General features: G+C 37.0%; 1 protein-coding gene across 14 annotated transcripts; it reads left to right on the top strand.

Annotated features, from left to right (window-relative positions):
* The first annotated feature begins 82354 nt into the window (after positions 1-82354).
* Sorbs2 (sorbin and SH3 domain containing 2) lies at positions 82355-284917 on the top strand. Of its 14 annotated transcripts, XM_058571170.1 has the most exons (33): positions 82991-85941; positions 115203-115342; positions 120110-120174; positions 151230-151285; positions 192057-192106; positions 196816-196908; positions 202217-202243; positions 202481-202605; positions 203547-204185; positions 214646-214681; positions 218426-218564; positions 221811-221983; positions 226253-226319; positions 226996-227040; positions 229113-229302; positions 231520-231634; positions 239287-239445; positions 240121-240204; positions 242299-242355; positions 246836-246882; positions 249882-250069; positions 252347-253930; positions 256741-256829; positions 258233-258279; positions 258648-258762; positions 258849-258977; positions 261022-261222; positions 265333-266112; positions 267734-267925; positions 271467-271565; positions 277391-277440; positions 281521-281627; positions 282776-284917. In XM_058571170.1, exons 5-33 carry the CDS (start codon positions 192097-192099, stop codon positions 282835-282837), a joined length of 5649 nt encoding a protein of 1882 aa, XP_058427153.1. In that variant the 5' UTR covers positions 82991-85941; positions 115203-115342; positions 120110-120174; positions 151230-151285; positions 192057-192096; the 3' UTR covers positions 282838-284917. The 14 variants fall into 14 exon arrangements, with proteins under 14 accessions (XP_058427154.1, XP_058427155.1, XP_058427156.1 ...); XM_058571171.1 differs by lacking the exons at positions 82991-85941; positions 252347-253930 and adding an exon at positions 82355-82918; XM_058571172.1 differs by lacking the exons at positions 82991-85941; positions 240121-240204; positions 252347-253930 and adding an exon at positions 82355-82918.
* The last annotated feature ends 3441 nt before the right edge of the window (positions 284918-288358 follow it).

Here is a 288358-nt window from a genome sequence, read left to right as displayed (position 1 = left end):
CTGATAACCCTTAACCATCTGACCGAGGAATAGTTTCTGCCTGATCCATTTTGAATCATCTTCAGTATGTCCCACATGATCCTAACTAGACTGGATGGGCGACTTCTTACTCTGGTCGTTGCTTGTGCATTCCTGCACCATCTCTTTCTAAATGTAAGCTCTGTGTGTCAGTCTTCTCTGGTTCCTGTCTCCTTTGTTCCAGAGCAGATTCCTCTGGACACTGGCATCATCTTTGTACCCTGTGTCCATGAAAGGGATTTTCATTCTTTTTACCTGTAAGAGCATATTCCTGCTTGAAATGTGAGCTAAAAAGAATCTCTTCTTGAACCAAAGTATGATACTACTTTTTGTATCACTCCATTAAACATCTAGGCAGGAGTGGATTCGGGCACTACCATTAAACCCATCGTGCACAATATGGTGCAATTACACTGTTGTAATAAGTTTTTAAATTTATGTTCAAGGTACTTTTATTGAATTTACAGTTACCTGGCCTGTCTTGTGAAGCCTAAAGCATCCAAATAACATTCTTTTTGTTTCTCCTGAATAGTTGTATTTTATCCCATGCTGAACTGATGCCCTTAGCACATCCCCCTCTGTTTTATTCCCACTGCATCTGTGATCTTTTCTTATCGATAAAGTCAAGGTCATAAGACTAGTCTACAAAACAATATATTCACAAGTCAAATTAATTTTTGGTTTTGGTCATTGTTTTGTTGTTATTTGGCCACTAATATAGTCTGATGAAACCGAAACAGTATATTGTCTCTGAAACATCCAGGAATTATTCTTGATGTTTTTATTTTTCTCACCCCAGTCCTCCATCATCCAACAAATCATTGAGTATAATTAATTTAACTTTTATTTTTTTACTTCCCTTCCCTATAGACACAGTACTAGTTCATGACTTTCTAATCTTTAACATAGACCACTGAAATATTTTCCTATTTTCCTGCTCATAGTCCCCCACTCCATTTACCCTATGTTTAGTTGCTAGAATGATCTATCTAGTCAGAATACAAATCTTAAAACCTTCAATAGCTTAGGATACAAAGGAGAACTCTGATACCACCAAGGTAGAAGTATTATCAGAATTTTACCCTATCAGTTGTGTTCTATTTTCAGGCAGGAATGGAATGTCAATAAGAAAATAGTAAGTGAAAACCCCAAGTTTATGTATATGTCCACCTTCCTTGCATAGTTAACCCTGCTATGGAATGTCATGTTCTCTGGTTTCTTGGACTTATATCTTGGCTTGAAACAAACTCATTGTGTTCTGTTGCTTTATTTTTTTCCCCCGTGACTACATGTAGTAGGTTGCTGAGCTATCTTTTTCAACCTTCCATATTTATGGTTGTTGCAGATGACTACAGTTTCCCCAATGGTTCAATAATATAGTCATTGCTGACATGTGATAAATGTTTTTCTTAAAGATAAGCAGCATTTGTAATGAAAGACGGGTATCATTGCAGCACCTAGGAAATGCTGGGTGCCGTGCACCAACATGGTGCTCCTAATTCCCAATGATCCCATTCTTAAAATAAGAACCTTGTCACTGTAGCATTTTCAGAAAATTTGGCTTATCATTAATGGGCACCACACTATAGACACACATGTGTAAGAGAGGGGTACAAAGACCACCAGGCAGGCTCACAGAACACCCTTGTCGATCATTCTGTTACATCCCACTGTGGATGAGTGTTTAGAAAAGAGCTGTCAACTGAAACAGGACATAAGGAATTTCCCTATGACCAAAAAAAAAAAAAAAACAGTTATTAGCTGTTTAAAAGAAAATCATTACATTATTATGTGCAGTCTGGGTATAGCTAACATAAAATCTTGTCCTGCAAGTTGAATTGCACTTGTATGTCCAAAAGATATTATTAGTTCAGGAAAATTCCACTCTTTGGTGTCTTGCCTTATTGGCATGTTAAGGTTCTAGTTAAGCTCAGTATAAATAATCACTCATGTATTTCTATTTCTTCCCTTTTCCGTGTTCTCCTTTTCCTCCTCCTTGCAGTTGTTTGAGGTATTAAAGTGTGATCTTCCAGCACTGCCACAACATCCCCTTTGCATTCAAAATTAGCTTTTGATGTTAGTGTCCATGACTGAATGAAACTGCAGCACCACCGGCATTTCCTTTTCTCAGATCTGTGTTTCCAGCTCACCGAGGTCAGCACCCGTGATAGCCAGCTCTTGCTCTAAACTTCAAGATGTAGTCCTTGCTCTCTGAGAGGCTTTTCATATAATTAGCATGAACTGATACTTTAACTACTACTACTATTACACTAAACTACTCTTTTAATTCAACAGCATATTTATTTTTGATACATGCCCAATATACTAATGGCAACAGGTTTCTAATTCTTTTCTTGGAGAGTTTATATCAAATGCAGAACACATCAGTGCATAAAATTAACCATTTTCTTAAAGTGCAGGAATCCATTGCAATCTAGCTTTTCCACCTCTTTTCAATGACAAATTACATAATAAAACCATCTCAGGATTCATTAGAACATTTGGTTTACCCATCTTTACATGAAATCATTTTGCCAAATCCAAAGATACTTTTGGCTGATGATCTTTCTTTACAAAGGAATAGTTCTGCTCCTGTCTATTCATTGAAATTTCAAACTCTATCACTCTAATAGAGTTGGTCCTTACTGACTCTTCTCTCTGGTTAATTATAATCCAAATGAAATGTGCTGTGAATACGTGATCCAGCTTTCCAATGATATTTTTAAGAGAAAATAAGGTAAGGATTGGTCAAAATTATTTGAAAGTTTATATTTTAAAAGAAAATCTGTTATTTGCCTAAATTTTACTTCTTTGGAAACTAATTGTTAATAGTACAGTGTGCTGAAGTCACTATTAATTCAAGTTTCTCCTAGTTTAGGCAAAGTTCTCAGAGTAGAACTCTAGTTCTTCTGAACCAAACTACAGGCATTGTCTGGGGCCATGAACATTAAGACCTGGTCACTGAGCAGGAAAACACCCAGGTACTAGGACCAGATTACTAGGGTTCCTCCTGGTGTGACTCTATTCCCACAGAACTTGGATGCCACCTGTTCCTTGGCCACTATAGCCTGGAAAATGTATGTGCATGCCACAGCCACCATTTGGGGTTATTCACATTGAAAATCTAAGATTGAAACCTTGACAGAGCTTTGGTTATGGGGTCAATTTTGTCTGGCCCTCTTAGATTCTGTATAGAGACAGTTCAGTACAGCAGGAGTTTATACAGTAAGGAGTTACTCAGACATAAGCATTGAGTTCAGAAGATGCTATATTGCCAAAAGAACTTCCACTGTGCCTGGACCTGGATAGAATTGATTGTCTTTTCTTTAGAGACATCATAACTTGCTTTGTTAATCCCAAGAACTTGGTTTAGGATCTAGGAACTTTGGTCTCCACAGGGAGCCTATTGCCTGAATTCAATCTTCTTTCTTTTTCTGTATCTTGGATTCTTGGAAACACACAATGAGTAAATCACATCTAATCTAACATTAAGATAACTGTGCAAAGCAATGTGATCAGAAGAAGGGATTGTTTAGGAACAGATGCTATGGCAGTCCATGACAGTGTGGAAACAGAGCCAGCCCAGGGATCAGAAGGCAAGAATGAGTGTAGACACTGTCACTAGCTCACCATGTGATCGCTCCCCTTCTTCCTCTTCTTCAGGCAAATGCTGGGCTGGGATGAGACTGTCTCCAGGCCCCCTTCAATCTCTGACAGTCTGTGATTTTCAAGTCACAGTGATGTTTGTCGTAGCTATGGGGGGCCGTGTCTGGGATGACTGTGTGTTTTGTTCCTTTAATGGGGACTGAGGCAGCTTCTCTATTTGGCATCAGCTGAGCTGTGTCAGCACAATGCGGCTAACTGGCTGAGCCTCAAAAACAGACCCCAGAGACAGATTGATTCTGACAGGGAAACAATTAAAGGGGGAAATTGGTGCCTTGCGAGGTAAGACATCTGCAGGGCTGTGATGTCTTTGGTCAGGCCTTTACTAGAACATGTGGTTTAATTGGGATGGAGAGAAGTGCCCTGGCTGAGGGCCATTCTTAAAAAGAATCGGAGACTCCATGGACCTGAACATACACACAGAAATTTTCAAATGCATTTTCATTTCTCAAGACTTCCAATGAAGCAAAAAATGACAATCTCTTGATATTTCTTACTTCTGATGCCAAGTAAAAATTAGTCAAAATCTAATTATAATGTTATGCAAATACACTGGGGGCCTCGACGCGTGTGGCATGTTTTACTCCCACTTTTCTCCAACGCCTCCTGGCAACATTTCCTTCTGTGTTTGATCCTTTTGCTCTGTTCTTTTACATATTTTCTGCTCAAATATACCTCCCCCACCACCGTTTTTACTTTTTTAAAAAAGATGCATGTTTTTATGACTCTACCCAGGGCAGACTTTTGTCACATCCATGAATACGGTGCTACCGAGGGGGTCGGGTCTCTCATTATCCTAGAGGATGATGAAGTTTTATGGATGTAAGCCCTTTCCATGGATGAGTTCCAACACCAAAATCTCACCCTCCACACGGCTGCAAGTGCTGTCTCTGGTGTATTTCAACCTGTTCACCCTGCTTCTACCATATTGAAGTGTGCAGATGTCAGGATCCCATGCCAAATCATCTTACCACATTCCTAAGTGGAACAGGGCTTTTCTCTTCATTCTTTCTCTTACACAGCGTAGAAATCATCCTGTCTTCCCCTGCTCCACCCACCACTGCCTTTCATTCTTGCTTCTCCTCCTCTAGTATCCTTGCAAATTCACAAGTTATTATATTACCACTAAATACTAATTAGTCTGAATATTTGAACCAGAGAGAAATGTATTCTATATTTCCCTCATTCTTGTTTTGATACGACAGTGTCTTTTTTATCTATGCAAAGACCTTTTTTTTTAACTTGTGGCAAAACATAAAATTTATCATAACTATTTTAAGTGTACAGTTCAGTAGCATTAAATTCATGTATATTGCACTTAATCACCCTCATCCATCTCCAGAAAAATTTCAATTTTCCAAACTAAAAATCTATACCAGTTAAGCATTAGCTACCATTATCACTTCCTCCCACCCCATGAAAACCATCATTCTACTTTCTGCCTCTATAAATTTGATGACTATGGGCACCTCATTTAACTGGAATCATAAATATTTGATGTTCTGTGACTGATTTATCAATTTGCATGTTTGGGGGGGGGCGTTCATTCATGTTGTAGCATATGCCAGAACTTACTCCCTTTTTAAAGGCTGTATAATTTTCTATTATATGTATGTGTACCATATTATATTAGCCCATTCAGCCCATTCATCTGTCAGTAGACTCTTGAGTTGCTTCCATCTTTTATCTATTATAAACAATGGCTCTATGAACATTAGTGTACAAAGTCCTTCTTTAAAAAAAACACTTTGGAATGTTGACATTGCCCTGAGAAATATCTAACATTGATTTTTTGGTGTTTGTAAAACAGAAATGCTGCAGAGATGTTTGGATATTTCAGATTATGTCTGACCTTTGTTCCTTAAGGATACATGACACAATTCTAAACCACTTACTTCTTTAAAGTTCATTCACAGCTCTGTAATTTCTTTAAAATCTTTATTTTTTTCTGTATACTCAGGTTAGTTTCTTAAAGCAATTTAAGAATTGTACTTTGTGTAGCTGCTTTAGGATTTCTATCATAAAAACAAGAGTAAGGAAAGTAACTTGTCTAACAAAATAAAATAGGAAAGTAGTTAAAGTAGTTTCTCTGATTTTATTTTGGCAAATATAGAAGTTCGCTTACTTTTGTTTATTGTTCCTAAGAGGGAAATATGAGAATATACAGAATCATAAGCCCATGATATTTGAGATCAGGAAGGACCCTTAGAGCTAGTCTATTCTACTCCTTTATTTTACAGTTGAAGAGTGCAGCTTATGTGATCTATTCCTTCTATTCATTCTGTATTTATTAAGTGTTAACTATGCATAGTATGCTGTATTTAATACTGTAACATACAAACTCCCTTATAGTTTTTTTTTCCATCCTTATTGTCTATTTTATAGTCAGGCAGAAAATTTGGGCATTGAAATTCAATAGGCCAATGAAGACACAGAGGGAATAACCAAACCAAACCTCCTGGTCATCAAGCCAACAGTGTAGCATGAGACACACACACTGTGCTATTTGGAGGCCTAAGTGAGGCATTGGGGTACAGTGGAGACTTGGAAAAGGTCAGGGAATGGATCCTCCATTGGAGGTGAGGGGATAGATCTTCCTGAGAAAGCTAGTATTTGTGGCAGGGCTCAAGGGATGTACATGCACTCAGGAGACCAACATGAGAAAATTTCAGGGGACATGATCAACGTGTGAAGGCTATAAGGGGGAGGCTTGCTTGGGATCTTAAGAAGGGCTACAAGTGGAGGAGGGCTTAGGAGACTGTCTTACTCATGGATTCTCTTGCCAGGCTGCAGAGATGGAAGGTACGGGTTCTAGTCCTGACCACACTTCAGAAACCGCAATCATAATGGGTCCAGCCCACCCAAACCCAGGTCTGTTGTGAGGAAGAATAAAGGAAATAATATCTGGGAAGTACTTCACAGCACCAGGAACACAGCAAAGCTCTGTGAATGCTAGCCATGTATTTATGTATTACAAAGAACGTTTCAGTATCAGTTTTTTTAAGACAAGTGAATTGAATAGGCTTAATTCAATAGAAAGTGGATAGCCATTAGAGGATTTTGTACAGGAAAAAGGTATTTTATAAACACATTTAAAAAATTAATCTGGGAATTGTATAGGAGATCTTGGAACGAAGGAAGGTGGGAGGTATACATTAGGAGGTAATTGTCACTTGCCCAAGGGACACACAAGTAATCACCTCATTAATTCCAAGTTGTGGCAGTATAAACCAATACATTATATAGATGTTCAGGAAGTAAAATTGACAAGTGAGAAGAGGAGGAGAGAAAAACAGATTGGGTATGGTGGGAGAAAGGGGAAAAATATCAAAGATGAATGTTTAACCTCTTGATTAGAGACTGAGGAACTATTATGGTTGGATATTATGTGTAATCCACAAGCTCTTATGTTAATGCAGGAATATTCAGAGGTAAACGATTGGATTATGATTTAAATGAATTAACTGGATGGTTAGTGTGGCTACAGGAGGTGGAGTGTTGGGGGTGTGCCCTGAGATGGTTCATCTTCCCTGTAGCCCCTTGTCTCTCTGTCTGTTTCTGGCCACCATGAGCAGTGCTCCTCCCACACCCTCCCACCATAATGATCTGTCTCTCCTCAGGCCTAGAGCAATGGAGTCGACCCACCATGGACTAAATCTCTGAAACGATGAGCTCAAAATAAACTTTTCCTTCTCTAAGTTATTCTTGTCAGGTATTTTGGTCACAGTGACAAAAAAAGATGACTAACACAGAGACATTGAAATATAAACTAGGGACACAGTTGGTGATATTTAAGCATTTTGAACTTAAGAGAAGCCACTGGAGATGTCCAGTAGGCAGATAGTTTAGTCATGATGATGTCCAAGAAGTAGTCACTGCGCTTTGTAACTATGACGTCACTAATGAATTTGAAAGAATAGCAGATGGTAAGCATGTGCATCGGATTTGAAATGATTTACAGTTTGTAAATGATGAGGCACTGGAAGGAGTGTTTAGAAAATGACAGTGAAAGATGATTAAGTAGAGTGGTCAATAATAGGGAGCAGTTAGGTTTTTATTTTTTTGGGGGGGAGGGTTGGTACTAGAGATTGAATTCAGGGGCACTCGACCACTGGGCCACATCCTCAGCCCTATTTTATATTTTATTTAGAGACAGGGTCTCCCTGAGTTGCTTAGCTCCTCACTTTTGCTGAGGCTGGCTTTGAACTCGCAATCCTCCTGCCTCAGCCTCCTGAGAGCTGAAATTATAAGCATGTGCCACTGCACCTGGCTGGATTTTCTTTCTTTATTTAAACATCATGGACCTCCTTATGTTTTTGAGCATGGTGGAAGGTGCAGAGAAAGAGAGAGAGAAAGAGTACAGTTGTTTTCCCAAAAGAGAAAATGGTTAGAACAAGATGAAAATCCAAGAAGCTCACTCAGTCTCATTCTCATGGCACCATGACAATGGGTGGAATGCCAGAGTATGTGCCAGCCATGCCCTAGTAATGCAGAAAACGGATAGGTCAGTTGGCACCTGTCTTCCTGGGGTACTGTGCTAAATGCTTTTAATTTATTTCCTGTGATCTACAGTCATGAGAGAGTTTTCAATAGGGAAACTAAGACTCATGGTTGTCAGTAGGGAGTTATGGCTTTCTCTGTGTTCAGAGTGCTGTCATGCAGCTGGGTGATTCTCCCATTATGCTGGTTGGGTGGAGACAGGTCGCTGCTGAGGCCACCATGGGTGAAGCTAAGTCAGGATTTTAATACAAAAGGATGGGGAAAAGAATTTTGGAACATTATGGGAGCAATTTTTAGGAGCCAGGAAAAGGCAGCAAAGCATATTTTAGAAGTAGAGAGCACTGTATTAGTTTCTAATGGATGCTGTAACAAGTTACCATAAACTCCATGACATAAAGTAATAGAAATTTATCCTTGCACAGCTTTGGAGGCCAAAATCAAAGTTTTTATCAGGGTCACACTCCCTCTGCAGGCCCCAGAGAAGAATCTATTCTTTCTTCATCTGGCTTCTGGTGGCTGCTAGAATTCTTTGCCTTGTGGCCACATCGTTCTAATCTCTGCCTCCATCTTCATGTCACCTTCTCTTCTGTGTGTCTATTTCAAAATCCCTCTGCCTCTGTTTTGTAAGGATACATGCGATTGAATTTAGGACCCACCCAGATAGCTCAGGATAATCACATTCTGAAAAGATCCCCTTTTCCAAATAAGGTAAAATTCAAAGGTTCTGGGGATTAGTACATGCTCTTATCTTTAGGAGCCATTACCAGCACAAATGCTGCACACATTACAATTGCAGTGCGAACTCAGAATGAATTAATTAAGATGGGAAATATATTGGATCCTGGAGGACAAATAAAATAAGAAGTGCCAGGTTTCATATAATTTATGCTTATTTGAATTATAAGAAAATGTACAGCAATTCAATGTATGCATGTAAATGTACTGTGTAATTAAGGCATAATAATTTAGTAAATAAACAAAAGAGTAACTATTTCTCACCAACAACATCTTAAGGATGAAATTTTCGAGGAATAAAATTACAAGTGCATAATAAGATAACTTGTTATTCAGAAGGTCAGCAACCACATCGTATTAACCCTTCAGGAAATGATGCTAATAACGATAATTACAAATAATTGAAGAACTGTTTCCTATAGTAGCAGAGTGCTAACAATCCTTAGGCTTTCCAAAATCTTGCTAAGTTCTCATCTGCTATGTGAGAACTCTGGGCATCTTGTTTAACTTGGGCTATAGTAGCTCATTTTGCTAAAATATAAAAAAATGCATATTTCAAGCCACTTGCAAACAAATCTTTTTAACAGACCACATAGTCTTTAATCCATTCCATCTGCACACTTCAGAGTACAAATTTACAGTGTCAAACTATTAAATATCAGAGACCATGGCCTGGGATTGTCAAGAAGTGACAGTTTTTCTTTCCTGACACTGAACGGCAGTTATTATAAGCAGTAGTTTTTCAACCCATCAAACAACCAAATCTTTATAACGCTTCAGAATCATCTAAAAGTGGGAAGTATATTTCTTCCAATGCTATAATTTGGCTTGCTCAAAGACTTCCTCAGTATAGAGCCCCTTCTCTTCAATTTGGTCCACTAACTGAAGAAATATAGTGTTCCCCTTCCTTGTTGGCACAGTGGGAATACGTGTGGGTGGGTTTATCTACACCCTAGCTCAACAGCCAAGTTTTGGTACATGGACTCAGAGACCCTTTTTCCCCCTTCTCTCCTTGATCTTTGAATGTCTCTCTTGCCTCTCTCCTGACCAGATGTCCAGCTTTCCTTACAAAACACCCAGTGCTCTCAAGGCAGCCCATTCTATCTTCAGACCATGTACTGAGCTAAAACATGTTTCTCTGTAGTTTCTAAGCATTTGATCTAGACTGGGGATATAGCTCAGTTAGTAGAGTGCTTGCCTCGTATACCCAAGGCCCTGGGTTCAATCCCCAGCATCACACACCCACACACAAAAAAAAGAGAGAGAGAGAGAGAGAAAGAAATGATTTTCTAAGTATTTGATCTAATTTAAGCCATTATGAGGGCAAACATAAAAATATGCAGTTCATCAGATATTTGAAGGTGGTGATGTCCCTTCTTGCCACACTGAGTTTGCTCCCAGCTAAATGACCCAGATCTCTTCAGATCTCTTCAGTCATCCTGAAAGTTGCACAAGTCCCAGCCCTCATGCTGCAGTCCTTTTTTTTTTTTTTTTTTTTTTTTTTTTGTTACAGGTGTGCCTGTTCCCTTCCTGCAGGGGCTTCTCAGGCTGAATACCATGTCCCTGGGCTGAGCAGTGGATGGCAGAGGTGAACCAGAACACACCACATTAATAGCATGCTCTTCAGATGGCAGCCCACAGGACCCTGGGCTGTCCCAAGTTCACCTCACATCTCCTTTCAAAATAGTTTCTAGCAGGGGATTTTAAACTCTCTAGACATAGGGAGCAAATCCTAAGCATATGTGCTTTCTCAGTCAGTTCATAATTTTTCATCTTTGCTTGTGAACTTGCTGTTTGCTTGTAAATATTTGTATCTAAGAACTTGAACTGAGCTTTCCTAATGAGCAGAATAACTTAGAAGAGAAAGAATATTTAATACCGTGGATTTTTTTAGAACCTTTAAATAGGAATGACAAGGTGATAAAATTATCTGTTGGTACCTATACATCAAATGGAAGGTTTTTTAAAAGTCATGTATTATTTACTTTATGGATGCTTATTCGAATAGGACCAATTTTTTTTTTCTAAAAAGATGTCTCTGAAGAGTGCAATGGAAAATGGAGTGGGTGGGTGCAAAGCACGATTTGGCATTCAGCATGCTACCTTTTTTTCTCTACAGAGATGTCAAGGATGTTCTAGAAAAATCCTAAACAAAGAGCCAAGTGTTCAAGTGCATTTATATATTATTACGTATTTTCTTCTTTCCTAAAAATCTTGAAGAACCTGACGAGAGGTTATAAAAATAACTGGTTAGTTCTTTTTCATTTGAGTTTATATGTGATTATATGGGATGCCTTAAGAGACCTTGAGGAATAAACTAGGAATTGCTAATCTTTTGAAAGGTCATTGGCAATGGAGGTGACATTATAAGATGAATGAAGTCGGTGTATATGGAGGTGATCTTGGTTAATATTAAACTCTGAGCAGAGTGGGTGGCCCAAGACACTTCTGTACTCTGAGTTAGGCCTTCATTATGTTCTTGGCTCTCTCTAAAATACTGAGTTTTTCAGCAGGTGCCCAGGGTTGCTATGTCTCATTTTAAAGGCAGGAATGTGAAAGAGTTACAGTGAACTTTTACCTTACCCCCTGGCTATCTAGGTAACTTAACAGGTTTTGTTGATTTACTCATCTCCAATAGCCCATCAAAAGACACAAACAAAAACTACTCACAACCAGTTTTAAAGAAGAAGCCAGTAAACCAGTTCTGAACATCGATGATAAGTTCTCTTTGGTTGAATAGCCCCTTCTTTGCCAGCAATAGGGCTTGAGCATGTTGATTTCTTTTTTTTTAGTTAGTATCCAAGCTGAGCCCAGGAAAGGTATGGAAGAGCTGATGACACATTGAGAACAGATGGTAGATTTGATGTATAAACCTACTGAATGCTACCATGATGATTGCCTGACTTTTCCTTTAGGGAAATCAAGAGTATGACTATAACTTTACTGATAAAATCATTAAAGAAACTAGGCCAAAATTTCTCCCAAGAATAGAAACAGTGTCCTTGGTAGCATTCCGTCACTATAGCAAACACCTGAGATAATCAATTTACAAAGAGAAAAGTTTGATTTGAGCTCACAGTTTTGGAGGTATCAGTCCGGGATCAGTTGGCCCATTGTTTTGGGCCTGTAGTAGCCCATCATGGGGGGGTAGTTTGTGGAACAGCAAAATCCCCCACTTCTTGGCCAGGAAGCAAAAGACAAAGGAAGAGGGAGAAACAAAGAGTCCCACAAACCCTTCTGAGAGCCAGCCCCAATGACCCAAAGACCTCCCACTAAGCCTCACCTCTTAGAGATACTACAGCCTCCCAGTAGCACCAGGCTGGTAATCAAGCCTTCAACACATGAGCTTTTGGGGAGAAGAAACAGTCTGATATCAATTTTTCAGCACTCATTTTCCTTGGAACGCAGTTGCTATTCCTCATTACAGAGAATTTTCCTGGGTACAAAATTCTTGTACAAAGAATGTCGGGTACTATGTTAATTTATATTATTTTTTCAGATCCTTGTTGTCGCATCTCCAAAACTATTATCTTCTCTCCATTGCTGCTTCAGTACTTTCACTTTCATCTACTCATGGCTGTCTCTAAACCGTAGTTCTGCCAAGGGCTGCTACAGTCTCTCTTTGAATATCAGGGGTTTGTTATTTGACTTTGTTTTACTGAAGTTATGCTATTAAATCCTTCTATTGGGCTAAGAAGTTGAAAGTATTGTTATGCGGTTCCATTTAAATTTTACTATTTTTAAAAATATAGATGTCTGGTTTCTGAATTTTTTTTCTTTTTTTTCCTTCCTTCCTTCTTTTTTCCTTTCTTCTCTTTCCTGTCACTTTTTTCCTCTTCCTCCTCATTCCTGCTCTTCCTTGTCTTCTCCCTCTTCCTTCTTCTCAGTGTAGTCTGTTCAGCTACCACAGTCCTCGTGTCCATCCTCACCACAGACAGTACTTCCCAGAGCTTTGATAGGTGGTGCACAGAATAAGGGTCTAAATCTTAATCAGATCTCCTAGCAATCTTCATAGGAGTTGTGCTGCAACATTATAGCTTTTCAAATTATGTTGATGATTTTTCCCATTCCCCTTTCTACTTGTTGCTGCAATATAGAAAACTAATGTTTTTAAAACATTTATCTGAAATACATGTAGATTCTTCTGTTAATTCCTTTAGATATAATTTTATCTAGAATCACTTCATTTGCTTTGGTATAAAATAGTGTCACTAGCCATAGGAGGTAGTTTGATATTTTCAATTATACATTGATATGAATTGACCCCAAAGGGAATAAAAATGCCTGCCTCCAGGAGAAGTTGTTATGTTGCTGCTATTTTCAATTTATTTTTATCTGGCATATAAAAACTGTAGGCATTTATGGTGTATGACCTGTTTTGATATGTAGACACATACACTACAGCATGGCTAACCATGCTAATCAACATATATGAGATATAATATATGCTTCACATACTGAGTATATTTAAATCTCTTCTGTTAGAAATTTTCAAGTGATACAAGACATTGTTTTTGACTGTAGTCATGATGTTGTATAACAGATATTTTGAACTTATTTTGTGATGATGTTTTTATTTTATTTTTAACTAGGAGAATTTGAACCTCAGAATTGGTTATACCACAAAACAAGTAGTTCAGCACATGCTTTCTGATCTTAGAGCTTCTGGGTGATTTCCAAATGGCTGAACCACCCCTCACTTTCATAAGAAATCTGATTCCACTCAAGCACATATTCAGTTATAAAAACAAAAGACTCAGGATTTTTAAAAATATAAATATTCACACATGTGAAACATTGTGGAGTACTAAACACAATATCCGGCAGCATACAAAACAAAACAATACAACAAGAAAACAGGGTGAATTGGGATATCAGATTTTTAAGTTTGGAATCAAGGAAATGTCCTTGTCTCTGTATTAGGTGCAAGGTCATTTGCATGGGGACCAAGGGCAACTCATAAAAGGTTAAGGTCAACTGAAAACAATTGCTGAAATTCTTAAAGACATAGCAGAGTTTATTAAGAATCAGCTTCTTTATGAAAACTCTAAAAATAACAGTAGAGTGTGTGGTGGAGAGGGTAGAGAGAATGTTTGGCCCTAAAGCTGCTGAATTCATCAGGTCCCTAAAAAATGCATTTTAAAAACTTCACAACAAGCAAAGATAGTCAGAAATCATAAATACATAAAAATAGAGAAATAAAGTCACGTCCTTGAACATATTCATTGAGTCCTTACCTGGCACCAGATCATGTTCCACTACTAAACAAAACAGTGAACAAAACTGACTCAAGGACCTGCCCTCAGGAAACTTATATTCTCATGAACAAATTCTCCATAATTCTCTCACATACCCAAAATTAGAGTTTATACTTGTGGGTTATATTTTTTATTTGTCTCTTGCAATGTGGTGCATACATTTTTTTCATAAAACTGAAATCGTGATTTCAGTGTTCTATACTTAATACAGCCACATTGTTAACTATTAACTATTTTTCATTATTTTTGTGGTATTGGTTTCAGTGTATAAATGAACTGCAGTTTAATCAATTCCCTGTTGTTGTTTCAGATAGTTTCTTTTTTTTTCTTTTTCTGCTTTTGGTCATTATAAATAACACAATGAATGACAAACAACCCTGTGGATAAACTTCTGCACATGTCTAAGACTACTTCTTTGGAATAAAGTATAAGAGGTGAAATTGCAGGCTAAAAAGTTTATAGGATGTTCTTCCATTACTGATGAATGTTAGTATACTATGTTAATATTAAAAATAATGTTTTGTATAAAGTAGAAAATCGTCATTTAAAAGGTAGACATTTCTGTTTGATTTAACTAAAGTATGGAGAAAACCACATTACTAAATTTATATTAGTCTAATTAGTAGTTTAATACAGATTGCATTTTTATGTTTACTTATGAATAGTTCCCTTTAAGAGAATAGTTAACATGATTTGATTTTTAAAAGTCTATTTCTTATACCTTATTTCAGGGAGCAAACAGTTTTAAAATCAGAGTTTTGAATAATATGTGTGGTCATTTATATGAGCATAGATGCATACTTTTGTATAGCATATTTTATACAAAAGCAGAGATCATAATCATTATTACATAATTGACCCATCCTTGTGATCAGCACCTATCAACAGAGGATATTAGGCATTTATTTTCTCTAGATATCTAAATCTGACCTCAAACTCCCTTTCCAACTTCAAAGTCTAGTTGGAAACAAAACTAAAACTGTCAAACATACAAGTAGTATATATTATAGTATTGGAAAATTTCTTATGATGCAGGATATATATTGGAATCACAAGGAAGGATTTATTGGCTGCTACCACTCAGGGAAAGGAAAACTAGAAGCAGTTATCATTAAAAACATATTCTCCTATCGCTTTGAGTTCATATAAGGTAAAAGACCTATATAGGCTCTGGAATTCAAACAGTCTATCAGGGAAGATTCAAAAACAGTTTAAAAATAAAGTCATTGCAACATAGTAAATGATGAGTTCTATAATGCAAGAAGAGTATTTGGCCACTCTGCAAGTCCTTTTCTGAGTTGAAATATATAGATATATTTTTTTTCATATACAGATACATATACAGATTCATATCTGTATATGAAACACATATTTTATTTTGTAATAACACTAATGTAATTGACAGTCTTTTAATCAACATTCAGTAAGAGTCCTCTCTATGGCAGACACATTGCCAACTGCTGGGAATACACTGGTAAATAAAACAGATGTGTCAAATTTTCCTACCATTCATTTACCATCAAGCCTACCACACAGGTACTGCCGCTGCTAGAGGTAATAAATGAATATGAAGATGTGATTGGTCATATCAGACACCTCTGCCTGAGTAAAAACAATTACGAGGCAGAGAGAGCTCCCTCCCTTCCCAGTACTTCCCAACATGGGAGAGAAGCCGGAGGCTCCCACTTCTGTGGGACAAGCAGGAAGCTCTGGCTGGGCAAGGTGGTGCATACTTGTAATCCTAAAGGCTCGGAAGGATGAGGCAGGAGGATTGCAAGTTCAAAGCCAGCCTCATCAACTTAGCAAAGTCCTAAGCATCTTAGGGAGACCCTGTCTCAAAATAAAATATAAAAAGGGCTGAGGGTGTGTCTCAGTGGTTAAGTAGCCCTTAGTTCAATCCCTGGTTCCCCCACACACCCCACAAAAAAAGAAAGCTCTAGAGAATGGAGGAAAAATTCATCTCTCTTTCTCTCTCCTTTTCTGCCCTCACTAGTTTTTTTTCTTCCTGAAACTAGTTCAGAAAGAATTAGATTCTAGGTTCTGTTGACAAAATTAAGTAAAAGATGAGTGGTTTCTTGCAGCACTTTCCTGGCATGAAGAATCTTAATTATTTTAAACACAATGGAAGTGAGTTTTTCTTAATAATGTCCTCATTCTTCATTGTCATCCTCATCGGTCGTTTATTGACATTTAGTGTGCTCTCAAGCACACCAGCAGCTATAAAATTCATACAGTTCTGTGAAGGAAATATTATTATCCTCTTTATGCAGATGAAGGAAAAATAAAGGCCCAGTCCATCCTGTGATCCACCTAGAGTCCTCCCTCTACCAACAGGCAGAGCCCAGTGCTACAAATCATGCACCAGTTGCTCAATTAACTGCATTTACTGAACCTTACACTTTCTTGATAAATTGTCTGTTTCAAGATTCCTTGGATTTTTCTTCTTTTCCATGTATTTATCCCCCAAATATAAATAAAATCAGAGGTTCTATTATAGCATACTTTCAGGAATATGAAAATGAAGCTAAAACAAGATATCCACTAAATATATTTTTTAAATCTATTGTAATTTTGTGATAAAATATTCAAACCTATGCCAATTTCAGTGTTTCCAACAGGAAAATCCATATGGCTTTTTTTTTAATGAGCAGTATCATATTAGAGATTAATGACAACCCTGAGAGAGAGGTCACATCTGCACACAAAGCAGCTACTGTCACCAGCCATAGAAAGTTGACATTTGTCAAGGTATTCTGCACACGGAAATATAAAATCAGAGCCAGAATGTCGGGCTCAACACTAGAGGTTGGGAGTCAACTGCGCATCAGAGGACAGGTACTTTCCAAGCTAGAGTAACTCAGGTATTTTACCCACTGCAACCCACCCAACCTGGAGTCCTGACTGTAGCATGAACAGGAAGGCTGCAGGTGGGGAAAATGGAGCAGCATTTGCCCCAGGAGCACCTGCCCACCAGCACCACTGCCATAAACCCATGGCTCAATAGTAAGGGCAAGGAAGAAAAGAAGATTTAGATCTACCCCAGAAGGAAACCCTTCCTGCAGGTCTTCAGAGTTTTCACATTTCAGGTGCCCACAGTGATCTTTCTTCTGAGTATGTTGGCTTTCTTCTCCACCAATGATAACACGATCAGCATTTATTTCTTTAGTAGGTGTTATAAATAATAAAGAGGAAGTGGTGTTGGGTTTTCTCTAGAATCCAGACATTCCTCTTCGCACTTGAGAAGTTCCTTAAGCTCTTATTGTTTCCTTTTGTAAAATCTAGGTTATTCTGATTTGTACCTCAGCTCTAAAAATGGTTTCATGGGCTCAACGCTCTTGGGAGCCACACCTCAGAGTTTTCAGAAATCGATGAATACTGTTGAACAAATTGTTAAGAATGAAAGAGCTTATGTGGCTCACCTTTGGTGAAGGTACAGGAAAGTGAATTTCACATTTTAGGGATGATTGTCAAGTGCCTGTGACTATACCTCATTTGAGGAAATGAGGTATGGAAATATTAGTTTAGTTACAAGATATCTTAGTCCATTTGTGCTGCTATAATGGAATACCACAGAATGAATAATTTATGGAGGAGAGAAATGTATTTATTTCTGTTTGGAGGCTGGGAAGTTCAAGATTGAGGTGCAGGCTGATTGTGTGTCTGGTGAAGGCCTTCTTGCTGCACCACCATGTGGCAGAAAATCAGGAGGGGAAACCCACTGTCTTAGACCCTTTTATAAAGGCCCTAATACCATCTATGAAGCATCTGCCCTCATGACTTAGTTACTTCTTCTTTTTTAAAAAAAAAAATCTTTATTTTATTTTTATGTGGTGCTGAGAATCGAACCCAGTGCCTCATGCATGCTAGGTAAGCGTGCTACCACTTAAGCCACATCTCCAGCCCCACTTAGTTACTTCTTAAAGTATCACTTTTAGTATTATCACACTGATGTTAAGTTTCAACATATGAATGTTTTAGGATATATTCAGACTAACACAAAGGCAGGTACTATGAGTAGTTTTATTGATTCAAAAAGTAACATTAATTGCTTTTAAATAACTGCAATAATTTTGTATTGGGGAAATTATTTCCTTTGATTTCCTAAAATACACCCAGCACCTAGTATTCACCATAGGCATGTGGAAAGAAACCAAAGAAAGAGAATGAGAAACAATGCTTACTTAGCTTTATTTCCTCCAGTTCTCACACAGTGATGGGGGTATAACAAGTGCTCAGAAACTTTAAATGAATGAATGAGGCTTCTCTCCTTTGTTATTTAGAATAACAAATCATTGATTGACACTGGGTTTTACAAAAAACACAATGGAGAACTTCTTCCTGATCAATAGCATTGCCTCACCCAAGTGGAATCTTAGAGCTTCCAGAACAGGTTTGGTGCCCGGATGCACCTGGCAACTCTCACCATCCCCAAACCTTTTGAAAGGTGGCAATAATTCAAGGCACCTGAGAGAGCTGAGCGGGAGCCCATAGGGTCCTTCCCTGAGTTATCAGTGCAGCATCTGTCTCTGCTGACCCCAGGAACTTGCCAGGCAGGGCTTACTGATGCTGCCAGCAGTTTGATCTCGTTAGAGACACAGTTATTGTGATCAGAGACAAACAGTTTGAAACCTAACACTAAAGAGCAGTCATAGTTTCCAATGATTTTGAATGAGTCTTTGCTGGCATAAAAAAAAATTAGGAAGCCCATACTGGGTCATAAACAGAAGAGAAGCAAGATCCAGAAGCAAAGAGTCTTCTGGGAGACCCCTTGGGGCAGGTAGCATCTTGGTAGATTTTGGTGTCTTTCATGTCCTGAAGAGTTCACATACCTTGCCATTTCCCTGTGCAGAGAACCTAGCTTTCCATTGAGGTCTATTCACAATAGATTGCAAACAATATATAAGGACATTTATATTTTTCTCACTTAAAAGAAAAATAAAATCCAAAATTCAGAGCATACAGTGGCCTACCAGGTTTGAAAATGTGCTGTTTTGTTACGGTGGTGGTTATGATTATTTTATATCTAATGTGAATACAGTTGATTAAATGTCTTACCCGTCAGTAGACAATTAAGAAAGATTTTTCAACTTTTTCTCTCCCTGGAAGCTTAGAAATATAAAGGTGCAGATGTATTTTTATGGTTATCTTTTATTTAAAGAAAACGTTAAGAACATAATTAGCACATTTGAATAATTCCTCAAAGAAATCCATTCTTCTGGAACTAGAAAAACAAATCTTCATTTTGCAGCTAGGAAATGAGCTAAGTCTGCAGTTTCACACACAGCAACAAGGCTCAGTGCTCTATCCATAAAACTTTCTTTCCTGCCTGGTAATTTATGGTAGACACTGCAAATTGCCCACTCAATATTCAGTCTCCTTTCCTACACAGACAGCCCTACTGCCATTAGAAGTAACCAAGTAAAACCTACATTTGTCAACATCTACCGAAGTCAGTTTGGGTCAATGAAATGATGGCAGAATCAAGAAATGTTGGTGTGCGCCTTATCATTCTTCTTATTTTCTCTTTCTTCTTGCCTGGAATGTGGATGTGATTACTGAGGCTGTTGTAACCATCCTACAGGAGCCAGATATAAGGGCATATGCTAAGGGCAGCAAAGCATTAGGAGAGAAGGAGCCTGGGTCAGCGATAACACAGCAGCAGATCCATCACAAAAGTCTTGATCTGCTCACTATTTTCAATAAGAAAAAAATAAACCCTCGATTTGTTTTAGCTGCAGTTATTCAGTTTTCTCCCAATTGAATGAATTTCCTATGCAGAAAAGTGTCCCAGTGCCATTCTTCAGTAAGTCAAAATGATTAGGAAAACAATATTTCCTATCAATTATTTATATCATCTCTCTTCTGAGAGTTTGTTACTTGGAATAGAAAACTGCCAGTTAGTCCTGACCTTTTGCTCTTCACCTGTCCTCCTCCAGGTATTTTTTTGCTTTTGCTTTTCCTTTGTTTTTTTATCTCCTTACAACAACACAAAAAAATATTTTCTCAACAGCCTGAGCCTTCAGATCTTTGTTGTGATTACGTATTTCTCTGATCCTCCATAAAATCAGTCTCATTTCTCCTCTACATTTAACTCCAGAGGATTTTTATTTGTTTTTATTGTTTTGTACTAAAAGCAGAACATTCTGGGCTGCCTTACATAAAGCTCAGATTTATATCTGACAAATTGTCCAAGCACTGTCCAAGATAAGGGATCGTTCTGCACTGATTCAGAAGCAACACTCCTCCAGAGGGTGTCTGGCATGGTGTTCCCTGCTCCTGGTTATAAAGATGAGTTCCCTACCACTGAATTTTGCTAAACACATTTAGCATCTCTATTCCACTAAACAGTCTTTATGGAGGGAGTTTAACATAAAAAAACATTGTGATTGGTGATGGTACAAAGAAGATGGCACTTACCAATAATCAAGATGTTTAATAGTGATAAGGTAATATATTGAAATGTTCATTTGTCTGTACTGTCTCTTTCTTTTCTATCCATGCCCCTCAACCGAATACCAAAGGTCTTCTAAAATTTTAGTGGGAGGAGGGTTTCCCTGTAGTAAATAGAAGCATTCTATTTCTATTCTGCTACTCTACTGCTCACTTCCTGCTAGAAGTTAGAAGTACTTTCTGTATTTTATAGGGGCATGTTAGTCAGATTTCTGTTACTGTAAAAAAAAACCTAAGGCAATCAAGTTAAAAAAAATAAAGGTTCACTTTGACTCACAGTTTTGGTCAATGGTTGTTTGGTTCTATTGTTTTGGGTCCATGGTGAGGCTATACATTATTGCCAATTAAATGGTAAGGAAGCTGTTTGCTTCATGGTAGCCAGGTGGCAAAGCAAAACAGGTAGAGACAAGGCTCCAATATCCCCTTCAAGGACACATGCCCAATGACCCAAGCATCTCCCATTAGGTCCCTTCTCTTAACAGTTCTGCCACTCCCAGTAGTGCCACTCTGGAGAACAAGAATTAACACCTGGGCCTTTTGGAGAACAATCCAGATCCAAACTACAACAAGGGGCTTAGGTGACTCAAGATTAGACATGTGTCATGAAGGAAGGGGAGAAAGGAATTAGCCTTTGAAGGCTTCAGAATGCTGGGGTTGGTGGGCAGGGGGGAGTGTTCCTAACTGATGAGGTGGAGATGGCTTGTGGACTTTGAAATAAATTTTCAATATTTCAGTATGCACTGCGTTGCACCTGACCAAAGTCATTCCTTATTAAAGTACCATGCTGGGTGTTATTGTCTCAGAACTCAGAGTCCTGTCTTTGTGAACTTGTTTCTATAATGGTAATTCTTGGAGTAGAACACTACTGAAATAAACGATGCAGATGAACAGGTGTACATTTACAGAAGCTGGCAATTTAACATATAGTACCCATGGTGATAAACTACATTCTGAGGTAGCAGAAATCTGTGTCTCATTCTGAGGTTTCTAGCCCACTGACAAGATGGCAAATAGATGCATTTGTCATAAAATGTAATTTGTATGCTGATGAGAAATGAGAGTTTTGAGATGGGGGGGGGGTTGGCAGGGAGAGAGATGGAGAGAGAGATAAGAGAAACCAACCAGTCTTACCTAGAAATGTTTTTAAATGGTTAAATTAAATGAATTAAAATAGAGGAGACTCAATTTGTGTAAGAAGGCTAATTGAATCTGTCATTACCTGTCCTCTGAATGAGAGAACAAGAAAAAGAATGAAGAAAAATAATGCCCTGGAATCCACACACAATGCTTATTCAATTGAACATACATTAAGTACAATATATGTGTATAAATGTGTGATTGTGTTTTATTTAATGAGGACAGTTCTACTTAAGTTAAACTCATTTCCAGTGTAATGTATTTTACTTTAGGTTTTGTTACTAACAATTCATAATTCACAATTAGAATTGGAAATGAAATTAAATCTGATTTGGGACAAGTCCTTCTTGTTGGGTTCCAAGTCAGCATGCACTGGGTTTGTTTGCTGAGTCTGGGAACATTGGCTCCTTGAGTCTCAGAGCTGGCTGGTGTTCACCCAACATCAACTTCTCCCAGCCACTCCTTGGTAACAGTGACCAATATCTTACAATATCAACTGGATGGTGGCAGGGTTCTTTTGAGTACAGAAACCAGCAAAGGGATTAGAAAACATTTTTAAAAAAAAAAAAAACCTCAAATATGACAGCATTTTTTGAGGCTTTCTAGGCCTTCTGGAATTTCCCTTGGAATTTTATACAAATCATGACCAGCATTTCCTGGGTGAGAGTTCAACAAGACACGTGGCAAAAAGCCTAGTTAAATCAGGCAATTTGAAACCATTCCGTAGACAGCTTGTACTTCAGAGCCAAATGGGTTTCCATCACTAAAATAAAGCAATAATAATAATAACAAAATAAAAATCTCAGCACCTTGCATGAAAGAAATTAAAGTTACGTTTATCAAGAAAGATCTAGAATTTTTGCGTACAGTATCAGATAAAAAGAAACATGGGAGCAGAATTTAAAACTTGATTAGTGCCACAGCATGTTCTTAGAGAGTAAAAACAGAGGCCACATTGCAGAGAACAAAGAAAAAAAAATGTGAACGCCTTAAACTGGAAGGAAACTCCTAGAAGTTAAGAGTTCATTAAAATTTCCTGAGTGGTCCACTCATTCTTTTAGAAAGGCCACACTTGAAATGGTGCTCTGAAAACTTCAATGTTCCATTCTAGCATCAAATAATACATAAGTTATGTATAATTTTAAAGGGTATAAAATGCCTCAGAGTGTTTTACTAGCTCTCAAGGGAAAGACCAAAAATAATTAATCCAGTGATTTTAGATCCAAGGTTGTACTGGCATTTCCAAGTTTCAACAAAGAGGCTTATTTTTAATATAGTTGAATCAATCATTGGATATTGGTGAGGGTGGGGGTGGGGTGGCAGGGGTGAAGGGTGGGAGGGCAACAGGAAGAAGCAGCAGAAATCCTGCAATGCTATGGGACTATCACCCTTTGTTGTCCCTGTGCAGGGAACAGCCCGTGTTCAACTGTCCCTACATTTCTTACATTTCAGTCACTTGAGTTGGAGGTTGATGATTAAACTTATGTGAATTATTCTCTTTGAAAAATAAAGGGATCTCTAAATTATTCCATCTTGGCAGTCACATCAAAGACAGAAAGTATCAAACAGAAAGATGCCCAAGGTAATGTGTAAACTAAGCTTTCATTTTGGGATTTGGGAATGTCATGCTATGGGCGGGGAAGGACAAGGTAAAGGTCTGATCTTAAGCCACCTCTCTGGTTCCCCCTTTGAGCACAGTATCTATGGAACTTGTCTTCCCTTTCTTATTACATATGACTTGCTTTCTTTGAGATATTTTATTTGCTCCCACCCAAATCCTTTCTTTTAGTAAATTAAATAATTTACCTGCCTGCCCCTTCTCCCCAAATCCTTAGAATTTAATCCAATTAAGTAAATCTAGTGATGGGGATGATTTTAAATCTTCATGTGTGGTGATGATACATATTTTAACTGGATATTTCTGCTCTAATTTTTCTGCTTTGTAGAAGGATTCACAATTCAATATGTGGGAGTCCTACTCGATAAGTAACGAAGACAGCAACGTGAAATAAAAAGTTAGCAGACAACAATCCTCTAGTTTCTAAGTGCCCATTTCCATTTGGGCTTTTAATCTCTTTAGATCTAGTGCTTGGTTGTGGAGAAAATTCAATATCCGTTGTGATATGCTTTGCCTCAGAAGATATTTCCTTATTTGCATGGAATTTTCCCCCCTCAGGTATATTTTTGTCCTCCTGGTATACTCTAGTTTTTTTACACTATTATGAGAACAATGACCTCATTCTCTCCGGTTGATAATAATGGCACACTTTTTATAACTTGAAAAGGCATCTGTTTATTGATATGAAAGTTAAAATTAACTATAACACAGGACTTAGCCATTGCATACCTCGTCTTATCTTGTGGAGCAAAATAAATAGGATGGAAAACATGTGAAGCTTGTGATTATTTAAATCTTTATAAATGATAATCTGTGTTCCAAGAGAGACCTTTGTCTTCTCTTTACGCTTTATTTCACAGCTGAGTAATTAAACAAAGAAAGCTGTATTGTTGAATGGTACAGATATACACTAAAATGGTGATACTACAAAAGCCCCATAATGAAGAGGTGACATTTAATTCACAGTCATAACATATGATGGGTTAATAAAAACGTGAAAATTAGCATGCTGATCTTTCTCTTTGGAAGTAGCACACATCTTCCACATAGGTGCATACTCTGATTGCATTTTCTATGGGCTCTGATTCTGCTTAGAAGTCACAGAAATACCACTAAAACTGACTGAAGATTCAATTCTGAACAAGAAGAATGATAAATGAATTTTAGGAGCCTGGCAAGATAAGAAACCTAAAACTGAAGAATTATAATAATCTTATACAGTGACACTAGTATTTCTAAACCAATGTATGCAATAATTTCTTTTTTATTTGTTCTTTTTAAATATACATGACATTAAAATGTATTTTGACATATTATACATAAATGAAATCATAACTTTTACTAATTAGGTTCCCATTCTTGCAGTCGGATATGATGTAGAGTTTTGCTGGTGGTCATGTGGAGTTTCACTGGTGTAGTATCTTGTTATACAAACAGATAAGGAGGAAGTATATTTAACATGTGGTCCTTTGGTTTATGAATTAAAGCTGCTAGTGTGGTGGATTAAATTTAGCACTTGCACTTGCCGATTCACCTGTTTCCCCAATAGAATTAAAATATCCTTATAGGACTATATATTATTTTTATATCTTTTTCCCAACCTCAATACCTGACATATTGCTTGACATATTGCTTGGCATACAGAGGCACTCAGTATAAAGGTTTTTTGTTATTCAGATTCTACACATTGTTGAAAGAAGGTAAGCCATAATTTCTAATCTGGCCCACTTCTTTTACAAATGTTTAATTGGACTGGGGCACAGCTCAGTGGCCAAGTATTTGTATAGCATAGACAAAGCCCTGGGTTCAATCTTCAGCACAAAAAAAAAAAAGGAAAGAAACAAAAATAAAGTATTTAATACTATGCTTCTCCAAATGTAAAAATAGACCAAGCATTTAGTTTGATCATCAGGGAACACATTAAGGTAACAGCTAATTATTGCTATTCCAAACCTTTTCACTATTCACTATTCTCTATCCCACCTCCCGTTGGTTTGGTTGCAGGGCCTTGGCACTCGCAGGGATGAGCGGCTAGGTAGATGTGCGCACTGGACCCCAATCAGAGTGGGCTGCAAGAGTCTTAGGGGTTCAGAGAATGTGCTAAATGTGAATTTTACCAGCTGACAGTTGTAAAATGTCCAGGCTTATTCACCTGTCCAGAAGGTTTCAGGTGTAACTAAGCAGGGAAGACAACCTCTTACCGCCTTCAGTGTAGAGTAAACAGGAGTGAGACCTGAGGGTGAGAAAGAGGAGGAAGCAGCAGTAGATTCTCTAAGCTCCCCACCAGGGAAAAAAACCACTCATTCAAGAAATATTATTCCTTGCATATTACATGTGAGACACTGTTAAAGCCCCTTTTAGATATTTGTTTTTCTTTTGGGGGTGGGGGCGGTACTGGGGATTGAACTCAGGTGTACTCAACCACTGAGCCACATCCCCACCCCTAATTTGTATTTTGTTTAGAGACAGGGTCTCACTGAGTATCTTAGCGCCTCTCTTTTGCTGAAGCTGGCTTTGAACTCGAGATCCTCCTGCCTCAGCCTCCTGAGCTGCAGGGATTACAGGCGTGCACCACTTCACCCAGCCTTGTTAAATGTTTTAAAACTAAGCCACGCACAGTCTCCACCTTCAATGAGCTAAGAATTTAGTATGGGAGGCATAGTTCACTCATAAGGAATCACCTGCAAGAGGAGCAGTGATCTCAGTGCACATGAGGGATCTTGGTGCACTTTGTGTTCAGGAGAGAAAACCCCTGGGGAAGCTGTCACCAAGAAGGGGAGCCCGACTTCCCTCTGGCTAGGGCAGTACCGTCCTCCAAAAAATACAAGGTTTGCTCAGAGTCAGGTTGATCATGTTATTCTCATGCCTACAACCTATCAGGGACCACTCTTCACTGTTTTTCAGATACATCAGCCTGTGTCATGGCCTATGTGGCCAAGTTGCTATCTTATCTGCCTTCTTCACACCTAATCCAGAGTCACTGTCCAATTCCTACTGTACCTCCATGTTGCAATGGCGCTTAATGTTTCTACCTCTCTCTTACACACACACACACACACACACACAGACCTCACAAAGAGTTTCAATTCATACGGTGTTTACGGAAATTGTGTTTCTCTCCATGCTCTCTTCCCAGATAATCCCTTGATTTCCATTTTCTCATCCCTGCTCATGCCACCATCTCTCACTCAAACCATTGCTACCATGGCCCTACTGCTAACTGTCCCCTATTAGCAGCAGGCAAAGTGTTGTTTATAAAATACCAATCGGATATGTTTTCACTCCTTTAAAATGCTCCAAAAATAAAACCCAAATTCCTCTCCTTGACCTCGAAAGCACTGCATTAACTGCCTCCCCCTCTCTCTCCAGCCTGCCTCTGTGAATCACTGTCTTCCTCTCTTCCATGCCCTGCCCTCACTATCCTCCTTTTGGTCTCTCAAACACTCTGAACTCCCTCTGATCTCAGGGACTCTGACACATCCTGCCTGCCTGGAACATTCTTCTCGCAGATGTTCTCAGGGCTCTTCTATTCAACGAGGTCTCAGCATAAATGCCAACTCCTTATAAGGCCTTATCTAACCAGCCAAACCAAGGAGAGAAGGAAGGAAGGGACTCTTATCATATGGCATGCTTACTCTTTGTGACACTCCTCGTTATGTGAAGTTACTAATGGCCAATTTGTTTATTTGTTTGTTTCTTTGTTTACTGTCTTCCCCTGCATTGCTATACTTCTTAGGAGAAAAAACTCTATCAGTCTTGTTTATCCAGTGCCCAGCATGGTGTTTGGAGCTGGCAGAGATTCAATCACTGCTTTTGACTTAATGACCCAATCTTCTTTCTCTTGCTCTTCTTGGTCTTCCTTCACTCATTGTGTTTCTATGTGATCCTGTTTCATATTCAATGGAAAGTGTCCCAGAACCTACAGCTGATTATACAACTGACACTGAGCTTTTATTTATGAACCACCTTCAAGAAACCTCCAAAGTTAAAAAGGAAAAAAGTTAATAAATTATGGAAGAATCTTTGGCATAGGGTGGAAATTTTACAGACTCCGTCATTTTTACCTACCTTCATCTCTCTGAATGACTAGCAATATTTGTTACTTTACTGGTTCATTATCTCCAAGCACCTATTCTTCAATATAATTGGCACTAACTCCTTAGGTTTTGTTGATATCCATATTCCTTCTTGCTTTAAGTCCTTATCCCCTCCATCTATTCCTCCTCTTTTATAGGTCCTCCATAATGTCCCTGCACTGGGTATGAGAAGTGACTTCAAAATGGTTTCTAACCTCAGGAAGCTATTCGACTAGATGAGATTGGTATGCAAAGCAGCGAGAGCAATGGGTGCCACAGGGTCTGGAACACAAGTATCAGTGGAGAATAATGGGGCCTGACAGGAGGGAGCTCTCAGTTTCCATAAGAATGAGGAGATCCAGAAATGTATGGGGAAGAAGGTGAACCTAGAGTGATCTTGCAGAGGAGGAAGCATTTCTAGCAAGGAAGCAAGATCAGGAAAGGTGGAAATAGTCCAGCTTTGGGGGGACAGCCCAGCTCGGGAAGTAGAGCATGTGAGGGAAGTAGGTTAAGAGATGAGAGGAAGCCATGAGGTACATTGAGGTATGCTCTGGTGGATCTGTGAGTTTTATCTCTTGGGGAAAAGGACCACTGAAGGTGTTGACCTTGACATTCCAGCAAAGGTATCTTAAGAAAGCCACAGTCCAGCGGCCAAAAGAATGAATGAACTCTCTTTCTTTAAGTCTTTCTGATCGTAATAACTTGCACGAAAGCCAATACTTAGGTTTTTAAAGACCTGAAAGAAATCTCCTTACAAACAATAAAAACAAGCCAGTTTGTTGTTCTTTAGTTTGCAATTTTTGAGGTGTTTTTTTCTTAGGCTTGTTTCCGCTAGTCCTTGGGGGTTTCACTGAAGCTTAGAATGTGTTCATTACAATGTATAAACAGACAAACCCCAACACTGACAGCATTTCAAACATGTTGCCAGAACTAATACCTAAGCATCCCAAGGCCTCCTTGGAGATGTTATAAATGTACAGATTCCTCTTGATGTCCTCAGCCTTGTATTGCTGTTAATGTAAAAAGAAATGGGTAAAGTTGTCACCTTTTTAACCATACCCTTGTATTTTTTCTCCAATTATCACATAGAATCATGAAATCAATTAACTGTTTAGCTGAAAGCATGTTCAGCTGCCTGTTTAAAAGCATATTTTCATCTTATTCATCATAATGGATATTGTGGTCTCCTGTCTGTGGCTGTCCCTTGGGGACAAGCTCTGGACTGCAGGTTTGCCTAGGAGAAACAAGTGCTCCTGGTAACCCCAGCCATAAACAACTGACGGACCTGGAGGAGAGGAAACGTGTCCCATGGAAGTCTCTTGACACCCAACAAATGAAAGCACCTCATGCTACATAGTATTTTGATTTCTGCCTTATATGAGAGGAAGAAAGTAAGAAGAGGAAATGTGAAAAGAAATAGTTTTAAAGAACAGAGTATAGCCAGGCATGGCAGTGCACGCCTGTAATTCCAGCAGCTCTGGAGGCTGAGGCAGGAGGAATGTGAGTTCAAAGCCAGCCTCAGCAAAGACGAGGTTTTAAGCAACTCAGTGAGATGCTGTCTATAAATAAAATACAAAATAGGGCTGGGGATATGGCTCAGTGGCCAAGTGCCCCTGAATTCAATCCTTGGTAAGTCCCCTTCACGCGCGCGCGCACACACACACACACACACGATTATTTTAGCCAGAGCAATGGCTACAGGGTTCTTGACACGGGGAAAACCCAGAGATCTACAAAACTCACAAAGGTTTTATCTGTAGATAAGATAGTGAAGTGACAAGGGTGGGGTTAAGAGGAAGGAGGAAGTCACTTCTCCCTGTGTTTTCTGAATGAGAAGCGAGGACCTGGGCATAATTAGTTCTTAACCTTATTATTTTGCCACAGGTTTGGATGGTAGCTAGAACTCAATGGGTTAAGTAACTTGGCCTAGTCACGTAGCTGTATGGGAGGAAATGAAATGACAATCTGGCCTGATCACAAAGCCCATGATCTTTCTAGTACCTGATACTTCTAGAAACATCCTAGTTAATAAGCATGATTTGAATCAGACATTGGACTGAATGAGTAACAGAAAGGAATGTGAGAGATTCACTGAATTGTATCCTGGTGTTTATTTGTTTGAGTTTTATGCTTTTAAGAAACAGAGACTCGGGAGGCAGAGGCAGGAGGATCTCAAGTTCAAGGCCAGTCTCAGCAAGTTAGTGAGACCCTCAGCAACTTAGAGAGAGAACTTGTCTCAAAAAAGTAAAAAGGGATGAGGATATAGTTCAGTAATAAAGCACCCCTGGGGTTCAATCCCCAGTACCAATAAATAAATAAATAAATAAATAAATAAATAAACAGATTTATTTGAGTGAGAATTGTAGTGTTATAATCTAAAATGTAAGCTCAGACTTGACTTCAATTTATCAAGTGCTGAGTGAGTCCCTATAATCACAAAGGCACCTCTTATTTCATCAAAACACAGTGATTTATTCACAAAGCAAACAACCAAACCTTTCTCTTATCATCTTTTGATGATCTACCATAGTTTACCTCAAGTGACTAAAATAAAATGGCATCTTAAATGCCAAACTAGTATCCCAGACACAAACCCCAACAGCAAACCTCACAGAGAAGGCTCAAGTGGTGAAGGAAGACTGTCAATCAGCAAGACCTGTGAAGGAGCTGGAGTGAGTACCACATCACACCAGAGTCCAGACACTTGGTGCCGGTCCTGCTTCAATGCCTCACAGTTGCACAATGTTTATGTTTACCAAAGAAAAACGGACTTAACTGTGTGTGCCTCAGGAAAGTGCTTTCCTAAACAGTTTGTTCTTCAAAGAAGACAACTTGTTACCTGATCAATGTGCTTAAGGAAATGAAAAGCCCTTGATTAGCAGCCAAGGAGCCTCTAATGACGTGGCATTTTCCTCTAGGGACTTCAAGTGGTTAATAAAATCTAGTGCTCTCTGGGTAAAGTGCTTATGTTTGCTTTGTGCTGCTCTGAGGTGAACTTGGTAAACATCCATACAACATCAAGTGGCCCCAAAAGGATGAATTTGCATTTCCATACAGACTAAGGCAAAAAAAAAAAAAAACAACTTTATCTATATCACATGCCTGAGCTTTGTAGTTGAAGATACATTCACCATAGGCACACCCATAAAATCATCTTCATAAGTCTTCTGAGAGGGAAGGATGTGTGCTTAATAACCTGAGAACAGTGATCACTCCTCATATCCTAGAGAGAGTGCAGAGTGTTGCAATGAAAAACTGCACCTCAGATCATGCAAAGCAAATTCTTTGAAAAACTGATCTTATCGAATGATTTAGGTGCAAACAAACTGATTACTTATGGAATTTGTGTCATGATTTAAATGCATCTATAAATATATAAAGAGATTATTACTTTACAATATCTTCATGTAAATGGGTATATATAAAATGTTTTAAGTCTCAGAAGTCTGTTAACGCCAGTGGAAAATATCTTAATGTTTTGTGATATTTGAAGGCAAAGATGCATTCATAATCAAGGACTAGCAAATACTCTCTCGATAAAATCTCTCTCTCTCTCTCTCTCTCTCTCTCTCATTTTTTCTTCTAAGCAGCCTCCCTGTTCCTCTCTTGCTATCAGAGATTTCCCTAGTAATTCTATAGCAATTTTAAGTTGAACATCTCTCTCATCAAAAACAAAAAGAAAGAAAGAAAAGAAAATCACTTTGACAGTAGAATCTCTTACTTCTAAATTCAGATTCACAATCAACAGTGTTTCTATTTCGTTAAAACACAGTGATTCACTCCACAAGCTGAATAAATAAGGAAATGCCTTGACATCTTTTGACAACCAGACTTAGTTCATCTCAAGTGACTAAAATAAAATGATCTCTGTTAGTCAGCTTTCCATTGCTGTCACACAATACCAGAGAGAAATCAACTTAACAGAGGAAAGATTTATTTTGGCATGGAGTTTCAGAAGTTTTAGCTCATGATTGGATGGTTGGCCCTCATTGCTTTGGGCTCATGGCAAAACAGAACATCATGGCAGGAACTCATGGTAGAAAAGATTGTTCACTACTTGGAGGTTAGGAAGCGGGGAGAGAGAGAAGAGGAAGGGGTTCAATATGTTCCTTAAGGGCACACCTCCCCTACCCTGTGGCCTTCCTTCCTTTCTTCCACTAGGTCCCACTCCTAAAGTTCCACCACCTCTCACAGGCTGATGACCTGTGGGTTTTTGGGGGGACATTTAATATCCAAACCAAGACAATAAATATCTTCATGCCCAAAGTATCCCAGATGTAAATGACAATAGCAAACTGTTCCTGGCCCAGCCAGGACACTTGCCATTCCTGAAGCAATCAACTGTGGCTGGGCTTTCAGAAGCACCTTGCTGCTTTTCCATTATAATGACAGTCCCTTGAGAACAGAAAGGCTCACCTCTTCTAAAAAAAAAAAAAAAAAAAAGATGACCTTACATAGTTAGGTTTCAAATCCAATAGGACTCTTGCTTCTGGTGGCTAAGCTTAGAAATGAAAGAATATCAACATTCATCTTTTCCCATATTCTCCATGAATTTGTACCTGCCTCCAATGCCTTCCATCTCCCGTATATCTGGTGTCCAGCTACTGCTCACCTTCAAAACTCAGCACAGTCATATTTCCTCTAGGTTGACTTCTTCAACCACTCCCCTTTCTCTTCCAGAATATCTGATTGTTCATTTTTAAAGAAACATTTGTCGCAATTTTTAGTATAGTAACCTGTTTAAAAACTATAATGGGTGATTCATGTAGTGAGTATCTGTTTCAGAGACTATTCTTAAACGCTTATGTATACCAGATGGTTGATTTCTGTAAGGAACCTAAAAGTAACATTCAAATAACATATTTGCATTTTCTTTATTCGTCATCTGATGCTTATTGAAAGGCTTACCAAAAGTAAGCACCAAAGACTCCATAGTTTTACCTTCACTGCAGAGAATCCCAAAATAAATTTTCAGTGTTCCTAAATGCCAGCTCCATCAAAAAGAAATGTTCTAGCACGTGCTCCATGATTCAACTTGTAGTATGAGACATGGTTTATGAGTTACTTCTTATATAATACCATTTGCAAATATCTAAGAACTTTTACCAATATAATATAGAGGAAGGTATCTTGATACTTTTATCTCACATTACAAAATAAGTTTGCCTATTTTCCCCAGAAGTAGAGAGGGGATATACTTCATTCATATGTCCCTCTGATATCCTCCTTTATATATGCCCAAGAAAGAAAGAATTAACCAGCTGCCTTAATATATCACCATTTAAATAGCTATCCCAAGTAAACCCCGTTACACACATTCAGGGTATGGTAGTAATACAATATTATGGACTAAAATAAGCCAAGTGCCTCAATGAACACCAGGAAAATATTTTCTGGTTTTACACTATGCATTTGGAACAGGATATGTACCTTGTCCTGTAAAATTTCAGAGACATTATTTTATTTCATTTATCTTTGATTTCTTCATTTATGAAAAGTCTTATAATGCCTGAATCCCTGAATTATTGTGATGATCAATATTAATTTATCTGAAATTCCAAGCACATATTTTGTATCATTTTCTCCCCATGTTCTTCAAGTTGAGGATGGTACTCAAAAGCCAGACTCTGGGTCACCATGTGGACACCTACAGGGAGTGCCGCACTACCACAATTAACATGGGGTGCGCTGGCAAGGAAATAAAAATTGCATCACTGGTGACACCATCAGCAAAGATATGCCAGCATTACCACAATTCGCTGCACCAAACGATAGTTACATAGTCCAGGCAAGTTCTGCAAGCAGTTCAAAGCAGAGGAATCTATCAATATGTCCATTTCCTCCCAAAATCCGTTTCCTCCCAAAGTAAGTTGACTCCTTGATTGAGCATTACTTGTTGAGTTAAATTCATTGATGCATCAGTTTATACAGTTTACTGTGATAGCTATCATAGAAGCTGTAGTCTGGTTTTATCTTTGTCTTCACCGGCACTGGGATGAAGATAGGAATTCTGGCAATGATGCTAAAAAGACATTATCCTGAAAAGAATTATTGAATATAATGAAAAGGAAAGGTGAAAGTAAACAAACAGATCTGTTAACCTACTTTAAAAACAATCCTTAACAGCTGTTTACTTAATTTAAATTAAACCATTTAAATCACGTGAATAAAAAAAAATAATAATTCAGATCCATTTTCTCATGAGCGCTCCTCATATAAGAAATATGGACATACGCACATACAGACATACAACACAAAACACAAGAGTGTACACAAACGTACAACACATAAGAAAATAGTAAAGGCCTTGTAGCTTTACCTGGGTGAAATCTCCATTGCAATGTTTAAAAACTCCACAGTCAAAAAATAAAACTGATCAGAAAAACATTAACCTAGGTTTGTATGAGCTCAAAAAATAAAAATAGAACCTTATGATGTGGAAAAATGCAATAATAAAATAGCTATTGAAAAAAGCACCCTGGTTAATCACTGTCGCAGATGTAAGAATGGCCAAGCTGGAGTTCTGGATATCAGCTGTTATGGATTTGAGTCAAATCATCTTCTTTTCGATCTGTAGAAATTGTTTTAGTTAATCTCTCTGGAATCCAAATCGGCTGCTGTTCTCCCTGTGGAAACACACAAACAGACCCCCGACTCCAGACAATCACTGGGTCAGGACCTTTCCATTGTCCTGTTAGAATATCTTTCCAAAGTACCGTAGACTTATGTACATTTTTTGGATACATATGCCTTTCCGCAGCACTAAGTCCTGATGAATCCAAATTTAAAAGTTTAGAGTAAAAAACGTTATTTTAAGTTTATCTTTGGGGGATATATACCCCCTTCCAATTCCCTCTTTTTGCTTTAATAAGTATGTTTTAATAGTTTGATGAGCTCTTTCAACTATGCCTTGTCCCTGTGGATTGTATGGGATTCCTGTTATATGAGTAATACCAAATGATGAGCAAAATTGTTTAAAAGAGGTAGAGGTATAGCCAGGACCATTATCGGTTTTTAACTGTTTAGGAACGCCCACAGTGGCAAAATTTTGTAAGCAATGAGCTATAACATCTTTAGTTTTTTCTCCGGCATGAAGGGAGCCCATCAAAAATCCGGAAGAAGTATCGACTGTAACATGTAAATATTTTAATTTTCCAAATTCTGGCAAGTGTGTGACGTCCATCTGCCAAATATGGTTAGGTATCAGTCCTCTAGGATTGACTCCAAAATTAACTTGTGGTAAAGATGTCACACAATTTTGACATTGTTTTATTATATGTCTGGCTTGTTCCTTAGTTATTTTAAAACGCTTTTGTAAAGTATTAGCATTAACATGAAACCTTTTATGAAAATTTGTAGCTTCTTCAAATGTAGAGAAAATATGTATGTAATGTGTAGTTTTATCTGCTAAATCATTGCCTAAACTAAGGGCTCCAGGCAATCCTGTATGTGCCCTAATATGTCCTATAAAGAATGGATCTTTTCTGTCCCAGATTAGACTTTGTATAGTGGAAAACAAAGAGAAAACAGTAGAAGAAGGGGAAATCCTACCAGCATCTTCAAGAGATACTATAGCATTAATTACATACTAATTATCAGAAAATAAATTAAATACAGAATCTTTAAACATTAAAAAAGCTTGTAAAACTGCATTAAGCTCTACCTTTTGAGCTGATTGTTTGGGTACTAAAAATGTAAAAGTTCGATCTGGGGTAACTACTGCTGCTCTACCATTATTAGACCCATCAGTGAATATATTTGGAGCATTCATGATAGGTGTTTTTCTTGTCATTTTAGGAAAAACTACAGGATGCTTAGACCAAAAAGACAACAAAGGATTAGATGGTAAATGATTATCAAATGAAACATTAGATTTACACATGATTATTGCCCAAGTATTTAACTCATTAGCTAACTCATCAATTTGATCCATAGTATATAGAGTAATAATTTTATTGGGAGAAATTCCAAACACTCCCTTCGCTGCTTTTATTCCTTTGAGTATTAATTGTCCTACAGCCTCAGGATACCTAGTAAGAATAGTGTTAGGAGAATAAGATAAATGTATCCACAATAATGGACCTTCTTGCCAAAATACTCCTGTAGGAATATTTTTTGTTGGTAGTACAATAAATAATAAAGGCAAACTTATATCAATTCTATCCAAATGCATATTTTCCATATATGTTTCAATAATTTTTAATGCCTTTCTTGCTTTAGGAGTTAACATGCGGGGTGAATTTGGATCTGATGGACCTTTTAGAATATCAAATAAAGGTCCCAACTCTCCTGTTGGTATACCTAGATAAGGCCTTATCCAATTTATGTCTCCCAATAACTTTTGGAAGTCATTAAGTGATTTGAGTTGATCTACTCGTATTTGAATTTTTGGTGGATGGACCATGGTTGAGGATAATAGAACTCCTAAATAATTAATTGGAAAATTTAATTGTACTTTATCTATTGCTATCTCTAGATTATAATTTTTTAATAAGTTTGTAAGTGTGGCATAACATTCCAGCAATATATTTTTATCTTTATGTGCCAATAATACATCATCCATATAGTGAAATATTTGTAGTTCAGGATTTTGATTTCTAAGTGGCTGGATTGCTTTGTTAACATATATTTGACACATAGTTGGACTGTTAGCCATCCCTTGAGGGAGTACTTTCCATTCATATCTCTGATCAGGACCTTCATGATTTAATGCAGGGATAGTAAATGCAAAACGTGGACTATCCTCGGGATGAATTGGAATTGAAAAAAAACAATCTTTAATATCTATAGCTAAAACATGCCAGGTTTTTGGCAAAGCAGACAATTGAGGAATCCCTGATTGAGCAGGTCCCATAATAACCATCTCATTATTAATGGCTCTTAAATCTTGCAATAATCTCCATTTACCAGATTTCTTTTTGATGACAAAAATGGGAGTATTATGGGGAGATATGGAAGGTTGTATATGTCCTTCCGCTAATTGTTGTTTGACCAGATCATGGGCTACTTGTATCTTTTCTTTAGTCAGGGGCCACTGAGGAGCCCACACTGGTCTTTCTGATTTCCAAGTAATTTTGATTGTCTCAGTGGCCCTTTCTGAAAATCCAACCCATGTCTGTCTGTTCCTTGATCTATTTGAATTGGCGCTGTTATACCTTGCCCTTGTTTTCCTAATCTTTTTTCTTTCCTAAAGCCTTGTCTAGCCCTAGTAGTGGGCGCATTAGGATTGATGTTATTTGTTAACGTCAAACCTAATTGATCTAGGACATCTCGTCCCCATAAATTTATAGGAAGATGATCCAATACATATGGCTGTATAGTTCCTTCACATCCTTCAGGATCCTTCCAATCTAATATCATAGAACTTCTATGGGGATTAGTCGCCACTCCTAGGCCTCGAAGTGTTTGAATGGCTTGTTGTAATGGCCAATGTTTTGGCCATTCTTGACGAGATATGATGCTAAGGTCAGCTCCTGTGTCCAGTAGCCCATTAAACTCATGACCTTGAATATTTAGTTTTAGCATTGGGCGAGAATCTAAATTTAAAGACAACATAGCCCAATCTACACCTGTGGAGCCTAATCCCCTGGAACCTCTTTCTACACTACGACTACGAAATTTATTATGTAGGCTGGGTATTATTAACAACTGTGCTATTCTATCTCCAGGTGAAATTACTGATATACCTCTTGGAGAACTAGCTATAATTTTTATTTCACCTACATAATCGGGATCAATTACCCTGGGACTTATCATAAGTCCTTTTAATGTAGATGAACTACGTCCCAATAATAAGCCTACTGTTCCTTGGGGAAGAGGTCCTTTTACTCCTGTGGGAATGATTTGAACTCCCATCTCTGGAGTTAATACTGCTATGGCAGAGGTGCAGATGTCCAACCCTGCGCTCCCTCGGGTTTGTCTGATGAGGGATTTAATGGACAATGTGTCCTGGGAACTACCCTGATGGTGTTGCTGGGTTCCTCCACTGCCCCATAGATTTGTGGTTGTGGGCCCCGGGGCATTGGGCCCCCCTGTCCGTTTTTTGGCAATGGAGCCTTTTGCCTTTCTCCACGATATCGTGGATAAATACCTGGTCTTTGTCCGTTTTTTGATAAGGGAGTACCCTCTATGGTGGTTTGAGAACGGCATTCATTAGCCCAATGTCTCCCTCTACGGCATTGTGGGCAAATACCCGGTATTCTATTCCTTTGATACCTACTTTTGTTAAACCCTCCTCCTATGGGGCAATTCCTTTTAAAATGTCCTGTTTGTTCACAATCATAGCATGTTTTTGGCCTGGCATCTAAAGCCTGTTGTACTGCAGCTGCCAAGACTTGCCCTTGTTCATTAATATCTCTACATAATTTAATATATGTGTTTAAATCTTCATGTCTCCATGGTCTAATAACCTCTCTGCAGCAACGATTTGCTTGGTCATAAGCCAGTTGTTTTATTAATGACATTGCTTGTTCTGTATCCCCAAAAATTTTGGCAGCCGTTTGAATTAGCCTATCTACAAAGTCAGCGTAAGGTTCATTAGCTCTCTGTATTACCTTAGATAGCTGACCTTGTAAATCTCCACGTCCTTGTAAAGTCTTCCATGCCCTAATTGCGTCTGCAGCAATTTGTGCATATATAGCAGGATCATATTCAATTTGTTGCCGTTGACCCTCATAAGGTCCTTTTCCTAACAACATATCTAGATTTCTTTGAGGGTAACCAGCTGCTGCATTTCGCCTAGCTGTCTCCGTGCAAAATTCCTCATTGGCAACCTTCCATAACAAATATTGTCCTCCATTTAGTACAGATTTACACATGCTAGCCCAATCTGCTGGCGTCATGTCCAAGTTAGTAATGGACTCGACTATGCTTACCGTGAAGGGAGCTTGGGGACCATAGGTTGTTACAGCCTCCTTTAACTGCTTCACTGTTTTAAAATCTAAAGCATGGTGAATTCGCTGTCCTCCTACCTGTTCAAGTATAGGGCATGTTAATCTTTGAGGTCCTGTCTCAGGATCCCATTTATCAACTACGGGGTTTGAGGGCCACTCAGCTGTCTCCATCGGTGGGGCTGTTGGTTGAATTACGCCCTCTTGTGATAAAACAGAGTTAGTAACAGCCTCCTGTTGTGGCCTTTTTCCGAACAACCCCTTTTCCTTTAAATTTTCTTCCTCCGTCTGACTAGCTCGAGAGACCTTCTCTTTTGCTTGATCTAAAATGTCTTTCTCCATGGTCTGAACCTCTAACAATTTACTTAACATCTTTTCGGTTTGTTTTTTACTAATTTCTAATCTACTATAAAGATAACGCAACCCAATAAGATAACACAAAACAAAACCGAAACTGAATGAAACAAAAACGGAATAAAAAATCGTTGTATCAATTTCCTCTTCCTCAGGGCCGACAAACTTCAAACCTTTAGTCAACCATTTTTTCCAGTTTGCCTGAGAAATTTCTAGGGATAGGCAGCTTGAAACAAAAACAAGATAAATCAAAACAATAACACATTGTTTTTTGAATTGGTCACCCATTCTTTCGCTCTTCCTCAGGGGCGAGCAATTTCACTTACCTCCAAGCTTCAGAAGTTCCCCGTACGAGCCGCCAAATGCCGCAGTCTGGCTGGGCACACAATCATGAGCCACCACACAGCTTGTAGATTCAAACAGCAACTCTTTATTCCCGAACTCACACCAGCCGTCTACAATCACGTTCTGGGGAAATCCACGTTCTCTGCCCAAATCCACGTTCTCTGCCCAAATCCACCACCACTGGGCTTCTGTCTCCCAAAATATACTGTCTGAATCCCGTGAGAACTCAAGGGGAACTCAGGCAGCAGGTTACGCCCTATTCCCAGCAGGAATAATCTTAAACCTTAAACCTGGAACCTAAACCGGGAACGCCCTAAACCCGATTATCTTAAATTGGGAACACCCTAATCCACCTTGGTCCTTGAGCAAGGTCACCTACATTCAATGTCATTGCAACATGGGGTACGCTGGCAAGGAAATTGTCATACCTACTTGGCTAATGGCTCCCAGCAAGGGAGGAGGTAATTTACATGCAGTATATACACACCTGTCAGTCAGTATGCATATTTGACAGTTCATTTCCACCAGCCTACCCCCCATCATTGTATTTAATGTGTAGTGATCCTCACTATCCCTGAAGAACTCATGGCCCTGTGGCAGGGGCAAATGGAGGGTGGTCACCAGAACCAGGAGATCAGATAGGACATAGCTTCTTAAAGTGTTTATTTGCTTGGTGGTAAATTAAAGAACTGCTTTATATTAACCTGAATGAACAAGAAGGGAAACCATAGAGACATTATATGCTAGTGGGAGATGCTTCTAATTCTGCCCAGCCATCCGGGGCTTGAGTCCCATAGTCTCTGCAGACCATCAGAGAGAGCAGCAAGCTGATGGTACACAGAGGTGGAACACTGATGGCACATATGTCCAATCTGAAATATAACTCAAACATAGAAATCTGTTTCTCTTTATAAGGTGACTCCTATTTTTAAGGAAATTTCTAAAAAGCTACATCTATATTAAAACCAGGGACCATGACACTACAAAACAACCAGATGACCTGAGTTTTCTAGAACAGACCCAGATTAAAAGGTCCATGCCTATTTTTTCCGTGAATGTGGTTGTATTTCTTAGATCATGTGCTTCATTTTTTTGGTCTTGGAAACTACAGTCGCCTTAACTATACTGTAAAAGACAGATCTAATCTTCAACTATAGAGAATTATTATCTAACTCCTCAGATACCACTCTGGAACCAATAGTTGATCATGAGATTGTTGAAACTATGGGACAATGTTGCAAAAACATCAGTTCTTAACCTATTTTCTGTCCCAACTTGCCTAACTGATAGCATGTAGTGGTTACTTACTCACTTAGAGACATTAGAAGAAGGTACATCAGAATGCAAAAAAATAGAAGCAGAATTCATAGTTTTTTTTAAAAAAAGTACCCTGGGCATCTTAATTAGGGATTTGTAGCACTGAGTCTATGGTTTTGGCTATTATGCTAAATTTACTAAAAGCTTTGGAATTATAATATGCTGAAAGTATTTGTTCATTCAGCAATTATCTCCTGATATTGGGCCAGGTTCTCTGTTATGAGAGGGTCTTTGTTATAGCTATGAAGTTTTTCTCTACAGGATGTCACGTTTAAAAAGAAGATAAAAGTAAGCATGGATCATGAAGATCCCATAAGGATAATTTGTAAGTTATGTATTTGTATTCCCCTGCTTATTTATTGCTCATGGGAATGAACAGGCTCTTTCATGAAAAATGATCACAAACAAATCCACATTCTATTTGTAATCATATTATTTTATGAAAGGAATGGGGAAAAAGAAGACTTTTTAAAACATCTGTTGTTGACTTGTAGGAGCTTACACCGAGCACAGAGCGGCCGAGTTCCGGCTCCCGGAACCGTCCCGGAACCGCCCTGGCTCAGGGCTGCGGAGCCCGCGGAGGCTGCTTCTTGGACCCTGCTACTATCAGAGCATACACCAAACACTAGGCGGCCGAATTCCGGCTCCCGGAACTGAGCCCGCGGGGGCTGCTTCTTGGAGCCTACACTTATAGGAGCTTACACCGAGCACGGAGCGGCCGAGTTCCGGCTCCCGGAACTTCCCTGGACCGGGGCTGGGAGCCCGCGGAAACTGTGTCTCGGTCCGGGTCCTGCTGAGGGCAGGTCAGGACTCACCCATTGCTTGGGTTGCCTGGCAAGGGGAACGAAATGCTGCCATTCGCATAGGATACCAATATGGCAGAGATCTGATGTCAGCAGAAAGCGGTGGAGGAGAGATCTTCATCAATACCAGCGGTGACATAAGCAGTTGGTCTCCTGGTAAGGGGGGTGAGGCTCAGTCACCCGAGTCTCCTCAATTTGTCCTCGAGCCAAAGGGAAGGAGCCGGGCCGCCGCCAGCCCCCGGAGCAGGCCCAGCGGCTCGCCAGCGTGGTGACCACGTGACCCCAATTGGAGAGGGGGCGGAGCGGAGCCGCCACCCAAACCCGCCAGGTGGGCAGACCCACGACCCAGTAGTACATGGGCGTGGTAGGAGGGGCAGGGCAGAGCCGCCCTTCGCGCTTGCAAGGTAAACAGACCTGTGACAGCCTGGCGGGTCAGGCCCAGTGGCCTGCCAGTGTGGTACACACGTCACCCCAACTCGAGTAGGGGCAGAGCAGATCCTTATCCCACGCCCGGATCAGGCCCTGCCGGTGTGGTGGTCACGTGACCCCAATTGGAGTGGGGGTGGAGCGGAACCGCCACCCGTGCCCGCAGGGTGAGCAGACCAGTGATCAACCTGCAGATCAGGCCCAGGGGTCCGCAGGCGTGGTAGGAGGGGCAGGGCAGATCCGCCGCCCGCGCCTTCAAGGTAGGCAGACCTACAACAGACCTGCGGATCAGGCCCAGGAGCCTGCCGGCGGGGTACAAATACCACCCTGATTGGAGTAGTGACAGAGCAGAGTCGCCTCCCTTGCCAGGAACAGACCCAGCATCCTGCAGGCGGGGTAGTCACGACACCCCAATTGGAGTAGGGGCAAAGCAGAGCCTCCACTCGTGCCCGAAAGGTGGGCAGATCTGCGACCGACCAGCAGGACAGGCCCAGTGGCCTGCTGGTACGACAGACACGTCACCCCAATTGGAGTAGGGGCAGAACAGAGCCGCCACCAGCTCCCAGAACAGGCCCAGTGACCTGCCGGCGTGGTAGCCACGACACCCCAATTGGAATAAGGAGAGAGCAGAGCCGCCGCCCACACCTGCAGGAAAGATACACAAGCAGTATGAAAAGACAAGGAAAGAAAGGACCACAAGCAATGCAGGTCAACGCAACTTTAGAAGAGGTAACAGCTGCAGCAGATGGAATGTCAGATAAAGAATTCAGGATATACATGCTTCAGATGATCTGGAGTATCAAGGAAGACATTAAACAGCAAAATCAGACAATGAAAGATCACTTCGACAACGAATTACGCAAACAAATCCAGGAAGCAAAGGATCAACTATACAGGGAGATAGAGGTTATAAAAAACAAGCAATCAGAAATCCTAGAAATGCAGGAAGCAATAAACCAACTTAAAAACTCAATGGAGAATACTACCAACAGAGTAGAACACTTAGAAGATAGAACATCAGACAATGAAGACAAAGTATTTCAACTGGAAAAGAACATAGACAGCTCAGCAAGACTGTTAAGAAACCATGAGCAGAACATCCAAGAAATATGGGATAACATTAAGAGACCAAACTTAAGAGTCATTGGGATACAGGAAGGTACAGAGCTCCAAACCAAAGGAATGAGCAGTCTATTCAATGAAATAATACAAGAAAACTTCCCAGACTTGAAGAATGAGACAGAATCCCAAATCCTAGAAGCCTACAGGACGCCGAATGTGCAAAATCATAAGAGATCCACACCTAGACACATTATAATGAAGATGCCCAACATACAGAATAAGGAGAGAATTTTAAAAGCTACAAGAGAAAGGAAGCAGATTACATTTAGGGGCAAGCCAATCAGGATAACAGCTGATCTTTCAACACAGACTCTGAAAGCTAGAAGATCCTGGAATAACATATTTCAAACACTGAAAGATAATGGGTTCCAACCAAGAATTGTGTATCCAGCGAAATTAAGCTTCAGGATGGAGAATGAAATTAAAACCTTCCACGATAAACAAAAGTTTAAAGAATTCGCAGCTAGAAAACCATCTCTTCAAAACATCCTAGCCAAAGTATTACAGGAAGAGGAAATGGAAAATAACAATGAAAACCAACAGTGGGAGGTAGGACAGTAAAGGGGGGGGGGAAACAATCAAAGAGGAAAACAAACAATGTTTAGTAACAGAAATAAACAAATATGGCTGGAAGAACAACCCATATCTCAATAATAACCCTAAATGTTAATGGCTTAAACTCACCAATTAAGAGACACAGGCTAGTAGAATGGATCACAAAACAAGACCCAACAATATGCTGCCTACAGGAGACGCATTTGATAGGAAAAGACATACATAGGCTGAAGGTGAAAGGTTGGGAAAAATCATATCACTCATATGGACTTCGGAAACAAGCAGGCGTGTCCATACTCATATCAAATAAAATAGATTTCAAGCCAAAGTTAATCAAAAGAGATAAAGAGGGACACTACATACTGCTTAAGGGAACCATACACCAACAAGACATAACAATCATAAATATTTATGCCCCAAACAATGGTGCAGCTATGTTCGTCAAACAAACTCTTCTCAAGTTCAAGAGTCTAATAGACCACCACACCATAATCATGGGAGACTTCAACACACCTCTCTCGCCACTGGACAGATCTTCCAAACAAAAGTTGAATAAGGAAACTATAGAACTCAATAACACTATTAATAACCTAGACCTAATTGACATATATAGAGTATACCACCCAACATCAAGCAGTTACACTTTTTTCTCAGCAGCACATGGATCCTTCTCAAAAATAGATCATATATTATGTCACAGGGCAACTCTTAGACAATATAAAGGAGTAGAGATATTACCATGCATCTTATCTGATCATAATGGAATGAAACTGAAAATCAACGATAAAAGAAGGAAGGAAAAAGCATACATCAATTGGAGAATGAACAATAGGTTACTGAATGATCAATGGGTTATAGAAGACATCAAGGAGGAAATTAAAAAATTCTTAGAGATAAATGAAAACACAGACACAACATATCGGAATCTATGGGACACATTGAAAGCAGTTCTAAGAGGAAAATTCATTGCTTGGAGTTCATTCCTTAAAAAAAGAAAAAACCAACAAATAAATGATCTCATACTTCATCTCAAAATCCTTGAAAAAGAAGAGCAAAACAACAGCAAAAGAAGTAGAAGGCAAGAAATAATTAAAATCAGAGCTGAAATTAATGAAATCGAAACAAAAGAAACAATTGAAAAAATTGACAAAACTAAAAGTTGGTTCTTTGAAAAAATAAACAAAATCGACAGACCCTTAGCGATGCTAGTGAAGAGAAGAAGAGAGAGAACTCAAATTACTAGCATACGGGATGAAAAAGGCAATATCACAACAGACACTTCAGAAATACAGAAGATAATCAAAAACTATTTTGAATCCTTATACTCCAATAAATTAGAAGATAGTGAAGGCATAGATAAATTTCTTAAGTCATATGATCTGCCCAGATTGAGTCAGGAGGATATAGAAAACCTAAACAGACCAATATCAATTGAGGAGATAGAAGAAACCATCAAAAGACTACCAACTAAGAAAAGCCCAGGTCCCGATGGGTATACAGCAGAATTTTACAAAACCTTTAAAGAAGAACTAATACCAATACTTTTCAAGCTACTTCAGGAAATAGAAAAGGAGGGAGAACTTCCAAATTCATTCTATGAGGCCAACATCACCCTGATACCTAAACCAGACAAAGACACTTCAAAGAAAGAAAACTACAGACCAATATCTCTAATGAACCTAGATGCAAAAATCCTCAATAAAATTCTGGCGAATCGGATACAAAAACATATCAAAAAAATTGTACACCATGATCAAGTAGGATTCATCCCTGGGATGCAAGGCTGGTTCAATATACGGAAATCAATAAATGTTATTCACCACATCAATAGACTTAAAAATAAGAACCATATGATCATCTCGATAGATGCGGAAAAAGCATTTGACAAAGTACAGCATCCCTTTATGTTCAAAACTCTAGAAAAACTAGGGATAACAGGAACATACCTCAATATTGTAAAAGCAATCTATGCTAAGCCTCAGGCTAGCATTATTCTGAATGGAGAAAAACTGAAGGCATTCCCTCTAAAATCTGGAACAAGACAGGGATGCCCTCTCTCTCCACTTCTCTTCAACATAGTTCTCGAAACACTGGCCAGAGCAATTAGACAGACGAAAGAAATTAAAGGCATAAAAATAGGAAAAGAAGAAATTAAATTATCACTATTTGCAGATGATATGATTCTATATCTAGCAGACCCAAAAGGCTCTACAAAGAAACTATTAGAGCTAATAAATGAATTCAGCAAAGTGGCAGGATTTAAAATCAACACGCATAAATCAAAGGCATTCCTGTATATCAGCGACAAATCCTCTGAAATGGAAATGAGGACAACCACTCCATTCAAAATATCTTCAAAAAAAATAAAATACTTGGGAATCAACCTAACAAAAGAGGTGAAAGACTTATACAATGAAAACTACAGAACCCTAAAGAGAGAAATAGAAGAAGATCTTAGAAGATGGAAAAATATACCCTGTTCATGGATAGGCAGAACTAACATCATCAAAATGGCGATATTACCAAAAGTTCTCTATAGGTTTAATGCAATGCCAATCAAAATCCCAATGGCATTTCTTGTAGAAATAGAGAAAGCAATCATGAAATTCATATGGAAAAATAAAAGACCCAGAATAGCAAAAACAATGCTAAGCAAGAAGTGTGAATCAGGCGGTATAGCGATACCAGACTTCAAACTATACTACAGAGCAATAGTAACAAAAACAGCATGGTACTGGTACCAAAACAGGCGTGTGGACCAATGGTACAGAATAGAGGACACAGAAACCAATCCACAAAACTACAACTATCTTATATTTGATAAAGGGGCTAAAAGCATGCAATGGAGGAAGGATAGCATCTTCAACAAATGGTGCTGGGAAAACTGGAAATCCATATGCAACAAAATGAAACTGAATCCCTTTCTCTCGCCATGCACAAAAGTGAATTCAAAATGGATCAAGGAACTTGATATCAAATCAGAGACGCGCCGTCTGATAGAAGAAAAAGTTGGCTACGATCTACAGTCGGTGGGGTCGGGCTCCAAATTCCTCAATAGGACACCCATAGCACAAAAGTTAATAACTAGAATCAACAAATGGGACTTACTCAAACTAAGAAGTTTTTTCTCAGCAAAAGAAACAATAAGAGAGGTAAATAGGGAGCCTACATCCTGGGAACAAATCTTTACTCCTCACACTTCAGATAGAGCCCTAATATCCAGAGTATACAAAGAACTCAAAAAATTAGACAATAAGAGAACAAACAACCCAATCAACAAATGGGCCAAGGACCTGAACAGACACTTCACAGAGGAGGACATACAGTCAATCAACAAGTACATGAAAAAATGCTCAACATCTCTAGCTGTCAGAGAAATGCAAATCAAAACCACCCTAAGATACCATCTCACTCCAGTAAGATTGGCAGCCATTAGGAAGTCAAACAACAACAAGTGCTGGCGAGGATGCGGGGAAAAGGGTACACTTGTACATTGCTGGTGGGACTGCAGATTGGTGCAGCCAATTTGGAAAGCAGTATGGAGAGTTCTTGGAAAGCTGGGAATGGAGCCACCATTTGACCCAGCTATTCCCCTTCTTGGTCTATTCCCTAAAGACCTAAAAAGAGCATGCTACAGGGACACTGCTACATCGATGTTCATAGCAGCACAGTTCACAATAGCAAGACTGTGGAACCAACCTAGATGCCCTTCAATAGACGAATGGATAAAAAAAATGTGGCATTTATACACAATGGAGTATTACTCTGCATTAAAAAATGACAAAATCATAGAATTTACAGGGAAATGGATGGCATTAGAGCAGATTATGCTAAGTGAAGCTAGCCAATCCCTAAAAAACAAATGCCAAATGTCTTCTTTGATATAAGGAAAGTAACTAAGAACAGAGTAGGGACGAAGAACAGGAGAAGAAGATTAACATTTAACAGGGATGAGAGGTGGGAGGGAAAGGGAGAGAGAAGGTAAATTGCACGGTAATGGAAAGAGACCCTCAGGGTTATACAGTGGAGGGGGTAGAGAGAGAGGAGGGGAGGGGAGGGGAGAGGTGGGGAGGGGGGAGGGGGGATGATGGGAAAGGCAGCGGAGCACAACAGACACTAGTATGGCAATTTGTAAATCAATGGATGTGTAACTGATGTGAATCTGCAATCTGTGTATGGGGTGAAGGTGGGAGTTCATAACCCACTAGAATCAAAGTGTGGAATATGATATGTCAAGAAATTTGTAATGTTTTGAACAACCCACAATAAAAAATTAAAAAAAAAAAAAAAAAAAAAAAAAAAAATAAAACATCTGTTGTTAAGTTAAAATTGTAAATAGCAAATCATGGTCTTTATGGGAGTTTAAGGTGAATTTCTTCACTTCTGATAAAATACAGGCTCTCTGAGTTGAGCAACAATAATGTTAGATGCAAAAGATAAGCTGCTTATCTTCTTACCTCTCAACAGGTTTTGACTAGTGCTCCATATTAGCTAGGGTTCTTGAGAGACCCAGAACACACACGTAAAGATGTTTATTATAGAAGTCAGCTCGTGTGATCATGGAAGCCATAAATCCCACTATCTGCTATTCGCAAGCAGGAGGTCTAGGAAAGTCAGTGGTGTGTGTGAAGATTCAAGAACTCAGAACACTAATGTTCAAGAGCAGAGGACAGATGTCCCAATTTGAACAGAAAGTGAATTCACCCTTCCTCTGCCTCTTTGTCCTATTGGGACAGATTGGATGATGCCCTCTTTGATTGGCAGTAAATTCAAATGCTAATCTCTCCTGGAAAGGACCTCAAGGACACACCCAGAAATAATATCTTCTAATCATCTGGGGCCCCCTTAGCCCAAACTGACTCCTAAAATTAACCACCATATACTCTAAGTAAATCCTGATCCCACTTGAGAAAACTTGTGCTAGTAAAGCAAATATGTCATAAAGTTAATCTTCTTTATGGCTGAGTAATATTACATTGTGTATCTATACCATATCCATTCATCTGTTGATGGGCATCTAGGTTAGTTCCAAAGCTTAGCTATTGTGAATTGTGCTGCTATAAACATTAATGTGGCTGTGTGACTGTAGTTTGCTGATTTTAAATCCCTTGGATATATTATAAGGAGTGGGATAACTGGGTCAAATGGTGCTTCCATTCCTAGCTTTTTGAGGAATCTTCATACTGGATATGGAGACTATCATGCTAAGTGAAATAACCCAATCCAAAAAAAAACCCAAGGTCAAATGTTTTTGCTGATGTTTGGGAGCTAGACCACAATAAGCAGGGTAGGGAGGAAGAAGAGAAATTCAGTGGATTAGACAAAGGGGAATGAAAAGAAGGAAGGGGGAATAGGAATAAGAAAGACAGTAGAATAAATCTAACATAATCTTCCTATGTACACATATGAAAATACCTAAGTGAATCCCACCATCCTTCCCACCCACAAGAGTGGGATCCTAAATAGAATGAGATATATCTCATGCTTGTATAATTTTATCAAAATGGATTCTATAGTCATGTATAACTAAGATCTGATAAAATAAAATTTAAAAAATATGTAATACAGAGAGCTCTATAATTTTCCATAGACAATTGGTGAAGTTTATTCTGTTGCTCAACTGACAGAAGACAAATTGTTTTTTGTTGCTGTTGCTTTGTTTTTAATATTGCTCCTAAGTCATGAAGGGTTTTTTGGATTGTTTGTTTGTTTGTTTTGTTTTCTTTTTAATTTTCCAGAACAGAGTTATCGTTTGGAGTTAAAATTTCCTAAGGCCAATGATGCCACGGTATCAAGCTACACACTGTCATTTGCTTAAGTTTTCTCTGACAAAAATGAAGAACGATCCTCTCCCCCTAGGGACTCTCTTGTAAAGTTATTAGACACTTGACATGTAGGATCAGCTCTTGAAGCAAAAATCTTAGCTTTCTGTTAAGATCTTGGCATCTCTCAAGAATGCTTTGAGAACTCATGGCATGTGAATGGTTCAGGGAATTATCTTTTTCCCAACTCAGTCATTACCAACTGTACATCCCACATGAAAGCCATGTTTAGCATTTCTTCATATTTTAAGAGGAAATGGTGACTCATGCCTGAGAGGCATAAAGAGAAGAAAGGTCTCACAGGCATCTTCAAATCAGCTTCGCCTTTTCCCTACATTTATGCCATGAAAGAGCTTTATTTCATAACAGGCCAGAGACCAAGTCTAAATTAGTATCTACCCAGTCTTGAAGAATTGAAGGCTTATGCAATTGTAGAAGTCACCAGGGTGGGTGTGGACGAAAAAGCAAGGCAGAAACCCTGGTAGCATTTAAAGCAGATTGTCTTCTGGATCCCAGTTGTTCTTGTAATTTTAACAACCATATGCTTGTCTTCTGTTCTCTGGCAGACTAGATCTGCTCTTTATTTCTTTTTTAGTCTCAATAGAAATTAAGTGGTTTGGCCATCGACATTCCTGCCTCCTTCTTTCTGTCTCCTGTGAAGAGGACCAGATGGAATAAAGCCTTTCATAGTTACACATTCATTGGAATTGAAATAATAAGCTGCTAATTCCCCATTTTTACAGGCAAAGACCCAGGCCTGCCCCCGTGAAAGCCTGGCATGCTGGTTTCAGTCTTTTTCTACAATGAGTGGTAAAGCATCAAAGACTGCATCTAAAAGAGTAATTGCAGAGACAGGAGAGGGTGTCATCAGGAGCAAGAATTGTAGAGCCTATGAATGAAGAAATTGTCTTGTACTGCACTGGAGTGGATTATTTTATGATAGAATCTCAAATAAATATATTTGAAGGAAAGAGACAAGTGACAATCCAACCCAACCCGTTTGAGCAGTTGATTCAGAATGTCACTTCAAATTCATGAATCCTTTCCTTGTCAACTGAACGGAAGTAATGAAGAAAGACTGTTCCATTAAGAGAAATTCTAGTTGGAAATACAATGGGCTAAATCTTAAAAAAAAAAAATCTCAAGCCAGAATCATCAAGTCAGAGGTCTTGATGAAGCTCCAAGAGATCCGCTGTATAGTGTGTGTTCTCTGGAATGGAAACAAAATTAACAAGAGTGTGCCAAAATGCAAGGACCTTTAATGGACCCTGAGTAGGAAGGAGATGCTCTGTTAATCTGAAATATTAATCTAATAATCTTACTGGGCAGTAGTACTTGTTTTATTAAGGGTCAGCCATTCAAGAGGTGGTTCCAATATTACCCTCATGATCAAAGAGCATTGTTTAAAACCAAACAAACCTTTTCCAAACCAGCTAGTAGAGGTCAAGTCACTGTGGCACACATTGGGTCATAATCATGTGCTGCTTCTTTGATGTAAATAAACCACAGTGGCAAAAGTGCCACAGAAGATATGTACTCTGGTTCATCTATAGGCATCTCAAAATCTCAAGCAACTTGAAAATGGTTAGGATACATTTTATCTGTAGAAGCGAAGCTTACTTAGACTGCACCCGGAAAACTAGTAGTCAAATGAAACACTCAAATTCTCTTTGTCAGGAAATGGCATTCTAAAAAGAACATTGAAAACTTGACGTTTAATTCTGAAACATGAGAATCTTCATTCATGTGAACTTTATTCTAACTTTTTAAAAAAATTTCACTTTTCACCAATTTGCTTTTGTTTGAATTGCCCATTGGTTTCCTGGATTCGAGATCATAGTCACTGCAATTATTGACGTGAAAAAAATTTTGCCAAAGCAAAATTTAAGATTGTATGTCACTGTGGGATTTCCTGAGGAACAAATCGCCATGCCTTGTGCCTCACTTTTATTCCTTTTTTTTATTTCATGATACTAAGGGTTCTGTGGCGAAAGGCATTCAGGAGCTTGCAGCTTGACTGTTACCTATATACACCAAAACTTCCCTCAGTCTTTGAAGACCTGAATCACCACGGGGACCACTACATGCTTATCCTAGATCCTAGAGACTTTATGAAAAATTGCCATGGCTACACCCCCTTCTCAGCCTCCATTCCATTATAACCATAGAATCTGGGAGTATGAGCTTGGGGATTACAATATCATTCCTCTGGGGTCTCTGAAATTGATCAAATTCTCCAGACGGCCCAATCCCTAATTATGACTTGGGAATAGATTTTGTAGGATCATTAAATTTGTGAAGAATTCAGATCCCAGAGTGCATGCCAGGCCAACCTTGTGTTTTGGCATGGATATGAGAAGCTTGTGGAATGCCAAAGAGTCAGCTAGCTATCATAGAAAGAGAAACCATTTGCTCCTTGATGAGAGTAGGCATCAAAAATGATAATAGAGAAATCTCAGTCATTGTCCGTGAAGCCAGTTTCTGCCTAATGAACAAATCTCCTTAGATGGGATCCCAATGCTTCTGCAGTTTAGTCATCTTCCAGGGCTCTAGGGTACAACTTATCGCTCTGGAATAACTCATTGCTAAGTCGTCTTTGGGGTTTAAGTTGTCACATTCCTTGTGGAGTCAAGGTTACTATAATTGTCACTGCCATCTACAGCAGCTCTGGGAAGGGCATCAGGGTGGAGGGGAATTTCACACATGCCATATGTCACTTACTCATCCTGTGAGATCTGGCTAGGACTTGCAGCAGTTGGGAGAAGGGGGGAGATGTCTGGATGGTACAAATACAGGATCCCCAGAGCCTTCGAGGGAGGATGGATTCTGAGCTAAAATTGTTCACCATGACGCATTTGTGCAGCTTGATTTTAAGGTACCAACATTTTAGCACTCAGTAGTCACCTCTACACTGAGCAGAGTGAGGTTTCAGTGCATCAATCCGAAAGATACTGAAGGTGTTGTCAAGGGGACACCAATTCAGATCATTCCTACAACCCCCAAAAAAGTGTCTTACCTCACCCTGTACATGAGAAGTAGGAATAACAAAGTTAGATTTTTTTCCCCTTATCTTAGAACAAAATTGTCTTCTGCTTGTTAAGGCTCACATTCAGAGTGGTACAAAGGATTAAGATAACATCAATATTACATCTACTATTTAACGCAAAATAAGTATAAGTTCATGGGACAGAATTTCTCTGATTGTTTCATCCCATGTACCCTTATGTTCTTAAAAAAAAAAATGGCATCTCCATGACCACTCCTGCCATCCTAAAGAATCCCTCCCTGGAAGAATGAATCCACAATGAGTATTTTTTGGTTTGTTTGTTTGTTTATCCTGTATATACTCATCAAACAAGAAAAATTTACCAACCTTTATTTTTCCTACTTTTTATAGGTTTTTTCCCTCCAAATTAAATATTATAAGTAAAATTGTCAAACACAAATGCCTTTGGAGATTCTGAATCTTTAGCCCACATTCCCCTCTTTTGGACTCATCTCCCTCAATCTTTCCTGGGTTTGAATTACAGGCCTGGAGGGAAAGACACACAGCAATTGAACTTATGAATGGAGGACTCAGCAGAGGCCTGCTCTCTGCTCTTTTCCACCTTGCTTCCTGCCTCATTGAATAAATGTAGACTATTATCTCAATCTTGCTCCAGGCTTTACCAGTGAAACGCTCTCCTTGGGATTGCCAATGCTTTTTCATGTGCCTTGGCCAACTAGTATTTCTACTTGCTTTTTAAAGTCAGATTTATAAACGCATATACAGTAACATAGACCCTTTTTATGTGTACAGATCTGTGAATTTTGAAAATTGCATGAACTTCCACCACATTAAGATATAGAAAATTTCCATCATTTCAAGAAAAGTCCTTGTGTTCATTTATAGTCATTGTCGTCCCCTACCCTAGCTCATGGCAAATGCTGATTTGTTTCTGTTTCTATAGTTTTGCTTTCTCAGAATGTCACATTAATGGAACATGAAATCATACACTTTTGTGTCTGGCTTCTTTCAGTAATGTAATGCATTTGAGGTTCAACTTCTTGTTGCATATTTATTTGTTTACTTGTTTTATTTATTTACTTGTTTATTTACCCATTCTCTAACTGATAGCTGTGCTTCTGAGTCTTAGTGATTATGAATAAAGACTCACTTATGCTTTTTATATGGGCATGTGTTCATTTCTCTAAATCAATATGAAAGAGTATTATCTCTCTTGTGGTTTTTACTTGCATTTCCCTAATGATGAGTGGTATTGGAAATTGTATCATGTTCTTACTTGCCATCTGTATCTCTATTTTGGTAAGATGTATGTTCAAAGTTTTTGCTTATTTTGTATTTCGTTGTTTGCTTTATTATTAATTTTCAGTTGTAAAGGTTCTTTACCTATTCTGGATACCAGTCTATTATCAGGTATATATTTTACAAATATCTTCTCCCAGCATGTGGCTTCCCTCTCATTTTCTTAGCAGTAGATATCACAGGTTTTAAATTTTGATTAAGTCCTGAATATTAATTTTTCTGTTGCTGGCTTGTACAATGTGTGTTATGTAAAAAATATTTTTCTAACCCAAGATTACAAAGAGCTCTTTCTTCGTTTCCTTTTCTAAGTTTTATGATTTTTATTGTGTTAACTATGCATGATATAAAACTCATCACTTGAACCATTTTGAAGTGTACGATAATATATTTACATAGTGCAACCATCATCACCGTCTGGTTTGAAAACATTTTCATCATCCCAAAAGGAAATCCAACACCCCTGAAGCAATTCTCTCCATTCTTTTCACCATGATCCAAAGCATTTATCAACATATATTTTTACGCATACAATTCTAAGATCATTTGCCCAAAAGACTATCATCTTGCTATTGAGTTTCCTTGGCACTTTTGTCAAAGATGAGGGATGTTTCTGGACTCTGTTCTGTTATCCCAACCTATATGTTTTTCCCTTCTCTAATAGAGGATGTTTTATCTCCTCTACTCTTGGAGTATCTGTCCTAAATATTGCAGCTTTGTGGTATATTTTGAAGTAAGTGTGATACCTTCAACTTTGTTCTTTTTTTTTTTTCCAAATTGCTTAGGCCTTTCTACTTCCTTTGATTTTCCACATAAATTTAGAATAAGTCTATCAATTTCTAAAAGAGTTTGTGGGTACTTTGATTAAAGTGGAATTTTGATTGGAATTCATTGTATTGAATCTAAAGATCTATTTGTGGAGAATTGACATATTAACACATTTGGGTTTTCTCATTTATGAACATGATACACCTCTCCATTTGTTCAGGTCTTCTTTAGTGTCTTTTATTAATAACTTACTTATAATAAATCATTTACAATTTTAGTCACATAAATTCTGTATATATCTTGTTAGCCTTATTCCTAAATTTGTTTTTGTTTTGGTGTTACAGCAAATGAAATTGCTGTTTTCAGTTTTCAATGGTTTATTGCTAGTGTCTAGAAATAGGATTGATTTTGTTTATTTATGTCTTGAAATCTCATTAAACTTATTTATTAGTTCTAGTGGGTGTCTTGCAGATTTTTTGAGATTTCCTTTTTAACCAATCTTGTCATTTGTGAATAGACAGTTTTAGCTCTTCTTTTATAGCTCTATGCTTGTTATTTCTTTTTCTTGCTTTGTTGCTCAGGCAAGGATGTCTAATTCCGTAATGTATGAAAGTGAGTACCTTTTCTTTGTTCCTAATCTCAGTTATATTTTAACTGTTGTTTTACTTTCCTTACTGAAATTCTCTTGAATGTTGTTACCCTAACTCTCCAGATTCTCCTTGAATCTCCCTCCTCCTGTAGAGCTCTCTTCCTCCAGCTTTCCTTTAGGTGGCAATTCCACAGAATCTGCCCTAACCATGTGCTCTGTTTTTCTATATCTACTGCCTGTGCTACCTTATATGCTCTTGTAGCACCAAATGCTACCTTTGTACCACAGACTCCTAACTCTATATTAAGCCCCAGACCTTTCCCAGTAGACTCATTTATCTAATTGAATATCAACTGTGTGTTCTAGAGGCATGTCAAATTTAATATTTACTAATGAATCCTACATTTCCATTTGTTCTACAAGCTGGTTTCTCTAGTGATATTTTTAAAAACAAATCTGAGTGTATTGCCTTTGCTTAAACCTTTTAATTGGTTATTCCAGATTCTTTACCATAACTGAAAAGGCCCAACATGATGTACCTTCTACAAAACCCTCAGGTTTAGGCTCATCTCCTAACACTCTTCTTCTTGTGTGCTATGCTCTACTCACATGAACTTCCTTTATCTTCCTTGAGCCAACAAAGTATGTTCTCACTTTGTAATGGAACTATATCTTTGCATGACTAGCACTTTTTAGATGTGTGGGTCATGCAGGCTTAAATGTAACCTTCATAATCACACTTTTCTCTCATCAAAGTTAACCACTCCACTGCATACACATATTCTTTCATACAGTATTGATATTCTTTTTCTAAAATTACTATCTGAAGTGACTTTAATTATCTATTTCTGGTACTCTTACCTTCTTATAGAAGTTAAGTTCCTTGAGGGCAGAAATTTGATCAGTGTGATAGTAGTAACTATATCTCTGATTCTTATGCCTGGGCGTATAGTAGATGTTCAATAATTAATGATAAATAAATGAATGAATTCTTTAATTAACTATTCACCTCATCACCTAATTCAGAGACCTGAGTATTATCTGTTTCCATCAGTTTGGTCAGTAAAATGGAAACCACTGTAGACTTATTAGTCAAGGAAGGATTTAATACAGAATATTAGGAAGTTATAGCAGCAATAAAGAAGCAACATCCAGGGAAATCACTGCTAGTCATTAGGGAAACAAGTTGCAGAAATGTCAAGGAACCTCCGCCAAAAATCTAAGATGTCCACAGCACCAAAGATTCTCAGTGGCTTATGCAGCAGCTTCTGACAAAAAACAATCATTCTGTCATCTGTCAAACACTATGTACCTGTGCACCATTGCTGGAATACTAATAAGTATTCTTTTTTTCCCTTTTATTTCTTTCAATCTTTCATGACTCTCTCTCAGGGGAGGGGCCTAACATGAGATCCTGTTAGAGAGTAGGGAGATACAGGTCTGGAGCTCTGGCCCCTCTGAAAGAAGGGGAGAATACAGAAAGAGAGAAAGGTACAATGCAGTCCATGAACTCACCTCCCTCCATTTCATGGCCAAGTGCTGTATAGACTTACTCCTACTTATCCCTTAAATATCTCTGGTGTCTTTCCTCCACTAATCCTTCCCACTTTCACCTCCATTTAGACCCTCATTGTCTTTTGCAGCAACCTAACTGGAGTTCTTTACCTCAGCCTTGGGTTCTTAAAATAATCTACCTAAAATATAATTCTGTTATTCCCCAACAGAAGAGGCTTCAATGCTTTTCATCACCTAAAAAGCCAAGTTCAAGTTCCACAGGCAGGGAAGAAAGGCCTGGTTGGGTGACCTTTGTTCCTCTGCAGCACTGCTCACTCCACACATTTCCTCACCTCCTTGCCTTTCTTCTTCTCACCCACTTTGCCTGCTCTGCTTCCTGCACTCTTCCACCTGATGCCTGCTTATCCTTTAGGACACAGCTCAGCTGTCACAATCCCCAGGAAGCCTGACTTCACCCCCTTTCCCTTCCTCCCTCTTGCCCCTCTCTAACACTCACACCCAATCTGAATTAGGAGCAGCTCCTTGATGCTGCCATTTATATGACAGGACTCCATCTAGGAGTCAGTCTCGCCTCCCAGACAGGGAACATCATCAGCGAACATCTCACAACTCGTTGAATAGATGAATAAAGACATACACACATAGGTACACGTATTCCATCTCTTTAATGCTGTTAAAAAAAAAAAAACTGTGTGTGCAAAGGAAAATTTTCCAGAGAAACAAATGGAGTTTATGTAAAAGGAGGGCAGTACTTTATACTTCTAAGAGGTGATTTCTAATCTTTTTCCCCCAAAGAGTAACACACGTTTTCTCCTGCCTATTCGGATTTGATAAAAAAAAAAAAGAAGAAGAAGAAGAAGAAGATAGGAATGGAACTGAAAAGATTATATCCCACTTGGATACCCTACAGATATGCCTAGAGGAAATTAGTAGCAGTAATCAGAGATCAGATATGCAAGATACTAGTGTTATTATTCTCTTGACTATGAGTTGTTGGCCTCAGAAGAGAGATACCTATGAAAGAACTACACCAAAATCAGCTGGAGTTTTAAAATTCTGAATGAAAGAAATTTGGGGGGTCTGCAAATAATTAGGTGTTTAATACTTTGGCATTTTCTCTGACCCATTTGTGTAATGCTGCCTTTCTTTCTTAAAGCATTTCCATGGTATGGAAATTTAATTTTTATTTGTTTACCCAAACAGTATGTTTAAAGAAAACAGCCTTCCTAACATACTAAACAGCATGGAACTCCCCTATCACTCTCTGCTAGTTACCTGTACTCATTCTCCTGGGTTATAAGCAACCACCTCCACACTTCCTAGACAGCTATGCTGCAAAACCCAGCTTGGAGCTGGGTGCTCACAGCTGCTCTTCTCCACTCTTTCCATTTTTTCCATAGGGAATTAAACAAGCTGAACAGTAGATTATACCCTCCCCAATAAATATATTACATGATGTTTTATTTTTCCAGTGGGTGCCCTCTCAGCTCCCTTCTGGTACTGGTGCCCCTGTGTTTGTGCCTGTCCCTCTGAGAGCCCTTCTTTAATCAGGCCAAATAGCTAATGCTCTCAGGCAGTAACTTCAGATTTTGTGCCACCTCGTTCAGACCCCAAACATGCCACATTTCCATTTATACAATCTCCTTCCTTTTATTTTATGGTGATGTTGCTCTTCATTTGCATTTTAGTTTCATGCACACTTCCTTTGTTGAACAAGGTTCAGATGATAATTGCATTCATCAAAAACCAAATTCTTATAGCACTATAAATAAATGACAAGCACATAAAGCACTGAAGCACATGACAAGTTCCATTATCCTCGTAACCTCTCTCCACACCTCGTCCCTAGGGAACACTCAGCACTTCATAACTTATCCCTCAGAATGGTGACTGACTGCTGGATACATGGGTGTTTTAAATACTGCAAAAACAGATTCCTTGCAGGCCTCCCGCTGGACACTGACCTCTGTGCCAGTGTCACTGTCTCTAGAACTGCATTAAGGGCCCTATTCTTGGGTAAAATAGCCATAGGCATCGAGTGCTATCTTCTTAGATCTGTTTTAGTTCTGGTCTAAAGACTCATTTGGAAATTCTCAGAATCTTATTCATCTTCTCTATGTCCACTTTCTCTGTTTTTAGACAGTGGCAGAGATTAAATCAGAGACTTGTGTCTGAGTTAGTCTGGCTGTTTGCCATTTAAATTTGTCTTCTGACTGAGTTTCCTTCTAGAAGTTTTTAATTCTTTTTTCACAGTGGATCATGAGTCGTACTGTTACTGGATCTTTCTAAAAACAGAATGATATGAAAAAGAGGAATCGTCTCTCCTACCTTGCAAAATAACATCGTGCTGTATTGGGACCTCAGAAATTCAGTGTAACAAAGGCAGGGTGAGAAAGTGAGGGCCACTCGATGCCCCATGGAAGACTATGGCACCTACGAGAAGGTCAGAGAATCATCATAGGAAGAAACACTATCAGATACCATATGGTAGCTGAGCAGATATGGTTGTGGGCACATATGAAATACCTGCTGGTGAGTGTGACCCTTTTGGAGAGCTTTCAGATTTTGGAAATTCTGTGTCAGGTGGGGACAGTGAAATCTACATTGTTACTCTTGCTTGGAATTGACCAGTTTCCCAGAACAGAAAACCTGAGGCAAGGATTGCAGGCTAACAGTTCACGGGGAAGAGGGGAGCGTGCAACCCCAGGATGCAAAACTGAGGGAAAACTGAAAGTATGGCAGAAATAAGGAAAAATAAATACAAGGTGATACGGTTCCAAGCTTCTCAAGAAAGGATACATGGCTGTCAGGTCACTTGGAGGCAAAGCCATATGGAACTATGACACTTCAAATCTTCTCCCTCTTTCTTCTCTCTGTTGGTCAGTGTCAATCACCCCCACCCCTCATACTTGCAGGTTCTCTCCAGATAGCCCCTGAACATTCCTGAATTGAATTGGGCCAGACCTTAGCAGTGAATTGCCATGGTTCCAACCATGATGGGCATGATGACAGTCTTACCCAACCCCAAGGGGAGGAGGAGGCAGCATGTGAGGTGAGAAGATGGGATGGCAGAGGCTCTACTGTGGTTTTTTTAACCACAGGATTGGAATGAGTTATAGCTGGGACCACTCCAGCTGGGAACCCAGGCTTACAGGGTAGGTGGGGACAACCAGATCTAGGTGCATGTTACATGGGCCCTATGCACACACACTCTGAGGAGCCACAGGTTAAGAAAATGTGAGGGACTGCTGGTTCTATCCAGGTGCCATAAATTATAACTAAGATTCTTAGAAAAACACCATCTGTTGGAGTTGATGTCAAATGGGAAACATTACAAAGGGACCTATAGACATTTAGTAGGAATACTAAACCTATAGACGTTTAGTAGGACTTGGGTAAATAGGAGAGCTGTTAGAGAACATCCCCAAATTAAAATCCCACCCAAAACAAAACAAAACCCCACCTTAAATGGAAGAGCATAGGAAAGTTGCTCATACAGTTTCACAAAAAATTCCATGATTTTTCCTTTTCTTAAAGCAATGTATTTTTTTAATTAAAGAAGTTATACATTTTAAAGGTAGTGTATGTTGTCTTAGAGCAATTTAAATTATTTTTCTGTTCAGATCCATTTCATATTTGCAATTTTTTACTTTAATACTTTTATGCTAATTAACTTCTTAGAGATTTATAGGCTTTTCAAAAGAAATATCTCAACATGCCTCAAAGATTTATATTTGTATGGAAAATATCTGACTGCAGGAATGTTAACAACTGTATGTTGTTAACTTATGTTCATAAGTCTGAAGATAAATAATCTACTTCAACCTCTTTAATTAGAATGAAAACCATTTCAGCCAAGTAATAAGCATGTATCTTCTTCCAACCCAGTTGCATTTGATTAAAGATTGTCTAAGAAGTTTTCTCTTACTTGACTTTTCATCTGACGTTTTAAAAAATTATTTTATGTGAGAGTTTTGAAGCCAGTAACTTTCCTGTTTCTAAAATACCAAGAGCACTAGAGCCTTAAACTGAACAGTTTCAGAAACATGTTTCTGGTTCAGAGTCCCTGGCAAAGCTGCAATGCTCTCCCGGAAGTAAATGGCATTGAAACTTCTTAGCAATACTTCGGGAGCCATCTATGTTTGTACGTGTATTTCTCTAGGAACAAACAGTTGATAGACTGTGTTTTATTATATAATTAAAAAATGCATGTAAATGTGATAATTTTCTGGACTATATTGATGTGAGGAAGCTTACTTAGATTTATGTAATTTTATTTCTTGCATGTATATTTTTCAAAAATATGCAAGTTGGCTCCAGTGTCCTTAGATGGTTGCTGAGAGAGGAACTGGCCCATGTGTTTTTCCCATTATTTAGTGTCTGTTAGTTGAATTCTACAGCAAAACAAAATTCTCTTCAAAATTGGTGAAAATTCAAACCATAAAATTTTAAATCTTTCATTTCTTATTATTTTGTGGGGCTGGGGGAAATGTGAAAATGAATTTTCATTTGTGTTTTTACTTAGGTAAGCACATTCTAGCATTCTGTTGTCCAATTAGTTTTTATTGTGGTCTAGATTCATCATGGGGGAAATGTCAAAAATTCACCTGAATGTGAAAACAAAAGGTTTTCTTTCTTTCTTTTTTAAATTAAATATGTCAATAAAATTTTGGACACCATTAAAATCAAAATGGTCTTTGATTTTTCTGTGACTAAATGACATTTTTTTATTTAATAGCATGCTTTATCACAATCTTTCTTTAAAATGATTGAAAATTACTTTTTGGAGACACTTTTATATATTTGAAATCTGCATGTTAGATGTATTTTATTACCTAAAGATATCTAGATCTTATGCATATACCCTGGAAAACAATAGAGTAGGTGCTAAGAAAAAATGATTTTGTATTATGTGCAAACCAAATCAAATATATTGATGCTCTGCAATATTAATTAAAAAGCACTGTATTAAAATTGATAAGGCCCAAGCTTGGGATATATTATTTTAAACAGAAATATTTGCATTCACTATTTGAAGAATAAGAAGAGTAGTTTTCACTTTAGGAACTAGTAGCACATAGCTGGTAATGGAGTTGATATTTAATATTGGTTGCATTCTCCGTGATTTAAGAATAACATACACATATAGCTTTTCCCTACCTAAATCTAAACTTTTCAAGACTAGGGAAGTAGATTTTGTACTTAAGCATATGATAGAAATGAGCATGTGCTAAAAATATACCATGAAATACATGTCTTTTATTTAATTAATGTGTCATGTATGTATATATTTTATATGTTATGTTTGCTCATGGAGCACATATTGCAAAGGCTTTTTAGCCATTATTTTATCTTCAGAATGTCTATTAATTAACATGTCCAGTGTCATAATTCATATTCCTTTTCCACTGATTAACCCTAGAACTATTTGTTGATCATATCCTCTGTGCCAGGAACTGAGCTATTTGCTGTGGAGTCACTCCTGAGCTGCCATTCCAGCAAAGGCAAAAGAAATAATTTGTGTGCTGCAGAAACATCAAGTGCTTTCTGAATCTTTAAGACTAATTATTTCAATGGATATGATTGTGTTGCACTTTATTACATTTAAGTTCTTGATCAACTGAAATAAAGATGAGTTGAGAATTATTATGTAATAGTTCATTGAAAATCAAACATTAAAATCAAATGCTTAATTGAATTAAATGCTCTATATAAATCTTTATAAAAGCCTATGAATTAGATGCTAAAATTCTCATTTTACCTAGGAAGAAACATTAAAATAATATTTCATACTTACATAATTTTATAAGTTGACATTCCATTTTGTATTTCAAATATAGTAGCAACCTATTACCATAATATATATTTTTTTCCAAACCATTCTGGTTTTGGAAAGTGTGTTTAAGGCATTTATTAATTATATGGTTAGAAACACTAATTGCTTGATTTCTTACATTCACAAGGATTTAATTAGGCGAACTTAAAAGCACAGAAGCTGCAGTATTACAAGATGATAATCCCAGAAGCCGTGTATACGATGCCATTTAATTAATTTGAAGTACCAGTTTCTAGAATGTTTAAGCTTTGCTAGACTTTGAGGAACAAAAAGGACAGTGACCTCCCTATGAAAAGAATGCTCTGGATAGGCTGATTGGTTACTTATCAGCCTACTATTGTAGCTGTGCCAAGCAGACACGCTGGCCTTTCTTGGCCATGATGTGCACTGGTAGTTATAGTTAGACAGGGTGATAACGATAAAATTATGACTTCATTTTCCATGTATAACTTACTCTTTGTTCTTTGGAATTAGCAATTTTAAGGCCACATCTGAGGAAAATGTAACACCAAAAAAATGTTCCAACTATGTGCAGTAGTGCTTTTCATACTCTATCACAGTGAGATAGGAAAGATCTTAGAAATATCAAGCCTGCTAACCTTTATTACTTAAAGAAAAGAACTTCATCAAAGAGTAGACGAGATTCAAAAACTATAAATCCTCAGCATGACACTTGAATTCAGACTAATAATTAACGATTTATTCAGAAATGGCTCCCATCTTGAGTTTCAAAAGTAGGTTAATATTTTCTCAAAATCCTTTATGGGGAAGATGTATATTTTTTCCACAAAATTACTTTGAACAAATTGAATTGTTAGTAGAAAGGTTTCAAAGACAGTCACAACCAAAAGTGCTTTTAAGTAAATCTTGAGACAAAAAGTCAGAACTGGACAAACTAAATTAATTTTACATTTGGTATTAGGATAAGACTAAGATATAAGAAATTAAAATTAAGAGAAGGGATAAATTGTCATCAGTTCTCTTTGACTGACACTTTAATAACCTAGAATATCCAAAATGAATTATGGCTGGACACAAACTCTGCCCTTCTCTCGTTTGACACATATCCAGATCTTTGACTTGGAAGTCAAAAAACAGAATTTATCTCATTTTTAAGCAGTCAAGATAATAGAAATGAAGTATATAAATAAGATTTTATGATAATTTTATTAGAGTAGATCAGTGTAAATTACTACCTTAAGACTATTTATATTGAGGCTCTTAAAGAAAGAATCAAAATTTACAAAAATAATAGTCTTTTTTTAAAAACAGATATAAAACAGTATCAGATAGGGTTTTCATGTAAGGCTTGGAGTTCGCTAGCTGATTTTTAAATCTCATTGCCTTCCCAGAAAAGATCATAGACAAGGGAGCCTCTACATATATAAAATTACAAATCTCTCTCTCTCTCTCTCTCTCTCTCTCTCTCTCTCTCTCTCTCTCTCTCTCTCTTTGGTAGCAGGGATTGAACCCAAGGGTGCTTAACCACTGAGCTATATCCTCAGCCCCTTTTTAAAATATTTTATTTAGAAGCAGGGTCTTGCTGAGCTGCATAGAACCTCAATAAGTTGCTGAGCCTGGCTTTGAACTCGTGGTCCTCCTGCTTCAACCTCCTGAGCCACTGGGATTACAGGAGTGTAAAATGACTAATCTTAATTGGGAGAAACTCATATGACATATGTGCAAAGACTGAAAGAAGCTGCTTTACAAAGTATTAACATTCAAAGAACTAACAGTCATCAGTTTCTAATATATTTAAAAGTCTTCTCTTTCATAACAGGATTGATCATGTTTACAACCACAGAAAGTTAATAAGAATTATAATATTTAATATTTGTTCAACCATTAGTATGTGGTCATCAGCACAGTGTGTGCTGATGAGCACAATTTATTTCATTTACTCATTTACCACGTTAGTAAGATACTATTATTGGTTTGAATTTAAAGATGAGAAGCTAGGAGTTTTGCCAACTTCATTTTTGTCTCATGTCAGCCCTAGTTAGAAAAATGGGGAATGTACTTTTTAGAAATACTAATAGCATGGCAGAATGTGGTGGAAAGAGCAGAACTTTGTGATTTGAGAGAATTGTGTTCTGATCTAGACTAGCCCCTTGAGGGTAGGAACTTTGCCTTGGTTATCATTCTATGCCAATACCTATTCTAGTACTTATGACATAATCAATACTTAATAAGCTCCCTTTGTGGAATGATTGATTCCCCAAAGGAGAGAAGGCACTGGTAACTCAACAAATGACATTCGCCAAGTTGATTTGCCCTTTCGGGTCCCATTCATTTTTTATTCCTTTCCTATTGTATTTCCAATATCTTCCCTGTTTCCAAAAAATGATTAGAGGTATCATAATAGAAGGTACAATTGCTTAAGACTTTCAGAATAAAGATCAAAGATCAAGAATGATGTATTTTAAGAAGGGAGTAAACCATGTCCAGAATCAAAGATAAGAATATCTGCTTCCTCTGAGCTCGGAATTTAGACTGAAAGTTGCTGCAGAAACAGGAGCATCTGCTTGATTGAATCCATCCCACCTACTAGCTCTTCTTCTGCCACATTTGGCCAGAGCAATCTGCTCCTGTAGGAGTCTTGGAGAAAAAGAAGAGACAAGCCCAAAATACCAGCTCTGCTGTCTAATTATTTTTAATTACTAAATTATTCCAGTTCTAGACAACAAAGTTATGTCCATTTTAGAACACATGATCAAAAATTCGAGGAGCAGAAAACCTTGCAGGGAGAAAGACTTCCTTCTCTGGGGGAATGTGAAAGACCCTATAAAATGAAGAAATTAGACCAACTCTAAAAATAAGGAAGAGCTCTGAAGGGCAAGTTGGAAATATCAAAAAGAAGCAAGTCATAGCAAACCATAAGCACCTATGCAGGAGCTCAAGTGAGCCCAGAACAGTTGCTGGGAATAAGAAGGACCATGAGAAAAAGAATAGGGAAAAAACCTTCTGCCAAGTTACAGAAACCCAGCTTGAGGTGATCACCAACTGCCCTTAGGGAGGTGTTTGTTTTGGGTTCAGAGGGAACAATTTGATAAGAAAGGAATCTGAGCTCAATGGTGAGAAAGGTAAATAATTAACCATGCAACTTCAACAAAGGGCAGGAGGCTGAGATATTCAAGTTTTTTCTTTGACAAAAGCAGCATCATTACCAGCAGGGCTCCACCTGAGACATTCATCTTTGTACTTTAGGGATCAGCCTTTACTTTTACTTAAGAAGTTGGTCCCTTTCTTAAGTGGGACCAAGTTGCACTCCAGAGATCAAAAAGAAGCCTTTCCCAACACACTTAAGATAATGCTCCCATTTCTTCTGTGTTTATGATGATGTTTGTTCACCTGCTTTCTGTTTGCAAACTCAGGATCAGATACTCAGGTGTTCTGGATTTCCTACCTCCTGATCATTTTCCTGCAGATTCCTTCAATGGGAAACTTCCAGTAGCTTAATGGCTCATTCTCCAACAATGGTTCTAGAACACCTAGACCATTAACCAGAATGTCCCCTTTCTTGCTATTTTTCTAAGCACTTTTCAATATGTTGCATCCAGGTTGATAATAGCATTTAGGGAAACACAAACAGAAAACAGAAAGAAGTGAAAAGATTATAATTAGACTTTGGAAAAATTGCCAGTACATGTGTAATCAAATGTTATACCACTGCCATTGTGTCTCATAAAATTATATCACACCTAGGTACTTGGAACCCATGGGAAAATGATAGTGGAAATTCAAAGTTTGAATTTGAATTAAAAGGTAGCTAGAAAATACAGTAATGTTAGTTACACTTTTCAGTAAAGTCGTTTCACCTGAAGATTTAAATCTAAAAACCAAATTATTTATTTTGATCTATTTTTAGTACTACTCAAGAAGTTGAGTAGAAAAGCTAAGAACTATGGATTGTACAGGGCAGATGACTGAGCTAATAACTTGTGAAAATAATTTAACATACTTTATGAAATAATTTTTTTTCAGGACTGTTTCATTCCAGTGCATAAGTTTAGAGTAGGTGTTCACATTTTATAAATAATGACCATGTGACATAAATTGAGAGAAAAAAACTTAAAACTCAGTCCTCACTTGTGGTAAGTGGGATGCTCAATCTGCTTCATCTAATCCTTCCAAGTCATCTCTTGGTTTCTTTGTCTGGGTGTCTAGTGGGAGTGAGTGGGGGATAAGAAGAGAAATTGCTTTCTCTCTCTTTATCATTCTTTCTCCCCTTTCCTAAATTAAATTTCTTATGTTGCTCTGTCCAATATTTTTATTCAGTGAATGTGTGTTGGGGTGTGTGTGTGTGCACATGTGTGCTTGAGATCACCTTAGTAGTACTGAGAAAAATCCTGAAACAAAATTCGAGTCCATCAAAATCTCAACAGTCAGAATGAGAGACAAAATTGAATTTCATACAAATCTCCATTGAATCCTATGCTAGGATTCAAAAACCCAGCTGCATTAGAACAAGATTAGGAGAGATTTGGCTTAAGAGTAAGGCTTGTCTTGCCAACCATATCACACCCTTCACATATGGAGATTGGAGTCTAGCGTTTTAATACTAAACCATATGAATAGAGAGGCCCAATAGCAAGAATGAGGAAGATTGTCTCATCTTTCTTTACGCGGGTTAGAAAAAAACTTGGAACAATCTTCATAGTGTAAGAGGGAAACGAAGATATGCTATGGATCAAAGCCAAGTATTGGTTTTGAAAATATTGCAATTCAGGGACACATTTTAGGAACTAGGCAAGTTTCAAAGCAAAGCACAATTTAAAAATGTGTGTATGGCACATATGAAGGATAGATTAGCTCATATCTGTATTGTCCCAGAGCACAGCAAGAGACCAATGGCAAAAAACTGTGGAAAAGAGGATGCTAGTCACACGTGGAGAAGCCCCTGACAGCAATATAAGCTGGTTGAGAATGTGGTGCATCTTCATCACTGGAGTTGGTCCATGCAGGAGTGGTTGTGTGATGTTTGACAGAGTTTCTGCAGAAAGCTCAACCACAAGGTAGCATTTGAATCAACAGACCTGCCAAGCCCTTCCTTACGCTGAGAATCTAACAGTAATGAAAAAAATAGAAGCTGAAGGGCAATTCATATGGAGACAAAACATATTGATATGGAATCCATATATGATGTCTGCTTCTTGGGCCACTCAGGATCTTGTTTTTCCATGAATGGTGGGTGAGTGGATCATAATTCCATGCCTTCCTAAGATGCTTTTGAGGTTCATCTCTAATTTGACTAATAACATAACAACTCCATCTTTTCTTTCTTTGTTGTGCTATGGAAGAGAAATGAAGTGACTATGTGCCCACAAGGACTTGTTGAAACCCATTCCAGGGCCCAGATGATATTGATGATTTCAGTGGATGCAATAATCCCACACATCTCCCCTTCAGGATCAAGGTGCTCACTCACCCAGCCTCCAGGAGTATATTTTGCTGAAGGCTCATAGCTAAGTCCCTCTCCAAGAAGAACTTTGCCCAAGCTTATGTCTTCCATACATAAGCTCTAGCATGGACTGAGTAGCTGCAGGAGTAGGTCAAATCTCCTTGACTTCATTTGGAACAATTTGGAAGGGTTATTTTCCCTTCCTAACTGCCTTTGGCCTCTGTAGAAATTTTGTTAGTATTTGTTTTCCCTCTTTGTCCAATTTTTCCTATCCCACTCCGTTACAGAAATGATAACTAAGGTACTCCCCAGTAAATCCCCTTCAATAAATACCTTTCTTATGTGTTTCTAGAAAACCAACCTATGACCACAGAGATGATTATGATAATGATGTTAGCAGAAGATGATGGAGAGAGTGGTAGCATTGGAGAAGGAAAAGAAACTATTTAATTTACATTGTTCTTTATATTGGCAAGTGAAAACATTCATTAGATCCTCATAATAACTTATGAGTGGATAGGGATCTAAGTCATTCCCATTCTACAAATAATGAAAATGGACAACATTAAATCAATAATTTGCTCATGATCACATAGTTAGGGGTAGCTTTTATAGTAAATCCTAACTTCTCACTTTTCACCCGATTTCAGTGTCTAACACATCACAGAACTCAAAACAATATTCATTGAATAAATTAGCATGATTTCAATAGCCCTTTATCCTTCTGTTTTTTCCCCCACTGACCCTGAAAATCATGGAAAATAATCAGTAGCCCTGATTTGCAAGATAATCATCATTTAAAATATTTTAAATTATTTCTTTTAATAAACTTGCCTGCACTTATTAGCTCACATGACCAACTTGTTTTGTTTAGCAAGTGTGATGATTTGTATATGAGTAATGTACAGGGTGCAGAAAAAGCAAATATGTAAAACAGAACTCACGAGAGAGTTCTATGACCTGCCGGCATACTAGGCTGCACTCATGGACTTGTGTTTATCATAGAGCCGTGTAACTTGAATAACAGGTATAAATGGTCAGTGAGTACACATACCTTACTCTACTAGATGAGTGCACTTAATGAGCCACAAAAAAAAATTTCCACTAAGGCATCTATGTAGAGAAAACTCTTAGAGAAAAATTCTCTGGATCTGCAGACCACATGAGCACTAAGAAATATTTGTGGTGGTAGAACGACATCTATGTGGCAAAATAAATTTAGAATTTTGTCTGCGTCCATGTTTGATGAAGTGTCTGATTCAAACGTTGCTTACTAAAGCATTGCTTCCGCACTTGGACTTTGTTTGAATGAAGTTCTTGTTTGACATGTTAGACTGAGGACTTTCAATGCTTCTGGACCAGCTGTTTAACCTCAGAAAGACTCCTTGTGGTGACCTGCAATATTTCCTTCTGTGGGAGTGTTAGGTGAAGATGTTCTATCACACAGAGAGGAAATCTTGAGTGAGATAGGTCCCTGCCATCGAGAGGAAGTTCAAAGACGTTTTTCTTTTCTTCACACCCAAGTGGGGCCCAGCAAAAGGAACAATAGGAAGCAGGAATTATTTCATCCACCTCAGAAGCAACTCTGTAGTTTGATTTTCAAGTGATGATCGTGACGAATGAAAAATCTAGCATCCATATTGTAGTCATGCTCAATTCCCTTCTGCATGTAGGAGTGGAAGATGTGACACCTTTTCTCACCCAGCAAAAGGGTTACAGCTAATGCCTCTATAAAAAGACAAGTTCACAAGGGACAAGCCTAACAAATTAATTTAACCCAAGTTTTTTGTTTGTTTGTTTTTTGATACTGGGGATTAAACCCAGGAGCACTTCACCGCGGAGCCACCTCCCCAGCCCCTTTTTAATTTTTTTTTTTTTTTGAGACAGATCTCACTAAGTTGTTTAGGACCTTCTTAATTTGCTAAGGCTGGCTTTGAACTTGAGATCTTCCTGCTTCAGCTTCCCAAGCCATTAACCCAAGTTTTATGTGACCTGGGAGTCTTCAGAAATGAAAACCTCAAGATTGAGGGGAAACTGTATTTATGCTCAGGTTCAATGAGGAATGGAACATTGTGTGGAGAAATGTGATTGGAGCAAAGGTAATGATCTAATGGTGATAAGTTGAGGTGGGGAAATCCAGCAAGACCTGTCTGTTCAGATTCTTCTTGACTTCTCTGTAGCATTCCTTCCTCCCTGGTAAGGGCAGGACCTCTCTGGAATGAAGGACTTTTAGGGAGAAGGGGGAAGAGAGAGTGAACTTTCTAAGTTTTATGGCTTGCTCTGAATTTCAGTTTCTATGACTTGCCTTGGGGAAGAGGAACTCTGGTTTCAATGATTGGCTTTGAAGGAGACCGAGGGGCAGAATTCAGGAGGATGAGAGAAGGTCAGAAAGACTTTGGTTTTTGAGGGCTTTCCAATTTCCTTCCATTCAAAGTACTCAACTTGCCAAAGTATCATGCATCAGAATATCATGTTCTGAGACCCAATTTATGTGTGGTGTCTCAAAACATTTAAAAGAAAACACCTTTATTCTGAGTTGCAGAAACTATAATGAGAATGATTGCAATGAGTTATCCTTGAAAAATGGGGGAAAGGGGGGCCATTGGGAACATCACCATTCCATTAGGGCTGACTCGGATCCTAACAAAGCCAACAAGAGTCTCTACATTTATAATTAATAGAAATCATATTTAAATAAGATATATCATGTGATTGTCTGACCTTGGAAGTCGTAATTTTTCTAAGCCTACTTTCTCAACTGTCAAATAAAAATACTTTTTATTTGGAAAGTTTTGTATAAAGAACAGATTTAATATTTACAAAACTTTTAACATAGTGCCTGGCACATAATAATCTGCTGAATAAATTACATTGATTGTTATTATACTAGGCTTCAAAATTGTAAATGATGTCCAATAAAGCAAAAAAAAAAAAGAACACTCAAATTTTCAAAAAAGATGTTCTCCATTCTCCAAGTACATAATAATCCTGAGATTTTAGGCTTTTAAAAAATGCTTTAGATAACTAGTGGCTGAAACTTCTGAGAGAACTGGACCTATATCCAGATGATCTGTATAATCTTGGTGGGTCTGAGTGAACAAGCAATATATGTTTTGGGAGATACAATGAAACCACACTTTTTTTTCCCCTCAAAAATTGTTGGCTGAAGAGAGAATCCAGAATCCTCTAACCCATCTCAGAAACCATGTCTGGCCATCAGACTGCCTGCCTCCCAAATACGTGGGGACATTTTGAATATGGGTTGGGAGAATGTTGCTTTGGAAGATTCTTCTGTAAAATGCAATCCATCTGGAGAAGATTTGGTAGGATCTCTTTAACCTACCAGATATATCCTTTTTTTGTTGCTGCTGCTTCGACATCATAAAAGTACATTCACTCTAAATCAAGTAGGGGAAATTTCTTGTTGATTTATTATAGGACCAGAAGCATCCCAATCAACAGATTGTGTGAAATTTTCCTTGAGTGTCCTGGGAAATTCATGCATTTATTAATTCAGTTTGATCAAATTGTCCATGATATAGTTCCTTACAGACCTAACTAGATAGGGAATAATGTTTTTCCCCAAAAGAATGATAGCTGCAGTGTCATAACTATTATGGATTGAATTGTGTCACCCAAAAAAGACATAAGGAAGCCCTATGAATGTGATTTTATTTGGAAATGGGATCTTCACCAATCTAAGGAAGATAAGATGAGAGCATGACAGATTATGGTGGGGTCTAATACAATAACTCCTGTCCTTAATGAAAAAGAGGAGTTTGGACTCAGGCACACATGAAGAAGATGTTTAAGGGAAGATGGAAGCAGAGACTGGGATTATACTGTTGAAAGCCAAGGAACATCGAGGATTGCTCAGGCAACCAGTAACTAAGTAGAGGCAAAGAAGAATCCTTCCCCAGAGGGTCCAGAGAGAGCATGGACTCTTGATTGCAGACTTGTAACCTCCGGAACCCTCAGACAAAATTTCTGTTGCTTAAGCCACCCAGTTTGTGGCACTTTGTTATAGCGACCCCAGGAAATGAATACAATAACTGTGACCATTTCAATGTAAAAATATGAGGACCACAAAAGTTAAGCATATTATCCAAATTACCTAATTAGTAAGAGGTTCCTCTCACCATAGATATGGTATAAACTATATACTACTAAATTTAAGGTCATTTCTCTTCAATAACTGAACATATTTCTGAGATGCATTCTACTGTATTCTCTGCTTGGCCTTTATATCAAATCACAGACAAAATAGCCTGTAACTTTTTGTATATCATTAATAATATGACCTTAACAAAGACCAAATAAAAATTACACATGATGCTTATATTTATTCTGTTCTTCTCTCCTCTTAATATAATTTGTGACTAATTACACTTTTTTTTCAGTCTCGTATAAATTAAAAAGTCTCATAAAACCTTTCCCTATCTTCACATTGAAAATGTCTTTATATATACATCAAAGCTTCCTCCATAGAAGAGTAGTAAAAATCAAATTTTTCCTTGATTTGTCCAGAAAGTCGGTTTACTATTACTATTTTAATAGCCATATTCTTATAGAAAATGTCAATTCATTGAAGAATATATGATTATCCAAAAATGAAAGGAATTTACATGTAACCCAATCACTTGTCACTTGTCATGTGCTTGTCAGAGAAAGCTCACCGCACGGAAGTACTGAACACAGAAGCCATGTACTCACGAAATACTTCTGTGCCAACAACTCTCCCTTGTTTCTCAATGTTGGTGGTCTTGGAATGTTCTAGAATACCAACAAAGAATACAGAGGCCCAGACTTATTGAAATGAAGTGTAGCCTGGGCCTCTATTTTTACCACTTTTCCTGATGATTCTGATATGCATCCAACTCTGCAAAGCACAAGATAGAGGATGATATTGTGTGGGGTTTTTTTTGGGGGGGCGGTGACATGAATATCTAAGACCTGAGTATAAATGTCATTCAGAAGAGTTGAACACTGCTATGTGAAGAATTTGAGGACTATCTTAACCTAACTTCTCCCACAACTATTCTCTTTTTGTATGCACAGAGTGATAGATGATGAAGTTTAATCTAAATACATTTGAAAGAACTCTTCCAACAAATTGTAATGAAAATTGCAAGGCACAAAAGAACATCGTGTTACAAATTTCATTGGCAACAGTTTTTTTTTCTCTATAGTGGAACATAAAATATTGATATGTCTTATAAGTTATGGGCCCTTCATTTTGTTGGAAACTCTTTTGGCACCTGCTATAAGTATCTTACATAGAGAAGGTATTCAGTGAATGTCTGATAACAATAACAAGAAATAGAAGCAGCCAAAACATAAAGCCCTGTAAATTGTTCCATTGAAATATGTTACCTAAGTAGGTGTGTTCCAGAGCTGTCTACCCTACACATATGGTCACATCTTTGTTCTTTTAAAAATCCTGTGTTGGCTTCCCATTTCTGGAGAGAGATAGTCTAAAATCCATCACATGCATGTCGAGGTGTTTCATAAGCACTCACACATCTACAAATCTCATTTCGTCTCCTGCCTCAGCCCAAACTTCAGCCACATTCAGCTTCCTGGGGGCCAGCTGTTTCTGCTGTCACATGGGCCACCCAGTTCAGAAATCCCATCCCTGCCTTCTCCAATTAGCGACATCCTCTTTGTCTGCTGGACCCTGCTAGGTCACAGCCATGAAAATCAGGGACTAGTCATTTTTCCCTGTGCTCCCATTTCTTCCTGGGTATAATGATATTGAAGAAATCACATTAACATCACTATTTGTTGACGTGTATTTTCACCCACCCAGAATGTGAGGGGTAATTTAGTAATCTGATGCCTGGCACAGTTCAGAGCAGGTAGAACAGATGAAAGAAACGTCTGTTGCATTGGATGAAGTGCCAGCCTTGGGGGACGATGCAATTCACCTGGGATTCCCCAGCCCACTCATTGGTTCGTTCACAGTTTCTGTGTCTACAGGCCAGGCTCTATGCTAAGCACCAGAAACTGGGCGAAGAAAAAACAGAAACGATTCCTGCTGTCATGAAGTTGATAGTGTAGCAGGACAGACAGAGCTTAAATAAATAAGCTCACAAGTAGCTATAACTATACAATGTGCGTGATCTGATTGTAACTGGGCCATCTAGGACCTTGTCTCAAAATTCAGTATGGAAATTTAAAAGTGACTCTTTCCTTCAAGGGACACTCAATGTCTGAAAGTCCTCCTTAGGCTCTTTGCCCACTCCCCAAGGTGTGTGTGTCTTCCTCATGTTTCTGAAGTGACCCTCCGCCATCTCCACCAAAGGCTGGCTTCGCCCCCAGCATCTCTTTGGCATTCTGGTCCACAAAGCTCTCCACCATTTTTCACGAAAGGATTATAGGAACCAGAACTGTGAGAGAGAATAAGCAATTAGCACTAATTTACATTGGAGGATGGGGACAGCATTAGCCAGGAGGAGGACAGAAGACAGAAGTTCAAAGCCTCCAGTGACTCTTGGCACATATTTGCCTGGTCCAGATTCAGTGGCAAGAACCCTCTGATTCCTGTGGATAGTACCAGTACTGATTTCTTCTTTGATCTATACTTTCCATTTTTTTTTTCAGTTTTTAAAATAAATTTATTTACTTATTTTAATTAGGTATATATGACAGCAGAATACATTTTGATTCATTGTACACAATTGCAGCACAACTTTTCATTTCTCTGATTGTACACGATGTAGCGTCACACCATATGTGCAGTCACACATGGACCTAGGGTAATAATGTCCATCGCATTCCACCATATTTCCTGCCCCCAAGACCCTTCCTCTCTTCTCCCTCTCCTTTGCCCAATTAAAGTTATACCCTCCTTTTAATGGGTACATGAATTTGCATTTCTTTTTGACTCTGATGTCCATCTGATCTTCACAACTTTATTAGAAGGTCCCAAAGATCTATAGCTGAGCACATTATAGAGGTGCCAGAAACATAAGAAATGGAAACATAAAATCATACCTGATATGATTTTATGCAATTATTTATTGTCGATTTATTATCCATGTGACTGAATCCCTGACAAGTCCATTGGCTCACTGATGATGACCCAAAACAAGGTAAGACCATCTTTGGGTCCATGGCTGACATTATCTGGCAGAGGCAGCTTGTTGCCAGTCCATATCCATTCTCCATTTCTTCCTTAATGACAGATTACTATCTTATCGTGCCCAGGTAAAAGATTGTATTTTTGAGCTTGACTTGTACTTAGGGGTGGGCAATGAGATATCAGAAGTGCTGAATGAAACTTAGAGAAAAACTCTGTAAGAGGCCAACTTGGGACTGTAACTCAAAAGTTAAGTGCTTGCCTAGCATATGTAGGCCCTGCCCTCCATTCAAGCCCCAACACAGAGTCGGGGGACAAAGCCACTCAAGTGGAAAATGTGCCTTTTGTTCTTCCTTCCTTCTTCCCATCTTATTGACTGGAGTATGATTGTGATGGCAAAAACAGAAGTAGCCATTCTGGATCAAGAGGATTCCTTGAGGAGAAAAATGGTGTTCTAAAGATGGCAGAACGAGAGGAGCTGGGTCCTAATAACCATGCAGCAAAATTTCTACTAGCTTATCTTTTATTTTTTTTAAGAGAGAAAAATATATACCTTTTTCTATATAAGCACTCCAGTTTGGGTTTTCTCTCCTAATTATATAAGAAGACTATTTCTCAGGTGTTAACAACTGATGAGTTTAAAATTTCTCATATGTTATCTTACTTCAGGGTTTATGTTTATGTCATCTAATGTGTGAGAGTAAAATGTATCAAGAGATCACATATCTTAGACAGGACTCGTGTTACTTATCTGGTTTGTTAACTCCCTCCTATGTCTTTCTCTCATTAATGACTCCATATTAAGGTATAGCTTAGGTATCAGCTCTTAGAAGAACTTTTTTTTTTAATCCATCTTTATGCCTATAGTAAAGGTAGTTGTGAAATGATTTTTCATGCTGCTTCAAACCCCTAAAGATTCCAAATGAATCTTTTTTCCTTTGCTGTAGTAAATGACCAAAAAAAGAACATCCTTCCCTGTTACCAGTCCAAAGTAACTATCCTGTAGTTAGTGTATCAAAGTGTTCCTGTTGAAAGTGTAGGAAATGAATTCTGATTTGGATACACTTGGCAAAAGCACTACCATTCTGGATTATAGTTCTTTTTTGGGGGGCGAGGGGAAACCAGGGATTGTACCCAGGCGCGCTTGACCACTAAGCCACATCCCCAGCCCTATTTTGTATTTTAAGAGACAGGTCTCACTGAGTTTCTAAGCACCTTGCCATTTCTGAGGCTGGCTTTGAACTTGCGATCCTCCTGCCTCAGTCTCCAGAGCCACTGGGATAACAGGCGTGCACCACTGAGCCCAGCTCTGGATTATAGTTCTAACTCAATAAAATGGAACTCCCATGCAATATTCTGCAAGGGCACATATTTTTTTCTAGGTGTGCACACTCTCATTGGTAAGACATTAACTGGGCATGTACTATTTCCAGTGTGGTTTTTTTCTGGATTTTCATTTTTCAACTATTATTATTATTATTTTTTTTTTTTTGGTATTTGACTCCTGGATTCTAAAATGTGTACCATGTTTTATATTACTCAGGACCTGTTTTAGTCAGCTTTTGTGTCATTGTGACCAAATTATCTGACAAGAACAACTTAGAGGAGGGAAAGCTTATTTGGGGCTCATGGTTTCAAAGTGTTAACCCATTGATGAATGTCTCCATTGCTCTGGGACAAAGTGAGGTCACACCCCACCTGCCTACAGTTACCACCCAGTCAGTTCATTTAAACTAGGATGGAGGGATTAGTTTAAACTCTTAATTAATCGTTTCACCTTTGAATATTCCTGTATTAACGGGAGTTTTGGGGGGACACTTTATATCCAAACCATAATAGGCCCCATTTGACTACTTTGATGAATGAATCTCATTGAGCACCTTCAGAAGGGTTTCTATAGCGCAAAAGGTGACCCCTCTCATTTTCACTGCTCTGTGATTTGTTCATCTGGCTGCTGAGAGCTTTGTCATTTGCCCTCCTCAGTTACAAAACCTGCCAGGTTTCACCCTGTGCCTCCTAATTTGTTTCAGTGGTTCAGGTGAAACCAGAAGCATTTGTTTTAAAATGCTTCTTGCCAGGCTTTGTTTGCTGAGACTGATGTGTTTCGTTACTCATTCAACAATGCTGTGACGGCAGAGCCCAGAGCCTGTGCTGGGCTTGAGTATGGTGGCACACTGCCTGGAAGTACCTGGGAGTCACTGTTTCCACAGGACACAATGCTAAGTGGAAAAGGTCACTGGAGATACAACCTGTTCATTTGCTCTGGGGGCCTCCCGAGAACAAAGCCGGGCTCCTCGCAGGAGAGAGAAAGCAACCAGCCTCCTCTTCCCTTTGCAAGCTTATCGTTATGAACCATAAACAATCATATGCCTTGGGAGCGAGTGCAGTCTTTGCTACATTGCTTGCCAAATCTCTCTCACTGGGGCCTTAAGACAAACTTAACACTGCTTTTCTTTGGCTAGGGAGAGCAAAATGTACTTGCTTTGAGGTTAGCTCTCAGGGGTGGAGGTGAGTGGGTAGGTGGGTTTAATAGGAGGTTAGTTTTTGTGGTTATTGGATAAGCCCAGGTTTTTCTCTACCTGGTTCTGACACAAATAAATGCATATTTTAAGAAAAAGCAATTCTTTAAGCTTCGGCAATCATAGTCATTTGCAAACCCAGAGCTTGATAAACCTGAAGTATTTAGAACAACATTGTTATTATTGGCCTGTCAAGAATAGGTTGTCCAGCTGGGTGTGGTGGTGCATGCCTGTAATCCTAGGTCCTGGGGAGGCTGAGGGAGGAGGATCACTAGTTAACTTAGAGAAACCTTGTCTCAAACTAAAATATGAAAAGGAATAGGGATGTAGATCACTATAAAAGCTCTCCTAAATTCAATCCCCAGTGCGAGAGAGAGAGAGAGAGAGAGAGAGAGAGAGAGACCAGCAGGTTGTCCAGATTTAGGCCTGACTAAAGCTCCTTCCTATAGTTCTTGCCACCTTTTCCCTATTTGCCTTAATCTAGAGGAGATAGACGGCTTCTAGGGGTTCTGGTAAGAATTTTCTTCTGTGGTACACATCTGGTAGTTTTGTATTAATAGGCATTACTTTATATCCAGTTTTTAAAAATAGTTTTATACTGCTAAAATGTACATTCTTATCATTTGCCCTCAGGGAGGGTTTTGTTTTTTGTAATCATTTTCTCATTTTTAATTTGTTCAATAAGTGAACGGCCAGAAAGCCTGCAGTATGCTGGGTTTGTTTTGGTTTGGGGTTTCTCTGATTTATCAAGGTCATTCTGGATGCTAATCAGGATCAGACTTCCTCGGAGGATGTGAAGCTTGTGATTAACAGCCTGTGGGTCAGTCTGCTTCCCAGCATACAGTACTTAGAGGTTGGACTCTTAGAAATAAATCCAATTTGCTTTACTGAGAGACTCCAATCCTCTTCCTAAAGCCATCCAAGGTAGTTATCACACTTCCTGCTGTGGTCCCATTTAACAGCATATTATGTCATTGTGAAAATAGCTGGGTAGACCTCTTGGAAAGGTATGGGATGTTCTATTTTATTTGTTGTTAGAAACTAGAAACTTCAGTCTAAGCTTGATAAAAGGAGTCCAGGCTGCCCCATTAAACACACGGTTCTCAAATTCTATTCTCTAAGTCTTAAGGGGTTTATTTGTTGTATCAGAGATCATATCCTTTGGTGAACCTAGCTATGGAGGTAGGAAAAGGCATGTGTGAAGAACTTGTTGATTCAAGCAACTGTGATCATGAATTTCTACAGCAGTGAAGGAACCAGACTAAGAAAGATGGCACCATAGGAAGCAGAGAATAGATGGCTGACAATCAGGATGTGGGGAAACAGTACATGTAGGGAAATGGCAAACGTCTTTGAACAAACTGCAAAATGATTCCAGTACTCTCTACCAAGTCTCTTCATTACAATAATCACTATAATATTGTCCCCTTAGTCATTTCACAACGTGTCAACTTCTTTACCTTTAACTGTAATAAATAGTTATGTCCCCAACAATGAACTTAGCATGAAATCATTCTCTGTTCTAAACACTATATTTTATTCTCCTTTTATTTCATAAAAAGTTTAAAACTTTTTATCTTGAAAACAAACAAAAAAAAAACTCCAATCTTGTAGAAAAGTGGAACAAATAGCAAAATCAGCTGTAAATGTCCACCACCTAAGATTTTCCAGGTGTTTGTACATTGCATATTTGGGCTTGCCCTTGGTACACGGATGACAGGCAGGGGAGAGGGGAGGTAGATAGATAAATGTACATAGATACAGACAAGCTGGTGTGTGTGGTATAATTTAATGCTTAAAATAGAAGATAGATATTAGATATTCCATTATTATAGCATTTTATTTGAAATCCTTTGTAAACAAATACTGTATTTGTTTTAGAAAAACATATTGTGATGTGATTGTATGTACTTTTATACTGAAAATAATTTATGAATAGAGATTTTCACCCACATTCTACATTTTTATTTCATAACAAAAACCAAACCAATCAGCAATTAAGAATTATAAGGCTCCCTTCATATATTAATGGATATTTAAATTTACTTATGAGACAAATTTAGTTACACTTAACTGTATAAAAATTGTGAGAGTACTTTTGTTTAAAATTACACACTAAAATAGCATTCCAATAGAGAAAACAGGCTAAAGCTATGGATAGGAAAATTACAGAAAAGATAAACCAGAAGACCATCAAAAGTGAAGAGATGATCAATTTTGTCAGTAATTAGAAAAAATGCAAATTAAAATTGCAATAAGCTGTTATCCTCTAGCTATTATATTGGCAGAAATTGGATAAGTAGATGCCAAACATCCCTGCCATAGCTGACTAGACTAAGGCATAGGGTGGCCAGGTGAAATAGCTGCTGGTGGCTTTGAGACATCTCATCTAAATCACAATAGAGCTGGCCAAGTCAGATTTGTCTTGGTATCTGTATTTAGAAAATTTTAAATGAACACTTAGGGAAGAAGGAAGAAAATTTAGGTAGATCCAGCCAGAGGGCCAGGATGACCCCAAGGGGCCAAGTAGATGGAGTTGGGAGGGGAGGGGCTCCCGGCAGGTGAGGAAGCTGAGAGCATTGGAAGGACCAAGCTGTGTCTGCAGCAACCACCCGAATTCTGCATCTGCTGTCTCAGCGTCCGCAAACTCAACCAGCCACAGACTGACTATTCAAAAACAAAAATTATGACTGCCCTGTGTAGAGACGTTTTACCTTTCATTATGTTCTAAACAATACAGTATAACAACTGTTTACATAGCATCTACCTTGTATCACGTACTAAACGTAATTTAGAGATTTAAAATAAACAGGGAGACGTGCCATAGGTTATATGCAAACACTAACCTGTTTCATGTAAGGAATTTCAGCATCTGGGACTTTGGGTGTTCTGTGATGGGGTTCCTGGAACCAACTGCCTGTGGTTACCAAGGGACACAATTGTTTAACAGTCAGCGATGCCGTCGGACCTCAGAGGAAAAGTGCTAGTCTCAGTTTCTACCAGTTCCCTAGTTTCCAGCTCTTTCCTTTGGAGGAAGAGGAGCTGAGGGTATAGTGAACCCAGAGCTACAAGAAAAGGAAGAAGGCTTTCAGAATTCCAAAGGAAATTCACTTCAAGGACTCTCATACCTAGCCAAGTAATCAAGAGTGTCAGTAGAATAAAGATGTTTTCAGATATACAATGAAATGAAAGCCACTCTAAAATACAAAATGACCTCATGGTGTTTTTTTTTTTTTAATGTCTTTTTGTAACATGCCAACATTTGGACAAAATAAGTCCAGTGTTTCTGAAAGGATGATAATTGAGCAAATAAATATGTGATATTGAAAAAAATCAGTTAAAACAGACTTCACACTACCCAGTCACTCAGTACCTATTCATACTGTGTGGTAAATACTCCCTCAAATCGCATTGAGAAAGCTGGGCATGGTCGTGTGTTCCTATGCCTGTAGTCCCAGCTACTGTGGAGGCAGAGGCATGGGGATTATTTGAGTCCAGGAGTTGGAGGTCAGTCTCAATAACGTAGTGAGATCCCCATCTCAAAAGAAAGAAAATAAAAGAAAGAAAAAGAAATGGAAAGGAAAAAGAAAGAGAGTATTTGGGCAATGAGTATATTCCAAGCATGGAAGACAAATAAGAGACAAAAAAGACAAATAAGAGACAAAAAAGACAAAAAAGCCATATTGGCTTTCAGGCCGTTGACAGAACAGTCTGGGAGTCAGATATTTAAAAAAAAAAAAAAACACCTGCTAATCAGTCAACAAGGCATGACAAGTACTGTAATAGGAGAGTCAGATACCCCAGGTACAGTGGAAGCAGCACAGAGGTGGGTGCTGTGAACTCCACCTGGGAGTGTCACTGGCCAGGTGGTCTATTTGAGCAAGGTGTTGAAGGATAAAGAGCGAGCCAGTTTGGAATGGAGGTAAAAGGTGCTGGGGTGGAGTTGGATAGAGAACCTTTCAGGTAGCAAAAACATCTGCAAGGCAAGGAAGCATGAAATAGGAGGTAATTCGAGATTCTGAAACCTGAGAAGTGAAGAGTAGACTATAAGCTGAAGGTGAAGGTAGGGGCACTTTCAGCACCAGCAAACTCAATAACTAAAGGGAAGTTAACATCAGTGAGAAAAGGTAGGCAGGCTTAAGAAAAGAAAAGTGGTGAGGACCCTACCTACCAAGCAAGAATCGTCCACTCTCTTTGCTCTTCCTTGGACCTGCAGAGCCTGAGTTGGCTCAGACCTGCACATTGTGAAACTGGATGGGCAATCAATGGCTACTAGCAAAACATCCATATTTATAAGTCTAAAGTATTAATACACTATTTCAAACAGATTGCTAGGGAAAAATTAAATGGGACAGTACTTTTGGAAATATGTCAAATAGAATATGACTGGTGACAGTATTTAAAGAGAAGACTGGGGATTTTGCAGTTTTAAATTGTTAATGTTATTAATCATGGGAGATTCCTTGAGGAGGTCAAATGTTAAGGAAGGGTAACTTTTTTACTGAGGAGTAAAACTATTTCTGCCTTGGAAGTAATGTTTAAAGTCAGAGGATTTTTTTTTTCATTTGGTTTGGATTTTATGAGTACTTTAAAATTATGAACAATTATAATTAAAGAATATTTTTCTGTAGCAGAAACAATAGGAATTTTTTTAAAGAAAATCTATCATAAATTATGTAATATGTTAAAGCAATTCAATAAATATAATTCATAAATAAATGTATATTTCAAAATCTTATTGAAATATTCTAGTTGATTGGGTTATAATTTTGATCCTATATAACAATTTGTAGGGATTTGTTTCAGTCAAGTGGTTACAAAATTATCATTTAAAATCAGAAAAAGCACAATCATCTCTATTTACCATTCTCCTTCATGTGACTGGAAGGTAGAACCTGTTTTTACAATGGTACCCAATTAGTGTCTCTCCAGTGATTTGCATATTATTAACCTGGATACACACGAATAGGGCTTCACTTCCTGGATCTCACATGGAGCTGCCACTCATGTAACAAAAGTTTCTTGGGAAAGCCAAAAAAATCAGGACGCTTGTATTATTGGTGAAATATTTAGAAAGATAACAGAAGCTACCCTCCTCAAAAATGATGAGTTTGATGAAAAGAAATTAACAAGCTGTGTCGCGCTGCACATGATCAGCCATGCTTGCTGTCTAAGTCTGTCTGTTGGTTGTTGCTATGGCTACGAAAAGCCAGTGGAACCCAATGAGCTGTCTGCAGCAGTGCTGAGAGGACCAGCCATTTTACTTATGGAAAACAGGGTGGCATATTCTGCTGAGCTTTACTCTGGAAGAAGCATTTTTTAAAAATCTACCCAGAGAAAAGAGAAGCAATGTGTATGTTAGTATACAATTATCACAGCCATGCATGCCTACAAGCTGCTCTTTCGACAGGCTGTTGACCGCTATTGCAATTAGCTGATTGGAGAAAGTGGAATGCAGAATGATAATGCTGCATATCTGCTATCAGGCAGCAGGAGAGGGTTTTGTCTTGGGAAGGCAAGCCTTGCCTGCAATATTATCTGAGCAGCTCCCTAGCTGCTTATCCTGGAAACTAGTGATCCAAAAGGAGGGTGTTGCCCTCTGCTAACACGGGTCCTGTGCGTGGCTGTTGCATTGCATATGAGCGGCAGGTCTGAAAAAGCAGGTGTGTGCTCGGATGGGCATTGGACTGTAACGCAGGCGGACGCTCTCGGGTTTACCTGCTTCCTGTTAACAGATTGTTGGCTCACAGAGCATCTGCTTGCACGCTGAGGCCGAGGAGGAGAAGGGGGTTTCAGACATCCCACTTGACTGACAGAGGTAAGCTTTTTCAATTCCCCCCTTTTGAAAGCACAGCATTAAAATAACTTGGAATGAAACTTAATCAGAAAAATTTACATTGATTGTATAATCTGAATTTACCGAGGAAACACAAAAACATATATAGATACACTTAGACACACTTTCACAATATAGTGTCAGAGATATAAAGAATTTAAGTTCTAGAAATTGTGTGATAAAAAATATTACCAATATATCTTCGGGTCAAAAGTAAATATTTACTGTTTTTAAAAAACTATGATGGGGCTTGTCACTGTGGACAGTTTTTACAGCCAACAACCTTTCTCTCCTAGTAACAGTGGATTCTTTTATGACCTACACTTTCACATACTAAGAGAACCACATTAAAAACCAATAGCGTGTAAATTGTGAAGCATTTATTTTTAAGCCTTGTAACTGATTTGTGCAACTCTTAACACACCTGTGTATACCTTTAAATTAAGGAATTTCATTCCCTATGTAGGTCATTATAGTCAGTGGATTTTGTACTTGCTTATTCTGGATCGAGTGTCTCGGTACGCTGTTTGGTTTTGTTCGGGGCAGTTGTAGAGCAAACAGTGTAGGTACTGGAAGCTGCTCACACCTCCTTTCTGAGTATCATGCATGCCAGGCTGGCCTGGAGCACAACACCCCCATTGTGCTCCCCGGCTCAGAATCCAGGGAAAGAAAGGAAGTGGAGTCTCTGTATTGAGCTCAATCCCAGCTATAGTATGTGGCGGTAAAACTTCTTTTATTGCACAGTTTTTCTCACAAGCAGATAGGTTTCAGAGAAGAGTGAAACCAAAAACACCACACACCTCATACAAATGTACACCAATAATTGTATCGGATGTGTCAGTTGCTCTGAGATAATAGCACAGACTTTGAATTGCACTAGGAATTGCCCCTTCATGAGTATTTCTTTGATTTATAATCTCTTAGGAACAAAGCTGTTACTGTGGATTGAAATGGTTAGTCCAATCAAAATCCCTGGTGAGGAAATGACCACGGAATGATTTTAAATTCTGTTTCAGCCACATTTCAGTTTTACCTGAGTTAGTTCTGTTGTTGGTCTACCAGAAGGGCCAGATAGATTATAATGCTATTGAAAATATTTAATGAAAAACATATGTTTGAAAACTCTAAATAAAATCTTTTATCTACTGAAGGTGGAATTTACAGTGAAATTTATACATAGTAAGTGAGATGAATTCAGGTAAATACATTTTTATTTGCTACCTTTTTCTCCCTAAACATAGATGGCATGAGGGGTCTCCTTATACTTTTCAGTATATTTTCATTGATACACATGAGCATGAATCACCTGTTGTACAGATAGAGCGATTTTTAAAATACCTTCAGATAAGAGAATTGAAAAGCATAAGGAGAATTTTTTTTCAAACTTTTGTCCTAAAGGTCACCAGTATTCAAGATACAAAGATACAGACTAAGAATCTCAGTGCAGAGAATAATGGCCAAATTTAATGATGAGAACACATAAAAGTATTTCCATGTGAATGTGACACCATACGGGAAGAGATGGTGAGGTGATGACATTGTGTTTCACTTATGTTTAACTTTAAAAGGAAAAATTAAATGAACAGCCCTAGCTCTGAGTTTAATTCTATGAATAAAAATTTCAACCAAGTAAATGATTTTATCAGAGTAGAATGAATAGCAGAAAAAGTTCTTTCCAACCAAATTCCCTTTGAGTCTCCGAAAGAATTTGGAGAATTAACATAGTGAAATGACTGGAGGCAAGAAAATGATTCCTTATTAGTATATCTTGGGGGAACTTTTAGAATGACAAGGTGTGGAAATTCCCAAGACACACCTGAGGGTGTAACTATTGCCTTTGAAGTGGCTCAGAGTGGGACAAGAGCCGCACAGGAAGACAGACACACAAACTTTATACCTGTGCTGGTTTCTCTCTGTATGACTAATCCTTTAAGGAGACGGCTATGAAAGATGAGCATTCTATGTCATTTCTGCCCAGTTGTTTATTCAACAACATTAGGAGCCAAATTCAAAGACATAATCCTCATCTTTCAAGACTTTGCACCTTGGTTTTTGTGTAATTTTGGACACTTGTTTTTTGCCACTTTCCAACTCCCCTGTTGGCAATATCAAATATTTTGTAATTTCCTGAATATGCTCTATCAAACACTTCCAAATGAGACAACCCGTTTCAGACTTTTCCTTTAAATCTTGCCCCTCAACACCAGCTGTCTTTCATTCTTCCTTCAAAATCCAGCAAGGATGTCTTCCCATGCTGTTTTCACACCTTCAGCTCCATATGAATTTTATGCCTACAGTTCTTTCTACTGCACGATATTGCATTAGTCTCTGATCATAGGCTTCCAGAGTTTGGCTGACCTCTAATTCTGAAGTACTTTGTCCAGTGTCTGGTTACGAGTGGCATTCAGGCATTGTATCAGACTTCACTATTTCTTTACTAGTTACTGTATAGACTTGACCTCAAAACGTAAGTCCTAATTCTGCCTTTCATCAGAGAAACCCAAAACCTTTAGAAAAACAACAATGAGACTTTAACTTCCCTGACGGGAAAGTATGGCTTCAGGATCACACTGTATCATAAAAGCTGAAAGAGTTCTATGATAGATCAGAATTTTTTCTAAGGGAAAATTTTGCAACACATATTTTTTAAACAAAACAACTGGAAAGTTTTAATATAGAGATAAGTCTTTTTTTCCTATCTACAGACATTAAATTAATTTTCAGGGGAAAGTAAGGATAGTAAATATCCCTATTTGAAATTTGTTATAAACTCAGACTATTTACAACTAACGTTGACTTGATAACAAGTAGTTGATTGTTGTATAATATATTTACAGAATTGTTTATCATACTGAAGTCAGAAAAAAAAGTAAAGATTGCAAACAGGAAAGAGACTGGACAGTTGAAATAAAGTCAACAATAGCAGAATTTCTTTTAATTTTTCTAAATTCATCTGAAAGGTGAATCGCTAGTTACCTTATCTTCCCTACAACTTGGGTTCCCAGGTAAGATAAAATTCTTAGCAGAATTGTTATTTTTAATTAGCTTAATTTTAATAGCTATTTTATGGAAAAATTACCACAATGCTATCATCAAAGATATATATATCAGGAATTTTATTAAGCATCTAATCCCTTTCTCTCATATATCTGTGTCAAAAGTAAAAGTTGTAATTATTACTGTATGAATTTTTGTACAAAAAATAAAAAACACTAAGAAATTTAAAATATCCAGATGTTTGGAATTAGAAAGCAAAATATTTAGGAAATAACTTAAATTCATATTCTAGACATTTTCACATTATTATAACACCATTGAGTTTTCTAATAAAATAAGATAAATAGCAGTTCTTAATCAATATGCTATCTTCTAAAGATTTATTTTGGCTAACTTCTAGTTGATTTTAATATATAGCATGTTTTATTAAATAATAGCTAAAGCTAAAATTGAAAATTGAAATTCATCTTAATGACTAACTCCATTTAAACTATTATTTTAAATCACATATATTAATTAGATCTTAGGAAATGATTGCATAATATATCTATCATTTTCACTATTTTATATTTTAAGAGAGTTATAATATTTTGAAGGTCTAAATTACATATGATTGTATTTGATAGTGTAATGAAATGGTTTGCACTTACAGTTTACAATGAAGAGTTGCAAATAAATGATCATATTAGATAATTTTCTAAAGGCCCTCAAATAAATGATTTAATTATATATAGGCCTATTAAATTCTAAACTATTACTCTTCAAAATTATTCTAAGGTTTTCAAAATATCTTTGCATCATTTCTGAAAAAGTTAAGACATGTACATTTATCTTTAAGAAAATGTTTACATAACTATTGAGTTCTAAATATTGGCACATAACTCATGCTAATGTAAGCTCAATTAAAATGGTATTAGTTGGATGAATGACAGGGAACCAGCTATGTCAGGTGTTTATTTGAAGGTTTAATAGCATGACATATATATATAGATTTATATCACACTTTACTGTATCCTAGTCCTCAATACATAAATGTACTGTTTACTAACTAGGCATTTTGGCCAAAACGGCTGTGTTTTTCTCTTCCCTATACAAGTCTTCTATACAGAGTTTCAGCATTAATTTTGTGCTTTGGAAAATCATGATTTGACCAAAATTACAGAAAGCTGTCACTTTTCCTGAGTCTAATTCAAGGAAAATACTCTCATTTCAAAAAACAAAAAATACCTTAGTAATATTCTCATTAAACTTCCAAATATTTTTACACCCTTGTTGCAATTTAGAAAAATTTAATAAAGAATCTTGAAAATTTCAATGATTTTTTTCTTTTTTGTCCATTTATGCTGTTGTTTCCACTTTCAACTTTGGGTGTTTTTATTCAACCTAGACATTTAGTTCTTTTATCTTAAGATGTTTTTTCAATAATTGGCAAGCATCAAAAATACTTTCCTGTAATAAATCATATCCTCTCCTTTGAGTAGGGTATGATTCTATACACCATTAAATAAGTTTAAAAAGTAACACATTGTTGCTAAAAAGTGAGTTGACTTGATTATCAAGATGACTTCAATGCAGATTGATTCCTTTTCCTAATAAATGCTTACTGTAATGGCTGAATTTGAGGACAAAGCCACATAAACCACTCAGGTTTCAAATCTTCTGATGTTCTACTCTCAATTTGGCATTCTTTAGAGACTCATAAAGCTATAAAGATCAGCCCTAAGGAATCCAACACACTTGAGCAAAAATGGACTTCAAACTAAAAATAGTGACATTCCAAGCAGCGAATGTCAGAGTACTATCAGGAAATGACCTGAAGAATGGTTAGATTTGTAAATGAAAAAAAAAATTGCAACATTTTGGCCACATTGGAGGAAATTAGTAAAAATGTCCATTCTGACCTGCAAAAAGAAACCCTTGTACCTACTTCCTCCTGAGGACAGCTAGTTTCTTGGGGACATTAGTCTTCCAAAGAGGTGACCACTGTAGAGGCAGCAACCCAATTGATAGAAATATGCTTAAGCCTTTGAGTGTAAGGACTCACCTTCCACTGTTGACCCCTTACTGGGTCATTTTCATTCAACATCTTAATACTTTATACCAATTGCCTACTCTTTACACTATTAAAAAAAAAAAAAACTAGGAACTTCACACTTGGATGCTTCAAAATGAGCTGACTTTTTGTAAATTATCAAGATGTCTTCACACCTAATCATTTCAGTTCTCTGTGCTAAAGTAAACAAAGGAAAGGAGATTAGATAACAATGATTTCAGCTATTCTTGTGCTAATTGTGTCATCTAGTGAAGTTTCAGCGCTTTCTGAAATCAGTACACTTAATCTGTGGGATATGCTATTGCCTTGAGTAAATACTATGAATTTTATTCTATGGGGATAAATCACTTTTACAAAAACTTGCCTCTCAATATCTAGATCTGAAAACTTATATAGCATAGCATTATGGTTAAGAGGAAAATTTTATTATCACTTAAGTTACTCTAAGTGAATAGTCTTGTGTTATTTGATGTGCCTTGTGAACTGGCTTAAACCAGTTTAGGTAGAGGGAGGTCCAGAGAGTGGCCAGTAGCAAGAAGGAAAAAAGGGTAGGGGTTGCTTGAGCAGAACAAAAGTTGCAAGGAAAACTCAACTTTCTTTAGAATGGCAGCTGAGACATTGAAGGCATTCAGCAAACAGGTCACCCTATTAAATATTCAGTCAGCATTTGCTGAATGAAGGAATGGCTCATGGTAATCAGATCTTCCCTCTGTGCTGTGCAAATGTTAACATGTGATTTTAAAAGTGCTGTTTGCATCTAGAGATAAAAGGGCAATTCAAAAATTTTCCTATTTTTTTGGAAAAATCAGAAAAGGAACAAATATGAAAATTTTAGAAAATGCTATTTTTGAAGCAAAATGTGGTTTTCCTGAGAAGCACTATATTTCAACAATTACATAACACTAGAATATAATCAGAAGCTTGGAGAAAACTCAAAGGTAACTCCTTAACGTCATGAGTAATTGAGACAAGAAAAACTGATTTCTATTCTTAATTTTCTTAAAACTTCTGTTTAGAGTCACGTTCTTCATGAAATATCATCAACAGTCCATACTTAAAATTTTCCTTTTTTAAATAAGAGTTTGAAATAAGATTAAACAGATTAAACAGTCACAAAATTTAACAGAGAAAGGTGTTGTGTGGGAAGACCTTTTCAAGTTTAAAAATGTTAATGAGACTAGGAAAGACAGTACAAGGAATCAGACATAACTTTCCTATGCTCACATATGAATACACAACCAGTGTAACTCCACATCATGTACAATCACAAGAATGGAATCCTAATTGAAATGGGTTTCATTCCATGTATGTATAATATGTAAAACACTAAGCTAAATCTGAGTAATCCTTTTAAGTCTTAAGTCATCAACAGAGGAAATCATGGCACAACCAAAAATAACTTGACTCATTTAAATCTCTATAGACTATTTCCCCAGATTTTAATCTCCTGAACAACTTTACTACATGTTAGTTATATCTGACCATCAAAAAAAAAAAAAAACAATAAAAATGTTGGAGAGCATAATTATCTCCTTGATCAAAAATAATAATTCACTTCTTGAAAATTAACCTGTTTTGGGAAAAGGGTTTTAATAGGTCAATAATCCAAATGACTGATGATATATTTTTAATTCTTTGACATTGCTTTTACTTAGAAACAACTCTTCATATGATATATGGTCTGAAATCTGATTATATCACTGATTTCCTTTCTGTAACAGATTAATTTTATAAGACTAACATAATGACTTTTCCTTACATTCATAATAAAATCTTCCTTTGGAAGTGTGGGAAATATTTTTACTACATTTTAAATTAATTTTTAGACTTATTGTCAGAAGAGAAGAAAAATCATCATCTTCATTTAATAAAAGTAAATGATAATTAAAACCATAAGTTATCTAGTTTAGTTTAAAATCACCTTTCCTGTGACCCAAAGTCCCAGATGTCCGTTCAGTGCTTCATGTGAGAATTATCTGTCAAAATAATTTGATTTTACTTATATATTATTGTATGATGTAATATTACATCATAATCATCTTGAACCCTAAACTTTTGCTTTCTTTGGAATGAATTGAGAAAACATGCCCTCAAATTTTTTCCCCTTTTTTTGGCTCTGATATTTAATTTCACAAACATTGAGAGCTGAAAGATTATGATCATAAACTCATGTCTCCTGGGGAATGTTCCATTCATGAATTGCTTTGTTCCCAAACACCTCAGTCTTTTTTTTTTTTTTTTTTTTTTTGGTACCAGGGATTGAACTCAGGGGCACTCAACCACTGAGCCACATCCCAAGCCGTCTTTGGTATTTTATTTAGAATCAGGGTCTCACTGAGTTGCTTAGTGCCTCACTTTTTGTTGAGTCTGGATTTGAACTTGTGATCCTCCTGCCTCAGAGATTACAGGCCTGTGCCACTGAGCCCAGCTCAGCTTTTATTATGTTCTACTTCTAACCCAGCCTATGAAAAGAAGGATTGTATGACCATGGTACAGATAAGGAAAAGAGAACAGAAGCTTAATATCTAGGACCCCAAAGGACTGCAGTCTTTAAGTTTTTTGTTTTGTTTTGTTTTGTTTTAATTAAAGGACCACTTAACCAAACAAGGTTTTGAGTTCAGTAGGAACTAGAAAGTGTGCTGATTTGAAATTCAGATGTTTCAATTTCCAACCAGAAGTAAATCATTTTCAAGAAATCTGCTCATGCTGTAGCTAAGACATCTCCAAGTGTGAAAGAGTATTTCATCTGGCCAACAAAGCAGAATGGCTCTTTGTTAAGGGACATTGGTCCACTTATTAATTAATAGCAAACTCTCTAAGGAAACAAAATCAGAATTTTATCTGGCAAGTGTAATGCCAGGTGACAAATGATTTTGAGACTACCATCAAGCTTTGTTTGCTCCACAAACATCAGTACCAAGAGTCCATAAGGACCAAGTCCATCAGAATATCTGGGGAGGTCCTTTCTGGCAGATGAGCTTGATCATACAATGACAAGGTCTCTCACTCTCCTGCTTCAGACTCCAGAAGACCGTGTCTCAGTTATTGGTATGTTACTATAAGTTACCCGGTCACATCTTTTAAATTTTTATCTGGTATTGAAAAGAAGGTCTTGATAAGAAAAGTGCTGAGTAAAGAAGATCCTAAGTCTGTGTGCAACTTAAGGAGACACAGACTCAAGTAAAAGTTGTAATTACATGTTTTTAAATGATATCTTTTTCACACCATTCATTTATTGCACCCCCACCAAGGAACTTCTACTTTTAGAGTAGAATATGAGAAAATAAGCCGAGAGATCATTCAAAGAGCATACAGATAAAAAAAAAAAGTAAGACAGGAATGCTAGTTACTATAATTGAAGATGGAAAGTAATAAATTGCTCTAAGGGAGCTACAATCAGTACATTTATTTATTCCTTCAAGAAAGACATGTGCAGAAGTAACTTATGCAATGCAGAAACTTGTCTCAAGAGTTGAAGTTCTGGAAGATGGCAATAAATGGCTCAGAGATGGTAGGTTTCTTAGAAGATCAGGGAAGAAGACTTAGGGGTAGTGGTGAAGAAGATCATATGCCTCACAGGTGGCTGCATCAATGAAACGATTTACAGGGATGCACTGAGGGCATGCTACTTAAACATGAGTTGTGTAAAACCATCTTCCATAAAGTTGTTTTTCAAAGCAAATGCCAGAATCCCAATTCCATCAAGGCATCATTTAAATATAACTTAAATCGACCTGTGATGATGGGAAGGTAAATTGGTGTGGCCATTGTGGAAAACAATATGGAGTTTTCTCAAAAAAAATCAAAAATGAAACTACCATATGATCCAACAATCCCACGCTACTGGGTATATATCCAAAGTAAATTAAAAGGACAGGGAAAAAACTAAAGTGTTCATGTATGGATGATTTTTTTTTTTAATGTGAGATAAACACACAAATATCTATCTAGAATCCTATTCAGCCTTAAAATAGAAAAAAAAAATCCAGTCATTTGCCAAAAGATGGATGAACCTATAGTAAATTATGCTAAGTGAAATAAGTCAAATAGAGAAAGACAAACCCTGTGTGGTCTCTGTCTATGGACTCTAAAAATATTGAGTTCCAACAGAAAGTGGAATAAGGGTTGTTAGAGATCAGGGAACCAGGAAAATGGGGAGATGTAGGTCAAAGCACACAAAATTTGTTATAAGATTAATAAATTCTTAAAAATTAATGTACAGCATGGAGACTATAATTATTATATATTTATAAAACTATATAATTATAATTATATTATATTAATTATTATTAATACAAGTAGTATATACTCACAACTGCTAAAATATACATCTTAGATGTTCTCACAACATACACAATAGATAACTCTATGAGGTGAAATAGGTGTTAACTAACATGATTGTAGCAGTAAACTTCACTATATATATATATATATATATATATATACACATACATACATATCAAAACATCACATTGCATATCTTAAATATATACAATTTAATTTGCCAATTATACCCCAATACAAAAGCTAGGGGGAAAGGAGCACATTTCCAAGGATACAGAAGCAATAGGAAGTAAGGATGGAGAAGGACCCAGCTGAGGGAGTAGAAAGAAAAGAGGGAGACAGATGGAGAAATTTGTCTGTTATGACCAAGAACGAAGCTTGTCTGTGGCCATGGGGAACAGGAAAGAAAAAAGATGCAAGAACCAGTGGGGGCCCCCGAGAGCAAGACCTTAATAAGGGCAGCAGAGATAAGACCTAAGGAAAAGTAACCAAGGATTAAAGTGATAAGTTATCTCAAAGAGTTATGTGAGGATTAAATGGATTATGTGTTCTGGTTGGGTGGAGAAGGGTCTGGCATACATGTGAAACTCCAGAAATATCAGCCAAGCTGAGTACAGGGGCCCATGCCTGTCTTTAGTCCCAGCTACTTGGAGGCTGAGGCGGGAGGAATGCTTGACCTCAGGAATTTGAGACTAGCCTAACAACATAGCAACATATCCCAACTCAATAGAGGAGAGGAAAGGAAGGGAAGGAAAGGTGGGGGTGGGGAGCAGACTTGTTAGCAAGTATTATTGTCATTCTTATCATAGAAGTGAGTTCTTTGGAAGGCAAGCATCATGTGCCTCTGATTTCCCTGGCTATGTGAGTTCAGGGGAGACTTGTCAGAGTTGTTGCTCTTGGGAATTATTCATAGTCTCAAGGACAAGAGAGGGGAGATAGCATCACAAGCCCCCAAGACAGAGGGTTGGCAAGCACTCAGAGGGAAGCCAGGGAGCAGTGTGCGGCTCAAAAAAATAGGTCAAAATATGTCTGGACTACTTGAGCCACGTTCAAGGCAAAGGCAGAGGGTGTTGATGGAGAGAACCCAGTATCCAGGTGAGCAGGGAAGTAAAGAACATTGGCATTTTGCGGGAGGGGAGGTGTCTGGAATGTAGGAACAATAATGAGAACTAGGCCTGGTAGAATACAAAGCATTTTTGCAGTCACTCGAATTGAAATTCATTCCCAGCCCTCTAATTGCTAACTCAGTGTCGAGGACTAGGTTCCTGGGCTTCTCTAGAGTTCTATTAGACCTAGGAAAAGCTTCTGGAAAACAGTTTCAATATCTCAGGCAAGAGAAGAACTTAGGCATGCACAAAATTGTTGGGCAGGGAGAAGAGGGAGGGATTGATTCAGTCCAGATCTGCTCTCAGTGAGTGGCTCTTCTGGGTGTGTGGAATGTATCTCAGACAGTGACTGACAAATAGCCCTAGAAATAGGTGATTCTATTTCAGTATGGTGTATCATTAATAGAAATATATTAATAGAATGCACAGATGTAAGATGAATCTAAGGGCAATTTACTGTTGTTCTTGTGAATGAACTGCTAAGATGGTATCACTGTGATGTGAGCATTGACCTGGAAGGTGCTTCAGTGCCATTTATTTATCTGCAAATGCCCTAATTTCATTTTTCTTTATGGCTGAGTAATATTCCATTATGTATAGTTACTACATTTTTTTTATCCATTCATCTATTGAAGGACACCTAGGTTAGTTCTATAGCTTATCTATTGTGAATTGAGCTCCTATAAACATTGATGTGGCTGCGTCACTATAGTATACTGTTTTTAAGTCCTTTGTGTATGTACTGTGGAATGGAATAACTGGGTCAAATGGTGGTTCCATTTCTGGTTTTCTGAGCAATCTCCATACTGCTTTCCAGAGTGGTTTCACCAATTTGTAGTCCCACCAGCAATGTATGAGTGAACCTTTCCCCCCACATCCTTGCCAGCATTTATTGTTACTTGTATTCTTGAAGAAAGTCATTATTAAACAGCCACTCTGATTAAAGACCAGTGAGGCTGGGCTAGACTGAATTAAATGACTGCTCATTGGAGGATAATTACATCATCCAGGGAGAATCAGGAAAAACCTGAGCAAGCACAGGACGATAAGTCTGGAGAGAAAGTAGGAGGAGGAGAAATCATGAAAAGATAGAATCAATAGTACTTAGTAGACATTTGGGAGCGGGAGCAAAAGAATAGCTTGATTTCCAGGTTTCTGTCTTGGAAAAATAAGATATGGAAAAAACATGTGTGGGAAAGAAGGTAATGAAATAGATCTAAGACTTTTGAGATGGAGAAGTTAGTAGCCAACAGGTGGAATGATGGTTTTAAAACATGGTCTGGACCAGCAGAAGTATAATTTGAGCAGCTGACCAGAAGCCACATATATGATTTTAAATTTTCTAGTAGTCATATTAAAGAAGTAAAAGAAAGATATGACATCAATTTTTACAACCTGTTTACCCAATAGGTCAAAATATTATTTTTTCAATAAGAAATCAGTATGAAAATAGTGATGACTGATTTTACATTATTTTTTTCATATAGAGTGTGCTTTTTACATGTGTGGTGCACCCTAATTCAAGCCTGGCACCTTTCAAATGTTCAGTAGCCATGTGTGACTGGTGGCCACTATGTTCCACAGCATTGTCTAGACTGTCAAAGCCTGGGCAGATATCTATTTGAGAGTGGCCAGAATAAGTTTTTTTTCTGAAAATATAGATCAAATAGGGTACATGTAGAGGGAATAAAGAGAGCATGTGCTTATAGCAAAAGAGAAGGGAAGAACAATGCCAAAACTGCCCCTGGACTTTATCTTCCACCTTTTGAGGATATAGGGTATGAGGCCAGAGTCTCAGAAACATATGGAGACTTTGTTCATGGGTGCTGAAGTTTTACACAACCAGGATCTGCTGTGTACCTTGCATGGCCAAGTATAAGATGAAAATGCCCTTTGTTCAAAAATTATCATTAATCATTTTGGGATGATGACAGCAGAATATTAAACTGAGTACCTGGCCCTTCAAAGCACAGGGTCAGCTGCAAATGCTCAAATTACATGCTGTCAAAGCCAATCCTGCATAGATCCCCTGTGCTTTTATGTTTTGTATATGGACACTCTTGCCTTGGTAAATCAAACTCAATTTATTTAATGAGATGAATAGTGATTGTGAGCTACTGTGGGGTATCTCTGCTGGCAGCCACTCTTTCTGGCTGAAGAAAAAAGCAACTTCTCCCCAAGATGGTGCATTTAGGCTGGGCAAGTCCTGCTATACCATTCCACAGGTTGAACCTCAGTCAGGCCAGAACACCATCATCTAACCTCTGTACTAGATCAGTGTACCTGGTGGGGAGCCCCTAACCTGGTGGGGAACCTGACAATTCCTCATTACCATCCTATTTCCAGAAAACCCTATTTTCCCACACCTTGTCATGATAAGAGAGAATCACAGCTGCACATCTACACAGCCTGGAATTCTCTGAGATAAGTAGAATAGTTAGAGGGGTTGGGATAGCTGTGCCTTTGCAGTTCCCAAGCCAGTACTTGAAGACATGTTATTGAATTTTTGTGTGTTTGGTTTACTCTGAACAGAACACCTTACAAATGAAATGGATTTATCTTAAAAATGCAGACCTAACGTTGAGTTTCAGACCTTCCTTGTCGTATATATGAAAATAGGGAACTGACTCATGGACTAGATCCAAGCATCAATGGCCCCAAATATTCATGAATGTTACTGTGTCCTCTACCCTTCTGTTTCCTTTCTGCCCCTCCTCCATCTGCCCCTCCCCTCTCCTTCCTCTACCCTCTTCTGCCAGCCTAATGTCATTTCTTTATGTGGTTATTTTAAAAATCCAAACCATAGTTGGGAGTTCCACTCATTGCACTTAGTGAAGAAATTTGTGTCATCTATCCTTGATGGCCTAGTTTTTACAAGTCAGAAAACAACAATTCTTTTTTCTGTAAAAAAAGAAAAAATAAATTTAGTGCTTTTTAACATCTTTATATCCCATAACTCATTTTACCTTTGCATGCACCTTGTCAAGGACAAGATTCCCTCAATTCTGTGTGTTCCAAGAAAGGAGAGAATGGGCTGATCTAAAGACTGTGGAATGGTAAACTAAAATCCAGCCATGGAGTTGGCCTGCATAGGCATGTGACTTAGTGACTTCCAAGTGACAGGTTTGTGTAGGGGAGAAAAGATCTCTTTCCTCATGCACTGACTGGGAACTTCCAGGGCTTGGCCCCTAAAACAAGCAGCAGAATAACAAGAAAAAAATGCAGATTTATTTCATATAAGTTTTAAATGACATGGAACTTCAGAAGGAAATGAAGACCCAAACGAACCAGGAAACGAGTATTTTATTCTAAGTTTGATAAAGAAGTTGATTATTGTGGAGGGTCCCACTGACAAAGAGGGTCCGAGCTATAGTAACAAACTGCAGGGACTTAACAAGGCCTGTTGGTTCAGATTCTTCTCTGTATCCCTGGGTCTTCTTTCCTCCAGGTATAGGGTGGGTGCCTCTTACATGAGAGGCTCTGACCTACTTCAGAGAAAGGTTAGAAGATTCTTTTATCTTCAGGGGAGAAGAGTAGGGGATCAGACCTACCTGCTTCTGCTATTTTCTCAAATACCACCACGCCATATGTTGAAATAGTGTCCTAAAACCTATCATTTGGTATCTGGAAAATGAAGAATTATACCTACATCAAAAGACCATTAGTGATATTATATGGAGTAATTCATGCAAAGTACACACTGTAATTCCTGATACAAAATGGTGTGTGTTTGTTGGTTTGTTTTGGTACCAACAATTGAACCCAAGGCATCCACAGTCCTTTTTATGTTTTATTTCAAGACAGGGTCTCCCTAAATTGCTTAGAGTCTCACTAAGTTGCTAAAGCTGGCTTTAAACCTGTAATCCTCCTGCCTCAACCTCCTGAGCCACTGGGATTATAAGTGTGTGCCACCGTGCCCAGCCACAACTGACTCTTCATAGGCAATAACTAATATCATCAATAAATATCTCCTGGGATTAAAGTACAATAGGGATATCTCAGCAGTCTCGATATAATAAAGCTTGACAGGGCCCAGAACAACAACAATAAATACACAAAATAAATAAAAATACATTTTCAGAATAGAAAAATAATTAAATAAAAAGATGATTACTGTTAAAACTCACCAGGCTTTCAATGCTCACCTCATTTTTAAATTGTTATAGTCTAACTTAAAACTCATGGAAATGTCCATAAGACTGTATCAACACAGTTCTCAATCTTTTGGTCCCAAATGGATTATATTGCATTAAGGCCAACCAATCTTTCAGTGCAAAAAATATATCAAATATGTATGGATTAGATTATGTTCAAAATTTGAACATTCTTCAATACTCAAAGATGATAAAAAGCAGATTGCTATTTCTGAGAATTGCCATCAACTATGAGAAGAGAGACTCCATCCCTACAATTCTAAAGAACTTACTTAAGAAACTTAAGAATGCTTTCTATGCCCATTTTTAAGTAGATTTATGTACTTAATTATGTTTTTCTTGGGCTGATCTAAAATTAGGCCTGATGACACAGGGTATCAGAGCTTTGTGATCTACAAGGTTAGTTAGGAATGTAAAATAACAGTAAGTATTCTTACAAACAATAATAATGGCTACTATTCATTCAATGCATACTGTGTCAGGCAGCATGCCAAATTCTTTAAATACCTCTCATTGACTATTCACAAAAACACTCCGATGAGGGTATTATTCTCATTTTACAGAAAAGGAAACAGACTCAGAGAAGTTAAACAACTTGTACAAGGTCACACATGTGGAGAAAGTAGGATTCCAACAGATCTGCCAGATTCTAAACCCTGTGTTCTCAACATTTTTCTAAACCTCCTGTTCATGGGAATTGCAGGTCAGCCTAAAGAAAATGTTATAATTCTCACTTTATCATCCTCTCTACAGTTTTGCTTGTGGGCTCTATGGAAACGTTCATGTATAAAGGAATACCAAATTCCTTTATAAAGACCAGAAATAGCACAATGATAAAAAGATGAAGGAGAAAAATCTAGAAGGTCAATGATTAATTTTTTTAAATGAGATTGTGAGTGGTTTTTACTTTCTTTCTTTTGTTTGCCTATATTTTCTAACTCTCCTCAAAGTGTTGAAATTTTCAAATTCAGGAGGTGCATCTAAATAGTGATCAAAGGAAGTCTATGGGGCTCCAATCATGTTCAGTCTTCTATTTATGATGTTACAAAGCTAGGCAATAGAAAAAGATTTAAGCCCTCTGAATATAATTTTTTTAATCAATTTCCTTTTATTTTTAAAATGGCATGCACTTTAATTTTGGAGATTATTTAGAAAATGTACCCTGGGAATGCTGATCACCAACTGCATGTTCTGGGCTCAATATCAGTGGGCCTGTTTACTGGCAGTGGTAGTTTTACCTCCAGATTAAAAATAATTAGCTCTACTTTGGAACCAAATACGGTTCAACTGGAGTTCAAAAAGAATCAAGAGCCTTGTGGCTATGTACACGTCAAACAATTTCTCTTTGTTGACTACAACACTGTGATCTAAAGAAGAAAATGGTCAAACTGAGAATGTGTGTTTTGGGACAAAAAAAAAATCTTAATTTTTTTCCACATTTCTAAAAGAGTATTTAGTATAATAAACATGAATGAACACTATTTTTTATGATAAATTCCATTTCACAGATACTAGGTTTAAGGCTTCATCCATGACGTTTAAAATAAGAAAAGGGGTCTAGGACAGTGTTTGCTTGGTGCACAAAAGACTCCAGGTTCAATTCTTAGTGCCAAACAAAAGTAATAATAATATTATAAAATGAAATAGGAAAAAGCAAATCAAAAGTTTCTCCACGAGACATTCGCTGTCCATGACACGTTACATGGCCAGCTTTACCTTAGTTGGCTTGGTTCATTATTACCCCTCATGAACTTTTCAAATGTAGAAGGTAAGCTTTTTCTATGAGTTAGTCACCATATTGGATGGATAAATAGAAGTTCTTGCCCTCTTGGAGCTTATACATTGCCAAGGTCTATTTAGACTTCGTATCTGAGACTTAGTGGCCCAATTCATGAGGTATGAGTGTGTCTAAACAAAACACATGATCATACAAAATGTGAACAAGTATTTTCGTAAAAAACTGATTAGATTAGTAAAATGTATTTCCCACACTTTGTTGTTATGCAGGCAATGAATTTATGCATACCAATAGAAGATAAGAAGATATGGCATGTGGTAAAAGCCTGATCATTTTAATTCAAACAGATGTAATTTTTAAGTTGCATTGAAAATTAGAATGTTTCTTAGAATTAGTACTTGGACAAACTTTTAAAGTTCCTTATGAAAAATGTATCATTATATAGTTATGTTCTTCAAAACACATTGATATCTTTTTATTACTTCTCTCTTATTCAGGGTTTTCAACTCAGTGTTCAAATTTTTCAGAGGATAGACACTATGGAATATTTATAACCAAATCAGCCCTATTCCCATTTCCATGATGTGGAAGAAGAAACCAATTTCAATAGCACAGAATCAATGTCAAGGTACAAACATGGCTCATTTCAGGGAAACGTGAGCAGAGAATCTTGAGTCGTGATCTAAATTAATGAAGTCTTTGTTCAGTGATAAACATATTTTAGAGTTGTCCTATGAGAATTGGGAGATGCTTTCCATCATGCCAAGGGTCTGTTGTGTAAATAGGGATGTTAACATTCTTAACATGAAAAAATGCTATGTGAATGGCTAAACAAATAAATGAAAAGATTGGAGTCCACAGATTTCCTGGCTCTTCTCACGTAGAAAAGTTCCAATTTGAGAGTTACCAACTGACTGAGATATCTTGTAATAATCCCAGAAGTTTATAGCCCTTATCCATTTGGGGAAAGCTATTAGAACACATCCAACAGATGATATGGTAAAGATACATCTATTTTACTTGTAGAGCTGCAGTAGTTATCGTGTAAGTGAGAACTAGGAAGGTTTTAGTTATAATGTGTCTTTGTGTGTGAGTGTGGACAGGAATCAGTATGTGTTAATAGGCTGTTTTACTTCCCCCATTATTTTTGTGTTTCATATCTTAACCGAAGAGCTGGTTTCTCTCAGGACAAAGTTAGCATAACCACTGAAGCAGTGAATGGAGATAAGTGTAATCAGAAATGAGACTGCCAATCTCCTGCCACCTTGAAAGTTGTGAAATTAGAGATGTTTTCTCAGCTTGTAAATTAACAAAGACCATCCATAAACCTTTTAAGTACACTATTTTGCAACAATACAGAAATGGTAAATGCAGGCATTTCTCACTTTGACTTGGAAGCAATGCAAGTTTTGTGTATTTAATGTGTAGGAAGAAATTTCAGTGTCAAAACTAATTCCTAAATGCACTAAGAAAGACAGAACACAGTCAAGAAGCAAGAACAGAAGCAAAATTACATAACAGTCTTTCCTCATTTTTTAAAATGAATTTAACTCTTGAGAGAGGAGTTTGATAAAATATTGCAGTAAATATCAAGATGTGTTATGATTTCTCTCTTGAATGAATTTGTTAAAAGAAACAAATATATTCTGAAGGCATGACACCAATTTATCCTTTCAAAAGTAAAAATAGAAGAGAATGTGAGCTCAAATTATGGGAGTGTAAATTTCTATTATTTCTTATAGAAATTATATTTCTATAAGATGGCATTATGTTTCTTATATTTATAAATTATCATTTGTAATATCTTGTACTATTTAATAAATAGCATATAATATATCCTGGGATATGTGATTATATGACATATAAACTACCATTATAAACGTAATTCATAAATTATTTAAAAAATTGTACTTTGATAAATAGTGAAATTATTATGACAGTTTTTAATAACTCTCGAATGGAAGCTGAAGGCTCTGAGTACCTTTATAGTTAATTCAAAATGAGCTGGATAGAAAGAGAATGTTCTCCACAGGGCTGGTTAGAAGTACAAGGAAGTCATCTCATTTCCTCTGGGGGGAAAAAAAGTATCTTTTAGTCATTGGAAGGCAGCACACGAGTAGCTTCAAAAATAGACCTTAAGCTGATTTTTTTTTAGGGTTAAAAAAAGAGCGGTATTATATTAACTGAAATAGTAAAAGCAGTGCAAAAAGATGACCTAACCCAGTCTTGATCAATAAGTCAAACACCCCAAAGAATAATTGGAGCTCCCAGTCTATGCAAGCTCTGCAACCTGGAAATCCCATCTTCATTAGCTCATGTTCTTATGTTTGTAGGTCAAGGTGTTTGTTGCTACTTGAAATTTCCAGTACCTTTGTGGTTACCCAAAATAGAAAGTGGTGCATAAATCCAATCTGGAATCTCAAAGGTGTGTTCAAATGTGTGCAAGTCTTCTAAAAAGAGGCCAAGTGGATGGATTTTAATCAGTAACAAACACAGAGTTCACATTACAAAATTATAGAGCCACTGCAATTTATAGCTCAGGATTGGCACAAGTGATGGGCACCCTTTGCTAGGACCTTTCTAATTCCTTCTTCTCTTACCCAACGTTTTGTGTGGAAGTCCAAGGGCAGCCTGAACTTATTCCTCTTTTTCTGTCTTTGCAAGTAGGATTCATCACAGGGTATAATGACAAAATTTACTTAGTAAGTGTACTTTCTTAGAATGCTTTAAAATGAATTCAGCTACATGTTCTTTATTTCAGAAGAGATTGACTAATAGACTTGCATTAATACAAATAATTTATCTCTGAGAATTATCTCTCATTTCCTGAGTTATTGTTTCTAATTACTGGGCATGGTGTTATTTTACTTTCATAATTGATTGATCCTCAGATCATTTTACTCCACTTGAGTGTCTGGTTAGGTCCCAACTAAATGTGTGCCCAGTTTTGTGCTGTGATGCTCCAAATTTTGCCTTTTTCACTAGGAGACAGTCTATTCATTTCTTTCCCAGCTAAAACCATTCTTGCTAAACTTATTGCAAATCTCATTTTCCCTGCTGTTTGTGTCTATTTCTTTTCTATATAAAAATCTCTTTTATGTTGCCCCATTGAAGCTATCACTTGATACTTAAATGAGCCTACTATTGTATTACTGTGCCAAATTCATCAAGGATTTGAACAGCAGGTCTTTCTCAAGGCTGCTCCCAAGCAAAACAAAGTAGCGCTTGGCTTTGGAGCAACCCTGGTGTTCATGGTACAGATTGACAGGACCCCCAAGGGAATTCTTATCTCATCTCACATGGGGACTCTGCAATCGATGGCATTTATGACCTTTCATCCCCACTGGAAAATTGATTCTCAGGCCTTGGTCCTATTAATGACTTCCTATAAAACTATTCTTCATGCCCCAATTTTCAATATGTGAAAGGGCAACTGGTGTATTTTATGTTCCTTTTAGGCATGATTTAAGATTAAATGAAAAGTAAGAAATCTGAGAAATCAAATTGGTCCTGAAGGTCTCCGGCTGGGCCATATTCAAGAAATTGCTGCAGGCAAGGACCCTGAGGTAGAAAGAATACATGAAGCCTGCCCGTCCAGGATCTGTGTCAGTGGAATCAGACTTAAGATTTATGAGTCCCCAAATTGGAGACCCTGCCTGGTGGTAGGAAAAACACAAGATTGGAGGAGAGGGATGTAGAGAGAAATTTGAAGATGTGGATTTTATCTAAAGACTCTTAGGAACATAAAACAGAATCAGAGCTCATAGAAATCAGGAATCTAAAGTCATTTCCATCTTTCTACAAAGTAAGAAAATTGAGATGATTTATATTCCATTTAAAGATGCTATTTATAATCCCCTCAGGTAGCGAAATGATTAATGGGACAACCTTTCTCTGTCCTTTACAGCTTGTCTCTCCTCTAAATACATTCTGTGAGGAAAATATTGTCTTTTGTTTATTTTATACTTAAATCTATTCTGCAGTGCATCAGTTCAATTTGCCAATAGCTGTCTCTCTTAGCTATTTACACGTAACTCAAGCCTTCTTTCATTATTCAGTATTGTTGCTGCTTTAGTTTTATTTGATTATATTTTCACTCTCTATATTCTCACGACCAGATATTGTATGAGGAACAGATTGAATTTAAGTTTTTAAGGAGAGTCCTGCCATCAAGGAGCTTACAGTCTAGTAGGAAAAAAGAAACTGCTATAACAATATATTAAACCCCTCTCTTCCCTCTCTTTTGCAACAGGCACTGGAGATTTTCACACAAAGTCTCATTAAATTCTCTTAAGTAGATACCTGGTATTGTAAGGAAATCAGGGTTTTAAGAGATAAAGTAACTCTGCCCAAGTGACATGATTTGCTATGGGGAAAGCTAAAGCTGGAGGTCTGCTCTGCCTGATTCCAAGGCCTCAGTTCCTCTTTCTCACAGTGTGGATAATTATTGTTATAGATGGATATGTAAACTTCAGTTGTCATTCATTTAATTTGCAGTCAATCAGCCTAAGTTAAGTGTGTGTCTATCTGTTACAAGATGGAGAGAATTATAAATCACCTCCTTCTACCTACTAAGGAAATAGTCTTTTTCTTTGTTTCTTTGTGTGTGTGTGTGTGTGTGTGTTGTGTTTTTGGTACAGGAGATTGAACCCAGGGGTACGTTAGCACTGAGCCACATCCCCAGCCCTTTTTATTTTTTATTTTGAGACAGGGTCTCACTAAGTTGCTTAGAGTCTCACGAAATTGCTAAGGCTGGCCTCAAATTCACAGTCACTCTGCCTCAGCCTCCCGGAGTTGCTGAGATTACAAAGGCCTGTCACCACTCCCAGCATGACAGATTCTTCAACGGACTCTTTCAGGACCTTAGAAAGTCAATTCTTCTGTTTCTTTCAATTTATTCCTTTTAGTGTCAATACCTTTCTGTTTTCAGTCTTCTACTGACCAAATGAGATGTTGATGATACTGTTGCTCTAGAGAGATTGTTCTGTCAACCATAGGACAGAATTCTTAGGAGAAATAAGCGTTTCTTAATCTAGTTGTTTACGATTCCATGAACTCTTAAATTAAAATGGCAAAAATAAAAACTGAGACTGAAACTCTGAAAATGAGCTATCTGAAATAAATTATATGAAAATTAAATTTATTATATAGATATACCCAATTCATTTCATTTTCCCTATCAGCAAAGTAAAAGTATGTATCACTTTAAAGATTACTTATTATATCATATTTGCAAAAAGCTTGACTTTGAAATTTTTAAAAATTAGCATCTAATGATTACTGTATACCAGGTATACTTTTCCATGCATTGTATTCTTCAATCCTCTTTAAAATGTTCTATAGTAATTCATAATATGCATATTTTAAGATAAGGGAACTGAGGATCACAAATTGTGCCCAAATCCAGTAAAGAACACCCTTAGGTAGTTCCTACTGTGTGTCAGGCATTGGACCTTTGCATATATTACCTCATTTAATCTTCACAGCGATCAGATGAGTTAAGCATTGCTATGGTTCTTATTTTATTGATAAGAGACCAGAAGCACAAGGAGATTAAAGGAGCCAGCCACACAACTTGGAAGCCAAGGTCAGATTTAATGATGGCAGACTATACTTGCTCTAATGCAATTTTTGGCAAAAATGGATAGAAAGACAAGACATATATGCAACAGTATATTATAACATCATATGTTATGATTTATGTTCATTTCCTCAGTATATGGCACTTAATCCCAAACGATGAAACAAGAGTAGTTGTTCCATGTGTATTTTTAACTTTATTGAGTTCTGGGAAATTATTGGCTTCCTAATCCAACACACCTTCTCTTCAATCAGGACAGATAACATTCACTGTTTTAAGAAAAGCCTAAGTAGGAGTCTCAAGGGCTTTTAAACATTCAAAGTAAATGCATTACCAGCCTTGAAAAATCTTTCAAAATTAGTTTTTCTGTGACAAGGACAAATTCCGCCATTTAATTTAGATTTTTAAAAGCTCTGTAAGCTACATCCAGTGACCCTGTTCAAAGTTTTCCAAACAATGATCTGGCAATGTACACTGAGAACAGGATAAACAGTGGGTTCCTGTTTTGTATTTCTTGTAGATGACTGCTACGCTTTTATTTCTCTTGATATTGCTGATCATTAAGTGTTAGTTTCAGAAGAGCCAACGACTTTGCTATATTTAGAGCCCAAAATATTCAAATGGTGCACCTCCTAGGGCCTCAGGCATATTAGATCCTATTTTTCAAAGCAATTTTCACTCCATTAAGAAATTATAATAGGCCTGAAGCCCGAAGCAAACCTGGTTTTAAGGGCTAGTTGTGAAGGTCCAGAAGTTCTTTTGAAATTTCTGAAACTATTTTCTCCATGGCATCTAAATGGCAGGCTTGATAGTTTACGGCTATGTTTCAGCCTGCCTAATGTCATAAAGTGGTTCTTAGATGACTGTGTCGTTTCCAGCTTCAAGTTACACACTACCTCCATTTAGCCATTTGACTAGTTGAGTATTTGGATTTTCTTCAAGCAAGAAGCCCAGGGAAAAGCAGTCCCAGGTGGCTCACCTTATTCTCTGTTCCTTAGTATAGGCCTCCCAGAGTAGCACCTCATTTACATCAAATGAATCAGGAGCAGTACAAAGTTAAAGGGTGAAGGACCAGGGAGGCTTCTTCTGGGGAATATTTGGTGTCTGTGAAGTTTACAGCAGGGTGTCTTGCTACTAACTTATTGGCTGGAACAAACTGCAAGGGAATCTGGAAGTTTTAATGAGGCATATTATTAGAATTCTGCAGTAAGAAGGGCACTGGCCAGAAAGCAAAAATGTGAACATTTACTCTGATTCAGAGTTGAATCCGCCACCTCTCTGCCTGGACAAATAAAAATCCCATCACTATAAGGCAGGTTCCCCCCTGTCATGCCTGCTATTGGAGACCACTCCAGTTCTAGCTCAGCCCCAAGGGTCTAAACAAAGATTCCTCACCACATTTTTCTTCTTCTTTTTTTTGTAAAGTCGATACATCATTACTCACTTCTCAAAACATCTCTCCCATATCTCCTTATTTCTGGTGTTCCCTTCTGCGATGGGACCGCTGTTGCTATTTTTATTTAGGAGGCTGACTTGGCTATTTTTGTTTGGTTGGTTGACTTTGCTAGTTAATACATTCACCCTCTAACTTCTATCATGAAAAACATAAAAGTAATAATATTTTAGACCCACAGAAGTAATCAGATGAGCTTGCCAAATAATCAGAGGTGACTGGTCCAGGGACCCCAGTACCCAGGGCTCACCTGACCACCTGAGAAGAGAGGGCACTAATATTCCTGTGACATGTGCAGCCCATGTCACAGCACACCCATAGGCCAGAAAGTTAGGTCTGGAATAGAAGGCAGGCAACATGGAGAACATTCATACATTCAGTCTCTGAAGGTTCCCATGTCCAACCTGCATTCATTTAGAAAGAGGTTTTTATTAGGTACTTGACAGAAGGAATCTGTAGTCCCTTCTAACTTTTAAAGGTCAGTCAACTCTTCTCGGTTGTTCTTTGTTTATCCTTCATTTTTGAGAATGTCAAGGACACTTTTCTAGCATTTTATGTATATGTGTGTGACTGTTTTTTGGAAGGGAAAACTCAAGTTTCTCCTGTACTCTCAATAACAATCAACATCACAGATGTGTATGAGCTCAAGGGTGGAGGGATTTCTCCCCAGCTGTAGACAATCAAACAATGCTACAGATGACTCCTGCTGGGCATCCTCTTCTGCAAGTCAGTTCTGACACTGACCACCTGGACATAGAATCAGGTCCCATAGTTGAGAGCTCCACCACCCAGCCAACTTCAGATGCCAGTCACAAGTCCCAGGCTGTACTTCAGACCAAATAGCTATACATAGGGGTTCCTACAATTCCCTCTTTGAGTTGGACACATTTGCTAGAGTGGCTCATAGGACTCAGGGAAACATGTTTTACTGGTTTATTGTAAGGATATTACAAAGGATACAGATGAAGAGACACATAGTGAGTGAGGTGTGTGTGTAGAAAGGAATGCTGGGCAAATCTCCGCATGTTCAACTATCCAGAAGCTCTCTGAACCCTTTCCTTTGGGTTGATTAAATTCCAGCCATTAGTGATCAACTTATTCTTTAGTCCCTCTCCCCTTCCTGGAAATTAAGGGATAAAACTGAAAATCCTGTTTGGGTCTTTCCGGTGACCAGCCCCCCTCAGGAACCTACCTGGAGGAGATGTCAGCTCTTAACTCATTAACACACAAAAAGAGACTATCATTTCAGAGATTTCATTGTCATTCAGGTTTTTAGAAGTTGTAAGCCAAGAAACAGGGTAACAATATTGCCTCTTAAAAATTAACTTTGGCAGTCATATCATAGAAATTATGGAAATGTGGCATGGTCTGCCGGGTTCATTCACTCATTTCTTAAATGACTCAGAAAAGATATTTTCCATTCTGTGGGTTGGTTATTTTGGAGTGTTGTATGCATTTACAAAGAGCCTGTGCAAAATAGTATATTTTAATGCATTGTTAGGCTATTATAAGCATTCATCTGCCCTGTGGTGGAAGAGATTACACGGCTCTTTCCAGGTCAGCATGGCTAAGACCAATTGCTTACCTCCCTCAGCCTCTGACTCCCATTCTGTAGCCTTGGTCACACCAAACTCTCCTTTCCCCTTACTAGAAAACAAGATTGCAAGTTTCCCAGCTTCTCAAACAGTGACTAATAATTCATTGTATGTTCATAACTAGTGTACAGTGCAGATATGAGAAAGGATTTCACACAATGGGAATGATGCCGATCTGACCAAGTAACTTAGTGGTGTGACACTTCATGCATGCCTGTCTGTCTGCTCATACCTTATAAACACCATCAGGCATAGTTTGCAGAGAATCAAGTGGTATAACTATCTAGTGATACACAGTCAAATATACAATTTTCTCAACAACCTAATCAAAAGAAATATTTATTGGGGACCTCACCTGAGGGATTAATACATCCCAATAGAGTAACATGTGGTTCTGAAAAAGGTCAGAGATATAATAAGTGTGTGCAAGTGACTAGATTTGTTTCAAATCACTTTTAGAAGGTAAATATAAATTATTAAGACAAAAGAATTTATTATACCCCAAGGGAAAAACAAGTGCCATCTGCCTTTTAAGAAAAATTTTAAACCAAATAAGTTTCTAGAGAGCAAGACATTTCAGGGATTTCTCTTGACTGGAAACAGCTGCTTAATTAGAATACATAGAGTTTTTTTCTTTTTATAAACAAGATACTTTTTATTTCACAAATTCTGATGAATACATAACAAAATGCACCCGTTTGTTACTCGTGCAGAATTTATTTAATCATTTATTTTTCAGCAAATCCATATGCAGCAATTACTTTGTGCCAGCCACAAATTCAATACCTGTGTGGGGGAATCAACTAGAATGGAAAACTGGCCAAGAGGCTACTGGAGGAGAAATGCACATGTAATCCATCACTCAAATAAACGCTAGAGAGAGGAGTGAGGAATGTGATTCTTCACGAGTTAAACATGAGGAAACTTGTCCTAGGTGGGTGGAAAAGGAAAGTCCTTCAACTGAAGGCCGAAGGCATTAACTGCTGAATGAAGAAGGCAGGGGCTCCAATCCCAAGGCACTACACTCGACAAGGCCCTGAATGTGGAACATTCCAGGCATTGAAAGAAGGCCAGAGAAGCTGGAAGAAATAAAGCTAGAAGCTGTTTAGTAAAACTGTGAGTGAATATTCTGGAAGACACAAGATCACGAGGGACTTTCAATAGGGCACCATAAGAAGGCTTATCTTAACAATTTTTATATCATATTTAGCAACCGTTGCATATGCTCAATTTCAAAGGGAATTTAAATGCCAGGAAAAGCTGTATCCTGGTTATATCAACAGCAGGAGTAGTTTTTGTTTTTTTTTTTTTAAATACACAGGAATTCAGACTGTAAGTTTAAAAGCAAAAAAGTTTTAATAAGAGAATGTAGTTTTAGCAAAGTCCGAGAAGTTATCTCTATGTAATGCCTTGCATTTGATAATAGTTCTTTAACTTTTCATTAAAGATTTTCAGCAACTTGGAAAAGTTCAGCGACAAATAGCCTGATGTGACATGTGGCAGGCAGCAAGTCACCTTCTACAGAGCAATCGCTTACCATCAACAACCAGGTGTAGGAGTAATTGGACAAGTGATGTGACAACTTTCAAGTGGTGACACCAGCAGATGTGAAGGATGGGGGTTTACCAAACATCATTTATATAATCCTAAATAAAAGCATAGATTTAAAAACTAGTAAGGGTTTATCATCCAATTTCTCTGCCCACATTTCAGCACACCAGCTTAGAGGGCTTGGGGGACTCATCTGATATCCTAAACCTCTCAGGCTTTACTGTTTCCCCACCCCATGCCTCTGTGTGTTGTTCCACACACAACAAACCGAGGTTCCCATAGGTGACCCAGCAGATCCTCCGTGTACAATGCCACTACGCATCATTACCTTTCTTGCGTATGTATGCATTACATTGTTGACCACGGTTGAAGCAAACAAGTGTAAAAGGTGTGGCTCTGCTTAATTTAGGCTTCATTTTGCATGCCTGATTTCAGTGATCCATTCCTTCCTTTAATCAGCATTATCTGATTTCTATAGTCTCTATAGTAAGAGAATCTGACTGCCTTTTCAATAAGTCTTTGAAACTCATGTCAGGGTTTCAGACAGTCTTGCTGCCTCCCCCTCAACACTGAAACATTTGACTAAGAGAATGATACATTGTTCTCCTGGAATATTAGACAATGCTACTAAACTGACATGGGCCACAAAAGCTTTCCAATGTCTATAGTGCAATTCACTTTTCAAAGGACTTCAGGAGAAAAAAAAAATTGTGCCCTAGAAAACAATATTCATGGGAAAACTACATTCACTTCCTTCCTACTGAGGTCCTCTCAAATAATAGGAAGTGATGAGGAATCAATTGAGAATTTTGAGTTCTCTTGGGAAAAAAAAATTTAAACAACTCAGAGAAACTCTCAAAATATGTGAATTCAAGAAATCACACACACAAAAGGATCCTGGAAATCATCATGGTATCTAAAAATAGTTGCTAGGTTCCACTATATGTAGATAACTATAGTTGCTCAAAGGTATTTTGATTATTTAACCAATGTGTATATAGCACTTATAACATGCCAGATTTTTTTAATGTTCTTTCCAAATAACAATTTTAATCATCACAACAACCCAATAAGGTGGTCCTATTACAGAGGAGAAAACTGAGGCTCAGGGAGGATAATTGGTCCAAGATCACACATAAATGACAGGACCAGGATTCAGTCACTCTGGATACACACTGCTTTAAACTATTATCCTTCTTTAAAAGTTTTCTGAAACAATCAACCAAAAATGTGAGAAATAAAGTTATAGATGGTCATTTTTCTGTTATTGTTGTTTGTTTCGGGTTTTAGTTTAGCCTTTGGGATTTTATTTAGCTTAGTTTTGGTTTTGGTGCCAGATATTAAACTCAGGGCCTCATGCATGTTAGGTATGCGCTCTACCACTACACCCCAGCCCAGAGTTGAAATTTTTATTTAGATTTTATTTATTTATTTATTTTTAATGGTGCTGAGGATCGAACCCAGTGCCTCACAAATACTAGGCAAGCGCTCTACCACTGAGCTACAACCCCAGCCCTGAATGTTTTAAATATTAAGAGCACGAACCCAGATTTTCTCTTCCAGTGTAGATTTCATTTTATGAAGCGCTCCTCAACACACAGTGTTCTGGGACCACCTGTGTAAAGTGAGGAGTCATTTGAGAAACTGATGAGGTATTCAACTCAAAGCTGATGTGCTCACTTATTTTGCATGGAAAATAAGGTCTCTCTCCTGCAAAATATGGCTCTTTCTCACTAGTTCTAATTGAAGAGTTATTTGGGTTAACAAGATCCCCTCTTGGGGTATAAATACCCACTAGGATGATTTGGGATCTGTAAACTACACCTTAGTATAAATTGCTTTAATTAGACCAATACTTAGAATTGTCTCCATTCTTATTGTGCATTAGGGAAAGAGAGAAGGAAATGAACAGTAAACTGTCTTTCAATGTTTTCATTCCTTTTTGTCTCTCTTCTTCATCTAAAAGATTATTTCTGATCTATCCTCTGAAACTAATCCTGACATATAGAGTTTGCAACACTCTCACATGGCCCCTGGGTCCACTCTTGACTTACACCAGGATTCTCACAAGTAGGTTCTTATCTTCTCCAGAGCCTTCATCTCTGCCCAGATAATTTGCTTAGTGTTCTTGTTCCTCTGAGACTGAGGAGGTGCTCTGCTTCATCCAGCCTTCCTTTGAATTCCAGAAATAAAGGAGCTGGGACCTCCATCATACCTGCAATAGCATGGAGTGTCTCCTGCCCAACTCCTACCACTGATTCCTTGTCCATTGCTGTGTGGTTCCCTGCTTCTCTGCCATCTCCATGAGTCATGTGTTCCCAGTTCATGGACATCTTCCCCTCACTAGAAGGAGTGACTGGTTTCTTGACCCTTTAGACATTGGGGTCACCTGAGAGTATTTTAGATAAGATGCTTACGTCTCCTTCAGATTGATTAAATAAAACTCTAGGAGCAGGTCTAGCATACTAGCATTTTTCAGATAAGTTTTTTTTTTTTTTTTGCACCCGAGGAAGACAGACTACTTTATATCAATTTTTTCTCAGCTTTTAATATGCATGCATAGAGCCTTGGTATTTTATTAAACATACATAGTGGTTCAGAAGGTCTGGATGTTGCCTGAGATTTTGCCTTTCTGACAAGACCTCAAGTGATGACATTAACTTTAATCCATGGACCACTTGGTCAAGAATTATCTGGGAACTTGTTAGAGATGCAAAATTTCAGGACACTCCCCAAAACCTACTTAATCAGAAACTGTGAAGGTGGGTCAGAGCAACTTGTGAGTTTACAAACCTTCTAGGTGACTAATGCTACAGTTTGATAACTACTGATCTAGATGGGCCTATCCAGCAGAAATATAATGAGAGCCAAATATGTAATGTTTAAATGTTCTAGTAGTCATATTTAAAAAGAAAAACAATCAAATTTATCTTAACATAGTCTCTTTTAACCCAATATGTCCAAAATATTGTCACTTCAACATGTAATCCATATAAAAATTAATGTGATATGTCAATTATATACTTATATACATTTTTATATTGTCTCAAAGTCTAGTGTGCATTCTATACCTATATAACATTTCAGTTCTGACTAGCCACATTTTAGGAACTCATTAGCGATTTACAGCCATATTGGAAAGCAAAGCTCCAGGCTTAAGTGATAATAACATGACTTTTACCAAATGCTTGCTACATCTCAGGCATTTCTCAAGCATTTTGTGTGCAAAATTTATATAAGCCATGCCACAGCTCAGTGGATTAGTGCTGTTATTGTCCCCATCTTATACAACAGTGGGGGTATACCAAAGCCCTTTTTATTATTTCTCCAATATAAAAAAGCCCGCTCCAACATAATCCTTTTACAATTATTTTAAATGAATTTATCTATTTAAAAAAAGAGAGAAGGAAAGAAAAATATAAACAAAATAATTAACGTTACTATAATTATCATCATTCTTAAGATGTCAATGTTGTGCAAGATAAAAGTTAGAACAGTTGGATAAGAAGAAAAGTTAGAACTTACATCCTATAACCTTTTAAAATATGATTAAAAGCAAAGTTGCACTCTTCTGTTGGAAGGTGCTATGGACTGGATGTTTGAACCGTTAGGATTCTCATGGAACAAAAGAGATGTCAGTGAGGCACAGGGCAGGATAGAAGTCTGCCTAAACAAGAAGCACAAGTGGCTAGCAGGGTCACAACCAGTTCATCAGGGAAAGATTTTGACAGAATGTGACTACGTAGGCCATAGTGAGGCAATGGGCTTCCATTAGGATTGGCATGGAGAACAAGCAGTCCAGAATTTAAAATAATAATTGGCTTAGTGTCTAATAGTTAATATTTATTTGAAGCCTTATCCATGAGACTGCTTATTCTGCACACTGTGGTATTCTCATCCACATCCCTCTCATCACATCCATCTCAAGGAAGATCAATTTTCAAAGGACTTTCCTTTTTGTTATAAACTATTATAAGGAGGAAAAAGTATACACAAATTTTTTTTTAAAAATGTGTCTTCCTGAGGCTAGGCTTCCAATTTTTACCAGTAGAATTACCATTCAACAAGTAAGATGAGTATTCTAAATTAATATCCATACCTATAAGTATTTGAGACATGGTAAAGTGAGTGTTTAAAATAAATAAACAGAGAAATGCATTATCCTACAGTGATTTAAAAAAACAAACAAAAAAAACCTGGTGTGTATTTTTAAGCAAAGTCAATTTTATTTTAAAATTCTAATTAGATATTTCAAACTTAAGTTGTGGGTCTTTCTTGAACTGAAATATCCACCTGGTTTTAGTAAAAAAAAAATGTAATGAGCTGCAGGATTTCACTATTTTAACGTAGTACTTGAAATAATCATGCTTTCCTGTTCTTACACATCAGCATAGTTGTCAATATTTTCTATAATCAGCTCACTGCCTTTGATGGTAAGGGAAGAACTGGATTTGATATGAGCATCAGTAAGTAACCAATCCTCGTAAAATTAATTATGACATTTACTGGGTTAAGATTGGGGACGCTTCTTGCACCTGCTGAGTAAGGCAAGGGTTTCTGGCTGCTTAAGCATCCTCTTTGTTATGGGAAGCAGGGATTGGAAAAGATTCAGGGATTTCAGCTACATAAAGTAAAGGCTTTTACAAAAATTCTTATGTGTTCCCTTGGTGGGGTAGCCGCTTTTCCTTCTTAGTGGAGTAGTAAAGGGCACAATGAAGCAATGACAATGCATATCCCTTCCTTTAGTCTTGGTGGAAAGAAATCTCAGTCTTAAGCTGCTGTGATTTGAATAGACTCATCTGGTGAAAAGGGGGCTGAAAAATATAACAACTTCTGTGTTTATTAATTCTTGCCTAGTTGTATGCTGTAAGCCTCTGAAGTCTTGCCCATGATACTACTTATTCTGTCCACCGTGGTATTCTCAGAATTGCCTGGCATACAGTGGGCTCCAAAGTGCTTAGTGCATGAGTGTTTGATGAATGAATGAATGCAGCTTCTGGATCTTAGCCGTTAATTCTAGAAACAAAATGAAAGTTTAAAGTTTGCCAGTCATCACCAATGACCCAATCTGAATGATTTCTTCATTGGCCTATGGGGCAGAAGCAGGGGATCGACATCCGTCTGCATCATGTCACTGAATGGTCCCCAGTCCCTGCCAACAGATAAGAAATGTCAACAGCTTAACCCAGTAGCTTTCAAAAATAGCATAGTTGATGAAACTGGAAATTTAGGTGCGTGCTGGAAAGAAACCATTTGTCTCCAGCCTTCAGGACAGGCTGACAACAGATATTCCTACGTGACGTAGTGTTCGGAGACCCACATACGTAAGCAAGTAGATATCAGAAGAAAAGTCTTACTTCTCAATAAGCCCAAACATCTTATTTTCAACAGATCAGGTACATCATTTTGAAAATTTGAGGGTTATGGAGAGGCACTGTGGTTCTTTAAGATTTCCAATTCAAGTTTTTGTGTGCGTTTTCAATAGTGCTGGCAATTTTCCTCAAAATTTAAATGAATATTTGCACAATGAACCGAGTTGTTGTGGGTTTCCTGGTTTGTGTTTTTTTTCCCTCCCCCCCGGGGTGGGGGGTGGCGACTGGATTCGGGGAAAGCATTTCCATCACTTTGCAGACAACTCCGGCTGCTGTTAATGCTGAAAATAGCTCAAATGCTCTCAGAACAGTAGCACCACCCAGCAGCTGGGATTCTTTGCCTCTCTTATTTGCCTTCTCTTCTGCCCATTTTTCCCTGCAGACACTTGGATTGGACTTAATCTTAAACCTCGGGAGTTCAAGACCTTTTAAAAAGGGCTAAATAAACAACCTCTACATGTACAAGGCCACTGCCTCCTACTTCCTCTGTTTAGAGCAACTGTGAAACCCAGCTGACCGTAGGTAAGATTTTTATTCTGACATTATTTGTTCTCAGATATGTTCTTGAGTAATGTTTTTAAAATAACTTATTTATAGTGAAAATAAAGGGAGGCCGTGAACGATTCCCAGGTAAACACTGTGTTCCAGGTTACAGCAATAGCATTGGTGCGTTTTTGTGGCTGTAATTTTAAACTTTGCCCGAAGCTGTCCATGATACTGGCCTGCCATACAGTAGCTGAGCACTGCGTCAGAACTCTAATTAAGACTGGCTGCCATGGCAGTGAGAAGACCTCTCAGACATCGTAATTTTGTTGTTTAGACTGCTTTCTTATTTTTAACCTTCTAAAGGCACTTTCAAAAAAGAAAAAAAAATGCAACCACCTGAATAAAGAAAATATGTTAGTAATTGTTCTTTAAGGACAAGGAGGTAGGTATGTTATGTTTTTTCATCTTGGTGCTGTTCATTGCTAGTGCAGAATTAAACAGTGGGGTTTGGAAGAGGGATTTTTTGTTGTTGTTGTTGTTTTGTTTTGTATACTTCTGGTATAATTTAAGTGATTTAGTTTTGGGATTCCTTACCTAAGCTGAATCTTACTGAAGCTGTTTGGTAGGTACATTTGCTGGGATTTTCTCTAATGTGACAATGAAATATTTTAGATAGTTTTTCTGGCTTCCCTTCTCCCCCCTCTTATGCTTGCACTTGACATTTTACAGAGTACTTTGATCTGTGGACTTTAACTTCAAACGTAGCGTTTACTTTTATTGTTTTTATTATGTTCGGTAAAAAAGCACCCCCACAGACTTTTCTGTTTGTTTATTTAATGCTTTGATAATATTTCATTCAAATAATCTACTGGCTACGTCTAATCACTGCTATGCCTTAGATTTTATTTCTATAAAAAGTGTCAACTCAAAGGAAAGAGTTTTCTGCAAAGTTCTCTCACTACATAGACTTTATGGCAACTTGCTGCACCCCTCCAGGCAGATGTCAAAAAACAAGTTGCAGATGACAGCACATGGAACCCAAGTCCTCAGAATTACCATGTGCCTTCGGGCCTAACTGTTGCTTTTTTAAAAATGAGCACTGAAGTTCTTGGAGTTCAGAGATTTTTTTTTTCCCAAAGAAGTTTATTGGTATCACAGACCACATTTGAAAAGAAAACATGCACTTAAATACATAATGATTGTCTGAATAACAACAAAGAAAAGGAAGAACAAGAAAAATAAAAAGAGGAAAAAAATAAACAACAAAAAAAAACTTTTGCAGCCAGAAAAGTCTTTTGCTGTGTGAGGGATAAGACATATATGAGATAGATAGATAGATAGATAGATATAGATACAGATAGGAAGATAGATAATTCCCCTCAAAATGGGCAAAATGTAGCACTTACTATTCCATTCAAACATCTCTTAAATATTCTCATTATTTTAAAGAAAGCTCATGTGTACTACTATACTTGACTGTTAGCCTTTGCTTTCCTATCCAAGCACAGGGCATTTTTAAAGTTTTCAGCCTCACACTGAGTTTGACATTTCCTGGCCAAAATGTCCCTGCATATTTTGTTGGAGGCTAGAGACCAAATGAGTCTAATCCTGTCAGGAGACTAAGTCCCATACTGTGGCTCCACAGAGGTGACACAGTCTGCAAGCTGTACCCTGCACCTTGCTAAGAAAGGAAGAAAGCAAGTGGCTACAGGACCAGACTTCAAAGGGGTGGAGCTATGGAGTCTGCTATGGGAGCAATCCTGCCCACCACCCTTAGGAGAAAAAGCATTATGATCCATGGAATTTAAATTCACATGGTAGAAAATTCTAAAGATGCTCAGAATTTTTTAAATTTCCCAAACCCACTTCATTAGAAGGAGCATATCAATCATCACATTTCTTTATAGTCAGTATTTTAAATTCCCCAATTATTTTGAGCATGGTGCTCTACTGCTTCCCTGGGGTTTTTGAGGGGTTAAGAATACTCTTCCCCTTTAGTACTGAGGAGGCTTGGTCCAGCGGTACTGTGTGCAGATTTGCTACAGTACAAGTTCAGTTGCAAAACGGAAGGGCTTCAGAGTAAAACCTTTCACAAGATGGTAGATGGACATCCCATTCCCAGTCAAGCCATTTACTTGCTCTATTTTGTTGCTCCCCATTTCTCCCCATTTCTTTTTACCCCTTGATTTGACTTTGAAACTTCGGATTGTTTGAATGTGAAACTCGAGGTGAAAGCTAGCCAAAACCACTGAGCCTCACACACAGGTTCCACATGAAAGAGGTATTTTACCAAGCCTTGCTCGAAACTTGGCCCTGGTTTGCCAAAAGTTTCATGAATGTCAGTGAGCCTGGATCTGAAACATGATCCAAAGCCAGGTGACTTCTGGAGACTTTGAGGCTTTGTTGTAGAAGTATAGAATCTGTCCAACAAGGACATTCCTTATTTCCATATCTTCTACTGTAATTTCCTGTGTATACACATTTTTTCCCCTATGTGTTCTCTGATATTTTAAAGCCAATTCAATTCTAATATGAACTTTTATAGCTTGTGGTATTTAAGCATTGGCAAATAGGAGTCTGCAGTTTGAATTCCAGCACAGTCTGAACCACAGTGGTGTGAACATGTTGGTATAATTTAGCAGAAGGAAGGAAGTCCCAGGAGAGGCATGGAATGTCTTTCTTTGCTTAAATATACCTCTGTGCTCGTGAGGAACAAACAGTAACATTTTGTCCAGTTCCATCCGCTTGACAGTATGCCTTTTGTTCACTCTCCAAAGGTGGTGTCAAATATATTGGTGGAAAAATAATAAACTTCCAGATATTTTTTTTCACCTGCTCAACTGTGATACTCCTAGGGAACATTGTAAGCTTTGAAAACTTCAGTAATATTACTTGTAACTTAAAGTATACCAAGAAAAAAAGGAGTACTTAGTGTGAGTCAGTTTCCCTCAGGAAAGCTTGGCAACCTAGAACTGGGTTAGCAGTCAAATGGGACCTTGTTGTGAGTGTACGTGTGTGTGTGTGCGTGCGCGTGTTGGGTGGGGGTAATGAAGAGTGGAGAGAAAGAAAGGATTTGTAACTTTGTTCAGCAAATCTGTCACATCAGAAACAAAAACAATCAAGCCGAGGATCTGAAAACATTCTTTTGCTGATCACATAAATTTGTGTTGGCTGAACACTGAAATTTTTTTTTGTATTATGTTTTCTCATTAAAGACATCAAGCATTGGGATTCCAGACATAGTAAATAATCTCCAATAAAAATAGGACCATTTGGAAGAACTAAATAGTTGTAGATGAAGTCACATGAGTCAGTCTCAGAAAGATCCTCATGGGTCGATGGCCATCATAAGATGAAAAGCCACCCAGGAAATGAGGATTTGACTTGTCATTTTATGAGTTAGAAGATGTGTGAACTCAGTTGAAGAACTTTGGTGAAAATGAGTTGGTGACCTCATTAAAGATTTAGTTGTACTAAATTGAGTGACACTTATAAATTCATGGAAAAATTAAATTGCCATCAAATTTCATTTTGCAATTTTTATAGTCACAAAATGTACTGGGGTTTGAAACCAGGACTCTATCTGTGACCTGCATCCCCAGCATTTTTTTTTTTTGAGAAAGAGTCTCAATAAATTGCCCTGATCAGCCTAGAATTTGAGATCCCCCTGCTGCAACCTCTCCAGTCACTGGGATTACAGGTGTGCACCACCACCCTCTGCTAACAAAATATACTTTTACTAAAGATACTGCTTACATTTTTGCAAATGACTTGCAGAATGATTGTAGTTGATCCCATATTAGGTAAACACTTGAAAGCCATTAATAACCGGACTTGGGGTTCCTGGTACAACATTTGTTAGTAGATCTCATTTGAATATATCTGAAGTAGTCTAATGAGCAGAGGAAAGGAAAAGGCTCAAATAGAAGTTCTGGAGGGGAAAAAAAAATCCAGAATCATTCAAAAAAGGAGGGTCTATCTAAACACATCAAGGTATAAGAATTTAATTTATTTAAATATTCATCATCCATAACATAAGGGAAATGCCAAACTTGTGCACATGCAAATATTCTTTAAATCTTAAAGAAAAGAACTTATTTCACAAATGACCTTGTTTGTCATTTATGAGTAGAGAATTCAGTGACTTTAAAATTTTTTTGTGTTTAGTGTCAGGAAAAGAAAATGGGATTCTTGTAATAATTATCCTCCAGAATACATTACTGTAGCCTCAATTAATGTATAAAACACATTGGTTTTGTGCAAAAATATTAGTATAGTTCTGATATGGACATGAGGACACCAAATAGAATCCCTCCCCAGACAGGTCAGAGGAAATTATTTACCTGACACAGATAAGACAATCATCTTTAGAAGAGTCATCAGAATTTTACCTGTTTGGATAATATGTTTTCCTGGGAAATGTGAAGCAGTACTTGAGGTATACCTTAATGATGACAGTGCCAATACACCACAATATCTTGTGGCCTCTTCTCTCATCTTTCCAGGATGACCTCTCAAATGCAGACTGCCACTCTCATTCCCAGATTTTATCCTGAGAATCACAGAGTAAGAGACCCTAATGACCTCTAAATCACTCCTGTACCCATAGGAAGGTACAGCCCACTTGAGCAACCAGCCAGAATTAGCATAGAGCAGAGAGTAGAGAAGGGAGGGGACTACTCTTTCCTCTGCACTTGGTAGAGAGCCTCCCTGAGCCTCTTGGTCCAACTCTATTTTTTTCTTGCTCATAGGAACCTCTCTCTTTTCTGTCATTTTCACTTCTCTTTCACTTCTTCTTGCCAGGAGAAACGAAGATCTTCACTGTCAACGCCACCTTTTAAAGTTGCTGAAGAAGAAAATCTTCCCAGGTAGCTAACTCTCTGAGTTGCAAGATTCACATACATAGCACAGTGACTCTGCAGCTCCCTGAGTTAAGAGAATATTTGCCTGTGTGTTGAATAATTCACTCCAGAATACAAATCAGCTGAACACCAGGGTGGCATTTTAGATTAAAATAAGATATCCATTTTAACTTTTTTAACCAAATTTTTATTTTAGAACAATTTTAAACTTAAAAAAAGTGAGAATATGACAAGAGTTCTCATGTGCCCCCCACTTCCCTCATTATTAACATTTACATTACTATGGTACCTCTATTATAATTAATACAGTTAACTGATTCTGACACATTATTGTAACTCAAGTTCATACTTTATCTGTAGTTTATCCTTGGTTTTTACCTAATGTCCTCCTTCTGTTTCAGGATCCTGTCCAGAATATCATGTTATATTTAATCATCAAGTTGTCTTAGGCTCCCCTTGGCTCTGACAGTTTCCCTGCCTTATTTTTGGTGACCTTGACAGTACTAGGGAACATTGGTCAGGTATTTTGTAGAATGTCCTTTTACTGAGACTCATCAAATGTTTTTCTCATCTCTAGACTAGGGTTATAGGCTTGGGGAAGGAAGACCACAGAGATATAGTAACACTTTCATTGCATCGTATCAAGGGGACATAAATGTCAAGATGTCATAGCAGTGTTGATATCTTCAATCACCTGGCTGAGGTAGTATTTGGCAGGTTTCTCTACTATAAAGGTGATCTTTCTCCCCTTTCCATACTGAACCCTTCAGGAGGAAAAAACTGTTCTGTAGGGTCCATACATAAAAAGCAGGGAGTTGATCTATTTTGCCTTTAGTAAAGAATATCTACATAAATTATTTGCAATTCTTCTGCAAGAGAGATTTCTATATTCTCCATTTATTCAAATTTAATCATTTATTCACGTCACCATAAATACATGAATATTATATTAGGGTGATAATCCAATGCTATTTGAATGATTTTTTTTTCTCACATTATTTCAGATTTGGCCATGGGTAGCGCTTTCAGTTGACTCTAATGTCCCTTTGACACACTCCCATCATTCTGAGACTTTTTTTCCTGGCACTACAGGATGCTCCCAACTCATTTTGTATGTTTTCTGCCTGATCCTAAAATAAGTTATTTCTTCCAAGAGCTCTGGTTACTTTTATTGAAGCTTGGTATTAGCAACCAAACCCAGGCACTCACTTTAACTTTGAATGAGACATTTGCAAATTGTAACTACTTTTAACTTTCTTTACTTCACTGAAATAAAATAAACAAGCAAAAGAGCAGCAGGGCTTACAGGAAAAGGCATAAAGTTGCCCATGGTACAGTGAAACAGAGGCTATAACCAGATGGTTGAAATGACCCGTCAGTACAGAAAAAGAATCATGTTAGTAACTCGACACAGTTTAAATTTTTAAATGGACTCTCTTATGAAAAGCCAACTTAGTATGAGAAAGGATAGAACAGAAACTTTCATTGCTGGTTCTAAAGATACATTTGGACTTGAATTTTAAAAACAGAGATGGAATTTGGCTTAATAGAAAAACACATGAACAGCATGTGTTTTTAAAGCTTTCCATTTTGGTTTCTTTGACCCTCTGAATGTGCTGGTCCAAGTACAACTGTGAATTGGTTTAATTCTCGTGGAGCCCTTGCTCTTGACAGGCATTCAGCTCAGTGGTACTTCTTTCATTCAATTTCGCAAACCTAAGAAATTTGGTTGGTTTCAAATTTAGCAGCAAGTGGTCCTCAGGAGTTCTGTGTTTGTTGGAACTGGCCTTTGAAATATGTTGAAACCATGTTAACACTCAAGGCTTAGAACACATTCTTTTAATTTTAAAACACCCAAGAATGTTGAAAAAGTTATATATGGGTACATGTCATGCGAGTAGAGTGATCATAAAATCAAATATAATTTCCAAATACAGTTTTGGTCTACAGATCAAAAATATTTCCTAATTCATATTTAGTTTTTAGAACTGTAAGAATATTCACGTGTGTGTGTGTGTGTGTGTTTGCTGGGGATTGAACCCAGGGCCTCATATATACTAAACATGTGCTTACCACTGAGTTCTACTCCTGGCCCCCAGTTTTAAAAAGAATGGTTAAAGACCATGGTTAAGTATGGGAAACAATCAAAAACAAATATGGCTGTCTAAATGTGCAGTTAGATTAGAAACCATGTCCTGTGGGCTAAATTAAGTTTTAGAAGGTGTAGCCTGGTGTCTGCTTGACCTTCCTGTGCTGATCTGTGAATAGGCCAGAACAGTGAGCTCATACTGAAGGAATCAGCAGAGAAGTGTTGCAGATAAAGATGGAAGGCTAGCGCTAATTCAAGAAGGGTGCTAAATCCAGACTAGGAGATCCAGGCCTCATTCTGAAGTAGGAAATTGCCCTTGCCTCTGACCATAGAGGACAGTAACACACTAAGTTTTGGGAGGCAGAAGCAGATAGCTTAGAGAATATCACCTCTTCATCATAGCATTCAAACAAGAAAACAAAATACTTATGGCATGAAGTTAAATCATTGAAATTTCCTTTATATCTACTATGATCATTTTCATTCAAGGCAGAATAAAACCTAAATTAGATGTAAACAACTTTTCTAGACGTTATATTCAGATCACAAAAGACCATGGCTTATGATGAAAAACTAAGAAAATCAAGACAAAGAAGGAAACACAGAGTGAAAGAGTAAATTCAAAGAATGACTTTTTGTGAAAATAATGAAGTTTACTTAAAAGTTTTTTTTGATGATGATTACTTGTTGTGTACAAAATATATTGTGTTTTATTTTGTTTTTGATCAACTTTACTCATCACAGATGCATTTTATGTTCCAAGATTTATTTAGAATTGACACACACATATTTTGTGTGTGTGTCTCATGTGAGATCTATCACTTAATACTACAGTTTGAAAAAACTTGTCTAAAAGCAAATTGATAATGTTTATGCTAAGGTGAGAAAACTTGATTGCAGGGAGATTTTTATCCTCCTTACAATAATTTCAATGTTTGGGGGATATAAATTAAAAAGCATTGAAGGTTAATAATCATTTGTGTCCACATCATAATTTTGCATATTCACATAACCCTTTTGCTAATCTATATTCTGAAAAACCAAATAAGTGCATATGTGTCAAAACACTTAACAGAAAACCATTTTGTATTTTTTACTGAACATTAAAATCTAGTGCATTTAACTCTTGACAATACTTTTTAATTTAAGAATGATTTTACATATAAACCAGAGAGGAAAGAAATGAGTTTACTAGTAAAACCAGACAGTGTTTTTAGTGACCACAAGGGCTACTTTTAATGTCATACACAATTTTATATTCATTGTATGAAATGTCAGAAGGATTTTTTATATTCAATTGTTTATTTCTTAAAGACTTCTTTTCATCATTTATAGAAATCATATGGAGTTGTGATTTAAAACTTTATACTCTAAATATAGAGCAATGTCAATTGATGCAGAAAAAGTAATAAAATCCAAAACAGACTTTCAAGATAAAAATTAACAGCCAGATATAGGAAAGAATTACTCTAATCTTTACAAAAGTGTCTATAAAAGGCTGCAGCCTAATATTGTAAAAAAGAAATTATGTACTGATAAATAGCAGGTTCACGTACGGATTCCCTCTGGAGGTAGGAGGTACAGAGGTGTACTACAGGCTTTGATTGAATTCATAACGTCTTGTGTTTTAGGATAAATTATGTATACATGGACTTTTACTGTATTGTTTTCTACTCAATGAATGTTTGAAAAATGTTTGAAATGCTTGGAAAAAAAAATATCTCTCCATCCCATGCCTTAGGTTTAGATATATTCTATATACAGAATATATTGTAAGGACATTTCTCAGCTGTTAATATTAAGAGAAAATATTAATTTCTTTGCCTAAAACAGCCCAAATTTTCTTAAAATTTACAAAGAGAAGATGACACAATAGATGATACAATGTTTAGCTTATATTTTTGCCTAAGGCCTAAAATGTCTATAAATGGTGAGTCAGAAGACAAAATAAATTTAGTTCTTTAGCATACAAATGTCTTTTGTAAACTGTGTTCAAGATAAGCTTTGTGGTTTGTCTCTTCCATACAGCATTGTTGTAAATGTGATATTTATTCTTTAAAGTGTCAAATAATTTTTCATTATGCTTCATGAGAATTTGTGATGAGGTTTGAATCTAGCGATGAATAAGTATATATACTATCTTACCACTAACTTTGACTTTGGGATAATAGACTGTGAAGAAGGGATTCCTGTTTTAAAAATATTTATGCAATAAATGTATACAAGGTGACAGTAGCATACAGGGAGTCTTCTCAGTTGCCATGGTCTAAGAAGAATAATGACATGGTTTGATATACTCAAGTTTCCTGTTAACATGATACTATGCTAAGCCAGCGTTGCCTGTTTTAAATATTAAGATTTCACTCTGTAACTTAATATATTTCTTCTAACTTAATTTATTCACAAAAATTTATACACACACAGATGTTAGTTAATATTTACACTTAACACTTTTTTAAAAATCGCATAGGGAATAAAAACTAGCAACTTTTCATTACCATTTGACGGGAATCCATACTTAATTTTGAAAATTTATATTGCAGTCCTTTCAGTTTATTTTACCCAGAGTCATTCCAACATGCTAAGTGGAAAAATCTGGTGGAAATAGCTATGTTTTTAAGGAGTTTTTACAAATGATGTATAATATTTAATGAATTTTGTTCTATTCTTTTTTTTTAACAAGGAAGCTCAATATAGTTTTAATCATAAAACCAAAAAATATTCAGACAATCTAATTGTTCTTTACAAGTAATTTAACAGGTAGTCTGAAAATTTAATGCAAGTCAAAAATCTTCATAATTTTAAATCATTAAATTCAAAGGAAAGCTATTTTCTATTTGTAGGCTTAGGGAAGGCAAAACTTTACCTTGTAGGGCTTTTCATTCTGGGTATTTGTTTTTTAGGTAGCACATAAGCCTTCATAATTTGGAAGTAAATATCCAAAGATTCAATTACAAGTTGAAAACTTGCATACTGAATTAGATAGGAAATAGTAAATTGGGACAATGGGACAAGGCAAAAGGTTTGTGCCAGCAAAACTAATGGAGGGTAGAAGTAGCTAGAAAGATAGGGGGTGGTCTAACAAGGCATATTGGCACAGATATCTTGCAATCTCAACTTCAGTTCATAGTGATAGGAATGCTGTTTCCTTCTCATACAGCAAGGACAAATTTTTTGTGTATGTGTGAGAATTTCATCTCCTGCTTTTAAGAAACAGAAGTAAGGTCAGGGTGATCTTCTTGCACCTGCTGTTTTTCAAGTGCCTTTGACTTAAAATAGTCCATATGTCAGAGTGGCATATTTTGGGGTGGCATGTTCTTAACTCCTTCATAGATAAAGTCCACGGAAGCATATAAATTGTTTTTAAATAAACAATAAATACATCTTGAGAAATCATGCAGGTCTAGTAACACAAAGAATAACTTTGAATTTCCTCATATCTTTGTTATTAAACCTGAGAAACCAAATAAAACATAATCAGTAGAAATGATATTTGAGAATGAATGCAAGGAAAAGATTTTTAGATTACTGGCCTAGGCAATGTTGACTCCCTGATCCTCATTAAAATATCTTCTCCTTTGCCTCTGTGACACTGGATGCTCCCAATTGTCCCTTCAGTGTCTCTGATTACACTCTCTGAATTCCACTTACAGGTGCCCTTTTCTTTTGCTAACCTTACTGTTATTCCCTTGGGTTCTGCCCCTCTTGTCTAAATCTCCATCAGCTTCCCTAAGTTTACCAGTTTCCTGCTTCATGATAATCCTAAAACCTACATCTCTGTCCCTGATCTTTCTCAGGTGCTCCAGACCCACTTTTCCAAGGAGCTCATTTGAATGCCTTTTGAGTACTTCAAACTCCATTCTTCCAAAACACTATCTTCTTGTATGGTGTCGCATACTTACAATCACAACAACTGGGGAGGCTGAGATAGGAGGTTTGAAAGTTCAAGGACAGCCTCAGCAACTTATTGAATCCTATTTCAAAATCAAAAACAAAAGGGTTAGAAATATGCTCAGTGGTAAAGTGTCCCTGAGTTCAATCCCCAGTGTGAAAAGCAAAATAAAATAAAATACCATCTTCCAACTGCCATCTGCTTTTGCTCCGTGAGATTGTATCCTAATAATGGTGTCACCCGGTTATTTAAGATTAGATTCTTAGACATGCATTCAAATTATTCTTCATGCCCGCTTAATCACTATTCATTGATTCTACCTATACAAAATCTTCCATATCATCCCTTGTCCTAGTTAAAAGGCCATTGCAGCCTTCTTGATGAGGATTTCTCAGTAATATTCCTACTATTCTTTATCCTTTCTCCCTGTCTTCCAGTCTAATCCCTCGAAGCCATTGTTATCATGCCAAAACAAACCAGCTTTGCATGTAGACTTGCCATCTACCAAACTCTCCTATCATATAGCAGCACTCCTATCTCCTTTTCAGGCTTTAAGGATCAGAAAAAAGGACCCTGTCAATCAGGGGAGGTAAATTTGGTGCATCGTGTTTCGGCATAAATAGCCCTGTGTTTTCTGAGATAAAAGGCAGAGCTGGCAATATTTCCAGACTCATTAGGAAGGGGTGTGTCTCGCTGTGCTGGGCATGGAGCAGAGATCCAGTGTCAGCTTTGCCACTTACCTCAAAGAACCTTTTTCCTCAGATTCTCCTGACGTAGTACTAACAATGTTCCCAAATCATTTGCTTCATTGCCACTTGTTATGTACTAATGTGATGGTTGTCAGAGCAAATGCTAAATGATAGCAGTTTTGTTTAAAAAAAAAATCAATCAAGAGTCTAAGTACAAAGGTTGAAACCACAAACTCCATATGACTCATATATGAAAGTAAAGACTTCACATAGAATGTTAAGAAATAACTGAAGCATTATAAAAAGACCCTTATGACAATATTTCATCCAAGGAAAAAGAAATTGCCTAAGGCATTAAAACAGTTTTCTGTGGTCACTTAAAATGCTGTTTGATTTTGCTAATAAACCTGTTATTTCCTTCCTCTCTTCCTTTCTGACTCATGCAAGATCATTCTTAAATTAATAAGCAAATAGCAAATTAAATGTACTAAGCTCTAATTTTTAATAAAAAATATAAAAACAATGAATGGGGTCATATTCAGGGATCACATAAAGTTCCCAGTCATTAAATTTTTACTATAATTAAATACAACTTTGATTAGAATAATATGAAGGATAAAAATGTTAAACATCAAACTTCTGGATCTTCTAAAATGTATTGCATAACTGGCCTTGTTGAAGGTCTATTCAGTACTCAGTATAGACCTCTGTGATATTCACTGGGGACAGTCTTTCCCCTGGCATGGAGCTTACAGTGCAGAGGGAGCCCAGTTATTAGAAGATAATTGCCCAAATAGCCCATGTAATTAAAATTGTAACAAGGGCTATGAAAGGAAGATACAGGAGGCTGTGAGAATAGAATCTATAAATTTAGATTTAGCAGTAAGTGACAAAAAGACTTCCAAAAGGTTTGAGCTTAATGATATGATTAGAAAGATCAGTGTCTTGGTGTAGGAACCAGTAAGGACATTGCACCAACCTAGAATGAGAAGCCCTTCTGTCAATCACTGATACTAAAGAGGAGGTAGGATTTCGTGAAAAACTGGTAGGTGTCACCATAAACATCCACTCTGTAAATACAGGTGGATTTACGTGATGTCCTTTGTCCTTTGGAAAGAATGCATTTAGGGTGATTGCTGTCTGTACTAGAATATATAAACTGTCTTTGGATTATAGAAATATTGTTATATTTGCTCCTATTTAAATATGGAAGGAATGTTATTTCTGAAATAATCTATGGAAGACGAATGTAGCTTTAAAACTTTTTGAGCTTTCATTACAAATTTTCAAGATAAACATCCAAGAAAAGGGCTAACAGAGGGATATTGAAACAAGATTTTTCAATGAATAAAGACATTACTGATTCCAGCTATGAATTCAAGTATTTTAGCATATGGTCAGGTGTTTGCTCTGGGGCTTTTAAGGAGTTAAAAGAGAAAAAATTATTTAAAGTTTTCTTCCTTGCTTTGAACCACATTTCAAAGAAATAAATAGTTTTAACATAAATATATATTTTTCTCTAAAGACCCACACAAATCTGTGCACATGTGTGTGTGAACTACAAATCTTGTGTTTGGAGTTACAACCATTAATTTTTATAATGTACCTGAAACTGCAATAGTTTAAAATGAAATATTTACTGCTTTACTAGTGTGGTGACAAATTATTCAGAGTAGGATTTATAATTCTCTCTTCTCCTTATACTGTCATTCACATTCTCAACATTGGCCACAGAGCTGATTTGTTTCAATGATGTCTGCTTTCAAATAAAAAATCTACATGCAACTAAAAAGAGAAGAATTTGTTTTTCAATGCATTATAATTTTATTTTTGTTCATGAACTCATATTTGTGAAAAGCAGCTAAGCTCCTTGTGGCATTTCCTTTTCAGGGATTAGTATTGTAATGCTGCTAAACTCACAGACTGTGGAGATGTGTCCTACAAGCACAGGATGCCCCTTATAGGTGCATTTTGTAAATTTTTCAGAGTGTTCATTCCTAATGTTTGGCCAAACCATGGAAAGTAATAAAAAGGATGAGTCACTCTCAATTCCAATTCAATGGAAACTAAACATCATGTAACACACAATGGTCTTTCCTGATATGAGAGTTGAACATGAACTGGGAAACCTGAGCCTGGATGGGGGCTGGGAATATGTTAAAAAAAGAAAGAAATCAAAGTGGCAGTTTGTACCATTTGAATGAGGCGACCTGAAATTGAAAATACTACAAATTACCATGGCATAGAGTATTTTTATAGAAGTAGAAGATCTAACCTTAATTGATTACTAAAGTTGACTTAGAATATTGGCAATAAGCACAGGATTTTTCCAAAATGTAATAAGCTTTGAAATAATTAGTATAATGGTAACATAGGGATGAAATTAGTAAAATTTTAACAATGAAATCTCACAGTTTCATTCTATTGACTTCTCTCTAAAGCATTGCCATCTATCTTTGTTCTTCATTGGAGATAACTTTGTAGAGTATTCATCTAAAGTACAGCAGTCTACTGTAAGAGGTTGATACCTGAAAGGTACCCTCCTGTATAAGCAGAAATACTTTTCCACTCCCACTTCATATCTTTAAGCAAGAAGCTGTTCTCTTCGCCACAGGCCTTTGTCAGACTACAGGGTGTGCTTCATTTCTAAATTTAGAAAGACTGACTTGCCATCACTCTTGAGACAGCACAGCCATTCACTCATGAACATACAATCAAAGAAACTTCCAAGAGCAAAGTTCTGTTCCCAGGACTTGGGGCCCATCCATGGGCAAACCTGATTTCTGAAGTTCCTTGACTATCAAGTGATGTTAATAATGAAAAAGAACATTAACAAAAATCTCTAAAAGTTAGAGTGTGTAAAGAGTAAGAGTTGAATGTGAGATTTAGTTGTGTGCTCTTTGCACCCAGGAAGCCATATTTGGAAAGCAGTATAAAGGAATTTTATCCTGCTCTGTTTTCTTGCCATCAATGAATATCCTGTCTCATTTCTGGGGCTCATTATGAAATGACAACATAATCAACTGAATATTTCTCTTTTAAAAATCATGTCTTTTGAAGGGACTTTGCATCATATAAATGTCTTATTATAGAAACCACTGTAAGTTCAAAGAAGTGAACTAACTTTAACAACATCTTAAGTCTTCTAGTAAATCAGGCCCTCTCCACCAGTGTGCATCCTGCTTTTCCATGCAGTTAAATAAGAAAACCAGCCCCCAAAGGGAAAATGAAAACCAACCCTAAAAGTTACCTATCTAAGCTATAAGCTCATGCACCAAAAAAAATTTTTTTGTAGGCTGACCATGTGAAGTTATGCAGTTCCAGTCATTGTCAGCAAAAAGCATTCTTGAGTTTGAGGATGGCTTAAACATGTACTTTTTTAATTCTATGAACTGACTGATGTGACTTGATTCTAGAGAAAGATTTACTCAGAAACAGGATCCTAGAACAGAGGAGTAAAAACTTGATGAAAAATCCTCTTTATCAAATCAAATGCCTGTAATTTTGGGAAAAAAAATCCATGTGATATAAACAACAAAATTATAGCTATACCAAGGGGAAATCTTTAATTTGATTTATATTAACCTTTAAATTTTACAGAGTTAACATGTTCTAATGTGAATAAGGATTGAAATGACATGAGCAAAATAATAGGAGTTGGATAAAGAAGAGCTTCTGTAGAGCACGTGCTGTTTGATATTCTTGGAACATTTTCTCATAAAGAAGTTGTAAATGAAGAGTTCCATTGATTTAATGTTTATTCTGCCATCAGATGGTTCAAATAATCTGCACACTATTAAAATTCTTGGATGTCTTCCTTTGTTTCAAATCATGTGCCTTAATTTTACAGTTACTTTAAAACAACATTTGTAAAAATCTGGGACTTTTTTATTTTTATTTTGTATTTTGCATTTTAACTGAGGTTTGCTTTAAATCTGTTTTCTGAAAAGTTAAATCTTATTAACATGACTAGGAAAGCAATCGAAATGCATGAATTTTAGATGATTTGGTGCTAAGTGAGATTTGAGGAATGAGAAGCCATTTCTATTCTTACAGATAGTTAAACAGAAAGGTGTTGAGAGAATGAATGTGCCGATCTTTCTAGTTCTAATGCTAACGCATAAGAAAGTCAAGTGCGACCTTTAGCCCATATGCCCTGAGTTAATGTGTGGTCTAGTCCGTGATTGACAGTCACATCTGGTTTTCAAGACTTGACGCTGCTTCCAGGTTCTGTGACACTTTTCATTGTGCCATCTCCTGATAATGACTGCCAGTAAAACGTAGCTGGCATTGTTCAGGACCTGATATTTATACCAAATCTGAAGTTGTAGACTTTATGACTAGAAAACAGTTTTCTATGGCAAACTCCTTGTATCTGTGTACATTTTGGGTGCCTCATATTTTATTTTGATTTTCCCTTCCAAATAGTTTAAAGGAGCATATTTTTGATGTAGGGTAAGGATAGTGGAATCTATGGTCTCTCTCCAGGTGACAGTGGTTCTTCCCTATGCTTAGGTGAAAGTGCAGGTGAAACTAATCTATTCTTTCCCATGAGTTGGCTATGAATGCTATGGGAAATAAGGCTGTCAATCACAAAGTGAAAAAACCATTATGATTGTTTGGAGGATCAGGCAGGTGATATGGGTAGGATGACATTTTGACTGGGTCTGTATTCAGTCTGCCAGGACAAAGGCTGACCATCTTGAAACAACCTTATATTGGCCCTGTCTAGCAATACACTTGAATCAGCAATCTGCCAGGGAAGAGAATCCATCATTGACAATACGTCTGTCAAGAGTAGAGAGATATGACATGGGTATTTTTCTTACTGATTTAATTGTCAGAGATGATGGTATGCATTTAAACAAAGCCCTTTCCTCTTCCTCTGGGCACTCAGCCAGTTTACATTCTCCAGTGCAATTAGGAGAAGCCATGTAACTCATTTCTGGTCAGTGGAAATAAGAGATCCCCCTTCCAGTTCTGCCTTAAGAGCCTATGCTGGATCCTCCATTCCCTCTCTTTTCTCATCTAAGACTCTGAGACCCAATGTCATGGTGAAAGGTCCCTCATTATTAAATGAATGCTTGGAGTAGAGGACTCCTTATACCCCACTGATCTACACTGGATGTTTAGTTTCATAGCCTTAAGTCACTAAGATTTGGGATTTGGGGGTTTCAGGAGTTGGCCAACCTCACATAGTTGGCAAAACTACAGATTTATATGGCTCTATAGTATGATGTGTAAGTTGCCTTAATGAATTTTGTGGTTATATATGGAGACATACTTCTCAAGGGTAAATTTTTTAAAAGATAAGTGAATAATTCTAGAAACTCACATCCAATAGTGCTGTAACCTAAGGGAATAGAAAAAACTCATAGAATTTAACTCTTCTATTCCATATCAAAGCATTTATATCACATATACAGTATATGTTTTGGGAAATGGTTGCTAAAATATTTCCGCCTTCTAAGAGGATAAGAGTTATTCTATTTAAACTAAAGAAAGAACAAACTTTTTAAAAAATTTCCCCATACAAGATTTTTATACTTTTTATTTTATCTTAGATGATCACTTTTACAACTATTCTTTAAAAGTAGATTTGAACCTGCTTAGTCAGTTCCCCAATTTCCAAATTATATTTTTAGAAAGCATATTTACCTTAAGCTCCTTAATGAAATTAAAAAAAATTAAGCAAATGAAATTACAATTTCTTATTCAATGCAAAACACATTGCACTGAATCTTTATGCAATTTAAGATTCTCATGATAAATGTTTTCAACCACATCTATCTTTTAAAAAAAATTCCAGACAATGTTTACCCTCATTAATTTAGTGACTTAGGTAAATGAAAAATGTTAGCAATGATATTAAAATGACCACTCCCACAAAACTTTTTTTTTTCATATTTGTGGGTCGGTGTCCTAAAAAAACATGGTGAATACAGAATTAAAATCCATTCATTAGATCTAATTAGGATCAAATATTTATTATGCACCAGTAGCTACAGTAAGTGTACTTCCTGTGATGGAAATTGTTTGTGGCTAATGTGCTGTAGCAACCTATAAAGTACTCATGGCTATGTTAATGGTTCTGAGAAAGGTTCCCCCTTCAGGAATGTCTTTCATCTCAGTGGTGGCTAGTGTTCTAAATGCAGCATATTAATGCCAATTAAAAGATCAACTGTTATGAATACTAGACATGCAATATTTTCTTGTCTGAGACATATCCATTAAATACCTCAAAAATGATACAGATTCTTCAGGATATACATGTTTGTCATAACTTAACGGGTTGGCATTTGTTAGCACTTTATAAAGATAAATATAAAATAGGACCAATAGCTGGGTTTAATTAACTTGTCTTTTCTTTCAGTCTTTTAGGTAATTTTCCACTCATTATATCTGAATTTTTTTTCTGAAAAGGACTTGCTCAGCATATCATTGCTTTCCATGGGCATGATTTTTATGAAAGTTTCCTTCAGTTTATTAAAAAAAAAGGTGATGAAATTTTTTAAAGCCTGCTGCAGTCTATGACTCTATTAAATAACTCTAACTATAATAATTATTGCTTAAATTCATTTTTAATAAATTCAAAATGTCAACATTTGTCAACTGGACAATACTGTTTTGCAACTATGTGATATAGTTTATTTTAAGATATTGTTCTGTTTTCACTGCAATCCTCTGAATTAGATTTCTTAGCCTTGGCACTTTTATGCACCAGGATTAACCAGATAATTCTTTGCTTTAGGGATCCTTCTGCATACTGTAGATGTTTAGTAGCATTACTGTCCTTTACCCATGATATACCACTTAACACCCCTGTATAGTCCAATAATAACAACTAAAAACGTCTCCAGATTGTCACTTGTCCCCTGGGAAGCAAAATTGCCATGTCTGTGCTATACTATTTTAGATAATAAAATATTTCAAAATCACACCTTAATGTAAAGGTGATTTTGCTTTTCTGTAGATGCTGACCCTAGTAAGAAACCCTTCTCTGGTACACCTTGGAGTTGTTATGCCAACTGGTCTGGTGCCTAGGCTTCTGCTGTGGAATGTCAGGCATCTTCCCTTGAAGTCCTTCCTCTTTGTGTTTCCTCTCCTCTGAAGCCTCCATCCTCACATTGGCATGCACATGTGCACAAACACATTTTGTCTCTGTTGTGGTTCTTATTTATCTACTTAATTCAGAGTATTTTAGCCATCTTCTAGGACCAGCTGGGCAGCCACCAAGCCTGCTTTCTTTAATGCTAGACCCAGTCCTGAATCAGCCCTCATCGTGGGGTGTCGGAGGTCGACTTTGCCTTAGGATATCTGAGTCTTGCTCCTTTGTCCGCTAATTTAGCAAAATGTCAAAGACAGTCACCAAACTTCTATTCACCTTGCTTTTTGTCTTTTTGGCATTGTGTTATTTCAGTTTGCTACTGGTTTTCCTTTCTCTCTCTCTCTCTCTCTCTCACTCTCTTTTGATACAGGATAATGAACTCAGGGGCACTCGATCACTGAGCCACATCCCCAGCCCTATTTTGTATTTTTTTTTTTTTTTACAGACAGGGTCTCACTGAGTTGCTTAGCACCTGGCCTTTGCTGAGGCTGGCTTTGAACTTGTGATCCTCCTGACTGAGCTTTCCAAGCCACTGGGATTACAGGCCTGCGCCACTGCACCCAGCTTTCCTCATCTCTTGATTCTGAGTGCTAGTTCTAATAGCCAAACTGATTTAGCTATTCACGTTGTTTTTCAGATAGTTCCTTTTTTCCATGTCCTGTACCTCAATCCTAACTGGGAAGTTCCTGGATTTCTCTCTTCTCCAAATTCACATAGTAGTTAGGACAAATAGTATACCTCTAGCAACTAATGGATGTTCCTCTATTATATAACAATTCCTCTATGGTTTCTTTGAGCTCTTGTTTAAATCCTGAATCATGCACTTTTCATGGGGTGTGTTTTCTCTTCCCAAACAAGGGCATAAACTCAAGACAGAAAATGTCATGAAAGATTTTTGCAATACTGGATGTGCCTTATATATAATGGGATTTTGGTTGTTCTTTGTTCATGTGATTCGAATTCTAATACCCACGTAAGGTCAGGGAAAAGAAGAGAGAGAAATGATATCAAAAGGAAAAAATAATAAAGAAGTCAGTGTTCCTAAATATCTTGTAGCTTACCCACAAGTTTCAAAAGATAAATGAAAGTTTTTTTAAAAAAATTAAAGGCCTCATTTTCTGATTCAGATTTTTCTGTTAATCATGAGTTCTACTCCCTATACCAAGAGGAAGCATTTTATTCTCAAATGAGCCACTCATTAATAAATATGGTTACTTTTAAATTGGTTAAGGTATTTTCAGTATTGTACAAAATAACTATGTGAAGTGTGCAACAACTGTGCCAATAAACATCAATAAAGACCAATTGTTGAGGACTTTACAGCATTAATTTATCTACTCTAGAACTTTCTATTTTGCAATACAACAGGAACACTCTGACAGAGCATGCTATTATCCTATGATGGGTGATATGATCATATTCAATTTTTAAGAGTCTTTTTCAAGTATGATCTGAGCATTATGGATTCTGAAAATAGACGTGTTATCAACTTGTAATATTTTCTAATGGGAATAGACTGTCAATGGAATTATGAGCAAATTTAAACCCACAGTTGGAAGGTAATAAACTTAACCAGGGCTTTATAATTTGGACATAGCTGATGTGAATAGTCGACACTTAGAAATGGTACTTTACCACCATCCTTTCCATTTACCACATGGAGAACAGCTTCACAAGAATTAAAAAATAATCTTGCTCTGAGTCACGTGCCTTGTGAGTAGTAGAGAAGGATTCTAACCTGGGTTTATAGAACACTCCAAGGTTAAACAGCAGTCCACTATAGCATAGTGATTCTCAACAACAATACATGGATGATATCAGGAGTGGAATTTGCTCATGTCCCTGTAAGGGGTCACATTTGAATAGTTATCATTCCCCAGTGGATCCCCTTAGCAACCAGCCCAACCAGTGTTTGTAGACACAAAATGAAGCCATAGCACCCAGTTGTGACAGCAAACGAGCAATAATCCCTGAAGAATAACTTCTAATTTTATGTTTATAAGGAACTTAATGGATGTACAATTAATAGGCATGCATTTTTTTTCTTTTATTTTTCTCCTTTTGGTGTTGTTAAGGACTTTGGTCTCTGTTTGTTTTGTCTAAATGGGTGACTACAACTCTTCCATTAGACCCATCAACTCCTGGCAAACTGGTCAGTCTACCCTGGCTTATCCTACTTTTGCTTCTCTAACATCACTTAAGTTCCTTCCTTGACATTAATGCATGCATTGGATTAGTTTATCTTTCTAGTGTCTTCCTTTCATTAAATTCTGCTGTTCTAAAAGTTACACCCCAAGACACACTTCTCTCTGTAATTCTGAGCCATAATAACGAGGAATCAGAGGGTTGTATGATTGAGTAATTGATTTCCAATGCCAAGATTTCAGATGAAAATGTTTTTTCTTCTTTCTTGTTGCTTTATACAAAAGGAGAGAACTCTCTCTCCTTTCCCCCTAAAACTCCCAATGGGATATCAAGAAAGCAGGAAGGTCAAAGCAATTAAATCTTCCTGACAGTCTGCTCTTCCCAGAGGTGACTCAGAACAGGCAATTCCTGTGACTGTTCTTGGCAATGATATCAGGCCTTCCTCAGGCTGAGTCAACTTCAGACCACAGTGGCTTTTGTGGTAGCAAGTTACGCTGACTGCCCCTGTGCTTCTCTTCTCAGACAGCCCAGAGCAGCTTCCTCATCCAGGAAGGCTGAGTAGTTGGGTACCTACTTCAGTACCACATCCAGAGGTTATCCAATGGCACAGTGCCTGCTGATCCCTACTGGTGGTTATGGAATTCCATAGCTTAATCAATAAATTGTTTTATGAAAGGGTCTTGCTAACAGTTTACAAAGAGTATATTAAAAAATAATAAAGCTGGGTGTTGTGGCACACACCTGTAATACCAGTGGCTAAGGAGGCTGAGGCAGGAGGATTGCAAGTTCAAAGCTAGCTTCAGCAACAGCGAGGCGCTAAACAACTTAGTGAGACCCTGTCTCTAAATAAAATACAAAATAGGGCTGGGGATGTGGCTTAGTGGTTGAGTGACCTTAGGTTGAATCCCTGGAAGAATAATAATAATAATAATAATAATAATAATAATAATAATAATAATAATAATACCATACCTGCAGCAAGCAGAGCCATACTTCCAAATATTTTGACCACTTTCTGCCACCCCCTGAGAACAGAAAACTACCTTATCTTGGGTCTCCTTCATTCCTCCACATATTCTTTTCTGAGAATGTGGTAGGCGAGACTGCCCATTCTCTTCAGGTGGAAGGGAGTTTCTCCTTAATGTAGGGCACAAGATCTCATCAATAAGACAGGCTCCAGAAATAGCTCAGGGCCATCCTTTAGTGATCACAGGTAAATGTAAACCAGTTCTAACAATAATCCAGGTTTAGTTATTATAATTTCTTCAGAATATTACTTGGATTACAAAAACGGATAAGTTCATTAACAACATCTAATTATCTTTTTAATTTTTATTTTTAGTTATACATGATAGACATATCATGTATAACTAAAAATAAAATGTATTTTGGAAGAATATATATACATAAAGTATAACTTATTCTATTAGGTTTCCCCTCTTGTGGTCATACATATTCATTCTACTTCTTTCCTATTCACATCCCCACTCCTTTCCCTTCATTACCCTTTGTCTAGTCCAATCTATTTCTATTATTCCCTCCACAACTCCCCTTGTTCTGGGTTAGCGTCCACAAATCAGAGAGAACATTCGGCCTTGTTTTTGTTTTGTTTTGTTTTTTTCCAGGGGATTGGCTTATTTCATTTAGCATGATATTCCCCAGTTCCATCCATTTACTGGCAAATGCCATAATTTCATTTTTGTTTATGGCTAGGTGATATTCCATTATATGTATATACCACATTTTCTTTATCCATTCATTCATTGAAAGATACCTAGATTGTTTCCATAGCTTGGCTATTGTGAGTTGAACTGCTATCAACATGGATGTGGCCGCATCACTGTAGTATGCTGATTTTAAGTCCTTTAGGTGTATACTGAGGAGTGGGATAACTGGATCAAATGGTAGTTCCATTCCAAGTTTTCTAAGGAATCTCCATACTACTTTCCATAGTGCTTGCACCAATTTGCAGTCCCACCAACAATGTACGAGAGAACCTTTCTCCCCACATTCTTGCCAAAATTTATTGTTACATATATTCTTTATAACTGCCATTCTTACTGGAATTAAATAGAATCTCAGTGTAGTTTTAATTTGCATTTCTCTAGTTGCTAGAGATGTTAAATATTCTTCATATTTTTTAACCATTCATATTTCTTTTTCTGTGAAGTGTTTATTCAGCTCCTTTGCCCATTTATTGATTGGGTTATTTACTTTTCTGGAGTTAAGTTTTTTGAATTCTTTGTACATCCTGGCAATTAATGCCTTATCTGGGGCTGGTGGTGAAGATTTTCTCCCAATCTGGAGGATCTCTGCTATCTAATTATATGGGAGAATTATTTTTGATGATTAACCCATGAACTTTATTTATGGCTGACGTGCCACTTGTGTCAACACTGCATATATAAAATCCATAATAATTATTTTCTCACCATTAGAGTTTAGTGCCTTACAACTGACCATGGGCCCTTCCTGCATAACCTAACTTGGCCGTGCAGCTTGCTTTTGCTTTAATACAGGGAGATTTGTGAAATTCTTAAAGGATTTTAGTATCCTGTCCTTCAACTCACTTTATTCCAAATTCTAGAAGCAAATGTAAATATGGAAGGATAAAATTAATGGTAGGTAAACTCTGAAAATGTTTTCAAAAACATTGCATAAACCAAAATTGGCATAATTAAAGTTTTGCTGGTGAATATATGAGGTTGCTGATAATGAAGCTAGTCATCTGTAGCAGCTGCACTCACACACTCAGGCCCTGAGCTGAAATTCCCTCCTTTAAAGCCAGGTATCAACTAATGTAGCCAGGGTTGCATGTCCAATTACTGTATGGTTAAATGCTAATTTCCTAATTCCATTCAGAACAGGCCTCTCTACCTTAAAGTGGGCCACACCAAAATGCACAAAATATTCCTCACACAAATCACACTTTGTTACCAGCTCTTACCATATTCCAAGCCATATATATATCCAGAAGAGAACAGATGTCCATCTCTCACGGTGACAGCATGAAGCAGTGTGCATTGAGGGACGACAAGGAGATGCCATTGCTCCAACCACCTGTGCAACTGACTCATCTGTCTGGGGCTATGGTGGGCACCAGGGGGCTCCTGATGATGACAACACCCTGGAACTTTTAGCTGCCCCTGAGAGAAGACCGTAGTGCCATTTATTCTGTGGAGCTCTTACTGAAGGAGGTCAGGCACCCATGAGCAAAATGACCATAAACCAATGTCCTCTAGTCCTTTCTGGGCAGATCACTGTAAGCCTGTTTGAGCTTACCTTCACGCACTCGCAACTCAGTTTAAATTACTGCAGTTATGATAAAGTTGTATCCCTTGCTCACAGGTAAAATACTGTAGGCTTGTGTTAGTTTCCTAAATTACTCTAGTAACTTAAATAATATAAATTTATCTCTCAATGTTTTGGAGGCTAGAAGTCCAAGATCAAAGTGCCAGCAGGTTTATTTTCCACCACCCTCCGCCCAAGGTTTCTCTCCTTGTGTTGTAGATGACCAATTTCCCATGTATTATGTGGAGATAAAGTTATTCTTCTGTGGACAGGCATCCCTACTGTCCCTTTTAGACATCCAAATTTCCTTTTCTTGTAAGGACATTAGCTAGATTCATTTAAGGTCCACCCTAATGAACTCATTTAAATTGAATTTCCTTTTTAAGACTCTATCTCAGAATACAGTCACATTTCAAGGTGCTGAAGGTTAGAACTTAAATATATGAATTTTGAAAGGACACAATTTAGTCCTTAATGTGGCTACAACTAATTCAGGGGACAATCTGGTTGAAGAGGGAAGAAAGTCTTTTCACCAAGTGGTGTTCTCCTTAAGGACCTGAACCTTACACAGGAATGCTATACTGGGTATTCCACACACACACCTTGGCTTATCACAGCTTATCCCCACCTGTGACCAAAGACTTCATTTCCACCTTCATAAGTCTAATTGGATAAAATAGACTAGGAAGGTAGATTCTGGAAAACTATCATACTTCTGAGAAACAACCCTAAAAGGGTATCTCATGTTGATGTCTGAATACTTTGAAAAGCAACTAGTATGTTTGAACTAGGTCACTAGGGATTCACCCTTCTGTTACTTTCCAAGCCACTTCAGTATAGAGAAAACATTCTCTCCTGTGCATCTTACTGAAAGGCAAACCTGATGAAAAGCCGCTTGCTGCTTTCCAGCTACACTTCTGTCATTTTATTCTTTCCGTGATTTCTTCCTCTGCTCCTTTCCATACTTCACAATGTAGAAAGACATAGTCAATATTTTTCTGATATCTGGAAAGATCAAAAGTATGACCAGGAAGACATATTTGTGACAGGTGTATCCTCCCCACTTTTCAGGAAGACCAAGATGGTGGTAAAGGTCAAGGTCAAGAGACAGCAATCAGACAGACCAATAAAACGGTTTTCATCGCATACATTCTTCATGCAAGTTGATGGCTACAAATTGGTGGGGAAGGAGGGTGTATATGCCTATAAAATAAATGTATCAGCTAAAGAAAACCCCAAAGAGAAACTCTACTTATCTGTAGTTACTTTGCTTTTAAATCCATGAAAATAATATTTAATTGCATATTTTCTGCAAATATTAAGTATTCTATAAAATGTGGCTATTAAATATAGTGTCGCTGCTTGTAGTCTTAGAAAATTCAGAATACATTGTCATCATCCAATCAGAATGCTTGCCGCTCCTTGGGTAAAAATAGGCCATGAGGAAAGTGTGGTGGGAGATCATATATGGAGCCTACCATGTCCCTCAGTCCTCCTTGTCTACCTGAGCATAAGACTGGATCAGGGCTAATGAACTCCTCTAGGCAAGGGGGCCAGGAATTTTTCAAGGTATCTGTCTAAAAGATGTGAAAAATAAAAATTAGTGTGGTCCAGGATCCCTCCTTGGTTCAGGGATAGTTCTGCACAATCTATCTATTGCTCTTACTAGCCATGGCCCACATCATGTTGTTCCTGCCACCAGCATCCATTCCTGGATAGGGATGCTGCTCTTCTTGAACCCATGGACTGCACCCTCTTGGCTTTCTTCATAGCAGCTCCATCCTCCCCTGTGCTTGATTTCCACTTCAACACTCCCCCAGTGACCTGGGGAGTACTTACTCACTCCTGGTATGTCCATTCAACTCAAAACAAACTGACCTCAAACACAAGTGCCCTTTCTTTTCTTTGCCATCTCCTTAGCCCTTGCTGCCTAACAAGAGTTGACTTGGACCTGGGCCAAAAACCTTCATATATATCTCTCTCTTTTAAGCCCCTCCTCCAAAAGAAGACTCACTATTTGTGAGCATTTCTTCACCAAATCATATTGGTTATGGTTAAGAGGGAAATCCTGTTTCACAATTTTAGGGAAATCATAATATTAGGAGCCAGATTCCAATGGCCTGGTCTTTAATATATAATGGCCATTTATTTCAATAGCCTCCTATGTCATGATATTATTTCACATCAGAATAGTCCAGGCTTCCAGTCCATCAGACTTTTTTAATTTGTTAAAGGTTCCCATTCTGGGATCCTACCAATTAAAAGATTTACCCAATGAAATGGGCTTGCTACTATCACTTGTTTGCATAGCTTACAAGACAGTACCACTTCATTATTTGATTTGAGCTAAAGAAAAGAGATGACAGTGATCAGTTATCAATTATCTCCTGTGTAACCCAAACTAAGCCACAGTTTTTCTTTATAAATGCAAAGTCTAAAATAGTCAATGGTCTGTTTCTCTCCTAATAGTACCCTATAGACTAAAGTAATGTGCTGATCAAAACTGGATTTTAAAGCCCACCAAGTACTCTTGGGGACCCTGGAAAGTGCCACATGGACCTACTGTGGTTCTGATTACCACATGAAGCAATAACTTATACAACAAGATATATTGCTTTGAAACCACCAGCCCTCATTTGATCATAGAGTAACCATACAATTATAATGGCATCCAACCACATGAATGTTTAGGAAGCAAATAAAACTAAATAAAAAGGGTAGGAGATGGACTAACCAAAAATAAATAAATGAATAAATAAATAAATAAGAAGGAGGAGGATGAGAGGAGAAGACCCAGGAGGAGGAAAGATCATCATCTTAAAGTTTGCCTTGTCCAGCCACTTGATTGACACTTGAACCCTCTCCAGCATAGACTCTGTAAGAGCTAGGGGAAAGAATGCAAAGTAATTCAGCAGATTAGGTAGCTAAAAACAGAGATCTAAACTACAGGATAGTGTGCTAAGAAGAGGCAGTAAATAATCACATGTCCTCATTTTTAGCTATTGCCCTCATCTTCCTCCACGAAGGACAATGTGGAATAAACAGTTATAGGACTGCTGGCCCCTGTTTTGACTGCTTGCTACCAAGGCATGTCTATTCCTTACCATCCTAGGTAGCAACTGAGGAGCAAGCTGAGAATTCTTTGCAAAATCAAAGTGAAAACAAAAACTTGCTCCCCAATTGCTCTATCAGGAGTGAAGTGAGTATGAAAAAGAGAGTCAATTGAAAACATTCTATGTTTGCATACTGTGCCAAAATTTTGTGAGATCAAATGACTCATCAATAGCAAATTTCCTCTAAGCAGCATGTTGTAAAACTAGCATGCCTCGATAGGGTGCTGTAATAGAACTAGCAAATGGAAATAATTGTAAAAATATGGTAACTAAAAAGGGCAGAGTGTTATCTGATAAAGAGTAACACTGCAGACCTCAATCTTACCCCCTTCCTGGTCTTAAGATCTAAGGTTCAGATCTAGGTTGATTTTTGTAGAGGGGTGTAAACTAGATACCTCTTCAGGAAACTGGAGCTGGTACTGACTGTGGCCAAAGGGCTCAGAGCTGTGCTTGTCCAGAGGGGCTCTAGAGTTAAGGAGAGTGTCGACATATTCTGGAAGCTGTGCAGATGTTCAGTGTCAGATAGGTCCAAACTATAAATACACATTTCCAGGCATTTGTAATGCCACATCAGATAGCACAGGCCCAGACTTCAGCCCCACTCAGAATGTACTTCGCGTCAGATTCATGCACAATTTTAACAACTAATTCCTCTACTCATACTTCTCTAGATTTTCTGTCATTTTCACTATAGTAAATATATATATTTATGATTGTTGCCTCATCTTTTTAAAACCCTGCCTATGATTAGTTAGGAGCTCCTGAGTGCTTCCTATGTCTAAGGCACTGTGGTGCAGTTTAGATGGATCATTTTATTTGATCCCTGAAGTAAACTGTACTGGAATGTAAACCCTACCAGTGTACAACTCTTGTCTACTCTGGGTACTTCTGTATCCCTTTGACTGGGAATTTTAGGTGCTCAATAAAAATTTACTGAAAGAGGCTGGGTATGATGGTGCATGCCTGTCATCCCAGTGGCTCAGGAGGCTGAATCAGGAGGATCTTGAGTTCAAAGCCAGCCTCAGCAAAAGCAAGACTGTGAGACCTTGAAATCAACTCAGTGAGACCTTGTTTCTAAATAAAATACAAAATAGGGCTGAGGATGGGCCCAATAGTCAAGTGCCTCTGAGTTCAATCCCTGGTACCAAAAAAAGTAATAATAATAATAATTTACTGAAAGAGCAAAAAAGCAACCTATAAAACAGGTATTATTGTTATTTCTATTTTGTGATATACAAACTTAAGCAATCAATTCATGGTAGAAGCAAGATTCAGAGCCAACCAGTCTAACCTCACAGTCATGCTACAAGTGTGTCTATGTATTACCTTTACTTAGGTCAGTTGTTTTTGCTTTATGTGTCTATCTATCTATTTATTTATTTGGGTTTTGGTTTTATTTATTGCTTGCTTTAGGAACTGAGTAGCCCTAAAGTGCCAGCTGATAGACTTGAAACATAAGGTTCTCGGGGTCATTTAAACTCCACATCCAAATTCTTTCAGTCAAGCCTTTTCCAGAGAACTAGAGAGTATTGTCTTCAGCAAAAATTAGCAGGGAAAATAAGCCAGTGTGACAAAGAGTATCAGAGATAACACAGGAGCTAAAAAATGAATTTCAAAGAAAGACAAGTCGGTGAGTTGGAAAGGACCCCAGGCCCAGGAGTAGAGGCTGTAAGAAATGTGAATGAGTCTGAAATGCAGGAGACAAGACAGCGAGAACACAGACCAGGATGGAGTGGAGGTCAGGGTGGGGTGGCCAGTGATGCACATCTTAATAATTACCTGGAAAGCCAAGCTTCAATTTTGCCCTTGTAAACAAGCCAGTGTATGATTTGTGGCTGGGTCTGTCCAACTTAATGGACCAGAAATAAAGCAGATAATGAAAACAAGGATGTAGATCTTCGGTTTATTTCATGCAACATCCAAACAGCCATAAAAGCAGGAATATAGACTGCTAGATGGGGGAATGCTGAGTCTCAGGCCTGTCATTGGCCTTAACATGGTGATAGGAGTGAGGATCAAATGCTATTTTTCTGGCATATCTTCCTGGTATTGAGTGTTCCTTTTTCCTTCTTGGTGCTTCTTGCTTTTTCTTACGTAACATTAAAGGATTCAAATGATGTTTCTCTTTAACGACCTTGTATCATCTTTCTCATTCTTGCATTCATAGCCATTCATGTATTCAGGCAAGGTAAAGACCACAGGTCCTCATTTGCAACCTTTAGTTATACTTTCTCTATATGCTCCTTGGCTTGGAGTCTGTGCCAAAGGATCAGTACACACAGTTGGTGCTGTTTTGCATATTGGCCTCCCAACACCCCTCCATGCTGCAGGACAGACTGGGTGACCTTCAAGCCTGTATTTCACTGACTTCCAGCTTTCTCTGTGCCAAAGCCACAAAACATTCTTGTGTTGGAGATTACCTTTTTGCAAAAGCAAAAAGGAAAACCCAAGTGTCATAAATAACTTGGCTTGCCTACTCCATAGTGATATTCCATAGGCTCAAATTTCCATGCCAGTTGAATTCTAGCAGGAGTGCATATGTTTAGCTCCCTGTCATTTATGTAAAATGAATCAGGCATTGCTTCGAGCCCATAGTGATGAATGCCTTGACAGCGTGTGTATACTCTACATGTGCTGCCACTTGTCAGCGCAGACAAAGGCCAAGTTTGATGTATAGATAAGACTGCCACTTCTCTCTACTATTCCTGAACAAGCCACACACCGTGGACTTGTATTTCTGTCAAGAGCTCCAGTTTTCCATCATCTATTTTTTATAGCACTGATACTAAACCAAGAGCAGCAAATGAAGGGTATTATTTCTGACTTGGGTGCATCACGATACTGATTTGCTGTTCCTAGGAAGCAAACTCACCACATTGGGTTTTGTCATTTTACCATGGGAGACCAAGTTCAACGAAATGTAAGTGTTTTGAGATGCTTGATATTTTCAACATGTACATACATAATTCTCCATGCTTGAGTGGGGAAAGGATTATGCAATAGTAAGACAGGAGAGGGCTGGAAAGTTTATTTGGTACCATTTGTGGCAGGATGAAAGTGGATTGAAGTCAAGCAAAATAATTTGCTATATCCTCTAGTTTCTCAGCATATTGTTAATCTCGGGAAGATCTTGATTTATTTGAAGCAACATTGTGTTAGTTCAGAATCAGATTGCCATGTGGTCTCTCTGAAATGTTTGTATGTCCTTATCTTTAATGCATTCTCCAAATAAAATAAGCCTGCATTTTTAGAAAGTATGATAAAGATCTATAAACCAGGATGTTTAGGGAACCATTTACAAAGGACCAGAAAATCCCTCCCCCAATCCTTGAAAATACACACACACACACACACACACATATACACACAAAACCCTTTCACACACTAAGAGACTGGTTTTTAAAATTAACCTAACTAGCAATAATATTATAAACCAACTCAGAATACTTTTTTATTATAGTAGGTTTACTTGTAATAATTAGTTAAATGTCAATTACATTAAATGTCAATTGCAATGAGCATATTTTAAGTTGCCCAGTATTAAGCTTTAAGTCTGTGATATACTATAGCAGGTCCTTAGGGGTTTTACAAGAGCTAATGCCACTCAGTTTATTTCTCTATGAATATGTATCACATTTTTTGGTTTATAACTGTTTTTGCTTTTTCAAGCAAGTTTTTGTTTTGCACTTGATTTCCCACTTTTAAGACTCCTTGTTCAGCTTTTTGACTTTGTGAATATAATGATCTTTTTTATATGGTAAAAAAGAAAATGCCAAACTAATTCATACAAATTGCTATTTTTCAGTGTTCTGTGCTTTACCTTGAAGCAAGATCAATAGCATACAAAGAATGGAAATAAGTCAGCTCTTGGCTGCATTTTTCACTTTCTATTAAACTTGACAGCTAATTTGCAAGTTCACACTTTTTTTTAATGCTAGAGTTCTTGAAACCTTGACAGCTGAACCCTTCCAACTCCAGCTAACTGTGCAAATTAAGAATGGAACCCAGTGATTTCCCTTGCACTGATATCGTTTCCAAGGTATTATTTTGGTCAAAGACAGGAATTAATTCTTATTTAATGCTTTCTAGTAAAATGAGATAGAATAAGGACAGAGAGAAAAAGTAGAATTGAGAGGGTTACAAAATAAGCCTGAACTTTCCATCGAGAGTCACAAACAGAATTCAAAATGTTTCATTTCATCAAAATTAACTGAACAAAATTATTTTGAGCAAGACTCTTTCCTTAGGCTCACTGGTAGAATGTTTTAAATGCTTTTTCTATATAAAGATATGTTTAATCTGATAGAACAAGTGGCATTTTTATAACCAAGAAAAATTATTTATTCTTAGAAAAGAAGAAAATCTTGGACATGTGGCCAGTTATGGGAAAAAAATATTTAGGGGGTGACATTTTTTGGCATGAAATAGAAAGAAAATAGTTTTTTATGAAACACTTGGCAAAGCAGAAAGCTTAAAAATATTTCTAAACTTGCCCAGTTACAAAGCCACGCAACATGTTCTTTTTCTGCTATGGATGAAGGAAAATCCCTTGTCTGGGACCCGCTCTCTGAATCCCATCACTTTGCTTCTCCTGACAGGAATTAGTTAATTAACTAAACTCTGCCATGTCTAGCCTGTCAACTCTGTGCTGCTCAAAAACGAAACACGTGACATTCTAAGAAAGAACTCAAAGAAGCCAATTTCTCAGAAAACATTTGAATAACCCTTGGAGGTTAACAGCACCATCATTTACACAAAAATTGCTTTAAATGTGGATGATGTATTCATCTAGGCCAGCAAAGTATTTGTGTGTCCTACAGGCTGCACCAACAGCCTGCCTCATTGTAATGACATATGTAGGCAGATGTTAGAGAAGACAAGCTAGAACTCATGAGATGCAGTTCGTTCCCCTTCTTAATTCTGCAACTTCCTTCTCGCACTGTCTTTTCATCTTGTAGTGTTAGACTTCATGAAGTTGTTTCATAGAAATCGCTGAGGGACTAGTGGACTTGCTCTGAACCAGTAAACCATTGTTGCCTCCTATTTGCAATAAACAAAGTGTGTTTCTGGACTCTGAGTGCGGAAAGATTTGTTTATGGGAAGGAAATTTTGCTGGACTATTAAAATGGTTTTCCATTTTGCCTCAGAGCTCAACAGGAGGTCTAGGTAGCAGCAAGATAGTAAACAGAACCTAATTTTGTGGATATTTTGCTTTATCAGGGGGGAAGTCCTTTCAATTCCTCACAGCTGCCCTCCCAACATTTGTCTGGTGACGCCAGGATGTGTACTAAGCTGCTCACACAGGTTTCCCACCCAGGTTTCAGAATCAGAACCTCTGAACTCTCAACCATCTTAAGGACCATCTAGACTTTGGCAAGACAATGTTTTAAAGTTGCTTTTTTTTTTTTTAATGGCAGAATTCTCCCCCCCCACTCCCAATTTTTTTTTCTTAATTTCTTTTCAATTGCTCCCACATTGTCCCATATTGCTCCTAAAACAGTACGGCCAACCTAGGGAAGACCAAGGTTAAATGAAAAGAGCAGACAAATTCTTGACACTAGTTGAGCAATAGGGTGGTTCCCATCTCTTGATATTCCTTCTGGACCTCCACCATCTTCCTCTCCCTGACAGTCCTGGGACAGACATCAGCTGACAGTCAGGGTTGGGCCAAGGATGGCTCTTCTATACCAAGCCTCTTTAAGTCCCAAATCCGAAACTTGAAAGCAATGAAAATTCCAAGTAAAATTAAACAATTATTGGAAAATCAATCTCTCCTTCTATGGCACCTTAAAAGACAGTGAAAGAAATTGTGCTTTTAAGGCACTTAAATAATTGTAGAAAGGGAGAATTGGGAGTATACTCAGTTCTTTATGTTGGTTCCTATTCTTTAGTTAAGAAGGTTAGAAGCTCAGATTAATAGATAATGCTAAAAACAACCCAGAACTCAGACATTTTCATTATGTTTTGTTTGACATGTTAACTTGGAATAAAAATGTTAGCGATGGGGCAAAAAAATAATTTTTTTTTAAGTATGGGATTGTTAGGTAAATGAACCAGGTCTTCTTGTTAGGGAACGTTTCAATTTACTTTGATAAGGACTATCGGTTCCTAATTTTCCAAGTCATTGCTGAGGGTGAGACTCTTCAGTGGCTTTGGGGCAAGTAAGTGGCAAAAACAAATGAATATACCTTAAATATGGTCCTGGAGAGTGCTGGGGTCATTGGGTGTGTTAGAATACCCTGAGCTAAAGAGGACCCCAAGAACTCTAGAAAATGATAAAGGAAGGGTGTGATCCACCGTCTATACCACATGCCTATAGCTAAGCAAGCTTTGGCTCCCTTTTGAGAAGGTATTTTGTCTGAAACCTCATTTCTATACCATTATAGGTATAAAAACAAAAGATAATGCTGTGGTTAAATGGCATTGGCTTCAAGCTTCTTAAACCCCCTTCTTTTTCTACTTTCCCTTAGGACAAAACGTCTCTGCTCATTAACCTCTAGGTTACCTGAATAGTGGCAGGAAAGATTTTTAAATGAGAATGTTGATTTACTATGTGTTTTAACCTATGATTGCCTTAGGTTCTACCAATTCTTTGGGTGGTGGTGTGGAGGTTAATACATGTCCAGGCTTACACTATAACATCTTCATGAAGGGGAGCCCTTTTTGAGTAGGACAAAAACCACAAAGTTTATTGAGATTACTTCTTCATTGGCTTAGTATCCAAGCTCTCAAAAAGCATAATGGAAAAAATTACTATGACTATTATAGTGGGTCACTTACAGCAGCAGAAGTAGCAGATAGTGTCTGAGCATTGACTTGGGCACCATGTTGCCTATGTGGGAGGCCCACCCCGCCACTGAGACCTGAGCAACTTGCCAGTGGCCATGGCTCTGTTTCCCATCTGCAAATGTAGAAAATAACAGGCCCTACCTTGTGTGTTATTGGAAGAATAACCTAGTTTAACATAAGAGCTTGGGAAACAGCTTAGCACACTATAATCACAGTAAGCATTGGCTGCAGTGAATATTATAATTGTGTTTCTGGGAACTCTGCAACATTAGGATTATATTCGAATGTCAGATTCTAATCATTTTCCATAGTATTTGTCCATTGCAACTGCAAAATGAACTAAATCAAGGTGCATGTTCAGAATGGTAGAGGATTGTACTTATTGTAAGGAAAATACTTATTTTTATCTATTTTAGGCTAAAGGGACAAAATTACACACACACACACACATACACACACACACACACCTTTAGATGGTCGAAAATTTCAATGATAGAGTCCAGAGATGGCAATTCAACAAAAGTTTAACATAGAAGCAGATGAATGTTTAATGAAATTATATTCTGATACTATATGTAAACAGGTAAGTTCAATGGAATGAAGACTGGAAGAGATTTGGAGGGAGGGTTACATGGGCATGTGTGTGTGTGTGCGTGTGTGTGTGTATGTGTGTGTACTTTGCCCTTTTCTCCTTGTGGTCAGACTAGTTCCCTTTAGGAAAAAAAGCTTTCTTCCCAAATCTGCAGATATCTGTAAATTTTATTCTTTCCAGAAGGGAAAAAAATAGTTTACTGTAATTCATTTGAAGCAAGTCTGATAGAATGCCAAAATGGAGTATTTATTGCTGCCAGAGGATTGATTTATCTGCAGAAACATGCATTGCTTTTTGCTATAAAATCAGGGATATTTTTTGAAATAGGCTCATGAAGAGAGAAAATAATGCCTCACAAGTTCCCTCTGGCCCCCAAGTAGCTGCCCCACATCCCATGACCCTTGTTTCCTTCCTGCTCTCAAGTTTCCACTATAGGGGACATTCCCAATTAGAAAGTCCAAAAACCCATTTAAAACATAATTTACCTGAGACAGTGTGCTCAACTTCCGTTAGCACATATTAAATCCTTAAGGGGTCAGATAAGGTGCACCCCTGTATGTTGCAGAGACCAGTCCGCAAAAAGAGATCTTCAGTGAGTGAAGAATCTGGGCAACAGAAAGATGAGTGGCAGAGAGAGAAGAAAAATCTAGGAAGATTATTTTTGACAAAGGAGGGACACAGAGGAGCTTCCACACACAATGAATTAACTTGAGTTGGAAGGAAGTTATGGCGGCACCAAGTGCTGGTGCAGAAAGGAGGAGAGTGCTTTGGAAAGCTGACTTGAAGATGCAAGAGATGAGTTGTCTCCCTCTTAGCCTTATGTCCCTCTCCTCTCCAGTCTCACTCCACACTGGCTTGGAAAGGATTGGGAGAGCAAAGAGGAGTTGTTAATGGCCAGCATGAAGTATGTTATTAACATAGGGTCCTCGTTACATGGCATTTTTCCATTCTATTAAAATACTGATCACTGGTTGCCCACGAAGCTTTCTTAAAAGAATTTTGTATTAAGTAAGGACCAAGGAAAGAGAAAATAAATCAGCTGAACATCTCTGAGGCTGCCAAGCACACTGTCTGCTTTACTCCCACCTCCTATAACCATGGGTAAAACATCCCTAGTTAACCTTTTTTTACCTAATTACCAAATGGTAACTAATTGTGGTGTGTAACAAACTAAAACTAATAAGTCTGCATGATTTTCTTTTTATGGCTTTTTTTTTCTGGGAAGTAAAGAAAAAATATATATATCATGGTAAAGTTAAGTTTTTTTAGTTTGTTCTCGCTGCTAATTTTGGTGGGGTTTGTGATTATGGAGCAGATCCCACCCACCTATTTATTGTAACATTTCTCTTCTAGAGCCAGACTAGGACAGACTCATATACCATTCCGATCTGGGTGCATTTCTTCAGAAGGTACGCTGTTCTCATGGGGAAAATCCACTGCCTGGGCTTGGGAGTGATGAGGCAGGAAGATATTTAATGCGTGTCCTTTGGTAAAAAGATCTCTCAGTGATGTTAAGAAAATAAGACAGTGGGCACCAAAGAATATGAAAACAAGAATATGAGCACACCCTGACATTTCCTTGACCTTCATGCCTATGTTATTCCCAGCAAAATTTCTGTCTTGAGATTCTGCATAGATACATATGATTTAAGCTGAGTGATTTAAAAGTAAATGGAAACATCAGAGGAAGGGAGGCAGTAGGGAAAAGCACAGATGTGTGTGTATGTGTGTGTGTGGTATGTGTATATGTGTGTATGTGGTGTGTGTGTGTGTGTGTGTGTGTGTGTGTGTGTGTGTGTTGCTGGGAATTGAAGCCAGGGCCTCAAGAATGATAGTCAAGTGCTCTGTCATTGGGATACATCCCCCTGACACACAATGGAATATCTTGTGTGGATCTTACTTTTCTTTCTTTTTTTTTTTTTTTGTAGAACCCAGGGGTGCTTAACCACCAAGACACATCTCCAGCCCTTTTCATTTTATATTTAAAGACAGGGTCTCACTAACTTGCTTATGGTCTTGCTATGTTACTGAAGCTGGCTTTGAACTTGTGATTCTCCTGCCTCAGACTTCCAAGTCGCTGGGATTATAGGCATGCACTACCACACCCAGCTTGTGTGGGTCTTAGAAACATTGTGAGGAATCCAAGAATTGAGCCCTACCCTTGTCCTAAAGCTCCTTCCTTCCTATTGTCTCTCAGAACAGCCATTCCCATACAATCTGAGAGAGGATACCTCTTGCTCTTTGATACCTCTCTGGGGACAGACAGACAGAGAACATGCTTGTAGCCATGAACACACATTTGGAGACCCTCCATGCCACCTCTGTTGATTTTCTCTGGCTCTCCACCTGCCCTACTGAGGACTCCAGAGGTAGAAAGGAAGAAAGTTCCTCACTCACTCCCTCCCTCCAAAGACCACTGTCGGCTGCCTTGGGCTAACTGGGTTGCCGGGGTACTTTCCTACTGACTCCCAGGCTTCTCGGTTTTCTTTTCTGAAATCACTCTGGCCACGTATTGCCTGGATTTGACACCGGTGTATATTGCTCCTCTAACTCACCATGGAGGAATCTATCCGTATCTACCTGCCCACTCCCAAAGCAAATTTACTTAGTTCTCTTACCCCTTCAGGTCAAGTCAAATCCATCCTTGGATTACAAAAGGAAGAGAGGCTACAGAACATACTTTAGCCACTTTATTAGTTTCCTAGCACCACTGTAACAACATAAAGCAAACTGGAGACTTGAAACAAAAGAAGTCTGGAAGTCTGAAATGAAGGTGTTTGCAGGTCCATATTGCCTCTGAAGCCTCTGAGGGAAAATCTGACCTTGGCTTTTTGGAGATTCTGGAGGTTACCAGCAATTCTTAATTCTTGACATTCCTTGTATGATGACATCTTCAGGCCAATTCCATCACCACATGATATTCTTTCTGTGTGACTGTTTCCTCTCATCTCTTCTCTCTCTCTCTGAGGATATTGATCCTTGGATTCAGGACCCACCCTACTAGAGTATGATCTCAGTTTTAATTTCCTCTGCAAAGATCTTGTGTCCAAATAAGGTCATTTTTGCAGCCACTGGAGGCTAGGACTTCAACCTATCTTTTTTGGGGACACAACTCACCCCACAACAGCCACAATTAAAGATCTGGGTCATCTCCTAGCAGGAAATAGCTCCAAAGTATCTATTGCAACCTCAAAGAACAACTTTAGTGCCCAAATTCAACACTCACTCTCTTCCACATCCGTGGAACTGACCAGCTTTGCAGATGCCAAAGAAGGGAGTGACCTCCCTAGCAGGACTGGCCCAACTGGTCCAAGCTATTTCTGAATGAGGCCAACACACAGGACTAATCTCCCCTAGCTATCCCCCCCCCCCCCCGCCCCCCCCCCGTCCCTTTAGTCTTCCTGAGAATGCATGAACCCCTAGAGAATATCTATATGAATATGTATATAAGCTTTCAACTTACTTTTCTCCTAAGCACTATGGCTCTCCTTGAAATAGGTCAATCTTTTTTGATATTCTTCACACTTCAGTGATCTTCCTATTCTCATACTATATTGAAATTATTTTCTAAAGGAATGAGTTTTTCCTAAAGCCTGATGTGCCCCTAGATTGTTCTGACTGGAGCACTACAGAATGCCCTGGAGTTATTTACTCCCATGTAAACGATTCAGGAGGTCACCAGTCTCCATTGAGACTTCCATTTTCTGCTGTATATTATTTTCAAAAGGAAAAGTTCGACTTCCTTGGTCATAAGTCAAAGTTTCACATGTACATTTTTCAAGAAAGAAGGTCAAATACCAGAGCACAGACATCAGATTGTGGAACTGACCATCCATAATCTACAATAATAATCTGTGTGATATCTTAGTCCCCCATCTATACACTGATTTGGTAGTATGTTGAGAGAAAACAGAGACAGAGACAGAGAAAGAATGAGAGACTACTTTCTAAAAGTCAGTCCTTGGTTATTACATCAGGCTTTGTATAAAAACAAAGATAATCCTACTGAGAAAATAAACACCAAGAGGCTTAGTTAGGTACGACACTGCAAAGACATTTTATAAATATTTTGGTAAGTAGATATAAAAGAAAGTGATTTGTGAGGTGGTTATTTTGCATTATGCTCCATTTGAAGCCAATTGAAATTCCTCATTTGCATTAACCATCTGAGCTGTTTTCCATTTGGAGGAATGTTCTATTCTAAGTTCCAGCTCCTCCTATTTTAGGTGGGCAGGATTAGAGTCTCTGTATTTGAATCTGTCAGGGTGAAACTGTGTGCTCAAGGAAGCTCTGTGTATCATTGATGAAAGAAAGCATTAAAATGAACTAGTTGAACTTTTTTTAAGCCTTTTTAAGCCATTAAAATAGCATGAATGCTTAACCATGAGAAAAATCTACAAAATAGTGATGCTACTCATTTGCTACATCATAGAAAAAAAATTGCCCTGTTTGATGGTCTCTGTGGGAATGGTCAGTAAACATGTGTCATCACTTTTTTAAAAATCAATGTATCATTTTATCAGTAACCATAAAATATGGCAGAACATTGATCTACAACTAGGTCCTGAAAAAGCCTCTGTCTGGCTTCTTGATGGCTTATAGATGCTTACCTAGCCACCGACAGGCCAGGTGTAGGTACCTAGCTCCAGAGGTAGGCTGCATTTGAAGCCTGGATCTGCCAGAGTGTGTGATCTTTGGGTCAGGGCCCTAAAGTGAGATATTCCCATTTTCCTGCTCTGAGATGACCTAATGCAAACCAACAAATGTAGCAATCCTGTTACAACCTGGGTTTCCTCCCAAGGCCAAGAGCAGTTTACACAAGAACTCTGACCATCCGCACTTGTCAGCAACAGAAAAGCCCAGTCATCCATATTCTACAACAGCTCATTAAATTCTTTTACTGCCTTTATTTTGTAAATTCGAAAGTGCTGAAGCATAGGACTTAGTAAATTTTCTTGGTTGTCCTGATAATGTCTGTGTTAGGTTTCTGTCACTGTGACAAAGTTCATTAGTTAATCAACATATAAAAGAAAAAAGGTTTATTTTATCTCACAGTTTCAGAGTTTTCAGTCCATGGTTTTTTGGCCCTATTGCTTTGGGGTGTGTGGGGAGAAAGAACATCAGGCAGTGAGCACAGGGCAGAAGGAACCCTGTCATCTCTTGGCAGCCAAGAAGCAAACAGCAGGAGGCAAGACAAGGTCGGAATCCCAATATCCCCCTAAAGGACACGCCCAAAGGACATGCCCCCCCCCCCATGACGTAACTTCCTTCCATTAGGCCCCACCTTCTAAAAGTCCTACTTCCTCCCGGTAGCACCACAGGCTGGCTTTCAAGTCATTAGCTTATGGGCCTTTGGAGGATATTTAAGATCCAAAATGTGGCAGTGTCCCTGGGAGTGGGAGAAGGCATGTTTCATAGAGAAGAAAAGGAAGTTGATTTGTCCTTAGTAACTTTGGGTGACAGTGGTGGGACCAGATCCACACAGTGAGGGCTCCAGGCTCCTAGCTCAAGCTCTACCCAGTGAATGACATGAAAGGGAAAAAAATTAATAATATAGACTATAATAAAGAAGTTAAATTTTTTAAAACTTCAACCTGCCCTCCAGATGATAAAATGACCATCTGGGGGCATTTTTTTCTTAAAAAAAAAAAAAAAAACTCACATTGACCTTTTGGAAAAACAAAATGGGAAATACATTGTCTATACTAGTTTATATCTTGTGCTTGTAAATATTCATTGTTTGAGGAATGTTTTTCCATATCATTAAAAATATTCTTTGAAAAATGTAAATTTTTATTACCAACACAGGGAATTAAGTAAATCACGCCTCCGATGATAGAAACTAAAATTATTCTAATATTAAAGAAGCCAGAAATTCTCCTACATGGTGTTATAGTTTTCTCAGTTCCCTGAAAAATAAATTACATAAGTTGTACTGTACACAAAATGTCTTATTTTTTCCCCCCTCTCTACAAAGTAGATCATGATAATTCTAAAACTGAGCAGAACCATCTGGAATGTGAGTCATCAAGCCAAGTGAAAAGAAAAAAGAGAAAAAGTAATAAAGCACGACCTACATTATTCCTCATATTTTACAGTCTGGAAATTAGGTGTCCAAGCAAATGGGACACTGGATCATATTCTTGAATTAACTGATCCTGAGAACTTACAGATCTGTGGTCATCAGTTGACCCTGATGGTGAGGCATGTTCTTCCCAAATCAATTTTTTTTGTACCAAGGATTCAACCCAGGAGGCACTTAGGCACCAAGCCACATCCCCAGCCCTTTTTTATATTTTATTTAGAGACAGGGTTTCACTGAGTTGCTTAGGGCCTCACTGCTGAAGCTAGCTTTGGACTCACAATCCTCCTGCCTCAACCTCCAGAGCCTCTGGGATTACAGGTGTGCACCACCATGCCTGGCCCAAATTTAACATAAAAAAGTTTAACATAAGGACAGGCAGGCAGAGAAGGCTCAAGGCATCTAGTTCTGTCTGCTCTTTACTTATTCAGAAAATAAAAAATGGAAAAAAATTCAGAAGGAAATCCTGTTACAGCCCCTGACAAGGGCTTCCTCTGAGTGAGTGGGGATGTGCTAAGCAGCCAGAGGGATGGGTGGGAAGTCACTGACAGAGCCACATTCCCTTTCTTTTTAACTACACAGAGTCAGAAGCTTTTAGTAGCTTTAACCTGACAAGAGTTTCCCTTGTTTAATCTCAGTAGAATTGATGCTTTTCCATATAAGAAAATAGAGTGGGAAATGAGGAGCGGTTTTATGAATCAGCGGTGTGGCCTTCCTGGGGCTGTTGCCATCTCTAGAATTTTCCTTATCTGGCATTCTCTGTGCTGAAGGCTTCTCATGTTATGTAATCCTCAGCGCAACTGGTGGCAAATAGGTATCATCAGCCTGTTTCGTAGCAGAGGAAGGCAAGTTTTAAGGCTCACTCCATTCCCCCTTCCACTGCCCTCAGGAAGCTCATATTTGGCTCCTGATCAGTAGCCGGCACAGCTTGTATGCTGGAGAGACACTGTGTTAGGGACACAGTCATCATCTTGTCCTCCTCACAGAGTGGACAGCACACACGGCTGGGGTTTGTGTCTGGTCTTCCAGAGCCCTGAAATCCAACCCAAACATTATGATTTAATGAACTGCTTGATTGATTAAGAAACCTGGGAGATTACACAGGCCTGTCGATGGCATTTCATCTTAATTTATTGTCTTCTTAATTTGGGAATCATCATGATTAACTTTGGAATTAGGAAGGACTCTGATTAAAATAATTAGTGCTGCCATGCATCGTTTTGTAATAAGGAGGCGAATGCGGGAGGCACTTGGCTAACCAGATTTAGAAGTCCTGTGGTTTCACTGCTTCACCAAAAATAATCTTAGCAATCACTATATATCCATGGTTGAGACAGTGAACAAGTCTTAATATATTGAGTCTTTTCATAGAGCATGGGATCCATCAAGATTACCAGAGTTTGATAGAATGACAAAGACAGGATTCTAGCAAAATGTTCTCGAGTAATTCTCATCCATGAAGAGTTATTCTGGCAAATCAAACACCCTTTTCTATCCACAGGCAGGTGAAAACATCTGTCTGGGTGGTAGATGTTAGAATCAGAGCTGGAAGTCATCGATTCCTGGTCAGGTTTTCTCCAACACACGATGCCGTAAGCTTTTTTATGAAACACAGTCACTGGCATTACATAAAACCTATTGGTCTCCATAAGAGAAGAGAGAACTGTCATCCTATGCTCCACCTGACTGGATAGGCCCCCATTTTTAGAAAAAAAAGCACTTTGTGGAATAAAAAAAAAAAGTTTTTTATTGTAAACACTCTAGTAATCTCTATAATAAGAATTATTCTGCATAGATTTACTAAAACCAAGTTAGCTATAGGAATTGGTTACATATATTGTAATTTTCAATATCTGACCTCTAGTCAAGGATTAGTTTCTCTTAAAAGTCAGTCATTGGGCTGGGGTTGTGGCTCAGTGGTAGAGCACCTGCCTAGGACAAGTGAGGCCCTGGGTTCAATCCTCAGCATCACGTAAAAACAAATACACAATAACAAATAAATAAAGGTTAAATTCTTAAAAAAAAAAAAAAGTCAGTCTTTCCATCTGGGGACTGTGATATATCCCTGTAATCCCAGTGGCTCATGAGGCTGAGGCAGGAGGATCACAAGTTTATAGCCAGCTTCAGCAACTCAGCAAGGCCCTAAGCAAATTAGCTAGACTCTGTCCAAGATAAAAAATAAAAAGGGCTGGGGATGTGGCTCAGTGGTTGAATACCCTTGAGTTCAATCCCTAGTACCCACCCACCCCTCCAAAAAAAAGTCAGTCATTCCCACATGTTAGTTATCACAGAAAGAAAGAAAGAAAGAAAGAAAGAAAGAAAGAAAGAAAGAAAGAAAGAAAGAAAGAAAGAAAAAAAGAAAGAAAGAAAACACCTGTCCAGAGCAGATTCAGAGATAAACATCAACCAATAATTCAAAATGGTGATTTAAGATTGTCTTTCTGTGGTTTAATTATTTTTTCTGAACAAATTATTTATCCTATTTTATGTTAAAATGTCTAGCAATGTGATTTTATCAAAATAAAATAAGACTAATCCTGAGGCATTTTTGGAGATCATATTTTACTATTACGTAGTTATTTAATAACCTTGATAAATAAGGCTTATTTCCTAAGATAAGCATATTCATTTAAGGAAGTTTGTTGAAATGAAAAGTTGATCTCTTTGGGTTGTTTTGTTTTTGTTTGTTTGTTTTTGTAACTAGGGATTGAAGCTAGGGGTACTCAATCACTGAGCCATATCCCAAGCTCTTTCTATTTTTTAATTTTGAGACAGGGTCTCACTAGGTTGCTGAAGCTGGTCTCAAACTTGTGACCCTCCTGTCTCAGCCTCCCAAATCCTTCAATTACAGGCATGGGCCACCACGCCTGGCTTTTGGGTTTTCTTTTTAATTGTAGACACAATCTGATGAAATGATGAAATGCTTAATTTGATAATCTGGCAACAACATTGTTAATTTTTCATGAATTTCAAAACAATCAAAAACATTGAGATAACCAAGTGAGATTTGCTCACTGTAAGTGACCTACGTAAGAGTATAGTAAAAAGCCAATTGCAGAACTTATTAAAGTCTTCCTAACTTCTACTTCTATGTGATCATTACTTTAATTATTACTTTAATGGTAAATCATTAACAAAGTACGTTGACTCTCCACCTATTTGGCTAGCTTTTGCTGTGATCACATCAGCAATAGGATCATCAATGCAAACTGTGGACATTCCTTAATAATCTGCCCACTTTCCAGAGAGAATGAGATTTGCTTTGCTGAAGCTATTTAGATCCCTTCAGGGCTGACTGAAGTGAGTGAGTCATCCGGTAACCATGGAAACGATGCCAAGCAGTGTGAAGTGATGGGCGCGCATGCTTCCAGATGCTGCAGCTTCTGTGGAGGCATCTGTTCTGGGCTCCTAATCTGTCAAAAACGTGCTTACCATCTCTGAAACCAAATTCACTACGTTTTGCTTTCCCTCTTGCTGGTTCTCTATAATAGCCTCAAGTAAATATAAAATGAGGCAACCTAATACTTTACCCACAGGACCCAATGTTCTCTCCAGAAATGTGTCTCATATTTAAGGATGCATGTCCAAATGTGCTAAAAACAAACCCTCCTCTCAGTCACATTTCTACCCCTTCTATTTCTGAAATGCCTTATCTGTGTCCAGGCTCCCATACTATATTTATGTCTTCCTATTTTTTCCTGCTTCTGTTTCCATAATTTCTAATATATTAATACTTATAGAATAAACAGTTTAAGAACTTCAAGAAAATAAGCAATCGCCTTATTCATTCAATCTAAGTCAAGTAATATATAGCCTTAAATGTGGTTTCTGAAATTATCATGTGTTCAGGTAAAGTAAATATAGTTCATACCAAGTAAACTATGTAGTCTTTGGGAGATGGGTCTTTTTAAAAAATGGGCCATGAAAGTGTAAAGCATTTGTACATTTAATGTCGAGTAAATAAAACATCGACCTATGCTCAAGGACCCATAAACACAAATATCATAAAGAAAGACAAGATGAAGTGGTACAGATGAGGAACTATGTTATTGTTAATTAAAAAGGGAAACTTAAGGGGAATACTTTGAAATAAACTTCTAAGAATGTGTGCAATTTTAAGAATAATTAGGAGCGATCCCAATGGGAAAGACATCTCACAAAAGACTCAAAATTATAGCTGTATTTCCACACCAATCATTTGATCCTGAAGGACAGGGACTTGTCTGTATGAACTTGACACCCTCAAGATCCAGAACGATGTCTTGAACAGGTAGGTATTCAGTTAAGATGTGCAGATTAAACTCAAATGAAGGTGAAAATGTGTGTTATAAAGAGCAGCAAATAGCCCTAAAGAACAGAATATGAGAAGGGAAGTAGGGGATCATGTCTTAAAAATTAGGTCAGGACCTTACTGTTCTGGGTTGGGTTTGAAATTTATTAATAGATAATGTGAAGTCACTGTCCGTTTTCAAAATGTTAACCTTACCAACGCAGCTTGAAATTAAAAGAGATTGAGAAAGAGAGAGAGTGAGAGGGGAGGACTAGGGACAGGCAAACCAATTGAAAGATTGTTAAGGATAATTTATTTGATAGAACAAATTAAAATAACAAAAATGATATGCCTGCAACTAACAGCAGGTTTAGTAAGAACTATATAAACAGCGGCAAAAGGAATGATAAAGACAACAATAATAAACAATAATAGCTAATAATTCGGTCAATGCCTATGTCTAAGCACTAAGTTAGAATTTTGACTAATCACATCTTAGGGACCCTTAGTGAAGAAGGACAGAGGAGGTTGGACACCCAGGAATTTTCAGGAAGTAGGTTTATTGACTGCAGGGTTCAAAGGTGACTCTCGCCTAAGAATTCTTCCTCTGAACCAAGATTTTGGAAATTTTTTGAACTTTTACCCAGTTGGGGGTGGGGGAGATTGGAGTTTCACATGACAAGTGCTTTTTGTTCCATCCTCTAGACCAGAGAGGTTTCACAAGTTTTTACCAAGAAAACAGAGATAATATCTTTTCTTTTTTTTTTTACAACATGCTTGCAGACTAACTCTGTCACACCTCTTGTATACAAACCTGGCATTTACAAGAAAGAGGAAACAACCAATCACTGTAACTCTGCAGACATTCTGCTGATCTGACAAGAGGAGAAGCTTAATTATGGCAAGGGTCTTTTGGGTGGGGGTACCTGGTCTGCTTCGTTAGCACACAAAGTTGCAATTCCAAAGTTCATAGGTGAGGCAATGGAGACTCTAAGAGATGAAGTAATTTTCTGAAGGAAATTCTGCTGGAATTTTTAGATGCTATGTAGACCAGAGGGTCCTGCGTGGTAGGTGCCAGAAAGCCCACAGTCAGAAGCTTTGTCAACTGCTGCTTCCCTTTGAACACAGATAAGCATCTAGAATATTCAACACCTCTGATAATGATTCCAAACTCAAACATCTGAAAAGGGCATTTTTTTTTTTCTGCAGGGTATTCTCATCCCTTTGTAGTCTAGGATGGCTTGTAACTGTTGACCCACAAAAGGCTGAAGTTCAATGTAAATATTAACAGAAAAAGTGTTCAAAAATAGATACAAACCTTTTTATGGAACTAGTCAACGATTTACTGTGGTTGCTTTAAAAAGGCTCTTTGTTAAAATATAAACCATCTACACACGCTTATATATGATCCATCTCACAAGATGGGCAAGATACTGAATTGGTTACACAGTGAGAGATCAATGGTGAAAAAGAAATTATCCTTAATCTGTCAGAAATCGTGGTGAGAGTAGACATGAAGGAGAAGCAGTCATCTAGTACTGCTCAAAAGTGTTTCTGAGGACACAAATATTTACAGCAATTAATTCATGGGGAGGAAAGTCTTGAAAAATGGATAGGATTTGGGTTAAATTAAAAGGTTCAAGCAATTCTAATCCATATTTGTGAGAAACAGCATGAAAGTCCATGGTGATTTCAAGATGAGCAGAGAGATATGGCGAAATTGAGGGAAGTGGTGGAAGATGAGACTGAAAGAGGAGAAGGGAGACAGATCATGAGATGAACTTGAGGTTATGGTAAATTGTTAGAAATTGACCTTTTGGACAGCAGAGAGCCCTCAGAAGGAAAATAGTGATACCATTTGGCTAGGTTTTAGGAAGAACTCTCTGGCAACAGTATAAATAACAGGAAAGAAAGGAAATTTGAGTTAGGTTCACTCCCCTGAGTTGTCTGTCAAAGGCAAGCTGTCCATCTGATTGTCAGTTCCCTGGGAAACTATGTTGGAGGTGATTTCTACAAATATCATAGCACTCCAGGAAATAATTGATGTTGAAAAATAACTAGCTCCTTCTGGTAGCTAGAAAACTACTAACTAGCAGTTCTCCCTTTGGTCTTTTTTCAGTCTCTCTGAATGAAAATATTCCAAGTACTTGGTAAAAACATGCAAAAAGTTGTCCTAGCATGGCTTAAGATCTAAATTTATGGTATTTTCCCCTTCGATACACTCAAGCACCATAATAAAAGAAAGAAGAAGAAAAAGTCAAAACCTAAAAGAAAAGGAGAGGCTACACATGTAGTTAAGAAACGCAAGATCTCTTTAATACCTAGCCTCCTCGATTGGAAACTCAGCTTGGAAGTTTAAATAAAGAAAGGTTGATTCATCATGCTCTTGAAACCTTCCTGCTGTCCAGTATACAGACACTGGCATACAGAAGAGAAGAATGAGGGGTCCTGAAGTACCAGGGGCTAACAAGTAGACACTGAAAACACCCATAATTGTTACTTTTTGGTACCAGGCTATCCTTTGTGTACATGGCATACCAAAAAAAAGTTTAAAGTAAGCACAGTGATCAAAAATAGGTAGCTACAATGCTGCTGGAATCCATGGATTAATATACTGGAGCTGTTCTCCTGTGTTTTTTGATGAACTCAGGACCTTGACATTCAATGAAACAAAGTCAACTTCTTACTCTGTGACTATGAACTCCACCTTTTTCTTCCCCTTGACTCTCTAGAGAGAGTTGAACTGGAAAGATACATGCTTGTTAAAGAAGCAATTACAAAACCCCAAAAACCTTTAATGTTTCCAGTGTGCGTGTGAGGTGCCTTTTATCTCAAACCCCCAAAGTCTGTATGTGTTAACAACTATGAGAAATTATTCTAAGGAAATGAATAGAATAAGACTAAGAGCACTGTTTTGAAGCAAATCCATGTCTCTGATCTTTCTATTTGAACATACTCCTCCTGGTGTACATTAAACAATTTTTTTTCTCTTGACTTCCTTTAAAGCTTCAGTTATTTTCTCATAATCCTCATGGAAATAAATTGCTCTGTTAATGGATGTTGCAAAGATTTAAACTTATTAAAACATACACTATTTTATGCAATCTGCAATACACACTAAATTGGCGCTTATTCTCCAAAAATATAAGATGGTTTTCAAATTTCTTGAGAGAAAGAGCGCAGAAGAGTTCTTGTCTCTGGGTTTCCAGTTAAATTGCTATTATGCAGCTAACAGGAAGGCATTTATGTTATTTCAGATCCTTGGCTCTGTGGCCAAAGTAGTGCCCAACATGCATATACCTTTCTTTAATTTTTTTTTAGTTGTATATGGACTCAATGCCTTTATTTGTTTTTATGTGGTTCTAGGATCAAGCCCAGTGCCTCACACTTGCGAGACAAGTGCTGTATCACTGAGCTACAACTCCAGCCCCAACATGCATACACCTTTAATAGCTCTGGGGTTTATTAATTTCTCAGATGTTTTCCTTCTTCCCACTGTGATGATATGAATTCAAGTCTGAGCCGCTTCCACTATTAAACAAAACAAAATTTTACTGAACTTTAATAACTGGTTATTTTCTGGGCACATTGGGTAGAATTTTGGATCTCCTTAGAGGAAAAACTATTATGAAAAGCTCAGCCAGGTGCAGTGATGCACACCTGTAATCCCAGAGACTCTGGAGGCTGAGGCAGGATAATCTCCATTTCAAAGCCAGTCTCAGCAACTTATTGAGGCCCTAAGCAAATTAGTGAGACTCTGTCTCAAAATAAAAAATAAAAAGGGCTTGGGATGTGACTCAGTGGTCACATCCTTAAACGCCCTGGGTTCAATCCCTGGTACAAAAAAAAAAAAAAGAAGGAAAAAAGAAAAGAAAAACCTCATGTTCTAGTTATCAGACAATTTAGTATCAATAGCATTGTCAATGTTGACAAAGCTCTCAGGCTGGAGTGTAAGGATAAAGGCAGAGGACCCTCTAGTCTCTCTCAGCCCTATTCTTCCAACAATCATTTTGAAATTCTATCCCAGAATCACTGAAGATCCATTCCTGATTATTTTTAATCACCAATCAGATGCAAGATACAGATTCATTGTGCAGCACCATTTTGCCTTTAAAAATACCCAGAAAAGATGATATAGCTGCTTTGTTAGAACACAGTTCATCAGTGCAAAAGCAGTTTTCCAAACAATGTCACCTTTCAGTTAAATATTCACATGAATTCCAAATACATGTAATTTCTCATAGCTAATTAGGGTTGAAGGATCTTTTTGAGATCCAGAGAATTAAACACTGTCTTATTAGGGCTTCATGGGTGTTTTTCATATTATTTAAATAAAACTCAGAAAGTAACATACATCCCTGATAGCAAACATAATCATCATAGCTACATCCTCACTCTGCCTGTGCCCATGACATACCAAGATCTTGTTTTTGTTGACTTTGCAGACAGCTCTGAAGCACACTGCTTTTCTCACATCTCTTACAGAACTCAAGATTCATTAAGGCACATTAATATTGTGCATGTATATAAGGACTGGGAGCTTAAATGATTGTGTTGGCTAAGATCTAAAAACTTCCCATTTTTGTTTCCTTTCTATATTTTGCTACACATTGCAAAGGTTGTTTTGGAGAAAAGTTATAATCTCACAGGATGATTTTCTCTAAATTATCTGGAAGTTAAGCAACACAGGGCCTAATTACATGGAACAAAAGTCTATGATTTCTAAGAGGAAAATCTCAGTTTTCCGATACAGTGCCATGCCTCAAGTGATTTATTTAGTCCCCTAAATGGTTTTTGCTTTCCCCTTGTTTCTATTGCATATTAAAACAGAAACCATATTACTATGCAGAAAAATCTGGGTATTTTCTTCTTCCACTTTACAGGAAAATATTTGGCTTCTTTGAAAATGTGGTCTAGGGTTCATCTCCGGTCATGCTAAAAGAATTTCTTTTTCTTTTTTCATCATGTTTGGTTTCCAACCCTATTTGTATTTCATATCTGGATCAAAATTCCAATTGAAAGCGACAAAAAGGAGGGGAGGGGTAAGACTTTCACTGACTACTTCAAAAAGTTTGCTTACCCAAGCTTCAAAGAGCTCCCTGCTACCTGTTCAGTTATTCTTCCAGGAAGTTAGGGCACAGATCTATCTAATCACCATGGTGATCTTGTCTCCAAATAGATAACAGATCAATCCTTTGTATCCAACTGTGTTAGAGAGCAGGGGCATAAAAGGAAACGGGAAGTTAGCTTTCATTGTTATTTGGGTTTGGTGGAAGTTATACATTGCCACAGTCGTCATAGTCATACTTTGTCTCACATAATCTTCTAAACACCCCCATGAAGTAAGCAGATCAAACACTTTAGGATCATTCCCACTTCAAGACTGAAGCCCAGGGAGACAAAGCGACGTGTCTAGCCATGTGTCTAGCATGTCCCTGCCATGGCTAGAATCTAAGCCCATAAGGCCCTGGGACATTGCCTTCTCACTTCAAGGGATGGATTATCAACACCACCACTGTGAAAAATACATGATTTATTCTTTCAGATGAGAGCACATATATCTCTCAAAAAATTTAGTAAGTAAGTGAGATAGGAATAGGAAAGCCAGTAGAATGAATTGGACAGAACTTTCCTATGCTCATATATGAATACATGACCAGTGAAACTTTGCTTCATGTACAATTACATGAATGGGATCCTAATTAGAAAAAGTTGTATCCCATGTATGTATAATATGTCAAAATATACTCTTCTGTCATGTATATCTCAAAAGAGCCAATTTTTAACAAATTTAGTAAGTGCTTCTCAAGACCTCAAAATCAAAAAATAATGAACAAAGTATTCACCAGCAGCCAGTGCAGCTCCATAACATATGAATGAAGTGAAACACTGGTTTCCAGGTAGATAGTTTAGATGTATGGAAGATTATTGCTTTTTTTCCCCATTTTCATTGCTAAAATATTTTCTAAAGTTTTCTTCTTTTTTCAGAAAGTGTGTAGCAACCTTAAGCTTGTCCGCATTTCATCACTGGAAAGATGATGCATTATGTACATAATGCATGATGTGCAGGGTAAATTACAATTTGTTTCATCATAATGTAAACTGATAAATGTAATCTTAACCTGGATAAGCCATGTACCCAGGCTGCAGAAATCCTCCTAGTTGCAAAAAAAAAAAAAAAAGTTTACATTATGTGTGAACAAACAGCATCCACTAAGAGAGTCAAGAAATCATAAAAGACTGGCAAGACAAAATAACCATGAAATATAGAAAGCTAAAAATAATCAATAATGGAATAAAATATTAGGTTTGAGGTGCTTTATACTTAAAGATTTTAAGGGTTCAAAACTACCATATAACTAAATATATCATGTCACTGTTTCTTGTGCCTATGGCTGTTACTTGGGTATTGAGTCACTTAAAATGCCATTAAAACATCTCTTTGAATATGTTGTTTTGATAGAGATCAATAGTATCTACATGGAAACTTGGAAATTAAATTTTGTGTTTAATTTGGCCACTCATTTTCAAATTGCTCCTTTCTGGCATTCAGTGTTAATTATGGAATAGAAAATAGTGAAACATGGTCTTGTCCTCAGGTAACTTATGGTCTATCTAATGGACTTCATGAGGCAAGTGGGGAGGAGGGAAGGAAAGAGAGAGAGGCAAAATAAGATACTTGAATGAGGTGCAAGTAAAATGACCTAGCACTTGAAAGCAATTGCATGCATCATCTATTGAGTTCTAGTGCCACCAGGAATATGTTTAATAGCCAACATGTCATTCAACCTGTGACAGAAGGAAAATGAAATTAAGTAGAAAATTGGAGACTTTCACTTTATAACTAGGCATATAAATTTAATGGGACTGTTATACTTTTCTGAATTCCAACTGTGGTATTGCACTCATTGGGGTAAAACTCAGTTGCTGGTACAGGGATCCACAGTGATAGAGGCTTAAACAAGAGAGCTCTTTATTGCCTACTTGTATGGAAGTGGAAATTGATAGTGTGGAGCTAGTAGGAAAGGTTTGCAATTATTGGGGACCTGCGTTCTTTCTGTTTATTATTCTGCCTTCCTCAGCTGTCAACCCTTTCTTGGTCTTTGATCAAGATCCTCCTCCAGATCCTAACATCAGCCCTACATTCCAGCTAGCAGAAAGGAGGAAAGGGAGGGAGGGAGCATCCCCTTCACTTTTAGGTCACAGCCTTGTGGAAGATGCACACCATTTCCTCTCATGTCCACTGGCTAAAATTTGGCCCCAAAATAATGTAAACTGATAAATGTAATCTTAGCCTGGATAAAGCCATGTGCCTAGCTAAAACGTCTTTTAATAAGGTAAGAAGGAAAGATTAGGAATGTGGAGACTATTAACTCTCTCTGTTGGTGACAGGAACCGTGCTATAGTCCCCTACTGCAGAACCTAGCTATAGATGAGAAAATATATCTAATTGCATATTACTAGGGCTTTTGTTTTCAAAAATGTAGATTAGAAATGTATCTTGGATGCTTCCTACAGTTGAAGAAGATTTCTCACCTTGTCAAGTGCTACTCATTTACAACTAAAAACTAACACCTTATGCTAAGCTAGTCAGAGCCAAATATAATTAATTTGATTAAGCTTGTCACCAAAATATCAAGACAAATGTTCTTGAAACATGGCACTTTATCCTTTTGCCTTTTTCTCCCTTTTTCAGTTTATTTACACTAAAAAAGTAGGCTGAGGGATTGAGTTGCAGAAACTGATCCTTATAAGTGTTACTCTATCTATCACCAAAAGCCAGTGAGGAAAAAAATAAGCTAAATTGTGTTAGTATAGACTGCTCTTACTTGGATCATATTTAATAATTAATTACATTGTACAGTTAACACCAGTGTAGGAGTCTCTATAGAAATAACACTGGCAGGTCTATTTGCCTCATTCTTCAAAAGGCTTTCTTGCCTTATTTAAGAGCAACTTGTTATTTGCTCCTTATCCAAACCAGAAAGTATGAATTTTCCTTTTCAGTTCTCTAGGTAACCTCTAAGATAATGGTTTGCCGGAGTAATTTTTCCTCATTTTTCAATGGTGCATTGTAATTGTACATAATGGTGTGGTCTGTTGTTATATATTCATATACCTGCACAATATAACATTGTAATTTGGCCAATATCATTCCCCAGTATTTCCCCTTTCCATTCCCTTCCCCCTGCCTTGTTTCTTTCATTTATTCTACTGGTCCCCCTTCAATTTTTATGAAACCCTCTCACCTTTCTTTTTCTTTTTCTTCTGTAACTTCCACATGTGAGAGAAAACATATGACCCTTGACATTCTAAGTCTATGGCTTATTTTACTTAAGATAGTGTTCTCAAGTTCCATCCATTTTCCTGCAAATGACATAATTCAGTTTTTCTTTATGACTGAATAAAACTCCATCATGTATTCATTGATGGATACCTAAGCTGCTTTCATAGTTTGGCTGTTGTGAACTGTGTTGCTTATAAGCATGGGTATGCATACACAGTAATTTTTTTAAATGCATAATTTAATAACTTTATCATTTATCTTTCTTTACACAATAGACAACAGGAAAGATAATTTTTCAAAAACCAGTTTGCATTTGAGAGTCATTGGGCAAACTTGCTGTTTAATGAAATCTGACAATCCTATAACTCATTTGTAGAGCAAAAGAAAATCATCTATTTCTGATTTATAGCTGGGTTTGCACATGATAGGTTTGCTTAGAGCTAACTTGCAAAGGAAATTATAGCACACACTGTTCTTACAAAGAAGATTATAAAATTATGAAAATGTAGAGAGTAGGAAAGCATTGTCTAAATGCCTGACTCTCATTTGGCAAATAAAGAAGCATATGTACACAAAGGTAGAAAGAGAACTAGACGCCCATCCAGTTAACTACTATAATATGGAACCCACAACTTCCAGAGTAATGCACCTTCTCTTGCTTGATGCTCAGGACTACATGAGACTTTTAGGTGGAATAAACATAGGGCTTCTTGTGCAGAGCACATATGCAGTAAGTACCTATCTTTAGGAATCCTGCACATATACAGCAAGGGTGTATCTGTCACCAAGATAAAGTGATAATCAACAACTAATAAGACTAGAGAGGTAGGAAAACCTTTTTCACTTTTCCCCTTGATTCTATGAACTTTTCCTAATTGGGTTAACTTATCCCATTTATCTAAATTTGCAAAACCAAAGTCTCTCTAATTCTTTGAAGTTTCAAATGATGTATCCTTAAACTCTTTGGTGCTGTTGAGCTATACTCAAGGTATAATAAAACAATGCTAATAATGCTAAAAATCATAGTGAAAATGACAGTTTATGTTCCCTTACTCATTCTTGTGACAGGTACTTTTCTATGACATATATTATTTTAGTCCATCCCCCCATTGAACCTATCCTATTTATAATTGTGGAAACTGAAAAATAGCATAGAAGTGATTCACTCCAAGTTAGGTAGCTAGTAAGTAGTAAATTAGGATAGAAACTCAGGTTGTCACTTTTAATCTCTGCCCTATATTGGCTGTCACAGAAAAAGAATTATACTCTCTTAACTGGGAAAGTGTGCTGTAATGAACTGAGCCTTAATCTTGGGGCCCAAAGGATCACAGTCTTCTCTCTTTTTTTATTTTAACTCAATCCAAAGAGTTGAGCTAATTACATTCCTCAGTTCATGGCACTTTATCTCTTTGACCCTTGTATATCTACATCTATGAGTAAGCCCCTGTTTTAAACCATAAGTCACCCATCATACCTGCTCATAATACTATTATTTTAAGAAATGAATAACATATATGATTCATTTTGATTAAGTAAATAATACATGTTGAACACTGGACCATTATTGGAGAATATGGCCTTCCTCAGATAACTGTTCTTATAATTCTACTAGGGAGATATCCACAGTTCCCTTAGTCTCCTATTGTGCAAAACAGTCTGAATTCTAATATCTCACTACAAATAACAGAAAAAAAATATGTTAATCAATCACTACTTTTTTTTTCTTTTGGCATTTTGACAGTGGGGCGGTTATGCCCTATAACCAAAAGAAAACACAAACTGGTCATCTCCTAGCAACTCACTAAAGATTACTCCCAGGGAATAATTTATGTGGCTGAGTGCAAGTGCATGTGACTTCTAAGTCCAAAGTCAGCAGAGCTCCCTCACTAGGTCATTAATTCCTTTCAATAGCCTGCAAATATAATGAACCTGGTATTATGCCATTGTAGGAAGAATGAGCACTAAAATGTCCCCAAGCGTAGGTGGTTTTATATGCAAGAGACTGACGAGTTTTATCGTTTTTGTTGTTAAAAATCTAATTGCAATTAAACGTCACTAGTAATCAGGATCATATTGCTATTCTCCCCTTTCCTTTTGCCGAAGCTGATTTCCCACCTCTTTCATATAAAGGGACATCTGTCACATAGGGCTGGACTGTGTCATGGCAACCTTGCCTTCCCTGGCGTTTTCTCCCAGTGGGCTCCTTATCTGGCTTCACAGTCGGGTGTGCTGGTGAGACCTGTCAATCAAAACCTGCTCCTACTCAATCCCAGGAAGCTGCTGCCCATGCCACCTTAATGCGCCAAAGAAAGGTGCAATCGACAGATTTCACTCAGCCATCTGTGCAGCAGAGAAATAAAGATGGCTCTAGGAGAATTCATTTCATCACTTCAAACCATGGTTTAGTTTACCCCTTTTAAAAAACCTGTTTATAAAAAGAGAAAACCTGACTAGAGAATTCATTTGAATAAATGACCCAAGCAAGTAAGGGACCCATATCCGAAATGCTTTAACCACTATTCACACATACATCGACACCAACTAAACATTCACTTTTTCTTATTGGTTCCTTTTAGTTCTACAGGACAGTAGAATCCATTTGGACATAATTATAAAAGCACGGACTATATGTTGGTCTAATTCAGTCTAGCAGATGCACCATTTTTGCCACAATGTACCAGACCCACTTCTAAATGGGTTTATGCATATGAGGCCCATGGGGTCCGTCAGCAATCCTAGGAGGTTGGCACCGTTGTCACCCCTGTTCTAGAGGAGGAAGCTCAATGAGGTTCAGAGAGAGGATGACTCTTGGACATTATCCATCCGCAGAGGGTAGAGTGGGCATTTTACAAAGTGACATTGGCCCCAATGTTAGTGCTCACACTAATGGCACTAGCCTGGCCCAGCCTTGGGGACTCTGGTACTCCACTCTGGTTTCTGCCCGAAAACCAAAGACAGCAGGTGAGGCTGCTATTCTGTAAAACAGCTCAGATTCTGGATCATAAACATTTGTTAGGACATGCTTTTCCTGTCAAACCCGCTGAAGATAGAGAAAATGTGTCTAATTTCTATTACCTGGGCTGGGGATATGGCTCAAGTGGTAACGCGCTCTCCTGGCATGCGCAGGGCGCTGGGTTCAATCCTCAGCACCACATAAAAATAAAATAAAGATGTTGTGTGTGTATGTGTCTCTCTCTCTCTCTCTTCTATCTTTAAAAAATTTTTTTAATTTCTATTACCATGAAGAAGAGGATTTTAAATTTCTTAGGGTATTTTTGTTGTTGTTTTAGTTTGGGTACCAGGGACTGAACTCAGGGACACTCGACCACTGAGCCACATCCCCAGCCCTATTTTAGTATTTTTTTTACAGATAGGGTCTTACTGAGTTGCTTAATGCAGTGCTATTGCCGAGGCTGGTTTTGAACTAGTAATCCTCCTTTCTGGAGGCCACTGCTAAGGCTGGTTTTGAACTAGCCATCCTCCTTTCTAGAGTCAGTGGGATTACAGGTGTGGATTACCATGCCTGGACAGGGTGTGATTTTATTAAAAAAAAAAAAAAAAGATCCTCATTCTGAGCAGGATAATAGAATTTAGAATTTAGTGCTGCCCAGTAGAAGCATCATAGACACTGTACAGGAAGAATTACCACCCAGAATAGCCTTAAAAATATCTGCTACATATTCCAGCATCATTTGTGAGCAACTAATACCTATTATTTATCCATTAAGCATTTAGTATTTTTCATGCTTTGTGACCTCTGTCTTTAAGACATTTATAGTCAAGGGCAAGAAACATTAATGCAGCTGTCACTAAAGCATACGTCTAAGGATTTAGATTCTTTCTATATTTTTAGTCTGTCATACTTAAAATTATTGAGTTCCAGAAATTTTCTACTCACTACATAAAATGGTTGTTAATATATTTTTCTCAAAAAGACCTTTTGAAGTGTAATGGAATATCTTCTAATCTTGATAAATTAGGGCCTAGGGAAACATGAAGTTAACTTTATCAGTGCTTTTTCTGATTTTGAACTTTCAGTCATATTTTTCTTGAGTCTCAATTATTTTAAATGGAATTACTTTCTTTTTGAGCTGAGTAGTTATTTTACTTCACTTCACTTCTGTCCTATAGACCTTGTTATAAGCTTTGCCCAACTTGGTTATCTGTTTTCTTAGAGTGCAGGAGTATTTCTTGAACAGAAAAACTACAACTTGTTCAAGACAAAATCAATATTGAAATACAAGAAATTTTGTTGAGTCATTCATTTTTTCTTATTGCCTGGGATAATCCCATTATATGTCTGTCAGGTCAATATAAATACTAATGACATCTACTTTTACTCTTAACATCATTCTCTAAGTTTAGACAAGTTATATAGTCATGCTACCTATAAAGTTCATAATTAAGTAAAATAATGTTTTCTTATTTACAAATTCATGTACATTACTAGAAAATCTTGAAATTTTCGAAAACCCATTGTGAATAAATACCACTGTAAAGTAAGTTTTTTTTAAACAAAATGATTTATAAATTTTTAATTACACTCCCCAAACACAATTTCTTATCTCTTCATAGAATCATGTATTCTTTCTTAAGTGAAACATTAAATTATTTGAGATATGCAGGTAGATTGCACTAATCATTTGCCATGGCAAAACAGGTTTTTGTGAAAATTTTAGGTTATAAGCTCTGTGTGCTAATGAGGTAAGAAAAAAGCTTAAAGTATGTATCAATGAAGATAGATAAATATTAAATGTGTGCAGCCTGACATGATTCCACCTGATGGCAGCTTAGTGTATTGATGAAATTCAAGTATGACCATGGTATAGACAAAGCATAGAGTTAGAGGGCTAGCTAACAACCAATGGAACACTTTGAAGGTCACTGCAAGGCCTTTGCTTAACAATATTCTACATTCCAACCTGCTGGTTTCTTCCATTACTTGAGATAATTCTTTTGAAAGAAATTGTAGAAACCTATGAAAATGCAAGTGTGTTATTTTGAGAAGACATTACTTCATCATTCATAACTTTAACAAAGCCCAAGGAAATTAAATGTAAGACAGAAAATCGGTTACATAGCCAATCAAATAATTCAGGTTGTTATCTTCAAAAAATAACTTCTTCATTATACTTAAAGATAGGTGGTAGCTTTGCTCTGCCACACACTTCAGCCATAATGTTCTTCCTTACCTCAGGCTCCAAGGAATGGAATGAGCAGTCTATGGACTAAGACCTCTGAGCCCCATAATAAATTCTTCCTCCTTAAAAAAAAAAAGTGTTAGCTATTTCATCTCATTTATAGAATTCAAACTCAGAATCATAAGAAGTGGCAGGGATTTCAAATTCCACTGAATTGATTCAGCGTTATTTAGAATCAGTGTCCATAATCAGAGTCCAAATGAGGTCACAGTGTGTGTCTAGCTTCACATAAGATAATAAAGGCAAATCATGATATTTAGTATGGAGATATGACAAAATTAATTCATACAATGCTGCAATGTACTGACATCAGGGCAATTAGCAAAAAAAAATAATGGTTAGTGTTTCTGTTGACCAAATTATAAAGCAGAATATCATAAATTTTGTTCCAGTCTTTTTGACTTCCCCTCACGGTTGTCCACAACAGCAATATTTCCACAGTTACCTAAGTGGTAAAGTTGACTACCTCTTGGCACTCCCTAATGGAAAAAGAAATCTTGATTTTCAGCAACTCGTAAGACTCATCCCTTCCCCTGACTACCCTGTGTGGAGACACACAGTGCCAGTATGTGGGCTGAACCTCCATGCATGTTCCACCCCATGACTAAATTTCCTTCCTCTGAATCACATTCTCCTGATGAAGGCCCCTGATCTTCAGGTGGGAAAGAGATAGTAAGCAAACATGTAAGAGGAGAGGCAGTAAGAACTGCTCTTCAGAAAAACTTTTAGCAAGGGAAATACAGAGCAGGCACTTTGGACAGGGTGCTTAGGAAAGGTCCTTCTGATAGGGTAGCATTTCTGTACTAGCTTGAAGAACTAAAGGACATGGCTGGGCATACACACAGGAAGTGTTCCAGGCAGACGCAAAGACTCTGGGGTTATCTTGGGCATGGCATCTTGTGCTACAATTTAGGTTAAATCGCTCTTCTTTCAAACACATTCATATTTTACTCTGTGATTGCCTCAATTATGATTGCCTAGACCTCAACATAGGTGAAGAATTTTGAATGGGAAGCCTATTGAAGAGATTGCAGTGGGACAGAAAATAGTGCCAAAAGAAAAGAAAAGAGAGGTAAAAACATTCAAAAAAAAAAAAAAGATAGATGAACACCAAGATGCTTCCCCTGCTCTGCAGTCTTGTAGGAACCTTAACTCAGAACCGACATGGGTGATGCTATACAGCCAGAGCCCCTCTGAGCTGAAATGTTAACTAGGCCCATAAATTTCTACCAACTGCTGTAGCTGTTTTGAGAAATAAAATATCTGTATTAAAGATACACTACCTTGTTTAATTGTAGAAAGGGATTGCATTGGTTTTAAAATTGTTCTAAATATCTAATTTGCACGATTCTTGTTATGCTTCAGATGTATTGATATTCAATTTACTAATAGAACTATGGCCTGGTTTTGCACCTGTGAAAGTCCATCAGTGTTTACCTGAAGAGTAAACACTCTTGTGTTTATTTTGTCCCCTGGGGAATGAGAGCCCACATCACTTTGGCCTTGAACTCATCTGATTTAATGAAGGCCGCCACCCAGGGCCCAGCTTGCTCCCTTAGTACTGGACCACAGGGAGTGGAAGCCTAGCTCCTTAAAGGAGCATAAATATGGGCCTGGAGCATCCTGTCATTGGTGATCAAGAACCACGCACTCATAGATGACTCTGAGACATACACAGAGAAGAGTGTTTACACAGCTCCATAAGGCAGTGTGAACTCTCTACACCTCACTGGAAGTGTACTTTTGCCTCCTGTGCAGCATGGGCAGCAGATGGGCATGTGCACTTTCACCATTAAGCTGCCACCCTTAAGAGATGATTCCGGTTCTGTAGTTGCTAAGAGCAGGGCTCCAACTACATGAGAGCAACTGTGTAACTCACAAAGATAAAAGCAAAATCCACTTCAGTGCTAGAATCCAATGACCACAATAGCAGTATAAGCATCATATGGAAAAGAAGAGGCTAAGTGTTAAATATAGGGGGGAAACACAATCCATCTTGGAATCAGAGATAGATGCTGATTCAAACATACTTGGTTGACAATGGAACTATTCTCTTGTGCCTGCTTTTTTTTTTTTTTAAGTCACTCAAGTAACAAGTTTGAACAGTCTGAACTTAGACTAAGTTTGAACACTTCATACCTCTGGCCCCAGTCATGCTATTACATTGTATTTCGACAATGGCACCCACAGTCAGCCATTCTCAACGCTGAGGACCACCCTGTGTCTTGTAGTTGAAAGATCTCTGAGTTGGGGGAAGCGTAGTGAAAGCAAAGACAAAACATCAGTGGTGACTTAACGTCTTAGAAAAAGGAATTACACATGTTGGAGTTAGCAAAATGTAGTCCCCACCTCACATATTACAAGGAAACTGAGGCTGAAAACTTTAAGTGATTTTGTGTCTCCTCCTAAAGGACTTAGAGTTACATGAAACGACAGTAACATGAGAAATGCTATGAAAGTGTGTCCTTCATTGTTGGATGAGTGACCCTACAGTAATGCAAAGATATGGGCCACCCAGCGAGGGGGAGATGGGAAGAACTTGACCTGAACTTTGAGAAGAAAGGGAATTGGGTTTGATGAGGGGTGGCAGGATTCTGAGATGATCAAAGGGACAACCGGGAGTAGGAAGGTTCATGTTTAGGGAAGAACAGGTCAATTTTTCTCACTATCACAGGGCTGTATTATTTTAAACATGGGGCATGTGTGTGTGTGTGTGTGTTCATGTATGCATGCCTGTTATAATTTATTTACATGTTATTTTAGTTTGAAAAGTTAAAAAAAAACTGCATTATAAACCCTTGTCACACTGGGAAAAAAAAAGTCACCAACGATTATCCCTACCCTAATACAAAAGATTAGTCTTTCTTTTAAACCTGCCATTTCATTTCAGCAGAATATAAGTTTCTTTCTTGTAAATATAGCTTTCTTTTATTAAAAAAAAAATAAGGGCTCTCTAGTTTACAAGCACTGAATTAAAGCTTTGGACCAACAAAAGAAAAAGGATTTACATTTATACAAAATCATCTCTGGATCATATTTTAAGCATTGAACTGTACTGAAAATCTCCATGGAGAAAACAAAGAAAGAGAGACACATGTTTATACACATGTAGAGATAGAGGTACATAGAGTTAAAAGTAGGAGACCCATAAGTAATATTCTAATTCAAGCTTTAAAGTTGATATGTTGTAAAAACAGTGATAAAGTTAGTATTCAATTATTTTGAAGCCATTCTATTTGTATCTTGAAAAGGTACATTAAATGCTACTTTTTTGTGGGCCTTGTCCCCCTGGGCCCTAATGACTTCAGGTCTTCCTTTTTTTTATTAACACTGGGAAGGACAAGAGATGGAAATAAACATAATAGAGGGTGGGACGAAAAGATGAGATAATTCCAGGAAATACTCAAAATAGCTATTTATCTTTAGGCCAAATGTATATGAAGTAATTTACTTTTTATAAGGTTCATTCAGTTGAATATAATGATTTCATTTTTGAGTGTTCCGGTGATTATAACTAAAATGTGACTCATCCATCGTATGGCTCATTCTTTCTCTAGAGACAAAATGTTCAGGATCAGGATGACCAAAAAATTAATGGAGCCACATAGGGTGGTTCTGGTGATGTCCTTGGTCCTGGAGGAGTGAACCAAGGCTGTATGTGCTTCCTGTCTTTATAGGTTATGTGTACCTGTGCCAACATAGCTTGATAAAATCTATTTATTGTGTGTTATTATGTGGTTATACATGTGCACTTAAGGAAAGTCATGCTTAGGGTGTTTCCCACAGTTCCATACAGTTTTGAGGATGCTTCTCTACTGAGCTAGGAGGGATTTTGCTCATCTCCCAGGAGTATTTTGTCCCTTGGGGAAGGAGAGCCCACATCACTTTGGCCTGGAACTCATCTGATTTAATGAAGGCCACCCAGGGCCCAGCTTGCTCCCTTAGTACTGGACCACAGTGGAAGCCTGAGCACCTTAAAGGGGCACAAAGATGGGCCTGGAACATCCTGTCATTAGTCATCAAGAACCACGCACTCATAGATGACTCTGAGAAATACACAGAGAACTGCCACCACTCAGTTGGGGGAAGCATGCATCCAGATCAGTGGTGGTCACATTAAAATAAATTTGCAAAGAACCTTGTGCAAGGCATGATAAAAAAATAGACAAGGAAGTTTGTATGAAATTTATTTTTAGGGTAGTTATGATATACATAAGTATTTTAAATATTACTTATTGCAGGCTACCCTATACCTTGATCAGTCCCAATTATGACAGTCTAGCATTCAATTTTTTGGTTAGTAACCAAATTATTATAAACTGTTGAAATGCTTAAGGCATTTAGTTTAATAAATACATGGTAGACAATTTTTTTCAGAACACAGATTTCGAAGCTATACTGCCTGGGTTCTCAAATTTGACTTGGCTACTTAATAGCTGACTGATCTTGGACAATTTTCTTAATTTTTCTTTTAACTTTTTTTCCACGGTGATATCATAATAGTACCTTTTTTGGTTGTCATGATACTCAAGTGAATTAATGTATGTGTGAATATTCATAAAACAGTTCTTGGCACACTGAAAGAACTTTTTAAAAGTGGAAGCTAGGGCTGGGGATGTGGCTCAAGCGGTAGCGCGCTCGCCTGGCATGCTTGCGGCCCGGGTTCGATCCTCAGCACCACATACAAACAAAGATGTTGTGTCCGCCAAATACTAAAAAATAAATATTAAAAAAATTCTCTCTCTCTCTACCTCTATCTCTCTAACTCCTCAGCACCACATACAAACAAAGATGTTGTGTCCGCCAAATATTAAAAAAAAATTCTCTCTCTCTCTACCTCTCTCTCTCTAACTCTCTCTTTAAAAAAAAAAAAAAAAAAAAAAAGTGGAAGCTATTATTTTCATTTAAATTCTCTGGCAAGCCGTTAATTAACCAGCAAAGCAATAAGAATTATGTACATAAATATTCATGGAAGCAGACTTGAAAATAGTAGAAACCTATAAGCAACCCAAGTGCCCCCTACACAGGAAAGTAGATGTAGAAAATGTGATATATTTATAAATTAGAATAATATAGAGGAAGCAAAATGAAAACACAAATAGCATGGGTGAATCTTAACCATGTAATGATGACATCATTACAAAGATTAAAATAAGTATACTTTGGGGAAACACATAGATACAATGAAACTATATAAAAAGGAAAGTGAAAGAAGGATACACATGGAATTCAGAATGAAGGCTCCCAATATACAGAGCCAAGGGTTAGTGTAATGGTGGAAGGCACCTGGTTAGAAGGTGCTTATCGGGGTTTACCTTTTATATTAGAGGGTGGATATTTAGATGTTTAGTGACAGGGAAAGGAGGGAGACTGGGGAAGGGAAGGTGGTACATGGACGTGTTGTAAGAGGATGATGATTTATCCAGTCCTGTGAACCTGAGAAACCCCTCCTAAAGGTACAACACTGTCCATTGTCATTATAAATCCATTTATGTTATAAGCAATTAAAAGACAAAAGAGCCAAGAAATTGCTTTTTTCCTTGTTCTTGACTAATTTTGGCCAGGATATATAGACTGGTATAATAGATGTAAAAGGCCTATGTACTGAGAATTTTCCTAAAGTAAATAGTGTTTTTAGTCTTCTCCTCTTGGAAAAGCAAAATCATAGTTCACATCAATGTTTAGAGTTCAACAGTAAAGACACTTTCGTTTAAATCACATAATACAGATTGGTCATTTAGAATTGACTAAATCATAAGACAAAGAAATTCCAAATGATTTTTTATTTGCTCTTTCTACAGTTTTTGTTGGTGTACTGTAGCTGTACATCATGATGGGATTTGTTGTTACATATTCATACATGCATACAATATAACAATATAATTTAGCCAATGCCAACTCCCCAACACTTACCCCCTCTTTTCTTCCCCCCCTTCGCCCTTTCTTCTACTGATCTCTGGTCAATCGAATGACTTCTTTAAAAAAAAAAAAAACTTTTTATTTGTTCATTTTAGTTATACCTGACTGTACAATGTATTTTAACATATTATATATACACGGAGTATAACTTCCCATTCTTGTGATTGTACACATGTGAAGTTACACTAGTTTTGTATTCCTATATGAACATAGGAAAGTTATATATGGGTCATTCTACTGTCCTTTCTATTCCCATCCATTTTCCCTTCCCTTCATTCCCCTTTGTCCAATGAACTTCTATTCCCCCTCTATTGTGTGTTAGCATCCACATATCAGAGAGAACACTTGACCTTTGTTTTGGGGGGATTGGCGTATTTCACTTAGCATGATAGTCTCAAATTCCATCCATTTACAGGCAAATGGCATAATTTCATTCTTCTTTGCGGCTAAGTAATAGTCCATTGTGTATCTGTACCACATTTTCTTTATCTATTCATCTGTTGAAGGGCACCTAGGTTGGTTCCATAGCTTAGCTATTGATCAAGTGACTTTAAATACACTTCACACTTTAAACAAAACAATCCTTCCAACTACCAAAACATCAGCTCAAGCAACCTCAACATTTGTGACTGATTTTCAGAAATGTGTGTGTATTTGTACCTGGCACCTCTGAATTACCCAGACAGAACTTGAGTAGCACATGCCAGAAGACACAGTAAATATTTAGGAACACTGTTAGATTTGAAGTGTCCTGGAAGAACCTAGAAAAAGAGGTCCTATACATCTTAATAAACGCCAAGGGGTGGGATGTCAAGGACAAGTTAGGGATCTTGCTGCTTCTTTGTCTGGATCTCCCTTCCTGATGACCTACTTCAAAATGGCAACCATTCCATCGTGTCTGTGAATGAGGATCTCTTCGTTCAATAAGTGTTTAGCTAGTAAATGCTGCTTACTAGATATTGGTAGGGCTTGAGAGTGCATTAGAGAAAAAAAAAAGGAGAAAATCCCCTATTAGTATATTGATATAGAATATGTAGATAGTAAGCTATTATTACATTTGAAATGAACAAGTCCAATATTTAAATAATCCATCTCAATGAATTGTTTTCCTAAAATATTTTTGCTACGACAAAGAAAAGACTGGATAATGAATTTGGACCAAAATGATATGGGTAATTCTTGGTGGCATTCACATCTCAACATCTGGGTGATCATATCTGTACCAGGAAGATAAAATTATCCACAAACTAGAGGCCTTTGAGACAACTGGGCAGGGAACACAAACTCTGTACTTGCCTGTGTGCATGGTGCATGTGTGTGTGCGCGCTGCTTTCCCCTTCTTTTATGTGCAGTGCTATCCCCTACCTGTAAACCACTGGAAAATCATATGTTTTAGTGTCCGTTGCTGTCTTGGGACAGGAGGCAACAGCATTAATTCCTCAATCACCATTAATTCACCAAAAGCTTCCATCTCCTTCACTCCCTATGCTAAGCTCGGCTTAACCTGTAGTTGACCTATGCAAACCAACAGGACTAGAAATGCTTATCGCTTCACACCTAAGTCTCATGGCCCAATGAATTGCAGGGCTGAGGAGAAGCATGTTGCCCTTCCCACTGCAAAATGTCTCATTGTACTTCTCAACGCACAGAATGTCTTGACAGAGGGCAAGGTCAAGGGTAAACCCAGGTTCTGGCTTACAAGATGCCTGGAATAAAATGGACTCTTGAAATGTTTGATTAATGAATGATACCATCCACAAAGGAAAGGGATAGTGGAAAAAATGGAGCAAGATTTAGGGAGAGGGAATATCATGAATTCAGCTTGAAATCAGAAATATATATGAATTATAACTTGGCTATATAAATACAATTCATATAAGTATGAATTTTAACTTAGCTATAGAAGTTTAGAAATTAGGGTCATTCAGTGAGAGTCTAGGCTGTCTTTACGTTTACTTATACTGAAAACTGGCTTCTTAAGTAAAATACTCGTATAAATAATTAAATTGCGTGAAGAAACTTTAAAAAAATTTATTACCTGTAAATGGATGTGAGTACAGATCATTCTCATGTAGTCATTAAAACAAGACCCTAAAGGACACATTTTGGGGCATTCTTTCTCAGGCCTGGATTCATCTATAATTTTGAAGGAAAAAGTGTTTCTTCACAAACATTCCATAATTCCTATTCCTCCCTAATTCAGATTGTCTTTCCCAGTCATTTCAAGTTAATGACCCATTTATCACAGGTAGCCTTAAAGATGGCCAAGAATAATAAATCATAACTGTTGTTAAGTAAACATTCTAATAAAAAACTATTCATGTGCTTGATACCAAATCTTTTCATCAGAAACTGAATCATGGAATAGCAGTCACCCACATGAAGAGCAGCATGAAATGTCATTGTGCTCCCCGTGTTGCTGTCCTTTAACTGGCGAGGGCATCACTGATTCACCCAGTTTAAAAAAAAAAAAAAGAAAAGAAATAGGGGATTGGGTTGTGGCTCAGAGGTAGAGTGCTCATCTAGCACTTGCGTAGCCCTGGTTCGATCCTCAGCACCACATAAAAATAAATAATTTAAAGAAAAATGTATTGTGTCCAAATATAACTAAAAAATAAATATTAAAAAAAATAGAAATACAATGTGCTCAGATCATTTGGTCCTGTTTTGGAAATTCAATATATTGACTTTATTCCATAAGTATAAGTTGTGCAAAAGGATGTACCATTTGGAATGGTAAACTGCCTTATGATTTATCTGTTTCGAAGGTCTTTTCTACTATAAAGCCTAACAGAATACAAACAAATAAAATCAGTAATTCTTGTCAATTCCATCCCTACTACCACTCATGATGAGAAAGGATTTTTAAAAGGTAATGGTAATATATGGACTGAAGTTTGGGGCTTTTTCCGTTTGTTTCAGGGTAGACTTATAAAATGGATATTATCTTAGGCATAAATTCTAAAATTGAGAATCTAAGTGGAAAAATGCTTGAGATAATATAGAAAGACACATGATATGCAGACAACCTGTAGATCCTATTTCTGGAGTTAAGTTCACTAACGAGAAAGACAGCCTGGGATGATGCTGTTGATTTATGTCAACACATATCCCACCTCTTCCTGACGCAATCAGAAATATGAATCTTTAACAGTGTCTTCCTTCTGAATTTTAATATAAGAATGAGTCACTAAATATTGGCTTCCAGATAGATTTTGCTTGATAAATACGATCATGATAGCCAACTTAGTGATTTGCACAGAAAAGTTCAGTGAGCATTTGTTGACTAAACATACCTTCCTATGTTTAGCAACATGTCACACAATAAAAAGAACTATGTGCTTCTGTACTTTAAAACAATCTTTCATTTTATAAATTTAAAAACTCAGGCACATAAAAGTGATTTTCCCTGCACATATTCACACACAGGACTTAATGCATACCAACTTTAATGATACGACAACTAAAAGAATTTAATGCACTTTTAAGAGTGTGTACCAGAAAGTTCTTTGAAACCTGGGCTGTTAAATCCTCTCTGACTGTTCCTAACAGATGATGTGGGTAAAACTGTCCTTCCCGTAAGAAAGAAAGTTGCCAACTTTTTGAACCCTCCATCTCTTTTACTTCCCCCTAATATAAGTGACATTTCTTACCCTCAGCCCTAACACAAGAAAGGAATATAGGCAACATCCTAATTATAATAGATCATAATAGAAACTTTTATGTAGTATAGGAAAGTGATCACTCTCCTCAAACTTATCGGGATAGAACACTGTAGCCACAAATTGTCACAACATAGTTTCTGTGTATCCATTACCAAATGTTGCCAATGGTGGTGGTATGCTTGCCCAGCATGCATGAGACACTGGGTTCGATCCTCAGAACCACTTAAAAATCAAATAAAGACATTGTGTCCACCAAAAACTAAAAAATAAATATTAAAAATATAAAAAGAAGAAATGATGATGACGTCAATGTCTACCAAATTATGTCCTGGGGATGTTCAGGCGAACACACTTTCCACCTCTGAGCCTGAACTAGAACTGTCTCTGGATGCAGAAGTGCAGTCCACATGACCAAGAAGCCCAGGTTGGGTCTATGAGGGTATTCATGACTCCATGCTCTGTGGCAGCCTACCCTGGGGATAAAACCTAATTCTCCTGGAAGAGTTCCCCGTCCCTTGACAGTTAGGAAGTCAAGAGGAAGTTTTTTTTTGCTTCTCCAAGAGCTACAAAATTCAGGATGAAAGAAAGAAAGTTAGGAGTTTGTAGACAAAAGTGGGAAAGTAACTAATAAATATCAGACCAAATAAGATTTAACTATGTATGTTAAAATATGCTCAATAATGTTCTTTAAGAGTGTTCAAACCATTTCTAAATTTAGCCACCATTATCAAATAAGCAAGGTGGTATGAAATGACAAGAACTTTGTTTAATTGAGTCTCACTATTCTCCAATGTATAATTTAAGTATAAATTTGTATGTTGTTTTCCTTGCCTATTTTTGGTGGATTGAGTGGAAGTTTTAGCTTTAAATAGTGGCAGGGTATGAAGGACTATATTAGGTATAAAAAAGGAAGAATGCTGAGAACATATGAGCCGGGTAAGAACTAGAAATGAAGTCATTCGAGTTGGCATTTTGCTGAACAAAAGGGCAATAGGTATCAATTCATTTTGCTGAACTACTCAGAAATCTAAAGGCATTTAGTTCTGGGATGGACTAGTTTACATTCTTTCTGACAAGAGTCATAAACAAGACTGTCAATAATCCAGCATGAAGAAAACAGTCTCATTTGGATGTCAGATTTCTTAAAATCAGGTTCATCTTTAAGGGAACATTAAAGTTTCTAATTGCAACTATTTTCCATGCATCTTCCTACCAATTCAAAGTACAAATTTGGGTTATTTGAGAACATTAACCAATGGGATGAGTTCTCTGAGATGGAAAAAAATATTTGAGTATATGTCAGTAACTTTTCTTATTGCTGCCAATGCTCACTCCACAGCTCATTATAGTGGGTCCTCACCAAGCTCACCTTCACCATTCAGTGACAGCAGGCTCCAAAGCCCAGAGAAACCCACAACCCTGCCAGGCTGGCACATGGACAACATAGAAGGAGACATTTTCAAATTGAGTCAGTTGGTCCCCAATATGACCATCAAAATGGGATTACAGCTTCCTGGATTTATACCATTGTTCATTTGTACATTGATTTAATTATGTTTTTAAAGAATTTTATATTGCCCAGTTCAGTCCACTAAAGCACTTAGTCTTATTTCATGTAAAATTTTAAGTTATCAATCTTTCTAATTTTATCATAAAATTTGGCTTAGTCTAATTGCAGGATTTCACATTTATCTCTGCTAAAGTATAATGTTGTCATGATAATTTACCCTATCATGTTTCAGCATTGTATCTCTGAGATACAGATGAATACACGTTTATCATAATACTGGCAGTGCACAAAAATTTAGGCATTATTTAATTATGTATATGTTCTTTCAGGTGTTCAAGAAACATATGTATTAAATCAGAAGAAAAATGTGGCCATTTCTTCAATAGTCATTTAATAATAATCAGGATTATTTACCTATAGTAATTTCAGAAAATAAAATTGCTATGACAATACTTTAAAATAAGCCTACTTCTTACCCAATATTTATCATAAAAAGTTGAAGTTAGCATACTGTATTGATGCATGCATACCCATGTTTATAGTAGCACAATTCACATTAGTCAAACTAGGGAACCAACCTAGGTGTCTGTCAATGGATGGATAGACTTAAAAAAAAGGTATATTTGCACAATGGAATTTTATTCAGCCATAAATAAGAATGAAATTATGTCATTTGTAGGAAAATGGATGGAATTTGAGGGTATCGTGTTAAGTGAAATAAACCAAACATAGAAGGTCAAGGGTTGTATGTTTTCTCTCATGTATGAAAACCAGAGAGGAAAAGTGGAGAAAAAAGTGGAGTGGCATGTCTCATGAAAATAGAAGGGAGACCAGTAAAGAAGAGGAAGGGACTGGGGGAGAGAAGAGAGGAAGAAAAGGGGAAATAGTGGGGAGAGGCATTGACCAAATTGTATTATTACATCATGTACATGGGAAAATATGGAACAGTGAATCTCACTGTTCTATACAAGAATAATACACCAATAAAATACGGAAGAAATTTTTTAAAACAAAATAAGCATACTTACTAAAATCCTGAGACTTTCAAGAAAATATTAGTAATATCTATTGATCTGAGCTTATGAGATCAGAATGATGCCTTCCATTTGGACTTGAGCAGTAACTGGGCAAAAGAAATCTTTATCACAAGCGGTCAATATTTCCCTTTTAATCTAAAAGAATAAACAGACGGCCCTATGATAACAGCCCCCATTTATTCATCAACTAGTTTACCCCTTCCCCACAATTTCTGCTGATATTTTATTCTTTCCTTTAACCCTAGCTCCTATGATTTAGCATTTAATTAATAATTGTACTGTAATGTTTTGAGGGGTTGGTCTTAATTTCAAACATTTTAAGATGCCTTAAAGAGGATGCCTATTTTTTGCTAAGGATCAGGAGAGCTAAGTTGCTTTTAGGAGTCTGCTTATTGCTACTTTACCTTGGCATAGTCACTCAGTTATTCTCAAATATCTAACTTCAAAAATAAAGTGGTTTATCTAAGGTTTCTTTCAGGGTTGGAATTTTAAAATTAAAACACAGATATGATATCTTTCCATTCCTGCCAGAACATTTAATGTTTACTTCCACTTAAATTCTATGAATGAAACCTTCAAAACTAAGCTAGATTAAATAATTTCTTTTTAAGTCAAATGATTTGGGATATCAATATATACATAGCACATAGTTTCAAAAAAAATAGTTTTTTTAAAATATTAAGGCTTTTCCCCTTAGGATAGGAATTGTCTGTACAATGGTGAGAAGACGAGGAACCACTCTCATTTTGTAAACTAAGTAGGAGTGGCTGCCATCAAGATGCTATCACTCTGCCATTAGTCACACAATTCACTGTGTGACATTTTATGGACATCTCTTTTCTTCTACCCCTCACTTGGGTTATAAACTGTCAAAGGTAATGGGGAACGTTTTTTTAAGGCTAATCATCACAACCTTTTACTGTCATTTTCTACTTAGATTAAGTAGCTGTGACTCTAACTAGGCTAGGAGGCAATTCTTTGATGCAATTATTTTGTTAGGTCTGTCTCTTCTTATTCACTGCCATGTAAGGGGGAAACAATCTTAGCTAAAAGAAGGATCTGTTTAAGGAAGAAATAAAAGCTTCCTGGAAAACAGATTCTAATATGCTGCTGTTGGGGGATGGGAGAATTGGGAAATGGGAGAATCCATATAAGTAGCCTAATAATCCACGTGACTTGCTTCTATTTAAAGCAATATAATTATGCCCCATGTATTTCCAGTAAAGTCTAGATTATTTTCTTAAGCCATAATCAAGGCAAAAGTTTACTTTAAAATACCTGAAATATTGTTTATGGGAATGATGCCAGTTTGCCAGATTGAGGATGGTTTCCTGTCAGTGGGGAAGAAGGACAGGTTTAATCTTATTGCAGCTATTGAAGAAAAAGGTGGCAATGACATTGTTATAGCTCGCATGGATGCTTAGAAATAGGCAGAACTGGGCTCCAAATCCAGGCAGGCTTGATTCCACAAAGGAAGAACTGGGCTCCAAATCCAGGCAGGCTTGATTCCACAACCCATCTATATTGGTCCATTTTCTGTTGCCAATAATCTATAAAATGAATAAGTTATGAAGAAAAGAGTTTTATTTTGGTTCCCAGTCCTGGAAGTGCAAGGTGTAAGGGTCCCATCTGGTGATGATCTTGCTGGCAGAGTCCTGAGGCCACACAGAGCAACACATGACAAGAGGCAGGGAGTGTGCATGTGAGTGTGTGTGTGTGTGTGTGTGTGTGTGTTTTGGTCTGTCTTCCTTTTCTTATAAATCTGCCAGGGTTTAATCATGGGCCTGGCATGATAGCACATGCCTGTAATCCCAGCAGCTCAGGAGACTAAGGCAAGAGGTTCTCAAGTTCAAAGCCAGCCTCAGCAACCGGAAGGTGCTAAGCAACTCAGTGAGACCCTGTCTCTAATTAAAATACAAAACAGGGCTGAGGATAAGGCTCAATGGTAGAGTGCCCCTGAGTTCAATCCCTGGTACAACCCCCCAAAAAAGATTTAATTGGGAGAGCTCCACTCTAATTACTTTATCTAACCCTAATTACCTCCTGAAAGCTCTGCTTCTAAACACCTTAGTTGAATGAAGTTTCCACCCACATTGGAGATTAAATATATGAAGTCTTTGGGGGATGCACTCAAACCATATCTAAACCATAGGGCCATCTTTCCTACAACACTATGCAGTGCACCTATTACATGTCTCACAGGAATATCTTAATTACACAGGTTGCTTTCTTAATGTGCCTGAATCACTATGGGGTATCTGATTTTATTTTCATTTAGAATCCATTTGGCTTTTGATTTACATAATATAAGCCAATGGAACTTCCCTGATACTGTATTATCAATTTGAATAAATGATTTTGTCTTAGAAAAAAATATATACGTATTTAGATGTATCCTATAATTCCCTGAAGGATTACTCTGAAGGACCCCATGAAAGTCAGATGCTGGGGCACTATGAAGTCACATGGCCATTTAAAGCAAATGAAATCAGCATTCTTTTAGAGTTGAATGGAGTGCTTCACTAACTTTGAGACTTTGGAATAACACCAGAAAAATAGAATCACCTACAAGATGATCAACTCCCAACCAATACAGTCATTAGGAAAGATCTCTTAAGTATTTTGAGAGCTCCCATTGTAAAGTCTCAAGAGAAAAATTGCAGATTTCCTTGAAAGACAGTGCTCTTTATTCAGGAAAATTGCCCAGGCATCAGGAAATTTAGTATAATTATAAAGAACACTGTATAATCTTATAAAAATAACCAATAACCACTCTCTTTTCTTCCTTAGTATTTGTGGTAATAATTTTTCCTCATTCCTAGGAATGATTTTGACTGCGTTCTGATCCCAACATACTTGTATAAAAGCTGGCATCATTTGGCTTCTGAATAACAATGGCCATCTTTGGGCACCCTTAGGTCAGGAGTGTTGAGAGGGATCTACTGTTCTTATGAGCAAGGGCAATCATGCTTATGCACTGATGTGATGATTTCTTTACTCAGAGTCAGAAAGTCTCTGAGTAGGCCTCACATACAGGCTACCAATTTAGAGAAGCTATTCAGAAAAGGTGTCAAGGTGGAATCTTACGTTTCTAAACTCAGGGACAAAATAAACTCCTCGGAGTTTTCCCATAAGTCAAAGGAGCATGTTGACATATTTTAAAAAGATATGATAAATATCAACCTGGATGAACTCATTTGATTATAATTGAAATGTGAAACCATTTAGCATTTATGAACATTTTTAATCTTAACTACATTCAGAGAGAAAGAGAAATGCATTGACACATGGATCAGTTAGGGTTGTTCATGAAGAAAGAGTGGTACAAATGATCTCATTTCAAAGTAAATATGTAATTCAGGTTAAATCTGATGTGCAACCTTAATCACACCATATTTTTATTTTTAAATAAAATCAGATTGATTTTTTTTAAATAGCTAACATCCCACAATGTTTTCCCAACACTTAGACTATCTACGTGCCCCTTTTCCAGAATAATATGTGAACTATGAGAAGATTAATGTCAAAATGACCACAGTAATTTATTAGACTAAAATTATTCCATAGAAAATCTTTTGGGGAAACTCCTCACATTAACTGAATTCAAATTCAAGTCCTCTATTTTGATAGATGGGCTGGTATTTAAATTCAGATCTACAAAAATAAAATGATGTCTGGCATGGTGGCACATGCCTGAAATTGCAGTGGCTCGGGAGGCTGAGGCAGGAGGATCCTGAATTCAAAGTCAGCCTCAGCAATGGGGAGGTGCTAAGCAACTCAGTGAGACCCTATCTCTAAATAAAAAATACAAAATAGGGCTGGGGATGTGGCTCAGTGGTTGAGTGTCCCTGAGTTCAGTCCCTGGTACAATCAATCAATCAATCAATCAATAAAACCAAATTCTTGGCTAATGTTGGGCAAGGATCTGGCCTTTGGTCTTCTTCAGATGGGATTCCTGATAACCCAAGGGGTTCAAGCAGAATTATAAGACCTTAGACAAAAAGTCATGCTGATGCCAAAGTATAACCAATCTAAACATTTAGGACCCCCACTCAATAGTTTTAGTTACCCAGCCTATTATCCTGTGCATATTGTGAACAAAGGCTTCTCTGCTCCATAGGAAAATAATGAGGTGCTTGGTAAATGAAAGTGGTTCACAATTGTAATGATATGTACTTGGGAGGCTGAGACTGAGGCAGGAGGATCACAAATCTGAGAGCAGCTGAACAACTCAGTGAGACCTGTCTCAAAATAAAATTTTAAAAGGGCTGGGGTTGTAGCTAAGTGGAAGAGCATTTGCCTAGCATGGGTTGAACCAACTGAAGAACTAACAACACTCTAGACCTGAAGTCATGTTCATGCCCATGTATAACCAGAACCATCTACTGCCATATGTATACTGGGAATAAAGGCTACTCTGACCCCTAAGTAAAACAAATCCATTTTTATATACAAGTTAGGATACATACAAGTTGCTTTTTACCTAAAACTTAGGAAAAATATGAATTTATGCAAATACAGTCTCAACACAACCTCCAGGAAATCATCTTGACAACCCATTGTGCAAAGTTCTTTGTTTTATTGACCATAAATGATGGTTCAAGGTAGTTTTATAGTCAGTTTTCTTGGCCCTGCTTCAATTCCAATTTAAGAGAGTACTTGAAATACTGTATTCTTCTAGTGGCTGCAAACACTCTAGGAATTTGATGCTTTCCAGAATAATCTGTGCTTGTTATGTAAGTACAATCAAAGACACTTTTTCAGAACCGAACAAAAGAGATTAGATCCGCTTTAGTTTAAATTGTCTAAAGAGTTCTCAGTCATGAATTTGCTAATGGCTTTAGCACAAATAAGGGAAATAGAATCATGCATTTTTATTAGGTACCCAAGAAGCCTTTCAGTCTCAGGTTCTTCTGGAGAGTTCTGCCACCCTGGCTCTTCTTTTAACAGCTTGGAAACTGTCTTGCCTGATTAGGAAGTTAGTCATTTCACATTTTGACATCTAAAACAATGAGAAGTTGAAAAACCTCACAAATTACATTTTGAAGTAACAGGATACATCACTTTATAGAAAAGCACAAGGATTTGTGGCGCCTGGCTTTGTTCTCCTTAATCCTATTTTACCTTTTGAGCGTCAGATGTTTTGTAAACATCTGCGTCTGAATTCACACAATATGTGCTGATCACTAAATCTCTCATTTGGTATAAAAACATTATTATTACATCTTAAGAGGGTTTGTGTTCTGGGATTTAGGCTTCCTTCTATTTGGTGTGTATTAGTCAGTGCTATTCCAGCCCAAACACTATGTTCACATTCAGTTTTGAAGCCTGAATCAGGTTTAAATATACAATGTTGCCTATTTCCAAAAGGAGTGATCAAATAGAATTTGGAAAATGTCCTTACAGTCCTCATTTTCTGGAAATTGTTTATCCCTTCTTGTTTTAGAAGCTGTCCCAGCCTTGGTCACAGACATCCCCTGAGGCAACTTTTCTGTTTATTTTGTCCATTTAAGGTTAACATATTAGGAATTTTGCTACTGAGAGTTTAAAATAAATACATTTGAAGGAACTTTCTCAAAGCTCCTGAGCCGACCCCTGCCTTCCTCCCTGGCTACATTGGCATTCCTTCCACAGGGGCAATATTAAGGCCCAGCGTTCAAAAACATGCAGCATTCTGGGGAAATGATACAAACAAACAAACAGAACAAGAAATGGGCCTCTTTATTTGTATATGCAGAAAAATAAGAAATAAAATTTATTCTAATGAAGTTTCCCCTCAATTGCTTTTTAAGATAAATTGGCCTGTGAAAATAACCCACTCTTGTAATGATGTCAGAGGTCCCTTTTATAATTCTGGAAGAGGAAAATTAACAAGCAATGATGATCCTTCCAGGTTTAGAGAACACAAATCATTCATATAAATGTTTGTAAAGGAAATTTAATTTCAAAAATGAACACTCTTCTCCTTTTGATTCATGAAACAGCCATCATTTAACCAAAATATAAGTTTATGGTCCTAGGATCAAGAACAATTGAATTTTAACATGAATGGTATCTTAAATCTGACCAACCTTTTTAAACCTTGGTTTAAGTAAGATTAATGATGATGTGACATTAACTAACAGGTTTACCGGACAACAAAAATACACTCTGATGGTATCTTATTCCACATGCTAGCGAACAAATTATGCATCATTTTTTTTCTACAGGAAATCTGAAGAGTTTAATAACAAAACCTCCAAGGTCAAAATGAATACAGGTATGCTGTCTCCATTAGTTTTAAACTTCTTAGCTTTGCTCTCTAAAAATCATCTTGGCCCCAAATCATTAGTTTATCACTCTTCTGATACTAAATGTGTTACTGAGTTTCTGATTAGCTATATAGTCCAGATTCATTCCTTTATTTCTTTGTCTGTGTGCTACAATCTCATAGCCATCAAAAGGAGTTCTGTTACATACTCTTACTCTCTTTTTCTCTAATCATCTTTTAAAATTAACTCCCCAAAATGCTAAGTATTGTATGCCCACATTTGAAATTTCTCACTTAAGATGGACTAAATTCAAAGACAGGTTGCTCTGGTGAAAAATATTTAAACTTTCCCATTCTATAAATTCTATGTTGACAACGTTGGCAGATAGAATGTCAAAGCATCATGCATAGAAAGTCACTTTAATTAATTCATAATCACACACATATAGACATAAGCATTATATTTTTAGATTGTCTCCAAACTTTATGGTGTATATTTTAATCATAAAAGTGTTTGTGATACATGGGATGTACATATGAAATATAATTTTTTCTACCTTTTAGATATTTTGGTTTATAATTTCATCTTCTCCCCAACCCAAGTCTTATATACCAGTATTAAGTAATTCAGGAAATGACTTTCTCATTGAAATTTTGTTACTTGTGTTTAAACCATGTCATTTCCTATTGTCCAGCAAGTGCTGCTAGGAAGTTATTTTAGTCAGTCAGTCACTTTATGGCAGAGAAAAAAGAATGGCTTGAAATATTCTTTCACATCAAGCTCTCTGACATTTTGCTTGTATCTTAATATCAAAGTGCCTAGAGGAAGAATTAATAACCCGCTAGTGAGAACGAATGTCTAATCCCCAGATCAACTGTAGGGACACATACTATGTCCATCTTTCCCTGGCAGCCCCTTAACAGAAACCTGCTCTAACTGGCCTAGATTATGCTGTGTCCTGAGGTTGCAACCGGCTTGTAGACACGTGTAGAGCAACAGGCAAGATGAGGGTATTGGAGATGCTCAAAACAGACAAGCATGGCTTAGATGTCAAGAGAAATGATGCTCTTCCAAACTAAACAAGTAAAGGCATTTCAAGAATTGGAGGTATTAAAATTGGTCATGGAAAATGAAATAAGAAATATTATTAGGCAAAGGACAGCAAAGAAATCAAATAGAACATAGAGCCCTCAGCTGGTCTAGGAAAAACTCTGTTGCCAAACTCAATCAGCACATTTCCATTTAAGGGAGTGGTATGTGCTGATTGATCTGAGGCATCTCTTTGGAGGCTTAAGTTGAACATAACTTCCCAATATCCTTCGTTTTGTTGGGTGCTGATTTTCCTATTTATTATAGTGCTATTGTGATATATATGTATATGTGATTAAAGTAAATATACTTTATTCATGTACAATATATTCTGCATAATTGATCTTCTATTTATATAATTCAATCCCTAATGACAAAGGTAGGTGCAAAGAAATTTTTAAATCTGTGTAAGTCTCATACTAGAACAAAGTTACTACTGAACTTCCTAAATATAACCACAACCGTCTAAAACATTCTCTCATTTATTAGATAGAGTAAACCTGATTCTGGATGAATGTTAAATTGCATAGGATTATTTTGCTTACATGGGTGAATTTACTTAAGCATATACGCATAAGAAATATGACTTTCAGACTTAGACATAAAAATTGATTAGAAGTTACTTAAACCCTTTGTTTTAAACTCCAAAGAAATGTTATAATGTGGCTATAGAAACATCACTTTAAAATGTATATAAAGAGGCTAAATAGAAATCATTTTAGAAAATTGTAAATGTTGTTGCTGTATTTACAAAATAAAGTAGGAATTAGTTTCTAAATAACTAGTAAGTAAAACTGGCCTGGGTTATCTATGTAGCAATCATTAAAGAGATATATCACAACTTAAATATCTACATGTTAGTCACTATAATTTAAAAATTACTTTAAATCTAATCTTTGCTTTCAATCAAATACATAATGAACTGGCCAAGGAGGATGTGATTCATTTTTTTTTCATTCTAGATTATCTAAACAATGGAGGAAAATATATGAAGCATGCTATATTTTCACTCAGAATTTGTAACCCATTATTTTCGTCGGCATAGAAATTAGTTATTGAAGAAAAGAGAGAAAAAGACACCAAATAATTCATTGAACATGGTTTACCCATGTGAATGTTCTCTAGCAGTGGAAAAACCTTCTCCAGGGGTCTTGCATCTTGGTAGAATCGTGACTCAGAGGCTGTAGATCAAGAATAGTTGTGAAGAAGAGACCAGCATTAGGATTCCTTCAGATGAACTGATGTATAAAAGATAACTTCCTCATTTTGAGTCCTTAAAAATATTCTCAAGAAATACCAGAAAGTCTCAATACATAGTACACTATAATGGATTTCTCTGTTTTCTAAATTTCACATAACCTTGATTTTTTAAAATAAGCTCTTTATTAAATGGTAACAAAGACAGATTCTGCATTTACTTAATCAAAGTTTAGAGCTGCCTGAAACACATAAATTGTTTAGCCCAAAGATTTCCAAACTTCCTTGGTTCAGAGTGTCTCAGTAATTATTTTCATCAAGCTTTGAGGCCAAATGAAATATCTAACAATTCTATTTATTAGAAGATGCAAACAATTCAATCACTTAATAATACTTAATAAGTTTTTATGTGCTAACAACTTAAAAGCCATTTGACAAAATAGTCATGCAAACTAAAAGAAAATATTAATTTTATTTCATTCTTTATAAACACAATTACTTAGTAATGTTAATGGCTGTGGTACATTGAAAAACTTCTCAGACTGTAAGGTTAGATTGTACAGGGCCAGTCTCACTTTTACAGGGCACTTGGTTTTCAACATGACAACCACCCTCAATTCAGTTTTTCAAAGATGCATGTCACCCAAAGGCACAGACGTTACAACCTGTGAGGTAGAAACTTTGCTCTTCCTCAAGTTATCAGTTCACATAGCATCCATCAGATGTTACTGTATTTTCCTCAAAAATGGAGACAGCTCCCAGCGTCCCTGTGAATGTACTGAGACAGCACAGTGTCTGTCAGGCCACAGTGAAAACACCAAGTTTAACAAATGGTCCTGGATCTTCTCATTCTGGAATTTTCTGTTTTTATCTCTGCTTATTTTCAGATATACAGAATCAAAGAACCACAAAGTAAAATGATTGAGAGTGCTATCAGTTTTCAGTTCCAACACCCTTGACTACCCAACCCGCCCTAGCTGCTAGATACCTCGTGTCCTGGGACATCAGTTCCACATTAGCAGACAACTTGTCTCTTGGCTATTTTCAGTTTGTCATGTTTATTAAAATCCTGTCGGTACTTCTCTTGGAGTTACCTTCAGTTTCCATCATTTGTGTTTTTCTCTTTGGGTTGTTAATTATAACCTTTGATTCATTTGGCTTATTTTCACCTAATGTTGTTTCAAGTTAGGTTTCTGGTTTATTTATTTTCTATATTAAGAAATTGTGACTTTAAACATATATTGTTAAGTTATATGAGAATAATTCCACCAACTTTGAATTCTACTGACCTTATTCTTTGTGACTATTATCAATAACTAATTCAAATCTTACTTCCAAGTGTCATTACTAAGCTCAGTTCTCTCGTGTCTAATGCACTAAATGGATATGTTTCTCTATGAAATAAAGAAAAAGAAAAACATAGGGATAGCATATCACAAAATATGATGATTGTATTATCTTGTTGATGGTTGCGTTATTTGTTCTTTTTTGTCTTAGCTTTCAAAAAGACAAAAACTTGTTCTGACTTAATGATCAAAATGAGGAGAGCAAGGGATGCTATTACTGCACACGTTATAATACAAAGGAATGTGGGAATGGAATTCATATCTGGTCATAAATAGAACATTAACCTTTCAATTTTAGGAGACTTGTCTTCCAGATTTAGAAGCCTAAACTTCTCATAGCACATAAAACGTCTGATGCATTTGCACTTATTTTACTTCACATCACAATGTGTTTAAGTATAAATATAGATCATTGTTCAAAAGTGTAGAAGCAACAAATTAGTTTTTAAAATATGCTCATTTTAATACTGTACAGAGGAATGTTTTTCCTGATTTTAGGTGGGCTAATCATTTCCATAACTCTGGGAAGACATGGAGTTTCCCATAATGCTGTTTCTTTATAAATCCTATATTATCAAGTATATCAGGCCTATGTCACCAAATTAGTTTTATTTCAAGCTATCTTCAGGAATCATAAAAGCTACAAGACAGTAAAACCTAAATGATTAATACAAAAGTATATTATAACTATAGAGCTTAACTATGGACAGTAGATAATCCATAACTCTAAAAGCTAGCTATACTGCTTATAGAGTTATGCATTGAATTTAAATGGTATAAAAACAGTTGAGCTCTGTGCCTATATTTTCATTAACAAAAAAAACATTGAATGTTAAATATAAAACCTTTTGTTTTTTTCCTAAAGCATTGGCATCTATTTCTGAGACAGACCCCTGGGGGTTTTTGTTTGTTTGTTTTGTCCGTTTTAGGGGATGGGTGTGAAATTTGCAGATGTGCTCCATGGTTACTAATTCTGACTGTTCATCTCCCTCATGAGTGTTTGGCACATTTCACTTAAAACGCATGATTTTGCATGTGCTTCCTCTGTTGCCTTGGCTTCTGCTATATCATTTTTTTGCTTCCAGATAGCGGTGGGTGCGCTCGCAAACGTGCTGCCATGTCTGTTACGTTAACATCTGTGAAGAGAGTTCAAAGTTCTCCAAACCTATTGGCCGCAGGTATAATACCACTAACTCACAGAAAGAATGTCACACTTGAATGGCTGTACCTGACCTCTCTTTCTTTCCAGAATGATCTTATTTGGATGAGTACAGTGGCTGTAAATACCTTTCAAATGCCCCCGAGTTCTTATTTTTCTTATCCCAAGAATAGATTTTATCCCTTCTAGCTGTTTATGTTCTAAAAATAAAAGGTCAAAAGAAACTGATATCTTGTAGAACACATTTAAAAATTTAATTAAAAACAACAGACACTTGCCAAAAACATGTTGAATAAGTGTAAACGTTAATAACTGTTCAAGTTTTTGTTATCTCATAAAATAAAGTAACATCATATCTCATTATGATAACTCATATGTTCCTTTGGTGATATAGGGGTCAGGAAGAAATTCTGGAAAGCCAATCTTCATTAATTTGCTTCTTCACCAAAGACTACAAGCAGAATGATAGAATATTAGTTTTGAGAGAAAGTCCTTACCCTTTCATTAATCAGCAAAGACCCATCTAATACATATTTTTAAATATATGAAAATCTTGACCAGTTAAGATTAATGTGTACCTACAGATAAAAATATACCCTAGAAAGTCACTGAGGGTGTGACACTCTGGCAATCACTCAGGTAGTCTCTTTATAACAATGACTTTCCTAAGCCCTCAGGCACAGTCTCCCTCAGGAGGGGGCTGCAGTTATAAAAGATCAGTGAGCCCAGAAAAAAAACCCTATTCCTAGACTCCAAAACATAGCCAAGCTTTCTGATGGCTGGTTGGTTGGTTTCATTGTTGGCTTGTTAGTTGTGGTCTCTGGTTTCAGAGCAAAATTGGGAAAGGGGTAAAAAGTTTTTAAATAAATTTAATTCTTACTATGCATATCACAATCTTTTACTCACATACATTTAGAAGTTGATTAAATACTATAGGCGTCCTTTGCTTTAAAGCCACCAGATCCTAAACTACCCAGTTTTGTTGAAGAAAAAACAAACTTTCATATCCAGAATCCCACTTCTATTTACCATCTCCAATTCACAAATGGATTTCAATGTCCAAATTCGAATATCAGGCCAGGAAGTTTCATAATATGTTAAGATTAAAAGACTTCAGGTTGTATTGCAATGTATGTTGTATGATCTCATTTTTGGTTTCAAAAATCTCTCTAGATACATTTGTACAAATTTTATTCATGTGTTTATAAACATGACAAGGTGTTACAAAACCTATAGGCATTTACATTAGATACATCAGGGAAATAAAAATGAAAGGAGGTAGGGAAATAAATAAAATACAAGCCAGAGCCATCATGTAATTGGAATGCCTGTACCATGACTATCATTTATCAAGTATAATCTCAGGTGTGGACCACTAATGTACTCCTGAGGCATGACATCAATGCCAATTTACTATTATTTATAAAAGTAGCCACCAAAAGACAGTATTAGATTGAATAGAGATTGCCATTTTGGAGTGTCAAAAGTTAAACATGAACAATTTCCTATCAGTCAACTTGCTAGAAAAAAGATGCCATGCTTCACAATCCTAATAGGAGAAAAATTTTAACACTTCAGGAATATGAAATAATCTTCAATGATAAGACTATATACTGACTCTGAGCTATTTTATATTTTATCTCAGTATAAGTAAGATTTCTAGAGAATAAAGTCCCCTGAATTTTGGATGTAATTTTTAAAACAGACACATACGGTAATCTTAACTGGTTTAAGGAAGTTTTAATTACATTTTAAAGAAAGAAATCAGTATCTATTGTGTCCAATCACATTTTGAGGGAGCTTTAATAAGAATATATTTGACCGTCTTTATGTGAATCAAAAGGGAATTAATAAGTATTTATTACATTCAATATTCTCGAAATTCAACAACCTTTCCATAAACAAACACAAGATTCCACCCCTCCCCCAAGCCCCTTCCAGATCAGAAGGTCCGTAGGTGTCATCAACTATTCATCCCCTACATCACTGTGTCTCCTCCTCCTCTCATCAGAAGTGAAGACCCATAGGATAATGCACCATCTCTCACACCGATGTTTCAAACCTAGGCTAGGTGCAAAATGATGATTAAAGAGAAACATCCAAAGTACATTTCACTTAATCAAAAACCCTTGGCAGTCTGAGGTGACATTGGTAAGGATGCCATGCGTGACAAGACCACTCTACCAAGAGATAGTCTTGCCAATATCACCGGTGTGTTTTATGCCCTTAAAAAAAATTGTCTGTACCTCAAGTTTTCTTCCTTAAAAAAATAGAATGTAATTGTCACTTTCCTGCCTCTCTGAGAACATCATTTCCCAAATCCACAAGGCCTTGTCAGAATTAAATGAAGGTAACTAAAGAAAATAAATGAAAAGACTTATTATGGTACTTAGAATCATGAACTAATTGACATGAATTTAAGGTCTACTTTAATTCTTACAAAGCACTAGAGCCCTCTAAAGAAATGCATTATAAGGATTAAAGTCCTCATAATTTTCAAGAAAAATATAGGTGATAGTGTCAATATAGTACATCAGTTAAAAGGAATTTTAATAAAACCTGAGCATAAAGATTGTGATGTGACAGATAGGCACAACCAACACAGTCACATGAAAACTCTGATGTTAGAATCATAAAGTTGAGAAGGTCCTTTGAGGGCCAATCCCTGACAACAGACCAGGAATATCTTAAATATCTCTGACAGGTATTCAGCCACTAAGGCCTGGACACAGGACAAGCCCATTGTGCAAGTGAGGAGCTTTGACAAGTCTCAACCCTCAAAGACCCTATTTATTTTCAGATGCAAAATCTCATTTTGTCATTCTTAACATTTCAGGCAAACAATGCTGTCTACTAAAGAACACTAGAAACTAAGGATTCTGATTGTTAGAATCTTAATTCTGATTCTTCACAAGTGAATGATCCTCAGTGATGTTCAAGATCTGGGGCAAAACTATTCACCCTGTGTATCTGCCATGCCATTTACCTGCTCAACTTTCTTAATTTTTAGAATCCATATTCTCTTTACTCTTGACACAGACCTGGGAAACCTTCTGTTACCTGCTCCAAAATACACATGTCCTCCCTTTCCCAAGTTTCTCTGGCAGTGATAATATAGAAGTTGAGCTATATAGTAGAGCTATGGTGTCCATGTGGGAAGGAACTTCTCTTTTAGGACTTCTGTAGTCTACAATAAAGTCACAAATCAGAGCTGGGGATTTTTAATATCTATAATTGGGCTTACTTTAAAGAAATTGAAATGTTGTACATGTCAGTATCCTTAAAAACCACCCACTTAAAAGTAGACTTAAATCGTCAACATAAACTTAGATAAAAATATTGCTTCATCCTGAAATTTTAATCCATGGCCATTTTTCTCTTTCCTCCTTTCTCTTAATTCTACACAGTTTTGTTCCCTCTTAGGCAAGGCCTTTCAGCAGAGAACACCATTATTAGTATCTCATGTTTCCTTAGCACACCCTGGTCCATAGTTGGGCCTTGAGAGACTGACCTCTGATTCTCCCATGTATCATTTCTTAGGGTCCTGTAATCTCTGATGTGATCAGCAATGTGAAAAAACAGGGTTATCCCCCTACAAACTGTCAATGACAGGAGATTCCTCACATACAAGCATCACACCCTTCAGACCAGCTTAGTATACCCTCCCATCTAACCACCTGCACCTCCACATATCTGGCTCCTATGACCTCACTCCTCAGCACATACTACATACCCTCTTTTTTCATCGTATCAAACCAAGAGAAAAATAAACTCCCTATTCTCAAGCAAATAATTATAATATAAATAACAATCATTATTAATTCATTGTTTTTTCCTTAAGTCCCCAAATTTGTTCATTGTCCACAGTGTGTGACACCCTAGTCTTTACTAAATCTCTCTTCCTAAATGTCCCAAACAAAATTCCAGAGATTGCTCTGCATCACTAGACTATGTTTATTTTCTTTATAGAGTCCTCAACATCATTTAACTGAATTAAATGACGAATTTCAATCTTCACCTCCCATCAAATTCTGGAAATAGAATCCAGTACATTTTATGCATAAATCTTCAAAGTTATTTTTACTGTTTGGTATTCATTTTATGACTCCAATTTTTCATTCATTAGAGCTAAAATCCATACTATTTTTCAGTTTTATAAAGAATGGGAATTTGTTAGTCTTCTCTAACTCATCTGGGCTGGAGTCATTCTAAGTTACTCTGTGCTGATTCATATTTATTTTTCTTCCTTTGATTTAGAAAAAAATCTGTCTGAAAGGCCTTGCCTAAAGGAGGGAACGAGAATACGTAAAATTAAATAGGGTTTCCTAACTATTTATGCGTCTATCATCCCAAATTTAGTGTTCAGAATTCAAAATAATTATACCCTATACATGAGAAGAAGAAAAAAGTCACTGAAATAATAGTAATTTAATAATGGTCCCAGGTAACAAGTAGAAGGAATTGGACAGTTAAATGCCCCTAGGAGTCTGTCCAAGTTCAAGGTTTTATATATCTAAGTGCAATTAACCATGTTGTATAATAGAACCACACAGACAAATTGATAACTTTAAATGTGAACATTGGGCACATTTGATTACCCCAAATGTACATACAGAAGATCCTTGAATGCATAATTCCAATAAAATCAATAATAAATATGGGATTGAGCCAATTTCCAACTGCATTACCAAGAGTGATTTAAGCTACTGAAATTTATTTTCCAAGATTCATGAGTTAAAGGACAATGGAATGCATTTTAACAGCTTTTTCATATTTTAAATTTAAATGATTTTTAAATAACAATAGGAAGAAAATTAAAAAGTAACAGATTATTTGAAAGTATCTCATGATCTGATAGAAACAATGCAAACTATTTAAAAAAATTCATCTCTAGCACAGAAGTTAAATAAAGTCAGTAACAACAGGGCTTTTACCAGTTATGGGTCTGCTCATTTGATTTAATGCTATGAAAAGCATCCATTATTTATGAACCAGATCCTTTTAGATCCTTTAATTCAATATTCAGAAATTCATGTAAGAAATTCATGGGTAACAATAATCTTAAAATTATATGGCTGCAGCATTATTGAGGAGAAAAATTAGTGTTTGATATATGTGTTAATTATATATTATGGTTATTTAGTAAATGACATTTCCATTGAAGTTAAAATTAATGCACAAACCTCTCATTATATTTAAAGTACCCAGAGTTTTAGAACTGAGATAATGTCTACAAAAATAATGCACGTAGTTCTTCACCAAGTATTTTCACTGGATTGTTCAGTTATTGTACCCTTGCATTAATTTCAATATTTTTTTTCTTTCAGGGCGTGATTCTCATTCACCAGACTCAGGTACAGAAAAGATATTCTGATAACTATTACATTTATTATGAGGATTTTTTTTTTACGTATCCATAGCCACATTGTTGATCTCATGTTAAACTTAAATTTTATATATTGCTATGCATTTTTAAGTGAAAATTCTAGTAAGAATGCTTCCATTTTAGAAATAAAAATAAATTTTCTGAAAAAAAATGTTTATGTGAACCCAGATATTTTTGTATCCAATTTGTTTTCCCTTAATAAAAGCGTGGAGATCTTACAATGATCGAAATCAAGAGACACTGAACGGAGATGCTACATATTCCTCTCTTGCAGCAAAAGGTTTTAGAAGTGTTCGACCAAACCTGCAAGAAAAGAAATCACCAACTCAGGTAATCCTGCACACTCTTCTTTACTGTGTTACTTTAAAGCATGGTTATTAAAGAGAATCTCTTTCTTAGCAACCTCTTTCTTAGTCTTTTCTTTTTAATATACATTTGCTTTTGAATTTGCTTTGTTTGCCAGACTTCTATTTACAAGGAGAACAAATTTTAAGTTCAAAACAAGTGTTTCATGTTTTTTATGGGTTTTTGTTTTGTTTTGTTTTTTTCTGATTAAGCTCATAAAAGTAAGCCATCTTCTAACAGAATGTTTAGGATACATTCCAATTCTTAAGAAGCTGGCAGCTGATGTTTTGGATTTCAAAGTCATAAGGTTAACAATACATTATGTGTTCAATAAATACGAGTTATGCAACTATTCACTCTGAAAACTAAAGGGACTCTGTGTTGAAGATTTGAGTAAAATTGTGCCACAAGCATGAAAAATATTATAAAACTATGTGACTAATTAACCATAGACCTTGAAGTCTAAAAATATGCCAAGAGAACATATGTTCATTTTTAACATAATATCCCAGAATGTGGATGGAGGCAACTTTATAATATTATTTTTTTAAATCAGGGATTAAAGCCAGGGGCACTTAATCAATGAGATACATTCTCCAGCCTGTTTTATATTTTTCTTTTGAAATAGGATCTTGCTAAGTTGCTTAGAGCCTCGCTAAGTTGCTGAGGCTGCCTTTGAACTTGTGATCCTCCTGCCTCAGCCTCCCAAACCACTAGATTATAGATGTGCACCCTTGCTCCTGGCTAAAATAGGAATTTTTATAGGAATGAAAATGATAATTTAATATAGCCAACAGAATGTAAAGCATAGTGAGAAAAGAGAGATTGTTCTACCTTTAAGGGCAGGTTTCTTTCATGACTAACTTTGACTTTCTCTGTTTTTCCTTCAATGTTATTTCTTTTTCCGGATGCTTTTGGCCATCTAGGCACCCCTTCCACCAGCCAGAAAAGAGAGCTCTTGTAGCTCCTTGATAACCAATCACAGAAAGCCTGATATTTTAGACTCATTGGTAACTAACCCACAAACCCCTTCCTGTACAGAATACTTTACTAACAAAGAGCCTCTTCACACAACTATGCATTCTAATGACAATTCTAGCCAGACAATCGTATATTCTGAAGAATCCAACACAACTATGTCATATACACAAAAAATCACTAATCCTCTCCCAGCAGCTCCCAGAATAGGTTCTGCTCCCTTCGCTGACAGTACCCCATTGCTACAAGAGGACTACACACAAGATTCTCATACTCGGAGAATTTCTACCATGAAACTAACTCAGAACCAGGATCTAGGAAGTAGCAACCCCATGAGTTCTCCACAGTTCTCCAAACCTATTGAAGTACCATTATTTCTCAAAAGGCCTTCCTCACCACCCCCTAACCCAGAGCCCGAGATACACACAGCATCTCTTTCCATTCAAATAGCTCCCCTTTCAGGAAAAGATCCTGAAAGCCACAAACAGCATCCTGAGCTTCCTCCAGAGACTACAAAGATACCTCCTCAGCAAGAGAAACAAATGTCTGCAGTTGCTGCGGCCTCTCAGTCCTCAGACTGCCGGGTGGTACATTACACTTTCCAGTCTCTTCTTCGTGTGCATAATAGAGACTCTAACTCCTTTGGTTTGGGCTTCTTACACAAACTAATGCTTTGTTTGTTTCCAAGTAGGAAGGAAAAGGAGAAAGAAACCATCTTACAGTTAGAATTTAAAAGTTGACTAAATCTACCAGTAAATTTCCAGGTATATTTTAATTAAACACACACACACATACACACACACACACACACACTTTTATCCAGAAATCAGTTCTAGAAATTTCTTCCTCCTAGATATATTTTAGAAATCACTGAAGGGTCAGTTCTTTAAGACACTGCAAACCACTTCAATACTTAAAGTACTTTCAGATTTCAAAGAGATTTTTATCCTACCAGATGTTTTGTTAGCTAATTTTATTTGAGTGTACACACTTTCTTAAGATAATTGTCAATAATTCACTCTAGCAGGAAATGTTCATCACAGTATCAAGCACTGTTTATTCCTTTGTAGCTCAATGTTCATTTTGACTGAAACTAGATTAGTTTATCATGTCAGAAAGTATAGTGAACTCATCAACTTTTATTACCCGCATTTTTAGGAAGCAAAGATTTTCATGTATGTAAAATTCTGTCGTAGCATCATTGTGTTGACACTTATTATTTGTTTAGAAGAGAAATGAGCTCCTTTATTTTTGGATTTTCCATGAAATATTGTAGTGTTCAGAGCAGAAACTTGAAGAACAAACTATATAATTTAATCCAGGCTCTACCACTGACTGTCATGAAGAATCCATTACTAAATTTTCTGGAGTCTGAACAAAGAAATCAGAGTATTAACTCATAGGTCGTGGGAAGACTGGGAAGCTATTAGAGGTAATTTACTCAGGATAGAGCGAACACTCAATAAATGATAACCACTAATGAAAAACATAATACTAGCAGTAGTAGCAGTCATGAAAGTATTGAAAACAATAGGACCTAAGTAAATAGCTTGTATAATACTATTTACTGCAGCTGAGTTGTTAAAGATAAACCACAACACAACTTTGAAGAGAGTCTTCAATAGATATCTGACACCAAGATCCTCCTATCCATTCATAATGTAGAAAACTTAGCTAATCATAATATACAAAACTCATTCAGGAGGGCAAACTTTTTGGATTAACATTAATATCTTTGGAGAGCCCACATGTAATAAGATAATATCAATAATAAAAGCAGCTAATAAATAATAAGGTTTTCCCATATGCAGGCGTTGCCCTATTGATTATTTCCATAGTCAATATGTATTTATTATTACAACTATTTTATAGATAAGGCAACTGAGGCACCAAAGTGAGTTGCTTCCCCAGTCAGAATACAAACCCAATGGCCGCAGAGCTTGTCCTCAGAAGAACTATGATACCTCTCATTGTGAAATAGTTAACTCACTAGTGACAAGGAGACATGGGGCTATGACATAAGGAGAAATAAGGCAGATGTCTTGATGGGGCCCAAGAGCTCAGGATGGTCTGAAGAAGCAAAATCAATCTGAGCCTGTACAGCCAGAGCTGTGCTAGCATCAGGAAGCTGACTTGGGTCTCAGGATGTGTCCCTACAGGAAGCAGTGGTCGGCGAAGTCACAGGGACATTTAGAATTATTGGACTCATCTAATATAGTTTGGTTCCTCAAAATGGTTTTATTATGTTTGAAAACCTAAGTTTGATCATTTCCATGGTTTTGTCACTATCCAGGCTGACTGGAGATAGTGGGTCTCCACTATCTAATAAATATTAATCAACTTCTATCCGCCAGATTTTTAGGAAGTAAAGATTTCCATATGTAAAATTCTGTCATAATATCATTGTGTAATTGATAATTACATAATCCCCAGAGGATTAGCATGATCCCAAAGTTAAGATTCAAGATTCTGCTACTTTTATTCATTCAACAAATATTTATTGGGTACTTGCTATATGTCAAGGTTCTAGTGACAGCTGGAGTTGAAGCCATGTTTGTGGGGGTGGGAGGCAAATGTTAATAAAAACTTAAGTAATTTATCTACATTAGAAAGACATTACTCTGTGGAAACGTGATTAAGCAATGCTACGCACAGAGATGGGGCGCACAGGCCACATTAAAACAGGTTAGTCAAATAGATATCACTGAAAGGACAGAACAGCATTGAAGTGGGGACAAATATTCTAGACAGAGGGAATATCCAGTGCAAAGACTTTAAGGCTGAAGCATGCTGCTGCCATTCAAGGTCCAAGGTCGGACCAGCAAGGAAGCCAGAGAGGAAGTGAGGCCTAGAGTAATAGGAGGTGGAGTCACAGAAAACAAAGGCCAACTGACCGAAGTCCTTGGAAGCCACTGCAAAGATTTTGACTCTTATCCTCAGTGAAAATGGGAATCGCTGAAGGATTTTGAGGCTGCTACTATAATTATTTGACTTACATCCTAACCAACTCATTCTAGCAGGAACATTTAGAACAATTGAGAACAAACCTACCTTAGGGCCAGAAAGCGAGCAGGCAAACCCATTAGGAAAATATAAATTTGGTGAGAAACAATGGTGACTGAAATCCAGGGGGAAGCAGTAGGGGTGGTGAGAAATTCAACTCTGTGGCTGTATTTCAGAAGTACAGTACAAGGGACTTCCTGGCAGATTGCTCATGGGGCGTGAGAGGAAGAGTCAAGGTTGACATCAGCTGAGAGGGTGGTGTTGCCATCAACAGAGACCAAACAACCATGGGCAGAGCAGTCAGGGGAAACAGATACTATTTGGGGCATGGTTTTTTCTTTCTTTTTTCTTTTTTTTTTTTTTTTTTTAGTACTAGGGATTGAACCCAGGGTCACTGAGTCACATCCCCAACCCTTTTGTGTTGTTGTTATTATTGTTGTTGTTGTTGTTGTTGTTATTGAGACAGGGTGTCACTAAATTGCTTAGGATCTCGCTAAGTTGCTGAGGCTGGCCCCAAACTTGCAATCCTCCTGCCTCACCCTCCAGTGTCACAGGATTCCAGGGGTGCACCACCACATCCAGCTGGGACATGATAACTTTGAGGTGTCTCTAAGACACCCACAGGGAGGGGTGAAGTGTGCAGCTGGATACAAGAGTCTGGAATTCAGGAAATAAGGCCAGGTTCTTGGTTAAAGCCATCAGTTTACAGATGTTTCTCGTAGTCTTGAGACTGAGTGAGGTCAACAGGGAACGAGTGTGGAGAAAAGAAGATGCCCCAAGAATTGAGCCTAAGCAAATCCCAACATCAACAGGAAAAACCAGCCCAGGAGACTGAAAGCCATGTTCTCAGAGGGAGGAAATCCAGGGATCTGGGGCAAGTGAATAACAAGAGAGGAAATCACACAGAGAAGGAATAGTTCACTGCGCAAGTGCTGCAGACCAGACGGGGCAAGGGTAAGGGGGAATTTGAAAACCTAGTCTTGACTTTTGGAGTGCAATTAAGAAAGCCTGGGAGGAGAGCAACTAGACTGTCAGATCTTCCAAGGAGATATTAACATAGGACCTTCTGACTAGTTATTCTCCCTTCTTGAGCCTCAGTTTGTTCATCTATTAAATGGAGCTAAGAATAGCATTCATCTCCTACAGTTGCCATGATGTTTAAGTAAGATAATGCATATAGGAAGGTTGGCATAGTGGCTGCTACCCAGTAATTCTTCAACATAAAGTAACCGTTATTATTTTGAAATGATGTCATTTTTACAAATTATGGACCTGATCGGGGAAAAGAAATATATTATTTTTAAGAATACTTCATTTTTATACTGGTAAATAAGACTTTTCTTCATCAGGCTTATAGTTTGTTTCAAGATAGAGAGTGTCCTAACAGTCAAAAAAGGAAGCATAAAGGTGTTGCAGTTTTAATTGTCTTATTTTTTTATTCTGGTAAGAACAGGTACCATGAGATCTACCTCCTTAACAAATTTGAAGTGTCCTCTACAGTGTAGTCAACTACAGGCATAACGTCATACAGCAGATCTCTACAGTTCACTCATCATGCATAAATGAAATTCTGCACACATTGAAAGCAATTCAATTCTACCTCCCCACAGCCCCTGGCGAATACCACTCTCCTTTCTGCTTTCATGGGTTTGACTGTGTTAGATGCCCCACATAAGGGGAATCATGTAGTATTCATCCTTCTGTGACTAGTTTATTTCACTTACATAATGTCCTCCAGATTCACCCAGGTTGCAACATATTGCAAGATTGCCTTTTTTTTAATGCAAAAGGATATTCCATTGTATGTATATGCTACATTTTCCTTATCAATTCATCTATTGATGGACATTTAATTTGTTTTCACATCATTACTATTGTAATATACATCATCTTTAACCCTCATTTTCCATTTAATGGTTTTTTACACAGGTGACCTTTCCATTTTAAATACTTACATTTCACATTCTTGCAAGAAATCTTAGTAAACATCAAGCACTATAAGCCATACTCCATAAATCAGTTAAACATGTGCTACTGTAAAAAATTAGTTTCCCAAGAAATCAGAAGACCAAGAAACAAAAGCAATCTACACTAAGGACTGGAAAACAAATTTTAATATTGTAGAAGTTTCATTTACATATGATTGTTATTATGAAAGTCTGACTGTTAGTGTAAATAGATGACTATAGGCTACTGTTTGAGGAATTCTCTCCATATCTGACAATTTGACATACGGTTTGTCAACTGCACATTTTAAAATTTACCTCCCACAAATTTATGTATAGAAAGACGACAAATGAGGCATGTTATCCTTCTGTTGCTGTGTGAACAAATATACCGTTGCTAAAATTGTCACACTGTTCTCAGTGTCAGATGTGTGAAAGTCTAAGCCAGAAGCTTTGAAAAGACAGCAAAAAGCTACACCTGGTCTTTGATGGCGTTTGTACATGCTGTGCTCTTTGCATCTAAGGGATAAACTTGGCCCTTCTGTTATGAAACAACATAATCAATCATTTGCCAAAGACTTCCACAGCAACTACTGCACATATGTTGGGGACACAAAGGGGAATTTATCTGACTGTCAAGTAGATCAGAGAGAAAACTCATTTCTTTTGCTCCATGGGATCAATATGTAGAAATTAAGGAAGGCAGAGTAAGGAATAAGTGTCAGCGGTGTGGAAATGATAGAAAAACTACAAACTACAGAGTCTACTTTCTGGACCATCCCCAAAAGTACCAGACCTGATCTTTGATGTATTCCATTAGTCTGGCCAACCAATGTTCTGTAACCACTTCGCTATGAGTTTACAAGATCTTTGACAATGTCTTCATCTGATGTGTGTGTGTGTGTGTGTGTGTGTGTTTGTAAGAGAAAGACTGAATGTTAGAGAATATTTGGGATTGTTATCCCCATTTAAAAATCATAAGAATCTTGAAATCCTCTACATCTCCCAAAAGGTGGGTAATCAGCTTCTTCTTGAACTTATCTTCCTTAAATCATGCATATTCATTCTGTGGAGCAAGAAAAGTTGAAGTTTTCTTCCTACTATTGACAGTTTTCATATTGCTGTCTTCTCTCTATCCTGTTTTGTTTTGTTTTGTTTTTTTTTTTTTGTGCAAAGCATCCCAATGCCTTCTAAGCATGTTCGTTTTTTTAAAAAAATAACAGTTATTACAACACATTAGGCACTGTGCCAAGCACCTTTCTTACATTATCTCATTTAATTTTTCACAAACTTTATGAGATGGGTTTTACTTATGCTCATACTTTACATATGAGGAAACTGAGGCCAAGGAAGATGATACAACTTAACCAAGTCTACCTGACTGCAGATCCAAGGCCACCAGGAAGCTCTCCCACCTGTTGTCAAAGTCAAACAATATGACTTACATCTTTCGCAATTTGTTAACCTCACAGACAAACAACAAACAAAAACCTGCTAAATCCCTTTGCTTGCTGTTGAATACATGCCCCACATGTTCCTTGAGAAATGAGGCCTAGAAGCTCAGTGGCTAAAGATGTTAAAGGGAAGATGTTAATATCTTAGTCCCCAAGGCCCTGTCAAGCTAAAGAGAAAATATGGAACATAAAGCTGAAGAGAAAATATGTCCCTCTACATACACATTTGTGTATGTTTTTAATGGTTTTATTTCTAGAGTATTTAGATCTTTTGAAAATACTGAGTATTTGAAAGGTAGCTTTACTAAAATGAATTATTCAAAGTTCAGATGATTTTATTTACCAAAAAAATTAATCATAAATTTATTTCATCTTAAGTCAAACAAAAAAAAAATATTTAAGCTCTTCATTGGTCAAGAGGAAACTGTCAAACATGACTATTCTCTCAATTAAACATGAGATCAGCAAAGATGTAGAGTTTGGAAATACTATTGCTGGCATATGCTTTCATAAAAAATCATGGACACAGTTGGGCGTGGTGGCACATGCCTCTAATCCCAGTGGTTTGGGAAGATGAGGCAGGAGGATTGTGAGTTCAAAGCCAGTCTCAGCAATGTTGAGGTACTAAGCAACTCAGTGAGACCCTGTCTCTAAACAAAACACAAAAATAAGGCTGGGGATGTGGCTTAGTGGTTGAGCACCCCTAAATTCAATCCCCAGTACCTCCTGCAAAAAAATCACTGTTCTTTTTTCCTTAGTCTCCAACATGGCTTGGCATGGCACTGGTCTTTATTTCAACTTTGGAAATTCTATTCAGTATGGACTTTTGTTTGCATTGATTTTTCCCCCTAAGATTGCATTCAAATAATGTTTATTTCAGTTACTGAGCTCTTATCTCTCAGTTAAATATTTGCCCCCAAATAAGTCCTTCACTCACCTCATCCTGCCACGCCATGCACTTTCTTCCTATCCCAGCTTCACACCAAGTCCACATCCACCTTCCCTCTTTCCATCTCCATCTTCTACATCTACAGAGCCAACAAACTGGTGGTTTGAGGGCTAATGACTGCTGATATGCTGTGGTTGTCACTGAGTTAATTTCATTTTTAATTTAAATTTTTAATTTTAGTTTAATTTTTATTTTTAATGATATCACACATGACACGGTCATTTTAGAGAGAATGTGCTTTAACTTGTGACATCTTTCAAGTCAAAGTACATTGGACAGATCAATCCTGCCTTTGGGGAATATGCTTTCTCCATTCTGTCCTGGTTCCCAGCATTCTCTGTGTTACCTAGTATCTGGCTTGATTTGCATAGTCCAGATGGCTTCCTGCTCCATGGCAGGCACTTGAGTTTTCAGTGCTTACCTCCAGTTTACTGTGCTTTTTCCACTTCTGACATCCACCTTCCTCTGAGTTCTCTTGCTCTTCATTACTCAGGGAGCTCCAGACTTGATTTAGTCATCTTTCTCATCCACAGGTTCTCCTTAGCATTCTGGATTGAATTCAGTTGGACCAACAGGCTCAATGCTATTTTTAATAATCAGGTGAAATAGGGATGCCAAGCTTTGGGAAGTTTCCCTTTCTTTGTAAAGACCAGGCAGCAGCTAGCTGGTGTTTCTAGCTCCTCCCTCAATAATTTTAGCAAAAACTAAAAGCATCTCAAATTCATAAAAAGTTAGTGACCCTTGACCCATAATCAGACAGCTTAGCTTTACATAATCTTGCAAAGGAGACATAAAACAGGGTGATTTTATGCAGTCATCTCTGCCACTACATGCAAATAAAGTTGCTACTGCAGTGTAGTCCAGAGCAAGATAATACTTCTTCCTCTCTCCTTTTTTTTCACATTCATTTGCTTCTTTTCTCACATTTTCTGCGGAAATGTATATGAGATGGTTCCCTCTGCTCTTCTTTCCAGGGGTATTTCATTAGTGTGGAGATTAAGGTCATGTAAAAGGATTCCAAGGTATTTCAAAACTTTACTTAAAAAATGAATAGTTAGCCTGGCACAGTGGCACATGCCCATAATCCCAGCAGCTTGGGAGGCTGAGGCAGAAGGATGGCAAGTTCAAAGCTAGCCTCAGCAAAAGTGAGGCACTAAACAACTCAGTGAGACCCTGTCTTTAAATAAAAAATATAAAATAGGGCTGAGGATGTGGCTCAATGGTTGGGTGCCCTTGAGTTCAATCCCCAGTACCCCCCCCCCAAAAAAATAGTTGGGTGACCAACTACTGAATTTTACAGTTCTAGCTATAGAAATAAATGTAATATGATTCATCAAGAAGCAAGTATTTCACATTACCTTCACGTTACGCATACACACATACATCCTACACATATACACATGCCCCACATACATACCTTAAGAGACTCAAAATTGTGACCATGTCAGGAGGCAGTGAGAAAAATTCAAAAGATGAAACAGTTCTCTTTGGAAAAATGAATGAATGGATAAAGACCATTCCCAGATGCAATGCCATACAAACAATCTGATGACCCAGATGATTATGGGAAGAATATGCCTTAGTTTTTGACATATTTCACATCAAAGGACATGGAGAGTCAATCTCATGAGAGTTGAAGTCATTAAATTTTTCTAATTTTTAAGGGGACAAAAAACTCATTTGAGCAGATGACTCACCTCCTTTTTTATTGTTTAAAATATTTAACAGAATTTTCAATTACTATACACAAATTTAAAGATCCATGGAATATTTTCATGATTATATGGAAACCAGTTTAGTGAAAGTACATTATGGTAAGAAATTCCACTAACTCTGCCCAAAGAGTGCTTCATATTGAATTTCATTCAGACTTGAATCAAAATTTGATGTATTAAATTATAATTATTATAGTTTCATAAAATTGTAGCTCTGTCCCAATAAAATCTACAATTATTATAAATGTTTTCTAATACAATGGATACACTCCCATTAAAACCTTTTGAGTCTAGGTAACTCAGACTTAAAATCAATCAGTTAGTTCTAGAGATTTTAAAAATCATAAACAGTAAGAAAAAAAATATTTAAAATGACTATGTTTAAACAACAATAATAACAAAGCTTATTAAATAAAAATAGAATATGGAAATCTGTCTTTTTATGCAGGGTTGGAATTTCTTAACTTCGCTGGATTAAGGATGTGCTTTAAAGAGTGCATGAGCCCCTGAGGATAGGGCTGAGGATGTGGCTCAATGGTTGAGTGTCCCTGAGTTCAATCCCCACTACCCCCCAAAAAAGAAATAGTTGGGTGGCCAACTATTGAATTTTACAGTTCTAGCTATAGAAACAAATGTAATATGATTCGTCAAGAAGCAAGTATTTCTGTTTATACAGAACCTTATGTATGCATGAATTTTTACAATTTTCCTAAGAGAAGAATCAAGAGCTTTCTAAGGGATCTATGACCCATAGAGAAATTTTTATATGGTGCATTTTAAGTATTCAATTAAAAGTCTGAGGCAAAAAAAATTAATTATGACTTTTATGAGGCCCTCAACCTATATGACATCAGCTGCTATGAAAATTACGGCTGGCCTAGGACACCAAATGGTACCACTTAAATCTTTACTAGGCAATATTGCTAAGTTTATACAATTCTTTTTAATCCACGTCCCTCCTTGATGATAATATCCCATAATGCTTTTAGCCATCTTACACCTGGCAGTGTCTCAAATACCCCAAGATCCTGTATTCTGCAAGGAGGGGCGACTAAAAGGGAAAAGTTGCTTTGAAGTTTCATTCATTCACGGAGTTTTATGATTATCATTATATTTAATACGTGTGGTCAGACACCATCAAAATTATGAGATGAATGCAAAAATGTTTAATGGACCATCTTCTCCCTTCCTGCTGCAGATAATCCCTCCAACATATATGCATATTATAAATAGCTTTAATGATCTTAAACCTTTTATTTCTCCTTCCATTTCTTTCTCCTTTTCCTGAGATTTAACATTAGCTCTAACCAAGGACGGTGCCTTCTAACCATTCCCACTGGCTGGTTTTTCTTTTCACTTCACTTTCACACATAAGAACTTCTATTTGCACTGCTATTTTAAAGTTCAGTTGTTTTTTCATGTTTCAGTGAAATCAACAGACTCAACGAGTGGAAAGGAAACAAATCCCCTTTCCACTTAGTTGTTTTTAGTTTGATCAGTATTTAAATCCATCAGTCAGAAAAAAAAAATGAGGCAAACTGATTTATAGTTTGGGGACATTATGGCCATGGGGAGGCCACAGGAAGAACTATGCTACAAGGCTTCTCTTGTGAAGGTCAAACTAATACTGCCCAGCCATGGACAATCTGATATCATTTTTCTGTCACCAGACAAAAAGCTCAAACTTTTGAGGGAGAAATCCCTTATGTCAACACTCACAGCCCCTACTACCCAAACTTAATTTGCAGTGCCGTGTGAAAACTAGACTTGTTTCCAAAAAACACTGCCTGGCTTCGTTTTCTTCATGTTTCCATGTTTTCTCTGTACTGTGTGGTTGACACCTAATCCATCCGAGTGTATTTTCTTAAAGTGCTTGCAAATAAAACCAATGCTTTGCCTTCTCTGCCCCATTGCCAAACAGAGATGTTTTTGTTCATTGGATAATTCATATCTGTTCTTATTATTTTTCCTCAAACTCAGCGTGGAAATCAGCACTTAGCTGCCAGTGTGTTGGAGGTAAATGCTTCACAGACACACAGACAAACCACATCAGAAGCTGCTTCTTCGTGCCCTTTTCCTGCCATTCCTTTTAACCAAAAAGGAGTCACTTTTGCAGCAGATAGAGGCTCCAGCCCAGCACGGCCACCTGATGATCTGGGGCCTCAGCGCCTGCCTAAGCCCCAGAGCCTTTCACATTGTTCCTATAAACACCCTCTCCTAGCTCCTGAAAGCCTTGTCCACAGCCACGACCCAGGCTCTCTCAGGACAGACTCCTCCCTGGGCGAGTACTCCTCCCGCTCTGAGAGTGAGTCCTCCTCATCCATTCTAGCTGAGCTGCAGATGGGTAACCCTGACACCACTGACTGTTCTGAGACACCTTCCCCAACCTGGGGTCAGAGGTCTGCTGTGACAGATGGTACCACCTTAACCACCCCTGCCACCACTCATGTAATTATTCTTCCTTCCTTCGCCTCCACCGTTTTTTACAAAGACTGATTTCTTGTCTGCCATCTTGTTATGCAGCTGAACATTTTTTTTTCACATAGGTGTTGATGAGTAAACCAATTCTATACCATCTGCCGGGGAGATGCACTACAGTCATCCTCATTAAGATTACTTTGAGCTATAAAATTTACTTATATTTTCTTTACTTAATTTATAGAGTTATTTATGATTGCTTCAAAATGGTTTACTTATGGCTTAGTATATGGTTATGGCTGGTGAGTTGTACAGTGATTTTCCTTAATATGAGTTATCTCAGAAAGTTAAATAAGTATACTGTTATAATTAGAATGTAGAAAAAGTCTAAAATGTTTCAAAAATTTTAATCCAATGTTAATACCTAGTAGATGACATTTTTCTTCACTGACTCATATTAATGGTCCTACGTAAATAGTTTAATATCCTTGTTTCTCACAGAAGTGCTTACTGACTGAGTGGTGCTAATTCTTCTTACTTGCCTTTTACTAAACAACCACATCTTTTTAACCCTTTTGCCCCAGAGGAATGGATGATGTAAATAATCTTAATTAACATTACAGAAATTTAGCCCTGTGATTGTTGTGGAATTATTTTTCCTGAGCCACTCCAGTACAGAAATTTATGAATACATTATTTATATTTGCCTTCCATCTATAAATATTTTTTCTACATGCTATGTCATTGAAAAGTGTCCATATGCCAAGCAGTTCCTAATAAATTATTAACGAATGCCTAAAATGCTTCAAAATTTTATGGCACAAATTTTCAATTGCATATAATGTAGAAATAATGGCTTCCATTTCAAAGGCACATAACTTTAGGCAGAAAATAAATAAATAAATAAATGGGAATTTATTTTCCTAAAATAAATGTTACAATGAAGTTCCAAATGAGCACTGTCATAAACAAAATTTTATTCGTGTTACATAGTTTCTATATTCTATCCAGGACATTAAATCTGCAACATTCATGCATAGAGAAATGTTTTAGTAAGCCATATATTTTTTAAGACTCTGCAATTACAGAAAATGAATCCCATCCATCTTTTTTTGGATGGGTTTTGGTAGTCATCCAATGAAGGTGTTTAAAACACATTATAGGACTTACTCCACTAAACGTTCCTCCCTTGCCACAGGAGGGGACCAGCCTGTGTTATCAGGTGCTTGGCAGGTATGGCTGTCTATGTCCTACCAGAGCATATCAATTCGTGTACTGATCTCTTCAGTTGTATGTTATTAAGACTCTCTGGGATCTTCAGTTATGCAGATGGTCTTGTGTACACAGAGGGGACTGCAATTGAAATGAATTCCAATATCAGTTTATTGCTCATAGGTTCTTCATGGGATGTTTTTCCTCATCATTAATTATAATCACTATAGTTATAAAGTATTTTCAAAAATCCTAATAGTGTTATTTAATTACTAAAATCTTGATTGGTTTAACACAATAAAAGAGTAAATCTACGTTCAGTGTTCATTTATAATCCCTGAATATTATTGAAACCATCAAAATAGGATTCAGTTTCTTAAGTTTCGTAACATACAGGTTGAGTATCCCTAACCCAAAACTCCAAAATCCAAAATGCTTCAAAATCTGAAAAAAATTGAGCACTGACATGGCACAGTAAAGTGGAAAAATTCTACACCTCACTGCATGTGAAAGGACAGTCAAAATGCAGGTGCACTAAAATTATTATTTAAAATTACTTTCAGCATATGTGTATAAGGCATGAAAGAAATAAAAATGAATTGCATGTTGAGCCTTGGGTTCCATCCCTGAGGTACGTCATTATGTATATATAAATATTCCAAAATCCATCTGGTCCCAAGCATTTGGATAATGGATACTCAACCCACTGCAACCTACTGATTTTTAATAAAAATTAATCTCCTACTTTTAACATTAATTATAGCACATTAGAGCAATAGCATTAAGATTATATTTATAAAGATCCACCAGACTTGATTTGAGCAAGTAATCAAAAACATCCTCAGATCACACCCCAGGGATACTTAAAGGCTCTGAAACATTTGATCAGATCTGTGCCTCACATTGAATATCCAGGTCTTTCCAGGTAGAAGGTACTCAATATATGATTGGTTATGATATGAAAGCAATTTTCCTAACATCTGAAAAAAGTATTTTAAAAATGCAATCCTTATAATGAAATGTTTATTGATTTTAGTATCTATGTGTTATGGCTATGAAGTAATAAAATCAGATTTATTCTAGGTCATTTGAAAACATAACCTATTTTAAAGTGAAATCGTGGAACTATGTAATTATTTGTCTATCTTTCAAGCCTGTATAATAGAAGTTTATTTTGTTTTAAAATAAGTAGTAAAAGCTCGCAAATTATGGGTCTTTATGTACATACGCGTGTTTGTGTGTATTCAGCTATAAGACAATTTTAACTCAAAGATCTTACTAATGTTTTGTCTTATTTGCATGCAGTACATAATCTCCATAATACTCATCGATGTGCTGTGAATTGTTATTCCTGAGCTTAACTTGTGAAAACTAAGCTGATTCAGTTCAATTAGAATATGTATCTATTAAATGTCTACTATGTGGCTAGCACCAGGTTGTATGTATAAAAACTTCAAAAAGGAGCCTATCTATGATCATCTTCAACAAGAATCTTGAGATACCTTTGGGAATACAAAACACTCATATATAAATTAATTGAAATCAATTGTTAATAAATCAAACAGATGAAGTTTGAAGTAGGGAAAAGTGAGTATTTTAACATGTATTTCTGATGCCTTACTGGGTATGTGACTCTTCTAGAATAGGTTGTTCCTTAGATTATTCACTTTGCTTTGGAAACCTTTATTCACTAGAGGATATTCCTAAATCTGAGAACCAATCCCTCCCCTTATGTCAGAGCATTCATTTCAAATCCTGCATGTGCCATTTAAGTCACAACTACTTAAGTCATGATTTTTAGGAGCACATGCACCCTCCATGTTTATGTAGCAGTGACTCCTGTTGATACCACTAGGCACTTCTGTGAACAGAGTGTCTAACTGCTTTCATCCTTTCTAGCCACCTTCTGTGCCCTCTGATATAGAGGAGAGTGACTTTCAGAAATAAAATGGAGAGAGAGAGAGAGACTGAAAAAAATGTGCCCTGCCCCTATGACATCAGTGTTTGAAATAAATCAGAACTTGGCAGTTGATTACTGTCATGCAGTTGGAAGCCTTTCCTTGTCATGTAAAGGAGAAAATGTTTACAGGAACTGTTTGCTATAACAGGATGCCTCTGCCCTTTCCTCAGAGCCAGATAACAGTGAATGGCAATTCTGGAGGAGCCGTGAGTCCAATGAGTTACTATCAACGGCCGTTTTCTCCCTCGGCATATTCTCTCCCAGCCTCGCTCAACTCAAGCATGATCATGCAGCATGGCAGATCCCTTGGTAAGTGATGTGAGCGCCATGAGTCCCGCAGCTATTTCAATATAAGTACAAAGCACACGAGAAAAACATAAGGCATCAAAGTGAGGCAGGATATTTCAACACTCCACTCTTCAATGACCTGTCCTAGGAGGAACCAGGGCAGAGGTTTCAACATCAGACAAAACAAATACCCAGCTCTTCCAAGACCATGATCCCATCTACCTCTGAGCCTGGAAAAAGGCTATTTGATATTTGAGGTGGCGGGTAGAAAGGAAAAGATACAGTTGGGGAGAGGAAAGTCCACACTACCCAGGAAAAATTAATGTAGTACTTTCCCATGAGGCAGATTTTACCTTTGTGGAAGAACTTTTGCTGTAGAATGTTCTTTTTGGTTTATATACAAGGAAGAATGGTTTAACAGTCAAAACAGTGTGACAAAGGAACAGGCTGTCTCACAAAGTAATAAAACAATAAAGTACTGGTTCACATGGTAATAAACTACCATGCAGACCAAGACCGGAAGGCCATCAGTTTGGGATGGGGTGGTAGGAAGCTAAACAAGGGAAACTTCAGAGATCTCTTAAATGATGATTCTATAATTTTATAGAGAGACAGTTATTAACCCTTTGGGGATTAAGGATCAGATGAAAAATATAGCTCTCCTCCAGGAAAAAAAAAACATAAACAAAAATATTTAAGCATATAATTTGGTGGGCCTCATAAATTCTTCAAACCTCCTGGAAAAAAAAAAAGATGCTATGCCATAAAAAGAAAAAATCTTATATAAAGCATGGTTTAGAAAAGAATGTAATAAATACTTCTAAAACCCCCAAACATTAAAAGACATACCAAATTGAACCACTAAATGAATTTGGGCTGAAAAAGCTTCTGTGATGTTGAGAAATGAGAAAACTTCCAGGAGAGCAAGAAGCAGAGAAGGAGCTGAGGAGAGCATGCCCACATGTGCCTCTCAGGAAAGGAGAAAAGGAGAGGACACATCCTCTGGCCACTGCAAATCAGCAACAGAGAAAAAGTGACCAGAATACAGGACTTTGCTATTCCCTGGCTGACAACAGGCAGCACCCCACCTTCCCAATACTGACTCCATATTGAAAGATCATGATAATCCCTAGTTTACTAAAGAATATGTTATGGCAATATCCAGGCTGTACATGGTGGAACTCAGCTTCCATGGTCAACAAATTCTTTGTAAGACTTCAAATGCAGCTGTGGGACTCATTAAAGACTCATACTTGTGCCTTCTTTAATGCTACCCCTGGGGATCATCTGTGCATCTTATAATGATGTCCTTTTAGAGTACAAGAAAGTAGAACTTCCCTGTGCCAAAAATTTTCCCTTTAACCACCAGCCCATACTTAGTATTATAACAGAAATCCATCATATTTAGATTTTTGTAATGGAACTATATAGCATCACATATATATAAAGTAAAGCTTCACAAGTTATTCTGGATATCCACAACACTTTCCCAAATACTTATTATCAAAGTGTGACTCTTTATCCAATTGCTTGTCCTAATGAACACAGTTTTATCCCCCCTACCAGCACCATTCCATCAAACAAAAAAAATTACAAATATTCAAATAGAGAGAGACTTTGATTTTAGGCCTTATCAATGAGCAGATTTTACATATTAACTATACTACATGGGAAGAATTTTCTCTTATAAACATCAAACAAATTCTAATTGGCCAATGCTGTGATAGGAGAAGAATTTACAAGAATTTATAAGTTTAATCTTTATATTTAGTTGGGGACAAGGGATTGCAAAGATAAGAGTTAAGTGGACCATATAAAAGAATAATAAAATAAAGAACTAACTTCCATTGCATAAGCTACAGTCTGTATAACCTGAAGAAACACAGGGAAAGACAGAGTTGATTCCATGTGCTTAGGTTAGGACTTTGCACATACTAACTTTTCGAAAAACATTCATTGATGATTAAAATACTAGCATCAGGGTTATGCTCTCAAGTCCTTTTTGGAATTTGAAAAGATATTTATTTCATATTCATTGGCTTTCATATTCCTAGCTTTATCCATTCTTTTAAAACATGTACTAAAAATGCTTTTCTGTTGCAAGCTAAATTGAAAATATTCATAATAATAGTAATAGCTATAAATGTTAGACCTTAACTCCAATTACCCTTATAAAGATGAGTTAAATTTCTTAAAATGTTTACTTATGATGTTCATACAATTTTTCATGAAAAATACATTTATATATAATATTTGTGTGTGTATGTATATGTGTGTGTACATATATATGTACTTCTACCCACACACATGTATATCTGAATGATATCAATGAATTCTATCCTGAAACATAGGGCTCTTCTGTTTCCACATAAAATAACTTTCTGAGTGACAGAACTACCATGCTATGGCATAAACAGTATAAAGAAAGTGACATTCTTAGTCACCAAAATTTTGAAATAATTGATAAAAGACAGGATGTCTTATTGCTAATTTTGCCAGATGAATGGCAGGACATATTTTCAAACTCAGAGTAAGTGGAAAATATAATACTTGTGTGTCCCTTTGGTTGCTTCTGAAAGTACACTAGAAGTTGATAAAGATAACAGGAAGATAGGTTCTTGACAAGCTTCATCTAATTTACATCCTCAGTACCATTGCTATCTTCAAGTGGTAAAACGTTATAGCTTTGGCCTTTTATAGCCATTGGCTATTTAAACCCAATTCAATTCATACTAATCATTTTAAAGCATTTTTTGTTACCCCCAACCTTTAACATTCATGCCTGTTTGGATGTAAAAATTTTTAAAGTGATTTTTTGTTCACTTGGTTTTCTATGAAGTCACTGTCATTGGTGGTCAGTGGTATCACAAGAATAACATTGGTATGAATTGTGACTTGAGGAAAACTACTGAATTTATCTGCCCCCTCATCAGAACTGATTGTTGTCTCCCTCTCAAGATAGTCCCTCAAGATTACTGGAAGGGAAGACGAGGTGGTACATGTACTGTTTACTTAACAGTGGCTGTCAAACAGTCACTCAACAAATGTCATAAATGTTGGGGTCTTCTATGTTATAGCCTATTCACTGCACATCTTCACTATATCCTCTATACCACAAGCTGCTCAAAAACAAAGTCAATGAATTAAAAGACAGAGCCATGGAAATATGACCTCTATGTTACAATTGGCACAGAAGTACAAGAGGCACTATTAATTTTGAATCTTTTTGCATCCAATATATTATATTTCACCAAATTTTCTGCACAGATTCTGCAGAGACCTATTCCCAGCATGCACAGTCTCTGGACGGTACCACCAGCAGCTCAATCCCACTGTACAGATCCTCAGAGGAAGAGAAGAGAGTGACAGTCATCAAAGCTCCACATTACCCGGGGATCGGGCCAGTGGATGAATCCGGAATCCCCACAGCAATTAGAACGGTAGGAAATGCCAGCGTGTGCGTCTGCCTGGGTCTATGCACAGCCTCTACAAAGGATGGATTGTGCGTGGCTTTGTGCATTCCTAGGGTCTTATATAATGAGGATTGCCCTCTGTGCCATTGAGTTCTCATGAATATTATGCTGTGTGGCAGAGAAAGAGAACTGTCCATTGAAGAGAATTACGCAACCTGTTTTTCCATTTGAATTAAGAGTCATGAAAATTGTGATTTTTTTTTATTAAATGATAAAACTTTTTTAAAGAAAACAAGGATAGATAGAGCCATAGAGAAAAAACAAGGAAAAAAAAAAAGCAAATTCTTTGGCTGCCTTGAATTCCCACATGCATTGCAAATAAACCAGTGATTTTGTTTCTTGAAATGGATGTGTGTTAACACCAGGAGATGCAGAGCTGTGAATTGGGAGCTGGGAGGTGAGATGATTGGAGTGAAGGGAGCTAATGTCATGGAAAGGGAAAAGTGTCTAAAGAAAAATACACATCTGAGTGTCTGTCCCCTGTCAACTGAGCCTGCTGGGAGCTCTCTGGGGATGATAAGTGAAAGTGTTGGGAATTTTTTTTTTTTTTTAAGTCTTTAAACTCTGCCAAAGCATTGCTCAGTGTGTCCGGGGCAGCCCCTTCTGGCAAAGCTCAGCAGCAGCAGAGGCAGCTATTGAGAGCCAGGGCAGGCAGCTGCGTGCTGACCAGGTCCACTTGAAGAGGAGGCTTGTGCTTGCCGGGGAGAAGGAGGATTGGGGACACCAGGATGAGAGCCACAGCATCTTTGCAGGTGAAATTGGGGGGAGGTGTGAGAAAGGAGCTCCCCCAGAGGCACACAGTTTGCCGGCCAGGCCCACATAAAGGGCTGGGTGTTGCCAAGAGCTGCTTCCCTGGAATGCAAACCTGGGGAGCCAAAGACAATAATGGGTAGAGAGAAAGAATGGGAAAGAGATCAGGAAGAAATCAGTGGTAAGACTGAAGCATTCCAAAAAAAGCTAAAGTGTGGGGCTTTTCTTCTGTTTTTGAACCTGCATTTATTATATGAGGAGTCCATGGATGATATACAGACATAAAATGATATACAGATATAAAAGAGTTAAAATTTATTAATATAAGCATCAGTGTTTTAATTGAAGTTAAAAAAAAATCAGTACAGCAGGAACTGGGGCTTTTGACTCATTAGATTGCTAGAATGTTGAATGTGGTGAATTGTAAAGTCCTAAAATTCTATGTTGAAACTGATGATTGTCATAGTGAAGTAACAGAAAAAGTTCAGGGATTGTGACTAATATTTTCAGTCTTACAATGATTACATGTTTCCGATGGTGGTGTTTGGTCATTTGTGTCCTTTTTAGGATTTCTGACTCAAAATTGTTAAATTTGATTTTTTTCCCCCTAATAATGTAAGGATACCAAGTCAGACAGGGATGGTGTCGTTAGTTTTGTCTAATTGATCCTTGAGGAACAGTAGATAAACATACTAAGAGATCTTTGCTTTCTATGTAATTATAAAGTTGGACTCAAAAGCTTTTATCTGAAACCTCTGGGTAGATTTTTAAGTCAATACATGATATGTAACAGTGGGCATGCAAATTTGATCCATTCTTTTAATCCATAAGACATAATTTTTAACTGGCAAGGCCTTGCATTGTTTGTATTTTAAAGGTAAAAACTGGTGGTTAATGAAAATCAAGTAATCTTAAAATGTATGTATTATTTTTCAACTATAAATCAAAAGCATGCTTAGTTATAAGCAAATACATACACTAGACATGTGATGCTCATTTGCCTTCTAAAAATAGAGAATAAAACATAAGCAATCCAGAAATTCCTTATAAGGAACCGTAATTTTATGTACAATCATTCTCTCCTTAGACCTTTAAAACTTTACCAAGAAGGACCAGGTCTATGAAGACTTCTCTTACTCATGTTTACTATTTTGCAGCCTACAGCGCACATCCCCAAGTATAGCTGTGTTTATAAATGTTGAGTCAGGCCATCTCTGAGCCACAGCAGGCCAAGAATCTCCAAGGGTATTTTCCTTTCTCAGCTGTGTAGAAAGGAATGATTATAAGACTCAAATTACTTCATATTAAATTTCTGCCCAGTGTATACACCAAAGGCAGTACTGACTGAATGCACCATGTCGTAGTATCGTCTCAGATGACCAACATATACCAAGGCAACAGGATTTTATTAAATGGGCCAGACGCTCCAGAAAGCCTAGAATCAATACCCACTACTTTTGAGTTACTTTAATGAAGGGAAGGAGCTTTCTAGATTGACCACTCTCCTGCGCCCTGGGATGTCTCTGTCAGCCTTTTACTGCCATTCTCAAAAACAACAACAAAAATCACTAGGGCTCAGACCCCATGAGATCATGTAATTAAGCCCAGCTAGTTAAGAGACATGCAAAATTTTCTTCCTTTTAATTCAAATATAACACTTGTTTGACCATTTCTTAGAACTGGAAAGTTGCAAAAATTAGAACAGAATTACTGTAAACTGGTATGTAGAAAATATGTCTGTTTTCTTTTTGGGAATCGCTGCATGTTAATTCATTGTGAAACTCTGATGTTTCATAAACTGTAGGAGTAGAAAAATTGAAATCTATTCAGTCAAGGTTATAGATGACAACAGCACAATGAAGTCTTGGTAATTACTGTTCGTGCAAAATGTTTTTGAAGGACACATCTAAAAGTAAATTTCCTCAGATTTGAGGAGACATCTACTTTCATAATTACAATATGAAGCATGACAATCTTCATGATGGCATTTGTAAAAAAAAAAAAAAAGAGCTTTAAAGGATTATAGGGCTTCTTCTAGAAAGGGACCTTGAATTTTAAAATCCCATTTTACTAGTTTCATGTTCTCCTTTGCCAACTGATGGGGCATTGCCTGGCATCTCTTTGCTCACCATATAAAGCTAGCAGATGGCATAACTGTGAAATCCTACCTGATACAGGCCCTCCAACAATTGAGCAAAATATTCCTGTCCGTCAAAATACATTGCCATTTTCAGTGACGTTAGTTGACTTATTAGGCTTCGTTGTTCCCATTGGTTGCATCCAAGTATGGCTAGAAAATATTTTTGCACAAAGTTATGTATTATTTTTTGTTGCTCTTATACTGTAAAAGAAATGAAGATTAATGGAAAGGAAGTTGATCTTTTATGGAAATAAAAGTCCCTTAAATGTTGCAAAGGGGTTGGGCTCAGAGGTGGTACATTTGCCTACCTACATCCAGGCCCTGGGCTCCATCCTCAGCACTGCAATAAAGTTTTTAAAAGATACATGTTTGGGGTTGGGGTTATAGCTCAGCGGTAGAGAGCTTGCCTCACACACATGAAGCACTGGGTTCAATCTCAGCACCACCTAAAAATAAATAAAATAAAGTAAAGATATTGTGTTCATCTTTAAAAAATATAACTTAAAAAAAAAAGATACATGTTTAACTATTCTATTTGAGCCAGCAAATAAAAGCCAGTCTCCTGTTTTATCACTACTGTCCTTCCTACCAGCTGCTGCCATTTGACTATATAGTCAATCAGCTGCCTTCAGTTTTCCATTGTAGGAAGAGTTGAGAATGCAGAGGTGATTGGCAAATAAAGTCAAGTAGTCCTTAATGTTAATCTACTAGTGCAGCATTGCCAAAGCCATCTGGCACAGGACCCTCAATTTCTAGATGAAAAATGTGGTAACTCTATTTCCAAAAGAAAAATTAGGATATAAAATATAAACCAATGCTCGAGCTAACAAGTACAAGAATTCTTTTGTAGCAGTACTAACCAAACTTTCCAAATCAAGAGAACAGTCTTAGAAAATCTGGTCTATTTAGCTAACTGTGTCAAACAAAATAGTCAAATTTCTTGCCCATGTAACTTTGAAAGAGTTGGGATAAAGATCTTGTCAAGCAGAACATTTAGTTATGATTATAAAGATATATGTTTACTTTTCTACTGATGTACAATAAGGTAATGTCACATATAAAGAGCTAGATGCGGTCAGTGCACAGCTGTGATTTGAACAAATAAAACCATAGCATCTAACGCTCCAATTCAGTATAAACTCAAAGGAGGGATAATGTAATTATAATTTGCATATATAACAGGATAAATTGCTAAAATCACCACCAAGTAATAGTGAAAAGTCAGAAAATTTTTATAACTAAACAGAAATTGCCACTAAAAAGATAGACTACAAGCAATGAAGACATTGAAAAGCAATGTTTACCTGAGGTCAGTTCTATTAACTATCGGATATTCTCTATTACAGACAGTTGACCGACCCAAGGACTGGTACAAGACTATGTTTAAGCAAATCCACATGGTGCACAAGCCTGGTATGCACGTTCTGTTTTCTGTTGGGGGCCTTGTGGTTTGAAGGAAGTCTACTCCTCCTTCGCATGATTTCATTCACACAAAAATGTCAAGACCCTAGTGAATCTCATGCCCCCTTTCTTTTCAACATTCTTCCTGTTCTTTTATCACTCCTCAACTCACAGATGTGTGCCTCTGCCTCACCCCCAAGCTGCCAGAAAGCCTCTTAGAAGGAGCACCTTGGACACTGCCAGGTGTTCTGGTCTTTTCCCTCCATCCTTCCCTGTTCACATCCTGCACTGGGCATGTTGTCTATTTCAACAGACTCCTCTTTCCTCCCTCCTCCCTCCTCCCTCCTCCCTCCTCCCCCAAGGGCTCGCTCCTTATCAGGAGAGTGATGTAGGCTGGGCTGGCTGAGCCTGCTCCCTGCAGTTAACAAGCCTCCTAGGGAAGTGAGAACAAGGCATGGGCTTTGCATGCTGTGAAGAGGGCCATAAGGCAAATACATTAAAGATACGAAAGGTCAGTCCAGAGAGGCTCAGCAAAAGGCAGTACTTGGAAACATAAATGGATATTATGAACTAGGAAAAACGCATTGCTCTTTTAGCAAATTTCTGATGTTTCTCTGAAATTCTGCTGTGTTGTTATGGCATGGTGACAGAATCTGTACTACCATAATATTTATGTTTCATTTTCTAGATGATGACACAGACATGTACAATACTCCTTACACATATAATGCAGGTAGGATGGGCCGATGGGTTTCCTTGCTTGTCATGACAATTTGATGCTCAACAATGTTGGAAGAACTACACCATCAGTTTGTTTTGTCCCTCTGTTTGACCACACTGTGGTTCCTATAATTAGGAGGTTGCTTGATTTCTTTTTTTCAGAGCATGCATAACAAAAAGATTGATCTTTTCTCATGGAAATGAGAATTAATACTGTTTTGTCTCATTCATCCCCACTGTTAGTTTATTCTGGGTTTCAGGAATGTTTAACCAAAGTGTGAAGGACAGGGTGAAAGAACATACCGGGTACAAAATAAGATAAAGATCTTCTTTTATCAACAGAGAGAGTGATTACAATTGGGAAAGATCTTTCAAATACACTTCCCAAAAAACAAATCAAGCAAAGTGTTTTGTGACCTTGTCCAGGTTTCTGCTCCAAAATGCAGTCAATCATTGAGAGATGTGAAAAATCCCACTTGGCTGGGCCACTTTTCTAACTCAGAATTGCCACTGATCCTGATAGAATAACTTCAGTCGGGGCACTGCCACTTGTATTTGAGTGTTCTGGCATCTTGTGAAGTGGTCTTCAGCTGGAGTGAGAGACCCTTAAAAAAAAAAATGGTTCCTTTTATCACTTCTTCCTAAATGTTGCATCAGGTATTTCACCAAGGGCCTTCTCTGCCTGCCCAGCCACAGGCTCAGGACTGTTCATCAGCTTTGTTCTCATTTAGGGGTCCTTTAGCCAGCCTGGCAGCAGAACTGTGTGAGGCTCTCTCCTCCTTGACCCCTGAAGAACCAGCATTCATGCCCTAAAAGCATTAGGTATTTTGCTACTAGTTTCCAAAGACAAATAGAGGGAAAATGAGTAAAGCAAGCTTAGCTAGCTACTAATCTCTGGTTTTAGGTCCTGGCTCCCTCAAATTATAACGGGAAATACATTAAGATATTCCCCTCCATCTTTATTTCCAGTTACCAGTACACCAAACTTACCTCTTTTATTTAGCTCAAAAGTTGAAGTCTGACTGTAGAACTGAGGCAAAAACTGTAAGTGTGGATGTTGTCTCTTTACATTTGTCACAGAAATTTGCATGGATCTTCGGGAGGAACAGATGAATGCAAATAAACTTACCCCGAAATATTGCAGTTGTGGAAATTCAGAATTCTTGTGATTTTTTTAAATATTGAAGGTGATGTTCCATGAGTAATTAGTGCAGGGAAAGCCAGAATTCCTATAAGTTTTATCGTTTAATCAGTAGAAACAGCAACTGCAACTAGTCTTCTCCCTTTTTACTAACCCCGCATCCCTCTTCTCTTTGTCCTGTACTTATCCCTGATACCCTCTTCTGTCCACCCAAAGTAATCCTTCAGGGATGACTAGTCCCTTGGGTTTTATGATAGCATCTCTGACCCATCTACCATTTTATAATATCCTTTAATTCTTAGTATATTTTCCTCATTTGGTCTTTATTAAATGTTACCAATTATTTTCAGTAATAATTCTATTTGTGCCTCATTTCCTCAGATGTACTAGAAGCTTACTGAACATTTACCTCATTCCTCAAATTTACTAGAAGCTTATTGAGTGTTTATGTTCCCTTGTGCCTCACATAGCATCGTATGGATAGAGCTTGTTCAGGGTTTTGTTTGATTGCAATTAACATATTAATTGTCATATGTAAAGCACAGTTTTTAAATTATCAGCAGATATTTGGAAATAGCTCTAAAATTTTTTAATCTTCTTCTGAAACCTTACCGATGTTATTAGCCTATGATCAACGAGAAAATTTGCTGAGTGCCTGTAAGTTTTTTTCTTATTAACAGTCTGAATGGTTACTAATTCCAAAATAATTGATGAAAATTTACTGTCATCAGTGAATGTATATGTAGTAAGTTAATAAATAATAAATAATGATTACTAAGTTGATAATATTACAAAGTGATACATGACATACCGTCTTATGTGTGCATTATGAATATGTTTGTGGATAATAGTTTTTAAAATCATTGGGTATGTTGAAAGGCATGAACAACTTCATGCTTTTTTAAATGTTGCTTTTGTTTTTGTTTTTGTTTTATTCATGGTAGGTCTGTACCACCCATCCTACAGCACTCAGTCACATCCTGCTGCAAAGACCCAGACCTACAGACCTCTTTCCAAAAGCCACTCTGACAATGGCACCGATGCCTTTAAGGATGCATCCTCTCCGGTTCCTCCCCCACATGTTCCACCTCCGGTCCCACCGCTCAGACCAAGAGATCGGTCTTCAACAGAAAAGTAAGGCATTCCCCATCCCACAAAGAGGCCTATACCTAGCTTAGAATACAAAATAAAGCTCCATGGCATTCAGTAGAAGAATCAGTGCTTGTCTTGCAGGGAGAACATATGTACATCTTATTAGTCCCTACATAAACCATATGGCCCACCACTATGGAGACTGTAGCAAACATTTTGTTGGGTCATGCTGATGTATTTGAAAGATCTTTCGAATGCATGAAGTTAAACTTCAAGTAAAGTGGACACAGCCTCTGCTTTTTGATCCAATAAGTGCATATATGAGATAAATAAATATAAATAATTTACATGGACTTCCTTTGTTACAGCAGGTGAGTGTCTATACAGTTAATTTTCAGTTTCCTCAGATCTGAAATATTAGCTTAAGAAAATCTTTTTTTGAAACCAGAGGAAATTATTCATTAATCATAAATAAGGAATTAGCTAATAAATGTCTATGATTCATTTTCCCCAGTTTTTTTGAGCTGATCCTAAATTTTCATTCCACTGAAATATTTTTATTCAGAGTATTCACACTCAAACAAAAATTTACAAACACATTTTCATTAGGTCATTTTTAGTAGGATTATGACACTAATATTCCTATTATAGGTAATCTTTATCCGGAACTCATTAGATAGGCACTTTTCCCATATTATGTCATTTAATTCTGAGAACATCCCTAGGCATGTCTTCTACTTCAGAGAGAAAGACAACTAATTTGAAAATTGCAGAAACTTGCTCAGCTCATGCAGCTAGTATATCAAAGCCAGGATTCAAACTCAGCTCTGCTTAAATCCAAAGCCTATGCTGGCAATGAACAAGTAAGGATACAAGAATTGGTCTTTATTAATACTGGTTAGTAAGCATCATCTATCAAAACCCTTTAAGAAAGTTTATATTCAATACCCCATTGACAATAATTACTGATCCTTATAGGGTACATGATGTCACAAAAATGGACACAAGTCACATGTGAAGGAATTCTCATTTTAATATCGATCTCTTATGAATTATGTGTTTAGAAAGTGTGATGTCTTAACACTGAAAAATAATCATTTAGACACAAAATAGTGTCTTTGCTATCAGAAATGACCAAAACTAACTCAGATTTAAATGTACTATTTCCCAGTAAAGACATAAGATGATTGTTTAAAAATTCCAGATGGCTCTTATATGTATTTTCTCATAATGCTCAAACACCTCTGCAAGAGAAAAAGACACATTTTACTCTGTCTTATAGAAGAAACAAAGACTGAAAATGTTTAAGGGGTCTTTTATTGCTCAGCAATTTACTAGACTGTCAGGACTTGCCTCTAAGTTTCCCTCTTGGAGCACTACTATTTCCAATATGCTCTGGAGTCAGAATTTTATTCCCATCTATGGAGTCAGAATTTCCCTAATCTAAAGTCAGAAAATCCTTTTTCCTGAGAAATCTATAATCAACAAATTTTTCTTCCTTCTCTAAAAGATGCCTTCCTCTTTAGTCTCAGCTGCCTGAAACAGTTTGACTTTCAAAGTCCTTCCTTGGAGCTTTACTTGCTAAATCCTTTTGTGACAGTCTCTGAATGATGTATGAGCTCAGGAAAAAAAGTAGATTCCCATGAGATCAATATTGCACTCTAGTTTATCAAGGCTGACACCAAAAGGGGTCTCCCATGCCACTCTGCATGTTTCTGTGTATGCCAACCCAAGTGCTTCTGTTGAACTCCTCGCAAACTCTTCTACCACTTGTAAGAAATAGAATCAAATATGGTGTGTGTGCTACTCCTTATCACTTTGGATGGAGGACACCTAGTCACCGAGTGGTGGGTTAAACTCTCATAGCTTCACAGAGCCTATATTGCCACTTACCTCCTGTCATATTCTTTAAACTCAAACATACACAGCTGTCATTACTGACCCATGAGTTTACTAGCATGTCATTGTCTGTGTGTCCATAAGCCCCTCATGTGAGTTTTTGAACCAGCAGTGGGATAGTTCCATATGAAAAAAAAAAAACCACAGGAAATATAATATAAAAAGAATGACTTTCCTTAAATCATTTATGTCAAGCAAAATATACAATATGTGCTATTTTCATAAATTAACTTTTTGTCCTGAGATTTTTTTTTAAATCTCTGCTAAAATTAACTTTGAAAACAGAGAGCAAATAGTTTGTGTACAGCTGCTTTAAGCATACAGGATTATTTTAGTGTGTGATTTGTTGTTTATTTCTAGGCATGACTGGGATCCTCCAGACAGAAAAGTGGACACCAGAAAATTTCGGTCTGAGCCAAGGAGTATTTTTGAATATGAACCTGGGAAGTCATCAATTTTGCAGCATGAGAGACCAGTAAGCACTTCTCATAAATCAGAATGCCCGCTCAGTTAGCTGCCAGGGTTCCCAAATAAACCTGAATTGCACATCGTTTAGTGATTTTTGTCATGAAGGTAGTTTATTTATTGGCATTATTTAGAAATCATGTTTATTTTGTTTCATGATCTGTGCATCTTGTCTTAGAATTGGTACACTTTAATAATCATAGCTATTTATTATATATACTTTTAATATGTATCCAATTATTTATATAATTAATGTATCCATGTACACACATATGCTAGATTCATTAGCATAGCTACTCTGTGCTTAGTCATGAACCTAAATTTAATTAAAAAACAAAACACTCATAAACACAACATGTAATTTCTATTCTAGGTTGCCAATGAGAAAAATCATTAATTAATCTCCCTAATATATGCAGACACAGGAAGGTTCATTCTTTGCCTTCCTTAATGGTTTCTTAATATTTCTTTAATTTAAGGGGAAATTTTCTAAATGCCCTTTTTATAACAAGTTACTTACTTGATTTTTATTAAATCCCTCTCAGGTTACTAAGCCTCAAGCATCCTGATTGATTGTCATTCTAGGATCAAGACTATTTCATTTTGCAATATTTTTTCTAATTATTGATTTTAAGGATATGCAAACAAAAAGATATGTAAACCTGAGAAAAATGCTTTGCTTCTTCTAAGTGCGAGTTAAAGTTAACAAATAGGTTCTTCCCTGGTCCCCTGGATTTTTGCTCTCCCCAATCTCCTTTTTTATTTCTCCTTTTCTTCCACTCAGAGATCAGCACCCTCAAGATCTCTTTAAAACTCTGCAATTCCTCTGCATCTCTAAGCCTGCTTCTAGAAAAACCCTTTATGTCAATATCAATTTACTTCGTCCTTGCCTTAAAAGAATTTTGGGATCAGTGAACAGGAAAAAGAAAGTTTTATTAGCTCCCCCAAGAGTAACTAAGAAAACACACTATTATATAGACTAGAAGGCAAAGCCAGCCCTGAAATTTAATTGGAAACCCTTGCCTCACCACACCCAACCTAAGTGTCCTTGATTTTAGTTTGGGAAACCCTGTATTAGTGGTGGTGTTTTTAAGAAGCATGTTCAAAACCTTATAATCATATAATTCAAACAGACATTTATCTAAGTCTCCTGTGGCTCTCTTCAAACAACTCATATGTTTTTGAGTAACAAAAAAACTAAAAGAAAAAAGGAACATCACTGATTCGCAGACTCCATTTTACGAACTTATAACCCATTTTCTACGTTATATGATTGAATATCGAGGTACTTTAAAATTTCCCAGAATGAGAATTAAGTGAAACAGAATGTTACAACTCCATGAAATTGAAAATATCATATTTAGATATGAATAGCAAAACTTTAATAATCATTCTAATAATTATAAGACTCCTAGGATGGTGGATGTTGTAATTGTATTGAAATGCTTTCGTAGCTAGAGTGTCAGAAAACAGAGTCAACTTCAGAAGTTTTCCCATCAGGATATTGCTATGGTTTACTCATTCAAGAAAACTGGATAAGCACCAATTATGTGCCAGACTTTATATTGGGTGATAGGGACATAATGGGGAACAAGACAGTGTCTCTGCCTTAAGGAGCTTTAAGTCTCTCATTGAGTATATATACACGACTAGATCTGTATTTGTGCCAATAAGCAACCTCTTCAATGGCACACCTAAAAATCCTCCCTGTGCCCACCTAAAGCTCATTCATGGGCCCTATTGTTGTGACTCAAATTCCTACATTACTCAAGTCTTTAGGTTAAAGCTTTAAAGACTCCTTGTTGTAAAGTAGCAGTAATAATAGCAACAACCAAAACAGTCATTGCAAATCTTTACTGAGCACTTACTATGTGTCATGCTTCTGTAATTAGTTATTTATGCCTTATCTCATGTAATGTCCCCAACAACCCTAAGAAGCAGATGTGTGGAATTCACATTTTATGGACAAAGAGACTGGCAATATTAACTAACTTAGCTGGTGGGTGCACTCATGCCCGGTGCACTTGATCACTACTGTATTAGATTAGCTGAATGGGAAACGTTTAGCTGGGACTCAACTACCACCTAAGTCTATTTGATAATTTTGCAGGTATAAATTAAGTTTATTGACTGATTTATAATAAGTTAGTATATTTTATTTACTTTGCCAGAAACCTGGGCCCTGAGTAATTATGACCCAATACTTAATTGGTCCTAAAAAGATAGAAAGTTCTAGAGCCATGAGTATTGTCAGAGATTTGGGTATGGATAGGAAAAGATAAGTGAAAGGAACCTAGAAACACTTATCTTTTCACAGGAAAAGATAAGTGAAAGGAACCTAGAAACATTGAAGGAAATGAGAATGGCTCTATGGAGCAAAATTTTAATCCTTCCTAAACAAATTTATTGGGAGCTAGTGTTATGCCAAATGACTTGAGCAAGTCATATGTATCATTTTAGTCAGGCACTGTGTTATAGGACTAGTCTATTCTCCCAACGACCACAACATCAATCCTGAATCCATTTCAGTCCTCTATAACCTGGGGAGGTGGGGGAACAAAGGCCTAAGGGTAGTGGTACTACATATCAATCTTGTTTGCAGAATATTCTAAGTGTCTTGAACACACAGATGTAGAGGACACAGTACAAGCTTGCTAAATAAGAGTGATGTAAGACAAATGGACAGCACAAAGGGGTTTGAAGCTATTAGGGATGCACCTTCCTGTCTTTTTACCCCAAGACGGTTTGAAAGCATTTCTTTGCTCTTCTCGTTTTTAATTTTTAAAAACCATACACAATAGTCAGGCACTTCTCTGTTGCTTTTTTGAATTCTAGGAGGACCTCTCCATCTGCTCAGTTTTCTCAAATGTCAACTCAAATCCCCTCTCTCCCAATGAACTCAAGATCCTGATCACAATGAGAGATACCATTGTCACTTTTCTCTTCAGGTCCATACTTGTTCATTGCCTGAATTACACTTGATCCTGTCATTGCCTGGACCAGGTAACAGCCACCTAAAGATCCATTTCCCTAATTCTCCAACCTAATCTCCACACCACAACTAGAGCAATATTTAGAAAATATTTATAAAATATCGTGCTCAAAAATTTTTTCCTGGCTCTCTGTTGTCCTTCATTCAAAATCCAAATCCTTTAACATAATTTACACAACACACACACACACACACACACACATTGTGTGACGTAGTCCCAGCATCCTCTGCAGCCTCATCTCTCCCCACCCACCCTACTACTGGGTTCCAACTACACAGGGAGCTTTCAACCTCCTCATTTACACAGGCTATTTCCTCTGCCCAGAAACCTCTCCTCACTACCTCTTCCTTCACATAGAAATTTTCATCCTGTGTCTTAGTATAGTCACACTGACTGCAGGTAATTGTCCCTTCTCAATTCTAGGTTTAAAACTCTCCCTGCTGGTACCTGCAGACTCCCACCTCCATGGCCCATATCACACAGAACTGTCATGGCCTGTTTACTTGTCTGTGTCCCTCTCTCAACTTCAAGCACCTTGAAGGCAGGAACCATGTCTGGTGCAGCATCCTATCTCCCACACCTAACAATGCTTGACATATGGTATGTGTGGGTGAATAACTCACCAAATTACTAAGTGAATGAATGAAGATTTTGCCCTTGCAGTTAGTGTAAAATTAGGGAGAGACTGAATCTTGGTTCTGTTGCTTATCTTTGAATGCCACACATTTCTAGTGACAAAAGGCCCAGTGAGTCACCATCAAGACATGCAGGAGGGATTCTACCCAGCTATTAGTAACTATGGCTCACTAATTCCATGATTCTCTGGAATACAAAGGAGGCAGAGGGGGCAATACTGTTTGAACAAAAGTCCTTCCCAAACCCTGGCAAAAAGACCTTCTTCTTCCTTAGGAATCAGTGGCATATGCATTTATGCTGTTCAACCGGAAAGCAAAAGTAAATGCACTTTTCTGAAGCTCATAAATATTCATTTGACTATAAATTTAGAAATGTTGACTAAATGGGCCTAATGTTTGATATCTAGAAAAAGACTGCAATCACCAGTTGAAGTCATCTTTAATTGACTTGATCTGTGAATCAGAACCATATTTCCACAATTATTTATTCCAAGAGGCAATCACAGGAACTCGCTATCAGGATTATATTAATAAAACTTTATGTCTCATCTAAATTGAATATACTTGTAGATGAGCCATGTTAATTTTTTTTCATTTTAAAAGGCGTTTGATCAGGACCTCTGTACATTTAATAAAATAAAAAACAATATGAAGATGCCCTTTTCCCTAAAATCACTAAACCTACACATAATAAGAAAAGCCAAAGGAAATAAGCATTGAAATCACTATACAGAGTGGAAATTTGATTTAAACCATGAATGAACATGAGCTGCTTTATCAACAAAAGTTGCCACTCAGAGATAAATGTATAAAAATTTTGGAAGTTTTATCTAATGGTTTGAACCATAAAGAATTATTCCAACTAGCAATGTGTATAGCATTCATTATTTATTATGGATCTACAGTAAATATAATACTTAACAGCCAGTGCTTTGAAGCTTACAAGTTAATGAGCATAAATTCTCAAGAAAAAAATGCATCAACACTTCTTTCTGTTTGGAGCAACATAAAGCAAGTATATGCCTCAGAAGACTGAGAACTGTGAAATTTCTGTAGCCACAAAAGCAGCTAAATGCTTTTAAACTGTAAAAATTGTTCACCCTTGTTAGCTTTTAAATAAGGATGATGTGTGATTTATAGTTATAGCTTTTCTTAAGTATTTCCTCTTACACTAGTGACATAAAGCTTGTATTAAGCAGAGGTTTGCTGGGATCTTAAAAAGAGGGTTAGAAAGATCATATCAGTTATCTCTGCTCTTCTGCCTTTTATGAGCAATTAGAATGAAGCATGACCATACTTCCTAAAATAACTCTGTTATAGGAGGAAAGTTGAATGAGGGAGATGATTAGCTTTCATATATTTTTGTTAGCTGACCATCTGTATACACGCCGCTGATTATTGTGAGATTTGTGTGTACCTTAGCAATCTTAGCAATCGCTACACAATGCGTTTAATTGTTGTGTAACTAAGGCGATTCAATAGGTCAACCACAGCAAAGAGAAAATTCTAGTTCTGCCACTTACATTTTATTTCACACAAAGGCTCTACTCAGGTGTGTGCCTTTCTTTATATGCCAAAGTTACTGAAGACTACCAGTGTTATTGTTTTGTGTGTTTTTTCTGCTAATGTCTACTGGCATAAAGTCTAGATCATTGCCCATTGAGATTATAAATTGTATTTTTAATAGGGAAAAATCATAATTAATGGGACATTGCCATTATAAGATATGGTACCAAATGATAGATATTCTGCTCCCTTTTCTATATTCTACCATAAAAACATATTTCCTTTTTTCTTTATTTTATTTATTTACTTATCTATTTTTTGAGTCAGGGTCTCACTAAGTGTCTAGAGTAGCCTGGAATTTGTGCTCCTCCTACCTCAGCCTCTCCAGTAGCTGGGGTTTTAGGCATGTGCCATGGCTCCCAGCATAAAATGAGAACTTAGTTTATCTATTTTTTATATATTTTCTTGAAGTTGAAGTCAAAGTGAAATTATACTTAATGTAGCTAGTAAATGTGCTGCCCTCTGCTGTTCATGCTCTTTAGGCAAATTTATTTCCTCTAATGGAAGTTATTCTATCTCCTCTTAGCAAACAAAATACTGTACTTGAAAGAAAACGTAATAAAATCAAGATAACTACTATCTAACTATAGTAACTATAAAGTTTGAAATAATCAGAGATTAGTTTCCTACGGGAGAACTAGTATGCCTCTCTAAACAGAAGAAAAATTACTGAAAAATTCTCTTGAATGTCAATTTATCAGAAACTCAATTCCAGAAAAACCTTTCTATGATAAATTATATTTTGTATCTATAATGTTCTAGATAATAACTTGAAGAAATAATATTTTAGTAATAGCAAAATCTTAATATTTTTGGAACTATTGAATCAAATTTCTTTATTAAACAGAAAAGGGCAAAGTAGTTACAAGAATGTTTTCTTTCTTCCAGTTTCACTGTTACTTCTGAAGTGTAAACCCAATATAATAGTGGCATAAATTAGGGAAAATGTCTTAAGAGTTCTGCAGCATTTTCCTATACACCATAGGATATTCTCTCATACTTTTATATATTGCAAAAATAACAACAAAGCAAAATGACATTTGAAAAAAGAAAAAACAAACAGCTTCAATACCAGAACACCAGTGTGGTCTTCTGTATATGTGCATTTTTTTTTTACTGTAATCATCCAATGCCAGCTTTTGGGTGTCATAATAACTACTGCACAAGTACATGTTACATTTTTTTCATCACTTATCACATACATTTCCTAGGGTTATTAAACAGTCTTTGTAATTATGATCTCTGCATGTATTGGATAACTTGGGTCCTTGCACTATTTTTGTTATGATGTCTCAAACGTTTTTCATCATCATGTGTAGTTATTATTACAACCTTTTACTATAAATATTGAAACAAAACCACAACACAAAAACACTTTGAGTGTATATTATTCAATATAGACTGAATCATTACATAGGGCTATTCATTACATAGGATTTAAAAAACTGTTACAAATGCAACAAGTCAATAAAACACTAAAATGAGTTCATGTAAAATAGAGGTTTTTGTTGGAATATGGACTATTTCAAAACCGTCAAAATTATAAAAGATACAGAATGTTTCTTTCAAGACTGAGTTGTAACTATTCAGTGGAAATCCTTGAGCTCCTTTAAGAATTGTAAGAAAATTATATGGAATTGGCTTTGGACCAGTGAGTGCTTAAGGGCCTTCTGGAATATGTCTTGGGAGTCTCAGCTCTTCTCCTGGCCAGGGTTACCAAATAATTTTTCTTAGGAATTTTTTTCTCACTTAATATACTGCACTCTTCAACTATACCATATTTAACTGGTGTCGTGTGATAATTATCAAAGAAGTAGTAAGGCCCCTGTAGTACTTTAAATACCCAATTTTAATTTTAAAAAGGAACATCCTGAATCAATCTGGTCAGGCAAGTATTATTTGAACACACTGAGTATGAGAGGGCTAAGTAACTGCTGGGTGTCTGCTTTCTATTACTTAAGTAATTGTATGGATTTTCTCCCACTGTTTATGTTAACACTCCTTAGTTTTTCCATCTTAAATACAACCATTCCGAAACCAACAGAGGGAAGCAAGTCAATTATAAAAATTGGCTTTTCTCTAAATTAGAATGGCAAGGAAACCAAGGTGAGATTTCATCCCACACTCCCTCCCCGTCACCAGCCATCCACAGCACCTACTTGGGGAAACCTGGCTCCACCCAGAGCCTTTCCTGTAGCTCAAAGTATGCAGGAGGAAAGGGAATCTTGGGGTGGCTCAAAACACCCCATCTGTCTTCACTGCCCACTCCCGATCTTTACATTTTTGCAGTAAGTCAGACTATTCCAAGGGTCTCTGGTCCTCGACCCCCACTGGAGCCTTTGAACCTTCTGATAGGTGTCCTCCCCAGCCTAACACAGCACACAACACGCACTGACCCGCGTCCTGTGGGTTCATAGAGAAGCCCTATGTAATGAATCAGTGTCTCCTTCACCCCCTCTTTCTTACAGCCCCCTCTCCCAACATCTCCGACACCTGTTCCAAGGGAACCTGGCCGGAAGCCTCTTTCCACCTCACCCTACGGAGAAGTAACGCGTAGCCCCTCCCCTCCGCCCAGGAGCGCCATCCCCGCGCCAAACTCTTGCGCCCCAGCTCTCTCTCCCATCCGGGTGAGCTCCTTCCTTCTTTTAAGTTTTCTAATGCTCTTGGGGAAGCTCAGGAGGAGCCCTGTTCTCCAGAGGCTAAGAAGGCCAAGTCAGAAGCTGGCTACTCACACCTCCCCCGGCTGCCCCTCTTCCTTGTCACCTAGCCCTGGATTCTTCCTGCCAAAAAACCCCCTAACCGCTTCCCAGCACCTCTTACTCCTCCCCGCACCTCCTATCTCTTCTCCCCTTCCCTGCCCCTGTCCCAGCCTCTCCAGATGCCTGCACCTGGGGGAATTGTCTGCAGACTTCAGACCCTGGGGCTGCTAGTCACCAAGAGGCCAGGGACAATGATGTGACCAGCCTCAGAAGAGCCATTTGGTGCCTCTCTTGAGCCTATTTTAAGACTGGGGTGTGCTCTCCATGCTTCCATAGTGAGTTTTCCATGGTTTGTGCAAGGAACTAAGGAGAGAATTAGAAACCTTGGCCAGGGGCAATAGCCAGGGACCTTGACGCTCATCTTCATATCCTGGTTTTACTCATTTTACTTTAACTTCCTCCGTTCTCTCCTGCTGAGGTTTGTTGGATGAGAGTTGGTGCATGTTGGCGTGTGAATGCGCGCGTGTTTTTCATACCACACAGCATTTCCCTCACTTCGCTCAGTGTGCCTTTTCCTTCCCTTTTCCTTCACGTCTGCTCTAGACTGATCGCATAAATCCAGATGACATAGATTTAGAAAATGAGCCCTGGTATAAATTCTTTTCAGAACTGGAGTTTGGACGCCCGGTAAGTGAGGTTAGCCTTTACTATAAGATAAATAGGAGAATGTTGTTTGATTTATTTTAAAACGTACCTTTATTGGAAGAGAGAGGTTTCGTTTAGAGAACAAAAAAAAAAACTGAATGCACAATATATATACAAATGCGGTGGAACTTAGTCCACATTACTTCTGTACCAAAATGGCTAAGGCCCTCAGACACTTGCTGTATGGTTTTTCCAAATCATGCATCAGGATTATCTTGTATCTAATTAATTGCAAATGTAATATGCTGAAGATTTTTCTGTTCTGGAATATTTAGGCAATTATTACAGCTGTATGGATTTGTACTCATTTACAGTTCACTTTGATCTAGTTCAAACAAGACCATGTTGGCAATTATAATAATAATAACAACTATTGTGTAGATCCCATTTGCTGAGGAATCACCAAGTCCCTGGAGAGCTGGCTGTACTCATTAATCCATGAATCTTTCTGATGCCCCATAATAAGAAGAAAACAGGAACAGAAAGGTTAAAATTTTGCACAAAATACTAAATTGCAGAACCAGAAGTTAAAACCAGGCCTGTCAAACAACAGCAACTAAAAGTCTCTGGGTAGTGCCCACTCTAATATATGACCAGAATATGCTCACTATAAAATACCTACTGAAAGGAATGTGAGAAAAGAAAAAAATTAAGAAACCCTGTTAACCTTGATGTCCAGTGTTGCTAGTGAAATCTGCTGCTATGTTGCTATTCCCTAAACTCCCACCCAAGGATGCCCCCCCACCCTTGGGCTTTATAGGAATAGAGTTAGTTTAAGCTTTAAATAACTCCCTGTAGTAAATCAAGTTTTATTTGGGAAAAGTATTTTCCAACAGCAATGCATTTGATGTGTCAGTCACGTTTCATGAATTTTAAATTCTTAAAGAACATGCCAATTACACTGCCCAACAACTTTTATTAAAAATCAGAGATATGCTGGGCATGGTGGTGCATGCCTATAATCCCAGCAGCTTGGGAGGCTGAGGAAGGAGGATTGCAAGTTCAAAGGTAGCCTCAGCAACTTAGTGATGTCCTAAAGCAACTTAGCAAGGCACTATATATATATATATATATATATATATATATATATATATATATATATATATATATATATATATAATGGTTGGGGATGTAACTCAGTGTTCAAGTGCCCCTGGGTTTAATCCTTGGTAAAGAAAGAGAGAGAGAGAGAGAGAGAGAGAGAGAGAGAGAGAGAAAGAAAGAAAGAGAGAGAGAGAGAAAGAAGAGAGAGAGAAAGGAAGGAAGGAAGGAAGGAAGGGAGGGAGGGAGGGAGGGAGGAAGAGAGAGAGAGAGAAAAGAAAAATCAGAGTCTATGATCTTTTACCATATCATATGCTGATTTATATGCTTGTATATGCATCATAAATGGTTTATGGTAGACCCTTTGACCATTAAAATGCAAAGGAAACCTGATTAGATTTATTATATTGTATTGAACTGAATCAAATGTGACTGTAAATGAATATAAACCAAAGAACTTATCCTGAAATTTTTATTACTAATAGGAGAAATGTTTTCTCCATTTTTTTCATTTGTATCCTAACATTAATATTAATGTATTCTATTTAAGAAGAAAAAAGTTCTCGATCTTTGTTTTATATGTCTTGTTATTATTGCTTAGAGAGTTTAGAAGGATTATACCAACCTCTGTACTGAGCCTAAATTATCAGCATTTTCTACAGTCATTTTCTGCCACACAATTGAAACTTACCAGCATGCTAGCCACTCGTTCCTTTAATGTTTTTTTAATGAACCTTGCATTCCTCTGTGGCCAAACTAGGAATGCTAATTTTGATTTGATAAAATGAGTTTATAAATTTACTAATTGAACACTAGCAATTTTGCCCAATGCTTGAGAATATCTGTAAACATTGCACTCTTCCTGCTAGGCTACCCCATTTTGCTCCATTCATGTCACTCTTTATTTGTATCTGATGCTATCAGCACTCAATTTCTAACTGTTGTCACCTTTTCCACATGTTCATTCCTTGCTGCCATTGATTCTCCTCCATTCCATCTCTACACTTCTGCTTATGTGGTTCATCTACACCCCAGCCTCCTAAAAAGGCTCTGGATTATGTTCAAGATCATTCTTCTGGTGTTTCCAATGAGGTAAAAGGAAATTATTCTCTCTTTTTCAGATTTCTCCCTTAGAGCCTGTTACTGTGATTCTGAACACCCATGTTTTACAATTCACTGTAGTGCCTAAGCTAGTTTTGAAAAACCTATCTTTGTATCATTGTGCTGTATCTAGGATCATTGCCTAGACATTAATTATACTACAGACATTGGCTATTTCTAATTTCTACATGAAGAATCATTCCAGTCATAACTATCAGTTAAGCTGTTCAGCGCAAACTTGGTATTCAGCAGCATGAAAATAAAAAATCAAAATCATTGTCATATTAGTGCATATATTAACCACTGTTTTTCTTAGCCTGTGGAAAATAGAATTAGCAAACTTCTCAGAGCCACTTCATCATCATGCTTACAGAATTTAGATTCTTAAGTTTTCAGAAGCCTATGTACCACATTTGCCTAATATTTATTTTTTGATTCCTTCATTTTCCTAAATACTCAAAACTTATGGATTTTAGTATCAGTCAAGAATAGGGATGACAAATATGTGTTATGTGTGTTATAACTTACCAGTTTTATACCCTTGACAGACACCACTAATTCTCTCAACACTATAATCCAGGCAGACACTATAACAGATCATCCCAGGCACATAGATGAAATTGACTTGAAATATCTATTAAGAACACTTACAACAGTCAACTAGATGAAAAATTTAGGCCATGTAATGTAAATTTTTATTTGAAATAGGCAAAGAGATTATTGAAAAAAATAGAAAATATCTTTAGACAAAAGCATTTTTCCCTACTGTCTACAAAGAAAACAGAAAATTATTTTGGAAATCAAATAAAGGCCTTACTAGAAGACAGAAGGAAAAATGGCACTGCTTGGTAGCCAATGGCCGTATAAAAACCTCTGTGAGAACTCTTAGGAGTAGCTAGGTGAAAGCAAACAGAATAAACCAATTTTCACACAGTATTTGCTTTATGGTCTTAAGTGAATATAACACTTAATAAATATCTTATTTCTATTGAAATTTTAAATTAAATATGTGCAAATAAAAACAAAACTAATGTTGCAGGAGGTACTACTGACACATAGAGGTGATCACTGGAATTGCAGGCATAGAGTCTCAGAAGGAAATTCCCAATTTTCTAGAGCTTTAATTTGCAATCCAAAATTATTTTCCCCATAGAAGGCATCAGAGTGTGTGTCAAAGCAGGGGAGTGACCATGATATTTATATATCAAACCAAAAGTAAAATGGAATAATCAGGAACCTTCTGGATTACTGAATTCAGTTATTTTTTAAGGTTTATGTTTTGTAGCAGACATATACTCTAAAAACATCTAATAAAACAAGCAATTCTATTCTATATGCTATGTTACCTTTATGTATGATTAAAGGGTATCATTTCAACTTTTAAACAATTCAAGAATTGATTTTGAAATTCTATTTGGTCAGATATTTCTAGGCTAAGTATCATGTCCAGCTCACCCAGTTTTTAGTAAATAAAAGTAAAGTGCAACAATTTTGAGAAATATGTCCAAAAATCACCTGATAATATGGGGGGGGGGGACTACCACTGATCACTCAGACTTCATGTTAGTGCTCTTTCCTTTATACCACACTTTTTACCATTTCCAAGGGATATATATAAGAGCTCAATCCTTTTAGAAATAAATTTACTTAGTACAATTTTCATTAACTGTTGAATGTTTGTGAAATGAGTTCAAATAATTAACATTTCACAGTAGTTCCTGGACATAAAAATATTTAAAAATTTCATTTTATGCATTCTAAAATGTTATGATAATGGCAAAAAATCACTTAAAATTCAGTTTCTGTTCTTAAACTATTTGTCACTCTCTCTTTGGGATTGAGAGGAATGTTGATTGATTTTAGTAGCATATTAACTATGTTATCAATATAAGATCATGGTTTGTCAGAATGTAATAAAACACTCCAATAATGTATCTAGACTTTGTTTTTAATGCCATTTTGTATAACATTTCTAGTATATATATAAATTGATTTGATATTCATTACCTTAGCTACCATTTATCAAGAGTCTGGTATATGTCATGAATAAATCGTTTTTATTCTCCCAGTACTGGGGATTGAACCCGTGGCTGAAGTATGCTAGGCAAGTCAACAACCAAGCTACATCCCCAACGTTTTTTGTTTTGTTTTGTTTTGAGACAGGGTCTGCTAAATTGCTCAGACTGGCCTCAAACTTGCCATCCCTCTGCCTCAGCTTCCCAAGTAGCTGGGATTACAGGCATGTACCATTGTACCCAGCTAGCAACATACTTTTTAATCCTTAAATATAACTGAGAAACTAACATTGATGAAGAATTGTTACCAGATTTTAAACAAAGTTTAATCACATCATTCTTAACAGAAAGAAAGTTTCAATATCTACTCTTCATTAAAACGACCTTCTAGGTGTGATAAAATAATGACTATATGTAAACAATAGATCATAATAAGTCAAATGGATTGCTTTTTTCTGTATAGAATTTTTATTTCAGGACAGATATCATTCTTACAATTATGGGTACAAGTTTTTCTCTTAGTCACAGATGCTTTACCTTATAATGTGATACTGAACCTTCTCTGACTATACACAGAATCAAAAACTGGTTTTAGCTTATTTGAAAGTGAAAATCATCACAGGAAAAATAATTGCAGTTTTCTGCAATAATACTAGGTACAATCAATTTATCAGTTCTTACACTCTGTTTTATTTCACATTACAATAGTGTTTAGACTCATCATAAATTGGCATTCTAAAATTTATGATCTCTTCAGGGATGTTCAAAAGTGTTTTGAATTTGACCCCACTTGATGATCAACAGTGTATTATTGTGTCCCAAGAAAACCTTGATCCTCACAGATGACAGTATCCAGCAGCTCTGGTGTTACTCTTCTGCACACATGTAGAATTAATAGTTCTAAACTATAATATAACTATGTGGTTTTATTTTTTTTACTTGTTTGCTTGCTTTCTTATTTACTTTCTGTTTTTCTACCTTCCCAGTATCTGATTCAGAGTTCAGTAAATTAAAACAATCATGAAAACTTATCAGGCTAGTGTACCATATTTTCCTAATTTCGTATTTATTTAAAAACTAGGAATCAAAGCATTTTCTAGGAACTAAACATATTAGAATATAATTTTTTGGCCCAAAAGGAGAAAGAAATATTCTCTGGTCAAGAAACATTTTTATTTGTCTCTAGGTAAAATTCCATTCTCTTTCAATGAAATAAAATTAAATTAATATATCAGTTACAAAAGCAACTTTATAGTTACTTATAAGGGGACTTGTCAGATTGACCTACATAAACAATTGTACAGTTAAATATTAATATTTCAATTGACTAATTGATGTTAATTTCCCAATTAACAGAAAACAGAGTTATAGAAATTATTTGTTAAGTGGGGTTAACATGTGTAGGTCTTCAATATTCTGGTAAAATATTTTCATGTAATAGGAATTTAAAATTAAAATTTTCAAATCTTACCTTTCTGGCTAACATTTTAAAATTTCCATATAGACAAAAATTTCAAATTAGAATTTCAGTTTTTTCATCAAACTAAACTAAAATTTGTCTGATCATAAATAGCATTTACTATGACCAAAGTCATATAAATGTGTTATACATTTCCCTATGCATGCTACACATTGTCACCCTCAGTCCCATCTTGTACTGTCACCTCCAAGATTTGGGAGCTCAATACTAATCCTCTCTTGCCTTTCAGATAGTTCAACAATAATCACAATGGGTGGCCATGGAAAATGGGAACTTAATAATCTATCATTTTTGCTTAGTATCAATTTTATTGTACTCTACAGAATAAACTTTTTAAAAAGTTATATTTTGATTCATTAGATCATTTATTTTAAACTAACACTGAACTTACTTAGATCTGTACCTGACTGAAATTCCAGGTAGTTTAGTTTAATTTCAAATCAAATACTGTGGATTTCATTGAAATGTCAGATCTTTGTTGACAGAGGAAAGATATCTCAAGTTCTGCTTGATGACAACAACAAAATTATAAAGAATGCTTACACTGTGTAAAAATCGAATAATGACTGCAAATATATTTTTAAACATAGTAGACATTTTCTACTTACAGTCAATCAGTAGGCAGCTTTCTGAACTTAATATTACAGAATAACTTTAGCTCTTTATTCAGTTCAGCATTCCTGAGGAAATATTATTGATTCTTCTTTTTCCCCATGTAATGAACACTTGGGCTGTAGATAACTTGAAATTACAACAAGAAATGCAATACACTTTCTCAGAAGAGAAAGTATATACGAAAAGTGAAGCTCAGGTTGCATGACTTCTATTTGGGAAGACATTTTTATTCTCCTTATAAATGGTACTTTTAATCTCAATATTTGTAATACTCTTTTTAAATTACCTAATTTAATGTTGACAGACAAATGAAATTTGCCATGGTAATGATTGTCATGAAGCTATTCTTCTATTTTAACAGGCCTCCATATACCAGTCTATAGACAGAAGCCTGGAAAGGCCTGCTAGGTAAGAATCCCATGACATTGACAACCAGAATATTCTATGCCAGTGGTTTCTTTTTCAATGGTAATTATGTATTATTTGCTCTTATTTTAAGTACCATCTCATGAATTTAATTTTGGCATCAGTTTTATATGATCATATTCAAGAATTTATAAAATTTAAGTGAAATAATTCTGGATTCCTTCACAGATTGATATATTCTTCCCTTCCCTATCTCAGCCCGCTTTTCTTTCCTTTTCATAAGTATTATACATAACTCATTTTTAATGTTGTTAAGCAATATTTATGATAATTATTTTAAAAATTTATAAATTAGTAACTTACATACATATTTGTTAATTATACTGACCACACAAATCAGAAATTCTTTTACTAACAATACATGAAGGCTTACTGTATACTTGGCATTGTAAGTACCTAAACATATTCAATCAAAAGACAACACTGCGAGTTAAATACTGTTGTCTCCGCTATATCTCTGAAGAAACTAATACTTCGGTTTAGTAACTTGCCAAGTTTACACAGCTGGAAAGGAGAGAAACAAAATAAAAAGCCTTCAGAGTCAGTCCAAAAGAAGTTCTAATAAGTAGGCTTCAAATATCACACTTACTTAAAAATCTTGATGAAATTCAGTCATAGTTCAATAGCAACATTGAATATTACCAACTCCCAGCTATATTGTATCATCAACAAATAACTTTCTTTTGCTCTTCTGTAATTTTTATCAATTTAAGTAGAAAGCTCATCCAGCTACATTAATAGCACAAAGAAAGGAGCATCCAACTTCTCCTTTTATCTTTTGTATCTATATATTCACCCAAAATGTTTTAAATGTTTGAATTTTAAAGTTTTAATCTGTCCTAAGGATTGCTCTAAAGATACAGACCCTCACATGGCAGGATAGTCACAGCAAAAATATGTGTAGGAGATGGAGCCTCCTCATTAGAAAGAATGCAAATTCTGAAGTCTATTTCTGTACTTCCCAGGTGTGTGTTTGGTTTGCTCATTTATATATGTGGGGTGTACATATCAATCCCTCATAGGTTACTGGGTGGGCTAAATAAGATAAAAATGTAAATAAAGCACATAGCATCTTACTGAGCTCCATAGGAGCTATATCCAATGCTGTCACTGTTTACATAACTCTCTCCAGTGATTTGACAGACAGCATGCTGTATGATGGAGCCTGTCAATCACTAATATTCTTCTCAGACTCACAACCACAATAAAAACTCCTTGCTGTAATAGAGCATTCTATACAACTCGGTGGAAGGAATTCTTAATAGTTAATTTTCTGGAAAAATTATTGGTCTTTCATTATTTGCATATGTAATGTTGGAATTCCTGTATTAGGTCTTCCAAAGCTAAGATTATTAGGAAAGCCTGCAGGCAATCCTTGAGGTAAAAGAAACTAATTTTGCTAGACATCTTCCTTTATTTCAGTCCTTTCCTTTGTTTTTGCCCACCCACCCCCACCCCCCATTTGGATCTGTTCATGCTGTTGGAACTCACTAGAGAAAAGATACATTATACGTATCATAACACTGAATTTCCAGTATTGACAAAATGTTCACCATAGGAGAATTTTTATTTTAAAAGGTGATTATAAATATATGCTCACACAAAGAAACTTGTGTATGAATGCCTATAAGCAGTCTTACTCATAATTACCAAAATTTGGTGAATGGGAAATGGTGGTACATCCATATAATGGAATATTATTCAGCCATAAAATAAATAAGCTATCAAGTGACACAAAGACATGGAAGAAACTTAGAAGTATGCTACTAAGTGAAAGAAGCCAATCTAAAAGACCAAATACTGTATGATTCCTACTGTGATATCCTGGAAAGGGCAAAATATGGAGATCATATAAAGATCTGACATCGTCAGGGGGCAGGAAGAGGAAGGGATGGATGCACAGGGGATTTTTATGGCAATAAAACTATTCTAAACTATTCTATGTGATACATTGTGAGGGACAGATATCATTATGCATTTTTTAAAAAAAATCCACAGAACATATAATCAGATGCAGCAGGAACCCTAATGTAAACTGGAGACTTTCAGTGATGAAATGTCAGGATAGGTTCATCAGTTGTAACAAATACCATAGAAGAGGTAAATAAAAACAGAAACTGGAGTGAGTATAAAGAATTCTCTATACACTGTGTTTCAGTGTCTGCAAAGGATTGGCTTGAGAACACTCCCCCATCCTCTGCCAAGGATATCATAATCTGCAGATGCCCAAGTATCTGATGTAAATGGGCATAGTATTTGCATATAATCTATGCACGTCTTCCCAGAAACTTTATATTATCTCAATCATTTACAGTGTAGATGCTGTACAAATATTTGATATATTGTATTGCTTGGGATAAAAAAAAAGTATACATGTTAAATACAAATGCAATTTTTAAAATTCTCTCCCATCTATGGTTGGTTGAATCTGTGGATGAAGAACCCACAGAATGGAAGTCCTGTACATTCCAGTGATTTTTTTTCCCTGTAAGCCTGAAGCTGCTCTTAAAAAAAAAAAAAAAAAAAAAAAAAAAAAAAAAAAAAGTCTTTAAATGTTCTAAAACATGTATTTTTTTAACATATGCTGTGTGTTATATATTCTTGGGGTTTTAAAATGTGTAACGATATATATCACTACTATGTCATAGAGAATAGTTTAGAATAGTTTTTATTGCCAAAAAAATTCCCAGGGCAGCACCCTTTCTTCCATCCCTTCCTCCGCCCAGCTCCTAACACCACTGATCTTTTTATTGTCCCCACATTTTACCCTTTCCAGAATATCACAGTTGGAATAAATGTCTTAAAAAGATGATTCTAAATAAATCATTTTAAATGTCAAGGAATGAGATCCTCACCATGCTGTTTTGGGGTACAGATTTAAGGGTTATATACCATCTTCTCTAGCACATCACATGGGCCTTTGTGGTGCATGTGCTAACTTCCACTGGGACCAGTCAAACTGATGTGATTACTTCTTTCAGTTCTGCAAGCATGGCCAGCGACTTCAGGAAACGGAGGAAGAGTGAGCCTGCAGTGGGTCCACCCAGGAGCTTGGGGGAGCAAAGTGCAAGCAGGACCAGCCCTGGTCGGGCAGACCTCCCAGGATCCAATGCCACCCTTACAAAGTCTTTCATTAGCTCTTCTCCTTCCTCCCCCTCAAGAGCAAAAGGTGAGCAACGATAAAGGAATGCACAAAAATGAACTAGTTAAAGTTTTGACCTAGACTGACAGTGAGAGCCAGTCAGTGAGAGTGATATGTGCTACCTTTTACCTACAGTGTCATAAGTGAAGTACAGTTTCAGAACAATGGCTTTCTTCCTTCCCAGACTGACTCAAGCTGGCCAGCCACTTGGGTTCACTTAAAGGACTCAGATAGCTTCTTTTCATGCTTTTCCCCCAATATAGATATATTTTTATGAAACACATACAAAGTATCAAATAATTTGTTTGGGGGCTTATAAAGATGAAAGATGATATTTATAAGCATTAATATATAGTAAAAATTTCTAATGTTACTCTACCTAGCAAATCAATCACATTTATGAACTAATAGTTACAAACAGCAACAGAGAAAATTATTCCCTAAAAACATACATTTAAAAAAAAAATCTTTAAGTAAAAAAATGCTTACTCTATTAAAGTTGTTTTTTTTAACCATTATCTCTTTATTTTGGCCAATCTTCATATATATAGTAGAGCATCCACATTCTACTGTGCAACACGGTGTTCAATTCACCTTGCAATGAGAACTGACTGGTTTTGAGCCATTATCTTAAACTTGAGAAATCAATAAGCCATTTTTCCAGATGGCCTCTATCCTCTTTGGAAAGGTAGTGAGCTAAGTATTAGAAGGGAAGAAGTCATGCTTAAGGTCCCTGGAAGGTCATTTAGTGCATCATTGCCTCTGGGACAGAAATATTTCTAAGACAGAGAGTGAGGATTGAATGAGCTCCCCTATGTCCCTCTGAACCTTCAGCTATAACCAAATCTGGAGCTGTTGGACTCTCCTCCAGTATCTTGGAGCTGACAAGAGACAAGCACTTTAAGATGTGTGAAGAAAATGAGCTCTAACAGAAATTTCTATAAAATAGATTCAGCCACGTCACCAATTGTAGGCACTACAGCCAGTGCCACATTTAGAGCTGATCAGTAGCTGTGGAGATGGCTGCCCTGTGCACAGCGGGGACCCAAGCCTTCCAAGGCCTAGTGAAGTTGTGAGTAGGACCCAGCTGTTCCAGGAGAATGAGCCCCATTCCTTGTACCTTTACTCAGATAAGTAGATGTGCCTTTACCAGATTCTACTCATTTGTGCAAACAAATATCTTAAGGTAACAAGTAGGTTATGAAATGCACTGATTCATTATTCTTGGATACTATCCAGAACGTTAAAAGGTTTCTGATGAATTTAAATATTTGTTTAATAGTAGGGAGTGTTAAATTAACTTCCTTTCCCAAATACTACATATCTACTTAATGTGCTTATCTACTTTTAAAGAACTTGGGGAAGATCATAAGTCATGATTTGTTAATATTTTCCTGTACTAGGTTTTATTTCTAAAAACAAAACATCCTTAGATGTAATTTTGCCTCTTGTTTATTAGCTAATTTGGCAAAGAAAAAGAAAAGAATATTTCCATAGTTGTTCCAAACTGAGATCAGGTTTAGCTTTCTCTTATCAAATTTCAAACAATAAAAAAAAACCTCCCCCAGAAAAGAAGCATGATATAATTAATGAAAGTTTTACATTATATCCAGTTATCTTTATGAGAACAATGTGTCTAATAGGAGATTGAAGGTTAGCAATTAAAGAGATAAATTACTTTATCTAAAGAGTCTCTCACTATTTTTTTTCCTTGGAAAAAAATTGCTAACAATAGTTCACAGCATTTTTATTTTTTTTACTTTGGAAAATAATGTTTTCTATCCAAATGCTCATAAAAATTGTTTATAAGAGTTAAGAGAATATCAATTAATGTAAATTATAAATCACTTCTTACCCTATTGTAAATTATGAACCTCAAATCCTGTCCCTCTTAAATTGATTAAGTTCACAACAACTTGGCCATCAGTTGTTAATCCTCGAAGTTACTACTATCAGGTCATGCTATTAGCTTAAGAGATAGAACTGTATTTTTGGCATACCCTTTGGCAGAAAGATATATTCATTAAGAAATAGAAATGGGTGTATATACTACATCAGTTACTTGTTACACATGGTTTAAATGGCTCTAAAATTTGCAAAGCTGAATTCATTGAAAAGGTATTATTTTGCCTTAGGCTTTTTTTTCTCTAAAGTTGAAGCTACATGTGTTAACAGTCACTGTCTAAGATAAACCACACTAACTGCTTTCTCTTTGCTGTGCTCTCTGATACTGACCTCCTCTCTTTGTGAACTTTTTAACTTCTCCAAATGTCTCTCTCCTGCCACGCTGCTCTGGATTAAAAGGTGGGGATGATAGCAAAATGTGTCCGTCCCTTTGCAGTTACTCAGGGATCAACGGCACCCCTTCCCCTGAGTTAGAGTACTGTAGCACTTATAGACAGCATTTGGACGTCCCACGGGACTCACAAAGGGCCATCACTTTCAAGAATGGCTGGCAGATGGCCCGGCAAAATGCCGAGATCTGGAGCAGCACTGAAGAAACAGTTTCCCCCAAAATCAAATCCCGTAGCTGTGATGATCTCCTCAATGATGACTGCGATAGCTTCCCAGACCCCCAAACCAAGTCGGAAAGTATGGGCTCCTTGTTATGTGAAGAGGACTCCAAAGAGAGCTGCCCCATGACTTGGGCTTCCCCTTACATCCAGGAGGTTCGAGGTAATGGCAGATCAAGAATCAGACACAGGGCAGCCCACAATGCCCCAGGGTTCCTAAAAATGTACAAGAAGATGCACCGCATTAACCGCAAGGATTTGATGAATTCAGAGGTCATTTGCTCTGTGAAGTCGAGAATAATGCAGTACGAAAAGGAACAGCAACACAAGGGCTTACTCCATGGATGGAGCCAGTCCTCCACCGAGGAGGTGCCCAGGGACATGGTACCCACCCGCATTTCGGAATTTGAAAAGTTGATTCAAAAATCAAAATCCATGCCAAATTTAGGAGATGAAATGTTATCTCCCGTCACCCTAGAACCACAGCAAAATGGTCTGTGTCCCAAGAGGCGATTTTCCATCGAGTCTTTGCTGGAGGAAGAAAATCAAAGCAGACACCCTTCTCAGGTGCAACGGAGCTACCAGTCTAAAACCCTGGTGCCAATCCACATCGAAGTCACCAGCGAGGAGCAACCGAGAGCCCATGTGGAATTTTCCGACAGTGACCAAGATGGAGTAGTGTCTGACCACAGTGACTATATTCATGTAGAAGGGTCATCCTTCTGCAGCGAAAGTGATTTCGATCACTTTTCGTTCACATCCTCTGAAAGTTTCTACGGCTCCAGCCACCATCGCCACCACCATCACCACCACCACCATCACAGGCACCTCATCAGTTCCTGCAAAGGCCGATGCCCCGCGTCCTACACGAGATTTACCACAATGTTAAAACACGAAAGAGCCAAACATGAAAACATCGAGCAGCCCAGGAGACAAGAAATGGACCCTGGCCTGTCTAAACTTGCATTTCTAGTCAGCCCTGTGCCTTTCCGGAGGAAAAAGAATATGACTCCCAAAAAACAGACTGAAAAAACAAAATGTAAGGCTTCTGTATTCGAGGCTCTGGACTCCGCCCTTCAAGACATCTGTGACCAAATCAAAGCTGAGAAGAGGAGAGGAAGTTTGCCAGACAACAGTATATTGCACCGTCTTATCAGTGAGCTGCTGCCAGATATTCCTGAAAGGAATTCATCACTCCGAGCTCTGAAAAGGAGCCCCACGCACCAGCCTTTCCACCCACTGCCTCAAGATGGTGCTATTCATTGTCCCCTGTACCAGAACGATTGTAGGAGAATGCCTCACAGTGCCTCTTTCCCAGATGTGGACATCACCAACAGCTACCACCAGGACCCCGAGAGTGCACTGAGTCTCCAAGGTGGAGGAACTTTTCTTGGGTTTTCCCCTGTGGTTCAGATACTCACCTCCAGCTCTTCCATCCATTCGTCCATCCCATCGTTCCCGAGCTGTGAGAGGGACCGCTTGCATCGTTGTGTGTTGTGACGCAAATGTGTGTTGTGCAGACCTGTCTCACTGAATCTCTCTCATGTGCCCATAGTTACATTGAACTTCATGTGTGGCTTAAAGTGATCATCAGTTCACAAAAATTTACTCAGGAGCCAAAGCAAATCCACATTGTAGCTTAGCACAAGGCTTCCAACAACTGTTACATTGGGATGACAAATTAAGCGATTTACTTAATTAAAAGGAATACTTCAGGGCAGAAACTATCATTGAATATCAGTATCCTTCAGAGATCTCTTTTCTCTGTAAAATGAATCAAAACCAATAGTTTAATAAATAGCCTTTTATCATTTCTTATATTATTTTTAAAATTTTAAGGCATTCACAAATAATTTGCTCACTTTCTGTATAGAAGTATTATGTGAAAGCATTCAGAAAGCAAAACTGAAGGTATGAATAGTAATTGGTAGACATCTAAAGAGATTAGGATTATTTAATAATTTTCTCCCTTGAAAGGGCACAATTAGGATGAAATTTTTGTGAATGTATCTTTAAGCTGTATATCTAAATGTCCTATTTCCATCGATCAGTGTATTCATTTTCTTTTCCATTACTTTATTTATTTTTCATTAATTTACTTACTTTTGCTATAACAAAATTTGAATTAGACTAGGTTAAAAGTGACTCAACTCCCTTTACATAGATAACTTTAAAGTGGCAACACAAGGACAAATAGCAATTCAAATGCAGACTTTTTGAAGTTTACATAACTTAAAAGCACAGGGTGTTTTTAATATTTGTATCAAATTCTTTTTTTAAATTTTAAAGTACATCTGCTTACTATGTAAATTTTAAGAGACTAGAGTGAACATTTCAGGCTGAAACTTTGGATGTCAATAGAGAACTTTGTATACACTAGGTACTACAAAGTGCTGCACATACAAAACCTAGTTAAAACTGGCACAAACCAATGGGATAGGTGTTGTCAAAACCATTATTTTACAGTTGAGGAAACTGAAGCCCAGAGAAGGCAAGCAGCTTGCCCAAGTTTACACAGATGTGGAGTTAACAGAAAGGGGACTCAAACTCCTAATATCCAGGAGTTCATAATAGAAAATATAATTTCCATAGTCAAAAAGCACATAATTTAAGTTTCACATTGATGTAACTGATGTAGCTTGTTAGTTATTATACCACAAATTTATTTACTTTACTATTTATCTTTTTTTCATTCATATTATACAGCATGCTTCTAAAACAATAAATAGGAATTTTTAAAATCAGTTTTTACAGTTTGAAATTTTCCAAGAATTGTTCTAATTTTTTTAATAAATTAGTTAATCTCTAGTTTTCTAATATTCTGATGTAATTATCTTTCAATATTTTTGTGCAGATACATTATTGAAACACAATTTGACAGAGCTTTGAGATACATATTATTACTTATTTGTTCTTTAATGAAATAGTCACTTTACAATTATGTTTAGGCCAAGCAAGAAATAGTTTATATTCCATGGGTTGTAAAGTTAAATTTTGAATTTATAATCATGAAAGTGTCATGTTAATAAAAGTATGTTAGCTTACAATATAAAATATACTCCACATAATCTTGTTGTATAAATGAAAATAACTAGTTAAGTTATACCTGAAATATTTGTGGCCGCATCACCTTTCTAAAACTAAAAACTTTGGAACTTACAACTCAGAATTTATCCTCATCCATCATGCAACTGACACCATTTGTAGGAATTTAATTCTTCTATATAGTCTAAGTAGCTGAATCCTCCAAACAATGTTTTCTTCTTATGGGTCTGCAGTTTAACTTATTTCACAAAAGGATAAAATAAATTTTATTTTTAATGCTTCTTGTGAGTTAATATAACTAAAATTAGTAAAGGAACAAGAAAAAGAACTGACAACTTTTGACCCAGTTAACACTGGTAAAATTCTATGAACAGACTACTGGAACACTTTCAACCTTTAGTTACATTTCCACATATAAGTCACATAAATGTGTAAGGTATAAGAAAATATTAAGGAACATTTGCAGTCTTAATTTTGTAATGCAATTATTTATACTTTGCTAAGGTGAACAAAACCCCTCAATATTTCATAAGCAATTTGATAACTAATATGAGTTCACTTATCCCTTTTGTAATTTATCAGCTGAGCCCAAAGAAAGGTATAAATAAAGAAAATGACATAAGACTCAAGTATTTAAAAACAGAGGAAGAGAGAAGGGACATTACTATATCTTGTCATCAACATACTTTCTTTGATTTTATATCTTTTTCATTTCTGCCTTCTTAAAATGTTGTTCCCCAAAATGTTTCTGTTTCCACAAATTGTTGTTACTTTCAAATACTCCAGCCACTGTAGACCTTATGATGTTAATTATAGATCGGCAGCAAAGAGAATAGAAATAGTAAGTATTAAAAATTTTTTGATATGGAAAATTTCTATAATTATGAATCACCTACACCAGGTGCTACAGTATAATTAATCAGCAATGTCAAAATTTTATTTACATATTTATGATTATAATAACCCTGCTACCTCAAATATTATTCCTTTTGAAATGTTCTTGTTTTGGGGTATCTTATATTACAACTTTCTATTTACCAAATTTGGGGGCAATTATAGTTGGCATGTGGGAAAATGGGTGAAAAGTCAACTTTTAATGAAGTGGATACTCACTCTGACCGGTCCTGTCCTTTCCAATAGACCGCGAGTCTCCCAGAAGTTACTCATCCACTTTGACTGACTTGGGGAGAAGTACGCCAAGAGAAAGAAGAGCAACTCCAGAAAAAGAGGTAGTTGGTGAATTAGCGCTGTAGTCTCTTCTCCCATGACCTACTTGATAAAGCACTTGCCAGCCACACTTACATCCAAAACCAATAAAGAACTCAGACTGAATCATGAAAATAACAAACTAGAAAGTTTTCCTGGGAGCCTGAAATAAGACTACAACAGTTTGCATTCTGACCCTAGCTGCAGTTCTTCCCTGGTTGTGACCAGCTTTGGCAGTGAGGCCTCCCTGGGTCTTGAGCTGACACTCATAAAGTAACAGTTGAGGTCTGAAAGAGCCCTGAACTGAGCTGCCTTGTGGAATGAGGGGGTTTCCTATGCACCATTTCCTGGCCTACTAGATCTAGGAGGCAGCCCTAGGTCAGCTGTGTTGCAAATCAATAATGACCACATAAATCATTCTTTGCTGGCTTACTTTGTTGGAGAGGATCCCTGTTGGGGAGGGGGGGACAAATGAAAAAAAAAAAAAAAACCCTTAATCAACTAGTTCTAATGACACTGCTCTTGGGAACAATGTACCAACTGATTCTTTGTCCATGGCTCAGCCAGGGCTAGAGCTCTTGCTCCTAACTGCCCTGGAGACAGGTGGACTTGATGGAAACTGAAAGCTGGTCTTAGACTGGCAGCCACTGCAGAACTTACAAATATCTGATATAGTCCAGCACTGTGAATCCTTGTGAAGTCAGGAATTGCCTGAGTTTCCTGAAGTTTGTTAGAATCACAGGGAAAGAGAATAGAAGGAAAGGATTATTGGTTACTGGGGAAGAAGCCAGTGTTGCTAATGATACGGTACAGGATGACTCAGGTAGATTCCAGGGGTCCAAAGTTTCAGGCTGGGCACAGGTCAGAGCACATCATGACTAAAAGATGAACAGCTGGTTGAGTGTGCTGAAGGATTCCTGAACCCTTCTGGAGACACAGGATGATTGTGACTCTACTTTCAACCACTAACTAACCTCTCCATGATAATTGGGCTAATATTTCTTGGCTAACATGTTAATTAGCAGTAAAAGGGGTGATGACTTCCTTCATGTCTTTTGGTCCTTTTATTATGATTCAAAGTTTCTTCAGTCCATAGTGACCTGCCACAGTGATCCCAGGAAAAACCTTTGCAATAGCTAAAGTTACACCTAGGTCAGGATCTTCTGTGGGCGTCTTATTATCCTATTATCACATTAATTTACCATAGTTCCTAATTTGAAATAAGACAGTGAAGAGGCCAGCTATTATATTGCTCTTATAACTTAAATCTAAATGCAGAACTAATGGATTTATTTGTAAATTGCATATAGGATGTACATCACATATGTTTAATCATTCCTTGAGGTTTTATATTGCATGTGAAACTATTCTCTTACAGGAAATCCGAATTTTTAAGTTGGTGCTAACTGTTTACCATTCTTTTCAGAAATTGCCTGCTAAAGCTGTTTATGATTTTAAGGCTCAGACATCTAAGTAAGTCAAATAAGTGTTCTTCGTATGATTTAAGTTGTCTTTAATTTATGCTAGTAAGAGATAAATGTTGAAATGGGATGTGAAACAAGCAAGACCTGATTCCCATTTCCAAAATCCACTAATTAATTGGTTCCTTCAGAATTATTAATTGCATTGTAATTTTCCTATGATTTATATCATTTCAAAAGCATTTCTTAAGTTATAAGTGAAGTCCGGGAATTTGCAAAGAAAATCCTCACCTAACAGAGCTTGACAGATTTTTTACACCTGGGAATTTTATTTACAAAATACAGATCTAATGAGGGTGTGGGTCTTAAGAATAATTGCTGTGCATCAAGGAAAAGACCATTTAAACATCTCTCTTCCAGGGAGTTGTCATTTAAGAAAGGAGATACTGTCTACATCCTCAGGAAAATTGATCAAAATTGGTATGAGGGAGAGCACCATGGAAGAGTGGGCATTTTTCCAATCTCATACGTGGAGGTGGGTCCTTCTCCCTTCCCTCCTTGAGGGTAGAGGTTTCACCGGTCACCATAAATTCAGGAATAAATTACTCTTTTTCTTTATAGAAACTCATACCTCCTGAAAAAGCACAGCCTGCAAGACCACCACCCCCAGCCCAGCCAGGAGAGATTGGAGAAGCTATAGCCAAATACAATTTCAATGCAGACACCAACGTGGAGCTCTCACTGAGAAAGGTAACCCAGATATTTTCTTTATAGGAGCCTTGGCAAAGATTGTATATTCTTAAAACTGAAATAGGTTATTTTCTTCCTTAGATATTTTTGTGTTGTCTCCATTTTCTGTAAGAAATTCTTGAGACGGCCTAGAGTCAGTGTCCTTCCAGAGGCACCACCCTGTAGGATACAGAACTCTCATATTCCTTCTGTGACTTAGTCTGGGAAGCAGGGACCCAAATCCTCTTCAGGGGGTGGGTGCATCTCTGAATATCAAGAAGTTATACATGCAGGACTTCAAAAGGAGAAAGCACTCTAATACACATCAAAATATTCTGTCACCTTATTATTCAATTTTTTAAATGTGTCCAATACTTATTTTTCTCCATCTTCAAATCGAGGATGACCCTCAAGATCCTTCCTTTCTGGGAGAAACTCTTTTTCAAGAGTCATCTCTGGGGTTAGGGTTGTGGCTCAGGGGTAGAATGCTTGCCTAGCTAGCACACGTGAGGCACTGGTTCAATCCTCAGCACCACATTTAAAAAAAAAATGAAGAGCCATCTATGCTTCTTTGACATGCTTCCTTGACATCTTCTCTGGGCCTGATCCAAATTTCTCTAGCAACCTACCAATACTGAAGTCTCTTCTTAACATTATCTCTTTTCACTTGCCACTCCACATAGTTGAGAATGTTAAATGAACTATTTTTATTATTTGCTGGACAATGACATACATGTGTTTGAGGTGACCACTTCTTCATACAATACAGAGAAATAGTAGTATTAATCAGAATGGTCTGGAACCTCCCAGGCCTGCTGGGTGGAATCCTGCTCCAGATGCAATGAAGTTCTGGGCCTGGGAGAACCTCATTTCATTCTCTCATTTCAGTCCTAATTCTGCATCATCAGCTGATTCTCTGCTAGCCTCCCAGCATTACATGTACTGTATTATCTTCAGTTTCTTATTTTAAAAAAAGGCTTTCTAAGTACATCTCATAGCTCACATGATAGCCTGGTGACTGCGTGTTCTTGATGTATTAGAAAATCAGGGCAATATTAAGACTTGGGGAGATTCATTTTTCATCATTAAGTTCTACTCATTGATGGTAGGACATGTTAAATAAACCATCCAGCACTTTGACAAAAAGAGAACCTTTAATTACGTAGCACTTGAAGTATGGCTTCCTACTGTCCTGAAGCTATTTAACCAATGTCACTTCCACCACTCTTTCAGATGCAGTTGTCTAAACTTCTGTATGTGCAGATGCAGGTTTGTGGCTTAACAGTAGCCTGCCTACTTAGTTCTGGGCCATGTGTGGTTTTGAGACAAAATTTAAATTAGGATCGATGGCATTGGCTTGGTCACTGCAGGAAGAGCAATCATGAATGTAGACAGTTCTATCACTGCACAAGCCAAAGACTCTATTCAAATATTTAAGGCCCAGTATGGCGTGGCCACCAGTCAGAAAGGATGCTGGCATGACACAGTCCTGACACAGCCGGGTGATTTCAGTCCTGGCCACAGCTGTGGATATTCTAGGGTTCTCTCTTTGCCCCTGTCTTTTGCATTCACTCTTTGTCCCTACTTAGGACACATAGAGTAAAGAAGAAAAATGGTGTGCTATTCTACTTTATCCCTTCCTGAGGACAATTTCTGCAACCCATTCCAGACATACTTTCTGAAACTTTTCCTGAAGAAGCTCATTCCTTTGAATTTGACAAAGATAGCATGCTGCTACTGTCATTAAAACATTACCTTTAAATTAGTCTGCTTTTTGAAATAACTCATTGCACACAGTACCAGTATGAAACATATATAAGCGTATCCACAACCACCAAGCATCCTTAGGGAAGATTCTAAGTTATGAATGGATGGTTTAGTTGCATGAATGTCAATAATTTGTTTTTTTCTAGTAAGACCTTTCTTGCATTCCCCTAATTAAGCAAAACCTAGAAGTTTAAAACTTTCCCAAGTGTAAAACTTGTTAATTAAGAAACAATAGCAGTTATGCATTTAATATTTTTGCGTGTCTATTTATAATGCATTTTCTTAATGTTCATTACAGGGAGATAGAATTATTCTTCTTAAAAGAGTTGATCAAAACTGGTATGAAGGTAAAATTCCAGGAACCAACAGACAAGGCATCTTCCCTGTTTCCTATGTAGAAGTCATCAAGAAGAATACAAAAGGTGCTGCGGAATACCCTGACCCTCCAATACCCCACAGCTATTCTAGTGATAGAATCCACAGCTTAAGTTCCAATAAGGTAAGAAGATATTCTGTCATATGAATGAATATTCGGTCATTTTAAATTTGGGAGCTGGGAGTAAGATAACTAGTATGTGATTTTAGGACATTAGATCAGACTATCACATCCATTGCAAAGATGGGATTTATGTACTCTGATTCCACACATGTGAGTGCCATTTAATCTTTCTCAAATAGGTGCTAGCATAAAGGGTTAATGCTTGCTTTTTGCTAATTTTGTTTTCAAGTTAAAATGTTGAAAGAGAAAACATTAGTATCATAAAACCTTGTATGATATTTATCTATATTTCTTATATATATTCTTAAACTTTATTTTTTCTGAAGTTTGATTTTATATAAATATAAATTTTGTATCATATGATACATTATTTTATATGCAGATACAATTACAATTTATATATATAAATATTTATTAACATATACAACATAAAATTCCATGTATATCCCAAGATGGTGTATCTCAAGAACATATGGTTATTAGATTGACAAAAATCTCATTCAAATCTTTATAGAAAAAGAACGAAGTAATTCTTTTAAAAATTAGAGACTGTAATTTGGCTTATTAGTTTGAATAAAAATGTTGTAGATTATTAGAAGTCTTCAAATTTATTCATTAGTTTGGGGGCAAGTATATGCCAATTCTACTATTTCCTTTGAGCTAGTAGCTGAAGATTATTATCTATCTCCATATGCAATTTATTTTTTTAGTTTCTCTTTTAGTTGTACATACTTTTAGGGTTCATTTTGACACAATTATATGAGTGTGGAATATCAATATGCAATTTAAAAGAGACTCTACTTCCTGAATTCGTTAACAAGTAAAAGCTGTCCTCCTACTGTCTTTACTCACAATGTGAATTTTTTTCTTATTTTTCTGTTGAAATATAATGTATTCTTCTTTATGGATGGTAATTTGGGGTTTCTTTCTCCTTTTAATTGACTTCAAAATATAAACTTTTCAATTGCCAAAGAATTGTTTCCAAAATACTGTTAAATACTTGCCAACATTTTCAAAAATTATTGTTACATAATTTATTGTTTTGCTTGAGATCAAGGCTAGGATGTAGAAAAGTAAACCATCTAGAGTTAGCAAAATAAAACAGCATATCAGCCATTATGAAATCGTGAAGTATATGCAATGCAGGATCATTTCAAGGTCATGTCCCCAGAAACTTAAACTACTCCTGAAAAAAGAGACTTAGGAGAATTTTAAATAAGTAAGTGATAGAATGTGTTCTTAAGAAACACCTTCTTTTAAAGGTCTAAAGGTAGGCATTTTACTCATGGTAATCCCCTTTAAAGATTGGGTTTCAGTTGTGGGTAATTACTCTCAATTCTATGTTCTTGGACAATAGTATAGCTTGGTACTATCCAGTTTTGTTTGATTGTGAGGTTTTCCAGAATCTTCCTGAGTATATTTATTTTACCACTTAGGACTTAGCATTTAGAGATCAACATTCTTACTTCAGTAGTTCTTACTGATAAAGAGAAAAGATAAGAATCTCTATTCAAATATTTGCCTTATCCACCATCAGTGAATTTAACAAAACTGCCAGATAAATCGCAAGCAATTGTACTTTTAAATAAAATTGTATAAGGAAGAAAATCATGTACCTATACAGGCCTATTTAAAATTAAAGAACTTCCATGTCCCCTAATTAATGATAACAATATAATATTTTAGATTATAATGTTTTAATCTTTGTGAATATGATTTAAATTGGTATTTTCCATTTTTTCTATAATACCAAGTTTTAAATAGAGGAGTACACAAATTTCATTAATAACTAATTAGTTTATTCTCATTGCTGGGAACAAAAACATTGAAAGTTTATGTCCATAATTTGAAAGAAATACTTACTGGTTTCATTTCAACTGGGGATCCATGCTATGATATTACTGGCTTTATGGAGGAAAATTCCCAATAGCGTTGCACTGAGTTATTTTCAGGAAGAGAAATGTTAGATATTTTCAAATGATGAGACTCAAAGTAATGTCACATCTTTTATTTTCTAACTGATATTTGCAAATAGGAGCTCATTAATGATTTTCAAATCACCCTTTGACAATTTTAAATGATGTTTCTTGACATAGTATCTCTACCTTAGGGGAGACTCAAATGTAAGTTGATATTATTTCTGATATTTTCGCTTTTAGTACAATAGAATCCCATTAGAAAGAAAGCAGAATACTTGTATGACTTTTGTATTATGGGTACATTTTTGTGATATAGGTATTCTGAAATACCTAACAACTTTTGATATAACCAAGTCCATGGTACAGCTAAGCACTTTTAACTGTTTACTTATAAATAGATGACTATGGTCATAATGGCACTTATAATAGTAGTAGCAGATAGCAATAGTAATAGTGGTGTAATGTAGTATAATGATAGTAATGATGATAAGGAATTTAAAGATCCTTCTTTCTCACCCAAATAATAATCCTATCCATAAAAGAGAGTCAGAAGTAGTTATCTTTAATTATTGTGAGTTTCAAAGACTTTCAAAATCTAATTATTAAAAACTTTTGTTATATATACTAAAGACCATAAAATAGAACTCTAAACAATAAATGAACTTCTATAGACTCTCAAATAAGACTTAGGTAATTTATATGTTGTTGAAAATTCAGCATCTGTGGGTTGGGGGTGTAGTTCAGTAGTAGAGCACTTAAAATTCAACACCTACAGGGCTTAACAGGAATGTATTTCCACACAGTTCGCATGTACAGGCTCACTTTATATCAAGTGCTAAGCAGCTTAGAGTACCCTGTAATAACATGCTCAGATGAGTTTTATGAGACTTTGTGCCATTTTTGGTACTCCTTGATGAAACGACATCATATTTCTTTTTTTTTAAAGAAAAACTAAATAAATTCATCTAATGTCCCATTCCTATTATAAGCCACAGAAATCAAAAGTTAGGTGGGAGTTTGATGTGTACTTACACATACTAAGGCCTAAGGTCCTAGAGTCCTTGCTGCATGTGTGAAGTATTGTCCTGAACAATCGACTAGAAAGTGCATCTCCAGAATCTTTCTTGAAATTTTTTTTTCCAAACAAGTCATCTACTTGGAAAGCACTAAAGCATCAGAATCTCTCAAAGCTTTTATATGTATAGCATATAGCACGTTTTCTTGTCCATCTCAGATAGATCAATGTATGAGACATTGCTAAGCAAGAACTTCTAGAACTATTTTTCATGAACTTGCACAAAAATTCAAATTTACCATTTTGTTTAAATATCCAAAATACATCAGTAATATTAAGATATATATACATTAAGATTAAGCTTCATAAATTATACTCCCTTGGGCTTATATAAAATGTCAAGCCTCGGAGGCAGAATAGGAGACAAGCAGAAGTTTATTCCATTAGCATCTTCTTCTTTTCTGTGTAAACAGTTACTTTGGATATTTTTTTAAATTTGAAGCAGTAGTTATATGAATTCAATTTATTCTGGTTATGAGTTTCTGTTCTTGAAACGTATTTTTGGAACTTATTCATTTAGAAATGTGTTCATGTGTAATGGTCCATAATACTTCATGTGATGTATCATAATGACCTTGAAAACATGAATAAGGAAGTCTTGAGAGTTCAAAAGATTGGGCAATGCCTAAGGAAGCAAGAACAGTAGATAAACTTAAGGAATAAAACACACAAAAAACCCCTTAGCTGTTGGTTCTCATTTTACATTAACATTTTCCACAATAACTTTGAATCATAGTTTAAAAGACTGAATATCATCTAAATGAAGTACACTATTAAATTAAATCTCTTAAAGGTTTTGATGTCTGTCCTCATACTCTCTATGACCACTTTATCTTCTCAGGTAACACAATCTTTTCCAAAACTAGTAGTGTTTTATTGTTCAAGTTGCTTTCTTAAGTTAGCATAAATGGATTGTATGTATTTAAATTTCAAGACAATTTCTTCTAATCTAGGTATATTCCAAATATCTTAAATCCATGTCCATGTTACAACATAGACTAATTTTTATATTCATTACCATACCTTTCCTGCATTTCTCTGTCTCTATGTTCTTATTCATTATTATTATTTTATTTGCCTATTTTTTTAACTTTATAATCCCTGCTCATTTCTAAGTTGGCTTCCAGCGAAACTGCCCTTCCTCCCATGCACAAAGCTTCACCTGGCTCAGACAAAGGAGCCTTCCAGAGAAATGGCCAGGAGTGGTTGTCCCCGACAGAGGGGTGTCCACCAGCAAACTCTTTGTCCCCAACACCATCTTCTTTTCTGGACAACTTCTTGGATGAATTAGAAAAGTTTAGCGCTCTAACCTTACCAGGTGACCAAGCCAAACCAAATGGCCTGGAGGAGATCATCCTTGAAATTAAGGAGGAGCCTCCTGTCCTCCTTCCATTGCCTTCAGCATCCCTAGCTGCTGACTCACGTCACTCTCTGTCACCTTTCTCCCACTTGAGCGTGACCCCAGTTGCAGCCCAGCCTTACAGTACAATGCCACTTCAGGATCCCATAAAGACCACTGGAGACAAGTTTGCAGATCGGAAGAAAATGAAAAGAGGCTTTTCAGACCCTGAAAGGGTTCTTGAAGTACTGGGTGATAAATTTGTGTCCTCTGCATGTACCAATGTGGGTTCCTTGCCTGAAACCCTCCCTGTCATTGGAGAGGAAGATGAGGAAATCTGTGAGGGGGTTGTGTCAGGCATCCAGAGGTGGCCAACAGAATCTCAAGAACAAGGTGTCTTGTGGTGTGGCCATGATGGCACAGAGGTGACACCAGAGCTGCACATTGAAGAGGAGGAAGAGAAGGAGAAACTTGGCTGCTTAAAATATCCAGTAGGCATCCCCACAGATCCTAGGATCTCTAAGGAAGACAGCAAAGCAGCAAAATCCAGTCATGAGGTATTTAACTTTGCCTAACAACCCAAAAACTAACCAGGCTTACTGCACTGAGCTAGGATAGTTAATTACATTAGTAAATACCTACTGATTTCATTACAAAGAGAACAAGCACTGTGTGAGTCAGGGTGGAAGAATGAATGAAAACACTCCATATTTTACTAAAATGGTGCAAATATATAATTCCAGCACCAGATTATTTCTTTATGAGTATAAATTCACATTTTAAAAGTCTTTTTAGGGGCTGGGGTTGTGGCTCAGCGGTAGAGTACTTGCCTCGCACATAGGGGACCCTGGGTTCAATCCTCAGCACCACATAAAAATAAATAAATAAAAATAAAGGTATTGTCCAACTACAACTAAAAATACATATTTTTAAAAAGTCTTTGTAATATGTAACTTTTATAATTTTCCAAGTTTAATAACAATAGCTAATGTTGAAGCTCTTACTGTCAGACAGTTTTCTAAACATTCTACATCTTTAATTTTTGAAACCCAGTGAGATGGGAAATATTATTATCTGCACTATATAGATGAGAAAGCGAATGCAAAGACAGATCATCCCAATTCCAAGATGAAAGAACAGTAGACCACATCTCTCATAGGATGGCACTTTGCAAAAAAGTAAAATAACATAAAATATAACTTTATATTTTATAATAATATAAAATAAATAAAAAGACAAATAGTCCTTCCATCATTTTTTTACTTTTCTGGAGAGGTCGTTGTCCTCAAGTTGGTAACTACTTAAGAATTATGTTCCGCAACTTCTTCATACAAACAAAGGATATCAACCAACAGCGTTAATCACAAAGAGAAAATTCCCTAAAATATTCATGTGTACACTTTTCTCTCTTTTTAAAAAATAAATTAAATGTGTATTCTGCTAGTAAAAAATAAAGTATAATTACTTGCAAGTACTGAAACTATAAAATAAAAAGAAAGGTTCATAATATGCTTCTATGCCAATCATTTTTTTCATGATTCCTCTATTTCCAAAATAAAAACTCTTCCATGCTTACCTTTGCATAAAACAGACACACTACTTCATCAATCACAGAGAGCATTCACTAAGTTAAACATGTTTCTAAGGGAGTTACTTAATAACTAATTTTCCCTTCAATATAATCAGTATTAAGATGTTTTTAGGTAAGTGGCTCAATTCACAGGCTATCTGCCTGCTGCAAACAGTACACCAGGCTTGGCATATGCCTTATGGGGGGAGCCCAGTAGCCAGTTCACATCACACAGAGAGATCATCACTTCCCTTGTTTCATAACAAAGTGATACTTAGAGTTTGTGACCTACTCTCCAAACAAGTTACAAAGGGTCATTACAGGGTCGTAGATAAGTTTTTGTCTTCACATGTAATAGAAGCTTTCAAATAAACATGAAATGGTAGAATACATACGTTATCTCCTCACCCCCAATTTAAACCAATTATACCCATTGGGACTTTTGAATCAAATTCAAAAGAAAAAGCACAAAGCAAGAATTTATCATAAATATCACTTCCCAGGATAACTTTAAAATTAATTTCAGTTTGGAAAATATTCTTTAAAGACTTTGCAGCCTCATTCTGGATATGTGAATAATCACGTCTTGTTTTTCCTCAATCTTTAAGCCACCTTCATTTTCTTCGGGAGATGGAGCATCTACACCTTTTCCCAGCCATCTGCCTTCCTCCCCTTCATTCCATTCTCCCTTGGCCTCTGTTTCTGACCTGGTCTCTACACTTTCTCAGCCTACCCAGCCCTACTCTCCTCTCCTCCCTAAATATTCTTATCAACAGGAAATAAGTTCACCAAAATTAAAGGTAACTGCATCTTGAGTCTTGAGTGTGGCTTACTGCATGTTTTTAAATGAACTCAAGTAGATGTATGCATTTAGAATCTGTGGCATCTTACAAGCTCTAAAAAGTTATATAAGTACTGATTGCTAACTTTTAACATGATAGCATGGCCTCTGTTCAAAAATTTAAGTTATATCTTCATAGTAACTAGACCCAGGTTGAAGAGAAAAACAAACTAAAATTTATATCATCATAAAAAACAATCATTAGATTTTTTTATTGGGAGTCAGCTTGAGAACCATCCCATTCAAAGGTGTAAGCTTTGTGCCTGTTATTCTCTCCCACTTCCTAGTAAATTCATTACCTCCCATCATTTCCCTCCCACCCATCAGCAGGAACAGCAGAGCCTAAGAGCAGAATGGTGTTTTGTCATCTACTGTCTTGAGCCGAGACCTTTCACAAAGGTGGAGTAAATGGGGATGTAGGTAGGATGAGTCTACTGTTGCAGCTGACAAAGCATCCATCTCTGACACCTGCAGGCTGGCAACTCTGTTGGTATTGAACTCTTCCTTAAGATCATATTTTTAAAATTTTTTAACAAAATTAATGACTGGCCTTGGAAAGAGGTAATGATCATCACAACATGAAATCAGTCCATCACAGAAAAGATTTGCTTCTATGCTCAGAAAGATCCTGAAATATTTCCCTTTTGGCAAAGGTGACAGATTTCAAATTAGAACTCATCCTCATATTTAGTCTTTTGAACATGAAATGGGGGTCTCTGCAGATGAAAGTTAAAACTTTGGTAGAGCCAAGTTTTTATGTTAGGGAACTCCAACACCTGAACAGTGCCATTTATACAATCTTCAACATCTATGTTATCACATCCCTCCACCAGAACAGTCCATTTATGTGAATTCACTTAGGTGTGGAAGGAACTTTTCAAAACTGAAATACTTAAAAGACTATTTGCTCTTTGTTCTTAGAGATTTTACCGTTACTGGCAGAAAATAATTAGAAAAAAAAATTAAGCACTATAATGCCACTTTATATAATGTCTCAGGCTAAGAATTTATTTCCCTTGCTTTCTGTGGTTTTAATTTTAAAGCCAGTGTATTTAATACTTGCCTTTTAGTACTAATTCATCAGGCCTTTAAGCTTTATCAGTAAGTGAAAGAATAACCTTAGAATCTGAGTTCTCAAACTTAGAGACCAGACAGAGGACTCAACCTTGTAGCATCAAGGACAAAACTAAAATTTAGAAAGTTTTATTCTCCTGCAAGAACCTAGTCCATCTCATAAATTCTTCAGGTCCCAGATGCTTATAGAATGATATGAGAGAATAGAGGTATCAAAAGAATACTTTAATAACTATATAAAATAACCAACTCCAGAGAAAATGTAAATGTTTTTTCTATAAGATTTTATCTTACATTGGGGAGCAAATCTTGATATTTAATCTCCCATTGAGTTTTTTTTAAAAAACCTTGTAAGTCTATTTTCCTACTCATAGAAAGAATATAAGTTGGCTGAAGTTATTCATGCTGAGTAAATATAAATACAAATTGAATCAACTCTGAATTTTTATACTCATTGCAAAGAAAGAAACCTAGCACTGAAATCAAAGAGAAAAGACCATTTTAATAATCTTAATAAGTACAGCAGAGAATGCATGAAATAATTGCAATAACATTTTTATCAACCCCTATCAGCCATTGTTCAGCCTATGTTAATTCAATGTCATTTTATTCTTTAAAATTATATTCTCGGACCATGAAAAATCTGTCATGTGCAATCCATAATCTTCCATAAAAGTAAAATTGACTACCACTTTATGGATTATAGAATGTTGAAAGATAAACAAATTGTAAATTTGATGTATAAATAATCCAAATCCAAGATTTTCCCCTAGTTTTTTCAGTATGTTTTCAAATTAATTAGTTTTTATAATAAAAATTACTGTAAAATTCAATCCTCTCTGAGATGTACTTTTCATTACATCCTAGAGAATATTTTGTAGAAGAGATTGATAGAATGTGGATTCAAATTGCAATGAAAGCACTTAATGAAGATAGAGAACAGTTTTTTCTTGGGTTTCTTCCAAGAAACTCATTTCTTATGGTCCCACTGGGACGTCATCATCCTAAAGCAGCCCCATCCAATCTGAGCCCCTTGAGCAGTTTCCAATACGAAATTTGGCTCCAATTCTATGTTCAACTGATCTTTTTAGTTGTTAACTGTCCACATCAGTTTTTCCCCCCTCTGTGAGCATTGATATTATAGAACCACGGTATTCATCAAAATCAAAATTCCTGCAGTCCCAGAAAACTCAAAATACTTTTAGCTTAAACCTGGCAAACATACATTTCTGACATAAACATAGAATGTTCCAGATTGGAATGGTGGCTTTACAGTCACCAGAAAACCCAGGAAATACCCAGAAATTACCTGTATTGCGCCTTTCAGAACTTATCATACAAATACATCTGAGTACAAAGAAGGTTAGGAAATGTAATCTTTACTCAGAATGGCCATGAACTTGCCCAACATCCTGGGTCCCACTACTGAAGGCGAAGAAGAAAATGGATATCAGAGAACATCAGACACTCCTCCTACCACCCTTAAGCAAACCTGCCAAGCTCATTTCATCCCAAGAAACTATTGATTTGAGGACAATTATAAATAGTTATTGTTAAATTTCCCCTAAATGAGAAAACCACGTTTTATTTAAAAGTCTTTTAGTTCTACTAAAGGTCTTTTAAGCTAAATCAAATGCCAGACCCTATATTACTAGATCCTGCCCCCTCGTAAAATCTACTCCCACACATGACTGTCACAGTGAAGATCTTACTTTGAAAAAAAATGCTAAAACAATCAAGCTTTAGTTAGGGCAATATTTAGTATTTAATTATATTTCACCATTAAAAAACATCTCTTCTTATACATGCTATTAGAAATTTTTTTCTCTTGACAGTTTCCAAGAAATCTGATGAGTTTCCATCTCACTTTGTATCTGTTCAATAAGCACAAAGAAAACAGGTCAGATTTGAGGGTATTTTTAACCCAGTAGTTAAGTACTCTGTTAAAAAGATAAGCTGAGGCAGGAAGCTCATGAGTTCAAAGCCACCCTCAGCAATAGTGAGGCGCTAAGCAACTCAGTGCAACCCCGTCTCTAAATAAAATACAAAATAGGGCTGGGATGTGCCTCAGTGGTTGAGTGCCCCTGAGTTCAATCCCCAGGACCAAAAAAAAAAAAAAAGATAATTTTTACTTTGTATTCATAGCCATGTACTTTGCTTTCAAATACCTTATCCATGCCAGCTTCTCTCTCTAATTCTTTTTCTGCTGTGCCTATGAGCCCCATATCAATGCAGCATCTGATCCTGAGTGTAGACACTGTGTGGAGCCCTCAGAACAGCTGTCTGCAGACTCTTAACCCTTCCTGCTCTGCTGTTATTCAGGAGTTTGGCATGCTGGGTGTGCATGGGAAGACCAAGATAGGAGAACTCCTCCTGAGACTGCATCATGAAGATGAGAACTAACTAACTTCTTATGGCTTTTCCAGGCTGATTTAAAAAGCGAGATATTTGTCCTGGGTAAACCTCCTCGTAGCCCAGTGATGTCTAAGAGATCCTGCAGCTCACCTGGCAGCAGTTCCCACAGGGTAGGGTCAGATCGCACCCACCTTGTGACAGCCATCCTGGCCACTGTCCCTTTCAGTGGGCTGGCTCTTCCACAGTTGTCCTAGCTATGATCTGACAGTGAAGTAGGGCTGAAGAGAGACCCTTGAGAGGAAGTTACCAGCTGATGATGACCAGTGAAATCATATCAACAGGAAAATCCTGATCTAAGACTTGGGGTCATGGCCTTCCCTGGTGTGTGTATCAGGTTTCCCAAAATCCAAAAAAGACATGATCAGTTTCCCACAATACAAATAAGGGCAGGAGTGTGTGCGGTTTTCTACATCTGTCTCATGTTTCTGGACTAAATTGCTGCTTTCTAGTCACTGTGTATGGTGCAAAACCCAAACTGCTGCCAATCATATATTGAACTCACATGCTTTCAGTGATGTCGGCTTCTATGTCAATTTGTTCAGATTTATTTTAATTCACGATCCTTGTGTCAGAATGTGTTGTTTGTGTTGGTGGTGTAGGGGTGAACATAGCTGTCTTTCCAAATGTTTTGTTGCTCCAGTGACAAGTGCTACATTCACTCAATGCTCCTTTTATCTCCAATATTGCTCTCTGGAGTCCATGTACTCCCAATTTTTTGACAGCTTTGATCAAACTTAAAGGTCCAATTACTGTCCCTTTAGCTGCTTAGTTCTATACCATCTGCAGCACTTTAGAATGAATGGATTCTAAATGGAACTGTCACTTCTGGGGAACGCAGCCAAGATGTTTGGGGATTCTCATCTGTGCATACGTCAGGATTCCTTTTACCATTGCTATTTCAACAGGCCCTGGTTGAGTTTCACTAGCCAATTACAAAGTTGTGGCTCTGCATTTCAAGTTCCCGAAGGCTTCATTTCAAGTTTTTCTTTTCCATTTTTTAAAATATAGATACTGTTCTGTGTTTATGCCATTTTGTGCTTTTTTTTTTTGCTTTGCATAGTAAGACCTTGTTTTGTTGCCAAAACAATCTTCTGTTGCCATAGAGAGAGAGGAATGTCAATTTGTAGAGATTCTTAAACATCTTTAAATGGCTTTCCAGAGCCAACATACACACACACACACACACACACACACACAGGGAAGTTTTTTCCAAAATTGATAGAGCTCATCATAAATCCCCGTGGGTCAATGAACTGGTATGCTTTGGGTCACTGCAAGTTAGGTTACACATTTGTGTGGACCATAAATATTCTATTTTCTTTCCACTTGTGCAAAGTTATGTTTACTTTCATAATTTAAGAAAGAAAAATAAGCCTATAAACATAAACTTGGTATTGTTATTAGGAGATTGTCAGCCATTTGTGCTTGATAAACACTACTATTAACATTTTCTGGGGAAAACTTGACTTAAAAACTTTAGAACAATTTATCATGCTTTCAAGATTTTTCAACATTAATATTTAAAGTAACAATTCATACTATTTTCACAATGATGTCATAAAAGATATAGTGAATCCTCCAGGGATACCTTTGCAGAAGCATAAATAGATTGGCTTTCAGACAGACTATATCTCACATGAGAAGGGAAAGTATATCTTCTTCTGATGCCAGAGAATCTAGGATAGGTCAAACCAGTTTCTTTATGAGCAGTGGTTTGTGGTTGATCCTGGCTTTGAAAGTTAACATGTGTTAAAAACCTGTCTTTCATCTTTGACAGCATTAAAAAATAAATAAATAACTATTCAGCAACCAAAATAAATAAATAAATATACTAAAAGAAAAAAAAAGATTGTTACATTGATAAGGGGGAAATTAAATACTTATGGTACCATAAAAATAGCATGGTGCTGCACTGAATTTTATAAATTTTATTCTACTTTTAAGATTCATCAAGGAAATATAGGCATGATACAATTCAATTCTTGCTCAAATTTTCCAGAGCAGTGACTGTAATGTGTTAACTTGAAAACCATCTTCTTGAGCTCACAGTTCATGTAAGCCTCTCAGAATGTCACAAATATATATTCTTCTATATTTATCTCAGCCCAGTTAAGCAGTTATGAGTAATAGAAATGCCTGGGCAGATAGTTAAAATAGAAATGAACACAGACCAAAAACATTGGTGGCTGACAAGTGATTCCTTCTCAAGAATGTAAAATGTGGGAAGGGAAGAACATGGTTAGGAAAACAGGTGATTGTTCATTCCACATCATTCTGTGGTCTTTAAAATATCCTTTCAAAATTAATCCAGGCTGAAGGAATTTGGTGAGAGCTGACCAAAGGCAAAAACAACTTTTAGTGTGTTGCTGTCCCTACTCACCATTAGGTGGCAATCAAGGGCAGATATGGCACCAATTCTAGGGTACATGCACACTGAGCAGAAGATGGTCTCCTGAGATAATTTGCTTGAATATCTTTACAAAACATAAACACCTATCTTAGGGACAAAATAAAGATGTTGATTAACCAAGTTGAGCCACCTATCCTATCTTAGTAATATTTCATGCAATAAAGAGGGTTAGTAAAATTTATCATCCTACTTTGTTTTCTAATCTATTTGTCACATTAAGAAATTATCCAATAGCATTGGGTTTTGGTTTATTTGTCTGAAAACAAAGCTGAATTATTACCATTATTGTTTTTATGTGACTAAGACAAGTGATAATCAACCAGTAAATGTCACTTGTCAGGGCTCTCTGACAATTAAATGTCTAAGATTGATGAGAGGCCCCTTTACACAGCCGAGGAAATGTGGATGTCTTTATGAGTTCCCCAAGTGGAGCAAGATTAATTTTCATCTCATCCAACTCCTTGACTTTAGAGATAAGAAAGCTGAAATGAATCCCCAAGGTCATAGAGTAAGTAGTCCATGTCCAAAACAGACACAAATGTGCCCTCATAAATAACTACTCATAAGCAACCACTAACACTTCTTACACCACTGCTTATTGGTCAAATGCCTTTGAAATAAATTAATTCATAGGCTGGGGATGCAGTTCAATGACAGACCACTTGACTGGCATGCCCAAGGCCCTGAATTTGATCCCCAGCAATACACATACACAAATTAATTAATTAATTCCAAAGCGGTAATTGAGTTACCTTTCCTCCAAACGAGTTCCTAGTTATCCATTAACATGGGGTGAGTCTTCTTAAAGGAATTTTTGCAAAGTTTTATGAGAGATTCACAATTTCTCTGTTAATTAAGGCTGTGAGAAATTCTAGCCTGTGAATATAAACAGTATAGAAAGGGCAGCAGGCAGAGACAAGTTTTGAAGGATGTGAAGGAAAAGAAAAGATATATTGGGAAACAGGGTCAAGAGCAAGGACATTACTGACAGACACAGCCAGAAACACAAGCTCTTGACATGCTGAGGCCTGCAGAACTAAGGGACCCACACACAGCAACAGCCCAATTCTTCCAATCCAATCATCAAAAGAATAGTTCACGTAAATGATTTAAGAAGCAGGTTGAATTAAAAAATCGAACTGGTAGAATTATAGTGATGGAGATATACCAACTTTGAAAGTAGAGTTTTTATTTTAATATATAACTTCATTTTTAATTTTTATTTTAATTTTTATTTCATTCCCATTTTAATGATATTAAATCAACCACTTTCACCAAACACTGAATGCATTTATAAGTTATAACTTTTACTCAATTTAAACATATTAGGATGATTTAACTATGTGGAAATAGGCAGGTCATCATTAGAGCATAATGAAACATATTTTACAAAACGTTTTCTCTTAAGAACAAATAATATTTTTATCTATAACTTTTCTTTGTCATACACTACGTATGGTGCTATGAAAATTTTTTGAAAGAATAGTCACTATCATGGTTGTTATTTGAAAGATAGCAAATTAGACTCTGTTAAAGACTCTTTTATATACACAATACTTTTGAGTGATTAATGTGACATTTTCAAAATCATGTAGCCTTAATACGTAGTAATAAATAGTAATTTGACTGGAAATTTTATTCCTGTGAATGTATTCTAAAAAATAATTTAAAAGAAAAAAATAGCTTTTGAATATAATGTTAATAACATTGTTATTTATAATAGCAAAAATAAAAAAGGATTAGGCCAATCAACTTCAAAAATAAATGGTTAAAAATATAGTATATAGATACATATGTGAGGGAACATTATTCTGCAGTCATTTAAAAAGAAAAAGAAAACAGAAAAGAAGACTTGGAATTATTACATAGTATTAGTGACAATATATACAGCTCTTACTTCAGCATGCAAGATATTTTACATATATAAAGTTTCGTTGAATTAAAAGAGAACCTGAAGAAATGTAACATATAGGTTTATGGATGACTTACAGTTGCCTCTTTATACTTTAAATTGATTTAATATTTTAAACCATCAAAAATGGCTGGAAATGGTTTAATCTTAATCATTCTTAAAATAATGTTTTATAATTTTAATAATAGATACACTGCTAACAATTTTATATTGGTTTATGTGAATAAATTCTTTTAAGGCCTTAAGCCATCCACATGTATGTAATCTTACCCACACTTTAATTTTAAGTTATTATGTGCATGGACTGTTGAGTGAAATACTATTGGTAATAGCTTTAAGTGAATGGATTCACTTGATCTTAGCCAAAAGGCCGAGAAGCGATAAGTGAATGGATTCAGAAATTGACATTTTAGTAGTCTATCCCAGATAGCATGGATGGGAAATGGTTGGATAAAGAATTTAGGAAGGGGACTGATCATCGAGTACAGGGAATCCCAGATTTCCCCATCCAAGCCTGGGCCAGTGGTATTTCCATAGACAATCTGCAGGAAAAACTTTTCAGCCTATCAACAATCTATTCATAACTATGGTAACCTGAGAACTGGTCCTGATGTCTAAGGACATGGATCTAACAATTAATTCAGTAATTATCAAAGAGTCACTGCCATGCAAACTCTGATTTTGTTATTTCACCATGTAACTGTCCTTTAGAAGAAAATACTTTTGAAACGTGTTATGAATGAGTTGTATGCATTTCTCTCCCTAAAAGGTAACACTTAGGTAGTCAATTACACAAATTTGACATATTCGACAAATGTATTAACTTTCGTTCAATGAAGTAATTATGTGGCTATATAGGATGCTAAGGCTTGTCATTTCCAATATTATAAGTATCTATTACAGATACTGGTCTTGATGCTTAGTTTAAAAAGCAAGGAAACTCTTTTGAGAGTTCAGTGCACTGGGAATTTCTACCAATATTTCTCTTCCAAGGTAAAAATGTTACATGTTACCTGGATATTGTTTGTTGCATTCTATTAAAAGTTCTCTGTTTCTCATTTTAAAAATGCATGTGCCTTCTCCACATTGAGAGCAGAGAATGTTACTTCAAATGTAGCATGGGATGTCACCTGTACTGTATGTGAAAATGTTGTCTGTGAAGGAAAAGTTTACAGAGTGAATGTGGATATTCTGCTGTTAAGCTAACTGTGGCTTACTTTCTGCTTGTTTGAGAAAACGCTGGAGAATAAGATTGAGTGAAGGTGTCCATACTGCCTATTCTAGTGGTTTGGTGTCCACGTTCTTTCCATATTCCTGACCTTTGAAAAATCAATGGGACTAAACCCTGAATTCTTAAAGCTTGAGCAGACAAGATTGTGAATGTGTTCAAAACATTTGAACCATGGTTATTTTGATTTAATTTAAAGCACCCTTCAAAATATTTTAATTATAAATCCTGCAGAAACCCTTTATTTGGTGGTTGTTTTTCTTCCTCTTGGTTTTTTACAACAGGAAATATTAAATGTCAAGAAAAGTACCATGCCATTACCCAAATTATCTTTTAATTAGTACCAGTTTAAACATTGATTACATTGAAAATCATTTCATTTCAGCCACAGCGTCCTGTGTTTACTCATGAAAACATTCAAGGTGGGGGGGAACCGTAAGTATTCTTCTTATCTTCTAAATTCAAGACTAACCTTGACCCACAATATAGATTATTGATGTACCAAAACAGAGGATGGCACATCTTTGCAAGTGGAAGAGATCAAAGTAACTTCTATGAGATCTTTTAACTTAGGGGTAATTGCAGTGGTCTCCATCTTTTATGACAGAGATCAAAAGCAACCCTTAAAAGAAAACAGAGAAGGTTTTCATTTATGCACTAAGAAAACCTTCCAACGTTGCAGTGATTCCCAAGATTTATAAATTTGTCTCTTCCTCTGCCTGCTGGTTATGTAACTAGTCACTACAGTTTTAAAGACACATGCAAAATGTCCTAATATTGTTTTTCCACCTGCTTGATTGAAAGTAGACTTAAAGTCTACCTTAATACCATCATTCCGAAGTTACATGCTTAGAAGTGTCTTTTGAAAATGGCAGTATTAAAACAAAACACTCACTGTCATTCAGCTAGAAGGTATTACTTCCCCAGCACCAGGAATATGCCTTTCAAATTCCCTCTCTTTGATACAGAAGCTAATTCATCCTGAAGGTATTACACATTGCCTTTAAGAATCTCTCTTGTGTAGCTTTTTCTTCCCCATTTCACCCATGAGAGAGGTCATCCACTCTTACTGGTTCCTGCCTATTCTAAGTCAGGAGCAAGATCCCTGGAAGCAGCAGTTCTGGGCCTACAGAGTGAGCCTTCTTCCCCAGCTCTGCTCACCTTGTACAGAGCAGGCTGACAAGGCTCCTCCTCATGGGCAGGACCTGCTGTGCGGCCTGAGTCTTGAGCACCACCAAGCCCTTGCTCCTCGTAGATCCTAGACCTGAAACTTACTAAAAGCATCCTCTTTAGAGCCCAGCTCCCACAGAGACTGGCTCTCACAGAGTACAGACAGAAAGGTGTTTTAGTTGAAGGAAATTCCATACCACAAATAATCATTTGAATTTAACTGGGAAACTTCAAATATAATTTGTGATTCTGAAGTTTCTTTTCCTTCTCTCATTGATGCAAACAATGATAGGATCCCATCACAAAAAAATAAATAAATAAATTTTTAAAATATAGACTCCAGGGATGTCTAGGTTTATAGCATTACCAACATGTTCTTTTAAACAGCTTTTAAGGAGTTGATGAATGACTAAGTGTCTTCTGTTACACTGTTTTATGTCATAGACAACTGTGGTCGTTTGGCTATTAAGAAACCAGAGACCCCACATGTGGGAGAAGACACATTTTCCAAGTCCTGCTTTGGACATTTATAAAACATTTTTTATTAAATTTCTATTTTGATTGCAGATTCATTGGCGTATTGCTTCATGTCCTTCATTTAAAAATTAGGTTTTGGAGCAAAAGTGGGAATATAATGTTATATCACTACAATTCAGTTTTGGTGAATATGTTATAGAAAATTGTGCAGAGAGTTTCTAGTTTGGCTCAGCATTTCCCATATAAAGACAAATTTATTTCTGAGGCATTCTGACCCCACCACCATCATTCATTTCACCAATACATCTTTCAAAACAGCATTTTAAATCATAATTACTGCATTTCCTGTCATGCAATACTGATTTTGAAAGCCAGCAGAGGTAGGAGGATTTCCGGAAGGTTTGTTTATGTTTCCATAAAATTTCTTTTTTTTTTTTTTGTGGTCTAATTAAACCAGAATGGTAAGTAAATTTTGACAAGCATGCTGGCTTTTATCATTCAAAAAATGAAGTAGGACTTCTTGCCAATTTTGGTCTGTGAGCTTTGGGGACCTTGAGATTCTTCAAGCAGCTGGGGATTGTGGACTTAAATAGGCCTGTCTCCATAAGTGGTTGGAGATGTGCCTTGGTAAAGGCTAAAGAGGCCTGAGAAGCTCAATCACAGAATCAGTTTTCCCAAAGTGAGGGGTGCAATACATACCTATTAAAATAGCAGCCTGGAAATGACTGTTTCCCTCCAATGTGAAACTGGAAAAGACGCCATGTTGAAATCAATATCCCCCATGAATATACAAAAGGTAGCATTCCTTCACCTTGCCAGCCTCAAAACCTAGTCAATACATACAACAAAATAATTTGACTATTCCTTTCAAGGCTAGCCTCACACAAACATCCGAATGATTTGTTTCCGTTAACACCTGGCAGTTTTTACCACCCCTGCTCTGGGAACCTGCCTACCTTTCTTTACTTGGGCCACCATCAGAATCCTCCCACAACAAAAGACCCAGAAGACTATTCTCAAAAGAACATAAGTGGCTGAAATAAGTTTGCTAGAAGGACAAGGTATCAATAAAGAAAGAAATCTCTGTTATTGGAATTTCAGGCTTTGGTACAGGACAGGGTTTTTTAAGAGAGGCTGTTAAACACTGTATCTTAGTGGCTCTTTCCTAGAGTTCCCTGAAGCCAACTTTATCCATATCTACTCAGCTGAAAAAGTTCACGAAAAGAGAGGGAAACCAGTGGATCAGTGTTCCTTACTTTTGACTCAATATTTGAGTTCAAGCAATGGAATAGTTTATTCTACCAAAACATGATTTTCTGACCGAATAAAGCAATTAGAAATAAATCATTAATGTTCCTGATCAGAACTCATTCTTACCAACTTTTTCAAAGTGGTTGAAAGAACTCCAAAATACCCTAGAATGTTGTTTTTATTTTCTTACAAAAATAGTAGAATTATATAATGGTTACAAAGAGCAACAGAATCAAATTCACCAATTTTTTAAAAAAAATCCCCCTCACAGTGCTGGTAATATTTAGTAATATTAAGAATAAGTTTTTATGTTTACTGCAAAACAAATTATTCCTGACCTTCTCAGCTATTATAATTTTTGTCTTCACTTTCCAAAATACCAGTCCATTCTAATAGTCATTAAAATATATTCTATTTGTTACCACAAATTCAATGTCTGAATTTGTTACTAATCAAATGTCACCATAATGTATCTCTTCAAAGAATTCAGGTGGAGAAAAAAAATGATAGCATTCTATTAGTAATTCTTCCAAAGAAAATTTTAAATTCAACACAATGTCTCTAGAACCATTTTTTTTTTTTTTTTTTTTTTTTGGTGGTTGTCTGGGGATTGAACCCAGGGCCTTGTGCATGCAAGGCAAGCAAGCACTCTACTAACTGAGCTATATCCCCAGCCCCAGAGCCATTTTAAAAAGAAATTTATGTCCATAATCTAATATTTAAGATTGACTCAGTAATAACCGAGCATAGACTACATCCACTCAACTTCATAGGTGACTTGCAAATTCTAAATCCTCAGAATGCACTGATTGTAAATAAAATTAATCTGCTTTAAGGAGATCTCCTGATGAAAAAAAAAATAACCTTCTCTTTTAAAGTAATTCCTACATGGTGATTTAGAAGATGTGCATCTGAAACAATTTGTGAATCTCAATTAGAATCATTTAAAAATTCGATTTGAAAGCATCAGTTATTAATGATTATGACTGTTAAAACTATGATTCCAGCCAGGCTCAGTGGCACATACCTGTAATCCCAGCGGTTCAGGAGGCTGAGGTGGGAGGATCACTAGTCAAAGTCAATCTCAGCAACTTAAGGCTCTAGACAACTCAGTGAGACTCTGTCTCTCAATAAAATACAAAAAAGGGCTGGAGATGTGGCTGAGTGGTTAAGTGCCCCTAGGTTCAACCCCTGATACCAAAAAAAAAAAAAAAAAAATACTATGATTCCTTCTTGTTTTTATTATAGCTGAATAATACAAATATCATTTATTTTTGTATTCTGCATTATTATGTAGTATTTAAATAATCAACTTTAGATAACTTGAACATTAAAATGTAGGTCTGACCTATAAATGTTAACATATTTTCATCCAGTTCATGAATATTATAATCTTCCATGAATGTTCTTCATTGAGAGTTTCAAAATGTTATTTGGGTAGTATCATTCCCATAAAAAGACCTAAATTTTTCTAATTAGTTTACATGCTTGCCAAAGATTTACACTACTTAAAATGCTAAAAAGAATAGAAATGTTAAAAATAAAATGAATATTGCACTATGTTCGATTTCACAAAGATGTAAAAAAAAAAATTAAAACGTGCTTGTCCTGTTTAAGGTTTCAGGCTCTGTATAACTATACTCCTAGGAATGAAGATGAGCTGGAACTCAGAGAAAGTGATGTCATTGATGTGATGGAAAAATGTGACGATGGATGGTTTGTAGGTACGTGTACATTTCTTTTCAGACACATCTGGCTGCAATTTGCTTGCATTTGCTCTCCTGCATGGTTCACTGTGATAGTCAAGCCTTCATTGAATTCATAATGTCTTTGAATCTTTCCTACATTCATATGCATTGTGTAATCCCCATATGCATATACATATGTACAAACCATTGCCTTTTTACTGTTTAGTATTTACAGCTTCCAGTATGTGTGATTTTCTGCTAGTTTTTATCTCCGAGAAAATGAAAGGACTAAGGCCACATTTACAGCCCCAAGATTCTGATTCTATTTATAATAATTCCCATCCAGAAGAAAAGTAAAATGGCTGGCCTTCATGGGGCAGGGGTTTAGGAGTGTGGAATAATGGTAACCAAATGAAGATGGTAAATTCTAAAGTTTAATGGGAAATGGAATTTGATAGACCGTATTGACACTAATTGTGCTAGAAATCCCAAGTGAGCTTTTGGTGCATCAACTTTCACAAAAAAGTCTCCAAGGAATCATGGTATTAGAAACCAAAGGTAATTATAATGATGCCCAGTGACTGAAACTGTTCCCCCACCCCCACATAAACACAAGTAGTGGCTAATCTTTTCTTTCTTTAGTGACTCTGTAAATTGTTCACATTTTCCATATTTTATTAAGGACTCTGACAGTGCTTTGAGCATGAGATAATACAGCTCTACTGGTATTGTCGGAGCCCAGATAATGCTTTAATGTGGCACCTGTGTTGAGGAAGCCTCTTGCCCTGAACCAACCCTAGTTCTTGCACTTTTCCAGTTATCCTGACACATTTATTTCTCATTCCTTGCTCTTGTTTAGCAGCATGGTGACGAGTTCCACCACCCACCTCCCCCACAGGGTGGTCTTTCCCCTTAGATGAAGAGGCTGAGCTTTTCTTTCGAGCCTGGTGTGCCAGAAGCAATCACTGAGGCTTATGAGGCAATGAAAACATCAGGCAGCATGACTAAAATTGCTTGTTTTTTCTTCTTTTTGTCTTAAAGTGAGTTTTCTGTCATCCTTTCCAAAACCCTTCAGGGCTTTATCTCTTAGTGAAGCCTTGTAGGTGGAAAGTGCTCAAGTCTACAGATATGAACTGATATTTCCTTGTTGTCACACCTTTTTTATTTATTGCTTCTATTTTCAGGAACCTCAAGAAGAACCAAATTCTTTGGTACTTTCCCTGGAAACTATGTCAAGAGGCTGTGAATCACTCTCCCTCCTTATTTATGCCGCATTTCAGCAACACATCTGCATAAAACTTGCCTGAGACATCTCTGAAGGCCTCTCATTGTCATGCCTTACAGTTTCCAATACGCCATCACCATCCCCACCTGCCACCACCAAACCACCAGCAGAGTAACTGCCACTGTGAGCCTTGGGGGGACGTGGCAGACTTACATTCATGTGAAAGTGTATATTCCTGCTTTCTGCCCTAAACTTTGAAATGTCAATGTGTGGGATCAGAAAGAAAATCATTTTTCTTAGAAAAGGTAAAATATTGAAGCCAAAAAGAAAGTGTCTCCAGGATACTCTCTGGTCTCATGCTTGTACTTGGAAATTTCTGAAAGATGGTCTCCCCTGGGGCAACCAGAAGATTGCTTATTTCTAAATGCTGTGGTTTGTATTTTCACATTCTTAGCTTGGCATTCTATTTTCCTTTCACAAGTTTGCCTAGTGTCCTGGTTTACACTATATGACAACTGTACTTCAGCTATTGTTTGCCTGCACTTATATGTTGTTATATGCACAGTGACTATAAAATCTAAAGCAAGAGTAGGAAAGTTAATTTGGATGGGTGTGATTTTGTTGATTGAATGTAAGTTTTCAAATAGGAGTCTTTTCCTGCAATTTTTTTTTTGTACTTTTTAGAAGTGCAAACAGTGAGTGAATAAGAGCCTTTGGTAATTATCATGAGAATACAAGAGGATTAGCTAGGCTAAAAGAAAAAAAAACATTGTGTTGTAAAGTTGCATTGCTATTTTATATTAAAATGTAATCATCAGCATCATGAACAATGAGCTCTTAGTGTTTTATTTATCTGATAAAATTTAAATGACAGCAGTGTTAGAGGTACAAAGAACTATTCTAATATAGACACTTGAAAGTATCTGTAAGCAATATTAGTAGGTAAGATTTCACTGTGTGTACACAGGCGCATTTGAGATTGTATGAGAACATATAATCCATATGATATGTTGTACATTTTATGGAAATGTAAAAGAATCCCACATATTATTTTATAGAAATAGAGTACTTCAGAAGCATCACAAGTATTAAGGCTGGTTTTAGCAAGGATTATGATCAATACAATTATTTTTACTATAGTAATTATTTTTCTTCAGTGGAACCCAGAATCCTGGCTACATTTGAGAACAGGAATATGTTGAGCCTGATTTTCCTGGTATGTGTAAAATACTTCCTAGGAATAAATTAGGCACTTTTTAGGGACAATGTTAAATCATTCAGGTAATATTTTTGCCCTAAATTTGCAAAATTACATTGGACCTGAAAGATTTAATAGGGTTAATAGTGCCTGAATTACACATACCCTGAGAACTAGCTTTGTATTTCTTATGACTTTGCATAAGAACTATTCATCTTTGGATCTTGAGCACCTTATAAACAAAACTTTTTATGACATTTCTTCCGTGGACAATGATTGATCTTTTCACAATACATAGACTCTTGAATTTTGTACATATGTTTGTTCTTTTTTTGTACAGACTATTTAGTCATTGAGAAAGCAGGGGGATTTCCTAATCTGATCTTTATCCTGCACTTAAACTTTGCTAAAACACTTTCAGCAGAATACCCTTTACCTATCTCACAGATCACACCCCTTGATAGTGCGATTCTGTAAGGTAGCATTTATGCAAAACTTTATGAGTTTAAAAATCTTAGCAGCCAAATTGAAATGTACATAAATACTGATTACAGAGGAATTTCATTAGGAAGAAAGTAAAGAAGCATTTTTGAGTATACCACCTTGATTACCATCAAGTTCACAATCAGCTTTATACTTTAAAGGTTTGGGGTTTGAAATTAAGTCAACTGCATGCAGATTTGCTGATAAATGAATAATTCTCTTTGATGCCATTTATGAGAGAAGACTTCAATATCTGTTGCCTGTCATATTTAAAAAAAAGTACTGTTTCTACTCTGTATCTGATTTTAAAAGGAAAAATATTCATACCTGGATTTCAGGTAATTGACTTTGAATTCTTACAAGCAGAGGTCAATGTGTTTTTCTTGAGTAGACATCTAATAAATTTTGCTTGGAAGTATATTTCAGTTTTTCTTTTTGACATTTATACCTATCTAAATTGTGTATTTTATTTCCTGTTGCTAGTTAAAATATAAGAAAATTCATTTACTCTATGTTCTCTTGACACACAAATGGAGAAAATATGTGTTAGCATCAGCTCAGAGAAGAAGTATTTTTAAACCTACCATTAAAGCTCATTTGCTAAATACCCTTTGGCTAGAAATTACTCTTTAGTTTAAATAATACATTTAAAAATATTTCTGCCTCAAAACTCACTGTTTGTCCAAGGACAAGTTAATCACAGGAAGTCTGACTTTCCCAAGTCAACTATCTTCAAATTTTTGAATTCTTGCCCTAAACATCTGTAGCCACAGCATGGCAGTCACCGTTAATACCCAAAGGCTTTCATCAAATTTCAAACTATGTGCTACAATGGAATCAACCTTTTCTGCCACACAAATAGTAAGAGCTTTCCTACCTGGATCCTTTCTGTACACCTTAGTCCCTTCTTGGTCTTTGTCAGAAACTTGGACATTGCTCTCTTTACAACTCAGTTATCAAAACACGGTGCTGCCTTGCTTTATCTTAATTCCCACTCTGATCTTCTCTGTTCCATTGGATAATTTTCACCACTTATTAACTTTCTACTAATATACGCTCTCTTTGTGTGAAGAATATGTCACATAATATTCTTATGATCCTGTTTTCACCTGTGCATTTGTGGGAATTTAACTAGATAAAACTGCATCTACCCATCCAGGTCAGCAAAAGGGCAACAGGAAGAGACCCTCTGATATTTATGTGCCAAATGTTAATCCCTGCTTTAACTACCCCATCATTGAAAACAGGCATGTCCATTTCTTACTTGATCAAAAGCAGAATCTAGTTGAGTAACCGTCTGTTTTCATAACCATTCACTGCTTGCTCTCTTTGTAGGTGGTCAGTTTGTGTGGCCTGATAATTTCTTCCCACTGCTTCCCAGATTTTAGCCACAAAGGGAGATATTCTTTAAAGATTTATTTGATTAAATCAGACTAAGCCTTCTGTCGGCTTCCAAGAACATGTTTATTTAAATTTATTATTATTTCAGCCTCCTCTCCAGATTGTACCCTTCTAACAGTTGTTTATATATCAGTTGTGATTTCAAATTATTTACTCATCACTGATAATTAGGGTCAGAACACAAGCAGAGATTGGAATTATTAATAAATTATCTGTAGGAGGAATTGGCATACTATAGCCTGAGGAGAAAATTCAGACCTCTGTCTGTTTTTTATATTCCCTGAAAGTTAGGAGTGGTTTGTACAGATGAATACTGGCCATTAACTTAATGTTAGGGAACACTAACTTTGAACCCTAATTAAGTAAAATATTATCTCCTAAGAAAGAATTTCTTTATTTTTATTAGTAGGTCTATATTAGGAAATATTTTTTAAAAGAAGCCACAGAAAAAGAAAATATTTTATTTTGTTTTTATGATTAGACTCTTAATTTCATCAATAATAATTGGCAGAGATGTATTTTCTCCTTGTTATATAATAATGTACATAATAACCTCAATTTTACCTTCTAGTACACAAAAATCTAAAATGTTTACTATCTGCCCTTTTACAAACTAAGTTTATGACTTCTTGGCCTATGCTAATTGTAGGCAACAAACCTAGAAACTGACCAGAGGTAAAGGAATATTGAACAGTTGCTATCTACCAAGCTGTTACTTACATGCATTCTGTGTCTTTATCGTCACAATAAATCTAAGAGGAAATACACTTTGTACCTATTTTAGAGAGGTATAAACTGAGGCTGCAGAAGGTTAAATAATTCATCATATATGTAAGATATTACAATACATGAAGGAAATTGGATTCAGAATCTGATGTATCTGTCTCCCAAGCCTCTGCTCTTTCTTCTTAAACAACCCATGCTTGGTGCTAAACACACTGTTGATCAAACTGTGCACACAGAGTTAAACAGCTACATTCATCCATTATTCTCCTCCACCAAATTCTGCTGTCACAAACAGTCCTCTCCTCATAACAGCATCTTACGATGTACAAGACGACAAGAAATAAATATGTGATCAATCAAGCACAAAGGGCTTCCCTCGGGGGGACTTTGATTTCTAAAAGTACACGGTAACCAGACGATACAACTCAGTTCCTGGCATGTTTTAACATAGCATGACTGCCCCTGAGCTGTGATTCCTTAAGGAACTAGGCTCTGTGAACTTCACGGAACCAGCTGGGCCACGGATAGTGCTTTGGGGAAGTATTTGGTATTGCTGAGCCACTTGGAGACAGGCAAGCTGAGGGTGCTCTAGGAACACGATGTGCTTGCTGGACAGCTTTTAAATATACAAAGCTCCAAGATACACTAGCCATTCTCTGCCAGGTGACTCGCTAAGTGACCCACAGCCTTAGCTCACTGCTAAATTCAGCCCATCAGGAGCTCAGGAAAGTTCCATCTGAGCTCATACACATACATTTATCTTGACCCAAAAAGCTTTCAGTACAAGACAAGAAATCTGCCTAGCAAATCTCCACCTGTTCCTTTGGGGTTTCTTGTTTCATCCTTTTCCCTAAAATATGATGGGTGACTCAGTTGTCCTGTGTCTTCCAAAAATAAGTGCCATTTCAAATAAAACTCTTGTTACTATTAACAGCATCAGTGAATGGGTGCCATAGCTTGCACTGATATTTCAAGAAGCTTGACAATGACTTTTAAATCTTTTTTTTCCTTTTTTTTAATGGCACAAGCAAGATGCTTATTATTAGAAAAATTAGAAAATATAAATAGCAAAAAGAGGGAAAAAACCACTAAGAGTCCCATTTAGGTCAGGATTACACTTTAGAACATATCCCTCCAAAATATTTTTCTGCACGTGTGTGTGTATGTATGTGTGTGTGTGTGTGCACGCGTGCGTGCACATGCATGTGTATATGGAGTGTGTAGACAAAACTGGGATCATCCTGACTTTACCATTTTATAACCTGCACCTACTCTTGAGCAGAACTTTGAAACAAAGTGAATAAGACAACTTGACATCACAAAGTCTATATAAAAAATGAGAAAAAGTCAAAGTTAAACCCCAGGATTCATGAAATTGGAATTAATTAAAAACCACAAGGTAAGAATTTTGGAATTACCACAAGCTAGCAAATACAATGTAATCCGAGGTATTTGTAGAAAAAGAGAAAGAAAGATGAAGGGAGAAAAGAAAATATTATTCATCATCTCACAGAATGCTTTAGGCATCTTTTGAGCAAAGGTGTAGCTAAAAGAAGAGGGAGAACTAAATTGAGAAATGTGTGAACTCCAATTGGACCTGACATCCAAACATCCTGTCATCAGCAAAGTGCACAAGTTTTGAATCAATATTGACAGAACAGATAATGATTTATTTTGAAAGATATATCCTAGAAAATTCAGATATAAAATGTTTTATAAGATTTTGTCTCTTCC

This window comes from Marmota monax, unplaced genomic scaffold (assembly GCF_021218885.2).
Source record: "Marmota monax isolate L192 unplaced genomic scaffold, Marmota_monax_Labrador192_F-V1.1 WCK01_AAM20220418_F8-fsc00345, whole genome shotgun sequence".
Taxonomy (NCBI): domain Eukaryota; kingdom Metazoa; phylum Chordata; class Mammalia; order Rodentia; family Sciuridae; genus Marmota; species Marmota monax.
Note: the sequence above shows the minus strand (reverse complement) of the source record. Positions and strands in the feature narration are given on the sequence as shown.

Coding starts and splice junctions, on each gene's coding strand:
- Sorbs2 (XM_058571170.1), top strand. Junction 202,244..202,480: donor TTCTCATTCACCAGACTCAG/GTACAGAAAAGA, acceptor CCTTAATAAAAG/CGTGGAGATCTTACAATGAT. Junction 277,441..281,520: donor ATTCAAGGTGGGGGGGAACC/GTAAGTATTCTT, acceptor GTCCTGTTTAAG/GTTTCAGGCTCTGTATAACT.